This window comes from Macrotis lagotis, chromosome 7 (assembly GCF_037893015.1).
Source record: "Macrotis lagotis isolate mMagLag1 chromosome 7, bilby.v1.9.chrom.fasta, whole genome shotgun sequence".
NCBI lineage: Eukaryota > Metazoa > Chordata > Mammalia > Peramelemorphia > Peramelidae > Macrotis > Macrotis lagotis.
Genome location: NC_133664.1, coordinates 219869060 through 220116713, shown reverse-complemented (window position 1 = coordinate 220116713; position 247654 = coordinate 219869060). Strand labels below are relative to the sequence as shown.

The window sequence follows — 247654 nt, the reverse complement described above, 5'->3', positions numbered from 1 at the left end:
GCCTTGGGCAAGCCACTTAACTCCATTTGCCTTGCAAAATACCTAAAAAAAATAAAAAAAATAAGTTGCATTGACTCTTAGAACTCAGTTTTGCCTTTGATATTTTCTACCTAATTACAGTGATAGGGTTTTTACATGAATATATCTTCATTAAGAGCTATCAGTTCTAGGTGATTTTACTAAAAGAAACTAACAAACTAAGAAGCTAACAAACAATTGGAGTATATATTGTCACCATTGCCATGTAACTAACTATTCAGTAGCTTGGGATCTAAGACTTAACAAAGGTTTTGGGAATATAGGTATCATGATATGGATTTGTTTCTCAATAATATATGACGCCTGCCTTTTCTCAACTGACTGTGCAAATTAACCAAAATCATGTCACATACTGTATAGAATTAAATGTCTGGGGTTTTGCCCTTTTGCCCTTCTCTTCCCCCCCCACCCACCCACCCAGGGTACACTAAGGCCTAAAAAATCTTAAGAACCATCAGCTGAGGGGGCAGCTAGGTGGTGCAATGGATAGAGAGCACTGGCCCTGGAGTCAAGAGGACACGAGTTCAAATCCAACATCAGACATTTAATAATTACCTAGCTGTGTGACCTTAGGCAAGTCACTTAACCCCATTGCCTTAAATTCAAAAAAAAATCAGCTGAAAGAACTTTAGAGAAGGAAAACAATAATGATTTAAATTAACATTAAGAATTTGGGGGGGGATAATCCTTCCCTATCTTGATTCAGTCCTTGAAAGCCTTTTAGATCCTTTTCTCTTTCACTTATTCAACAAGCATTTATTAAATGCTTGCTAGGTGCTTGAAATACAAAGGAAAAAAAAAATTCATGTTATCAAATACTCTCTTTGCTTTAGGTTTCTTGATTCAGTTTAAAGAAATTTAGGGACCATGATTGAGTAATGTAGGAATATGAGGTCATGGTATTGGAATGAAAGGTAGTAATTTGAAAAGTACAAATAATTAACACAAAATACAATAGATTAGTTGGTTTTAAGAAAAAAATATTTTATTAATATATTTAATGATCTTCCCTGGTATGGCTCTAGGATGCAAATTCATCAGGCCCAGTCACAGTCCTCCTTTCCAAAGGCTTCACCTCCAACAACATCAAGAAAAGAACTTCCCCCACAGAAGCCCTCAGTTTTGCCTCTGGATCAGGTGAGAACTTGAAGTTTTGGGAAGGGGAAATGGATTTTGAGTGCTTTTCCCCATTCCTTCTCGTGAAAGAAAAAATAGCAAGAAATACTTTTCATAAAACTTCTGTTCATTTTTTTTAAGGTTTTTTTTTTTTTTCCCAAGGCAAATAGGGTTAAGTAGCTTGTCCAAAGCCACACAGCTACATAATTATTAAGTGTCTGAGACCCGATTTGAACTCAGGAACTCCTGATTCCAGGGTCAGTGCTCTATCCACTGCGCTGCCTAGCTGCACTCTGTTCATTTTTTAAATGCCTTTTTAGTAGGCATAACTTATGGTTAAATAGATACAGGAAATTTTGTGTGTGATTGATTTTTGTCAAGTTTCTCACCAAAAAAAAGTGGATTTTTTTTCCCCATAAACCTCACTAGCACTGGTTGTAGTGAAGGGGGAAGGAAAAGAGAGTTTTAGGTCTAACTTGCTAGTTTTTTTTTTACTACCATGGTTAAGTCACCTGACCCTGATGTTTTTAGTATCAATCTTCTCATCTATAAAATGAGAATAATAATAGCACCTCTTCCCAGAATTGTTGAAGGTCAAAAAAGATAACACAGGTGGTAAAGAGCATTTAAAAGACTATGTAGGAGGCAGCTAGGTGGAACAGTGGATAGAGCACTGGCCCTGGAGTCAGGAATACCTGAGTTCAAATCCGGCCTCAGACACTTAATAATTAGCTAGCTGTGTGGCCTTGGGCAAGCCACTGTTGCCTTGCAAAAAAACTAAAAAAATTAAAAGAATAAAGTGCTATGTAAATGCTAGTGGTGATGATAATAATGATGATGAATGCTAATCTTGCAAGATTATTATAGAATAAATTATTTTGTAAGCTTAAAGTACTAGAGAAGTACAAATTACCATGTTGGAGAATAGTGAAACAAAACCTCCATCAATGGGTGATTACTGTTGTTGATGTTTTTAATCTTTCCTTCAAATAATTGTTTCTCAAGTTTCTTTTGGGCTCCTAGAAGTAGCCTCCTCCTTAGCAGTCCATTCTGTTTTTTGTGGTTGTTGTTTTTGCAAGGACTCATGTCCTCCTGACTGCAGGGCTGGTACTGCACCACCTAGCTGCCCCGAGTCCATTATATTGTGTCTTTTTTTGTTGTTTTTGTTGTTGTTTTTCAATCCAAAATTTTTCATTTGTTCCCCAATTCTGGTCAGTGAAGGTACTTGAGATGAGTTTTTCCACAATCAATTTATTAAAATTATTTAACTATCGTCTGGCAGATATAGGCATTTTGAGTTGTTGAGTGCTGAAATGCAAGCTTGCTTTTCCTTTTATTGAGGAAACTATCCAGTGCTTCTCCCAGCACTGGCCACTTGAAGGGGTAGGTTGTATCACTCCATTTCTTACTTCTGCCTACTTCTGGGACATCTGTTGTTGACATACTTGTATGAATGGTGATAGCTTCCTGAAAATCTTGAGGAGATGCATACAATTTTCTTCTTTTTTCTCAGAGCTAGTTCAAGGAAGAAAGAGCCCCCCGAAAACAGAAGCTGCATATGAAGAGCTGGGCATAGAGAACTGGAGAGGCACAGAGATCCTTGTTCATCTTTCTTCCCCTTCCCAACTCTGACCCTTCCACAGTAGACACTTTCTGTCTGGCTACTACTGCCATTCCAGAAGTCCCTGGGGCACAACCTGTAGATGATGAACACAAAATTTACAGTGGTCTTGGGTCAGGGATCTTCTCCATGGCTGATCCGGACAGAAAAGGATGAACCATGTGTACCTGGAACTAGTGGGTTTTTCAAGATTTGAGACTGAGATCTCATTCAGGGAAATTTTTTAAATCATGTGTGGGAGGGGGAGAGCCAGTGAAATGGGATGATTTGTAATTTTCATGAGCAGCTAAACTCAGGTATCTATTTGGGGATGGGAGATGTAATTTACTTGTAGTATTAATGTGTTTGGATCTGGGTCCAGTTTACAGAACTTACCTATTGCCTTTTAAAATAATTTTTTTTGTTGGTGGTGAATGTATTGTATATAAAATGGGAAAGGGAGGGAAGTGTATGTGGGAATCCCGACTGAAGTGGGCACGTAGCACTGGGGTGATCTTCTGTTTACAGTCATGTCACACTGAAATCTTTCAGGAGCTGGAAGGGTTGGACGGGAGAAATATGATCTTGTCACTTGTCATCATGGTGTTCCTTGAATAGCCCTTCATGCTTTCAGAGCCTTCCCTTTAATCAGCCCAAGCAAGCAAGCTCCTTTCTTTATAAGATTCCAGAGGCCACATATTTCCCAAAAGCAGAATAACAAGCTTCAAATAAGAAGACATGTTTGCACCATATGAGCTGCTCAGTTTATCCTTCTAGTGGCCCAAATCCAGAATTTGTGAAACACTATTTGATAGGCTTTTTTGTTGGCTGGAAATGGTTATCAGGATTGGGGATCACTGGAATGTTTCACTTGTCCTTTAGTGACCTACCAAGACTGATGTAGAAAGCTTCATTAAAAGCTTCTGAGTGTTTAAACATATTTTGTGGGAAGTGACTACTCAGGTTTGTACATGGTAGTATCAATAAGGAACTTGTGTGTTTTGAATAGGAAAAATATAGTCTTATAATTTGAATTTAGAAGTGATTCCATAAATAGTTTTAACGCATCACATATAATAAATCATAGTAAAACTGGTCATACCATTAAGAGCAGGATGTTGGAAATCATTTACCTATCAATGTATCAGTGGTAGGATACAGTATTACAGTATTAAATTACTTTTATCTTTCAACCTTAGAATATGCACTCTACTAGATTTTTTCAGGTTTATGTTGAAATTCCAATTAGAGCTGCACTGCCTCCCAAATTAATATCTATATGTTTAAAACTTATGTTCCATGAAGTCTAACTCTAGAAGAAGAAAAAAAGACCGAAGTCACAGGGTTTGGTTTGGTTTTAAAAGAACAACATCTACTATAAAATATTTGGGACAATATTCACTCCCCCAAAACCTGAATGTTCTCAGGTCCTTATGAAAATACACTTCTGAGATAGTTCATAACAGTAACTCCTTTTTTTTTCTGCTCTCAGAACAGATAATGAGCCTGATTTGTTTTGTTATTGTCAATGTTGAAAAGCAATAGGTGGCTAAGAAGCCCCGAAGTTTCTGGTGCTAATGCTTCTTCCTCCAACTGAACTGAGTTAATCTGGTTTTAGTCACAATTAGAATGAATTTGTCCACATTTAACGCTTATTCTTGATGCTCCACCACTGATAGAATGGTTTGATTTGGGAAAATGAGCACGAAGCTAGGATTTAATGCAATACACAGGTCGCTCTTGAGCTGATGTAAACTGGTTTAAATGGTACTACCTTAATCCAAGGGAGTGAAAAGGTCTGACTATTTATTGGTGCTGTTCAATCGTAGTCCAAGGTGTTTAACCATCACCAAGCACTCACAGTCAGTCTCTTCCTTAAGTTGTTTAGAATATGTAAAAGTTTCTTTTGACATGAGGATCACTTGAGTCTTACTCTTGTAGAAATGTAGCAAAAACTTTCCTGAAGTTGTATAAGGGTTCTTAGTCTCAGATGATTCTGACAAAAAAAGAACCCTGAGCAATAATAAGCTGAATTTCTGTATCTTTTCCTTCATCCCCCTGTTCGTGTCTGAGCAATTCTCTATACAAAATGTCATGATGAACATGTCCCCCACATCTTTCAGCAGTTTCTGTGAATAATACAAAGAAGAGAAATCGTAATCTTTTCTTGCAATGTGAAGAGCAGACTAGTCTAATCAAGCAATAGAAAACTGAACTACTGTATTACAATTGGTATACTGCGAACATGGGCAGCAGTACAATAGGATATGTTAGAACAGCCCCATTGTCGGCTCATCTTAAATGTATGTGAATAACCTAATTGTGTCCCTTTTGAGATTTTAGTTGTGATGGTAGGTAGGTGTTAGCATCACACTCTTTGGTCTGGTAGTTCCTGAGCTGTTGGTGATCAAACTGAACACCTAGGTTTCATGCCACTTTTAATAGCTGATTTGTTTCAGATGAAGTTTAGGCTTTGTTTCCCTTAACTCTGCTTTCTCTAGCACTTCTCTCCTGGTTTCTTAAGCAGATGACCCATCTTAAAAAAATATCAAAGTTTTGCTTCCCTGTCTGAATAGCCAGGTCCTAATGCCCTAGCCCAGTAAATTATTAGAATTTACAAGAAATTAGAAGTCTCTGTCAAACTTTTTTTCAAAGTTGCAGACAATTGACCCAAATAAATTTCCTCAAGTCATGAAGTACAATACCTAAGGAGTTCATTTTCACAGAATCTTTCTGTGCTTTCTTTCTCAAACAAAAGTAGCCTGATCTGGGCACTTTTCATATCCCTTTCCAACCTGTCCCTTCAAATGTCCCTTCTAACCTCTTCTTGATTATAATTGTCCACTTCTAGAGCAAACCAAGTACACAGATGAAGGAGACTTGTGTTCACTCTGCACTTTTGTGAGGCATTCTAAAGCCCATGTTTTGTGGCCACAGTGCCCATGCCAGGACTGACTTCCCTATATGACAGCTTCCTTTAGTAAAAGAAGGTTGTATGTGTGCTGCCTTAAACACCCTGGTAATACATTTTGTGACTGACCACTAGGTGCCTCTGTTGTGTGGGCCTATGGTATTAATTTCATGATAATCCCAGGCGACTTGGGGTTCCACAGACACATACATATAAAATTGGTCCCTGTCAGAAACCAGGAGCAAACCCTCATGTCTGGCATACTTGGTTCAATCTAAAGATGTTTATACCTATCTGGAACATCCAAGAATGATTCACCACTCTGCTCAGACCTGCAACTTCACTCCTTGGGGCAACACTGGTTTGAAAGTTCATGTGATATCAGCTTTCCCCTTCATGGTTCTGAGTCAAGTGGAATCATAAAATATATTTGACTATCCCTGCAAAGATACCCTGTAGTCTGAGGGTGGAGCCTAGCTTTCTCCCTGCATTATCAGTGCCTCCTTAAGAGCCTGTCCACCCTTAAACAGATTTCTGACAGATCCTTGTGCATGATCCCAGTTCCACAACAGCATATGAGCAAGTCACCTTGGTGTGATCCTGGAATGCAGTGCCTTCCTTGCTCTCCAGTCACCAGGAGACTCAGGTATATGTTTTCAAAGCAAGCTTGTCCTAGTGACTGCTTAAAAATCAACCTTCATGTTTTCAGTTCTCAAACTCTATGTTTTGACTTAATGATCTAGTCAAGGCATCATTATCTAATTAAGAGAGGAATGTGATTTTAGACTTGTAGACTTGCTGACAGGTACAGTCTTTTACTGATTGAGACTGGGTTCCTCTCCTTGGGCCTCGAAGCCTAAATGTACATTGATTGACCTTGCCTTCCATAAAAACCACTATTGTAACTTGGGTGGAAATGATCTTTAAATCCGTTGTTGCTGTTTTTCAGCTGTCAGACTTAAATTGTAAAAATAACTTTTGTCACCAGACCATTAATGGAAACTTAACCAATCTCTTTTTTACTGCTGTACTCCAATGGACTTAACTTTTTACTGATGTATAAAAAGACTGGGAACAAGCTGATTGTCTTGCATGTTTTTTGGAAGGTATTGGGGTAGAAACAAAGGTGTGGGTATTGCATAAGTTATTGAAGTGCTGAACTCCTTTCTCTCCATGTAGTGACCTCTTCTCTCCCCACCTCCCCCATCTGCCAGCTTGGGCTCAGGTACCTCACTCTGCTGCCTTCTACACTGTTCCTGATAGCCTGGTTCAGGATCTACCAACCAGCCTGTGGCACACAGTGTCAGGGATTCTTTGCTCCTTTTGCAAAAACTGTGTGAACTTTCCTGGCCAGTCATTGAAAAGGGGAATGCTATTTATTTTTATATTTGTGTATATTTTGTCTTGGTCTGCTGATTCCCTTTTTCCCTGAGAGCGACACTTACCTCAATAGTTAGTTCAATACTGTGTTGAATATTTTTTTTAAAGAACTTTTTAAAAGCTTTTTGATCCTTGGAGGTCTGTAGATTTATTTCCATATGAATTGGTTATTTTGTATAAAGTTCATTCTTAAAATAGCAAGACTCTGGTGTGTATATGTTTGGGTATGGGTTCACTTACCATCTGGAAAATTTCACTAAAAGTCTGTGGAGTTGGATTTACATATACTTGAGTGTCATTGGCAAATAGCTATGTATCGTTGTCTGCTTCATCATGGATAATGGGTTGGTCATTCCAAATATAATAAATCTTTTCTATATCATCCAGCAAAATACAGGAACAAAATAAGAATTGGGGAGGCAAGGGGAAGCTAGGTGGTGCAGTGGATAGAGCACCGGCCTTGGAGTTAGGAGTACCTGATTTCAAATCCAGCCTCAGACACTTAATAATTACCTAACTGTGTGGCCTTGGGCAAGCCACTTAACCCCATTTGCCTTGCAAACCCCCCCCCCCAAAATGGGGAAGCCATGTCTGACCCCAGCTGCTCTTTGTAGAAAGGGAATATTTTTTGTGTCATGCCTAATTCAGGTCAGTCTAGTTATTCGGGTTCAAAATACATTAAAATACTTGGGTACAATGAATTGCAATAAAGATGACTTAATAAAGAGTGAACAGAAATACAGTACTTACAGTTATATTCACCATAGCATTTGGACACAGCAGTTCATTTACAAAGGTATCCTTACAGGGCAATAGGAATTCTGTTAAAAATCCTACCACCAGATCCCCATAGGATTGACCTTTTATGTTAAACGTGTCAAAAAATCCAAACAAATGATGATTCCAAGAATGGCCTTCTAATTTCCTTAAAAGGAAATCATCTCAGCTTACTTATTAAATAGGTGCTTCCTATGATGGGAAATAAAAGACATTTATGGACTGATTCATGTCTAGAGGACTGAAACCCTTTGTTTCAGTTTCTGAAATAGTTTAAATAGCATCTCTTGATACTTTACAAGTATGATTAGGTTTCATGTTAAAACCCACATGTTATAATGCTTAAGAGGACTTTCATTAACCTACATATATCAATACTTGTGCTGGTATGAGATACAGGAAATACTTCTCTGATATTCTCAATAATAATACTAAAACTCTTTTTCTGTCCACCCTACCCCATCCCCACTTTCCTACTGTCTCTTAATTTTGGGGTTTTTTTTTTTTTTTAGGTTTTTTGCAAGGCAAATGAGGTTAAGTGGCTTTGCCCAAGGCCACACGGCTAGGTAATTATTAAGTGTCTTGAGACTGAATTTGAACCCAGGCACTCTTGACTCCAAGGCTGGTGCTTTATCCACTGCGCCACCTAGCTGCCCCTACTACTGTCTCTTTACCTTATTCTCTACTGAAATGCAGTAGCAATCAAGGAATATAGTCTTATTATTTCCTCAAAAATTTCTAAGAATACAAAATCTCTCAACTCTTAGCTCCACACTAATTTATAAAAATGGGAGAGTCCTCTTTTCTAATTGGCTTTTTCTCTTCTCTATCTCAAACTCCTTTTCTTATAAACTTAGTGTTACAGGCAATATAATTTATTAACATTAACAACATCTACAAATATTTTAGCCGTATGTCAACTGAGGAAGACAGCACCCTTTCACCAATAGCTACAATATACATAAACTCTCCAAAAACATTGAAACAACATGCCAGCAATTTTCTTGTAGGATTTTTCCACAGAATGTGCTAAGTTTAATTTTCACAAAACAGCTCTTCTTGTTCTTTGAAGGATGATGAGCCTTTCATGAACCATGTCTGAGATTCTTGAGTAGCAGTTAATTCTCAGTGACTTTTGCCATCACTGATAAGTTCCCAAGTTTCCAGAAGTGTTCTTTTACTCCCTTCTTGGTGCCTTAAGAAAGATTATTTCAAAGATGGCAGTTAACTGACCATGTCTCTCATAGACTTTCTTCATGACAGTTAACTTTGTTTCCTCATATCACTTCAGTTAGGTATCTATCAATGATTCAAAGTTTTCTCTTATGGATACAGTGAAAATATCCAAAGTCATTGTTTAAAGGGGGGAAAAAACACAAAAGGAAGAGTAAATGTCCCTAATTATACATTGAATAGATACATAAACTGAGTTTATTTTAGTGCTTTTTTTTAAAAAAAAATTAGATTTATTAGCCCTGAAAATGGAAATTATTTGCTCACCATACAGTCCACACAGGTTATAAAATTCTTGCATTTGCAAGAATTACAAATGTCACCATGGAAAATTAAAAAATGGCCATTTCAAGTATTTAATTATAATTTGATTTCACCTTCCACCTTGATTTCATGCAATAAGAAATGACAAAATGGACAGTTTCAGAGGAGACTAGGAAGACTTCTCAAATAGAGTAAGGTCAAGTTAACAGAAATAGGGGAAAAAATGCAATAGAAGAAAACACCTTTGAAAGACTTTAGAATTCTGATCAGTGACATGATAAACCATGAGTCCAGAAGACTGAAGATAAAACATCGTAATCACCTGACAAAGGTCATATCTTTAAAATGCTGTGACAAACATTTTTGGAGATGTTCAATGTGAAATTTCTTTTGCTCTATGGCCTATGGGTGTTTGCAGTAACGATTTATTTTTCAGGTTTAGTTCGGCTTAATTTGGGGATGAGGAGCACTGAGAAGGATGGATTATAAATGCCAAAATAATAAAATTTTAAAGTATACAATCATTTCTTTAGTAACTTATGATTTAAAAGTACCTTCCCAGCAACAAACAAATGAAATAGGTTCTACAAATAAATATACCCATTTTGCAAATAAAGAAAAGTGACTCAAAAAGATAACAGAATTTGGTTATGCGCTAGCTGGTAAATTTTGGAACTGTGAATTGTGCTCATCCCCTGAAACCAAAGTAAACATACTAAATGACTGCCAAGAGTCACAAGAATCTCCAACCAAATGGTAAGAAAAGTGAGCACGCAGAGAAGTGGTTGCTGCTGAAAATCCTCCTTGCCTTAGGCTATTGTTTCCACAAATATGTTTCAGAGATTGAAGAGTTTGATGTAAATACACAGATTTATTAAATACCTTCCTTGTACCAGATACTGTGCTTAATCAAACTGGGATTCAAAGAAACGTAAAAGATCATCCCTGTCCTCAAGAAGCTCACAGTCTAATGGGGAGATTTTATGCAAACGATTTTACACAAACGATTCATACAGTATAAAACAAGGGTGGGGATAAAACAATAATGGGGATTCACTAGCGGGAACAAAGTAAAGTTTCCAGTCAGCTACGGTGGAGTTTACCATCTAGGAGCCAAACAAAGCACTCTTGGCTTCTTTTAGGTGAGTGTCTTTTATCACCTGGCCAAAATGTACATGTTTCCTTGTTATCCAACCAATCATTGTTAGCCGGACACTGTAAACACATTTGTGTTTATCCATGCATTATCCATGAACAAGAAGCACAATGAAGTGTGCATTAGTCGATTCCTCCCTATCAATGCATTAGCCACCAGTACCTTTATTAGTTGTGAAGTTACCCTGGCATGTGAACTCAGTAAAGAATTTGTGAAAGCAGGATCATTTGTAACCATCTACCTTCCCTCCAGCACTGAAAGCTCTTAAGTTTTGTGCTGTCTTAGCAGAACTTTGCAAACAACTGAAAAGTATTTTGACCTAAAGGTTCACTATCTGTTTTACAGCAATGTGCAGTATATATGGGATTTGGCATGGCAACCTCTATCCTGGCAATCATAATGATAAATGAAACTAGGCAACTATTCAACTTGCTTTATTTGTACCAAATTTGAGAAATATAAATATATACTATAGGTAAATCCCTGGCTTAGGATTTTTGTCTCACTAATTTCTGGGCTACTATTCCCGACTTATAACAATCTTCTAGAGCTCAGGACCTGTTCACTTGCCTTCAGATCTTTATCTTTTGTCTCCTATCTCAGAATGTCAGCAAAGGCTTAGAGCATACTTCCTGAGGATCAAGTTAAGAACCTCCAAAAACCTGGACTGTCCTAACCCAATCAAAGTCACAGGTAATAAATTCACTATTCTGGGAGAGTGAATTTGTGATTTTATTTTCCTTCTGTACCTCAAAGACTGTGTATCTCAACAGAGATACACAGATCTCTGTAATATTTTATCCCGTTTGGAAAGGAAAGAGACCTCATATGCTATCTAGTGTTTGGGCCTTAAGCATGTCTACATCTAGCCTCAGTACCAACACCTTACATTTAGCAGTACAATATTCCTACAAAATAAAACATAATTATTCTTGATGATCCACAAAAAGTCCACTCTTTAAGTTGTCTATAAACAATAAGGACAGTACCTTAAATCAGTCAACAAGCTATTATTATTACCCTTTAATTTGTGGAGACAATGCTAGGTGTTGGAACTTTTAAAAAAAAAAGGAAAACTATATTCTCTACCCTCAAGGAATTCATACTAAAATTTGCAAAATGCAAATAGTTGTACACATTCAAGATGCATATAGTATAAATGGAAAAGAAGGTACTGGGGGGAGGAGGATTATCAGGAAAGGATGTCTATAGTAGATGAACTTTGAACTCAACTTTGAAGGAAGTTAGAAAAGCCAACGAGTAGAAGTGAGGGGGGGAGAGCCAGTGGAATATCATGGGAATGAAATCCTCAAGCGAAGAATGTTAAGGCAGAAGAGAAGGGTCTGGGACAACCCTTTGGTGAACATCCATGATCAGTGGGTATGACTGGCTTGAAGCGAAAGAGTCTTAGAAGTGGTCAGGCAGGTGAGAGGAGCCAGGGGAAAGAAAAGAGCAGGGTCACAAAAACTTGGAGAGGAAAGAAATATTCAGAAGCACATATTTCAGAGAGGTGAGGAATAGGAAAAGGTCATTAGATCTGGTAATTAAGAGAGCTTTGAAGAGAGTAGTTTCAAATGAATGATGATGTTGAAGCCAGACTGCAGAGGATCTAGAAGAGAATAAGAGGAGGTAGAAATACCAAGATTTTTTTTGATAGTTTTTTTTTCAAGCAGTGGGAATGATGATGAATAGGGTTATATGCATGTATGAGAGGAATATGCTAAAGAAAATGGGATGGAATGAGAGTGTATATGTAAAGTATCTTTTCTTCTGTGAATAGAGGTGAAGAAACATGTGAATGATATGACAGAGAGGAAAAGAAAGGACCTTTTTGTGAATGGCCTCTTTTTTTTTTTAAGTATAAGGTGTGGTCCTCAACTAAGAAGACTAGAAGTGGTAGGAGGGAGTGTGCTGTGGAAGGGAAGAACAGGGTTTATTTAGGGTCCTGGGGCATAGGGAAATATGGAGTGATATAATATGATCAAATAAATTTCAGAGTGTCCATCTCTGCTCAAAGCTAAGGTGGAGTCATTAATGGAATTAGTAATGAGAACTGAGTTGGACAATCAGTATTTGAGGAAATAAGTTTCTTCTTATGAGGGCTGGAAATGATGGAATTGGAAAAGAGTGAATTACAATATTGTTATCTTTAGCAATAATAAGAAATTAAAGGAATTAGAATAGGCAATGAGGAAACAAAACAATCACTTTTTTTTTTTTAGATTTTTGCAAGGCAAACAAGGTTAAGTGGCTTGCCCAAGGCCACACAGCTAGGTCATTATTAAGTGTGTGAGACCTGATTGGAACCCAAATACTCCTGACTCCAGGGCCGGTGCTTTATCCACTGCACCAGCTAGCCACCCCAAAACAATCACTCTTTGCAGATGATAAGGTAGTAGACTTAGAGAATTCTAGAGAATCAACCAAAAAGCACTTGAAACAATTAGCAATGTTAGCAAAATTGTAGAATATAAAATAAAATCCACACAAATCAGCATTTCTCTACATTACCAACAAAGTCCAACAGCAAGAGAAATTCCATTCAAAATAACTATAGACTATCAAATATTTGGGACACTACCTGCCAAAACAAAACCCAGGAACTACATGAATACAATTACGAAACACTCTCCACATAACTTAAGCCAGAGCTGAACAACTAGAAAAATATCAATCTCACGTGGGTAGAACAAGTTAATATAATTAAAATGATAATTCTATGTAATTTAATCTGCTTATTCAATATCATCAAATCTACCAAAAATTATTTTATAATGCTAGAAAAAATAACAATTTATCTGGAAGAACAAAAGATCAAGAAAATCAAAGGAATTAATAAAGAAAAATGCAAAGGAAGGTGGCCTAGCCAAATCAGATCTAAAACAATATTATAAAGTGTCAATTATCAAAGCCATTTGGTACTGCTAAGAAAAAAAGTAGTGGAACAGTAAAACAGGTTAGATTCACAAGACATAGCAATAAATAACTTATAATTTGCTATTGCATAATTCTAAAGACTCCAACTTATATGAAAAAACAGAAGTTTGACTAAAACTGTAGGGAAAACTGAAAAATAGCATGGTAGAAATTAGGCATAAAGCAACATCTCACCCCCCTATATGAAGAGGTCAAAATGAGTTTATGATTGAGACTTTTTTTTTTAGATTTTTCAAGGCAATGGGGTTAAGTGGCTTGCCTAAGGCCACACTGATTGAGACTTTTTATGTGATACCATAAGCCAGTTAGTTAAAAGAGCAAGGAATTGGGGCAGCTAGGTGGCATAGTGGATAAAGCACCGGCCCTGGAGTCAGGACTACCTGGGTTCAAATTTGGTCTCAGACACTTAATAATTACCTAGCTGTGTGTCCTTGAGCAAGCCACTTAACCCCTTCTGCCTTGCAAAAACCTAAAAAAAAAGCAAGGAATTATTTATCCGTCACATCTATGGAGAAGAGTTTATTATCAACAAGAGATTAAAAAAAATTATAAAATACAAAATGATTAATTTTGATTACTATTATAAATGGCTCATGAATACTTCGTCCAGAGTGATTAAAAATTTTTTTTATTAAGACATCTTAATACAAAGGCACACCTCTCAAGGGGAGAGAGTTCTGAAACCCCAAGATGCTAGATGTTATATGCACTTTCAAAGGCTTTGTTCCTGCCCCTTCCTGCCAATCATTGGCTGGTGTCACAAATATGGAGAATAAGCTTTATTTGATTCTAGAGAAGCCAACCCCACTCGGCCTTAAAGATGGAGAATGAGGCAAAGGGACAAAAGACCCTAAGGGTCATATATCCTAACCCAATCCACCCCCCCCAACTGACCCAGCCTCATCCATCAAAAATGTGGTCTTCACAATTTAAATGAGTATACTAATCTAAAGGGGGAAAAAGCATATGATTCAAACAGAAACAGGATTACCCCTCCAGCCCCAGGAATGTCAGGACTTCAACAGATAAGACAGGGTCAGTGTACTTTGTATTTCGGTCATGATACCCCAGAAGTTGCTTGTCAGGGGAGGAGGGGCAGAAGAGATATAACACACAGTTCAACTATTTCTAATTTGTAATATTCTACTGAAGAAATCTCAGGCCTTATCCCACTCAATCCCTCCTCTTTATTTTGATGATATTTCTTCAAATTTCTGTAATATAATCTCATATTGTTGATCCATCTGGTCATCATCCTTATAAGTCATGTTGTTAAGAGGAATCCATCCCTGTCCCTTTAGGATCAGCATTTTTGTCTGATTGGAAATTATTGTCACCATTATTAAGACTATCCTAAACCACTCCAGTTATCAATTGAATTTAACAGGGCAGACAAATTGGCAGTAAGATAATTCCACTAAGTACAATTAAGGTGAACAAAAGAATCTACTTCCACCAACTCCCATTAAACCAGGACCACCAAGAATTACCAAAGGGAGAGTTCCAAGTTTGCACAGAGGAATAGGGACTAACTTGCTAATGTCTTTAGGGATCTCTTTAACCAATTGTCCATTATCATCAATCTTCATACAGCATGTGGATAGATTCAATTTCCCACATATTCCTCCCACCATAATTTCTACAACTGCCTGGAGCCTAATTATTCTGTTCCAAATATAGATGGAGTCCTATATTCCCAGCTTCCATCCTGTGCCCAGATAGTAGGCCCTTAAGTCTAGATAACAATTTCCTGATCAACCCTATATAGCAACTCCCTGACCATAATATCCCTCTAGTGCTAGTTGTTCTTCCAGGAATATAATTTCAAACAAATGGATAATACTGTTCCTCCTTACATCCAAGGGGCCCTCTTAAATAGGCCATATAATCATCATGATAATAGATACATTTCCAAAATTGCTGTACCTCCTTCCACTGGCAAGTTTTTATACCAATGTCTTTAGATAGGTCTTCCTGGCTCCAAAACTGAGGAAAACAAATCCCTGATTTTGTGCCATTGGACCAACCCCAAGAATAGCTAATATATCTAGTGATGTTCCTTAAATTATTTTTCTTGCAAATGGCCATTTCAACACTTTTCTTGCAAGTCCATACTAACTCATAATCACAGTTTCCCTTAACAAATGCCCCAGTTTGTGCATCTTTGCAAGGAATCCAGAGATTAATCTCACATGAGTCTCAGTCCACCTATCTCTAAGTCCAGAATATATGTACCCTACTTCTGGACATGTCCAGACATTTGCTACTCCCCAGGCAAATATTCTGGCCAGAAAGTTATAAACAATAATCACCCTGAACTGATTTAGTCATATGCCACTGATCCTCTGGATCAGAATCCTGTGCCACAGTTCACCTCTAACCAGGAACTGAGAATCTAGGCTGGACCCAGGGTACTGCCACTCAAGACCAATTCTCAAACTGCTATGAACTACTGCAAGTCCAACAGTTAGCCACACCAAAAGACCAGGCATTGACTTCTGTCAGCTAGATTCTCCTCCCACCTTTGCTAAATACCCTGTTGTCTAAATCAGAGATAGGATTCACTCCCTAGATAGGATATACAGATATACAGACTCACATAGCTATAATCATGCCACCCAATAATCTCCCTCTTTCTCAATGGAGAACCTTTTCACCCTGCCTCCCCTCCTCCTTTCCAAAAGGAGAAGGGCATAAGTAGGGGTGTGACACTTACAGAGTCAAGGGGAAGTTACAGATAAACAATTAGGCAAGAGATGGTAGAGATGAACTGGTCCAAGGTCTCTCTTCTCTTCTCCCCTGGAGACAATCCAATGTCCATCTTCTGAACTGTTCTGGTGACTAGTTGAGACCTTATCTTCTGGTAGAGAAACTGCTTTACATCTTATTCAACTCAAAACACATGTTTCCATCACAAAATGAGATTCTGGAGCCTATTACAATTTACATTTTGCCTTTTTGACATATTGACTCACATACTTCACTTTTAACACAATAAACTTCCATTAGTGTTTTACTACATGAGCAAACTTCCAATGAGAATGATCACATTGACTCAAGCTTGTAACACATACATTCAACAGAGTACCCAACATCTGGTTTAAAACAATCTTAACCTTTGGTCTCCTTACAATAATGACTCAAACATCCTTAATCAAAATGAATTTTTTTCTCAAAAATTCCCATATTTTCCTTTTCCTGGTGTGCTTATCTAACTCACACTCCTTTCCTTAAACTAGAACTTGAAACTGTAATTATCCTAAGAATTTTCCATTCTCCTTCTTACCTAAATATCCCCTCTAACACAAAAACTAAGGAAACAATTCCTATCTTAGCATGTAGCTGATAGCAGGTGTCAGAGCCAAACACCAAACCCATCTCTGGCTATTAGATCCAATTTACCTAAAACTTCTTTTTCTGGTTTGCTTAGTAACTATTATGATCCAGGACATTAAAGGAAAATTCCTTTACTGATATAAGTATTGAATGTCAGAGTCCAGGCAGAAGTCATGTGGGTAAGTCAAATGTCTTAGGCCATATTTATTTTTCCAGGTAAGACATTATCCAAATGTCATTTTGGGGAAATCAAGTCAAAGGTGTCCAACCGCAGTCATACTGTCCATCCCTGTCACCTGATATCTTTAACAGATCGGCTTCCATGGCTCCAAGAACATGACATTTACCCAGTAGTATTTCCTTTTCTTGATCATCCTGGTATCTGACTTAAAAAGAGAAAACTAATTAAAGGTCCCATGATCTAAAATAGCTGTTTTACCTAATTAGAACTTCCAGTAAATACAATTCACTGAATTCCAATTATAGTCTTAATATAGGGTCACAATTAATGAAACCCCTACCTAAAACTCTTGAGTGTCCTTCCTGGGTCTTTGCCTAAAACCAGGTATTCTAACTATGACTGGCTATCTTTAGTCATATGAAACAATGCTCTCAATTAGAAAGATGAAAACTAAAACAAATCTGAGGTATCACCTGACACCTATCTGATCATCTAATATGACAGAAAAGGGAAATGTCAACATTGCAGCAGATGTGAGAAAACTGGGACACTAATGCACTGTTGGTGGAGTTGTGAACTGATCCAATCATTCTGCAGAGCAATTTGGAACTATACCCAAAGGACTATAAAACCATTTCATCCGGCAATACTACTACTAGGTCTAAATCCCAAAGGAATCATAAAAAAGGCAAAAGACCACACATAAAAAAATATAGCAGTTTTTTTTTGTAGTGGTAAAGAATTGGATTTGAAAGGCTGCCCATAAATTGGATAATGGCTAAACAATTTGTGGTATTATTAATATATTGTAATATTATTGTTTTGTAAGAAATAATGAGCAGGCAGATTTCAGAAAAACCAGGAAAGACTTAAATGAACTGATGTGTGGTAAAAGGAAAAGAACCAGAACATTGTGCCCAGTAATGTGATGATCAACTGGGATAGACTTAGCTCTTCTAAACAATACAATGCAAAGACAATTCTAAAAGAATTATGTTGAAAAATATCCAGGCAGCTAGGTGGCATAGTAGATAGAGCACCGGCCCTGGAGTCAGGAGTACCTGAGTTCAAATTTGGCCTCAGACACTTAATAATTACCTAGCTGTGTGGCCTTGGGCAAGCCACTGAACCTCATTGCCTAGCAAAAACCTAAAAGAAAAAAAAAATCATCCACATCCAGATAGAGGACAGTGGAGCCTGAATGAAGGTCAAAGCATTCTATTTTCCTTTTTTTCTTTCTAGTGGTTTTTCCCTTTTGTTTTGATTTTTCCTTTCATAATATGACTAATATGGAAATATGTATAATATGACTATATATAACCTATATCAGATTGTATCCTATGGAGGGGAGAGGGAAAAGTGAGATGGATAAAACTTTATAAAAATGAATATTGAAGACTATATTTATATATAATTAGGAAAAATAACTAATAATAAAACAGTGAATTAGACACTGAATTCAATGTGGAAGGAAGGAGAATGGCCTGAGGGGCTGATAGACAATAGCCACTGGATTCTTGATTGGTCTTAGATGTGGGATGAGTGAACCTCTAAAGTGGTGAGATTACTAGTGATGCTGGAAGAGGGCCTGGAAGTAGCAGTGTTGGGAGCTTGAGTGAGTGAAGCAAATTGTCATATCCCTAGTTAATTGGTGAATTCATTTTGAAGAGGCACTTAAGGGAAGATGGCAAAAATATATTGGAAAAGATTAAGATTAAGAAAGCAAGATTAGAATCAGAAGGCTGAATGTATCCAGCAAACTATGAACAGATGACCAAAGTATGAAACTGACGCTACCTGGTCTGATGACCTGTGTAGATTAGATTGTCCTCTCCTCCACCTCTGAGGTAATACCTTCATGAAACAGAAAGTAGAAGGGTCTCAGACATTCATGATTCAGTTGGGTATGCTGTATAAGAAAATCTGATTTTAGGGGCAGCTAGGTAGCATAATGCATAGGGCACTGGTCCTGGAGTAAGCAGGACCTGAGTTCAAAGTTGACCTCCAACACTTAATAATTGGGGCAACTAGGTGGCGCAGTGGATAAAGCACCGGCCTTGGAGTCAGGAGTACCTGGGTTCAAATCTGTTCTCAGACACTTAATAATTACCTAGCTGTATGGCCTAGGGCAAGCCATTTAACCCCATTGCCTTACAAAAACATAAAAAAAAAACTTAATAATTGCCTAGCTGTGTGACCTTGGGCAAATCACTCCTCACCCTACTGCCTTAAATAAAAAAACAAATTTTTTTGCAAGGCAATGGAGTTAAGTGGCTTGCCCAAGGCCACACAGCTAGGTAATTATTAAGTGTCTGAGGTGGGATTTGAACTCAGGTAATCCTGACTCCAGGGTTGGTACTTTATCCACTGTGCCACCTAGCCACCCCTAAATAAATAAAATTAAAATAAAAAAGAATCTCAAGAGATGTAAGGGACTCAATGGATATCTTGACAGCAAGTAATCTGATATATTTTATACAGGTACAACTATGTTAAATATTTATTTTCGTATTTTTTTCATGTTATGAAAGAAGAATGAGAACTAAATTAGGGAATAAAATCATGAGAGGGGAAAAAAATAAAACATAAAACCATTTTTTAAGAAGTATTTTTAAATAGTATGCTTTGGTCTGCTTTTAGCCTCCATAGTTCTTTCTCTGGATGTAGATAATATTTTCCATCACAAGTCTTTTAGAATTGTGTCTGTTTTGTCTTGCTGAGAAAAGCATATAGTTGATCTTCACACACTTAACCCCATTGCCTTACAAAAAAAAGTTTCTTGAAGACTTTTAATGAGGAAGAACCCTACTATTTTCTTTCCTTCTATATAGGAGATTTTGAAAGTATCCTTAAAAAGAATATTAAAAAGATTACAAGTAATTTTTCAACAGACTAATTTCTTTTTTTTTAATTTAAATTTTGTTTTCAGTTATATGCAAAGGTAGTTTTCAACTTTATCCATTTGAAAATTTATGAGTTCCATAATTTTCTAATATCTTCCCTTCCCTAACCCTTCCCATGGCAATAAACAATCCCACAGATTAATTTCTACAATAGGCAACTTCTTTATAGCCACACATTTTCCTGAGAGATGTAAACAAAATAAAGTTCTTCTGTGTCTATTGTTTATAGATTACAAAAAAGAATAAAACACAGCCTTAAAGACTCTACAACAGGGAATGTGGTAAAACTGGGGCACTTATGCTCTGTTGGTGGAATTGTGAACTGATCCATCCATTCTGGAGAGCAGTTTGGAACTATACTTAAGAAGCAATAAACTCTGCATATCCTTCGATCCAGCAATATGGATATCTAGATCTGTATCCTAAAGAGATCTTAAAAAAGGGGAAAAGACCTACATGTATAAAAATAATAATAGCATCTCTTTTTGTAGACAAAGATTTGGAAATTGAGGGGATATCCATCAGTTAGGAATGACTGAACAAATTGATGGTATATGAATGCAATGGAGTACTATTATTCTTTAATAAATCACAAATAGTAGGGCAGCTAGGTGGCACAGTGGATAGAGCACAGGCTTTGGAGTCAGGAGGACTTAACAATTACATACCCATGTGACCTTGAGCAAGGCACTCCCATTGCCTTGCAAAAACCAAAAAAAGAAAGAAATCATGAAAGGTTAGATTCAGAAAAGTCTGGAAAACATGCATGAACTGATGCTGAGTAAAGTGACCAAAACCAGGAAAACATTGTACATATTAACAGCAACATTATGTGATGATTAACTCTGATGGATTTAGCTCCTCTAATCAGTTCAATGATCAAGGACAATTCTATTCTTTTTTTTTTTTTTTTTGGCAAGACAGTGGGATTAAGTGGCTTGCCCAAGGCCACACAGCTAAGTATTTGTTAAGCTCCTGAGATCGGATTTGAACTCAGGTCCTCCTGACTCCAGAGTTGGTGCTCCATCCACTGTGCCACCAAGCCACTCCTTAAGGACAGTTCTAAATGACTTGTAATGGAAAATGCCATGCTTATCCAGAGTCTGAAAGCATACTATTTCTACTTTTAAAAACTTGTTTTATGTTTTTTTAATTTTTTTTCTTTCTCATGATTTTTCTTCCCTTTAGTTCTGATTCTTCTTTTACAACATGACTAATATAAACATATGTTAAACATAATTATACCTGTATAATCTATGTAAAATTATCATGGGGAGGAGGGAGGAAAGACTCAAAAGCTTACAAAAATATGAATGTTGAAAACTACCTTTGCATGTAATTGAAAAATAAAATAACAATTTAAAAAGAAAAATAATACTCTTTGGAGAATTTATAAAAGAATATGAACAAACATTACACAGGATGAACACCTGGACATGGGTTACACTTTGCATCAGTGGAGAAAGCACCCATCTATCCTGTTAAGAACAGAGCTCCATCACAATTACCCAACTAATGAAGATCACTGATATTAACAGATAATCCCTGTATTTTGCTCCCCTATTCTAGCCCAAGCTGAAGATTTTCTGTGTAGATAGCCATTGTTGCCTGTAATTGCTATTAGACCCTTAACTCTCCTGGTATATTTCTGCTGCTCTCTTCTTCCTCATATTCTCTATTACCATCTCTTCCCTAATGTCCAGATTACTTTCTTTTCACAAAGTTTCATTCCCTGATCTCATCCCCTAAATATTTAGAAAAGAGAAAGTTCATTATTTCACTGAGGTGTGGATGACCGATAAGGATATTTGTAACTTTTTTTTAAGGTTTTTGCAAGGCAAATGGTGTTAAGTGGCTTGCCCAAGGCCACACAGCTAGGTAATTATCAAATGTCTGAGACCAGATTTGAACCCAGGTACTCCTGACTCCAGGGCTGGTGCTTTATTCACTGTACCACCTAGGTGCCCCTGGATATTTGTAACTTAAAAGAAACAGTAATAAAGCCAAATGAATCTTTGATTGACTTCTCTTAAATATAGAACGATATATCATTACAACTATTAATTTGTCCATGCTTCTCATTTTACAGAAGAGGAAACAGGGATGCTAAGAGGTTTAATGATTTGTCCAAAGTTGCACAGTTCACTGGTAGCATTGTTGGAACTAGAACTTGACTCTTTTAAAAGTTGACTTTTCAGTTTTTATTCTTTCCTTAAAAACAAAATACATTTTCTGTCAATAGTTAAGGAAAACCATCTAGCATGATCACAGCCACATAGACTTTTTGCCTTTCATTGCTTACCAATTATTAATGGAAAGGAAGAGTGGATACTTGAATTTTGTATCCACATTATCTATTGTCTGGGTATGAGATCCAAAGTATTGTTTCATATAGCCTGCAATAGCTCTGGTGTGGGTCTGGACATGAATTTTTGAGAGTCAGGTCAGGTAGAAAGACGTTCCCAAACACAAAAGGTTGGGAACTGAAAATCTACCAACTTTATTTTTGGAAACTCAGACTTTTTAATAGTAAAAACTTATCTCAGGAATTACCGGTTAAAGGAGACCCAGTTTTACAATTTCCTGGGTAAATTTACAATATTTGTTCTCAGAAATCTGCATACTTCTCTATCAAAGAAATCTTTTACAACCACCCTGGAAGCAACAGATTATCCTAGGTCAGGGTTCACTGGGGAGCCAACGGATCCATACAATGAGCAATAATCCTTGATGAAGAAGATCACCAAGGCTATCACTCCCTGGGGCTGGTCCTCTACAGATTGCCCCTTTTTAGGCATGCTGAAGCTTTGGTGTGTTAGGACATCTATGTTTTGTCCCAGTGACAAATGGTGTTTAATACAAATGGGTATAATACACAATATCAATAATAATGCAAAGATACCAGGAAGCATGCTCACTAATAGGTTCATAAAATGAAAAGGATGAAACCTATTAACAAAGTTAAACAAATTATCAATATTTGAATCCATTTCCATTCTATGTGCCAATGCAATATCATTAATGATTTTATGCAATTGATTCATATCCATAGTTATAGAATCATTATACCATATTCCATTCAAAGAACTTTTTATATTATCCCATGGAATAGGTGAGGTAATATATTTCACAGAAGTAGCACAAATAGCAGAAAATCTATAATCACATTACAACTGTAATCTCATTTCAATCGCATCCACGTGATTATCTATATTTATTACAGAGGTTTGTAATGCATTAATCAAATGATAAAGATCTTCATTAATTCTCTCCTGAGCCTTCAATGCTCTAGTAACATTTTCAGATAATTCTTTTTTTCTTACAATTTTTTTCTAACTTATTAAAGTAATTTTTTGGAATTTTGATTGGTAGGGCACTAAACAGGTAGTTTAGTTTTGGTAGAATTGTCATTTTTATTATATTAGCTCTACCTACATTTTCAGATAATTCTTGAATATATTTGGTGTCTATTTTTTCATTATGCCCTACTTGTAAAGAAATAGTCATCAAAGTGGCTGCTACAATGGCTGCCACAATACTTAACATCTCAAACACAATACAACTAACACATCTCTTCTGCCTAATTTTCTATAATGTTTTTTCTAAGAACTCATCAGCAGGAGACATATAGCAGACTTCTACCTGGGTAGGTATTATAGCAAATTTTGGTTGTCTTATCATGAAAATGACATCATTATCCATCACTTCCTTATTTATACATGCTCAAATAGTACAATTTAATAGTTAACATTATAACTCCCTTTTTCTCTGATAATATTGAAATCTTTGAAAGATCCTATCATGAAGACAAAATATGGCCCTGTGCATGCAGTCACAGAAAGTTTCTTTTCTGCATAAGATATTTTGTCCAACATCTTATCCTATTGTATATACCTTATCTCATCTATAGCTGCCGTAGCTTTCCATATCGCTGAATTAGCTAACCCTATTTCTGGGTAAATAATTGCTTTAATATAGCCTGGAATACCCATGGAACAACTCTATCAGGAGAATTCCATACTTGTAGCAGAACAGAATGATCATAAATTCTTCTATTTGGGGTATGACAGGCAACCCAGGGTGGAAAATGTTCATGTTTGAAGTCCCAAGCATGTAATTTTAAACAAGGAGGTTCTGTAGGAGATATCTTTCTACCTTTGGTACTTTCTGCAAGTAGAATTTCTAATATTTCTAAAGTCCTAAATGCTCCCCTGTTGTAAATATTTGGATGAGTTGAATGATCAGTTTTACTCAACTTAACACATGGTTCAACAGTACACATTTTACAAAAACATGTAGATGTCATAGTATTTAAACCAGAGAAATTGTGCCTAACCTCTCTTCTCAGCATCACTTCTTTGAAATCTCCAGTAGGAACTTTCTTATATCCCAAATAATCTGCATCTTCCCCAATTAATACAATTTCAGCCATACTCTCTCCCCACTGTAGAGCAGTGACCCATGGCGGGTTTCGAACTTAAGTCCAATATTCAATTCCTTTTACAATTCCCAAATTGTTCATGAGTCATAAATTGTCCCTTAAGTCTATGATGTATTCTCCTCTCATCTTTTCCTTTTCAGTTTCTTAAGTGTTAAGTTATTCATTTTCTTTATTACTTGATTCATCTGGTCTTCATGGTATGATATTTCTTTCTGGTACCCAGAGAGTTTCTCCATCTGTGGACAAAACAGAAGCATAACCCCTACCCCATGTTTTTTTGTTTTGTTTTGTTTTTAAGTTTTTGCAAGGCAATGGGGGTTAAGTGGCTTGCCCAAGGCCACACAGCTAGGTAATTATTAAGTGTCTGAGAGGCCAGATTTGAACTCAGGTACTCCTGACTCCAGGGCCGGTGCTCTATCCACTGCACCACCAAGCTGCCCCCACCCCTACCCCATGTTAATAATGGATCCATTCATTTTCATTGTTGATGCCTTAGAATCCTTCCATGTGACCATGCCCTTCTCTACATGTTGCATATCCTTTAAAAAAATCTTTCTGCAGATGTTGTTTATCATTCAATGTTAAAAAATTCATAGAATATAAGGCAAGATTTACTCTCTTTCCTTGTTTCCTCTTTGTCCCTATATATTCCCCCTTCTTTTGCACTTCCAGAAATCTCTTAAGATCTTTATGTTTTCTTTCTACTGAAGCTTGACCAGTGGGGTTTTAGGGAATACCTGTAATATGTTTTATATTTGAATATAGGAAGAATTGTTTAAATGCCATAGAAGTATATTCAGGGCTATTATGTGTTTTTGTGGATTTTCGTATACCTACAGTAGCAAAACAGTGGTGATCAATCACAGCTTGTGTAGCCTCTGAACTATGTGCTGTTGCCATTGCATATGAACCAAATGTATCTATAGTAACATGAATGTATTTCATTTTTCCAAAAGATGTATAATGAATCACATCCATCTGCCACAATTCAATAGGAACCTGGCCTCTAGGATTCTTAGAAAAATTTGGAGGGGTAGGTAAATATGGAATGCATAGCTGACAGGATATTACTATATTCCTTGCTTGCTCTCTGGTGATTTTGAAGTCTTTCTTTGATAAAGAGGCATTATAGTGAAATTTTTTTTCTTAATTAAAGATTTTATTTGAGTTTTACAATTATCCCCCCAATCTTACTTCCCTCCACCCACCTCCCAGCCCCTTTCAAGAAGTAAAAAAAGAAAATGTGTTATATCTGACCACAGTCCCCCCATGGTCCATCCTCTCCTCCATCACTCACATCCCCCGCTTCCCCCTGTCCCCCTTCTTACTCCAGATGTCTATATACCATTGAGTATATATGCTGTTTCCTCTCCTAGCCACCTCTAATGAGAGTGAAGATTCCCTAATTCCCCCTTGCTTTCCCCCTTCCCTATCATTGCAATAGCTCACTGTAATGAAGAAAATCTTATATGAAATATCTTAGCCTATTCTTTCTCCCATTACATTTCCCTTTTATCTACTGACTCCATTTTTACACCACATTATATATCCAAATTCAACTTTCTCCTGTACTTCATCTATAAAACTCCTTCTACCTGCTCTATTAAATGAGAAGGTTCATATGAGTATTATCAGTGTCATTTTTCTATACAGGAATACATGCAGTTCATCATCATTAAGTCCCCTCATATTTTCTTCTTCTTCTCCACTCTCTATGCTTCGCCTGAGTCTTGTATTTGAAGATCAAACCTTCTGTTCAGCTCTGGCCATTCCAACAGGAACATTTGAAATTCCCCTGGTTCATTGAAAATCCATCTTTTTCCCTGGAAGAGGACATTCAGTTTTGCTGGATAGTTGATTCTCGGTCTCATTCTAAGCTCTTTTGCCTTCCAGAATATTATATTCCAAGCCCTATGAGTTTTTAATGTAGTTGCTGCTAAGTCCTGTGTGATCCTGACTGCAGCTCCACAATATTTGAATTGTGTCCTTCCAGCTACTTGTAATAATTTCTCTTTGACTTGGGAGTTCTGGAACTTGGCTATAATATTCCTAGGGGTTGTTTTTTGAATCTCTTTCTCAGGGGGATGGGTAGATTCTCTCCATTTCTATTTTGCCCTCTGCCTCTAAGATATCAGGGCAATTTTCCTGTAGTAATTCTTTGAAAATGAGATCAAGGTTCTTTTCCTGATCATGATTTTCAGATATTCCAATAATTTTTAAATTATCTTTCCTAAATCTGTTTTCATATCAGTCATTTTTTCAGTGAGATGTTTCACATTTTCTTCTAATTTTTCATTCTTTTGGTTTTGAAGTATCATGTCCCGATCTCTCCTAAAAATCAGTGTTATAAATGAATGAAAAGAAAAACCTGCTAGAGTGAGAGAAAATTGTACATTTTATTCACGAACCTTGCAAGATACACCTTACAAGCTACAAATACTTCAGCTAGAGGTAAAGCATGAATTACTCTTCAAAGTCAGGTAATTTATGGTCTTCAGAGACTCTTTCCCCTCCCTCTTGTATGTTCATGGGCTCTCAGAGTTTGAGTTACAATCTAAGAGGTCCACCCATTCCATGACATGCCCCTAATATGATCTCCCCCACACATATCATACAATGCACGATATGCTAAAGAACCCCAATTGTCACAGGGGGTGTGTGGGTTATATTCAATTACCTAACTGCACATTAGGTCAAGATCTCTAGGTCACTCTTGACTGGTTGAGAATCAGTTTGGGGTTTGGTATCCCTGGAATAGGATTAGGAAAATTTTCCAGACTTGTGATTGGCTGGGCCATTCCCCCTTTGTAATAGATTTCCTAAGGGCGCCCCTCCACACCCTGTGAAGACCAATACCCTACATTCCTCACAACTCCCCCCCCTTTTCTTTTTCTTTTTTTAATTTAATTTAATTTAAATTTTTTAGGTTTTTTTTTTTGCAAGGCAAATGGGGTTAAGTGGCTTGCCCAAGGCCACACAGCTAGGAAATTAGTGTCTGAGATCTGATTTGAACCCAGGTACTCCTGACTCCAAGGCTGGTGCTTTATCCACTACGCCACCTAGCTGCCCCATTTTATTTTTTTAATTCTCATTTTGTACAAATTTTTTTTTACATTAATAAAATGTTCTTCTTTAAGAGTAAACAAAATACCCCTCACCCCCCCCACCATGAATATAGAGTTGCTTGGGCGATAAAGTAAAGGGGAGAGAAAAAAAATTAAAATAAAAAAATAATAGTAATAATTGTAGGTATGGCCAGGTGGCACAATGGATGAAGCATCAGCCCTGGAGCCACGAGCACCTGAGCCCACATCCAGCCCTGTAGACCCAACAATCACCCAGCCATGTGACATGCAAGCCACCCGATCCCCAAAACCAAAAAGAAGAAAAAAAAAGACCCAAAACAAAATAAAATAATAATAATAATAGTAGGGGTGGCTAGGTGGCAGACAGAGCATTGGCCCTTGAGCCAGGAGCACCCAGGTCGAAATCCGGCCTCAGACACCCAATGATCACCCTGCTATGTGGCCCCAGGCAGGCCACCCAGCCCCATTTGCCCTGCACCCTCCCCCAAATAATAATAATAAAAAATGTGCTTTAGTCTTTGTTCCAACACCAACAACTCTGTCATGGGTGGATCGCATTCTTTATGGTAAGTCCATCTCAAAAGTTACTTTCATATTTTCCAACATTGCCACTGCTGATCGCAACTCCCTCCTTTCTTATTTCTCCATTACCATGTACTATATTTTCTCTCTCCTTTCACTCTGACTCTGCTGTAGGGTTGCTGAGTGGCACAGCAGACAGATCTCTGGTCCTGGGGCCAAGAAGCCCTGAGCTTCCATACTACCCCTTAGGCCCAGAATCCACCTGGCCCTATTGTCCTGTACAGGACTTCCAATCCCAGCCCCTTGCAAGAAGTAAAAAAGAAAATGTGTTATATCTGACCACTCTCCCATCATGATCCATCCTCTCCTCCTTTAGTCACATCCCCACCCCTTCCCCCTGCTCCCCCCCTCCTTCTTACTCCAGATGTCTATACCCCATTGAGTATATATGCTGTTTCCTCTCTTAGCCACCACTGATGAGAGCAAAGGTTCCCTCATTCCCCCTTGCCTCCCCCCTTCCATATCATTGCAATAGCTTTGTAATAAAAAAAATCTTATTATATGAAATATCTTGGCCTATTCCCCTCTCCTTTTTCTTTCTCCCATTACATTTCCCTTTTTTTCTATTGACTCCATTTTTACACCATATTTTATCTTCGAATTCAGCTTTCTCCTGTGCTTCAACTATAAAAGCTCCCTCTACCTGCTCTATTAACTGAGAAGGTTCATATGATTATTATCAGTGTCATTTTTCTATGCAGGAATACATGCAGTTCATCATCATTAAGTCCCTCATATTTTCCCCCTCTCTTCCAATCTCCATGCTTCACCTCAGTCCTGTATCTGAAGATCAAACCTTCTGTTCGGCTCTGGCCATTCCAAAAGGAACATTTGAAATTCCCCTGGTTCATTGAAAGTCCATCTTTTTCCCTGGAAGAGGACATTCAGCCTTGCTGGGTAGTTGATTCTTGGCTGCATTCTAAACTCTTTTGCCTTCCAGTATATTATATTCCAAGCCCTGCGAGCTTCCAATGTAGTTGCTCCTAAGTCCTGTGTGATCCTGACTGCAGCTCCACAATATTTGAACTGTGTCCTTCTGGCTGCTTGTAATATTTTCTCTTTGACTTGGGAGTTCTGGAACTTGGCTATAATATTTCTAGGGGTTGGTTTTTTGGGATCTCTTTCTTGTGGGGATCGGTGAATTCTCTCCATTTCTATTTTGCCCTCTGCTTCTAGAATATCAGGGCAATTTTCCTGTAGTAATTCTTTGAAAATGATGTCAAGGCTCTTTTCCTGATCATGACTTTCAGGTATTCCAATAATTTTTAAATTATCTTTCCTAAGTTTGTTTTCCATATCAGTTGTTTTTTCAATGAGATATTTCACCTTTTCTTCTAACTTTTCATTTTTTTGGTTTTGAAGTATTGATTCCTGATTTCTTGTAAATTCATCAATCTCCCTGAATTCTATTCTTTGTCTGAAGGATTTGTTTTCCTCAGAGATTTTTCTTATCTCTTTTTCCATCTGGCCAATTTTGCTTTTTAAAGCATTCTTCTCCTCTATAACTTTTTGAACTGTTTTATCCATTTGACCTAAGCTGGTTTTTAACATGCTATTTTCTTCAGCATTTTTTTGGATTTCCTTGACTAAGCTGCTGACTTCATTTTCATGTTTTTCCTGCATCTCTCTCCTTTCTTTTCCCAGTTTTTCTTCCAACTCCCTCATTTGATATTCAAAGTCTTTTTTGAGCTCTGTCATAGCCTGAACCCAATTTCTGTTTTTCTTGGAGTCTTTAGATGCAGGAGCTTGTGCTTCGTCATCTTCAGACTGAGCATTTTGATCCTTCTTGGGCTCATATGCAAAATATTTCTCAATGGTGTTCCTCTTGTTTTCCTGCTTGCTCATTTTCCCAGCCTGGGCCTGGTTTTGGGGTGCTTCCTGAGCTTTTGGGACACTCCCACAAGGGTCTCAGTGTGTGAGGCTCTGTCCTCCCTCCTGGTCTGTGAATGACCATAAGCGCCCCCCTCTGCCACGGGGCTCAGGTGGGGGGGCCCTTGCTGTTCTACGGGGGGGCCTAGACTGGGACCAGGATCTGAATGTGGTCAGAGCCCCAGAGTCCTGTTCCAGAGGCAGAGGACAGAGCTCTGTAGTCTCTCTCTCTTCACTCCCCTCCCTCAGCTCAATGGGTTCATGCACCGGGGCTCCTGCTTACCGGCTCCGCCTGCTTCTGTTTCCTGGATCTGGGCTGCTGAAAGACCAAGCTGCTGGCTGTGTGCCCTGATGGCTGGGCTCCACGTGCTCGCTCTGGCAGAGGTCCCCCGCTGTTCCCCCACTTTTTGCCCGGTGCTCCCTGGGGTGCAGCTCAGGAGACTCCCCCTGCTGCTGTGAGCTGAGACTCCCAGTGCCCTGGGGCTGCCTCCAGGGGCTGAAGTTCTTTCACTCTGGCAGGCTGCCCCTCTGGTGGGCTGCCCCTCCAACCCAGGGAGCAGAGCCTTTCTGCTCTTTTCCAGGTTACCTTGAGTAGGAGAACTGACTCACTGGGTCCCTTTGTGGGTTCTGTCTCTCAAAAGTTTAGTTAGTGTCCTTAGTTTCAAGTTTTATCAGAGAGCTCCTAAGACTTGATCCCTTCTTGTTGCCATCTTGGCTCCGCCCTCCCACCTTTTCTTTTCAATAACAATTTTCTTCCTCAAATTCTTCCTCAAATTAATTCACAGTCCTCATCCTCAAAAGGACTATTAACTTTCCCTATCAATATCTTTACCTCTTCCTCATTAGAACTGTACACCTGTACTAATTTCCTGATAGAATCTTGTACTATGAGTTATTAACTAGACCATACATGTGAGACACACACACACACACACACACACACACACACACATGTGACTAATAGGATTCTCCTTAGGGCCAATAGTAAGATACCCAGTAACTGTTTCCACCAGGAACCAGTAAACCGAGTCACTCAAGAGGAAATAAATAAGCTTGTCCAGGTTTGAACTGGAACATATACCAACTTTCTAATATCACTGGTTATCTTCTTTATCATCTGCCCATTGCCATCTATCTTTAGGTAGCAGCTTAACAAGTTCAGTTTACCACAGCCTCCTCCTTCCTTGGCCAACAGGTAGTACCAAGCTACGTTGAATACTTGTCTCTCTTGTTTGGTCAGCCAGCAAGTCCAAGGCCCTAGCTGTGTGATTGGTAATTTTTCCACTACAACTTGGAGTTTTATTAGTCTATTCAGGATAAAAACTGGGGTTCCATAGCTGTGCCTAGGTAGTAGGCCCTTAAGTCTAGATAACTCTCTGACCAACTCTTTGGACAACTGGGTCTAGTCAGTAGTCCTACAAATTCAATAATGTCCCTCTAGTGCTGGTTTGTCTACCAGGAATAGTTTCCAACAAATGGATAATACTGTTCATCCTCTTTACTTCCAAGGGGCCCTCTTAAATAGGCCATATAATTATCATGATAATAAATGCATTTCCACAGTTACTGTACCTCCTTCCACTACAAGTTTTTATACCAATATCTTTAGAAAGGTCTTCCTGGTTCCAAAATCCAAACTAAATTACTGATTTTGTGCCATTGGATCAACCCTAAGAATAGCTAATATGCCTAGTGATGTTCCTCAAATTATCTTTCTTGAAAATAGCCATTTCAGCACTTTCCTTGCAAGTTCATAGTAACTCATAATCAGTTTCCCTTAACAAATGCCCCACTTTGTGCATCTTTACAAAGGATCCAGGTACCATCATTAATCTCACATGAATCTGCAGCCACCTATCTTCTTGTTGAGTCCTGAATATATGTACCGCACTTCTGGACATGTCCAGACATTTGCTACTCCCCAGGCAAATATACTAGCCAGTCAGTTATAAACAATAATCACCCTGAACTGATTCAGTCACATGCCACTGGTGTCTCTCTCCTCTGGATCAAAATCCTGTGCCACCATACACCTGGGACCAGGGACTGAGAATCTGGGCCAGACCAAGGGGTATCCAAGACCAATTCTCAAAATGCTGTGAACTATGGCAAGTCCAACAGCCACACCAAAAGACTGGGCATTGACTTCTGCCAGCTAGACTCTCCTTCCACCTTTACTAACACCTTTTTGTCTAAATCAGAGATAGGACTCATTCCCTATACAGACTCACATAGCTATAATAATGCCACCCAATAATCTCCCTCTTTCTTTCTCAATGGAGAACATTTTCACCCTGCCTCTCCTCTTCCTTTCTGTAAGGAGAAGGGCATAAGTAGGGGTGTCACACTTATAGATTTAAGGGGAAGTTACAGATAAACAGTGTACACATAGGTGAGAGATGGTGGAGATAAATGGTCCAGTGTCTCATCCCTCCTCTCTTCTCTTCTCCCTTGGAGGCATCTAATGTCCTAAAACATCTTCTGAATCTGTTCCAAAAAAGTCCTCTTCAGCTCTGACTCCTTGAGACCTTGTCTTCTGGTAGAGAAACTGTTTAACATTTTATTCAGACCAAAACACATGCTTCCATCACTAAACAATGAGATTCTGGAACTTATTACAATTTACATTTTGCCTTATTGCCATATTGACACACATAGTTCACTTTTAACAAAGAACTTCCATTAGTATTTTACTACATGAGCAAACTCACAAGCTTGAGTCAATGTGATCATTCTCATTGGGAGTTTGCTCCATACACATACTTCCAACAGTTGTCTGTGTTCTAAGAGTACTCAGCATCTGGCTTAAAATAAAATTAATTAAAATTAAATTAAATTAATTAAAATAAAACAATTTTAATTTTTAAAAAATTAATTTTTTTCCACAAATGTTCCCATATTTTACTTTTCCTAGTGTACTTATCTAACTCACACTCCTTTCCTCAAACTAGAACTTGGAAGGGTAATTATCGTAATACTTTCCAATTCTTCTTATGTATATAATCCCCTCTAATATAAAAACTAAGGAAACTTAATTCCTATCTTAGCATGTAGCTGATAGCAGGTGTCAGAGTCAAATACCTAACCCATCTCTAGCTATTAGATCTAATTTACCTAAAACTTTCCAGGACATTAAAGGAAATTTCTTTTATGAGTATTGAGTGTCAGTGTACAGGCAGAGGTCACATGGGTAAGTCAAATGTCTTAGGCCAGATTTATTCTTCCAGGTGATATATTATCCAAATGTCATTTTGGGGAAATCAAGTCAAAGGGGTCCAACCTCAGCCATAGTGAGAAAGCTGCCCCTTCGACTGCCTATCCCTTTCACCTGACATCCTTGACCCTCTGGCTTCTTTGGTCTCAAGAACATGACATTTACCCAGCAGCATTTCTTTTTGTTGACCATCCTGGTATCTGACATAAGAGAAAATTAAAAGTCCTGTGATCTAAAATAGTTGTTTTACCTAGTTAGAACTTCCAAGGCAGGTAGGTGGCGCAGTGGATAAAGCACCAGCCTTGGAGTCAGGAGTACCTGGGTTCAAATCCAGTCTCAGACACTTAATAATTACCTAGCTGTGTGGCCTTGGGCAAGCCACTTAACCTCATTTGCCTTGCCAAAAAAAAAAAAACCCTAAAAAAATAAAAAAAAAAAAGAACTTCCAGTGAATACAATTCACTTAATTACAATTATAATCTTAATGGAGTCCCAATTAATGAAACTCCTTTTATCCTTCCTGGGACTTCGCCTAAAACCTGGTATTCTAACTATGACTGGCCCTACAGGCCTGTCTCCTACCTCTTACTAGAAACATCCCTTTATCTGAAATCATATCTATTCCATCTCTATAGAAAGATGACATATCAGATTTCCCTTGGCTAGAGAAACCTCCTTCTAGCCTGTTGTATTTTACAACAAATAAATGCCTCCTTTGTCCAGGAGATTGAACAGAGAAATATCAAATTTTCTTGTGTTTATCTTTCCTATAGTATATAGTGCTTTTACTTCAAAGCAAACAAACACTGCTTTGGAATATACATATATAGATCCAAAATATTTCCAATTCACATACATGGCTAGAAACATCTATACATAAACTTGTTTACCTACTATCCATACACAACATGCAAATGGTTATTTTTTCCCAAGGCAATTGGGTTAAGTGACCCATCCAAGGTCACACAGCTAAGCAATCACTAAGTATCTGTGGCCTGACCTGAATCCAGGTCTCCTGACTCCGGGGCAGGTGCTCTATCCACTGTACCACCAATCCACCCCCTAACATACAATTTACCATTAAAACATCTTAGGTAGCTGTAAATTTCCAACATGTATTATTAATTTCATTATAACAGAACACCAATAAAAGTAATAGAGTAACACATAAATTACTAGATTATACAAAGCAATCCTTCCATTGTTACATTATTCATGCACCCACAGATCTGTCCCAGAAATTGTCATACTTTTTCATATTTTCCTTATTTCCCTTCAAGGCAATCACATTAATCCCAGGCTTTAACAATACAGTATTTAAATAACATATCCACAATACATAACTAAATATTGCAAATATAATCTCTTTGCAGTTACAAACGAATATCACATAACTGATAAATACATCTTATTCATCAGTAAGTTACCTTACAATAAGGTCCAACACTGCAATTTGTTCAGAGCCCCCATCAACTGTCTGCAGTAAGAGAGAAGTCCACATTCTTGACTTTTTAAAAATTAAATATGCATTGTTAATATTTGTTAAACATTAAGATTCCTATTTAAACATCTCATTTCCCTTAGAACAAGAACAAAATGAATATCACATGTTCTTTACACTTTTGTCTCTTTACCCAAATTCTCAGAATCCAATCTCATACATATGACACATTTAAAACCCCAATGTAATTACAATTCAACTAACTTCCCAACAGTTTAGTTTGATAAAAATTTTAGAGTACCTTATACAGAGAATCCATCACTCATATTCCAAATCCTCTATACAAAATAAAAGTACAATTGTTAGAATTATTAAACTTAATATTAAAACCAATTGGAGCATGTCTCAAAAGTCATCAGTAAACATCCCTGATACCTAGGTATTTCTCTTCTTAGTAACTAACACAATACCACTTTTCTTTAAACCAAAGGTGTTACAATAGAGTTTAAAATCCCAAACCACATAACCCTTTGCAAAAGTTACAATAGTATTAAAATAGTTTAATCCCAAACTAATTTAAACAATCTAGGTTATTTAATTCCTCCCATTCTGTACAAATTTTGTCAGAATGTTACAACACTAGTATTTTTTTAAAACACTCAGCATGAGGACTTCCATCCAAGATGGCGGTGAGAAGACAGGCACAGTTCTAAAGTCCTGATCTTTCCCCATCTATCATATGAAAGAAACCTCTTAAAAGAAATCCGACCCACAAAACCCAGAAAGAAAAGCCAGGAGAAAGAACATCTACCTCAGGATATATCTCCCTCAGCAGCACTGGATGAATTCCGGCAGGTGAGTCTGGGCACAGAAGGTGGATCAGCCCCAGATCAGCCAGATTAGAAGCTGAATTGGAGCCAGGAGTCTGAGGGCCCTAGAGCTGGACCTGCTGGATCAGGGGTAGGGCTAGATGCAGGGGCTAGAGTCAACTAGGGAGCAAGGGCATGCTGACTCTCTGAAGCTTGCCAACAGGGCTAGGGGGAGAGTTCCAGTGCAGGACAGCTGTGGACACACCTTCCCTGGACTCGACTGGTCTGAGGAACTCTGAGTCCACACCTCCCTTGGGGCTGAGGCCTCTTCCAGGAACAAACAATTACAGACTACTTCTGCCTCAGGCACAGGTGGATGAGCAGAAGAACCAGCCCAGCTGACAAGAGAGAGGAATGACTTCAGGCCAGGGTAAAACCCACCATTTATTGAAGGCAAAAGGATTCATTTGCTCCAATCCCTACCTTCAAGCTAAGGGAGAAGGCCTCAATCAAGGTCACAGACACTCCAGAGAAAGCAACCAGCACCTCCTACTGGCCAGACAGATAAATTGCATTCAGTGAATAAAGCCTCTATTGATCCCAAGCCCCTGTGAACCAGCCCCTCCCCAACTCAAGGTCTTAGCAAAATGAAGAAGGGTCAGCAGAAAGGTGGATCCATAGAAAAAATTCTTGGATGGAAGGGAAGGGCAGGGAAGGGAAAGATCCTAACTCAGAGAGACCTAGAACCTCTGAGGAGAATACGACCTGGTCTTCAACACAGAAAGTCTTCCTTGATGAAATAAGGAAGGAGTTTAAAAATCAACTGGAAAATCTGGGAGAAACAATTAATACCTTGCAACAAGAAAACGAATCCTTAAAAAATACAATTGGACAAATACAAAATGAGAATAAATCTCTCACATCATCAATTGGACAAAAATAAAATGAGAATAATTATCTCAGATCCTCAATTGGGCAAATGCAAAAAGAAAATAATTCTCTCAAAACCTCAACTGGTCAAATGGAAAGCTCTTTCAAAAGTAGAATGGACCAATTGGAAAAGGAGTTGCAAAAGGTTAATGAAAACTACTCTCTAAAAAAACAGAATGGAGTCTGCAGAAACTAATGACTCCATGAGACAGCAAGAGCCAGTTAAACATAACCAAAAAATAGAAAAAAATAGAAGAAAATGTAAAATACCTTGTCAGCAAAACCACTGACCTTGAGAATAGGTCTAGGAGGGGCAACCTTAAAATCATTGGACTTCATGAAAACATTGAAGAGAAAAAAAGCCTGGACTTAATATTACAGGATCTAGTGATGGAAAATTGCCCTGATATCATGGAATCGGAGGGCAAAGTAGTTATTGAAAGAATACACCGATTCCCCTCCAGAAAAAGATCCTAAAATGAAAATACCAAGTTATGTTGTGGTCAAATTCCAGAACTATCAGATAAAAGAGAAAATCTTGCAAGCAGCCAGAAAGAAACAATTTAAATATCAAGGAGCCACAATAAGGATTACACAGGACCTGCCTGCAGCAACATTAAGGTCTCAAAGAGCCTGGAATGAGATATTTTAAGAGCAAGGGAGCTTGGAATGCAGCCAAGAATCCACTATCCCGCAAAGCTGAGCCTTCCCTTCCAGGGAAAAAGATTGGACATTTAACAAAATGGAAGAATTCCAAAAGTTCCTGATGAAAAGACCAGAGCTAAATAGAAAATTTGGACATCAAACAGGAGATACAAGAGACACATGAAAAGGTAAAAAAAAGGGGGGGATGGTAAAAAAATTGCTATCCAATAACTTGAAACTGGCTATATTCCAGCATGGGGAAAAACATTCTCATAAATCTTGAGAATTGTAACTCTAACAGAGAGAATATACCTAGCCAGAAGTGATGGACATAGATGGCGACAAGAGTGGATCGTGTCCTAGGTACTCTCTCATAAAGCTTTGAAACTAAGGACTCTAACTAAATTTTTGAGAGACAGAACCCACAGAGAGACCCAGTGAGGCAGTTCTCCTACTCAAGGTAAAACCTGGAAAAGAGCAGAAAGGCTCTGTTCCCCGGGGTTGGAGGGGCAGCCCGCCAGAGGGGTGGCCCACCAGAATGAAAGAACTTCAGCCTCCTAGAGGCAATCCCAGGGCACTGGGAGCCACAGCTCATAGCAGCACAGGAGTTTCCTGACCTGCGCCCCAGGGACCACCAAGCACAAATTGGGGGAACAGCGGGGTGACCTCTGCTAGAGCAAGCACATGAAGCCCAGCCCTCAGGGCACACAGCAAGCTGCTTGGCCACTGCATTCCAGATCCAGGAAACAGAAGCAGGCGGAGCCAGTAAGCAGGAGCCCCAGGGCATGAGCCCATTGAACCTAGGGAGAGGAGTGAAGAGAGAGAGAGAGACTTCAGAGCTCTGTCCTCTGCCCCTGAAACAGGACTCTGGGGCTCTAAGCACATTCAGATCCTGATCGCAGTCCAGGCCCCCCCCCCCCCAATAGAACAGCAGGGCCACATCCAACCTGAGCCCCGTGGCAGGGGCCGGGGCTTGTGGTCATTTACAGACCAGGAGGGAGGACAGAGCCTTTACACACTGAGACCCTTGTGGGAGTATCCCAAAAGCTCAGGAAGCACCCCCAAAACGGGCTTAGACTGAGAAAATGAGCAAGCAGAGAAATAAGAGGAACACCATTGAGAAATACATTATCTATGAACCCAAGAAGGATCAATATACTCAATCTGAAGATGAGGAAGCACAAGCTCCTGCATCTAAAGACTCCAAGAAAAATAGAAATTGGGCTCAGGCTATGACAGAGCTCAAAAAAGACTTTCCCTAAGGCTCCCTGCCACATCTTGTGAAGACCAACACCCTACATTTCTCATAATCAGCAACCTCCCTCAGTTCCATTCTTTGTCTGAAGGATTTGTTTTCCTCAGAGAGTTTTCTTATCTCTTTTTCCATCTGGCCAATTTTGCTTTTTAAAGCATTCTTCTCCTCAATAACTTTTTGGACATTTTATCCATTTGACCTAATCTAGTTTTCAACATGTTTTTTCTTCAGCATGTTTTTTGGATCTCCTTGACTAAGTTGCTGACTTCTTTTTCTCATGTTTTTCCTGCATCTCTCTCATTTCTTTTCCCAGTTTTTCCTTCTAACTCCCTCATTTGATTTTCAGAGTCTTTTTTGATCTCTATCATAGCCTGAGCCCAATTTCTGTTTTTCTTGGAGTCTTTAGATGCAGGAGCTTGTACTTCCTCATCTTCAGATTGAGTGTTTTGATCCTTCTTGGGATCACAGGCAATGGTGTTCCTCTTTTTTCTCTGCTTACTCATTTCTCTAGCCTGTGTCTGGTTTTGGGGTGCTTCCTGAGCTTTTGAGATTGTGAGGCTCTGTCCTCCCTCCTGGTCTGTGAATGACCATAAGCGCCCCCCTCTGACATGGGGCTGAGTTTGGGGGGGGGGCCTAGACTGTGATCAGGATCTGAATGAGGTCAGAACCCCAGAGTCTTTTCCAGGGGCAGAGGACAGAGCTTGGCAGTCTCTCTTCACTACCCTCCCCAGGCTCAGCACTCACACCCTGGGGGCTCCTGCTTATAGGCTTCTGCTTCAGGTTCCTGGATCTGGGCTGCTGCAACCAAGTTGCTAGCTGTGTGCCCTGAGGGCTGGGCTTCACGAGCTCCCTCTGGCAGAGGTCCCCCCGCCATCCCCCAAGTTGTGCCCAGTGTGTAGCTCAGGAAACTACCCCACTGCTGTGAGCCATGCTCCCAGCATCCTGGGGCTGCCTCCTGGAGGCTGAAGTTCCTTCCGTCTGGGGGACTGCCCCTCCAACCCCAGGGAGCAGAGCCTTTCCATTCTTTTCCAGGTTACCTTGAGTTAGAGAACTATCTTACTGGATCCCTCTGTGGGTTCTGTCTCTCGAAAATTGAGAGTCCTTAGCTTATAAGTTTTAAGAGAGAGCACCTAAGAGACCGCCCCCCTCTTTTTTTTAAATCCTTATTCGTCCCATTATTTTTTGTAATAATCAAATTACGTATTTTAAAATGAACCTGATTATCTTGTATTTTTGAAATTAAATAGCATTTTGAATAAATTTAACATTTTATTTTATCAAGTCTTCATGAAACAATTCTCTCTCTCTTATCTAGTGCTTTTTCTTAATTCCTCTCTCTGTTAACTTCAAGATCTAGATAAGTGAGCCATGAGCAAACAAGCTGTCTCACTCCCATTGCCTCCTTTTTCAGGCAGTTTTAGCCATGCCTGTTCATGTGCCTATAAATTGTACCCAATTTGATTATTTACTCCTGCCCAAGGACCAGCGCTAGAGAGCATTTCAAATATTATTCTTAATCCTGCTGCTTCATTTCTTTTAGCTTGACTAGTACTATTCTCAAAAAATTTAGTTTTCAAAAGTAATCTCCTGGTATAAGAGTAGTTTTTGCTATCGTGGTCCAATCTTCTAGGGCTAATATTTGTCTACCTAATATTTCTATTATGTTCAAAACATATGGAGACTGGTTTTACCATACATGCTAGTTGCTGATTTTAATTCTCCATGTTTTAAAATCTAAATTATTGTATTCTCTCAAAACAATCCCTGGAATCTTTGGATCAGGTCTCTCAAGCACAGGAAAAGAGAACAAATCTCTCATGTCCCATGGAATCTCTTCTCTTAACCACTGCTTTTTGAGTAGCATTTATTTTCCCCTTAACTCTGTTAGTGTTTTCTTCTTTAGACCATAAAGGAGCAGAAGGTGAGTTATTAAGAGTTAGGAGGAGGTGGAGCTGGCTGGGGAGCCTGGCAGCCAGAAGGCCAGGAGCAGCAGCCACTGAGGCAGCGTGCCGGGATGGGGCCGGGCATCCTGGAGACTCTCCCATAGGAGTTCCTAAACTGGGAGCCCGGAGGATTCTCCTGGGAAGGTAGGCCCTGTGCCCTTGGCCTCCACACCCCTCCTTCCACCCAGAGGCAGACACGGGTCTGGAGGTGGCATTGGAGGAAAAAGCCACCACTCTTTTTTACTCTTACCTTCCTGCTGAATAGTTTGAACATCTACATCAACTTTTAATATCCTCTGAGCCAAAGAAACACCTCCAGGAGGAGTCAGGCAGATTTTTAAAATATTCCCCAAGGAAAAGACTCCTATAGGAAATACCTCCTGACCTTCCTGTTTAAAAATGTTCACTCATCTGTTTCTCCAATTTCCCATTTTTCAATATTTAATACTCCTTCTTCTGGAAACCAAGGACTACATTTTTCTACACATTCAATAAATTCTTCCAATTGTTTTGTTGTTATTAACAAGCCTATTTCTTTAACTATCTGCTTTAGCACTTTCAAATAATGCCTTCTATCCTTGGACCATCCCTGTCCCATTTTAATGCTGTTTTAGACCTGATGACAAAAAATTATTTACCTTAATTGACTGCTATCCCTTTATGAGCGCTCTTTTGACCGGCAGGTGTCCAGACTTTATCTTTCCTTTCAAGATTAATTCCCCTCCAGGTGCAGCTGCCCGCAGTCTGTCAGTCCCTGTTCAGGCACCAGCTATAGCATGCCATAGTTCTGGTGTGGGTCTGGACATGAACTTCTGAGAATCAAGTTGGATAGAAAAACATACCCAAACACACAAGGTTGGGGTGTGAAAATCTACCAACTTTATTTTTGGAAACTCAGACTTTTTTTATGGCAAAAACTTATCTCAGGAATGACTGGTTAAAGGAGACCCAGTTTCACAATTTCCTGGGTAAATTTACAATATTTGTTCTTAGAAATCTGCATACCTCTCTAACAAATAAACCTTTTACAACCACCTCCAGAGCCACAGATTGTCCCAGGTCAGGGTTCACTGGTGAGCCAATGGATCTTGTATACAATGAGCAATAATCCATGCATATCTTTGATGGAAAAAGTCACCAAGGATATGTGATTATCACTCCCGGGGGCTGGCCCTCTACAATTTCTGCTTACCTTGTTGGTTATCATATTTATTGTCCTATTAGTTTTACTCTCTTCAACTGGCAACCCTTCCTCCATATTTTCCCAAGTTTCTCTGAATTTTTAATTTTTATCACTTAGCACAGTGATCTTCCATTACATATCATAATTTGGTCAATCATTTGTCAGTCATTGGGTATGCACTGTTTCCCAATTTTTGTCATCACAAATAATACTACTGTGAACATTTTTGTCTATGTGAGTCGTTTGAAGTTTTTTGTTGTCAACACCTTCCTTGTGAAATAGTCCTAGTTCTAAAGATCTCTCTGTCAACACACTTGAACAATTAATAACTTTTCTTTCATAAGTACAAAGTGTTTTCCAGAACTGTTGAACCAATTCAAAGATCTGCCAGGAAATAAGCATCCTGTCTTCCCCCATAAAAAAAAAACAATCTATTAAATGTATGAAAACAAACTACCAGTAGTTTGCAAATGTATCATATTGGGAGGTGGAGTCTAGACTAGCTTCTTGAGAAGTGACTGATATGAATTTTCACTCATTTCCAAGCTCCTACTCCCCCTCCTCCTCTTTCTTCAGTTCCCTCCAGCACTGCAGGTCAGTGATTGTGTGGTCAGGCCTTCCCCAGTGCCCGTCTGAGATGAAGATCTCATATTGAGGCTTTGACCCAAAGGCTGGTCTGCTTTTAGCATGGGCAGGTGAGACTTGGCTCAGGTAAGTGGGTAGCCTCTTGGTTACTGTGGCAAACTAAACTTATTTAAAAGGACAAGCAACTGGCAGAGGGAGGTTTAGAGGCTGGGGTGGAAGAAGGAACATGATTGTAAGCTTCTCTTCCCAGTTGTATGGAAAAGGCCTCCTGCTTACAAGTTGGGGTAAGTAGAAGGAAAAAAAAAAGAGGTATGTTTTTTGTTTGTTTGGTCATGTTTGCTCACCGGGACTGGGAAACTTGGTTAGTTTAAAAAATAAGTGAGACAGTGATTGAGTAATGGACTGGATTGCTCTCTCCTGTTTCCCATGCACAAAAAGGAAACAATGAGTTTTAAGAGTTGGGAAAATTCTTATGACATTAGGAATTAAGCAGTTCTTGAGACAATAAGGAAATTATTTCCTTAGAGCTCAGAAAAAGTTAAGGATTTTGATTGTAAATAGTCAGCAGTCCTCTTGCCTTTGAAGCTTTCAATCAAAGCTGTTTTAGGGAGATTAATCGGATAGTTTGGGTAGATTAGATAGGTAAAGGATTGGAGGGAGGGAAGCGAGTTAGAAAACCCTTGTAGTAATCTAAGTTCCAGGCAATAGGGTTCCTAAAGCTAAGGATAAAAGCCAGAAGACAAAAGAGCATTCTGGCTAGTCCTCCCTTTCTCACCACCTAGCCTTTCGCATCAGTGGAGCAAAGGAAAAACTTGGGGAGAAAGAGTGTTATTGAAGGGAGAGAATTTAGAGGAATGTCCCTTTGCAAAACACTGAAGTTCTGCAGAGAAGGTCCCTTTCAAAATATAGTTATCAGCTGAGAAATTTCTCAGTAAATTTTTAATCATTAACATCTTTGATCAGGTGAGTTGCTGGGAAAACCAGTTGCTTCCTAGCCCAGAGAGGTATTTTTTGGTTTTGCCTGAGGTAGATTCCCTCTCAATGGTCCATCCTGTGAATTCTTGTACTTCTTCAGTCTACTAATAGCTTGGGCACATCCCTGTGCTCTCATCCTCCATTTCTGGGCTTTGAGAATGCTGTCCTGGGAGAATGGCAGCAGTGACTTGCAAGAAACTTTCTTCCCAAAACTCTAGCTCCCTCAGAGAGGGGATCTGTTATAGCTAGGGACCCTGAGTGTTTCCAGGGTGTAGTTACAAGAAGAAGCCAGTTTGAGCCTGAGAATTGAAACTTTGGATTCTAGTCTCAGTTCTTCGTTCAATGACCTTGGGCAATTCATCTAACTTAACTTTGTTTCTTTTTCTCCTTCTGTATACGATGTTCTATCCATTTCCCTACTCCTACCAGGGAGGCACATCTATGGAATCCTTTCAAGGTCCTCTGAAGAAAAATATTGAGTAAATTCAAGAATTCTGATTTTTTTCTTATTAGTGATGGTGCAGAGAACAAAGAACACAGAATAAAGCTTCTGTGAAGAGTGAGGGAGGCAAAAGTCAAATTCAGACAAAAGCAACCCTATTTGTGCTTTATTTATATCTGAAATTAAATGAAACTTTATTCCATCTTGTGCTTCCAGGGTTGCTTTTTCCCCCATTCTACATCATATAGGTTAAAATGAGATTTAATACACAGTGTAGTGTAATGGGAAAAAAGTCCTGGACCTTAGAGTAAGGAAAACTTATTCCTATTCTCAACTCAACCATTTGTCTTAATATTCATCACCTCTGAAGGCCTGAGTTTCATCTTAAATAGATCTTTAAGGCTCTTTTTAGTAATACTTAGTTAATATGTGAATCTAGAAAATAAATAATAGAGGTGGCTAGGTAGCGCAGTGGATAGAGTACTGGCCTTGGAGTCAGGAGTACCTGAGTTCAAATCCAACCTCAGACACTAGCCGTGTGGCCTTGGGCAAGCCACTTAACCCCATTGCCTTAGAAAATCTTAAAATAAACAACAAACAAACAAATAAATAAATAAATGGATGAATGAATAAATAAATAAACTAATATAAATCATCACTAATAATAATAAAAGCAGTATTGTTATCTGGTGGATAAAGAATTGTGTGACCTAGCACAAGTCATTTCACTAAAATATATCTCAAGAAACTTCTTAAAATGAAATCAGAGATCTTTAGGGTGCTCAGCTTCAAATAAAAATAAATATGGACCAGGGATGTTTTTGTGGCCCTGTGACATAGCAAGGAATGTGTTTTGGTATGTCAGCATTTGAAAGGTGAGGGAGCAGTTACTTCCAATAATGATCTTGTTTCTCCAGCAATATCCTAAAATGGTAGTTTCTAGTGGTCAGAACTCCTAACCAAAACAATTCTTTCACATATGGGTCTGGTGGTTGAGAATGAAGGAAAGAGAAGAAAATAAAGACTCCTGAATCAGGTTGGAAAGGACCCAGAAGGACTGTGAAGGGTTTAAATGAAGGACAAGAAAAGAAGCTAGAAGCTAGATATAGATAAAAGTTTGAAGTGACCAAGTTAATAAGATAGTCAAGGACAGTGGCTTCTCCTCTGGGGACTTTTTCCTTCCTCCACCACCTTTTTTCCTTTTGATGGCAATGTCCTTCTGGTTTGCTGTCTTTTGGCACCAGCAAATTTAAATTTAAATATTCCTCCTTGCTGTTCTCAGAAAGTTTCTGAAACTCATTTGGCTGACAATTATGTAGAACTTTATACTTTACAAAATTCTTTTTATAAGCTATCTCTACATAATCTCAGAACTGAAAGACACCAAAGAAACCATCAAGCAGTCAACCAATAAGCATCTTTGAAGTGCTTATTATGTCATAGACACTCTGCTAGGGGCTAGAGATGCAGAGGGAAAAAAACCAAGTTAAAACTCTGCCCTCAAGAAGCTTCCAGATAAGTAAAGACTATACACTAAGTGATCAGGAGATGAGGGAGCTATTAACTGAGGAAATCACAAAAGACCCTTGGGTTCAATATCTCTGCTGAGCAGGCTTTGGAGCTGGTCCCCAGGATCTGCTCTTCTCTGCTGGTAGGGCTCCCATTTCTCAAAGCTCCTTGCTCCCTTCTGTAACATTTTGTCATGTATACTTCTCTCCCCTTTCAATTATGCTTCCAGTTATTGTACTCAAACTCTAGGATAGTGTGTCTTGCTCTAGACAAGTCACTATAACAAAGAGGGTAAAGGAAGAAAGAACCTCTGTTCCCCCACTTATGGGATTCTCTTCCACAGTCTTGAATCTGAGCTATTTATTTATTAATTCATTTTTATGCAAACATTTTGTTTTCTAATTATTTACAATAATAGTTTCTACATATCATTTTTGTAAGGTTTGAATTTTACAATTTCCCTCCCTCCTTTCCCTACCCACCCCCTCCACAGAAAGAAGTCTAGTAATCTTTACACTCTTTCCAGGACATACACTGATTGAAATTGAATGTATTGAGAGAAAAATCATATCTTTGAGGGAAAAATAAAATATTAAAAATAGCAAAATTATGTAGTACATAAGATAACTTTTTTAAATTGAAGTTTATAGTCTTTGGTTTTTGTTTAAACTCCATAGTTCTTTCTCTGGATACAGATGGTATTCTCTGTTGCAGATAGCTTAAAGTTGTCCCTAATTATTACACTGTTGGAATGAGAAAGTTCATTAAGGTTGATCTTCACCCCCATGTTGCAATGTACAATGCTTTTCTGGTTCTTGAGTTTTACACACACACACACACACACACACATATATATAAACCCTATAAAGTTTAATGTTTGCTCATACAGTGAGATTATTCCCTTTAATTCTGTCAGAGAATGTTCATACAATGCAAAGGGATCAAGGTATAGATATCTTTTTTCTCTTAATATTTTTTCCAATTACATGTAAAGATAATTTCAACATTCATTTTTGTAAGATTTTGAGGTCCAAATTTTTCTCCCTTCCTTTGTCCACCTTCCTCAAGACATCTGATATAGGTTTACACAATCAAAGGCATAGATACCTTTACAGACAAACATACTTTATGTTCACATTTTGAATGATCAGGGCAACTGTGAATATTGAACCAAATGAACTATGAATTCTCTTAGTTTTGATGCAAGATCTTATAAATCACCTTCCTTCTCCCAGGCCTCCTTGAATATGGAAAAGAATAGGAACAATGGACAAAAAAAAGGAAATCAAACTAAGGAAAATTTGAAGACATAGTATAAATCTAGGGAGATTAACAAAATTCCACCTTGGCTTTGATAGAATATGAAAGACCTTCCATGACTCCATAGTCAATGAATGTGATTGTCTTGTCTGTGTTCTATAAGTTTATGACACTGTAGTATATTTAGGGTTAGCTTGGTTTGAAAAGTACTGGGTTTTTTCTCTATAGCAATTTACCACATGCAAAAGACATTTTAAACATTTTAGAAAAGCATCAAATTCATAATTCTGAGTACATGTGTGAGGGGGAGCCTTGTTATCCATTGCTCTCTATCCAACAAACTATGTCCAGCTACTTTGGCTTTGCTGTTCCTCACAAATGGATGACATTTATTGGTGCCTTTGTACTCTACCTGGAGATATTCTTCTTCTCACCTCCAGCTCTTAGAATTTCATTTCTGTCAAAACTCAACTAAGTGTCTTCTCTTAGATGAACTCTTTTTTGCTCTCTCCAGTTGCTAGTGCCCTTCCCCCACAATACACCCTAAGAATCTTTATCCCAATAGGATCGATACTTTCCTAGGAACCCTCTAAGGGTTCTAAGGGGATCCTGGAGGAGTTTATTCCTAATGCCTCACCAATAGAAATGACCAGTGCTATTTACTCTCTTATCTCAATATCATTTAATTAATAAAGCTAATTTATTTACTAGGATACTATGAACAAAGTCCAATCCCTCTCTTCCACAACTCTCTTCTTGGCTTATAGACTCTGGATGTCAGACATCTAGTTGATATATTTATTGCAAACATTTTTGTTAATCTGTTTCAATTTTATAGATATGGCTTCTTATACAAAAATGCTTTTGAAAAAAATTGATTGATCGGGGCGGCTAGGTGGCGCAGTGGATAGAGCACCGGCCCTGGAGTCCGGAGTAGTTCAAGTCCGGCCTCAGACACTTAGTAATGACCTAGCCGTGTGGCCTTGGGCCACCTGGCAATAAACTGTATGTCTGCCTGCTGTGGCCACCGGTCTTTCCGCGTGGCCATCTTCCAGGCGCTGCGTGTCCCTGCGCTCCTGTGGGCGTCCGCACCGACCTCTTCTGCCAGCTCCCCCTTCTCGTCACTCCTGAGCGCCCCTCAACAATTTCAGGCCCGGCCCCCGGCCATGGCCTAGGATGGAGCACGTCGCCGCCTCTGGTGAGAGCCTGCAGACCCGACCTCCCAGGCTTCCCGCGGGCCGGGCAGCCAGGTGAGCCCCACCCCAGCGCCCCCCTCCCAGGTGAGCCCCTCCCCCCCGGCCGCCCGCGCCCCCTGGCCCACGACACCCTCCCTGCTTAGCCCTGGAAGCCATGCGGGCCCCGGGCCGCCCCCCGCCCGGACCCCGGGCCTCCGGGCCCAGCCGCGGGCACCAGAGACACGACGCCGCCTCCCCCCAGCTGAAGCTGCTCGGGATCCCCGCCCCTAGGGGGCGCCCCCGAGCCCCGCCCGGCCTGGCGATGGCCAAGGAGATCAGGTAAGTGGGGAGGGGGCGCCTCGGGCTGTCCCCCCAGAACCGAGGCCCTGCCGGGCGGACGCAAGCCCGCGGGGAGGAGGGCAGCCAAGCTGGGGAGCCGCGGCCGGGGGCCTGCCTGACCCTCCCCGTGGGCCGCCCCCCCTCCGCTCGCCCCCAGTGTCCCGGCGAGGCTCCTCAATGGCGGCGTGGCGGGGCTGGTGGGCGTGGCCTGCGTGTTCCCCATTGACTTGGCCAAGACGCGGCTGCAGAACCAGTGCGGACAGCGGGCCTACGCCGGGATGTAGGTGAAGGCTGCGGGGGTGCGGGGGTGCGGGGGCCGCAGGCGGCACACGGGCCCCTCATCCCCGGCCCTCTCTTCCAGGATAGACTGCCTGGTGAAGACAGTCCGCACAGATGGCTTTTGGGGCATGTACAGAGGTGGGCTTAACCGGGACGGCAGGGCAGGGCCGGGCTGGGCTGGGCTGGGCTGGGCTGGGCCGGGCTGGGCTGGGCTGGGCTGGGCTGGGCTGGGCCAGGGGCTGGGCCAGGGGCTGGGCCAGGGGCAGGGCCGGGCCGGGCCGGGCAGGGCCGGGCTGGGCTGGGCTGGGCTGGGCTGGGCTGGGCTGGGCCAGGGGCAGGGCCGGGCCGGGCCGGGCAGGGCCGGGCTGGGCCGGGCTGGGCTGGGCTGGGCTGGGCTGGGCTGAGCCAGGGGCAGGGCCGGGCTGGGCCGGGCTGGGCTGGGCTGGGCTGGGCCAGGGGCAGGGCCGGGCTGGGCTGGGCTGGGCTGGGCTGGGCCAGGGGCTGGGCCAGGGGCTGGGCCAGGGGCAGGGCCGGGCCGGGCCGGGCTGGGCTGGGCTGGGCCGGGCTGGGCAGGGCCGGGCTGGGCAGGGCTGGGCTGGGCTCGCCGAGCCCTTAGACGTGTAGAGATGGCCGGGCTTTTCAGGCTTTGAGGATGTGATAGAACCTTTGGATTACTCCACAACTTGAACTTTTCTTGAAGCTATCTGAAGCACCTGAGGCGGCCGATAAGATCAACGGCCTCCATTAGCAGTTTTTGTTCAGTTGTGTTCAACTCTGTGACCCCATTTGGGGTTTTCTTAGCAGAGCTCCTGGAAAGGCTTGCCATTTCCTTGTCCAGCTCATTTTACAGATGAGAACACTGACACAAACTGGGTCAAATGACTTGCCCAAAGTCTGAGGCTGGATTTGAACTCTCAAAGATGAGTCTTGACTCCAAGTCAGGAAGACACCCTATCCACTGTGCCATTTAGTTGCCCATAGAATAGTAAGCAGAGATGAAGGGTAGATTCCTCAAGCTTGAAAGAGATCTGAATGTCATTTTTCAGATGTAGAAACTGAGACACAGAGGGTTAAGTGACCTCAGCTGATTCCAAAGTGGCCAAAAAAAAAACCCTCCTTAATCTGATTTTTTTAAAAATATAATTCTTAAATTTGTTGTCAAAAGACTGATTTTTTAAAAGTCTCATGTTTAAGCAATTAAGGTATCATTAGGAATAAGATTATTTTTTGCTAATTACATGGCATTTGAACAGGGAAGGGAGTTCTCTGTTCTAGGCAATTCCCAAATAAGAAAATTCCCTCCAGCAGTTTCAGCACTTTCTTGGTACAATGAGAAGTGAGGTGACATATCCAGAATCCCAATCCATTGATGTGTTAGAGGTGGAATTTAAACCCAAGTCCTGATTCCAAAGCTATCTATCCATTGGCTTCAAGGCCAGGAAGCCACGTTTAAGGTCAGAGGGTGTGGCTGCCCTACCAAGTATGTACATAGTTATGAAATTAAATTGTTACCTTTTAGAAAAGCTAAAAATGGGATATTGACAAGGCTTGGAGCTTAATTTTATAAGGTTTCCCAGAAATTTCAAGATGTATTTTCAGCAAGATTTTTTTTTTAAATATTCCACCGAATGAAATTAGTATAGTCTGGAGATCCCATATACTATCACTGATGCAACCTCTAATGTGCATTCAGTTTTGTGACTCATAACTGTATCTTCCTAGAGAGTACTGAGGAGTCTCTTGCATCGTTCCCACCTCTTCATGGGCCTTTCTGATTAAGCTGCTTCCATGGATGACTGTTTCTGATCAGCACTGAAAAATCATGTATTGTAGGCAACAGTTCCCTTCTAGTCTATTGAGTTGAGACCAAAATGGGCAGAGAATGACAACTAGGCATTAAAAATATATGTAAAAAAAATACCTACAAAGCCATAGCAGGTTAAAGACATTTCCTGCCCTTTAAGGATTGATTTTTTTTCCTAAGAGGCAGAAGAGATAAGAACAAAGGACTAATAGAAAACTGGAACATTAAATGGATCAGCAGATTAAAAAAAAAGTAACATAATTCCCCTAGTTATTTCTTCCCAAGAAGCCAAATTCAACCTGTCTTATTTATCCAAGAATCCATTTTGGTAGATAGGTCTCAGAACAGATTATGTATATAACCCGTTATGTGCACGTTTTATCTATCTTACTTTACCTCTGGCACTGGATCAATCCTGTTTTCTTGTACCAATTTTCAGGGGCAGCAGTGAACCTAACCTTAGTCACTCCAGAGAAAGCTATCAAGCTGGCAGCCAATGATTTCTTCCGGGAAAAACTCTTAGAAGATGGGTAATGGGCAAAAGGGTGGCTTGAATAACTCCCTTTGGTATGCATGTGTGTACCTAAGTTTATAGACATGCCTAAGTGTTAGAGAAGTGTTGGTAGGAATTGGGGATAGGTGGAGGAGTGAAGTCAGAATCAATAATTCTAAGTTAATGTCTACTACCAGCCTTAAAATTTCTCTTAAAAACACACACACACACACACACACACACACACACGCAAAACACCAATTAGCCCTTCTGGTTCTTTCTGGCAATTTAGTCTCAAGCAGTAGGGAGAAGGAATTATCATAGTGGCTTAAACTTTTATTTCAAATTCTTTTATCCTAATACCCTAATTTGGCCCTTCTCCCCATGGGTTGGTGGCTCATTCACTTAGCTGTGAATAGCCGTCATTGGGGACATAGCTGAAAAGAAACATTTTGAGGAAGAGGGCCATCTATATATGATAAAAGAGTCTGACTATCCATCTGTTCCCTCTGGGGGCTTGTGTCTGGGCTGGCCCTGCAGGTCGAAGAGTCTTAGAAGGGAGATGCTGGCTGGGTGTGGAGCTGGGATGTGCCAAGCAGTGGTTACCTCTCCCATGGAAATGCTGAAGATACAGCTGCAAGATGCTGGAAGGCTGGGTGAGGAAGATTGACTGGGTAGTCCATGTCCTTTTGGCAGGTGGAAAAAATTAGTCTTTCTACCCTATTAGACATGCAAAGCTAGAATCCCCCCCCCCCCCCGAAAAAGTGCCAGAAAAAAGGAACCAGGGAAGGGCACCTTCTTTTTCTGGAGGGGGTGTGACTGGATCCTCAGGTTAAATACTTAGTATGCCTAACCTGGATTCAGCTAGCTGGGTTCCCCCCCCCCCCCCCCCCCGGTGGATCCAAATCAAACTGCTTAATGCAAAACTTGAATTAAGGTTCTATACAGTTCTAATTAAACTGGGAGAATTCCTAGTACTTTCTGACTTTGAACATATTTTTCATGTTCAACTTTATTCTTAAAGCTAATCATTTGGGGCCTGGCACCTTGAATTCAGACAATCTGTGAAATACAATTTTTTACTAGGAACTCATTAAGACAAAACTTAAGAGAAGCATGACAAAACCAGTCAACTTTATAATTTTTCCTGATAAATGATGTGATGTGGTCATTATTGGACATTTTTATACATATGCATGAAATAACTAGTGCTTATTAGTAATTTAAAGAAATTAATCTTAGGCCCTTCTAAAGGCTAAAGAACTTGTCAGAGTTAAGATGGGTGGAATGAAAGTGCCAAAGGTTTCAAGTCAGAAGCACAACCTGAGGCAGTCTGGAAAAGGGACTACACAGTGAAATCTCCTAAATTGTAGGTGAAATTCTTGCAGGTAGTAGAATGCCAAATTGTCACAGATAAAATGCAGTAGATACTGTCTGGGCAGAAAATCAGCAAATTAATTTTAGTGGGCAAACGGTGTAATGGGGAAAATATCCAAACTGCATCATGAGCTATACTATTTGCATGAAAAATTTCAATTTAGTGTGCTGTTGTAACTAAAAAAGACCAGCCAGTAATAGGCATTACAAGTTAAAGATAATAGAAACAATTCAAAAGATATGGAATGTGGCATGCCTGCATCTGGAACAGGGTTTACTCCCAAAGAAAATGGTCTAGGAGAGAGGGATAGATGATTATAACTGATATAAAAAAATTAAGACACTTTAGTATGGGAGCACGAAGGCTGAAAGTTTTAGAAGGAAAGGAAATGCTACTTTGGAAATAGTAATTAATGATTTTAGGAACACATAGGATATGCTCCTGGTCTCTTTAACATTAAGGATTCTCCAGTACTCTTTTGGAAAACTTGTCAAATATGGAACACTTGATATAGTGAATCTTCCAATGTAGCCCAGGGTGGCCATTTTTATTCCCTTCCTACCACAGAGATTTGGGGGAATTTTTGAGTATAAGAAAGCCTGCCTTCTTTTCCAGGTGTTCAGCAGCACAGGACATGTACATCAGCAGCTTCCCCTGTCAGACCTTATACCACGGACTCCAACCCTAAGTGTCCTTCTGCCACCATCATTGCCTGGGAACTCCTCCATACTCGAGGCTTACGTGGCCTCTATAAGGGTCTTGGTGCTACTCTGCTAAGGTAAGAGTTGAGGTGATCAGTCAGGCTCAATTTTCCATCGAACGGAGGATAGGAACAGAGGGATCTTTGGTAGGCTGCGTCAGGTGCTTTCCTCAATATCCCTTGCCCCCAGTTCCACCTTGGGATAGCAGATTGTCCTTGGGCTCCTATTTGCTTATGGCAGATTTTGGCAAGATCCTACACCTCAGGGCCCTAAGAGACCTGAAAAAACTTTTGCTTACTGTCTGGGCCTATATGTTGCCAGGATATTGTGTTTTTTGGTTTGTGGTATAAGGCCTTTACTTAGCTAAGCAATTTCCCCTCCTCTCCTACAGGGATATTCCTTTCTCGATCATCTATTTTCCTCTTTTTGCCAACCTCAACCACCTGGGGATCAATGAAGCTACTGGGAAGGCACCTTTTGCCCACTCATTTGCATCTGGTTGTTTAGCAGGCTCTCTGGCTGCTATTGCAGTGACACCCTTGGATGGTAAGAGTCTGGGTTAAACTGGTGGCTTAAGAGACAGGAGCAGGTCTGTTTGGAGTGAAGGCTAAAGTATATTTGAAGAAATATTTTTAAGGCAACAGCCTAATTCTGCAGCATCAGATTGGAAGAAAATTACTATACAGTATAAGGAATTTAATAGATGTAGTTTTTTCATACTCCATAAACGATAACTGGCATCAGTAACATTAGTACTACTAGAGGGACTTGTTAGGAATTAAAAGCTATGCTTTCCTTTTAGACAATGACAGGTTTTCTGCCTTGGTTTCACCAACTTGTGATACCCCCCCCCCCACCAATAGACAGACCAGGGGGAAAAAAATGACCTGACACTTTTTAATCACTGGTAATGTAAAAATAATGCAAATAATGGGCTTCTAATAGTGCTTCCCTTGTCTTTAGAGTTGTGGCTAGTTATATCTCCTCTGAAGAAGTGCCTTGGGTCAACTGTCATTTCTTTCTTTCTTTATTATTCATTGGAGCATGGAATAAGGGAAATCCAGCAACTTCAGATATGAGAAGCAAGAAGTTTGACTTTTTTTCCTACTTGTTTTAGTTTTGAAAACACGAATTCAAACTCTCAAGACAGGTGTGGGGGATGAAGCCTATAATGGGATCATAGACTGTGCCAGGTGAGAACTGAGACTGGGTTAATTCTACAATATTAATTGTATATTCTAATTTTTGCATATAATAGGTACTGTTTAACCATTTAAGTGAACATATAGAGTATATTTTCCAAAAAACTAACCCAAAGAACATTTATCATTTTGCCTTAAGCCTAGAATTTCTTCATTTTCTTCCTCCTGATAACTGCCTCATTAAAAAAAAAAAAAACCTACCCATTCTACTTGACCCTTTTAACTTGGGGGGAGGGGAGAAGAACAACTCTTCTGGCTCCCTTTGACTGCAAAATGTAGTCAGTGGGAAGCTCTCCTTTTAGCCAGTTTCCTCTAACCAACAATTCAGAATGACCTCAAGTACAAAGGGGGGTATGACTGCTGAATTTGTAATTTCCAATTAGCCTGAGAACAAGTTTTTCTACTTAGTCTCTGCTAACCCAAGGGGAATGACCTAACACACACACACACACACAAAAAAAACCCCAGTAATACAGGGATAAAATTCACTACATTTTGCTTGTATTAATATTTTTATTCTTAAAACTTCTTCTCTCTAGGAAAATCTGGACTCACGAGGGACCTACTGCCTTTATGAAAGGGGCTGGTTGCCGGGCCCTAGTCATAGCACCTCTTTTTGGTATTGCCCAAGGTGTCTATTACCTCAGTATTGGGGAAACAATCTTAACATTTTTCTTTAGATCTAGCTAATAAAGGACTCCCCAGATGACATAACAGTACTCCTTTTAGTTTTACATTTGCTAAATGGACCTGGTCACATTAATTCCTAGTTATGAAGCCAGGAATTAATTATAGACATTGGAAGAAAAAGAAAAATCACAAGTTTAAGAGATAATTATGGGAACCTGTGTACCTAACTCCAGACCACGGCCAGTTCAAGGATCAAGATGACTAGAGTTAATGATTATTCTTTGGGAAAACTCAGTCCAGCTATATGTGTGACAATCCTCCTTAAAATAGTCACTGAGATCAAGCCTCAGCACTCTCAATCTCATTCTCTGAAAAAAAAGCTAGAGTGAATACTGGCTGACTTTTTTTTTTAAGCCAACAATCCTTATAATCTTATCTGACCAAAACATTAAAACAAGCACTGAACAAAGCACTGTTACTAATTTTTTTTTAATATCATTAATTACTTTTTATGTGTGAATGAGTGCTGCATTGGGTTTGTAAGTTCTTCTACCATCAATGGCAGATCTTGGAGAAGTCTTTTAACCTTGCCTAAGTTAAAATTGTTCAGAATTCCCTCATTCTGCTATGAGAAAAAAAAAATGAGCTTACAAATGTTTTAGTTTCCCAAGAATGAACTACTTTAAAAGCCCAGTCTTTCCACATTTCCCAAGACTACTATATAGCAGGAGAAAGTTTGTAGAGGATAGTATTTACATGGTTACATGCTCTTGAATGAAATCCACCATAGTTCACATCCTTTAGTCCAAATGAATTATTTTCCTACCAAATATCTTACAATCTTATCAGAGCTACCATTGTATTGAAGCATAAAGATCAGGGAGTAAGACAATGACCTAGTACAGACCCTAAAAAAAAAAAAGTAATTTATGAAGTAAATGCTCCAAAGTAGGTAGAAAGCTATTTTTCCCTAGATAACATTACCTCATCTCTCAAATCTGTAAACATCCTGAATAAGAGATTATTGTAGTTTGATCCACATATATTTTAATAAATAAAGCATATTCATAGCTTGGATTTTTGAATCACACACAACTGAGGAAAGTCTCTAAGCCCAAACAGTTAACAAGGGGTAATACTATTAATGCTGGAGTGAATGCATGCTCCATATATATATATATATATATATATATATATATATATATATATAAAAATAATATACAGAAATCAATACAAAGAGGCTAATGTACCGCACATACAGAGCTCACTCCAATCTAAGGCAGATCACAGAAGGAGGATTCTCTGTGAACACCATGCAACTGATATATATTCCCCCTGCCCCTAGGATATAGGAGATCAGAACTTAAGTTACTTCTGATTAACAGTTTTAAGTCCATAAATCCTCTCCCAAAGTTAACAATTAGGCTGGCAGCATTCTACACAAAGGCTATTTCACTGAAGAACATAGGACAGTGTGTCAAAGCATCAAAAAGGAGTAACATTGATAGTTGTTTCTTCAATTTTAGATACTTTTATAACTTATCAATACAGCAGATGGAATGGATTCCACCTCATCAGATGCTTAGTCCAAAAATTTCCTGTTGACATTAGCACCAAACAAAGCCCCACGGACTTCTGGCATCATCTGCAAGGAGAAAGAAAAGCCCCCCCCCCCCATGATTAGTTCCAGTTTGTTAACTCATACAACATTAATTGACTGCTTTTTTTCATTGCCTACCATATGCCAGATAGGCAGCTGGGTGGCTCAGTGGATAGAGGATCCAGCTTGGATTCAGAAAGACTTATCTTTGTGGGTTCAAATCTGGTCTTAGACACTTACTAGCTATGTAAACCTGGGAAAGTAATTTAACCCTGTTTTACCTCAGTTTCCTCATCTGTAAAATGATCTGGAAAACTTGTTATTTTTTGCCAAGAAAACATAAGGGTTGGAGACAACTGAAATAACTGAACAAGTCAGGCACACATGTGCCAGGCACATGTTGGGGACATAAAGACAACAAACTGTCCCTTGCCCCTGAGGGCTTTAGCTCAAACATGAATTCATTTGGTCTGGCACTGCCAAGGCAAGTGCAAATTGGACTTGAAATTGAATAAATCGAGGATGTTTTTAGGGGTGAATTAACAGGCTAATTTTTAAGTTGGAGGAAAATAAAACAAATACAAAGTAGTTTTAGGCAGAAAGGGAGTAAGGGAGTAACTAGATGGCAGAATGGATAAAGCAATAGGCTTAGAATCAGTTTCATCTTTGTGAATTCAAATCTGGCTTGAGCCACTAGTTGTGTGACCCTGGGCAAGTCATTTAACCCACTTTACCTCAGTTTCCCTATCTTATACAAAAAATAAGGTGGGGGGAAAGAGGAAGGGGTAGCTTATGAAAATCAGGGAAAACATCTTTCATATGTGGCATTTCATTTGCACTTTGAAAGAAGAATTCTAAGATAGGTGAGTGCATTCCAACCATGGGAAAAATGTGGAACTCAAAAGCTTACAAATTGATGAATGATGACTATTACCTTTGCATGTAATTAGAAAAAATAAATCATTCAAAAATAAACAAGAAAGCTTGGGGGAAGCTAGGTGGTCCCAGATAGAGCTCTGGCCCTGGAGTCAGGAGGACCTGAGTTCAAATCCAACCTCAGACACTTAATAATTACTTAGCTGTGTGACCTTGGGAAATCACTTAGCCCCACTGCCTTGCAAAAGCCAAAAATCAAAACAAAAAGAAAGCTAGACTAGAAGCAAATACATTCTAAAGAGCTTTAAACACTAGAGAATTTGCACAGTTTTATAAATACTACTTTGGGGGGATGGTTAGGTGGCATAGTAGATAGAGCACTGGCTCTGGAGTCAGGACACCCTGAGTTCAAATCCAACTTCAGACAATTACTTAGCTGTTTGATCTTGGTAAAGTCATTTAACCCTCTTGCCCCCCCCCCCAAAGAATTATTACTTTGGCAGAAAACCAGTTAGGAAGCTCCATAATAGTTCAGACAAGAGACACTACAAGAGCTTGAACTGAGAGGAGAAAAAAGGAATAGGCAAAGCAGAATGTGCAAGCTACAGAGACCCTAAATAAAATCAAAACCTGTCCATGTCAACCAGGTTATTGGTCCTGTAAGGAGCTGGGTAATATGTAACAATTAGTGAACATAAAAATCTGCCCTTGACTGGCAAGTACGTAAAGATTTGAATAAAATAAATTTCTCTTGCATGCAAAACTTGGTGATTCAGAACGTATTTTGTTTGGAGCAAATGAGATATTGCTAAATGAAAAAAAAAGATAACACACAGCTTCAATTCTTGGTTTCTCTTTTTTTTCCCTAACAAAAAGAACGGAAATGGCAAAAATTACTAACAAGTAATTGCCTCAAGCTAAAAAAGAGAGCTGTCCTGAATGAATCCAAGCCATCTGCCTCATAAGCTACACCACTGAGTCCTTCAGAGAAAATTACAAATTGAAGAGGGACAAATATCCTGGTTTTCAATAACAGGAAGAGAACAAACAGTATGCCAAATAGAGGCCAATGAGCTTAATTTTGTTTGGCAAATATTTAGAAAAAGAGGCAGTGATTAAAAAGAGCCAGCCTTGATCTCTTATGGGTTATCCTTGTTTCTTCTAAGAGTTCATGTTTCAAGGGCAACTAGGTGGAGCAGTGGATAGAGCAGCAGCCCTGGAGTCAGGAGTACCTGGGTTCAAATCCGGCCTCAGACACTCAAAATAATTAATAATTACCTAACTGTGTGGCCTTGGGCAAGTCACTTAACCCCCATTGCCTAGCAAAAAATAAAAAAAATAAACTGTTCTTAAGCCAGAAAAATTGTTCTTGGTACTGATCAGGAAAGCATGTACAGACTGAAGTTCTGAAAAGATCTTGGGGTTAAATGGACTGCAAGCTCAATATGATTGTGTTGTGGCAGGTGAAAAATCTGATGAGAACTCGTGTTACACTAAGGGGTATAACTTCAAGGAATAAGGAGGTGACAGTCTGAAATGAGGGGTAAAGATGCTTGGGAAAGCTTCCTAACAGTTATACAAAATTGGAATAGGTTGCAGAGAAAAGAGATGGGTGGGATCCCCCTTTCCAAGTCTTCAATTGGAGGCTGAAAGATCATTTGTTAAATGTAGTGGCTGGACTAGATGACCAAAGAAGTTTTTTGCAACTCTCAAGTTGTTATTCTCACTATTTTTTTTTTAGGTTTTTGCAAGGCAAATGGGGTTAAAAGTGGCCAAGGCCACACAGCTAGGTAATTGTTATTAAGTGTCTGAGGCCGAATTTGAACTCAGGTACTACTGACTCCAGGGCCGGTGCTCTATCCACTGCACCACCCAGTCGCCCCTCAAGTTGTTATTCTCAAAGATCTCCAGGAACTCCTTTTGAAAAATCTTTAGAGAAGCACTTAAAATCTTCTCCCCTCCCCAATCTATTCTTTACACTAAACTCATCTTCCTTATCTAAACACCTGGAGAGCAAGGACAGTTATTTTATCTTTGGATTCCCAAGGTTTAATAGGTGCTAAGCAATTTTTTTTTAACTTAAGACAATGGGGTTAAGTGACTTGCCTAAGTTCACACAGCTGGGCAATTATTAAGCATCTAAGGTCAAATTTGAACTCCTGTCCTCCAAACTGCAGAGATGGTGCTCTTATCCACTGTACCACCTAGCCGCCTCACTGCTTAGCAAATCTGAATGCACTCTAATGAAGTACACTAGCATACTGAGAATCAGGTATCTGAAGAGCAACTTGGCTTCTGCTACTAATGCAAAGCCAGAACAGGCTTCTGCCACTGTTGGCAATGCAATGCAATGCAAACTATAGAGTATTCCAGGAACACAGATATATTCCCAGTCAGTTTTGCAGTGATCATCCTAGTCTGATCACTTTGGCTCCAGTCACTTCATAAACAACTGCTCCTCTCATCCTCAAAAACTTCCTAATAGAATGCTTGCAGCAACCACTCTTAAGAGAATATTTACTTTTATTTCATCAAAGAGGGAGACTTTGATTAGCTATTATCTTTTTTGTGAGAACTATCATTTCAGTACATGCAACTCAGTGGCATGTACTAGATAACTAGATAGTTCCTTTCTATACTCATTTTACATAAGTGAGTTCTCTGGAATAAAGATTTTTCTTGAATTTCATATTTTTTTCTGTAAAAAGACTGACTCAATCCTCTGCTAAATTAAACCTATCTAGAACCAAAGCCACAAAATCCCAAGTATTAGTGTTGCTCATTTCCAAACAAGCTGAGGACATTTGTTCTAAATACCCCTGCCCACCAAAGCTTGCATTTGGTAAATAGGGAAAGTGAACATCGAAGACTACTTCTACTCACCTGTTGGGCTATAAGGTCCAGTCTACTTTCTAGGGTATTAGAAACTTTTATTTTACGATCCCCATTATAGATCTCAACACCTCCAGCTCTAAAAAGAAGATAATAATAATTTTAAGATTTAAGAGGTATAAAGAATATCCTTAACAGGCTGGTGTTTGGGCACAAAATTCCAGCAATTTAAGAGAACCCTGCTCTCCTCCCAAGCAATAAATAATAATTCAATAATGAATTAATGAAAAAAGCACACAGTGGGTATAAAATTACAATACTAGCAATATTTTACTTGATAATATTAACAACTGATTCTGAGAAAACAGGGTTGTTCATTGCCAAGCAAGTAAAATAGGGAGGGTCCTAGATACTCTACTGCAATGGAGAACTGACCCATTTTCTTCCCCTCCCCCAACATTTCACTATGATCACTCCCAAGCCCTCAAGGACTAAGCACAAGATTTCCTTTTGGTGCACAAAAATTCTTTAATATCAAATATCAGTTGGGACTTGGAAATTTTTGCTTTAAAAGAATTTATTTTTTAATGACTGTTTTAATGAATTTATCCGAATTTTATCTTGAAAATGTTTATCTATAGATCAAGTTCCTTGAGAATGAAGGATATAGCTTCTCTATTTTTCTGTTTTCTCTAGTTCTTATTGCTCATGTACAATGAAGGGCACTCAATTGTAATCACACACAGTTGTAACAAAGAATGTGCTTAAAAGCAGTAGAAGGCACAGTGCTTGTTGCAGCCCCAACACTGTCCTTTTTTACATCATCATTATCATCATCATCATCATCATCATCATCCAATTCTGCAGGGTAGTGAATTGAGCTCCATTGTCTATAGCCATCATGTGGTCCATTCCAATTTCTTGCTGGCAGAAAAAGCCATCACAATGACCTGATTTTTTTTTTTACAATATACTACTCTAGGATAGAGTTATTTATTTTATTCCTTCTATCATCACCTAGTGCAGCGGCATTCACATTTAGCATCCAGTAGTTACCCAATTTCTACTTCGGCATAGAACTGTTTGGGGTACATAGGATACTTACTTCTTGACAGCATAACATCCAAGGTTGGCTTTTGGGATATCTTTCAAGTAATGAACAAGTGAGAGGAATATGAAAATTTGCAAAGAAAAGCCAGAGAATGAATTTCTTGTGAAACAGTATTAGCTGTATGCTGACCGTATCCTGTCACTCTCCAGTTCTACTATGAGGCTTTTAATGTGAGCTGAAGCTCAGAGTAGTTTGGAGAAATTATATCATAATACATTTTAAGCAAAAGGGACTATTTTGAGTCCTTAATATAGGAAGCTAGACATTAAAGCAATAATGCTCCTTACATTTCGTCTGGCAGGTAAGCCTCCTGATCAACTTGAACATCAACATCTCTTTTGGTTGCAATCTTGTACATAGGAATTGCTTTTTGCACTGCGGCCTGGAAAACAGAAGAAACAGTATGTATTAAAAGTTCTGGTATCAACTTTGGAGTATAAATAAATAAGAAAAAATGTCAATGTTCATTGTGATTGTAAACTGCTCAAAAAACATCCCCACTTAATTTCTCTATTTTCTTTAAGAATTAAATGATCTAATAAAAAAAAAGAATTAAATGATCACTTATTAGAGAAATGCAAATTACAGCTTCTGAGGTACCACCTCACACCTCTCAGACTGGCCAATATGACCAGAAAGGATAATGATCATTGTTGGAAGGGTTGTGGGAAATCTGGGACACTATTACATTGTTGGTAGAGCTGTGAAGTCATCCAACCTTTCTGGAGAGAAATTTGGAACTATACCCAAATGGCAACAAAAACGTGCATATCCTTTGATCCAGCAATACCACTACTGGATCTATACCCTGAAGAGATTATGAAAAAGAGTAAAAACATCACTTGTACAAAAATATTCATAACAGCCCTGTTTGTGGTGGCAAAGAATTGGAAATCACGTAAATGTCCTTCAATTGGGGAATGGCTTAACAAACTGCAGTACATATATATGTCATGGAACACTATTGTTCTACTAGAAAGCAGGAGGGATGGGAATTCAGGGAAGTCTGGAGGGATTTGCATGAACCAGAAAAACACTGTATACCCTAACAGCAACATGGGGGCAATGATCAACCTTGATGGACCTGCTCATTCCATCAGTGCAACAATCAGGGACGATTTTGGGCTGTCTGCAATGGAGAATACCATCTGTATCCAGAAAAATAACTGTGGAGTTTGAGCAAAGACCAACGACTATTATCTTAAATTTAGGGGAAAAACCTGATATCTTACTGTCTGATCTTGCTATCCCTTATACTTCATGTTTCTTCCTAAGCATATGATTTGTCTCTCGCCACACTCAATTTGGATCAATACATACCATGGAAATAATGTAAAGACTGACAAATTGCCTTCTGTGGGGTGAGGGAGTAAGATTAGGGGGGAAATTGTAAAACTCCAAATAAATAAAATCTTTAATTAAAAAAAAAAGAATTAAGGGGTGGCTAAGTGACAGTGGTTAGAGCACCAGTCCTGGAGTCAGGAGTACCTGAATTCAAATCCGGCCTCAGACACTTAATAATTACCTAGCTGTATGGCCTTGGGCAAGCCACCTAACTCCATTGCCTTGCAAAAAAAAAAAAAAAAGAATTAAATGAGGAGGATCTAGGGTGGAGGTGTCAGAGATTTTATTTTACTTTTGTATCTAGATTTCAGTTATTTACTACCATAGAGTAGTGAATTGTTGCAATGTATTTTTATTGATTTTACATTAATTTACATGTATTGCTTATTTTTATAAGTAATTTATACATTCTGGGAGGAGGGGAAAGGATATATCAATGTGCAGTTAGATTTTTAGAACCACTCCCTGTAGTGCACCAAAATAGTGAATAGAAAATATGTTCTGCAATTAAATCGTTATGTTTTAACTGTTTATTTTGCATGAGTGAGCTCTCCTGCATAAAGAGATTTTTCTTGAATTTCATATTTTTCTTTAACAGACTGGCTCAATCCTACAGCTAATTAAACCCATCTTAGAGGGCCAGTCACTAATGATAATTACCAATCCTAGTAACATCCTGATCCCTTAATAAATTTTGGATGTCTAAGAAAAATGCAATTTTTTCCTAAAGATGACAGTAAATAGAAACATTGTTTAAATTCCATGTTTCAACTTCCCTAACTCAAGCTAGCCAGAAGTCCCAACAATTCCCCCATAAATAATGGAAGTTTGCACTTTTTATAAATATCATATTCTTTACCTTGACCAGAGGAAGATCTTCTTTCTTGCAACGGACAATCATTCGTGGCTCGAGTAACTGGTATAAACCCTGTGCAAAATAAGAAAAGACAGAATTAACAAAATACAAAATAATATCTTAAGACAGTAGGAGAAGAAAGTTTTTCTGGCATTTATTTCATATAGCTTGGGGAAAAAAGATAAGCATGTTTCCAAAAGATAACAGTATTTATATAAACAATTAAAGTCAGGGAAGCTATAGGTTGAAATGTGAATAGAGCACTGGTCCTGGAGTCAGGAGGACCTAAGTTCAAATACGACCCCAGACACTTAATAATTACTTTGCTGTGTGACCTTTGGGCAAGTCACTTAACACCATTGCCTTGCAAAAAAAAAAAAAAACTCCCTCAAAACAATAAAAGTGAAGTTAATGGTTTTATCTGGCAATATAAAAATGTAGTTACCCTTAAGACTGTCAAGTTAAAACAAAATCCAGTTTTTGCTTTTTATTAGCTACAGTCAAAGAATGTCTTACTGAAATTAAGATACTTTAAGATACTGTAATTACGATAATTATGTGATATAAACAGATTCTTTGATGAAACTGTCAAAGCTCAACATATATATAGCAAGGATCTCCGATACAAATTCAGAGTCACAACACTGAGTGCCACAAATAAATTTTGCTCAGTCATTTAGAATAAATTTGTAGAAAAATGCCATCGACTATTTTTTGGTGGCATAGATTTCCCTACTAGACAAGGAAGAGAAAACCATTAAAGGAAAACTTTACTAAAAGAAAGTTCATGGAAAAGAGACGATTTTTTTTTGATAAAGTTCCAATACTAAAGAAAGAAGATAGTACTTAGTAAAGAGTTCAAGAAAATATTTATTAGAAAGGCTGGGGCTTCTGGCCATATTATATAGTATTCTAAATTACCTGAAGGACCAGACCATCCAAAAGCACCTGATACCTGGTTTTCTCTTTCACTATCTTGGAGAGTCTCTGCTTTGCTTCATTTAATAAGTCCTGAAAAGAAAGGATAGAAGAAAGATTAAAGTCATTTTCAGATCCTGAAAAAAAGATTCCACAACCTGACAATTAGACAGCTAGGTGGCACAGTAGATAAAGCACTGATCCTGTAGTCCAGGAGGATCTAAATACAATCTGTTCATCAACATTTAATAATTATATGAGCCTGGGTAAGTCCTTTAATCCTATTCACTATTTCCTCATCTGAAAAATGAACTAGAGAAGGAATGGAAAAACACTCTAGTACCTCTGCATGCAAAAACAAGTTTCAACATTCACTTCAAAAACCACAAGCTCCAAATTCTCTTCCTTCCTCCCACCCTAATCCCCTCTTTGAGAAATCAAGTTATTTGACAAAGGTCAAATGTGTAATCATGAAAAACATTACCATAATAGTTATACTGTAGGGACAGTTAAGTGGTGCAGTAGTCAGAGCATGGGCCCTGGAGTCAGGAGGACCTGAGTTCAAATCCAGTCTTGGACTCTTAAAAATTACCTAGCTGTATGACCTTGGACAAGTTGCTCAACCCCATCGCCTTAAATTTAATTAAAAAAAAAAACCCTGCCCCCCAAAAAAATTCAAGAAAAATAAAGTAAAAAAAAGTATGTTTCAATCTGTATTCAGACACCATCAGTTTTGTCTTTGGGATTATTTTTAATCAAAAATCCTTCAGAGTTTTCTTGAGCCATAGCATTGTTGAGAAAAGACTAGTAATGCACAACTAATCCTACAACATTGCTGTTACTTTGTAAATAGAACATTTCCTTTGGCATTTGCTCATGTAAGTTTTTACTGAGTGTATCCTATTCAACATTTCTTAGAATAGAATAGCATTTCATCTTAATAACAATTTGTTCAGCCACTCTCCAACTGCTGGGCATCCTTATTTTCTTAAGCACATGCCACTATAAACACTTTATATAATACTGAATTATTTTTCTCTTTGGGGAAAAATTAATTTCTTGGTATATTTTTTGTTGTATTTTATATTTGTTAGTATTCATCCATTTCCTTTACATTATCAGCTTTGACAGTAGGGCAAAATTATTCTTGATTATTTCCTCTTCAACTGTCATAAATTCTCTTTTTGGCTTTCTCTTTTTTAAACTGTCAGACTGAATACCTTCCAGTTTTAGTAAATTCTTTAATTTTCAGATTTTTTAACTTTGTTACGTAATTGTGGATTTCTTGACATTATTCAAGTTTTTATATTTCATACACAATTCATTTTTTCTTTCCCTTTTGTTGATAAAAATACTTAAGATATATTTTCTTCTATAAACTGCTTTAGCTGATGAAATCAGTGTTTTCTGTCATATTATTTGATAAAATTTTCTATTGTTTCTATACTTTTTCTTTAATCTATCAGTTCAGTCTCCTTAGTCTCCAAGTTCTTTTTAATTCTTTAAGGGCCCTTTATTGGATAAAATTTTATTCCCTAAATATATGATAGCTTTAGTATTTCTCCTTTTATCTATTTTTCATGAGGTCTTTATGGGGCAGGTAGGTGGCCTAGTAGGATAGAGTAAAAGACACTCAATCTTATCTGTTTTAGTTTCTCCATCTGTAAAAAAAGTTATAGAAGAAAAATGGCAAAACATTCCCTTATCTTTGTCAAGAAAATCCCAAATGGAGTCATAAAGTTAAGACAAAATTCAATTTTGTAACCTCAGAATTTTATCTTACTAAATTTTATCTTCTTCCTCATTTTTCATAATCAGTTGCCAAATGATTATGGTACTACTCTTCTGAACAAGATTCTTCAATGAATCCCTAATCACCACTTAGGATAAAAATTCAAATTCCTCAGTTTGACATTTAAAGCTCTTTACAATTAGGATACAGTTAATCTTCCCATGTTTTTTCTTATTTTTCTCACATACCAGTCAAACCACCTTTTTTTGCTGTTAATCAGATTTGCCATTTGACCTGCCACTGCTACAACTTGTACAACTATCATTAATGTTTAGAATTCACTGTCTTCTCCGTTGCTTCAAAGAATCCCTAGATTCTTGCTATGTCTCAAGGTAATGTCCTTTTCTCAAATTTTCCTGCATTGATGTTTCTTTGTTTGGATCCTTACAATAGGATATGAGCTGCTTAAACAGTTTGTCATTTTTATGGGTATATTTCTAGTAACCAGGACAGTGCCTTGCATCAAGCAATCTAAAAAATGTTTATTGTTTGCTCCACTTTGGGAGAGCTCTGATCATACATACCAGACTTCCTTGAAAAGCAAAATGTATCTCTTCAATTTCTGCCCACTCCTTATTCTCTTGGAGCAAGTAGAACAAGTATAACCACTCTTTCCAAGTGAGGGTGCTTCATACAGCTGTCTCTTCCACCTTCATTTCATCTTCCTCCCACAGATCATTCTACCCCCACCATTCCAACCTTATCCTTGTGACATGGAATCAAGATTTTTCACCATCCTTATCTCCCTTCTTTAGAAGACCTCCAGCATATCAATTCACTTCCTAAAACATGGCAAACCAGAATTGAACTCAATATGCCAAATGTTCAAGGCAGAGTGCAATGAGACTACAAATTCCCTCATATCTGGACACACTATTTTTTTTTTCAATTAAGAACTAGGTGGCACAGTGGATAGAGAACCTAATCTGGAGCCAGGAGGAACTGAGTTCGAAGCTGGCCTCAGACACTAACTAGCTGTGGGACTCCTGATAGATCACTGAACCCCACTGCCTCCAAACAAACAAAAAGGAACAAGAGAATAAAAAATTTATATGAGGTTAGTATATAAAATGATGAATTTCTAATTCATACTTGTTGCTCTTTTTTAAAGAATATTTTTCCAAGACATTTCCAAAGGATTCATGATGGAAAATACAATCCCTATCCAGGGAAAGAACTAATGGAGTCTGAATACAGATTGAAGCATACTGTTTTCACTTTCTTTATTCTTTTTGTGATTTTTTTTTCTTCTTTTTGGATTGTTTCTTCTTTCACAATATAATGAATATGGAAATGTTTTACATGACTACACATATATAAACTATTTAAAATTCATATCATTTTAGGGAGGAGGGAGAAAATTTGGAACTCAAAAGTTTTTATTAAGATGAATGTTAAAGGGGCATCTAGGTGGCACAACTTGATAGAGTATCAGCCCTGGAGTCAGAAGAACCTTAATTCAAATTTGGCCTCAGACACTTAACAATCCCTTAGCTGTGTGACCTTTGGCAAGTCACTAACCCCAATGCCTTGCAAAAACCAAAAAGCCCCAAAACAACCTCCCCCCAAAAGAATGTTAAAAGTTACCTTTCTATATAATTAAAAAAAATAATACTCTCTTTTGTCATACAAAACACAAAAGTATGTTTTTTTGAAAATTATATTTTAAATTTAAGACAATAGTATCAATACTATCTGGATTGTCTTTGAGTTCTTCGTAAATTTCTACTCTCTTCTGTGTATTTAATGCTTTACTGATGTTTCTTTTTATCATAATTGTTACCTCAAAATAAAAGACCTCCCTTGAAGTACCATCAAGTAAAACAAATTCACAAACTGATTACATCTGAGATTATATTATTCTGCACCTATAATCTCATTGTCAAGAAATGAACATATTTCATCCATCAGAATAAAGGTTGGCTTCTGCACTGATTCAAATATCTTTATTAGTTGTTTATCATTTTTATTATTATTTATTACTTATAGTTCTTCACCTTATTTTATACACTGTTTCTGAGGTTATGTACATTTCATTCTTTATCAGTTAATGACCATTCTTTTGTCATTTCTTCTACCCATCTTTTTTTTGTAAAGTTTTGAACTTTACAATTTTTCACCCATACCCTTCCTTCCCTCCCCTCTCCCCCCACAGAAGGCAATCTGATAAACTTTACATGGTTTCCATACTATGCACTGATCAAAATCAAATGTGTTAAGATAAAAAACATATCCTTGAGGAAGAAATAAAATATTAGTGAGAGCAAAATTATGTAGTACATGACAACTTTTTTTTTAAAAATTGAAGGTCTTTGTTTAAATTCCACAGTTCTCTCTCTGGACACAAATGGTATTCTCCATCAGATACCCTAAAATTGTTCCTTATTTTTTTGTCATTTCTTACCACACAAATATTCATATACATGACTTGCTGAGTCATACACCAATTAACAGGGTACTCATGTTCTTGCGAATTCTCTGCTTCCTCCTTTTATCTCTTCTTCCTGGTTTCCTTAAAGAACCAGCTAAAATTCCACTTCCTAAAAGAAGCTTTTCCCATTTTTCCTTAATGCTGCCACTTGCCCTCTGTTGATTATCTCCAGTTTATCATCTATGTATTTTATTTGCAAATAATTGTTTATATCTTCTTTCCTCTATTAGACTTTGAGTTATTGGAGACCCAGATATTCTTATCAATAAGCACAGTGCCTGATACACAGTAAGCACTTATGACAAAAAATAGAAATAGCTAATGTTGGAGGTTTTGCAGGAAAATAAGCACATACGTACATTCTTGGTGAAATACATTACACCCTACTGCCCCTTTTCCTCTTTGAGATGATGACAAGTTCTGTATTACTGGGTCAAAGGGTATGCACAATTTAATGGCTTTTTCTAGGACTCTTGACAATGCATGTATACTAATGAAGTATTCAGGGTATCCATGTTATTCCCCATCCTTACTGCATGACTGACCATTTCTGCTGGTACAATTCTTACATAATTCTTAATTTATAATAAATTCACAAACCTCTAACACTTTGAATTTCATAAAGGCATCTGCCATAAAGTTACACCTTTTGTGTTACTGGAGAATATTGTAACTACATCAATTATGATCAAAAAGGATTATTATTCTTTAAAGTAGTTAATAAATCAGTTAACCAATCAAATTCGATAAAGGAATTTTCAGGCTAAAAACTGTTTGAGACATAAATTGTCAGCTTCTTGGAGCTAAGAACATTTCATATTTCTTTAGATAAATTAAATTAGTTATAAAATTCTTCCTATCTTCTGAGCCTGGCAGCAGAAATGATGAATTTTCCAAATTAAAAACTGGCTGGTAAGCCAGTAATAAAGGATTCTACTTTAGGAGCTATTCGCTATAATTTTGAATTGTAATTAGGGAAATTCATTTACTATGATACAAATTATTTGGCTCAAAAATATTTGACATTCCAACAGTTTAAAAAATCAAATCATCTAAATGGAATACAGTGGGTCAATTCAATCCCTATCAAATCAAAATACATTTAAAAAAATTACTGTAGGGGCTAGATACTCACTGAGATAAGGTCATCTCTGGCTCTGAGGACTTTCAATCTTGCCTGATTCATCAAGTTGGACATCTGACTGAAAGTTGCATGAAAACAAAAGAATTAGTATATAGTGCTTTTAACAACAGCAGCAGAAGCTGCTATACATTCTGGATGAAGCTTACCTTGTAAATCAAATATTTTTCTCACAAAAGTCAAACCTAAGCTTTACTAGATTAATATTTACCTATGTATGTTCTACCTATTGATTTCAATAAGTGCCACAACTTTTTACTGTTCTTTACTCAAAAGTAGGAAAGTTTATTCAAAAAGACCAGAAAGCAGAAGCTTCTTACATTTTTTTCTGCTGCTCAATTTGTTTCTCCTTCTTTTCATAATATTCCATTATCTTCAATCTCTGTGTTTGCACAAGCCGACCTTTCTCAATGTTGAACTCTTCTTCTGCCTAAATAGAACCAATTTACATTCAGATAAGAGGTACCTATTACTGACCAAAAAAGGTTACAACAAAGTAGCAAATTCTTTGTCCAAATTCCTGGGTAATGTGTCTTTTGTCATAACCATGACATTGAATGTGGAAAACTTGAGATTTACTCTGCTTCACCTCATTAAAATTTGCTTTCTTAGCTTTAATATCTGGAAAATTATGATTCTAAAATATAAGAGAGTCAATATGAGGAAGACCACTGAGCTTGAATTAGGTGAGTTCAAACCTGCTTCTTAAACTTTACTAGTTAACTTCTGAATCTTAGTTTCCACATCTATAAAATGGAGACAAGCATTTGTTACAGTCTCAAAGATTAATTTTTTCATGAAAAGTAAACACTAAAAGATCTGCATTCAAATTTACTCCTCATAGAAAGACATACAATTCTGACTTTTCCTCCTATTCTGTATTTCAGTAGTCCATATAATCATGGACTAACTGAAATTGAAGATTTTTTCTTAAAAAGCTAAAATTTTTAATTAAATGCTTAGCATCTAAAAACAATACTTGAGTCCTCATATTCTGGAAAAAATTCAACCAAAAACCAACTTAACAATTTATTTCTTTTCCCATCATGGAAGATGTGAAATTCCTTTATCTGAAGAACACTAGAAGAATAATGGTCCAAGAAGAAATGAACACAGTATAGTAGAATAATTATCATACTGTAATCAGTAAAATAAAAAGCTGTAGCATTTGTGATTATCACACAACAAAAAAACTTTTCCCTAAAATTGTTCTGTTGAGTTAGTGAAACGTGCTACAAAGTTAAGAGTGATTTCTTTTTCTTGTGTCTAAAACACTCAACGTGGCCTATTTTAAGACTGTTTCTATATTGAAAACTGGAACAGTGATATCATAATTGATTTAGGCAATGGCTAGTCTTGGAGTTGGGAAGATGATTATTTATGTCCTGCCTCTAACACATATTCTCTATACTACTTAAGTTCAGTGTTCTAAGCAATATTTTTAAGATTAATTTATAGAAATATCCAATGAATTCACAGCAGGAATTCCCTGAGGCTTTTGCAAGGCAAATAGGGTTAGGTTAAGTGGCTTGCCCAAGGCCACACAGCTAAGTGATTATTAGGTGTCTGAGGTCGGATTTGAACTCAGGTCCTCCTGACTCCAGGGCCAGTGCTCTATCCACTGCAACACCTAGCTGCCCCTCTACAATGAGGTTTTAAACTCTTTTTAAAATTTTAAAAATTTTAAAACTCTGACTTCATGCTCACTAAAGGTCGGTGTCTCAAAAGTAAAATGAGGATAGTAAGAGCACCTATCTCAAGTGATTTTTGTGAAGCTGAAATGAGATAAATCTGAAAGGAATTAACCAAGTGGCTAGCATTTAGCATGTTTAAATAATGCTCCCTGTCCTTTTGCCCTTTTTTCTTTCACTGTTTTCTCACAAAATAATCTTATCATTTCCCATTGTTTCATCCCCATTCAAAGAATTATCAGATCTATTTATCCAGCCCAGTTTTTCATTTTCACAATCTTTCATCACCAATATCTAGGACATTTCAAACCAGTTATCTCATATGCAGGTCACTCAAAAATGTTCAAAGTGAGATTTCCCCCCAAAATCCTCCAGTGATTTTAACCTGTCTCCTCTTTAACTTGTCCTCACTCCACAATACATTGTCAAATCCTTCTACCATCATTAACATCTCTTGAACACATACCATTCTCTCCACTCACACTCTAGTGGCAGGCTCTCAACAACTCTTACCTCAGTTATAAGTCTAATTAAATTTCTTCTTTCCAAGTCCCCCCCCCAATCCATCCTCTACCTAGATGTAAAGCGATTTTTAAAAAATCACTTTTTTATATATCTGGGGGCAGCTAGGTGGCACAATACATAGAGCACCGGCCCTGAAATCAGGAGGGCCTGAGTTCAAATACGGCCTCAGACACTTAATAATTACCTAGCTGTGTGACTCTGCAAAAAAATAAAATAAAAAATAAAGTATATCTGAAACATGTCGCTCCCCCTCCCCTCCAACAAACTCCAGTTGTTTCCTCCTACCTTTATGATCAAATATTTACCATTTTAAAACTCTTTATAACTTATATATAGGTTGAAGGCAGAGATTCTTTTGCTTTTTTCTTTTGTAACCTGAATTTAGTGTAGCATTTGGCACCTTGTAAGTGGTGTTTGCTGGTTGATTAAAGGAGGAGTTTTTAACCTTTTTTTGTGTGTCATGGATTTTTCCTTGACAAGCTGGTGAAACCTATGGAACCTTTCTCAAAAATGTTTTTTGAGGGAGTTTATTTATCAGGTGCCTCATTTTCAGCATTTAATTTGCGTACTTTCAACATGGAACATTTATGCATTATCAATGTTTATAATATTGTTTGACCTGGAAAAATAATTTCAATAAGTTTCACAGGATTACCAAGGAAACCAATTATACAAAATTCAAACAAAATAGCATGGTTGTTCATTTCTGGTTTTTAGAAGTGAAAAAAAAATCTCCTGAGGCATTTAGAAAAAAAATGAGACCGCTTACAAAACGTGACTGTTTTCTGCACAAGAATATCACATCATTCCTGATTCTAAGGTAAGTCTGTTTAAAGACAATGAAAAATTCCAAGTTTCCATAAGAAAATATTCTTCTCTGAAATATTCATTCTGACATTTGTAACTAATAATTTTCTGAATTTCATTGACACTAACAGAGTAAATGCTTATACCCCCTAAATCAACTGGTCATATAATAAAAATGCACTAATAACGGTGCTAAAGATCATTAATTTTACCTTTGCATCTATTTCTTCTGCCTTCTCATTTGCTTCCTGTTCAATGAAAGCCATCATGTGTTTGATCTGTAAGAATAAAAGAGTCAATTTTCTTTTGGCTCTAGAACTATTTTGGAGAATGGTAACTTTTCTTTCATATCCAAATGTGAAACCCTTTAAACAATTTTCTATAGTCTTGGGTAAGACTCTAGGCCAACTCATTTATTGATAACAAAATAGAAAAAGGGTTTCTTTCACAAAAGTTGGGACCTAAAACCACTAAGTGGAATTAAAAATTAAAAAGAAATTATCTGGTAACTATATTTATTCCCCTGGATCTATTATGACTCATAACATAAACACTTTGGAGAAGTGCTAGGTAACCCAGGAACCCTTATGGATTTAATTCTGAAAGTAATGTCATCCTACTTATTAAAGCATGTTCTACAAATTGTGAACGTGATTTATCTGAGTATAACATTCCTGGATATTGAAGTAAAGCTGAAATACTACCCAAGGGAACCTATGTCTTAGTGAGCAAATCTTCAAAAGCAGCAGATTTTTGACATTAATCCATAATGGATAATTAAATCTAAAAATATCTATAAAAATTCACATAATTTTGAAATTTCCGTATAAGTATGCATGAATAAAAGACTAAGTTCTGAGTCTTAGAACTTTCAGGATCATAATATTGTTTTTAAATTTATTATACTTGTGGAAAATACTGTGACTGAAAGAAGGACCTCAGGAGATGAATGGTATTATTCAGTTTGAAATAACTCATTTGGCCTGCTAGTTCCTGAGGTTTTAAATTACCTTAATTAAAAACTGGAAAAAAAAGTAGGTATTTATAAATGCTACAAAGTCTTGTTTAAGGGAAGATTGCCTCCAGACTCAAACCTGCATAATCTGCCTTCATCACTCCAGAGGGACTCTGCAACTAGTTCTGACTAGATCAGTGCAGATCTCTTAAGAAACCAGTGGACTGCCAAAGAGAACAGTGTGTGTTCAGAGATTTGTCAAGAAAAAGAATAGCCAGAAGGATGAGTAACTCATCTTAGCCTCAAAGCAGAAAATTCTGGCCTTTTGAAAGATAGCATTCCTCTTCCCTCTACTCAAATATATTCACTGTAGAATAAACCTAGAAAACAGAAATTTTCCTAAGGCAAAAGAGGCTCCCTAAAACAAAACCAGCAAATAGAATTTGGTATATTTTAAACAAAACATTTTGGTATAATACAAATCTTTAAAGAAATTTCCAAAAAAAGTTATCACACAATTAAAATCTAAATTTAACACCCAATAAATCACAAGTGTTGGCTGAATTACAAATGAATAATTTTTATATAAAATTAAAATGAGATGACATTTGTAAAGTGTAGTCCATAGCTTGACACATAGTAGGCCCGATATAAATGCTGATTTCCTTCTCCTCCCCCCTCAAGTAATAAAGCAATTAAGTTTACAAACATCTGACTTGATTTCTTTGTAACCAAATACTGACACATTTTAATACCTGTCATTCAGCAGAAACAAACAGGAAAATGAATTGATTCTTTGGGTAATTCTGGGAGTAAGTCTACTTTTCAGGTGGTCTTTGGGGGTCGGAAGGTGTGTGACAGGAAGAAGGACCTAAGTGTAATCGAAGATTTAAAGACTTTTGGCTCCTTTCAGTAATCTAGAAAATACATTCCCCTAGTTAACTTTACTCTCTATACCCCCTTCCTAAAAAAGCTACTATTCATTTTCCATGCATGCCGATACAAGATTCCCTACAGTTTTTTAAACTAAATTTTAAATAGAAATCAGCAGCAGTTAAAGCTTAAAAAGTTCACTCTCCCTCCTAATGGAGTAACAATCAAGATTGTAAAGTAGTGAGCCCGAAGGAAAAAAATCCTTATTTCAGTGTGGTTTTACCCCCACATTCATCATCCAGCTGATTCACCGCTATGTGAATATTAGTCAGATAACCTCAAAATACAGCAACTCAGGGACTTAACTCAAAATCTGTTTGCCTGATAATATGACCTTAGTTTCCTTATCTGTTAATATGACCTTAGTTTCCTTGTCTGTAAAACCCTATAGGCAAGGAAATTTAACTGAAACGACTGCTAAGAACTCAAATAAAAATTACTTAAAAATCTATTATCATCCTTTCTTTCAAAGGATTTCTGAAAGGACTAAGAACTCAAATACAAATTACTTAAAAATCTATTATGGGGGGGTGGCCAGGTGACACCGTGGATAGAGCACCAGCCTTGGAAATCAGGAGTACCTGGGCTCAAATCTGGCCTCAGATACTTAATAATTACCTAGCTGTGTGTCCTTGGGCAAGCCACTAAAACCCCATTTGCCTTACAAAAATCTAAAAAAAAAAAAAATTAACGGGGACGGCTAGGTGGCGTAGTGGATAAAGCACCAGCCCTGGAGTCAGAAGATACCTGAGTTCAAATCCGGCCACAGACACTTAATAATTACCTAGCTGTGTGGCCTTGTGCAAGCCTTACAAATATAAAAATAAATGAAAAATTGAAAAAATTAAAAAATCTATTACCATCCTTTCTTTCAAAAGATTTCCTATACGGCATCAAAAATGATTCAGACATTTATAAAGACAAGGCAAATATTCTAATACTCTTTCCGAATTTGTTTTTTTTTAATTTATTTCATGAGAAATTGAATCGGAGAATATTATGAATGGAAGGGACCCGTTCCGTGCCGTGGCTCTCGCCTGGCAGCCCAGCGATCTTTGTACAGTACCTATAAAAGCACCACAGTCGTGTTTTAAAATTCATAAAATAAAATGCGTAGCATTACAAAGGAAATACTCAAGTTGAGAATCTTTGCTGACAGAAAAGAAAATGAAGTGTTTTGCGCAAGATCGGGGGCAGAGATAAAAATAGGACCCGGGTCTCCTGACTCCCAGGCTAAGGCTCTTCCCACCCGCGCTTCCTTTTTCTTGTAATTTAAGTGCGTTCTGGTGGAATCCCATTTAAGGCCCCAGCAAAGCTAAAAAAAGCGCATTTCTGGTCCCTGCGGAGGAAGGCCCCTCCCCCATCCCTGGGCCCCCAACCCCCACAGAGCTGAGCGGCGCCGGGGGAGCCGCGGTCGGCCCGAAGCTCCGTATCCTCGGGCAGGGTCGAGCCCAGAGGCGCAGGAGGTGGCACAGAGGCAGGCCCCGTCCGCCTGGGGCCCCGCGGGCGAGCGCGGCGAAGGACGCGGCCCCGAGGGGCCGCACGAGCAGAGCCTCGGCCCAACCTCCGCAAAGCTGAGGCCGGGCCCTACCTGCTTTTGGACGTCGGCGTCGCTGAGAGCCATGGTGCCGGCGGCTGGGGAGCGGTCGGCCTCGGAGCGCAGCCGAGATGAAACAGCTGGGCAGGCCGAGCGCTCCGGCTTTTCTTCGCTTCGCAGGCTCAGCTTCCGCTTCCGGTCAGCCGTTGCTCCTCCGAGGCTGGCGCCCCGCCCCCTTGCCCCGGAAGGCCGCACGCGCTTCCCGCCGCCGCACTGCGGAACACCCGCGGAGCCGGAAGCCGGAAGCCGTGGGCGCCTTAGGAAAAGCCAAGCCCTGTTGACATCCAAGAGCCTCCCTCTTGTCCTAAGCTATACGTTACAACCTGCCATTCAGTGGAGGCAGAAGCGTAAATCGGTCCCTTGAAAAATTCTGGGAATTAATCTACCTTAGCCAGACTTTTTTTTTTTTGTCTAGGGAGGAGGGTGTGGTCTCCAAATTTGGAGTTAATGTAAAGACAAATAATTAAAAAAAAACCAGAAAATATCCATCATTCAGAGTGGATGTGAAAGAAGCAGAAAGTGATAGTGATTCTGACTGAGTCCAGGGCATGCATTTATTCTCATAGAAAAATGCTCAACTGGAATATTTGAAGTTTGTAGTTATATGAGACCCTAGATTTTCAGAGATTCAGTATGGGAAGGAATCCTACCAGTGTTGACCTGTCAACATATCACCCTTGGTTCTGTTTAACCCTAAGTAAGTCCCCTTTGTGATTTGAATATTTGCTGTTTTTTGTTGGCTATGCTGAAGCATGGAACTTGTACAGTATTTTTTAATGTAGTTCTTTGTATGTCTTTTGTTTTGAATATTCTAGTAAAATTGGAAAACTTCAAAAAAAAGAAAGTATCCTCAAAACCTTTTATTGATATCTTTTGATTTTATATTATCTTTTCAGAATATATTCCCCTTACCCAGAGAACCAACCCTTGGAACAGAAATCTCTTTCCATTTTGCACTTGAACCTGAGGGTTGGGTCCTACACTTGGGTTCTAGCAGTAATCTGTAGATACTTCTAACAGCTCCTGAACCCCACCTTTTGAACTGATTATTGAATGGATGAGTGGACTTAATAAACCTTCAGGGAAGGTCTTTCTGTTCTCTCCTCACCTCTAAATTTGGGACTCGTTCTTATACACACAGTGTCTACAGGAAGTCTGAACTCCGAGTAGTAGGAAATACATGTGACAAAGGGAATAACAAATCCTATGACTGGAAATACTTTGACCCTATTCTCATGAATTTCCCATAAGATTCAGTTTTAGTATGCAGGGAGCTCAGTCAAGCTCCAACTTCTTTAGGCCTTTCAGAACACACGAGTTCACCTGGATGCTTCCATCTCCCTATAATAACTTAAGTCAGAACAAACCCAAAAGAGATGGAAGGTGCTGTGTGTTTACAGCCTCCATAGCCAGTTGTGTATACCCCACACAGCTCTCAGGAAGCTACTTAAACCAGTTTCCAATAGGAAGGAAAAAGGAATGAAGAAGGATAGGTTGCACTTCTTGTCTACCAGAGTTCCAGCTCAGCAATCAATCAGTGAACTAACTCTTCATTGTCACTCATTGTCAATTCCTGTCTGTCACATTTGGCAGTGGAGTCAAGTGACTTGCTCAAAGTCACACAACTAGGTAGTGTCAAAGGTCACATGTGAACTCCATTTAATTTTTTTTTGATAGCTCATTGATATCAATAATCATCAGTTAGCTTTTACAAAGGGAATACTTAGTAAGAAGATGTAACACAGAGGTAAATCACCCTTCCATCTAGGGTACACACTTTCTCTCCCCTATACTATCTTAATGAGTAGAGTGTAGGCTCTCCAAATTTTTTTCTTTGTTTAAAGGCTTATTATTTTTACTTATTTTTATTTATCTGCTCCTCCCCATTACCTGAACAAATTAAAATAATTGACAGCTACACAGTTCCCTACCCTGGTAAAACAAATGTCCACATTGGTCCCATACATGTCTCTGCAAATGAAGTTTAGTATCTATTAGGAGATGAACAGCATTTCCATATGGTAAAGTGTAAGGAAGAAAGGGACATTTGCATATGTTTCAAAGTCTGGGTCCCTTAGACCAGTACACTTATGCTATAGATTAAAAAATGGAAGGAAAGAGAATTCATTAAATCAATGTCTATTAATGTATGTGAAATATTCCACACCCACAGTGTTCCACTTCTGAAAAACTAAGAGATGTACATTTTCTTAATTCACGGACCAAGCTTAGTCATAATTATTGCACAGCATTCATTTTCTTTTTGCTTTCCTTTTTATTATTAATTTGACAAACATAAAAAACCATTTTCTCATACTATGAAACTCTAAATCTCCACAACTTCTAACATAAGGAATAAAACAAAAATAAATTGATCTCTCAACATAACAATCTTCAAATATTTGAACATAATGAGCCTACCTGTCCTGTTTTTTTCCTCCAAATTAAAAAATGTCCACTTCCTTCAAATGATTTTTGAATGGATTTTAGTCTCCCCTCTAGACAAAATCCACATTATCAATGACTTTCCTAAAATATGACATCAAGATTTAGATGCAATACTCCAAATGCAGTCTGATCAGGATAAATACTAGTGGAAGATACAAATCACTTCCTTCTTTCTAGATATAATCATATTAAGCACAAAACACAATTACTAATTTTTAGTGTTTATAATAATGATCAAAGATTCAAGTCACATAAAACTTTTGAAATTATCAAAAAACATTTCTCATTTGTATTCTTTTTGCTTTCACAAATAATGAGCACTAAAATATATATATACACACAATTATTACTGGAATTCATTTCTAGAAAAATTATATATTTAAATTTTTAATATTGCCCTTGGCTAGCTTCGGTTAAAAAATGAAGGTAGATTCTAAACTTTTAGTTAGGGAATAGATATTAAATAACTTTAATGAACTCTAATCACTAATAATTTGAAAAAATTTTTTCAAATTACATGCAAAGTTAGTGATCAATATTCATTCTTTTGCAAGTTGAGTTCCATTTTTCTACTACCCTTCCTATGTTAGTGGCAATCTATTTAACAAAAAATTCAAAATGGATATCTAAATATTAAAGATCATAAAAAAATTAGAAGGCATACAGGTCATAAACATTTTGGAGAAATGTGTAGGGGATGAATTCCTACCCAAAGAAGTATGGATAGAGGGAATTATTTAAAAAAAAATAGAGGGCAGCTAGGTGGCTCAGTGGATGTGGATAGAGCAAGCAGCTGTGGAGTCAGGAGAACCCAAGTTCACATGTGACCTTTGACACTTAATTATCTAGTTGGTGACTTTGAGCCAGTCACTTAGCTCCATTACCTTGCAAAAACAAACAAACAAACAAACAAAAAATACATATCAAATAGTGTACTGGTCAATGAGGTCCCAGTCCTATGAACATTTACAGGGGAACCATTCATATTTTTATTGGGCTTGCTTCTGGAAGTGCATGCTGCTGCTGAATGAAAGATGTTTTTCCTCAACAAGTGCAGGTATTCTGCTTACTCAGTGAGAAAAGCCTTGCAGTTTTTTTAACTGACCAGGCATTCAAAAGGCATAAATGGTCATTTTCTCTTTCTGGTGTAGAGTGAAGCAAGAACTGCTCTGGGTCTCCTGATTGGAAAGGAAACTCAGAACATCCAGCATCAAGACTATGTGACTCATGAATAAATGACCCAGGAGGTGTTTCTTATCTTTTTTTTGATCTATTCTTTCCTTTATTTGGATGAAGGAGGATTTGAGGTGATATGACCTTGTGAATTCAGAAACAGCCAGTAGCTGTAATGACCTTGGACCTATTTAACCTAGCCCAGTAGCAGACTACCCAGGTAGATAAAATTTATATCCTAAAAGCAGGGGGAAATAACTCATCCTTTGGTTATGCTGTATCCAGAAGTACTTGGAAGAATTTGAGCCTACACTCTACTCAATGAGATAGTATAGGGGAGAGAAAGTATGTACCTTAGATGGAAGGGTGATGTACCTTTGTGTTACATCTTCTTACTAAGTATTCCCTTTGTAAAAGCTAACTGATGATATCAATGAGATATAAATGATTGGAGTTCTAATTCCTAGGATCAATAATACTGAATAGATATTAATTGACAGTAGTGATTGATAATAAGAATAATACACCAGAATAAGAACTCCAGTTAATAGCATTAATAGCCTATTGCCCTTCAGAAGTACTGCTAAAACCTTGAGAGATGTAGCTAGCATTGCTTTGAAAATCTGACCTATTAGTATGAGCTGGAATTGATAAAAGGATCCCCAAAGTCTTTGTGTCCCACAGATAACTTTGATAACATAAAATGAACAATATTTTGCACAAACAAAATAAACACATCTAGGGTAAGAAAGGAAACAGCAATCTTTGTTTGATATAACAGCTATATAGAGTTTAAGATATATATCTCTAGACAGTGTGATATATCAGATATATATAGCCTACTAACAAATATATAAGATCAAAAGTTGATACCCATAAACAAGTGGTCAAAGGATATAAAAAATTCTCAAACCAAAAGTTGCAAATTGTTAACAATGATATGAAAGAATATTCTAAATCTCTGGTAAATAAGAGAAATATAAATCAAAACAACCTGTGGTTTCACAGTGCCCAGCAAATTGGTACAATGACAAAGGGGGGAATAGTCAATGTTGGAGGTGTATAGAAAGTCAAACACATTTAATTGTTGATGCAACTGGAAATTAGTACAAATACTCTAGAAAGAAATTTGGAATTATGCTAAGAAAGAGAGATTAAACTGCCCATACCCTTTGATAAAGAGATTCCACTGCTAAACACATACTTTACTGGGGTCAGTGATAAAATGTCCTATATAAATGGAAATTCATTGCAGAACCTTTTATAGAAAAAATAAACTGGAAACAAAGTTCTATAGAAGTCCATTTATTGAGGAATGGCCAAACACATTGTGGTACAGAAATGCAAAGAAATATTGCTGTGATGTAAGAAACAACATGAAACATGGAAAGATTTTTTTTTTTTTTATGAACAGCAAGGGAAACAATACACATATGGGGGCACAGTGGATAGAGCACCAGCCCTGGAGTCAGGAGGACCTGAGTTAAAATCTGAACTCAGCTCAGACATTTAATAATTGCCTAGCTGTGGGACCTTGGGCAAGTCACTCTTAAATCCCACAGCCTTAAATAATAATAAAAAAAAAATACTCTAGCACCAACAGTCAAAGTTAATGGAAATTACAAAGAAAGTTGGGTCCCAAAGAAGAGATATAAGAAGTCACCTTCCCTCCCCCTTGCAGAGATCAGGGGCAAGGATATGAAATAATACATATAATCAAAAAAATTTTTAATGTATTGATCAGTTTTGATTTTTTGTTTTCCTTTTTTTATGTTTTCCTTTTTTGGGGGGGCAAGGCAATGGGTTAAGTGACTTGCCCAAGGCCACACAGCTACGTAAGTATTAAGTGTCTGAGGTCCTTTTGACTCTAGGGTCAGCACTTTATCTACTTCACTACCTAGCTACCCCTTTTTCTTTTCTTTTAAATTATTTGTTGTAAGGGGTGGTTTTCTGGGAGTGGGGTAGTGGAGGAATTCAGGGAAATATAATGTGTTTGCTTCAGTTTCCTCAACTCTAAAATGGGATTGATAGTATATCTATTTAGCAGAGTTGTAATGATCAAATGAAATAATATTTGTAAAGCCTCCCCTCCACTCAAATGTAAAAGCAAAATATATTTTTGAAAAATATAGTTAAGTTCTCCTGGGAAGAAACATGTACAGAGGTAAATAAATACAGGAAGGTAGACTTAAGACTTTCTAACTTTTCTATCAGGGCTCAAGAAGAGTTCCTCATTGTTAACTTGACCAGCAGATATCAGTTGAACCTACAAAAAGAGCTTCCTAGGATCTGAGCTTGGACTTAAGGATAAATCAACAAACTTTACTATATCACAAGTCATATGTAAAGTACTAGGGATACAGAGAAAGTAAAAAACAATCCAACAAAAAACAGGGTTCCTACTCTCAATTCTCAATGTAATTTAGAATTCAATACCAAATATAAACAACAATGTACAGCAGATATAATGCATTGTACATGGAAGGTAATCAGAGGATGAATAGGTGTGGGGAGGAGAGACCTAGAATGAGTTTTTGAAGGTGAAATTTTAGCAATTTAAAGGAAGTCAGAGATGAATTTAAGGAGGAAGATGATGTTAAGTATGGGAGACAAGAAGGGAAGCTGGATTCATGAGTTTGGAGAATATTCTTTTGATAGGTATTTGAGTGGCCAACATGATGCTGTGCAATGTAAACTGCTTTGGGGAAATATCAGACCTAAGTCCTGTCCCCACTTTTTAATAGGTAAGCATTTAACACTAAAAGGATCAGGCATTTGATGAAGAACTTTTGTAATTTTACTATAACTTCCTTTAATAAGTGGTGGCAACTAGTGGTTGCAAAGGTTATGGGGGGAGGCTTGGAGTGAGGGTGACTTGTCTTTCTGACTTCGAATCCAGCCAGACACTTAGTAGTTGTGTAACCTTCGGTAAGTCACTTAACCCTGTTCGACTTGTAAAATGAAAAGGAAATGGCAACCATTTTAGTATCTTTGACAAGAATATCCCAAATGGGGTCATGAAGAGGTGGACATAACCGAACGACCATGCCTCCTATCTGTGCAACTGTACTTTAAATACGAATACAAGTAGAATTTCTCATTTTGCTTTGAAAGAAAAAATTTCACCTCAGTATCTCTATATATAAGCATATAATTCTGATTTTACTTTGTAAAAACATTTCATCCTATCACTATTTCCTTATAATTCTAAACATATTCTTTTTTTTTGACAAGGCAATGGGATTAAGTAACTTGCCCAATAAGCAGATATTCTTGAAATAAAAAATTTCATTTTATCTCCGTTTTCTTTGCTTTAAGGTTCTGAATAAACAACCAAAAAAAAATGCAATGAGTCAAGGAATTCAGCTTGGTCTTTCAGACTTTGTCTTGAATTCTGTCGCTTCCCATTCATTAACGTAGTGCCTGCACCGCCCAGGAAACTGGTAGGTGAAGGGGGGGGGTCTGTCTAAACTGGAGTAGAAATCAGCTAGAGACACATGCAGGAGCAGGACTCGAACCCGCCATCCCGCGTCGCCTAATTAAGATCCTCCAGTGCCACCCCTGGCGGCACGTGCTTTATGGTCATCCCTTCTGACCTAGATAGGGCTGAGGCTCAGAAAGATATCACTTTTTCATCTCCCCGCCCCCATCCATTCCCTAGAGTGGGCGTGACCGGAAGTAGCTGCAGCCGGCCCCGCCGGAGTCCAGTCCGCGCCCGCGTAGCTCTTTACGCCCCGCCCCTCGACCGGAAGGAGGAGGGGCTCCGCGGGGCTCCGCCCCTTCCTTCCCCTCCTGCGGCCCGCCCCTTCCCGGCCGCCTCGTCGCTGGCGGTGACGTCACCACGCACGGATGACCTCCGCCTTCACCATGGTCGCGGCCGTAGATTAGGGTCGTGGGTCGAGCCGGTCGCTGCAGCTGCCGCGGGATCGTGTGGAGCCCCCCGCCGCCGCCTCTCCCTCCTCCTCCTCCTCCTCTCCTCCTCCCCTCCTCCTCTCCTCCTCCTCCTCCTCTTCCTCCCCCGGAGCCAGGGCCAGGTGACGAGGGGCCGGGGGCCGGGCAGCCAGGGTCGGGCCGGGAGCGGAGGGGAGCTTGGGTGCCGCCTTCCCAGCCCCTCCCCCGGGTGGCAGCGCGCTCGGGCCCCTGCCCAGGGCCGTTTCGGGTGAAGACACGCCCGCGCTGCGCCTAGCCGAGGCTCTGCCCCGGACGGAGGGCCAAGCCCGGGGGGCGCCGGGGAGCAGATCCGAGGACGAGAGTTATCCCGATAATTCACCAAGCGGCGGCCCGGGCACGGGGTGATTAAATCCCTCTGCTTCGGAGGAGTCAGTGATCCCCCTTCCCTCCCCGGGGGTTTGTCAGGATCAAATGAGATAATTGTGCAAATTGCTTTGCCAAAGCCATCCAAAGGGAGACTTCCGTCGTCCCCATTTAAACTTGAAATCGAGTTAACTCCATGGAACCCCGAGATTTGGGAGTCTTTTTAATCAAAATGGGGGAAAACAGCCGGCGCAGAAAAGTTATTTTCCATTGGTTGCTCCACAGAAAAATTAGTACCAGAGCGGCAGTGAGATATAACTTTGGATAAGAGGGCACTTCCTTCTAGTATTATTTTTCTCCAGAGAATTGAGCAAGCACTTATCTACTGATGATGTTTTGTTCTTGTTGAAATGCTTACAAGTCCTTGGGTAAACGTGCCTTGTGTATCATGAGTATTTAAAACATTATGAAATAATCTTTATTTAGCAATATGAAGCTGAAGGGAAAGGCTCATTATCTTTCTTTCTGGCAATAGGTAAAAATTTCTTAATTATTGAAGCTGATTATGTTTTTTTCAGACACTTATTAAACACATTATATTGCAGGCATATTTGGTTCAGATAATGCAAAGCTGCAAACCAATATAGTCCTGCTTTTAAGTAACTTACAGTTTTGTTTAACTCTTTTATCTCAGAAACATCTCAAGTTAGGAACTTTTCTATTTACTAAGGCTTCATTGTTTCTTGCGTGGTCAATTATAATAGGGTTCCAGTTGATCTTCTTGCTTCCAGTTTCTTCCCTTCTTCATCAACTACCCTTCATACAGTTGTCAAATAATCTTCCTGGGTTTTTCTCCATGGCTTGGCAACCTGTGTTAGCTAACTATTCTTTTTTTTTTAGTTTTTGGAAGGCAAATGGGGTTAAGTGGCTTGCCCAAGGCCACACAGCTAGGTAATTATTAAGTGTCTGAAACCGGATTTGAACCCAGGTATTCCTGACTCCAGGGCTGGTGCTTTATCCACTGCGTCACCTAGCCGCCCCTAACTATTGTTTCTACTGTAGAATATAATTATCTGATCCTATGCAGGAGTTCCTGTTTCCTTGCTCTTTTCCCCTCCTTTTCTCTCTCCCAGACCCCAATCATGGGTTTTTTACATTTTTTTTCTTTTAAATCTTTCTTCCTATTTATCCACTTTGAGTTATATTTCGCCTAGGATGAATTTCTCTTCTGTCTTCTGCCTGTTCTCTCTCTTGTTAAATTGAATGTATTTTTTATACCAAACTCTTTGTGTCTATATTCTACCCTACTTTGACCAGTTTCAGATGAAAGTGAAATTCAAGTGATATGGGCTCCTACCACTTCACTCTTTATAGAGATTTCTTTTCTGCTAGAATCATTTGCATAACTCAGGTTTGTTGAATCTTTATCAGACTGGTTGTGGAGGTGACCTGGAAGCCTAGTGGACATCTACTATGGGACAAGATGAAAGCTCAAATGTGAGAACTCGGCTTTCCATGGGTAGTTGCAACTGAAATACATTTAAAGAAATGTGAAAGAGAGGGAGCCTATGTAATAGGGTAAACTTAATTCCTTCTCATGTAAGCTAGAAGTTAGTATTATAAAAATATAAGTTAACAAATAGTTATTGAAAGCTTTAAATAATAAACCTTTAGAGCAGAGTTTCTTAACTTGGAGTCCTTTATTTAAATTTTTTGATAGCTATTTCAGTATAATTTATATCTTGTAATCCTTTCCTTTTTATTTTATGAATTTAAAAATATTTTGATTAAGGGTTCATTGACTATTGTGTCCATGATGCCAAAGAAGTTACAGACCCTGCTTTAAAATACAGTGTTTACCTGTTTTGACATCTTGTAACAGAACAAGAATGAAGCCTTTTTTTTCAATCGAAGAGATTTTTGACTAATAGCCCTGCCAAGTAAAGTGGCTGCTTGCATTCCATTGCAAAGAGCTGTACTGAAGGCAAAAGGTGCCTTGAAAGATGAATTATATAGAATGGTTGAAGCTCAATGGACAGAGAGACTTTCTCCACTAAGGAGGAACACTTTGAGATTATCAAAAATGCTTTCTCTGCAAGTTACTTTTAAGCTTTGAGTGCTCACCCTTTTCTGACTATTGTTTCAGTGACTTATCTGCATTAGTAGGGGTTTCCTTCAGTGAACAAATTTTTTGTATTAGTATTTATTACTCTCCTTTATCATTTATTTATAGGTAATCTTACTAGGCTTTAATCAACTTATTTTGAATAGCAGTACCTTAAAAAGTTATAGTTATAGTAGAGATAAGAAATAAAAGCATAAAGGAATACCAGTCAATGACTACAAATGTTCTTGGGCAGTTATCACAGAGTCGTAACCAGTGTGTTTCAGTTAGATAAACATATTTTTGAGCTCAACAGCATATTATTTATTTAAATATTGTACATAGCATTTGTTCAGCTTTTAAAACAAAGCATATCTTGACTGACTATATTTCCCATGTGGATGGAATGTTTGCAAAACCACAACTTGTTTAAGTACATCTTCAGTTTTATTCTTGAAGAAAGATCTTAAGACATATAAAACATCTAGGAAGTACTTATCTCAACTGACTACATCAAAATTCATTCAACTTAATTTTTTCAAATGATATCCCAGAAGATTTAATCTTTTCCCTCCTATTGATACCCCATTGTCCACATTTCTCATCCAAATTGTCTCATGCTTTGCCATTTGAACCAGAAGCCTTGTCCTTGGGACTTAACTCTCACTTGTCATTCTTGTGGTTGTTATTGTTTAGTTGTTTTCAGTTGTGTTTAACTCATAGTGACCATATTTTGGGTCTTTTTGGCAAAGATACTAGAGCGATTTGCCATTTCCTTCTCCAGCACATTTTACAGATGAGGAAACTGAGGCAAAGAGGGTCACAAGACCAGTAAATGTTTGAGGCTGGATTTGAACTCAGTCAGATTTACCTGACACTAGACTGGTCCATTCTATCCAGTGAGTCACATAACTGGCCCCTATCAGTAATAGTCCTTATTGCTGCTGCCTACCCACTATCTAGGCCTGGCTCTCTCTAGCCAGGTGACTCTTATCTTCACCCTTTCCTTCTCCTTTCCATTTCCACTTTCCAATTCTTGAACCATCATCAAATCAACTGTCCTTTCCCCTGGAAAGGGGAATAGTTTATTCACCACTCTGCTCAAGGAACTTTACAAAACAACCCCTCTCCTAAGAGAATGTAAGCTCCTTGAAAGCCAAGAACTGTTCTTGCTTTAGTACTCACCATGGTTCTTTTTTTGCAAAAAAAGAAATAAAATGTTTTTCTTCCTCATCTATTCTTTCCTCTTTTAGGTCCTTTCAGGCTGTAAATATATGAGATAAATATATACAAAATCAACTATTGCTTTAGTCAGATTGTTGGTGTAAGCAGAGAACTACTAGTTAGAGCAGATTAACCTAATCTTGAATTTTCTATGATTCTACTTTTTCACCTATAAAATGGAATTAAGATATGTTAGTCCAATACTTGTTATAATAGTGTTAATAATCTTAGTAGGTTAGATTCTTATTTTTAATTTTAATGTTTTAATTTCTTTTCCTTTTTTGATAGTATGTTAACTAGCCTCCTTTTCCCCTTGACCAACTCTTCCTTTTCCCCTCTCAAGTAATAAGCCTTTTTATGTAGTAAATAAGCATAATCAAGCAAAACAAACCCACATGTAAGTCTAAATATTTAGGCCTCATAGTGTCCTTGTAGTCAGTCTTTTCTTGATCCAAGAGTTAGAAAGTGACAGTGATTTTTTTGTAATCAAGAAAACATACCCAGAGAATCTAAGTCTAAGGTCATGAAGCTGGTTAATGTATGTAGCAGGTCTAGTATTCAAGCTCAGATCCTCTAATTCCAAATCCAGTGCTCTTTGTATTACTTTAGATAGAACAAAGGGCTATAGTCAGGAAGATTGAGTTCAAATCTTGCTTTGTGCTCACTAGTTGCTTGACCCTGGGCTAGTCATTTACCCTTTCTTTGTCTCAGTTTTCTTCTCTGAAAATGGGGAATAATAATAGGACCTACTTCCCAGGATTGTTGAGAGGGTCAAATGTATTAAAATGTCAAGTGCTTTGTATATTTGAAATCATTACATAAATGATATTTTCACAAAACTGTTTTTAAAGCATAATGCAAATGAAGTCTTTTTTTAGCTTTAATGTTACAAATAAAATAACTACCAGATACTGGTGTTTGGTTAGTAGATTATTGTGAAGGTAATATGTTAGCTCCTCTTTTTCTTCATCCCACATATCCAAGTTTTCATATCTTGAAATTTGTTTCTGTAACATTTCCTTGCATTCTTCCCTTTTCTCTACTCAAACACCTCTCTGTGTCAGACTCTCACCTCTTCTTACCTTTACTATCTTACTATCTTCCTAATTCTTTTTGCCTAAAATGTCTTCTAATTCTAATCAGTCAGTCCTTCACAAAATTTCAGAATTGATTTTTCTAAAAGAAACTCCAGTATATCTGTTGTTTCTAATATTAAATATGAACTGCTCTTTTTGACCCCCAAAGTCTTTTCATAATTTGACAGCTTCCTTTCTTTTCAGTTTTCTTATACATTGTTTTTCCTTTTGGCCAGACGTAATGGCCTTTTCCACAAAATCCTTCATCTCCTATCTGCCTACTTTTTCATCGACTCCCTTGCCTTTGATGTTCTTCCTCCTCCCCTATGTCCTTTGGCATCTTTTCTTTAAGACTCAACCTTTGTTGTTTTTCAAAGAGGACCAGTGACATCATGGGTGATATCTTGACTATTTGTCCTTCATTTTCTTTCTTTTTTTGCAAGGCAATTATTTGCCCAAGGTCTTACAGCTAGGTAATTAAGTGTCTGAGGCTAGATTTGAACTCAGGTCCTGCTGACTCCAGGGCTGGTACTCTATCCACTGCACCACCCAGCTGCCCCCTGTCCTTCATTTTCAAAGAAGACCATAACTTCAGGGAGGTGATGATGCCATGGCAAACACATGAATTGGATTTGAGTGAGAGGGTGCTGTGTCAGGTCACCAGGCTCACTTTCTCCTCTAGAGCTCTCTGGATCCAATGGTCAGATAGGAATCAGGATGACTCTGTATGCAAGGCAAGCAGGGTTAAGTGACTTGTCTAAGGTCCCACAGCTGTTAAGAGTCAAGTGTCTGACTAGACTCCAAGAGCAGTGTTCTATCCATTCACCACCTAGCTGACCCTTGTCTTGACTAGAATTGAATTAAGGTGAGGCGGAGTTGCACAAAGTTGTAACAACTTCAGTCTTTTCCTTCATCATCAATGTCCAGTGGCAGGAACAAAAGGCAGGATGGCTGGTAGTGATCCAGCTCCAAGCACATGCCTTAGCTGCCTTGGTGGATTTGGAACAGATTGTTCTCATCTGCCCATTCCCCTGTGAAAAGTCTTCATCACATCACTTGAAAGATTAGAAGCCCAGTGGTTACCTTCATCTTGTTTTAGTCCATCTGCTGAGCCATTTCCTGGGATGTGGCTGCTACACATGCTACAACTTCTTGGAGCCACAGGTGAGAGTAGTGAAAGTGGACACCAAAGGTAGATGAGCATCCCTGAGAAGGGCTTGGCAAGTCCTCACACCAGAGGTACTAGTCCTCCCTGAACACCATTGCTCTGCATGCACTTATCCTCCCCATTAGAATGGAAGCTCCTGGTTAGGGACTTTCTCTTTGGACTTAGTAACTCCAGCACTTAGCCCAATGCTGGCATGTACTCCAATAGCTACGTAATAAATACTTATTGAGTGGTAGATATCTAATGGGGGAGGGGAGGATAGGTACAGTATTTCTGTCATATGTTATCTTTTTTTTTTTTGTTATATCTAGAATCTATCTTCTTAACCACCTAAATTATCTCCCTTACTGAGGATGAAAGAAAAATTTCTGTTTAAGACAAGTCAAGCAAAATCATTTTCTGCATTGACCATATGTAAAGAACAAATCTATAAAATGTGCATATAAATGTGTGTATAAATATATTTGTATGTGGGTGTATATATATATACTCTATAAATAATATATCTCATTCTGTAGTCTTAGTCTTTTCATCTATCTTTTAGAAGGTAGGTAGCATGTTTCATTAGTAGTCCTCTAGAATTATGATGACTTATTAATGCTGATCAGAGTTTCTAATTCTTTCAAAGTTGTATGTCTTTACAATATTATTGTCATTATACAAAGTGATCTGATTTTGTTCACTTCATTCTGCAGCATTTTGTACAAGTCTTTACAGATTCCCCTTCATAATTTCATATACCACAGGAATATTTCATTAAATTTATATACTAAAATTTGTCATTTTCTATTTGATGGTTACTCCCTCAAATTCCCATTCTATGCCATCTCAAAAATATAAATGTATTTGTATTATATTTGTATATCTTTAGAGTTTATTTTGCTTAGAAATAAGATTACTGTCCTTTTTCTGTTTTCCATGTATCTTTTCCTTCTCTCCTTTCCCTCCTGTTTCCATGTTGAGTAAATGATTTCTTTATCCAGCTTAGTATATATGTGTGTATTCCCTCCACCTCCTCTTTATTTGTATAGACTTCCACTTGTATACCTTGTTTATGTGAGATAACTTTCTCTAACCTTCCCTCACTTCTCTGCTTTTCCACCTCACCAATAATTTTCACCCTCTTCTCACTCTTTCTGTTCTTCTTTTAAGAACATCAAAACATAATTCAACTACTCTTAGGCATTTGTCTAATTAGATCCCCTTTACCCCTGGTGATGATTAGGTTCAGAGGGGACACATGAATCTTCCGTATTTCCTGATGGTTATTCTTGTTTATTTTTTCATGTTTCTTTTGTGTCTGAACTTCAAAGTGTTTTTAGAGATCTGGTCTTTTCATGAGGGATGCTCTATTTTGCTTAAGTAAGGTTGGTCCATTTTTTCACCTATGAGATTATACTTAAGTTTTGCTGAGTGAGTTACTCTTGTCTCCATTTCCTTGTTTTCTAGAATATTATGTTCCAAACTCTCCACTTCTGTATAGTGGTGACTGCTAAACTTTATGCAGTCTTGACTATGGCTCCTTCTTCCAGCTTCTTGTAATTGTTTTTCTTTGACCTCGAAATGCTAGAATTTGGCCATAAAGTTCCCAGTAATTTTCATTAGAGATTTTTTTCAGAAAATGAATAGTAGGTTCTATTTCTACTTTATCTTCTGGTTCTAAGAGATCTAGACAGATTTATTTATTTGAAAAGTTATTGAAATTTATTTATTGCCATGAAATGTCTTACAGTTTTTAACCTTTTAATTAGCTTTTAATTCTTGTCTCATAGAATTCTAATTGATCTATTCCAATTTGCATTTATTTATTCATACACTTATTTAATGTATGCACAGTTTATTAAGTTTTTTTGCGTGTAGTTCCAAATTCCTTTCCATAGTACCTGTTTTCTTATAGCCTCTCCAGGATCTATTCCAATTTTCTTTCTTTTTTTGGGGGGGGGGGGAGATTGGTTTTTTCCCAAGGCAGTGGGATTAAGTGACTTGCCCAACATCACACAGCTAGATAAGTATTAAGTGTCTGAGGTTGGATTTGAACTCAGGCCCTCCTGACTCCAGGACCAGTGCTCTATTCACTGTGCCACCCAGCTGCCTCATCTATTTCATTTTTCTGGAAGTTTGTTGTTTGGGCAAGGGTTGTACCTCTTGTGCCAAGTTGTTAATTGCCTTTCTAATTCTTTCTTCCATAGTTTAACTTTTTCGATTTTTCCTTTACTGCTCTCATTTATTAAAACACAGACACACACAGACACACAGACACACACACACACACACACACACACACACACTTTAAAACTCTTGCTTCATCCAAGAATTGTAGTTGAATTTTTTCCCCAAGTCTGCTTTTATGTATTTTTTTTGCTAAGAGGCTTTTCTTGTATATATTTTGCAGTCATTTTCTTTTGGAATTGTCAAAAACACGCCACCCACCATAACAGCTCTCTTTGGGATCTTTTGTTTGTTTACTCTTTCTTTCTGCCTGCTTCCTGATTTTAGACTTGATATTCCAGCTGATCCCTTTGTTTTTTGAGGGAAAGTGGAGGCTCCTTTTGCTCCTTTCTTGGCATACTGACTGCTGTGTTGTTCTAAGATCTCAGGACAGCCAGGGCTGCAAGCTTTCAGTTCTTTCCAACTGGATCTCTTGGATCCAGGCAGAGTTTGAGTGTGTATCCCCTTTGAGCTGAGCTCTGAAAGTTCTTGAGCTAGGATTGGGTCTAAACTGAAAAGCTATGTATCTTTTATTAAATTTGAAACAGGGTAGTTGTCTAGTACTTAGTTTATATATATACTGATGGAATATTTAACATTAGTTCCAGGGAAGCCACAGGACTCTGGCATCTTGAATCAAAAGGTCAGATTAGGATTTGTTTACCATGAATCTTAAAATTTGCCTATCATGCCTCTCTTTACCCACCATATCTACCCATACCACCATACCATTCTTTGGAACTTCTCTTTATCCTATTGAAACTCCCCTAAAATCTTTTTAAAACACACTCTTATGTTTTGAATGGAAACCAGATTGTTTAAAGAAGCAAATGGAATATCCATTTTGTTGGATGCAGCTTGGTATAATGGAAAGGAAACCCAGGATATAGGTTCTGGTCCCACCTGTGGCATTTCCTAGCTATCAGTTCTTGGGCAAATCATTCATTTTCCTCATCTATTCAAACAACCCCAAACCGTACTCCTGAGAAAATTATTAAAAAAGGAGAAACTGGAAAAATGTAGGGAAACAATTCGCATTTGAACCAAAATTTAATGTATAAGGCCTTCACTTGTAAATAAATATAATCTAGGATTAAATGTTTCTTTTTTTGGGGGGAGGGTGCTAATTGTGATGGTAATGGTGAGAATCTTTCAACTCATTTCAGGACCTAGTAGAGGTTAAAACTAACAAGATTGCTTTTTTGTCTTTCAGCATTTTCAAATTTACCAAAGGAATAATCCCCTTGTGTTGGAATTTTGTGGAACTTTGTCAGCCAATCTAATGGCATCTTCTGTTGCTGTGCCTGTAGGATTTCACTATGAAACAAAATATGTTGTTCTCAGTTACCTGGGACTCCTTTCAAGGGAGAAGTTACAAGAACAAGATCCTTTCTCAACTCAAGGTAATAGGTTTGATTTGTAATACTAGTAATGGTGGTAGTGATTTTATATAGAGAACTTGATGTTAGTAGTAGTAGATAGTAGAATTTAATAAGTAGCTGTAAATCTAATTTGGTTCAATCCAGTCATTTATGTAAGCATATGCCATGTGCAAAGCATAGTGCTAAGTGTTGAGAGGGATACAAAGACCCCCCCCCCCCAAAAAAAAAGTCCCTGCCTTTAAGCAATTTAAATATTCTCCTGTGCAGTATAATGTTAAAGTAAATGAGAGTAATACTTTGAGCAGAAAGAAAAATTAACATTAGGTGAATCATAAAAGGTTTTCTGGAGGAGTTAGCACCTGAGCTGAACTGTGGAAATGTGTTTCAGACATGTTGTGTAAGTAGAAAAGAGGTGTAGAGGTAAGAGATAACAAGTCCAGTTTGGAGAACAAATAGGCTAATTTGGGTGGAATATAATATCTGAAGGGGAGCAATAATTCCATGACCCAACTAAGAATAGCAAATCTTCTCCAATTTAAATTTCTCTTTATATCTTTTTTGTTGTTGTTTTTGTTTTTTGCAAGGCAGTAGGGTTAAATGACTTGCCCAAGGTCACATAGCAAAGTATAAAGTGTCTGAGGCTGAATTTGAACTCAGGTCCTCCTGACTCCAGGACCAGGGCTCTATCCACTGCACCATTTAGCTGCCCCTTCTTTATTTTAAAGAGTGATTTGTTGTTGTATTTACATAAATTTTGTGTGTTTTGGTAGGTTAGCTCCAGATATGTTTGTGTGTATATGTATACATATGTAAATAAATACTTACTTTGAATTTATCTTATAACTTCTTCCTAAATTTTTGAAGTTTAGCAGTTTTCATGATTTTTTAAAAATTTATTTTGTTTTCTATGATTTTGTTGAAGTTATTGATTGTTTTAGTTTCTTCAGTGACTCTATGGGGTTTCCAAAGCACCATCATGTTATCAACTAATAGGAATAGTTTTCTTTCCTTTGCCATGTTTTCACTTTGTTCTTTGTCTTATTGCTGTAGCTAACATCTAAAAAATTTATTCTTTAATCAATTACATGTAAAGGCAATTTTTAACATTTTTAAATTTAATTTAATTTTTCCAATTATATGCAAAAGTAGTTTTCAACATTCATCCATTTGCAAGTTTATGAGAACCATATTTTTCCTACCACTGTCTCTTCCCTCTTCCCTCCCCATAGTAGCAGACATTCTGGTAAAAGTTGTACATGTGCAATTGTGTTTAACATATTTCCATAGGAGTTATGTTATGAAAGAGGAATTAGAATTTTTTTCAACATAATACCAAAACATTTTAATTGTCAATATGATAAATATTGATAGCTATAATCAATATAAGCAAAAGCTCCTTAGGGTCCACAATAATTTTTAAGAGCATAAAGGGATACTGAGACCAAAGAGTTTGAGAACCACTGTTGCATATGCTACTGCAGTAAAACAACAATTTACAAATTGCAAGATATATACAAAATAAATAGAAATTTCAATACATACATAAAATGAATACAAAGTGTTCTGTAGGGTAGTTGTTAAGAGCTAAGAAAATTGGGAAAGTCAAGAGGAATTAGAATTAAGGGAGGGGGAACCATAAGAAAGAAAGAAAGAAAAAGCATAAAAGTTTTTAAAAATGAACATAGTATGCTTTGCTCTACATTTGTACTTAATAGTTTTTTCTCTGGACAGTTTTTAGCATTTATTTTTAAAGTTTTGTGTTCCAGATTTTTTTCCTCTTTGAGATGATAAGCAGTTTGATATAGGTTATACATGTTAAATCATATAAACTATATTGCCATATTAGCTGTGTTTGAAAGAAGACAGAAATCAAAGGGGAAAAAAAGCCTTCGAAAAAATACAGAAAATGAAAAGTAGTTTGCTTTGATCTATATCCAGATTCCATCAGTTCTACCTCTGAAGATAGATCTCATTTTAACAAGGATATGTCCTTGCTCTCACACTTTTAGCATGATATTTTCAGCCATATTATCAAATGCTATCACTGAGGATGAACATGACATCAAGGTCAGCTATTGCACTGATGGCAAATTCTTCAACTTGCAAAGATTACAAGCCAAGACCAAAGTGGAGGGAATGTTGATGCATGATCTTCTGTTTGCAAATGATTGTGCACTCAATGCAACCTCTGAAGCTAAGATGCTGAAAAGTATGGATGGATTCTCTGCTGCTTGTGTTCATTTTGGTCTAACAATGAACACCAAGAAAACCCAGGTGCTCCATTAGCCTGCACCACACCATCCACATGTGGAAGCATTGATTACAGCAAATGGAGAAGTTTTGAGTACTGTGAACAACTTAACTTTACCTTGGCATCGTCCTTTCCATGGAGGTACACATTGATGATGAAGTTGACACACTCATTGCCAGAGCTAGCTCATTATTTGGGAGGCTCTGGAAGAAAATGTGGGAGAGAAGAGTTACACTGACTACCAAACTGAAGATCTAGAGAGCCGTTGTGCTGACCTCATTGCTATATGCTTGTGAAACCTGAACGGAGACATACTGGGAAATGGGTGCTCACATTTAAATTATTTTAGGAAGATTCTGAGGCAGGAGAAGATCCCAGACATTGAGGTACTTTCTTGAGCTAAACTGCTAAGCATTCCAACATTACTACAGAGAGTGCAACTTGGATCATTGTTAGACTATTTTATAGAGAACTCATACAGGGCAAGTGCTCACAAGGGGATCTGAAGAAGTGATACAAGACACCCTGAAGGTCTTATATAGAAGATCTTTAGAAGTGATTGTATGGCATGGGAGACACTGACACAGGACCACCCAGCATGGTATGCCCTCATCAGTGAGGGTGTTGGACTCTATGAAGAAGGAAGAATTGGAGCAGCTTAAAGGAAATGTGACATATGTAAGTTTAAAGTACCCACCCAGGTATTCACATGGACTATTTGTGCCCAACCTGTGTTGTAGAGCATTCCAAGCTCCTATTGTGATCAGCCACATTAGGACACACTGTAACGTGTCTCAAACATAGTAATGTCATTTGGGTCTTCTTTGATAATGAAGGACAAGAACCAAGTCGTTCACAGTTGGTCATCCAACAGTATTGCTGTTGCTATTTTCATGGTTCTGCTAATTTCACTTTATATCAGTTTTCATATAAGTCTTCAGATTTTGTTAAAATTAGCTTGATCATTATTTCTTATTGCATAGTAATTATTACAATCATATACCACAACTTATTCAGTCATTCCTCATTAATGAGCATCTCCACAATTTCTCATTCTTTACCACTACAAAAAGGACTACTGTAAATATTTTTTTGGGGGATCTCTGGCATATAGACCTAGTGGTATTGCTGAATTAAAGGATATACACAGTTTTTTGGCCCTTTGGGCATAGTTCCAAATTGTTCTCTTGAGTGGTTGGGTCAGTTCACAGCTCCAGGAACAGTGCATTAGTGTCCCAATTTTCACATATTCCATTTAATGTTTATTAGTTTCCTTTTTTATCATATTAGCTACTCTTATAGGTGTGAAGTGGTACCTCAGAGTTGTTTTAATTTTCATTTCTATAATCAGTAGTGATTTAGAGAGTTTTTGAATATAACTAACTTTGATTTCTTTTTTTCTAAAAACTATTTCATTTCTTTGATCATTTGTCAATTGGTATTCTTATAAGAAGTTCTCTGCATATTTGAGAAATGGGGCCTTTGTCAGAGATACTTGCTGAAAGATTGTTTTCTAGCTTTCTACTCTCCTTCTAAATCTTGATTGCATAATGTTTTATTTGTGCAAAACCTTTTTAATTTGATATAATAAGAATAGTCCATTTTGTATCTAGTAATACTTTCTCATTCTTGGTCATTAATTCTTCCATTCTCTCTAGATCTGATGGATAAAGTACTTTTTGCTTATGGTATCACCTAATTTGCTTATGGTATCACACTTTAGGTTTAGATCATGTATCCATTTTGACCTTATCTTGGTATATTGTGTAAAATGTTGATGTATTTCTAGTTTCTATCATACTATTTTCTAGTTTTCCTGGTATTTTTGTCAAATAGCAAATTCTTATCCCAAAAGCTGGGGTCTTTGGGTTTATCAAACAGGTTACTGTAGTCTTTTACTTCTGCTGTGTCATGTGTACCTAATAAGTTCGACTGATTCACCACTCTTTTTTTTTTAGGTTTTTGCAAGGCAAATGGGGTTAAGTAGCTTGCCCAAGGCCACACAGCTAGGCAATTACTAAGTGTCTGAGACCAGATTTGAACCCAGGTACTCCTGACTCCAAGGCCGGTGCTTTATCTACTATGCCACCTAGCCACCCCAACCACTCTTTTTCTTATTTAGTACCAGATAGATACTGCTTTATAATACAGTTTGAGATTTGGTATAGCTAGGCCACTTTTGTCAGAGAACATTTACTGATGTTTTAGATAGATCTTCCTTATAATTTTAATGAAAGCTCTATTAATCCCTATACTCTCCAGTGGTTTTAATAGCAGTAGATACAGTATTTCATCAAGTTTTTTCTGCATCTTTTGAGTTAATCTTATGATTTCTGTTGACTTTATTATTATATGGTCAGTTATGCTGATAGTTTTTCTAATATTGAACAACCCCACATTTCTGGTATAAATTCCAACAGATGATACTGTATGATCCTTGTGATATTATTGTTGTAATCTCCTTGTTGGTATTTTATTAATTTTTTTCTGTCAATATTCATTAGGGAAATTAGTCTATAATTATCTTTCTCCATTTTGACTCTTCCTGGTTTAGTTATTAACACTGTATTATTGTTATAAAAGGAATTTGGTAGGACACCTCCTTTGCCTATTTTTCCAGATAGTTTATATAGGATTGGAATTAATTGTTCTTTAAATGTTTGATAGAATTTGCTTGGGAATCCATCTAGCCCTGGAGACTTTTTCTTACTGAATTCATTGATGGCTTGTTCAATTTCTTTCTTAGATGGAATTACTTAAGTATTCTATTTCCTCTTTTAATCTTGGCAATTTTTATTTTTGAAAGTATTTGTCTATTTCACTTAGATTGTCAGATTTATTACCATATGATTGAATAAAATAACTTCTAATCTTTGCTTTAATTTCCTCTGCAATTGGTAGTGAATTTACCCTTCTTGTTCTTGATACTGGCAATTTGATTTTCATTTTTCTTTTTTTAAATTAAATTAACCAGTGGCTTATTTATTTTATTGCTTTTTGCGTGAAACCAGATCCTATTTTGCTTTATTAGTTCAGTGTATTTCAACTTTATTAATATCTCCTTAGATTTTTCAGGAATACCAATTTGGTGTTTAATTGGGATTTTAAAATTGTGCTTTTTCTAGTTCTTTTAGTTGCATACCCAATTCAGTGATTTGCTCTTTATTTTATTGATGCAGGCAATTTCCATTACGTACTGCTTTGGCTGCAACCCATAAAATTTGGTATATTGTCTCATGGTTATAATTTTCTTTAATGAAATTATTGGTTATTTCTGGATTTTGTTCTTTGATCCACTCATTCTTTAGGATTACATTATTTAGTTTCCGGATAATTTTTAATCATTCTTTCCATGAATATAATTATTATTGCAACATGATCTGAACTGGTGCATTTAATTCTTCTTTTTGAATTAAATTTGAGATTTTTATGCCATAATACATGATCAGATTTTTTTTGTAGGTGCCCTGTACCACAGAGAAAAGAGTGTCTTCCTTTCTATCTCTGTTCAACTTTATTCAGAATTTTTTTAATATCCAACTTTTCTGAAATTCTGTTCACCTCTTTAACTTTTATCTTGTTTATTATCTGATTAGATTTCTTAAAGGGGAAAGTTGAGGTCTCCCACTAGTATAGTTTTTACTGTCTATTTCCTCCATAACTCTTTTAACTTTTCCTTTAGCAATTTTGATGCTATACCATTTAGTGTAAACATGTTCAGTATTGATATTATTTGGAGTTCCCTTCCTTATCTCTTTTTATTATATCTTTTTGCTTTGAATGAGATCATGTTTGCCACCTCTTCTTTTTTTTAAATTTCAGCTGAAGCATAATATATTCAGTTCAAGCCTTTTACCTCAGTGTGGATCTTTGTGCTTCAGATATGTTTCTTATAAGCAGCATATTGTAGGATTCTGGTTTTTAATCTACTCTGCTATGTACTTATGTTTCATGGGAGAGTATATTCATTCAAATTCACAGTTATGATTACTAACTGCATTTTCTTTTATCCTATTTTCCCCTGTTAATACCTTTCTCTCTCTCTCTCTCTCTCTCTCTCTCTCTCTCTCTCTCTCTCTCTCTCTTTCTCTCTTCCTCCTTTCACCCTGGCCCCTCCTTACCAGTGTTTTGCTGCTGACCACTGTCTCCTTCAAGCTGCCCTCCCTTTTATCAGAACCTCCCCTCCCCATTTCCTTCTATTCCCATCCTACTTTCATATATGGTAAGTTAGATTTCTATTCTCAACTAAGTGTGTGTATGTCAAAGAGAGAACTCTTTGAGTTAAATATGAGAGTAAAGTTCAAGCGATCCTCATCCTTTTCTCCATTGTAATAGATTTCTCATGCCTCTTCATGTGGCATGCCTTTTCTCCCAGTGTAATACTCTTTCTCACCCTTTAATCTTTTTTTAATACTATCCTATCAAAGTCACCTTATATCTCTGTTTATGTATACTGCTAAATGGTATGATAGTGATGCAGTTATAAGAACTTAAATTCTCTTCCATTGTAGAAATGTAAACATTTTAACATTATGAATCTTCTATGTTTCATTTTCCTGTTTATACTTATCTTGAGTCTTATATTTGAGGGTCAGATTTTCTACTTAGTGTTAGATCTTAAATCAGGAGTGCTTGAAAGTCCTCTATTTCATTGAATATCCTTTTTTTCCTTTAGAGGATTATACTCAGTTTTGCTGGATAGGTAATTCTCGGTTGTAATTCAAACTCCTTTGCCTTTCAGAATATCATAGTCCAAGGCATCTGATACTTTTAATGTAGAAGCTGCTAAATCTTCTGTAATCCTGACTGTAGCTCCTCAATATTTGTATTTTCTCCTTGACCTGAGAGTTCTGGAATTTGGCTATAATATTACTGGGAGTTTTCATTTGGGGATCTCTTTCAGGAAGTGATTGTTGGATTCTTTCAATTTCTATTTTATCTAGAATATCAGATTCTAGAATATCAGGATTCCTTGATAATTTCTTTCTTTTTTTTTTTTGGTAAGGCAGTGGGGTTAAGTGACTTGTGATATTTTATTGAAACTGGTTATTCCAGTTCTTTTTTTTAAATCATAACTTTTAGGTAGACCAGTATTCTTAAATGTTATCTCTCCTGGATCTATTTTCCAGGGCAATTGTTTTTCCAATGAGGTATTTCATATCTTATTCAACTTTTTCATTATTTTAATTTTGTTTAATTGATTCTTGATATCTCATGGAGTCATTAGCCCACTCGCCCAATTCTAATTTTTTAAAAAATTTATTTATTTATTTTGAATTTTACAATCTTTCCTCTAATCTTGCTTCCGTCCCCCTCCCCTCCCACAGAAGGCAGTCTGTTAGTCTTTACATTATTTCCATGGTATATATTGATTTAAGTTGAATGTGATGAGAGAGAAATCATATCCTTAAGGAAAAAAAATAAAATATAAAAGATAGCAAAATAACATAATAAGATAAGTTTTTTTTTTTAATTAAACGTAATAGCCTTTGGTCTTTGTTTAAACTCCACAATTCTTTCTCTGGATACAGATGGTATTCTCCATTGCGGATACCCCAAAATTATGCCTGATTGTTGCACTTATAGAATGAACAAGTCCATTAAGGTCAATCATCACCCCATGTTGCTGTTAGTGTGTCCAACTATAATTTTTTTTTTAGGGTTTTTTGTTTTGTTTTTTTTTAGTTTTTTGCAAGGCAAAAGGGGTTAAGTGGCTTGTCCAAGGCCACACAGCTAGGCAATTATTATGTGTCTGAGGCCAGATTTGAACTCAGGTACTTCTGACTCCAGGGTTGATGCTCTATCCACCGTGCCACCTAGTCACCCCTCCTTTTTTATTTGACCAATTCTGCTTTTTAAAGAGTTCTTTCCTTCAGTGGAGTTTTGTACCTCCTTTTCCATTTGTCTGGTTCTGCTTTTTTAGAAATTGTTTTTCTTTGGTGAATTTTTGAGTTTTTTTCATTTTTTGTACTTCCTTTACCAAGTTGTTGACCATTTTCATGAGTCTTTTTTTTAGGTTTTTGCAAGGCAAATGGGGTTAAGTGGCTTGCCCAAGGCCACACAGCTAGGTAATTATTAAGTGTCTGAGACCAGATTTGAACCCTGGTACTCCTGACTCCAGGGCCGGTGCTTTATCCACTGTGCCACTTAGCTGCCCCATGTGCCACCTAGCCCGCCCCATGACTCTCTTTTATAACTCATTTCTTTCCCCACTTTTCTTTTATGTCTCTGACTTTTTTTTTTTAGTCTTTTGCTAGGCAGTGGGGTTAAGTGGCTTGCTGAAGGCCACACAGCTAGGTAATTATTAAGTGTCTGAGACCAGATTTGAACCCAGGTACTCCTGACTCCAGGGCCAGTGCTTTATCCACTGCACCACCTAGCTGCTCCTACTTCTCTGATTTTTAAAATCCTTTTTGAATTCTTCCAAGAATTCTTTTTTGGACCTGAGATCAATTCATATTTCTCTTTGAGGGTCCATATGTATGCATTTTTTTTTCTTTTTAGGGTTTTGCAAGGCAATGGGGTTAAGCAACTTGCCCAAGGCCACACAGCTAGGTAATTATTAAGTGTCTGAGGCTGGATTTGAACTCAGGTCCTCCTGACTCTAGGACCAGTGCTCTATCCTCTGTGCCACCTACCTGCCCCTATATGTATGCATTTTGACATTTTTGTCCTTCTTAGTTTTTGTTTTTATCTTTCCTATCTCTATAGTAGCTTTCTATGCCTTTTAAGTTTTATTTTTTGCTCATTTTCTAAATATTTTATGATTTTTAAAGTTGAGTTCTGCTCCTTGGGCACAGTGGTCACTGTACCAAGCTTCTTGCACATGGACCCAGGGCCTGGCCTCTGGTCCCTAGGGTTGGCTGTGGCTCTAGGACCCATTGAATTTGACCATTTGCACCAGTTTCCTCACTGTAAAACAGGGATGATACTAACATTGCCCTGGGGGGGGGTTGTTGTGAGGATAGAATGAGAAAATAATTAGGAAGCACTTCACACAATGCCTGGCACCTATAGGTGTTTCTACCCTGTAGAAATAGCTGCAATGTATCAGATTTCTTGTGTCCCAAACAGGGACTAATGTCTTTGCCATTTTGTTGAGGCAGTCATACTTTCTAGTTGTTTTGGTATATAAAAATAGTTCTTTTTATTAATTTTGGGGGTATTTCATGTGCTACTAAATTTTCTTCAAAAGTATGTTGTAGGGGTGGCTGGCTAGGTGGCACAGTGGATAGTGCACCGGCCCTGGAGTCAGGAGTACCTGAGTTCAAATCCAGCCTCAGACACTTAAGAATTACCTAGCTGTGTGGCCTTGGGCAAGCCACTTAACCCCATTGCCTTGCAAAAAAAAAAAACAACCTAAAAAAAAAGTACGTTGCATACTTTGTCTATTACTCTGTTGGTGTGTGTGTGTGTGTGTGTGTGTGTGTGTGTGTGTGTGTGTGTGTTTAATTTATTAAGGCAATGGGGTTAAGTGACTTGCCCAAAGTCACAAAACTAGATAATTCTTAAGTGTCTGAGGTTGGATTTGAACTCAGATCCTGCTGACTCCAGGGTCGGTGCTCTATCCACTGTGCCACCTAGCTGCCCTCTGGCATGTGTGTTTTAATCTTGCTTTGGTATCCTAAAGAGGTCAAATATCCTTGCTTATTTGTGGATATTTTTCTACAACCTGTTTCTTTTAATTTTAAAAGTAGTGTTTTGTTGTATAAAATAGTCATGTTTGTATAAACTGAATTTTTTAAAATTTATTTTTATTAAAGATATTATTTGAGTTTTACAATTTTCCCCCAATCTTGCTTCCCCCCCAGATAGCACTCTGTCAGTCTTTACTTTGTTTCCATGTTGTACCTTGTTGCAAATTGGGTGTGATGAGAGAGAAATCATATCCTTAAAGAGAAGAGAATTCTCAGAGGTAACAAGATCAGACAGTAAGATACGTTTTTTCCTAAATTAAAGGGAATAGTCCTTGTACTTTGTTCATACTCCACAGCTCCTTATCTGGATACAGATGGTACTCTCCTTTGCAGACAGCCCAAAATTTAAACTGTCAATTTTAACTTCTGTTTGATAAAATATTCCAGATCATTGTTGAGATATGGTATTCCTTTTTCTTCCATTTTAAAAAGGTGTGGATTATTACTTATTAGTTTCCTGTAGTGTATGGTATAAATCAGACTCCAGTTTTTTCCCACAGAAGTATCTCATTTTTCCCAACAGTTTTTATTGATTTGTCATGCCATTTCTATATTAAAAAAATCCTTTTATTGGTATTTTATGTTTTGATGCAATGAACATTCTTTGCAAACTTATCACCCTGAAAACATTTAACAAAAGTACTGTGTGTGTTGTGTGTGTGTGTGTGTGTGTGTGTGTAGATTTTGATTATTGCTATTTTCTACTTTCCTGTCTTGTTAGTTAGTAATAGAAAGAAAATTTATTTGGTACCAGCAGTATCTGTTCTGTGGCCTGAGGTGTGTTTGTCTTTTCTTGTTTTTTTCCTGTATCAGAAATTGTTGTTTATAACTAGGCAAGTAAATGACTGCCTTTGAGAGTGGACTTACTTGTATGCCTAATGGATTAAAAGAATATTTATTGTGGCAATGTTAACTCTTAAAATAAACAGTTTAAAAATAGAAAGACAGATTGTAGTGCTCCTATTACTTCCCTACAAAGCATTGTTAAATCAGTCACATTTCTTTTTCTTTTTTTTTGAATTATAAAGATTTTTTTATTTTATTTTGAGTTTTACAATTTTTCCTCTAATCTTACTTCCCTCCCCACCCCCACAAAAGGCAATTTGCCAGTCTTTACGTTGTTTCCATGGTATACACTGATCAAAATTGAATATGATGAGAGAGAAATCATATCCTTAAGGAAGAAGCATAAAGTATAATCAGTCACATTTCTTAAAGCTGCTAGTAATTTATTACCCAAAATATGTTGTAATTGTCACTTGTGAATTCTCAGTTACACAACTGTTAAATTTAACTAACTATGGTTAAGAGATGAATGGTTTGAATCACACAAATCCAGTTCTCAAACTTATACCTTGTTTTTCCTGAATTTCAAGAATGTTGACAATTGACAGTTCCACCCCTCATTGACCTGTCATGCTCAATTTTACAGGGATAATCACATAACCAAATGTACCAGTGATTTCTCAATCATAGTTCTAGCTGAGTTGTAACCTTATGCTTAAAAAAATCACTGTTAAAAGAGGAAAGTAAACTTCATGTCATATACATAATGCAGATGACTATGAAAAGCCTGTCGTTCTCAAGTACAATGGGACTTTGGTATTTGGAGTTTTTTTTTAATAAATATTTTATTTTTTTCCAATTATATATAACAGTAGTTTCTATCAATCATTTTTTTTTTGCAAGGCAATGGGGTTAAGTGGCTTGCCCAAGGCCACACAGCTAGGTAATTATTAAGTGTCTGAGGCTGGATTTGAACTCAGGTACTCCTGACTCCAGGGCCAGTGCTCTATCCACTGTGCCACCTAGCCACCCCTTAATTATTTTTTTTAGCAAGGTTTTGAATTTTTCTATTTTTCCCCTCTCCTTCCCTTCCCTTCCCCCCTTTTCCCTCCCCCAAAAGAAGGCAATTCTGATAGTCTTCACATTATTTCCATGATATGCATAGATCAATTATTGAATGTGTTGAGAGAAAAAAATGTATTCTTAGAGTCCTTAAGGAAGAAAGAAATCATTAGGGCTAGCAAAATTATTTAATATTTTAGACAATTTCTTAAAAATTGAAGATAATAATCTTTGGTCTTTGTTCAAACTCCACAGTTCTTTCTGATGATATTCCCCAACATGAATTACCCCCAATTTTCCCTGATTATTGTGCTCTTTTCATATTTTTTTAATTTGCAATATTTTTGTTTTTGTATTTTTTTAGGAAGGATTGTACTTTCTTCACTCTACAATATTTCAAACAAGTTTTTTTTGTTTCCCTCACTTTTTCCATATTTTGTGATTCCTTTTGGTGAATGAAATATTCAGTTACATTCATAAAACATATTTGTTTAGCCAGTCCCCAGTTTTTGAGCACATTAAATATGTTTTTAAATATATATTTTTTCCTCATACTTTTTGTACATATGGGTGCTTTTGTTTTATTATTTTTTATCAATGACTGTTTTTGTATTTTATTATTATCATTAATTTATTATTTTTTAGCATATTTCTAGACCATGATTATGAATTCTTTATTCTCTCCTTGACCTTGTTCTGTTTTTTTAACATGTGTTTGTGTGGATTGTGTGTGTGTGTGTGTGTGTATGTGTATTTAGGTATGTGTTGATACCAAAGACAGAGTAATAACTACTGTTTTATGGTTTGACAGTCTTATTTTTCAAATTTTCTTATAGTCTTACATATTACTTTTTCCATAATGAGCCTTATTATAACTTTGGTTCTAAGAAGTAGTCTGGTAATAATTTGATTGGTGGTATGTTCAATCTGTGTATCAGTTTGCTATATATTAATACTCTTCCTGTATTTCCTTGACCATGCTTTGCATGGAATAACTTTCCTTTTCAGTTTAAAAAATTAAAGAACAATGAAGTTGTCTTTGCATATATTGAAAAGAAAATTAGAAGGGCTTCTGAAGTATTTTTAAAAAGTTGTCAGAACAGAATAGGAGGAATTTAGAAGGAAGCACAGAAAATTTTGACTGTTTCAAAAGTACCATGTGGCATTTATTACCTACTTTTAAAAAAATCAAGTCTTATGGAAAAGTTTCATATACAGTTCTCTTTTGTGTTCTTTGTGTGTGGAAATACCTTTTTTATGTCTTACGTTATATAAAATGAAATAAAAAATATCCTGTTCACATATTTTTCTTTTGGTTGAAGTAAGAGGAGTTAAGTGTCTTGCCCAGATCGCATAGCTAGTAAGTATCAAGTGTCTGAGGCTGGATTTGAACTCAGGTCCTACTGACTCCAGGGCCAGTGCTCTATCCAGCTCTCTTCCACCTAGGTGACCCTCATATTTAAAAAAAAAATTTTAATTCTTTACTTAATTAATGTTTATAATAGGAATTTTGCTTTTTTTTTTCATTCTCATTGTGCTGAGGAGGGGAGTTGAAGGTAGGCAGGAGAGAAGGCAGATTTTTACTAATTGAAAATATAAATATATAATAAAAAGAAAAGTGCTCATTTATATCCTTTGACCATTTATCTATTGGAGACTAGCTTTTGTCAGCAAGTCAACAAACATTTATGTAGCTCCTATTGTGTGCCTGCACTATGCTAATTGCTGGGACCCAAAGAAAGGCAAATAATAGCTTCTTCTCTCAAGCATCTCATAGTCAAATGATGAAGACACCAAAATGTACAAATAATATGTAAAAATAATAAATTGTTGATAATCTCATAATTAGCTTTAAGGAGGACTAGGAAAAGATTTCAGAAAATGGGATTTGAATTGAGACTTGAAGGAAAAGTTGGGAGGTGAAAATGAAGAAAAATCTAGGTCCAGGGAACATCCAGGAAAAATATATAGTCAAGAGATGAAGTGTCTGGTGTTAAAGCTGGCAAGGAGGCTGATATCAATGACTGTAGAGTAAGATGGAAGACCAAATTAGAAGAAGGGACCAGGTTATGAAGGTTATTCAATCAAAAAGTTTTATATTTGATCCTGAAGGCTATATTAGGGAGCCAATCATGTTCATTCAACAGAGTTGACAGGTTTAGGTTTATCCTTTAGTAATATCATTTTGACAGCATTTTGAGCAGAGGATGAATTAGATTGAGGACAGATTTGACACAAGGAAACTAACCAGAAGGCTGTTGCTGTACTTCAGTCCTGAGGCCATAAGGGTCTATACCCAGAGTAGTAGCAGTATCAGAAAAAAGGAATTACAAAAAATATATGGTTGGTTCTTGTCCTCCATTATCAAAGAAGACCAAAATGACATCACTATGTTTGAGGCACATTACAGTGTGTCCTACTGTGGCTGATCAGACCAATATGAGCTTGGAATGCTCCACCACTGGTTGGGTACAATTAGTCTGTGTGAATACCTGGGATGGGTAGTTTAAACTTTTATGTGTCATGTTTCCTTTGAACTACTTCAATTCTGCCTTCCTCATAGAGTGCAGCACCCTCACTGATGAGGACATACCTTGCTGGGTAGTCCTGTGCCAGTGTCTCCCCATGCTGTACAATCAATTCTAAAGTTCTTCAATGAGATCTTCAGGGTGTCTTGTATCACTTCTTCTGACCCCCTTGTGAGTACTTGCCCTGTGTGAGGTCTCTATAAATAGTCTTTTTTGCAAGTGTACATTTGACATTCCAACATTGTGTCAGCCCATTGTAATTGCACTCTCTATAGTAAATGTTGGAATGTTAGGCAGTTTAGCTCAAGAAGGACCTCAGTGTCTGGTATTTTCTCCTGCCAGGTGATCTTTAGAATCTTCCTCAGACAATTTAAATGGAAGTGATTCAGTTTCCTGACATGGCACTAGTAGACTGTCCAGGTTTCACAGGCATATAGCAATGAGGTCAGCTCAGCAGCTCTGTAGACCTTGAGTTTAGTAGTCAGTCTAATATCTTTTCTCTCCCATGCTTTCTTTTGGAAACTTCCCAATTACTGAGCTAGTTCTGGCAATGAATGTGTCAACTTTGTTGTCGATGTATACCTCCCTGGAAAGGACACTTCCATGGTAAGTGAAGTTGTCCTAGTACTCAAAACTTCTCCATTTGCTGTAATCAATCTTCCACATGTGCATGGTGTGGTGCAGACTGATGGAGCACCTGAGTTTTCTTGGTGTTAATTGTTAGACCAAAATGAGCACAAGCAGCAGAGAATCCATCCATACTTTGCTGCATCTCAGCCTCAGAGGCTGTATTCAGTGCACAATCATGTGCAAACAGAAGATCATGCACCAATTCTCCCTCTACTTTGGTCTTGGCATGTAGCCTTTTCAAGTTAAAGAATTTGCCATTAGTACAGTAGCTGACCTTGAGGCCATGTTCATCCTCATTGAAGGTATTTGATAACATGGGCTGAAAACATTATGCTAAAAAGTACAGGAGCAAGGACACATCCTTGTTTTACTCCATTGGTGACTGGGAAATCAAGAGCATCATCCACTGTCCAGATCCCAGGCATGTGTGCCATCATAAGACTGACAGGTGAACTGATAAACTTCTCTCAAAATATATGAGAGAAGTTACAAAAAAAATAAACTCAGCTTGGCACTTTGAATGTGGGAGATACAAGGATACAAGGGAGTCAAGGATGTCATCTAGGTAGTGAGCCTGGATAACTTGGAGGATAGTGTTTTCCTCAACAGTAATAGAAAAGAGGGGGAAGATTTAGAAGAAAGAAAATGATTTCAACTTTGGACATTTTGATTTTAAGATGTTTTAAATAAGACATACAGTTCAATATGTTTGATACATAATTGGAGATGAGAACCTGGAAGTTTAGGAGGGAGGGTAGGATAGAACATGTAGATCTGAGAATCATCAGCATAGAGATAATAATTGAAATCTTGTGATCTTGAAATTTTGAGATTATTTCAAAAAGAAGATGGCCCAGTATAAGTTCTGAGGGACATCTATCATTACTAGACATAATTCATATATAGATACAGCAAAGGAGACTGAGAAGAAGTGGTCAGAGAGCCAAGATGGTGGCATGAAGGCAGGAATTCCTGGAAACTTGTTCCCCAAAAAGCTCCAAAAATTATGACTCTGGTCAAGGTTTAGAGAGGCAGAACCCACAGAGATATTGGGTGATATAATTTCCCAGTCAAGGACAACTTAGAAGTTCTGCAGGAGAGGGCTGTTTCACAAGGACTGGGAGTTGGACAGAGCTGCAGCGCAACCTCAGTGTAACCCCAGAGCAGTGCAGTTGGGCTGGGCACCTGGGTCCCTGGGGGTACCTGGGTCCGTGGCAGAGGGAGTAGTTTCCAGACTTCTTGGCTCAGGGATCACTGGGGACAGAATGGGTGGTGAGAGAACTCTGCCGCACTAGAGTGAGCATGGAATGGAGCTCTGGCTACAGAGCAGCCCTAGAGTAAGACCCTGCAGTGGGAATTGGGGAAGCCGCACAGCTCACAGACCATAAGAGGGTCCGAGGTTTCTCTTCAGTCCCTGTGGCAGGACTCAGCTGTTTGCCCACACTCAGATCCAGGTTGCAGTTTGTGCTTCCATACCACCATAGCCAAGTAGCTCCAGGACAAAGGGAAGGGCCTGTGGTCATCTATGTATCAGAGCACAGGCAAAAGAGCATTCAGAACCTCTCATAAGACCTTGGAAGAATTAAGGTCCCCTGTGGGGTATCCCCAAAACCCCACAACACCTTGAAAGTGCTTGGAAATGTGAGGAAATGAGCAAACAACAGAAAAAAGAGGAATCTGACCATAGAAAATTATTTTGGTCCCATGGAGGATCAAAATACACACTCAGAATTCTGACTACAAAATCGAAGCTTCTGTATCCAAAACCTCCAAGAGAAATAGAAAATGGACTCAAGGCTCTGGATGAGCTCAAAAAAGACTTTGAAAAGCATTTAAGGGAGACAGGAAAAATTGGAAGGAGAAATGAGAGTGATGCAGATAAATCATGAAAACCAAATCAGCAGCTTGGTAAAAGAAATAAAAAAAAATCAAGAAAATAATATGTTAAAAACCAGTTTAGGCCAAATAGAAAAAGCAACACAAAAGACAAATGAGGAGAAGATTGTCTTAAACAGCAAATTGGCCAGCTGGAAAAGGAGATAAAAAAGCCCTTGGAAGAAAATAGCTCCTTTAAATGCAGACTGGAACTAAAGGAAGCCAATGATTTTGTGAGAACTCTGGAAAAAATAAAACTATATCAACCCCACCCCCCCAAATTAGAAGAAAATGTGAAATCTCTCATTGGAAAATCAACTGACCTTAAAAACAGATCCAGGAGAGATAATTTAAAAATTATAGGTTTAACTGAAAGTCACACTCAGGAAAAGAGCCTAGACTTTATTTTTCAAGAAATAATATAGCAAAATTGCCCTGTGATTCTGGAAGCAGAGGATAAAAATAGAAGTTGAGGGAATCCACTGATCACCTCCTGAAAGAGACCCCAAAAGAAAAACTTCCAGGAATATTATAGCCATACTCCAAAACTCCCAAGTCAAAGAGAAATTTCTACAAGTTGTCAGGAACAAATTCAACTACCATGGGCTCTAAGCACTCGAAGGGATTGGAATATGATATTCTGGAAGGCAAAAGATCTTGGTTTATAACCGAGAATCAACTACGTAGCAAAAACTGAACATCTCTTTCAGGAGAAAAGATGGAGTTTCAATGAAGCAAACTTTTCTATTGAAACAACCAGAGCTGAACAGAAAGTTTGCTCTCCAAGTACAGGACTCAGGTGAACAATAGAGGGGGCAGTCCAGAAGGACTCATTATGAGGAATTTAATGATGTTGAACTGCTTGTATTCCTGCATACTGACAACTCATATGAACTTTCTCATTTATAAGAGCAGTTAGAAGGAGCATATACAGACAAGGCACAGGAAGGAGCCCTATAAGGGTGTAATATAATAAAAAGATGAAGTCAGTGGTTGATAAAGAAAAGTACTGGGAGGAAGAGAAAGGAGAGGAAGAAGGGGCTAAAATTCACACAAGAGTCAAGAAAAAACTTTTGCAATCGAGTGGAACGGGGGAAGGCAAGGGAGAATGAGTGAGCCTTCATTCTCATCAGAAAAGGCTGAGAGGAAATAACATACACACTTAATAGGGTATAGAAATCTATCTTACCCTAGAGAAAAAGGAGAGGAAAGGGATGGGATAAGGGGGAATGGGGGGAGGGAAAGGGGAGTAGCTGATAGAAGAGGGGGACAATTGAGTACTCAGATACAACACACTTCTGAACAGGGACAGGATGAAAGGAGAGATAATAGAATAAATGAGAGTGGGGAGGAATAGAGTGGAGGGAAATACAGCTAGTGATAGCAACTCTAGGGAAAATATTGAAGTAATTTCTCTGGTGGCTATGTTCAGGAAGGCAACTCATCCCAGAGACAGAGACATTGGAGTCTGAATGCAGACTGAAGTACACTTTTTTTTCCCTCTCACCATTCTTGAGGTTCTTCATCTTTTTTTTTTTTTTACTCTCACAATAAGATTATTGTAATAATATAAAATAAACAAATCAAAAGAAATGATCAGACAAATAGATTAAGGAGGGATAGAGAACAAGGTCACAAAAACCTAGAAAGTATCAAGAAGAGGATGATGGACAGTGACCAATGACAAAGGCTACATAGAAGTTTGAAGGAATAACAATTGTGAAAGCTCTCTTTGGATAGAACAGTTTCAGTTGAATGATGAGGTCAGACTTTAGAATTAAGAAGAAAATGAGAGGGAAAGAAAGTGGAGACCCCTAATTGTTCACGATCTTTTTAAGGAGTTTACCTATGAAAGGGAAGAAAGATGTAGGATGATAGCTTTTGGGAATGAACAGATCAAATGATGGTTTTTTAAGGATAGAAGAGACATAGACATGCTTGTAGGCAATGGGAACCTTATAATACATTGGGAAAGATTCAAGAGAGATGACAGAGGGTATGTTCCAGAAAAGATGGGACGGAATGGGATCATGGGATCATTTGTTCATGTCTGAAGGTTTTCTTTGGTGAGAAGACCTAAGATGGGTGAAGGTAGAGATAGTCTGGGAAGGCATTAGTGTGGAGTGAGATAAGAGGCAAATGGCGTCAGTTATTTTCAGTAAAGTGTAAGGTAATGTCTTCAGGGAGTAAAGAGTCTTGGGAAGTTTGAGGAAATTGTGGTGAAGGGGAGAGTGAAACATTTAAAGAGGGGTGAAAGGGTTGCCATGCCACAGAAAGGAGATGATGTGCCATACATGCATAGTGGACCCAGTTAGCACAGTTTTGTGATTTCTTCCAAATGCCTTCAGCAACCCTGGAATGTGGGAGGATTCTTATTCTTACATATTTGAATAAGTATCCTAGAGGATATTTATTTTCCCTCCTGTTCACTGTTTTGGTTCTCATTTCAACTCTCAATCATTTCCCACCTGACTGCCTTTCTGAACCCCATCATCATTTCCAGAACCTCATCATTCTGCAAGATGAAATCCTCATCACCCCCTGCTCCTAGAACTCCTCCCTCCCTCTGGAGGAGAGGATTGGGGTGGACATCTGGGAGCTCCTCTGATCTTCCAGCATTTAAAGAGAGCACCCAGGTAATTCCCTAATCCTTTCCCATCCAGTGAATTTCTTGGACCCCACCATCTCCTGAAATTTACCATTCTGCCAGGTAAAATCAATCTAGAGATTGACACTCCTCAGATTCTTCCTCCCTGGCCTCATGGTGCTCCCAGCTGGCTATCTTCCTTCACTTCCATCATTTCCTTTTTAGCTTTTTTTTTGTGAGATCATGAGCTCTTCGAGGGCTACCACTCACTCCTACCTTTTGAGTATCCCCTGTTCTTAGAGCAGTGTCTGGCACATAGCAGACACTTAATGTTGATTGACTAACTTTGTATTGACTTTATGTAAAACCTCAGTTTCATGTAGTCATAGTTGTCCTTTCTGTCTTCCTCAGGTTTTCTGCATAGCTCCCAGGGCTTTTGTGGAGGAAAAATTAGTTAGTGATTATAAAATGTTTTGAAAACCTTAAAGCACCATATAAAGACTATTATTATTTTTTGTATGATTGTATTCCCTATCCATAGTTTGGAAAGATATTTCCCTTGTTGTTCCTCAAATTTGTTTGTGATGTTACAAAGGTTATTATTCAATATGATCTGAGATGTTTGTCTATCTCTAATTTTCTCCAGCTTAGGTTCCATTTTTCTTAGCAATTTCAGTTAGTGAGTCCTTTCTCTTGTGGTTTGTGGCTGTGATTATTGAACTCTACATTACTATGTTTGCTTTCTTTTGAATGTTGTGTACTTATTCTGTTAAATTAATTGACCTCTCTTTTTATTGAATATCAAATTGTTTTGATGATTATTGATTTGAAATATAGTTTGAGATCTTAATATTACAAAGACTATTTCTGAAATTTTTTTCGTTGTTACCTTTGAGATCTTTTGGTCTTCCAGATATATTTTCTTTTAGCTTCCTTTCTAGCTCTTGGAGTTTTGTTGATATGGATGCTACTGAATAAATAAATTAATTAGGTGGTATACTCATTTTTTTATATTGTCATGTTTTGACATGACTCTTGTACAGTATGTCTTTATAGTTATACTTGTGTAATTCTTGTCAGGGTTTTGGTATATAGACTCGCATATTGTATATATTTGATAGTTATTTTGAATGAAATTTCTTTCTCTTCATGTTGCATTTTTTTGGTATCAAAGAAAGTTTGATTTGTGTAGGATTATTTTATATATAAATTATACATTTCTTTGAATTTATTAGTTTTTTAATTTCTTGTTGAAATCTCTAGCATACTCTTAAATAGAACATCATATCACTTGCAAAAAGAAATAATTTTTTCTTTTCTTTGCTATGGTTATTCCTTCAAATTTTGCCCCATTTCTGATTTCTTCAACAATCTTTTTTTCTTTTTCTTTTTTTTAGGTTTTTGAAAGGCAATGGGGTTAAGTGGCTTGCCCAAGGCCACGCAGCTAGGTAATTATTAAGTGTCTGAGGCTGGATTTGAACTCAGGTACTCCTGACTCCAGGGCCGGTGCTCTATCTAGCCACCCCCACAATCATTTTAAAAATTATGTCAGATAGTATTGGGTCATTCAGGTTTCTTCCTATTTTTTTGGAAAGACTACTAGCATTTCTCTAGTACATCTAATACCATTGCATGGTTTTAGATACTTTTATCGTATTTAGGAAGTACTGATTTTATTATGCTTTTAATAACAATGGATGTACTATGTCAAGTTTTTGCATGTATTTTGTTTTATTAAGACCTATTGTGCTTACATTTTTATATTTACATTGTCTTATTTATTAATCTATTATGCTTAATCTTTATAAATTTTTATTGATTTCTTTTTTATATCCCATAGATTTCATTCTCCTGGTAACCTCCCATAGAGTCATATAACAAATAGCATTTTTAAAGACAAAACAAGAGGGAGAAAAACTATAATTGATCAATCAATACTTCAAAAAATATGGAAATATGTGCCATAATAATGGACTTTCCACTTTTAAAAAAGGATGGGGTGACTTTTTTTGATATATTTTCTTTTGAACCATGCTTAATATTTAAAATTTTGCAGCATTGACTTTTGCTTTTTTTTTTTTTTAGGTTTTTTCAAGGCAAATGGGGTTAAGTGGCTTGCCCAAGGCCACACAGCTAGGTAATTTTTAAGTGTCTTGAGACTGGATTTGAACCCAGGTACTCCTGACTCCAGGGCCAGTGCTTTATCTACTGTGCCACCTAGCTGCCCCCTTTTTTTAAATTAGAGACCTCTTGGTGCTCTTTTATTTTTTTTTTCTATTATTTATTTACTTATTTATTTATTTTTGCAAGGCAACTAGGGGTTAAGTGGCTTGCCCAAGGCCACACAGTTAGGTAACTATTAAGTGTCTGAGACCGGATTTGAACCCAGGTGCTCCTGACTCCAGGGTGGGTGCTTTACCCACTGCGCCACCTAGCAGCCCTGACTTTTGCTTTTCAATAATTATTATGTATAATTTTGTTTGGCTCTGCTTGCTTCATTGTGTATAAGTTCATATAGATCTTCCTATTTTTCTCTATATTTATCACATTCATCATTTCTTATATTACAGCATCATAACAGCAGAGGAATATTCCATTGAATTCATGTGTCACAATTTATTAAGCCATACCCGATTTGATAGGTATCCAATATGATTTTTATTATTTGCTGTCACAAAATAGTGTTATAAATTTTTTGGTTTATGTGGAAACGCTTCTTACTAAGTGGTCTCTATGGAGGGAGCATAAGTTCTTTAAGACTGCTATAGCTACATTCCAAATGTTATATATTTCTCATTTTTATCATGTCCATTGAGTTATTATTTCTGTGATTTTTCTCACTTTGACCCACAAATTCTTTTGTTTTTTTTTGTTTTTGTTTTTTTTTAGTTTTTGCAAGGCAAATGGGGTTAAGTGGCTTGCCCAAGGCCACACAGCTAGGTAATTATTAAGTGTCTGAGACCATATTTGAACCCAGGTACTCCTGACTCCAGGGCTGGTGATTTATCCACTGCACCACCTAGCTGCCCCAGTTTTGGATAATTTAATAAAACCCACAGATCTTTTCAAGGGAAGTATGGTTAGCCAATTGTTCATTTGAAGATTGATGCACTACGACTCATCTAATCTCTATGCCTCACCTGAGTCCTGTAACTGAAGATCAAACCTTCTGTTCATCTCTGGCCATTCCAACAGGAACATTTGAAATTCCCCTGGTTCACTGAAAGTCCATCTTTTTCCCTGGAAGAGGACATTCAGCCTTGCTGGGTAGTTGATTCTTGGCTGCATTCTAAGCTCTTTTGCCTTCCGATATATTATATTCCAAGCTCTACGAGCTTTTAATGTAGTTGCTGCTAAGTCCTGTGTCATCCTGACTGCAGCTCCATGATAATTGAACTGTGTCCTTCTGGCTGCTTGTAATATTTTCTCTTTGACTTGGGAGTTCTAGAACTTGGCTATAATATTCCTAGGGGTTGTTTTTTTGGGATCTCTTTCTTGGGGGGATTGGTGGATTCGCTCCATTTCTATTTTGCCCTGTGCTTCTAGAATATCAGGGCAATTTTCCTGTAGTAATTCTTTGGAAATGATGTCAAGGCTCTTTTCCTGATCATGACTTTCATGTATTCCAATAATTTTTAAATTACCTTTTCTAAGTCTGTTTTTCATATCAGTTGTTTTTTCAATGAGATATTTCACATTTTCTTCTAATTTTTCATTTTTTTTTTTTTTTGGTTTTGAAGTTTTGATTCCTGATTTCTGGTAAATTCATCAGTCTCCCTGAATTCTATTCTTTGTCTGAAGAATTTTGTTCTCCTCTGAGAGTTTTCTTATCTTTTTTTCCATCTGGCCAATTTTGCTTTTTAAAGCATTCTTCTCCTCTATAACTTTTTGTACTGTTTTATCCATTTGACCTAAGCTGGTTTTTAGCATGCTGTTTTCTTCAGCATTTTTTTGGATTTCCTTGACTAGACTGCTGACTTCATTTTCATGTTTTTCCTGCATCTCTCTCCTTTCTCTTCTCAGTTTTTCTTCCAATTCTCTCATTTGATTTTCAAAGTCTTTTTTTTGAGCTCTGTGATAGCCTGAACCCAATTTCTGTTTTTCTTGGAGTCTTTAGATGCAGGAGCTTGTGCTTCCTCATCTCCAGACTGAGTATTTTGATCCTTCTTGGGTTCATTTGCAAAATATTTCTCAATGGTGTTCCTCTTTTTTCTCTGCTTGCTCATTTTCCCAGCCTAAGCCTCTTTTTGCGGATTCTTCCTGAGCTTTTGGGACGTTCCCACAAGGGCCTCAGTGTGTGAGGCTCTGTCCTCCCTCCTGGTCTGTGAATGACCATATGCGCCCCCCTCTGCCACGGGGCTGAGGTGGGGGGGGGCCCTGCTGTTCTATGGGGGCGCCTAGACTTCGATCAGGATCTAAATGTGGGCAGAACCCCAGAGTCCTGTTCCAGGGGCAGAGCTCTGCAGTGTCTCTCTCTCTTCACTCCCCTCCCTAGGTTCAGTGGGCTCATGCCCTGGTGGCTCCTGCTCACTGGCTCTGTCTGCTTCTGTTCCTGGATCTGGGTTTCTGTGGCCATGCTGCTCGCTGTGTGCCCTGAGGGCTGGGCTTCAAGTAGTTGCCCTGGCAGAAGAGGTCCCCCAGCTGTCCCCCCAATTTGTGCCTTGTGCTCCCTGGGCATAGGTCAGGAGACTCCCCCGCTGCTGTGAGCTGCTGCTCCCAGTGCCCTGGGGCTGCCTCTGGGAGGCTGAAGTTCTGGCGGGCTGCCCCTCCAACCCCGGGGACCAGAGCCTTTCTGCTCTTTTCCAGGTTACCTTGAGTAGGAGAACTGCCTCACGGACCCTCTGTGGGTTCTGTCTCTCGAAAATTTAGTTAGAATCCTTAGCTTATGAGTTTTATGAGAGAGCACCTTAGACATGATCCTTTCTTGTCGCCATCTTGGCTCCACCCCATAATTCTTTTTTTAAATACCCTTTGCTGGTTACAGTTTTTTTATGTTAGTAAAATGTGTTAATAGAATGTTTTATATTCATTAATTAGGATAACAATAAGACTTAGACATATCTTTTTATATATTACTGATATCAAAGACTTTCTTGTGAGAGAAACTCCCTCTTCTAATCCAGGCCAGCCCTTCTCTGCTATCTGTGCTCTTAGAGAGTTTACCAGCAGCACTGATAAGGTTATGTAGCTGGTGTGTCTAAGGCAAGACCTTTAGGCTTTGAGCAGCTCTAGAACAGGGATTGCCTTTGTCTTTGTGTACTCAGGGCTTAGCACAGTATTGATTGGCACATATTAAGAGCTTATTAGGTAGTTATTGACGATTGACTATTAAACCTGTTTTCCTGTCTTCATTCCCTATGCCATACTGCCTCTCAGTAAAGCCTGTATTTAACATAGTCGATTTTTGGTGTCACATACAGTTGAGAAATATGTATACTCAGATTGTACTCTTTTCATGATTTTAGAGGATTAATGAAGTTGTGTTACCTACATCCTGGCAGCACAGTGATATATTTAAGACAACATGGATAGTATATACACTTTTTTCCTTAACTGTACATATTTATTAGAAGGGTTTTCATTTTTTTGTTCTTTTTTCAGTTGAGAGTGGGAGAGAAATGAAAAACTGTTCTTTGAAAAATTTTAAAAAAGAAATATGTTTATCCCATATGTATATACATATATAAACACATACCCACATATTTATATATTGATGATGTTTGTGTTTTGTTCTTGGAGACCATGACAGCACATGAATTGAACTTGAGTGAAGGGGTACTAAGTTAACAGCCTCGCTTTCTTCTCCAGAACCATCTGGGTTCAATGACCAGATGAGAATTAGGACTATTCGAGAAGGTCCTGGATGCGAGGCAATCAGAGTTAAGTGTCCAAGATCACACAGCTAGTAAGAGTCAAGTGACTGAGGTCATATTTGAAGTCAGGTACTCCTAGCTCTATGACTGGTGCTCTGTCCACTGCACTATCTGGCATACATGTGTATATAAACACATATTGTTTCTCTTTCCATCCAGTAATTGTCAGTATATCTAGCATAATCTATATAATTTCTCTAAACATTACTTAACTTCCTTTTTATTCATTTTTTTCTTTTTTTTAAACTACTTTAAAAATTTATTTTTTAATAGTTTCTTAATATTTTTTGCTCAGTTACTTGCAAAGGTAGATGTTAACATTTATCCTTTTGTAAGCTTTTGGATTCCACATTTTTCTTCCACCCTCTCTTGTAACCCTCTCCTCACGGCAGTAAACAATCATGAAATGTGCGTGTTCAACTTCATTTTTGTTTTAATTTTTTTGGTTAGATTTTTCTAGAAATTGCTTCATTGAAGCGCCCAACTGTTTGCATCTCCTGTCCATTTCTCCTTGTAGTTCAATTGATATTTTTCTTTAAAATACTTAAATGTTATGTAATTTTGATGCATATATAAATTCTTGAAACTGCATTTCCTATGGTATCTTGTAGTAAGCTATAGTTCCCTGTTTATACATTTTTTACTGTTGTCTCTTTCTGTCATTATCATTATTATCCCTTCCAGAATCAATTAAATCTCCTTCAGCCTCTTTTTTTCTTTTGTGGATCTTGTTTCAAGTATATATTTTTTTATTTCTCTTATTTTTATTTCAGAGGTGAACATGGAATTTTCTTTTTTTAAAATTTTATCTTATCACAATAATCTTGTTGTGAAAGTAATCATAAACTCCCCCCCCCCCAAAAAAAAGATAAGAAACCTCAAGAATAGGGAGAGAGAAAAAAAGTGTACTTTAGTTTGCATTCAGACTCCCGTGTCTCTGTCTCTGGGATGAGTTGCCTTCCTGAACATAGCCACCAGAGAAATTGCTTCAATATTTTCCCTCGAGTTGCTATCACTAGCTGTATTTTCCTTCACTCTATTCCTCCCCACTCTCATTTATTCTGTTCTCTCTCCTTTCATCCTGTCCCTGTTCAGAAGTGTGTTGTATCTGAGTACCCTCTCTCACAATCGTCCCCCTCTTCTATCAGCTACTCCCCCCTTCCCTCCCCCCATTCCCCCTTATCCCATCCCTTTCCTCTCTTTTTTCTCTAGGGTAAGATAGATTTCTATACCCTATTAAGTGTGCATGTTATTTCCTCTCAGCCATTTCTGATGAGAATGAAGGCTCACTCATTCTCTCTGGTCTTCCCCTGTTCCATTCCATTGCAAAAGCTTTTACTTAATGCTTGTGTGAAATATTTTAGCCCCTTCTTCCTCTCCTTTCTCTTCCTCCCAATACTTTTCTTTATCAACCACTAACTTCATCTTTTTATTATATTACACCCTTATAGAGCTCCTTCTTGTGCCTTGTCTGTATATGCTCCTTCTAACTGCTCTTATAAATGAGAAAGTTCATATGAGTTGTCAGTATGCAGGAATACAAGCAGTTCAACATCATTAAATTTCTCATGAGTGCTTCTGGACTGCCCCCTCTCTGATTCACCTGAGTCCTGTACTTGGAGAGCAAACTTTCTGTTCAGCTCTGGTTGTTTCAATAGGAAAGTTTGAAAGTCCCCTGTTTCATTGAAAGTCCATCTTTTCCAGTCAGCTAGGTGGCGCAGTAGATAGAGCACCGGCCCTGCAGTCAGGAGTACCTGAGTTCAAATCCAGCCTCAGACACTTAATAATTACCTAGGTGTGTGGCCTTGGGCAAGCCACTTAATGCCATTGCCTTGCAAAAAAAAAAAAAAAAGTCCATCTTTTCCCCTGAAAGAGAATGTTCAGTTTTACTTGGGTAGTTGATTCTCGGTTGTAAACCAAGATCTTTTGCTTTCTGGAATATCATATTCCAAGCCTATGAGCCCTTAATGTAGATGCTGTGAGATGCTGTGTAATCCCAACTATAGAGCCCATGGTAGTTGAATTTGTTCCTGACAACTTGTAGTATTTTCTCTTTGACTTGGGAGTTTTGGAGTATGGCTGTAATATTCCTGGAAGTTTTTCTTTTGGGGTCTCTTTCATGAGGTGATCAGTGGATTCTTTCAATTTGTATTTTATTCTTTGCTTCTAGGATCTCAGGGCAATTTTGCTTTATTATTTCTTGAAAAATGAAGTCTTGGTTCTTTTCCTGATTGTGACTTTCAGATAACCCAATAATTTTTAAATTCTCTCTCTTGGATCTATTTTTTAAGGTCAGTTATTTTTCCAATGAGATATTTCACATTTTCTTAAAATTTTTTTTTTGGGGGGGTATAGTTTAATTCTTCCTGAGTTCTCACAAAGTCATCAGCTTCCTTTAGTTCCATTCTGCATTTGAAGGAGTTATTTTCTTTAGAGAGCTTCTGGCCAATTCTGCTTTTTTAAGGCATCCTTCTGTTTGTTTGCCTTTTGTGTTGCTTTTTTCCATTTGGCCTAAACTGGTTTTAATATGTTATTTTCTTCAGTATTTTTTTTATTTCTTTTACCAAGTTTCTGACTTGGTTTTCATGATTTATCTGTATCACTCTCATTTCTCCTCCCAGGTTTTCCTCTACCAACCCGTAATTGCTTTTCAAAGCCTTTTTTGAGCTCGTCCATAGCCTGAGCCCATTTTCTATTTCTCTTGGATACAGAAGCTTCAACTTTGTATTTTGTGTGTTTTGTGTGTATTTTGATCCTCTGTGGGACCGAAGTAATTTTCTATGGTCAGATTCTTCTTTTTCTGTTGTTTACTCATTTCCTCAGCCCAAGACTAATTTATTGTACTTCCAAGACTTTTGGGGTTTTTTTGGGAACACCCCACCGGGACCTTTATTCCTTCAAGGTATTATGCTCTCTTGACTGTGTTTTGATATGTAGATGACCACTGCCATGGAGCTGTGTGGAGGGTTCCTGCTATCTTAGTATGGAAGGCCAAACTGCTACCTGGATCTGAGGGTGGGCAAACAGCAGACTCCTGCTTCAGGGAGAACAGAGAGATTTCTGCAATCTCTGCCGACCCCCTTACCTTCTGTGGGCTGTGCTCTGGAGGTGCAGGTTGGTTCCCCCCAATTCTTGCTGCAGCTTCTGCTGCTGGTGCTCCTCTCTCCACACTCATTCTAGTGTAGCAGAGTTCTCTTGCCCCCCCCCCCCCCCCCCCCAGTTGTTCCCATTGATCCCTGGGCTGGGCTGGGCTGCTTTGTGACTGGGGCTTTTTTCCAACCCCGGGTCCTGGTGAAGCACACCTTTCCCATGGAACTTCTGAGTTATCTTGGACTGGTAAAATGTATCACTCAGTCTTTTTGTGGGTTCTGCCCCTCTAAATTTTGGCAAGAGTCATAATTTGGCAGCTTTTGGAGTTTTTTGGGGAAGGAGTTTCCGGGAAATGCTGCCCTCACACTGCCATTTTGGCTCTGCCCTTTTCTTTCTCTGTTTTGACACTTTCTGGTTTAGCTATCAGCACCCTATTGGTGTCATCGAAAGAGTTAGGCAGGGTTCTGTCCTCATCTGTTTTTCCAAAGAGTTTATATAGAATTGGAACCAATTGTTCCTTTAATATTTGGTAGAATTTATTGTGAATCTGTCTGGCCCTGGAGATTTTTTCTTGGGGAGTTCAATAATGTTTTGTTGAATTTCTTTTTCTGAGAGAGGGTTATTTAATTTCTTCTTCATATATATATGGACAACTTAACTTTTTGTAAACATTCATCCATTTCACTTAGATTATCAAATTTATTAGCATACAATGGGCAAAATAATTATACATTGTTACTTTAATTTCCTCCTCATTGGTGGTAAGTTCACCTTTTTCATTTATGGTACTGGTAATTTGGTTTTCTACTTGCTTTTTTTTTATCAGATTAACCAGAGGTTTATCAATTTATTGGTTTTTTTCATAAAACCAATTCTTGGTTTTATTTATTAATTCAATACTTTTATTGCTTTTGATTTTATTAACTTTAATTTTTAGAATTTCTTATTTGGTATTTAATTGGGGTATTTTAATTTATTCTTTCTCTAATTTTTTTAGTTGCATGTTTACTTCATAGATTTCCTCTTTCTCCAATTTATTCATGTAAGCATTTAAAGATGTACTATATCCCCTGACAACTGCCTGGGCTGTTTCCCATAAGTTTTGGTGTGTTGTCTCATCATTATCATTATCTAGGCATCCTATTCATATTTATAGTTATGATTATTCATTGTCAGTTTCCCTCCATTATTCTCTTATACTTTTTCTTTTTTTTTTTTTGTTGTTTGGTCTTCTACAGGGGATAAGAAGACTTTGTGAATGTTTTATCACCTATCTTCTTTTCTCTTGGCTCATATTCTAGTACTGATTCTTGCCCTTCCTTTCTTTCCTTTTCCTTTTGTGATCCACTTTCCAAAGTTGAGATCTATTTTGCTTGATTCTTCCTTCCATCCTCCTTTTTAAATCTCTCTCTCCCTTTTCTCTACCTTTTTCACTCTGTGTGTATGTATTAAAATATTATTTTCCCAGTTCAGATGAGTGAAGGTTCATGTGATGACCCTCTCCCCAATCTTTCTCAATTTTAAAATAAGTTTTTTAAGCATTCAGTTAGGAGAAATATTAAGTTCTACCTCTCTCTCTTTCTCATTTCTTTGTTAATGTAGTTCTTTTCTCTTCCCTTATTTAAGCCTATCCAAATATTTAAAAAAAGCACCTCCCACCCACTGTCTTATTTAACCTCTTCTGTGAACTTTGAGGTCTTTGGGATGTTGAAGGATACTTTTCTGAGCCTTCTCTTAGAGTATGTATATATAAACACCTCATTTTTGTCCCTTCTAACTGTCCAAATATGTACTTCAAAGTTTTTTCTCAGCTCTGGTATTTTCATTAGGAATGCTTAAAAAATTTCTATTCCAATATTGTTTTATTTCTTTCCCTATAAGATTATACTTATTCTTGCAAGATATATTATTCTTAGTTTGCAAGCATTAATTTTTTGCTTTTATAAAAATTTATTCTATATAAAATGTATCCTTTATAGTAGGAATATCTGGTTCCTATATGATCTCAATTATGGTTCTTTTTTTTTTTTTGTTTTGGTAGTAGTCTGTATTTTCTTATGTTAACTTATTTCTCTAGGATTACTTTATAATTTTGTATTTGATTCCTAGCAATAAAGGAACCCTCATGGCATTAATAGGTGATTTGAGCTGCTCCACCTTGCCAAGAGAAGCAGCATCTGCCATAGTTACATAAAACTCTTTAAAGTAACCATTTCTTTTTGGTGAACTATATGTTGCATTTTTCACCTCATGGGAATCTTAGCAAGTATGAAGGACATGCTTTGTCCAGACCATAAACAGAACCTATCTCTGTTGTGAGAATAAATTGCATTGCATAGCATTATCAACTACTCCACTTAATTTTTCAATAAAATTCCCTATTTGCTGCCTAAAATAGCTAATAATGGCTAATGTACATGTTATGATTGGTAAAGTCATTGTACTTATTACCTCATTTGAATTTTATGAAGTGCAGGTTTCCTGGAGTAGGGAAACTAGGGAGGAAGGAGAAACACTGCCTGCCAAATTATTTTCACATTTTTTTCTTTACTCTCTAAGGTCTTTATTAGGAATGAGTGCTGTAATTTGTCAAAAAGTTTTTGACAAATTATTTTCATTTAAAAAAAGGAACCTAACCATTAACTTTGTAGCCAATGAAACAAAAAATGTTATAATGTAAACACTATTAATGTTGATTTTGTGGATACTGTTCTTTAAACCTTTTGTGGTAGCGCACAGTTTCTTTCCCTAAAGGAAGGCCTGCTGATGGTCTGGGCTCCTTCTTTCCTTTAATTTCTTTCAAGTCAAATCCTTGGCCTTCTGTATACTTGGGAAAGATTCTGTGATTTGACCAAACTTTTTTTTCTTTTTCTTTTAAAGTTTTTTTTTTTTGACAAGGCAATGGGGTGAAGTGGCTTGCCCAAGGCCATACAGCTAGGTAACTCTTAAGTGTCTGAGGTTGGATTTGAACTCAGGTACTCCTGACTGGTGCTCTATTCACTGCCACCTACCTGCCCCTCCTTTTCTTTTTCTTAACATAACTCCTGAGTCTAGTCATTTTGGTATACATAGATTTGAATGCCTGTAAACTATAAACATTCCCCTAGGCTGTTGTTCACCTTTCTGTTCTTTGTCCTCATTCACTTCCTGGACATGACTTTTTTTTTTAGATTTTTGCTAGGCAGTGGGGTTAAGTGGCTTGCCCAAGGCCACACAGCTAGGGCCTGTGCTTCATCCACTGTGCCACCTAGCCGCCCTTCTTTTTTTTTAATTAAAGATTTTATTTATTTTAGTTTTACAAATTTTCCCCCAATCCTACTTCCCTTCTCCCACCCCCCACGGAATACAATTTATCAGTCTTTACATTGTTTCCATGTTGTACATTGATCCAAATTGAGTGCAATGAGAGAGAAATCATATCCTTAAAGAAGAAACATAAAGTATAAGAGATAACAAGATCAGACAATAAGATATCAGTTTTTTTTTTTCTAAATTAAAGGGAATAGTCCTTGAACTTTGTTCAAACGCCAGGGTTCTTTATCTGGATACAGATAGTATTCTACATTGCAGACAGCCCCAAATTGTCCCTGATTGTTGCACTGATGAAATAAGCATGCTGGACAAGACTTCTTGATTAGTCTTCCTTGTAACCCCTTTAACGTTATTGACATTTATATGGCACATATATGACCTTGACCACACAGTGAAGGGGACGAAACCTTGTGTTAACTCAGCCCATCTGTTAACATTAAACATTAAAGGAATGAAAGATTGAGAGATTACAAAGATAAGGTTGTGTTAAGTTTGTGGCTAGAACCAAAGAAGTAGATACGGAATAAGACATTCAAAGTGAAAAGACAAAATGCATAACTTTATACTTTAGCCTTGGGCAAGCCCCTTAAATCCACTGTCTTGCAAAGAACTAAAAAAAATGCATAATTTTCTATCATCTTATTCTCTATGAATTATTATATTATGTTGTATAAAACTCCTTAAAGTAACCATTTCTTTTTGGTGATCTATATATCTTATTCCTACCTCCAACTTAGCAAATATATATGCCTCACTATGCTGTGTGAGGAATATAAAATATAAATATAGTCTTTATTCTACATCCTTTTGGGATATTGGAGAGGGAGGGCTAGATATACATACACATATAAGTTAATATAAGTGAGAGAGCAGAGGATCATTCTAGACTAAGCAGGCTAGGAATATTTGAGGAGAATCTTTTCTGCTAGAGATATCAGGGAAGACTACCTAGAGAAGAGGAACCTACAGTCTTGAAGGAAGATAAATATTCTGAAAAGTAGGATGCAGTGCATTCAAGGCATAGCAGGTAGATTTTGTGAATATATGGAGGCAATGTCATATTGAGTTTGGGGGGAAAACCAGTAGTCTAGGTTTGGTTAGGAGATGAAATCAGAATGGAGTAGGAGGGAGATTGGAACCAGATTATGGAAGGCTGCAAATGCCAAGCTAAGCAATGGGGTTAAGGTCACACAGCTAGGTAATTAAATGTCTGAGGTCAGATTTGAAGTCAGGTCCTCCTTGCTCTATGACTGGTGCTCTATCCACTGTATCACCTAGCTGCCTCAATTTATACTCTTTCTTGGGTATTAAAGAGACCCCCAAATGTGGAAATTTTTTAACAGGTCGGTGATGTGTTCAGTCTTGAACCTTAGATTATTTTGACATCTATATTAAGGTTGGGTTGGAGAAGGGAGGAAAGTGAAAGAAAAATTAATCAAAAGGCTATTATAGTAATCCAGATGAAAGCTTATGAAAATCTGAATTTGGATGGATTAGAAAGAAAGAAGATATTGATATTTCTATATTAGTATATGTAGTATGTTATAGGAGATGTGGAAGATTAATAAGATAAAATCATGGAGAGAAAAGGCAAGATTGATTCAAAGACAACTATAAAATTTGTAGCTAAAAATAAGAAAACTTAGAGGAAATAATGTAGGTTTAGGAACATAGATATGGAAATGACCAGCCAACCTTTGAATATGTGACATCTGGGGAGATATTGTTTGTGTGTGTGTGTGTGTGTGTGTGACAGAAAGAGAGAGAGAGAGAGAGAGTGTATCAGCCATAGAGAGAGAGAGTATCAGCCATAGATATGGGATAATTAAATCCAGGGAAATGGATGACGTCACCAAGTGAGAGAATATACAACTTGCCCAGGTCAGAGCTTTGGCAGATAACTATTCTTAAAGAACATGAGACTGATGATGAACAAAGGAAATTGAGAAAGATCTATCAGATATAGCAGTCAGTCAGCAAGATATTATTACTTTTTTAAATTTATTCTTATCTTGTACAAATAATGTTTTTTTATACATTACTAAAATATTATTGTTTAAGAGTAAACATAATGCCCCCACCCCAAAAAATATAGACCTGCATGAGCGATAATGTAAAGGAGAGAAAAAAATTAAAATTAAAAATGAAAATAATAATATTAATAATAATGGTAGGTGTGGCCAGGTGGCACAGTGGACGGAGCACCGGCCCTGGAGCCAGGAGCACCCGAGCCCAAATCCGGCCCCAGACAGCCAACATTCACCCAGCTGTGTGACCCCAGGCAAGCCACCCCATCCCCATTGCCCTGCAAAAACCAAAGGGAAAAAAAAAGACCCAATATAGAATAAAATAGTAATAATAATAATAATGATAGTAGGGGCGACTGGGTGGCGGACAAAGCATTGGCCCTGGATCCAGGAGTACCCGGGTCCAAATCTGGCCTTAGATACCCAACAATCACTGAGCTGTGCAGCCCCAGGCAAGCCACCCAGTCCCATTTGCCCTGCAGCCCTCCCCCCTCAAAATAATAATAATAATAATAACAATAATAATAATAATAAAAATGTTCAGAAAAATATTATTAATATCTACCATATTCCAGGTGTTCTGATAGCCATGGGGGATAAAAATAGAAAGAATGAAACAATGCAATACATCATGCTAGGGCTTTACATATATGTTCAAATGGGGGTAGACAGCAAGTAATTATATAAGTATATGCAGAATAAATCAAGATAAATATAAAGTATTATCTATAAGGTTGTTTAGGAGTGAGATTACTAATAGTTGAGGGGATTATGAAAGACAGTTTTAATGTTCTAGTTGTATGTGTCTGAAAGGGAGAAAGGGCTTTTATGATGAAGAGCAAAAGGAGGAAGACATGAATCAAAAGAAAACTAAAATAAAGCACTGTCTTAGAAGCTCATAGAGGAGAGTCCAGAAAGACATATTTATTAGTGTCCAATGTTACAAAGAAGTCAAAGAAAAGGTCATTAGATTTAGCAATTTAAGAGAGCAACAATTTTGGATTTTCAGTAGAATTGATTTTAAAAGTCAAAATTACTAGGGATTGAAATGGGGTGTCTAGGTGGCTCAGTGGATAGAGCACCAGCCTTGGAGTCAGGAGTACCTAGGTTCAAACCCGACCTCAGACACTTAATAATGACTTAGCTGTGTGGCCTTGGGCAAGCCACTTAACCCCATTATCTTGAAAAATCTAAAAAACAAAAACTAGGGATTGAGATTTGAGTGGCTAGTCAGGAAGAGTAGAGGAAGAGAATATAAATTATTCTTTCTAGAAGCTTGCCTATAAAGAAGAGTAGAAGTCTTTTTAGAGATGACAATGTGAAGGGAAGGTGTTTGTTTTTGTTTTCTTATTACTTTGTGTGGTTGACCCACAGCATATTTGTAGACTGTTGAGGAGCCAGCAGGTAGAGAGATATGTTAGCAGAGTGGGGGGGGGGGGGACACGATTCATTGGACAAACTCTTGAAGAAGATAAGACAGATTGGAGTATTAGAAATTTAGTATTATTTCTCAGAAATTGAAGCTGAGGAGAAGACAGGTAGAGGTCTATACCTTTATAAAGGTTTTATGGTTTGAAATAGGTGATAGAATTTATGATAGCTCATATTTTCTCAATAAAGAAGGTGAGATTATTTGAGATGTTTGGGAACTTGATGAGAGGAAGTTTTCAGTTACCACTGAGAACTTGATAGGTGGTTTAAGAAAGAATAAAAATCTAGTAAAATGTTTTTTTTAAAAGTATACAGAAGAGGGGTGGCTAGGTGGTGCAGTGGATAGAGCACTGGCCCTGGAGTTAGGAGTACTTGAGTTCAAATTTGGCCTCAGACACTTAATAATTACCTAGCTATGTAGCCTTGAACAAGCCACTTAACCCCATTTGCCTTGCAAAAAAAAAAAAACAAACAAAAAACCTAAAGTACACAGAAGAAAACAAAAGTTCACAAAAGGGTCAATTTTATTACCACCTTGTTTAAATGAATGTAAATTTGCAATCAACATAGTAAGAATGATTGCTTCAGCATCTAGGGAGTTAGATAGTGGAAGATGTTTAGGGGTTAAATATTAGACTTAATTATGAATGATGAAATGATGAAAGAGTAAAGGAACAGGTTTCAAGTAGAAGACAATGTGTGTAGTGGTCACCCTTATGATCTAAACAAAATACGTGAAAGACTGTGAAAACATGATGGAAACCACAGAAAGGACAAAAAATAGTCTTAGAAGTGATTCATAGAGGTGGAAAAACTGGTTATTCTTTCAGTTTAAGGTAACAGAAATATAAAGGTTTTGGGTTCTTGTTTGCTCTAACATGTGGATGTCTTTCTGGGTTGCTGAAGTAGAGTGAGGATAGAAACTGGAATACATGAGAATAGAGATTAAGGAAGTAGAAGCTTAGGATGTTGGATCATCAATATAAATAAATACTGTGATCATCAAGGATGAGACCAGAAATTAGATAAGATGAAGAAAAAGACTTTAGCCTAATACTGAACTTGAGAAAGGATGGAGAATTACCTGAAAATGAAGAGATGACTACCACAAAACTTTGGACTTGTTGACCTGATATTATGGATGAAAGATGAAATTTCATAAGAGAAAATGTTTCTGAGTAAGAGTAGAAGAGACACACCAGTAGAGAGCAAATAATATGTGCATGATTACTCTTGCCCTGTGCTATAAGAAAAGTGTCTAGCATTGAAGAATGGCAATGCCTGACATGTTTTCAAGAGTCTTATTTAGGTGAGTTCCAGAAGATAGAAATAGTGAGAGAATGAAGTTTAGAATGAAGTACATTTTGATAAAGGGTAGCTAAAGTAGCCCAGGACTTCAAGCCTGGAGTCGGGAAGACTCATCTAACTGAATTCAAATCTGACCTCAGACACTTGCTAGCTGTGTGACCCAGGGCAAATCATTCAACTCTGTTTGCCTCAGTTTCCTCATCAGTAAAATGAGCTCGAGAAGTAAATGGCAAACTATTCAAGTATCTTTCTCAAGAATACTCCAAATGGGATCATGAAGAGTCAGATACAATAAAAATATTTGTGACTAGTCAACAACAATAACAACAACAACAAAAGATTTTGTTAATAAGATATAGCTGAATTAGAGAGGGATGAAAATATGGGGAGAAGGGCAACAGTGGAGAAGGAAGTTTTCATTTATCTAGAACATGACTCTTAATTAGAGGATTAAAGATGTAGATTAATTCCTGAATGTTATGCTCTCATTTCCCCATCACCTGTAGAAATAGCTAAGTCAACTAATTTCAAGTCAATTTTCTTTTTATTTAATTTCCTGAAATTCCCATAAAACTATATCCTAACCAGTAGACCCAAATTTTCCAAAAAAGTATATTCCTTACCAGGTCCAAATGGGCCCAGCTTCTAAACAAGGGTCTTAAATCAACATTTTTTCCAGTGATTAAGGCTATGATAATTTCTTACTGTATATTGTTTTTGATGCTGTCTTTTATCTTTCTCCTGCTCTGTCTTCTTTATATGTCTTTTAAGCTTTCTGATTTATTTTAGGGGTCCAGCCATTTCCACCTTTACAACTTTTGGATCAAGACCTTCTTTTGAAAGTTCAAACTGAAATTGAAAAAGAACTGCAGACTCTGAATGAAGAAATTTCTGAAGGTTTGTTCTAAGCTATATTCTAAGCTATATTTTATTTCTGATTTGTTTTTAAAAATTACTTAAGAATATGTTCTACTATGGCCAAAGGGCAACAAAAATGTGCATACCCTTTAATCCTGCAATACCACTACTGGGCCTATACCCTAAAGAGATGATGAAAAAGGGTAAAAACATCACTTGTATTCATAGCAGCCCTGTTTGTGGTGGCAAAGAACTGGAAATCAAGTAAATGTCCTTCATTTGGGGAATGGCTCAACAAACTGTGGTATATGTATGTCATGGAACACTATTGTTGTTAGAAACCAGGAGGGATGGGAATTCAGGGAAGACTGGAGGGATTTGCATGAACTGATACTGAGTCAGATGAACAGAACCAGAAAAGCACTGTACATCCTAACAGCAACATGGGGGTGATGATCAACCTTGATGGACTTGTTCATTCCATCACTGCAACAATCAGGGACAATTTGGGGCTGTCTGCAATGGAGAATACCATCTGTATCCAGAGAACTGTGGAGTTTGACCAAAGACCAAAGACTATTACCTTTAATTTAGAAAAAAAATAAACTGATAACCTTATTGTCTGATCTTGTTATCTCTTTTACTTTATGTTTCTTCCTTAAGGTTATGATTTCTCTCTCATCACATTCAATTTGTATCAATGTATACCATGAAACAATGCAAAGACTGGCAAATTGCCTTCTGGGGGGGATGGGGGAAGGAAGTAAGATTAGGGGAAAAATTGTAAAACTTTAAATAAAATCTTAAAAAAATATATTCTAGTTTATTTTTAGAATAATATATGCTTACATAAATATTTTGGTGGTAGAGAGTTTTCTCCATTTTTTTTTCTAGAACATTTCCCAAAATCACAAAATCTCAAGAGTTTGTAAGGTATCAGGTTACCCACCCATCTGAGAATCCTACAAGTCTTTGCTTGAAGACTTGTTCACAATGAAGTTCTCTCTGGTTGAATTTATTAAAGATGCATATATCATCACATTTTCATAAGACTTTCCTTAGCTAAGGTACATCTTTAGTTTAGTTTTGTTTTTTTGTTATTTTTAGGTTTTTGTAAGGCAAATGGGGTTAAGTGGCTTGCCCAAGGCCATACAGCTAGGTAATTATTAAGTGTCTGAGACCAAATTTGAACCCAGGTACTCCTGACTCCAGGGCCAGTGCTCTATCCACTACACCACCTAGCTGCCCCTACATCTTTAGTTTTAGCAAGTCACTTAGTTTCTTCTAAGTAATAAATAAGTTTAACTGAACAAATAAAAAAGTAGAATCATGCATTGTTATACCTTTTGAAATAAAATCCTGTTCTTATTAAATGTCACTTAATCATTATTACAAAATCACAGAATTTGAGACTTAAACATTAATGAATTTCCACTATAATATACCTAATAAGTGGTTGATTGTGAACCTCTGCTTGAAGATTCACAATCAGTCTCTTATTTCATTTTTAGATTACTCTAGTAGTTAGGAAGTTTTTTTCCCCCATTTTAAAATTTCATTATTTAAATAGCAGTTCAAGAAGATAGATAAGAGTATAGTATTATGAAATATATTGTGTACTTAGCTACAATTGTAAGCAAAATGATGCTTTTTAAAACAGAAAAAAAAGGTAGAACTAAGGTGTTGGAGTAATGGCAGGAAAGTACCTGAGTAACCCAAACACCTGTTAAATTTTAAACAATTGCATGTAGACATTCACTTTTGTAAAATTTTGAGTTTCACATTTTTTGTCTCTCTCCCCCTCGTTTTTTTTTGAATTTTACAATTTTCCCCCCAATTTCCCGTCCCTCCCCTCCCCTCCCCACCATAGTCTTTACACTGTTTCTATGATATACATTGATCCAAATTGAATGTGTTGACAGAGAAGTCATATTCTTAAGGAAAAAATAAAATATAAGAGATAGTGAAATTACATAATAAGAGAATTTAAAAAAAAATTAAATGGGGTGGCTAGGTGGTACAGTGTATAGAGTACTGGCCCTGGAGTCAGGAGTACCTGAGTTCAAATCTGGCCTCAGACACTTAATTACCTAGCTATGTGGCCTTGGGCTAGCTACTTAGCCCCATTTTCTTTGCAAAAGACTAAAAAAAAAAAAATTAAAGGTACTAGTCTTTGTTCTTTGTTGAAACTCCACAATTCTGTCTTTGGATACAGATGGTATTCTCCATTGCAGATACCCTAAAATTGGCCCTGATTGTTGTTGCACTGATGGAATCAGTAAGTCCATTGAGGTTGATCATCACTCCCATGTTGCTGTTGGGGTGTACAGTGTTCTTCTGGTTCTGCTCATCTCTCTCAGAATCAGTTCATGCAAATCCTTCTATGTTTCTTTGAATTCCCATCCTTCTTGGTTTCTAATAGAATAATAGTGTTCCATAACATATATATAATCACAATTTGTTCAGCTATTCCTCAACTGATGGACATTCAGCTCAATTTCCAATTCTTTGCCACCACAAACAAGGCTACTATGAAAATTTTTGTACAAGTGATGTTTTTATCCTTTTTCATGATCTCTTCAGGGTATAGACCCAATAGTGGTATTGCTGGATCAAAGGATATGCACATTTTTATTGCTCTTTGAGTGTAATTCCAAATTGCTTTCCAGAAAGGTTGGATGAGTTCACACCTCCACCAACAATGCATCAGTGTCTTAGATTTCCCATGTATTAGAAAGTTTTTTCCCTGACTTGAAGCTGATATTTGCTTCTTTGTAGCTCCTAATCATTTCCAATTCTGGTCTCTTTCCAGGGTTGTTTGATTTAACTAACAGTTATGTGCTTACTATGGACATGGTACCATAAGGCTCTAGAGGATGTAATGTGAAAAACAAGGCCAGTTTTATACCTGGAAATAAAATACATGGGTAGATAAGTAAACATAAATATAGTTACAACTGGAGGAGAGAAGTCTAAAAAATTGGGAGAAATAAGAAAGACTCTCTTTAGGACATGGCCTTAGACCTGAACCTTAAAGGCAGCTGGTTCCAGGCATATGGGCAGCCTGGGCAAAAGCATACAAAAGCAAGTGAACCAGTTTGGCCAGAATTCAGTTTTTTTTTAATTTATATTTATTTTACACATTATTAAATATTTTTATATGTTATTTAAATATTCTTGTTTAATACCCTTTGACCCAGCAATACCACTACTGGGTCTATACCCTGAAGAGATGAGGAAAAAGGGTAAAAACATTACTTGTACAAAAATATTTATAGCAGCCCTGTTTGTGGTGGCAAAGAATTGGAAATCCAGTAAATGTCCTTCAATTGGGGAATGGCTTAGCAAACTGTGGTATATGTATGTCATGGAACACTATTGTTCTATTAGAAACCAGGAGGGACGGGATTTCAGGGAAACCTGGAGGGATTTGCATGAACTGATGCTGAGTGAGATGAGCGGAACCAGAAAAACACTGTACACCGTAACAGCAACATGGGAGTGATGTTCAACCTTGAAGGACTTGCTCATTCCATCAGTGCAACAATCGGGAACAATTCTGGGCTGTCTGCAAAGGAGAGTGCCATCTGTATCCAGATAAGGAGCTGTGGAATATGAACAAAGTACAAGGACTATTCCCTTTAATTTAGAAAAAAAAACCAGATAGCTTATTGTCTGATCTTGTTACCTCTTAGACTTCTCTTTAAGGATATGATTTCTCTCTCATCACACCCAATTTGGAACAAGGTACAACATGGAAACAAAGTAAAGACTGACAGAGTGCTTTCTGTGTGGGGGAGGGGGGAGGGAAGCAAGATTGGGGGGAAAATGTAAAACTCAAATATCTTTAATAAAAATAAATTAAAAAAATATTCTTGTTTAAGAGTAAACATAATACCCCCTCCTCCAAAAATATAGACTCTCGAGCAATTAAGTAAAGAAAAGAGGAAATATAATAATAATAATAATAATGATAATAATAATAACGAAGGGCAGCTAAGTGGCACATTGGACAGAGCACTGGCCCTGGAGTCAGGAGCACCCAAGCCCATATCTAGCCCATCAACCAACAAATCACCCAGCTGTGCAAGCCTGGGAAATCCACCCCAACCCCACTGCCCTGCAAAAAAAAAAAAGTCCATAATAAAATAAAATAATTATAATAATAATTATAATAATAATAATAACAGTAGATGTGGCCCAGTGGTGCAGTGGACAGAGCACCAGCCCTGGAGTCAGAAGCACCCAGGCCCAAATACGACCTCAGACACCCAACAATCACTCAGCTGTGTGACCCCAGGCAAGCCACCCAACCCCATCCATCCCACAACCCCCCCAAAAGAAATAACTAATGATAATAATAATAATAATAATAATAATAATAATAAAATATGTGCTTCAGTCTGTGTTCCAACACCACCAGCTCTGTCATGGGTGGATCACATTCTTTAGGATAAGTCCATCATAATTCCATAATTTTCCACTGTTGCCATTGCTGATTGTAACTCCCTTACAGAATTCAGTTCTTAAAGACCAGCAGTTCCAGATCTTTTCTTTTCTTTTTTTTTTTAATTCTCCAGTGTGAATATTCTAAGCAATGAGATAGTTCAGAGGCAGTCAGTGAAAGGAAGAAAACAAAGGCCTAGATAGACAATCCACTAACTGAATCAGTCTTTAATCAGAGGTTCATTATAACTGGGAAAATGTGGGTTTTGATATATGTTATATGTTATTTCGTTGAGATATAGTAAATAATAATAACAATATATTTTTTCTTATGTAGTACTACAGAATCTTACATAAGATTACAAAGTATTTTCTTTAGGACTTATGATAGGGAGCAGATAACATTCATTTTTATAAAATTTTTTCCTCTCACCCTGTCCTTCCTGAGAAAACAAGTAATCTGATATAGGATATACATACCCAATCATGCTATACATATTTCTACATTAGTCATGCTGTGAAAGAAGAATCAGAACAAAAGGGAAAAATCATGAGAAAGAACAAACAAAACAAATTTAATGAAGTGAAACAGTATGCATTTAAGCTCTGTAGTTCTTTCTCTGGTTATGGATATCATAAGTTTTTCAGAATTGTGTTTAATTATTGTATTGCTGAGAAAAGCTAAATCTATCAGATTGAAAAAAATTTTTGAATATTATTTCTTTCCAATTACAAAATGCAAAAACAGTTTTCAATATTCAACTTTTTTAAACTTTGAAATTATACATTTTTCTAGCTTCCTCCCTTCCTTCCTCTTGACAGCTAGTAATCTGATGTAAGTAATACATGTTCAGTCATATTTAGTATATTTCTATATTAGTCATGTGGTGAAAGAAAAATCAGTACCAAAGGGGGGGAAATATAAAACAAGTTTTAAAAAGTGAAAATAGTATGTTTTGTTCTGCGTTTAGATTCCATCATTTTTCTAGATGTGGATGGCATTTTCCATCCCAAGTCTTTTAGAATTGTCCTCGAATGAAGAGGAGCTAAGTCTGTCATGTTGACCATCATACTATGTAGCTGTTTATGTGTATAATATTCTCCTAATTTCACTCACCATCAGTTCATATAAATCTTTGTAGGTTTTTTTGACGTTTACCTGCTCATCATTATAGAACAATACTATTTCAGTACATTCATATATCACAACTAGTTCAGCTCAGTTGATTGGCATTCCCTCAGTTTCTAATTCTTTGCCTTCACAAAAACATCTTCTATGAATATTTTTGTATATGTGGGTTTCCTTTTATATGCTCTCTTTAGAATACAGATCTAGTAGTGGTTTCACAGGCATAATTCCAAGTTGATCTCCAGAATGGTTGGATCAGCTCATAACTCCATCAGCAGTGGAAGCACAGTTATGATTTCTCTTTTTACACATGAAGAATTAGACTCAGAGAGGATCAGTGACTTAGCAAAGATCATAAATAAGTAAGTCTTCAATCAGGGATTCCCAAGATGCTCAGTCAGACTCTCCTTCCATCTATTTTGACAATGCAGGACCAAACCTAAAATCAGTATTATGAGAAAAACAAAACAGCAAACGGGAGAACAAAAGAGAGCCAGGACTTAATTATGCAGCAAACTAAACATTGTCTTTGCTATGAAGATAATATTTTTGTCCTTCAGTTTTAAGAGGACCACAATATCAGGAAGGTGATGCCATGATAAGCACATGAATTAAATTTGAGTGAGGGAGGGGGTGCTGTGCTAACTTACCAGGCTCACTTTCTCCTCCAGAGTCATCCAAATATTGATCAGGACTACTGGAGATGGCTCTGGATGTGAGGCAGTCAGGGTTAAGTGACTTGCCCTAGGTCACACAGCTAGTAAGTGTCAGAGGCTGGATTCAAACTCCTGTCTTCCTGATTCTAAGGCCAGTGTTCTATCCACTGCACTATCTAGCTTCCCAGCTTTGAAGATACAGAAGCCTTGAATATGTCTTTAAAGGCATGCTGGCAGATGCTTGTCTGATCTGCCTTAAAGCAGTATAACCTTGTTTAGTCTTCTAAAATAAAATACATTGACCTCTTCCTGATTTTTACATTGTTTAAGACTTATCAGTGTCTTTATCATTCCACATATCTTGAACAACCACAATGTTATCTGTTTATTTTGCCACACCTAATGCTATGTTCTTGGGAGTGGACTTGCATAATATATGTACCTGTAGCTGTCATTTAAGTTGAGTTTTTCTTCTGATCTGATTCTTCAGCTTTCACCAGCACAGGCTTTGACTGCCACACTTCTCCAGTATTCAACCCTGTTAACCCAGAGAGTTCAATAGAAGACTGCTTGGCCCACCTTGGAAAGAAGGTGTCACTGGAACTGAAAGAACGCTTGCACGAAGCATTGCAGACTCTGCTCAGCCAGTGAGTCACTCTTGCCGAGTCAGAATGTGCTTCCCCTCAGTGTCCTCATTCCTTGCCCTAAAAATGGATTGATTGAGGCTTTGCTTTTATTTTGTCACCCTTAACACTTAAAAAAAAATCTTCCCTAGATATAATATCCCTTTTATGTTTAGATGACAGAGAATCATAGCATAGTACTAACACATTATTTAATGTGTCAGTAATAACAATGGTGTTTTTAAGATATTGAAGAATGTGCATAGACACGTGCATAAATACTCAGGTTTGGATATTGCATTATAATATAGGATTAATATTATCTTATTTTGGGACTCCCAAGTGTTGCTAAACTTGGAATTATGCATCTGCCCATGGAACTATTTTCACATTTTTTAATGAAAACTTTGCTTTCTCCTAGTCATTTTTCTGGTTTTTAAGACTAGAGACAAATAGGAAATAATAGTGAAGTATATTAAAATATATCAAAACTGCTTGATGCAAATCACCATTAAATAAACAAATCAAAATAAACTTTTCTCCTAATTACTTACTGGGTACGTTATTAGGAGAGTGACATGAATTTGAAATATTATTTGACTATTAGCACTTTTGAAAGCAGATAGGAATACTGCCTTGCAGAATACAAGTCTGTTTCAGGTGCTCAATATGGTATAAGGTTCTTGAATTTAGGTGGACAAAGTTTATTGTTTATTATATCTTAAATACTGATCTAGGTGAACTTACTGAAAACACAGTTTAGGTTTCTTTGAATCCTATTCTTTGAAAAGAACCTGAGGTACAAATGAATGAATTGTTGGGGAAAAAAGTTGTGGGGAGAAAAGACTTGTGAATGGTGAATCATGGGATAATGGAATAAGTGAAAAGCAAAGATTATTTAGAGCTATTACTTTGTGACTGTGAGTGAACCTTTTAATTTCTCTTAATTTCTATGTCTCTCAGATTCCACTGATAATGATAGTAGCAAGAATTAACAATGATTTTTAGTATACTTTGAGCTCCATAAAGAAAGCTGTTCTTTAGGCAAAGAATTCTTAATTTCTTATCTGATCTATTAGTAATCTATTTTTTTTAAATTTCACTCCTAAATAAACAGCTGTTTCCTATCTTTATCTTTATCCTATCTTTATGAAAATTTTAAAAGTTATGATTTGTTTTGAAATTTGTACCACTTATAAAAGATAGCAATTCACATTTCTTTATGAATGTGATTTTTTTCCATCTTCGAAAAAATGGGTTTGGATTGATGAAATATAGTAATACTATTTTATGTAAAACTGACTTGTAATGAATGGGGTGAGAATGAGTACTTGCTAATTCATGATGATAAAAATTTTTTATTATTTTTATATATTGGAGTTTTTAATAACTCATTCAGAATCAAGTCTAAATAAAACCAAGCTAGACTGGTTTCTGAAGATTGTTTTCTTTTCTGTCCCCTCTTTTGTAGAAAATTCATGACTATTTTCTGACCATGATCACTTTAGAAGCTAATCAGATTTAGCTTCTTAGTGTTATAATATTTTGTCTTGTCATTAACACAAACCACATATATATTTCCAACTACAGTTTTTTCAAGTTGAATATGTTATCTCATCCTCAGAATCACTTTAAGTCAGATGCCTGAGAAACTAATTGTGGACTTTGTAAAAGAAGCTTAGCAGTTTTGGGGGGAATGTTGAGGGAACTTCTTTTGACTTGGCTGTGTATCAGGTTTCCTTTCCTTTGAATGTTTCAAACAACTGTCATCCTCTAAATATCCATATGTGTGAAGGTATAATTAGCAAAATGTATGCTCACCCTGAAACATCCTCATATACTTAAGCCTCATAGGCTAACTCCATGTAAGGATAACTAGGAGCAGCAATAATGGAAGAGTCCAGCAAAGGAACTGAAAGGATTGAAACCCTCCTTTTAAGCTTCAGAAGAAATTTTAGGTAGAAACAGAATATATTTTAATAAGTAGTCCAGTTAAAATGTTTCCAGTCTTACACAAAATCTAAATCCATTAACAAGTTCTATGGTTATTAATATTTTATTATTAATATTTTATTTATAATATTGTATACATGTATTATATGTTTATATTTATATTATTCTTTATATTTTATATTGTTAATTTTTTTATTATTAGGAATATGACATTAAAGTCTTTTTTTTAATAGATTATTTGGAGGTACTATTCCCTTTGATTTTCTTTGCTTCAGTATTAATTTATATATTTATATTTGCTAGGTTTCTGAAATATTTGAATTGTTAATTCTTGAATTTAAATCCTAACAAGATAATTCTGATTGCTCAAGTTTGTGTGGGAAGTTGCATTAACTTAAATAAAAATAAATCAAATTACATTATGAACTTTAAAGAAATATTTTCTGTAGTTATATATTTAATTGACTGGTCTTTTTTTCTGAAATTAGAAGTATTCTTTACAAATTTGTAAATCTACATATAGGTAATAGTAATTTTTGTATATGTAATTTAAAAACAGTTATGCATATTTAAGCTTTCAAGTCATTGTCTATGATTTATGGAATTTTTTTAGATTTATAAAATCTTCTACAAAGCCATTTTTTAAAAATACTATTCTGAAATCATATTACTCAGCTACAATGCTCCTTTACCAAACTTTTTCAGAGAATATCCCTGTACTACAGATTCTTTTTAACTATAAGTTAAATTATATTGTCTGAGAGGAGTCGTCTTTTATTTTTCTGTCACTTCCTTTTGCCCATATTTTACCTAAGAACTTGTAAGAGGATGCTATCCCTATGGGACTGTAAGTTTTATAAAACTTAACCCCCTCTTCTTCTTTGAGTAGCATAAATTTGATAAATTCAGAATCAGAATAATTAGAGCAGAAAAGGAATTTAAAGATCATTGGGGCTTGGAGTCCAGAGAAGTTTCAGTGACTTACTCAAGGTCATATAACTTAAGCCTCGTGATTCCCAGTTTACTGATCTTCTACTATACTGACTTCCCTTATAGGAGCATCTGGATAAGAGAGATATTTTAAGAAGAGGTTCAAATCTTTAAAAATGAGTACTTTTATTATTTATTATATAAGTTTAAACTCTGCCAGTTTCAGTTTAAAAAATTGTTTCCATGAAATGAATTGTTGTTCTCATATGTTGAGCAGGTATCAAGCAGATGAGGAAACCAAAGCAGAGAGTTTAGAACTTTCTCTTATTCCCACCAATTATTTGAAATTCTGATTAGTCTAGTACTGTCATTCTTATAGAGCTAACAAGGAAAAATTTCCTTCCAGATTTTGAGGAATTAATATTCTAAGGTTTTGATTTATAAATATGATTTATTTCTTTAAATATGAAAAGTCCTATCAGGTGTCAAAGCTCATTTTTTATTTTATTTTATTTTTTAGATTTTTCAAGGCAATGGGGTTAAGTGGCTTGCCCAAGGCCACATGGCTAGGTAATTATTAAGTGTCTGAGGTCGGATTTGAACCCAGGTACTCCTGATTCCAAGGCTGGTGCTCTATTCACTGCGCCACCTAGTCACCCCTGTATCTCATTGGTTATTAAGCTAAATTTATATTGTAGTTGGTTTTTAGAACTGTCTTGAGTGAAACCCTTTTTTTTCTTTTATCCCACTCTTTTTTGGTCCCATAATGAACGTAGAGAATACTAAGTTAATTCCAGAAAAATTAAAAAATAATTAACAAAATTCAAATTTAGCTAAACATACAGCCATTTTCCCAAAATATTGACTACCTACTTCAGAATATTTTTTTATTAATTTTGATTATGGGTTTGATTTTTTTAGGACCCAAATAGAATGACTATTAATTAACATTAGAGAGGTGAATCAGGTTTCATATGTGTTTGTTTTCATTCCTTCTTTGACTTGGACTTTTAAAAAAATTTCTACAGGCCAGTGAACTATCAGGCATATCGGGAATGTACACTGGACACTGCAGCTCTTGCCAGCGGCTGGAATAAGGTACTTTTATTCAAATTTTCATGTGTTTAAAGTATTTTTTTTTTTTAGGTTTTTGCAAGGCAAATGGGGTTAAGTGGCTTGCCCAAGGCCAGACAGCTAAGTAATTATTAAGTGTCTGAGGCTGGATTTGAACTCAGGGACTACTGACTCCAGGGCCAGTGCTTTATCTACTGTACCACCTAGCCACCCCTAAAGTATTTTTAATATGTTGATATTAAGGTAGTGGTAGAGTTCCTGATCAATAATAGATCTCTATTGTACCTATAGATCAGTCAAGGCAGGTCTTATGTGCAGTTAGCGTCCTATAGGGTATGATGTTTTGGACTTTCTACTGTAAGGGCCCTTTTTTTCATTATATAAATTATTTAAAAGTTTTCCAATTACATACAATGGTAGTTCTACAATCATTTTATTTTGCAAGGTTATGAGTGTTAAATTTTTCTCCCTCCTGACCCTCCTCTCTCCAACAGAAGACAATCTGATATAGTCTTTACAGTTGCATCTATGATATACATAGATCAAAATTGAATGTGTTGTGAGAGAAGAAACAGATCCAAAAGAAAGAAATAAAATATTAGAGATAGCAAAATTATGTAATACATAAGACAACGTAAAAAAAATTGGAAATAACAAGCTTTGGTCTTCATTTAAACTTCATAGTTCTTCTCTGGATACAAATGATATTCTCCATCATAGATCCCATAAAATTATCCCTGATTATTGCACTGACCACATCTATTCTTAAATTAAGATTTCCATATGGTCCTACTCTCTTCTTGTGATTGTCCCAAATTTTCTACTACTTCTAACCTTCACTTAGATTAAGCAGAAGATATTTTCTCAAAAGTTACATTCTGACATATTACCTAGCCAGAGAAGTTGTATGTATTAGACTATAATAAGCAGTTTTAGTCCCAGCTTCAACATTTTTAGTTTTTTTCACCTGTATTAGATATTGTATATAAGTGTATTCTGATGTATTACATGTTTCCATTGAATTCCATTGAATAAGGAAAATACTATTTCATATAAATGTTTGGGATATATTTTATAAGTTTTTTTATAATTGTAAAATAGATAGCCTTTTTCTTTACTGTCATTGCATGGTAATTTATCATTAATTATTCATTATTATCATCAATACCTAACACACAGAGAGCATGAGGGCAAATGATTGAATTTCAAAAGGCTAGTTGAAGAGAAAGGTGATTACCACTGAGATGAGCCAAGAGAGGGCAGTTGTTGATGATGGTTGCCTATAGATATCCAAAAAGTGGGTGTCTGAGTAAAGAGATATTACAGAAAAAAAAAGAGTTTTGAAGATTTGTTTGCTATTGTTGTCATGCTATAATAGAAAAAATTATTATGTACAGTGGACAGTGACATATATTTTATAGTTATCACTGTAAATTAGGTCCAATAGCAGTATATTTTTTTAATAAAAATCCTCTGTACCACAGATTCTTTTTTTTAGGTTGAATTATATTCCCTGAGTAGTAATATTTTATATTTATATCTAATTAACTACTAATTAGCTTGAGAATAAACATACATAGCATTGCTAGGCTCAATTTTTCTCTTTTGCAAAGGTAATGCCCCCAAATTTGCAGTATTTGGAGTGGGGAATAAGGTGGTGACTAGAGAATTGACTTCAGAATCAGATGACCTGGATTCATGTTTTGCCCCTGGCATACTTTGGAAATTTTATGGTTTTAGTTCCAGACTACCACAATTAAGTGAATACAGAAATAAAGCAAGTCACAAATTTTTTGATTTCCCAGTGCATATAAAAATTATATTAATACCACACTGTAGTCTATTAAATTACAATAAAATTGTCTTAAAAACTCATTATACATAACTTAAAATATTTTATTATTAAAAGATGCTAACCATTATCAGAGCCTTCAGCAAGTTATAATTTTTTGCCAGAGATGAGTCTGGCCTTGATGTTGATGACTGTTGACTCATCAGGGTGGTGGTTGCTGATCATGAGAGTGACTGTGCCAGTTTCTTTTTTAAAAAATATAAATATTTTATTTGTTTTCCAATTATTATAAAATAGTAATTTCTACAAATCTTTTTTTGTAAGATTTTGAATTTTGCAATTTTTCCCCTTCCCTCTCCCCTCCTGCCAACAGAAGGCAGTCTGGTAGTCTTTACATTGCTGTGCCAATTTCTTAAACTAAGACAATGAAGTTTGCCTCATTGATTGACTCATCACTTAGAAGCCATTGTAGTGTTGTTAATTGACCTAATTTCAATATTGTTATGTCTCAGAGAATAGAGAGGCCTGAGGAGATGGTGAAGAGGGAAAATGGCAGTCAAACACATAGTATTTATTGATCAAGGTCACTATCTTATATGAACATGGTTTGTGCCACTTCAAAACAATTACAATAGTAATATCAAAGATCACTGGTCACAGATCACTATAACAGATATAGTAATTTAAAAGTCTGGATTATTGTGAAAATTATCAAAATGTGACAGAGAGGCACAATTTAAACACACATTATTGGAAAAATGGTCTCTGATAGATTTGCTTTATGCAGATTTGTCCTAATCTTCAGTTGTTAAAAATCACAATATCTGTTAAGTTCTGAGTTATATAATAAGATTATAAAACATATTCTGTACATATCTCATTTTATCTTCAAATTCGTCCTGTGTGGTAGATAGTGCTAGTATTATCATTTCCATTTTTAGATGAAAAAAATAAGTTTCAGCTCCAAAAAGTTTTAAATGACTTTCCCCAGGACACAACTATTATGTGTAGAATTGGAACTGAAATCTAGGTCTTCCAGTTCTAACTCCAGTGGTGTTGATTGCTTTTCTACTGTTGTATAAGTATTCGACTATAATAAGGATGTTTTAGTCCCAACATCAACATTTTTAGTTTTTTCACCTGTATTACATATTATATATAAGTGTATTCTGTTGTATTACATGTTTCCATTGAGTTCCTTTGAATAAGGAAAATACTATCTAATATAAATGTTTGGGATACATTTTATAAGTTTTTTATAATTGTAAAGGTATGAGATAAGATTGATTCTTCTAAAGTCCTCCAATATTGCTGTTTCAGATAGATCACCAGTAACAGTAACAGATTTGGTCTATTGCATCCATAAGTTTAGCTAAATTCAAGGAGATTCATTACCAGGAGATTCTTTACCAGGTTCACTACAGATGATGAATTTTGTGCAAAGTCATGAAAAAGTAGAGATCCCTGTGAATGGATAGTATAGTCACACTGATGAAACCAAGCACCATTAAAGTATTAAAATTTAATTGACTTGTATTATATGTAAGCTATTTGGTAATTAGATAAATCAGTGAACAAAAATTCAGGCACTAATATAGTCTTTCACACCTTCTTTGTACTCTAATCCTATTAATCTTGTTCTTTGACTAGTTTGGTCAACATCTGTTCTGCTCATTCCTTCTTGGGAGTGACTTTATTTCTTTTGATCCCTTTGTCTCTCCCCCATGGCTCTCTACTTTTCCCTGTTCCCACTTCTTTTTTTGTTTTTGTTTTGTTTTTGTTTTTGTTTTTTGCAAGGCAAATGGGGTGTGAGACCGGATTTGAACCCAGGTACTCCTGACTCGAGGGCTGGTGCTTTATTCACTGCACCACCTAGCTGCCCCTGTTCCCCACTTCTTTACAGTCCCTCACTTTCACTGTAGTTATCATCATTGTCCTGCTATTGACTTTGAGATAGTAAATGGAGGAGACTGGGAAAAGTGAAGTCTGGTTGATGTTTTTTTATTAGCTAATCATAGATGAATTATTTTTGACAATGAGAGCTCACTTAGGCTGATAGTTTACTTTTGATTGTAACCCAAGATTTATGAAGGAGAGTGGTTTCCTGGAAAGACTTCGGAATTTATCATTAGAGAATCTTAGGTCATATCCCAGCCCTTCCATTTAATAATAGTGGGATCTTGGGCAAGTTCTGCCTCTCTGGTTTTCAAATTCGTCAGTGTTGTTTTGATTTTCATTTCTTTTATTAGTGATTTGGACTATTTTTCATGTTGTTGTGAGTAGCTTGCATTCTTTTTTTTTTTTTTAGAAACTGTGTCCTTTGATCATTCATCTATTAGAAAATGACTCTTGTTCTTATACTTTTGGAGTTTGAAAAAATTTTGGTATCCATGAAGAATCTTTTCTGTTGCTATCTCTCCACATATTGTCCCCACTCTTTGTTAATTCTATCTTTGCCTTCCATTGTGACTTAGGGAATCTGTTGTTATCAAGTTGCTCCCTTTTAAGTCTATTTTGTCTTCTGTCAATTATAGATGTGCTCCCCTACAGTCAGTGCTGAATTCTGGGCCACCTGTTCTGGTCTTGCATTCTCCCTCTCAATACTTCCCCTTTTTCCAAGAAGTAGAGTAGGCATGCTTCTTGCTTCTCAGTGCCACTTTCTGACTATTTACTTGGCAACTTCTTTTTGTGTTTCACTCCATCCAGATATATCACCTAATCCAGATCCTGGTAGTTGTTCTGTACTGCCTTCTCAGGGAGATCACTTCCTCCATATCTTTCTGCCACATCCCCAACTCTTTAGTCTTGAATACTTCATTTTATATTTTAAATCATCCTTGCTTCCCAGTTCTTCAACTTCCATGATTTACACTTAACCTTAGTCACATATAGATGTGGCAGTCAAGGTCATATCCTTGATTTTATCCTCACCAACAGTTACTCTACAATCCACTACTCTGGATTTCCTCTATTTAAATGATCTTCAGAGTGAGAATGTGCACCCCCCCTAAGGAGCAAGGTTGATTTGAGAGGGCCAAAGCCAAGCATGCATGCATGAGATGGGTGAAATTCCACCTACCCCATTAAAGTCAATGGGAGATCACCAGCACCCTAATTAGAGTATCATCACTCTAATAACTTTCCCACTCAACCATCTTCCAACCTTTTCTCTTTTGTGCAGTGACAGCTCCTGTTTGTAACCTGAGACAACTGCAGTAATCATGTAGATTATACTAGGAAAAACCTGTGCTCTATCATTTCATGGTTGTGTTATGTGCCTTCCCTTGCTATGAGTTCCAGAACAGTGGGTACAGAGTAATGTCTTGCTTGGCTTCTTTAAGTTTTCATTCCGGATGGAACAGTTATCTTTATCATTATCTTTCCCTGTAAAAGCACCTCTCTTCTGAACTTAATTATTTCTATTGAGGGTATTACCTCACTTCTAGTTTGCAACTGGTGTTTGCCACAATCTCATTTAGGTTGTACTTGTACAGTTTTGTTTTAACAAGTTTCCATATTAGTCATGTTGTGAAAGAAGAATTAGAACTAAAGGCGGGGGAAGCCATGAGAAAGAAAAACAACATAAAAGAAGTTTTAAAATGTGATTATGGTATACTCTGCTGTGATTTGAACTTCATGATATTTTTTCTGGGTGTGGATGGCATTTTCTATAACAGGTCTCAGAATTGTCCGCGATCACTGAAGTGTTGAAAGGAGCTGCATCCATCATAGTCGATCTTGCTGTTAATGTGTATAATACTCTTTTCATTTTATTTACTTCACTTAGCATTAGTTTATGCAAGTCTTTTCAGGCTTTTCTAAAGTTTAGCCACTTATGATTTCTTACAGAACAAAATACTCCATTACATTCATATATCATAATTTATTCAGCTATTCCCCAATTGATAGTCATCCCCTCAATTTCCAGTTCTTTGCTACTGAAGAGAGTTGTTGTAAATATTTCTGAACATGTGTATCTTTTCCCCTTTTTTTATGATCTCTTTCAACATTTTTTTTTAGTTCATGAAGTAGTGTGTGGTTAAGTGACTTGCCCAAGGTCACACAGCTAGGTAATTATTAAGTGTCTAAGGCTGGATTTGAACTCAGGTACTCCTGACTCCAGGGCCAGTGCTCTGTCCACTGTGCCACCTAGCCACCCCCCCCCAGCATTAATTTTTTTTTTAAAGATTTATTTATTTTGAGTTTTACAATTTTCCCCCCTTTCTTGCTTTCCTCTCCCCACCCCCCACAGAAGGCAGTCTGTTAGCCTTTACATTGTTTCCATGGTATATGTTGATCTAAATTGAATGTGACAAGAGAGAAATCATCCTTAAGGAAGAAAAATAAAGTATAAGACATAAAAATTACATAATAAGATAACAGTTCTTTCTCTGGATAGAGATGGTATTCTCCATCGCAGACAGACCCAAATTGTCCGTGATTTAAACATTCATTTTTTAAAAATTTTCTACCTTCCACCCTTTCTTCTCCCCATCTTTCCTTCCTTTCCACCCTAGAATAACAAGTAATTTGGTATAGGTTATACATATTTTGCACATATTTCCATATTAGTCGCACTGTGAAAGAAGAATGAGAACAAAAAAGGGGGGAAAATGAGAAGGGAAAAGCAAAAAACAATAACATATTTTGATTGACATTTAGATTTCCATAGTTCTTTCTCTGAATGTAGATGCATTTTCCATTGCAGGTCTTTTACAATTGTCTTTGATTGCTGTATTGCTGAGAAGAGCTGTCTATCATATTTGATGTTTACAACTCCACCAGCAATGCATTAGTGGCCCAATTTTCCCACATCTGCTCCAACATTGTTCATTTTCCTTTTCTCTCATTGTAGCAAATCTGATAGGTGTATGAGGTGGTACCTCAGAAATGTTTTAATTTGTATTTTTCTAATTAATAGTGACTTAGAGCATTTTTTCCTACAATGAAAGATAGCTTTAAATTTCTTCATTTGAAGACTGCCTATTCAAATCTTTTGACTATTTTATTAATTGGGAAATAATTTGTAGTCTTATAAATTTGACTCAGTACTGTTATACATTTTAGAAATGAAACCTTTATCAGAAATACTAACTGTAAAAATTATTTCCCAGATTTCTGGGAAATTCTAATTGAAGCAGAGTTAAGTGACTTGCCCAAGGTCATATTAAGTGTCTGAGTTCAGATTTGAACTCCTGACTCCAGGGCCAGTACTCTATCCACTGTGCCACTTTATTTGTTTGGTTTTTTTTTTTTTATTCTATGAGTTTTGTGCCAGAACTTTTCAATTTAATGTAATAAAAATTATTCATTTTATATTTCATCATGTTCTCTGTCTCTCCATGGTCATAATTTCTTCTCTCCATAGATCTGACAGGTTACTCTTCTTATTGGCTCATGGTATCACCCTTTATGTCATGTACCCATTCTGACCTTATCTTTTATATGGTTTCAGATGTTGGTCTAGGCCTAGTTTCTGCCACACCATTTTCCAGTTTTCCCAGTAGATTTTGTCAAATAATGAGTTCTTATCCTAGAAGCTAGAGTCTTTCATATTCCATGTATTTTAATCAACTGCCAAACTTTGTTATCTCCAAAACATCTCTTGTATTTGTATTCTTTACTTACATTGCCACCACCCTAGTTCAGACTTATATTGCTTGAACTATTGCAGTAGCTTTCTGTTGTGGTTTGGATTAATTTAGGACAATCTGGAGATTTTGGCTACTGATTTGCACAAAATGAAACACTGGTAGAACATCTAACATTTAACAGAAGGTTGTATACTTAATTGCATGGAAAGAATATTTAGCAAAGAGATGATTCAGTTGTATACAGTTTTCCTGACTTTGAATTTTCCTAGGATGCTGGCTTTTATCCTTAGGTAACCAAGAAGCTAGGACAGCTAGATGGCACAATGGATAGAACCTAAAGTCAGGAAGACTTATATCTTCCTGAGTTCAAATGTGACTTAAGATACTTACTATGTGTGTGACTTTGGGCAAGTCACTTAGCCCTGTTTGCTTCAGTTCCTCTTCTGTAAAATGAACTGGGGAAGGAAATGACTAAACTACTTCAGATCTTTGCCATGAAAATTCCAAATGAGGTCACCAGTCCAATATGACTGAACAATATCAGCAACCAAGAAGCTATCAGTGGTTCAAGTAATACTCTCTGGACCAGTTAAGTCCCAAAGACAATTTCATTACCATTACAAATTTTTTCTGAACTTAAAAAACAACCTTCTCCCCCAAATTGAGCATTTCCATTTACAAAATAGATTTTAAAAAAAAGATTGTATAGGGAATCATGACTTATACATAGCTTGATTTTTATGAAATGAATACATTTTATGAAAGTTGAACAATTAATTTGAGGACTGATTTTTGTCAATTTCATTCTGAATGTCTATTCTCTTATGAGTATTTTTATAATTACTTCCATATTCCTTTTTTCCTTCTTCAGATGGGACAATACAGTTGCTCCTTCCTTTCTTACCTAATTTAAGAAAATCTTTTAATAACAAAACCATCAATGGTCATACCTTGAAATGTATGATTATTCATTAGGGGTCCTCTGGAGATATGGTTGTTCAGATTTGATCTCTTTCCTAATTTTTTTAAATAAAATGAATTTTTTTCTTCTAAACATCAAAAAAAGTAATTCCACATATATAAATGTAACATAAGAGGATTATATATGAAACCATGAACCTTTTATTTCATACTGATTGCTTTATATATATAAGTATGTATATAAAATATATTATTTTTAATTACAAATATAATTATATAATACATAAATTAAATAAATGTATGAATATATAAAATAAATATAAAAATACGTATTATTTTCAAAACTGCCCTGCTTATCTATGTTTCCTTCTGAATGTTCCTCTGTTTTCTTTTGTACTATTTCTCTTTATTAGTACAGTCACAATTGCTTCAAGCCCTCTTAGGAAAACTTCTAACATTTACTCTCAGTGTTGACTGTCTGCTTTAATTTACTTTTTATCTATCTCTGGCTAATTTGTGGTTGAGGCAAGATTCAGGTTTCTGGAAACATTTGATTAACAAGATTATATTATTGTAATAGTGCCTGGAAGGACCAGAAGGGGAAATTGGGGGGGAAAAACCCAACTTTTTCTTGGAAACTCCTTCATCTTCGAATAGCTGAGTATGATGGCATCAAACTGAATCTTCTGGTTTTAAATGCCTGTGGGACCTAAACCTTCCTTTATATCTCCCTTGTCTGTAACAATTCAATTCTGCCTTCTCCTTTCTCCTTTTACTGCTTGCCTTTGTATACTACCCAGTCTTTCTGATTCAGCTCTATATATGATTATGCTCTATCCTCTCTGCTTCAATCTAGACCCTTGCTTGGTTTTTCTATTTAATTCCAACATAGCTCCTCCTTTTTATACAAGTTTCTTAGGTTATGACCAAGTCTTTTGTAGAATAGGCAGTCCAGGGGCACAGTTGGATAAAGCACTGGCCCTGGAGTCAGGAGTACCTGGCTTCAAATCCGGTCTCAGACACTTAATAATTACCTAGCTGTGTGGCCTTGGGCAAGCCACTTAACCCCATTTGCCTTGAAAAAAACCTAAAAAACAATAACAGTCAGTCTAGCCTAGCTGAAGCTCCAAGGTACCCTTGGAGAGAGAGAGAAACAGGTGACAAACTACCACTACCACCACACCACCATCTCCTGGGATCCCAGTGGAAACTGCCTAGAGCTTTGAATCTAATAAATATTATAGAATAATATAATGATGCTTACAGTCCACTGCCATTCCTTTTTTTTTTTTTTTTTTTTTTTAGTTTTTGCAAGGCAATGGGCTTAAGTGGCTTGCCCAAGGCCACACAGCTAGGTAATTATTAAGTGTCTGAGGCCAGATTTGAACTCAAGTACTCCTGACTTCAGGGCCAGTGCTCTATCCACTGCACCACCTAACTGTCCCTCCACTGTCATTCTGTTAATCTAAGAGGCAACCCCTGTGGAGGTACAGCCTAACAGCTGCACCTGAAGGTGCTATAGTCCCAATTTTTTGAAGACTTAAAAAAGATTTTTACCATTGACAAATGTTTCAGTATCAGAAATTGATTTATCTTTTTCCAGTGGAAATGACATTGAAGAAGTTGCAGCATGCCAACTAGAATTAAAGAGAAGGCAGTTACTAGCAAATTATTATAGCAAAAATGATCTTTAATTGGGGTAGGGAATTTGCAACTGGGGTATCATGCAGAAGTGCCAAGCTGGGGAGCCCAAGTAGGGGATTGTGGGTGGAATTATAAAGTATTAGGGCAGAGAGAGTGGGGTACAATTTTCCTAAAGGTCTGGCTCCAGGTGTAGTGGGGATTGGGATATATCCCACTTTGATGTGACTATTTGTTTTACATAACAAGTAGAAATTAAGTATTTACCAAAGGAAAAACCCAAGGCTGGGACTGGTAAACCTTTGGTAATTCATGAGTCTGGGAATGGGGACAAGGTCAGCATTTATCTTCTGCCTGTGTTGATTGCCCTCTGGACCTTTGGACCTTTCCATTTGACTTGCAGCTGAAATCTTCCATAAATGCTGACTCCCCCAATAGAAAGTGAGCTCTTTGAGAACAGGGACAATCTTACTTTTTTATTTGTATTTTTTTTTAATTTTTAATTTTATTTTTAAAGCAGTGGGGTTCAATGACTTGTCCAGGGTCACATAGCTAGATAATTATTAATCTGAGACCGAATTTGAACTCAGGTCCTCCTGACTCCAGGGTCAGTGCTCTATCCACTGCGCCAACTTGCTGCCCCACTTTTATTTGTATTCTTATGGCTCAGCACAGTGTTTTGCAACTTTACAGCACAGTGCTTGTTAAGTTCATTCATTAGCCATGTGACGGGGGAAGGTTCTGTGGGAAGGCCTCCTGAAGGAATTTGGGATTTGATTTGACTGGCATTTTGAAGGAAGCTCTGAGAGAGACCTTGGGAGAGTCTTTAAAAATGTAGATGGAATTCAAAGAATAGTGAGAAGGCTAGTTTTACTGGATGGTAAATTTTGTGGAGGGGAATAAAATAGAAGATAGTTATAAAGATAGGAAGGAGTAAAGCTGTGAAGGGCTTTAAATGTTAAGTTAACTTACAGCTCTAAACAAAAACAAAACAAAGCATAAAAACAACCCACTTGGCGATTTATTGCCCATTGTCCCAGTTATATAAAAACCTTCCCTGTTTGACTATATTGCTTTCACTATATGAGTTGCACATTTTTCTACCACCTTCCCGTGTGTTTCCCCTCCCTTTGACAACAAACAATCTGATAAAAGTTGTACATGTACAATTGGGTTTAACATATTTCCATATCAGTTATTTTGTGAAAGAGGAATTAGAACTAAGGGGCAAAAAAACCCAAGAAATTTTTAAAAACTGATCATAGAATGCTTTGCTCTGCATTCAGTCTTCATAGTGTTTGGGGTTTTTTAACTACATGTAAATATAGTTTTCAATAGTCATAATTTTGTAAGATTTTGAGTTCCACCCTCCTTACCTTCCTCTTCCCCTTAACAAAGAACAATCTAATATAGGTTAAGATGTGTGTCACTATATTAAACATTTTCATATTAATTAGAAGAATCAAAACAAAAAGAGAAAAGCAAAAGAGAAAAAAACCATAAAACATGAAAGAATTTAAAAAATAATAAGCTTTGGTTTCTATTCAGACTCCATAGTTCCTTCTTTGGATGTGGATGGTATTTTTCATCACAAGTCATTTAGAATTGTGTTTGATTATTGTACTGCTGAGAAGAGCAAGTCCATCATAGTTGATCATCACACAGTGTTGCTGTTTATATATACAATGTTCTTCTGGTTCTGCTCATTTCACTCAGTGTCAGTTCTTAGAAATCTTTCGAGGGTTTTCTGAAGTCCAGTTACTCAAGATTTCTCACAGAACAATAATAATACTGTTTTTTTTTTGTTGGAGGACTCTAGGAAACTACTTAATGACATTATTTTACATGTAGATTCAGTAGATTCATTGCCCTTTGTCCTTCTCTTCTTACATTTTAATTCTTTTCTGTAGTAGCTAGAGAAGATAAAGGAAAATTTGATACTATCATTTTTTTCCCCTTTACATTTAGTACAAGATAGTTTTACAGACTATCACTGTCTTTCAGGAACTTTTTTTAATTCTTGTAGGAAAAAAAATTTTTGACTAATACAAAAGTTTATTTCTCATAGTATAATTAGGATAAAGTAAAAGTATTAAGTTTAATAATTTATACAATAAATCATAACTTTTCATTTAAAAAACATGAAAAAATTTCCTTCTTTTGCTGAATTCTTTTACATTGTCATAGATTTTATAAAATTTTGACACTTATTCTTTAATTCTTATCCATGAAACTACATTTATCACCTCGGATACTTAGTTTACTTTTTTTTAAATTAAAGATTTTATTTATTTTGAGTTTTACAATTTTCCCCCTAGTCTTACTTCTGTCCCCCCACCCCCCACAGAAGTCAGTTTGTCAGTCTTTACATTGTTTCCATGGTATACATTGATCCAAATTGACTGTGATGAGAGAGAAATCATATATATCCTTAAGGAAGAAACATAAAGTATAAGAGATAGCAAGATCAGACAATAAGATATCAGGTTTAAATATATATATCTATATATATAGATATAGATATAGATATAGATATAGATATAGATAGATATATATATGTATATACCACAGTTTGCTAAGCCATTCCCCAGGTGAAGGACATTTCAATTTCCAGTTCTTTGCTACCACAAACAGGGCTGCTATGAATATTTTTGTACAAGTGATGTTTTGACCCTTTTTCATCATCTCTTCAGGGTATAGACCCAGTAGTGGTATTGCTGGATCAAAGGGTATGCACATTTTTGTTGCCCTTTGGGCATAGTTCCAAATTTCTCTCCAGAAAGGCTGGATGAGTTTACAGCTCCACCAACAATGTAATGGTGTCCCAGATTTCCCACAACCCTTCCAACAATGATCATTATCCTTTCTGGTCATATTGGCCACTCTGAGAGGTGTGAGGTGCCACCTCAGAGAAGCTTTAATTTGCATTTCTCTAATAATTAATGATTTAGAGAAATTTTTCATATGGCTATGGACTGCTTTGATTCTCATCTGTAAATTGCCTTTGCATATCCTTTGACCATTTGTCAATTGGGGAATGGCTTTTTGTTGTAAAATATGACTCAGTTCTATGTATATTTTAGAAATGAGTCCTTTGTCAGAATCATTAAGATTGTTTCCCAATTTACTACATTTCTTTTGATCTTGGTTACATTGGTTTTATCTGTGCAAAAGCTTTTTAATTTAATGTAATCGAAATCATCTGATTGGTTTTTGGTGATGTTTTCCAACTCTTCCTTAGTCATAAACTGCTCCCCTTTCCATAGATATGACAGGTAAACTAGTCCTTGATCTTCTAATTTGCTTATAGTATTGTTTTTTATGTCTAAATACTGTATCATTTGGATCTTATCTTGGTATAGGGTGTGAGGTGTTGGTCTAATCTAAGTTTCTTCCATACTTCCAATTTTCCCAGCAGTTTTTATCAAAGAGAATTTTTATCCCAATAGCTGGACTCTTTGACTTTATCAAACAGCAGATTACTATCATTATTTCCTGTTTTTGCACCTAGTCTATTCCACTGGTCCACCACTCTATTTCTTAGCCAATATCAGACAATTTTGATGACTGATGCTTTGTAATATAATTTTAGATCAAATAGGGCTAAGCCCCCTTCTTTTGCACTTTTTTTCATTGAATCCCTGGAAATTCATGACTTTTTATTTCTCCATATGAATTTACTTACCACTTTTTCTAACTCATTAAAATAATTTTTTTATATTTTGATTGGTATGGCACTAAACAGATAGTTTAGTTTTGGTAGAATTGTCATTTTTATTATATTAGCTCTACCTATCCATGTGCCGATGATGTTTGCCCAATTATTTAAATCTGCTTTTATTTATGTGAGAAGTGTTTTGTAATTATTTTCAAAAAGTTTCTGAGTCTGCCTTGGCAGGTAGACTCCCATGAATTTCATATTGTGTGAGGTTATTTTTTTTTTTTAGGTTTTTGCAAGGCAAATGGGGTTAAGTGGCTTGCCCAAGGCCACACAGCTAGGCAATTATTAAGTGTCTGAGACCGGATTTGAACCCAGGTATTCCTGACTCCAAGGCCAGTGCTTTATCCACTACGCCACCTAGCCACCCCTCTGAGGTTATTTTGAATGGAATTTCTCTTTCTAGCTCTTCCTGCTATATCTTCCTAGTCATATATAGAAAAGTTAAGGATTTATGAGGGTTTATTTTATATCCTGCTACTTTGCTAAAGTTTCTAATTGTTTCCAGTAGTTTTTTGGATGATTTCTTGTCATCTTTAAAGAGTAAGAGTTTTGTCTCTTCCTTCCCAATTCTAATTCCTTCAATTTCTTTTTCTTTTCTTATTGCTGAAGGTAACATTTCTATTATGATATTCAGTAGTAGTGGTGATAATGGGCATCCTTGTTTCACCCCTCATCTTATTGGGAATGCCTCAAGCCTCTCCCCATTGAATATAATGCTTGTTGATGGTTTCAGATAGATACTACTTACTAAAAAAAAGAAATTAAACAGATAGATACTACTTATTATTCTAAGGAACAGTCTATTCATTACTATACTTTAGTGTTTTTAGTAGGAATGGGTGCTGTATTTTGGCAAAAGCTTTTTCAGCATTTGTTGATATAATCATATAATTTCTGATAGGTTTGTTGTTGATATAATTAATTATACTAACAGTTTTCCCTAGTATTGAACCAACTCTGCATTCCTGGAATAAATCATATTTAGTCATAATATATTATCCTAGTGTTAACTTGTAATTGTTTTGCCAAGATTTTATTTAAGAAATTTTGCATCTATATTCATCAGGGATAGGTCTATAATTTTCTTTCTCTGTTTTAACTCTTCCTAGTTTAGGTATCAGCACCCTATTGGTGTCATAGAAAGAGTTAGGTAGAGTTCCTTCTTTCCCTATTTTTCCAAAGAGTTTATATAGAATTGGAACCAGTTATTGCTTAAATGCTTGGTAGAATTCACTTGTGAATCCATCAGACCCTGGAGATTTTTTTCCTAAGGAGTTCAATGATGGCTTGTTGAATTTCTTTTTCTGAGATAGGATTGTTTAGGTATTTAATCTCCTCTTCATTTAATCTGGGCAATTTATATTTTTGTAAGTATTCATCCATTTCACTTAGATTGTCAAATTTACTGGCATAGAGTTGGGCAAAATAGTTCTGCATTATTACTTTAATTTCCTCTCAACTGGACAAGCTTAATGATTTTAAAAAAGTGAATATTGGTTTTATTTTTTTTTACTTTGAATTTTTTACAATTTTTCCCTCAATCTTGCTTCCCTCCCACAACCCCCCCCCCCAAGAAGGCAGTCTGTTAGACTTTACATTGTTTTCATGGTATACATTGATCTAAGTTGAATGTGATGAGAGAGAAATCATATCCTTAAGGAAGAAAAATAAAGTATTGTACATGATTGTTGCACTAATGGAATGAACAAGTCCATCAAAGTTGGTCATCACCGCCTCATTGCTGTTAGGGTGCACAATGTTCCTCAGGTTCTGTTCATCTCACTCAGCATCAGTCCATGCAAATCTTTCTGGTCTTCCCCAAATTCCTATCCTTCCTGCCTTCTAATAGACCAATACTGTTCCATCATATACATATACCACATTTTGTTAAACCATTCCCCAATTGAAGGACATTTACTTAATTTCCAATTCTTTGCCTCCATGAATAGGGCAGTTAAGAATATTTTTGTACACGTCATTTTTTTATTATACATTACTAAAATATTCTTGTTTAAGAGTAAACATAATAACCCCCCCCCCAAAAAAAAATAAAGACCTTCATAAGAGATAAAGTAAAGGAAAGGGAAAAAAATGTGTTTCAGTCTTTGTTCTGATACTATCAGCTCTGTCTCGGGTGGATCACATTCCTTTTTTTTTTCTTTTACTTTTATGTAGACTTTATTGTGCAACTTAATTTTAAATGATAGAACTTTATAAATAAGGCATACTTACTATTATGAAAACAATCTGACTGCATATCAAATCACATGTTTTAAATAATTTTGAAGGGAAAATCAAAAGTTTATCACATCTCCAAGTGCTATAATAAATTCAACATCTATTTATGTTTTTATTAAAACACTCCCAAGTTTTATCAGATTAGTTTAAAAAAACTGGAGTACCTATATAGTATTTCAAAATAGAGGTAAATTTTAGATAAACAAAAATACACCCAAATCACACTTTTTTATTAATGTATAACTCCTGAATATCAGGTTATAAAAAAGACAAACATTCTTCATACTTCTCATAAATCTTGAAAAATATTGTTCTTGTAAAAGGTAAAATAGTTGTAGATATAGTTAAAAAATCACACTGATTCAAAACGTGGTATATCATATCTTCATCAAATGGTCTTAAAGGAACTTTTAGTCAGTGATGCTTCCTGCTATTTTGAAAAAATCAATGAAGATTTCTTGAGTGAGAAAATCAAGCAAGATTTTCTAAGTGATAGAACGTAAACCAAAATTTTTTAATTGAAAAGTAGAAACTTGTGAATGTGTTTTTATATGATGATATTGAGTCTAAGCTGATCATGTACAGGCAAGCCTTTTGTGACATCTAATTCATTATAGCTCTCTATAAAAGATGACAAAGATGATACAGCTCCTATAAAACAATTTTCCTCCTTTCCATCAACCTGTAGGTAGTGATAAAGATGAGCCTTTTTCTTGTAGAGTCTTGAGAATCTGTTGTTAAGTCCTATGAAGGTTGGTTTTACACAGGTATTGTTTGCTAGTGCCAAGAATGAGTGAGAATGGCCCACCGGGAGTACTGAACGCAGGCTTGTTTTCCAGCCTTCTTGATTCCATGAGACAAAGTGCAGAGAAGATTTCAATCTTTCAATATTTCTTCGAAGATCTGAAATCTGTACATTTCCTTGAACTAACAAGGCACAAGCCAGGTATAGACTGCTTTGGATCAGCCTGAATGAATTGGTGGTCTTTGCTAAAAGCATCTGAAAACATTTGATTTGACCTTCGAGGAGGAATGTTTACATCTGCTAATGTATACAAAGGTGTGAGGCTTGAAACAAGATAATGAAGTTGTGGAAAGGGAACTAAATTCATACTAATTTCATTAAGGTCCATATTAAGGGAACCTTCAAATCTGGCAGAACTTGTTAAGTTGAGCAGCAAATTTCCTACAATATTGTTCATTGAATCAAATGGCTTTTCTTGAAGCTTTTTTTTAATACCACCTTCATTTAAAGTTACCAGACTTTCTGGCTTCACAGTTGTTCCTGGCTTTCCAGATGTTACCGTATTAATTTTACTAATGATGTCAAATAAAGACAGATGGAAAAACTGAAGTCACAAATCTGTATACTTCTGGGAATTCATCTTCAAGCAAATTTAAAACAAATATGCCAAGACTAGAACCTGTCCCAATTATTTCCTGAGCCAGAACCATTTGTAACAAGTTGCTTGCTATCAAATATAGCTTTCAATAGACCTTGAAGAATTTCATTCACTACTCCCTCTTCCATATCAATCAAGACTGCTCGTGCTTTTACTGATCAAATTTTTCCTCTGGAAATATCTATACCATCATCATTTCCTCTAGTATCCACATTTCTAAAGAAGTTCCTTAGTGAGTCATCATAAATTCCTTTCTTGTTGACAGCCGCGTGATCCCTCAGGGCCAGGTCCCAGAAGCAGCGGCCAATCTGGTTGCCCCACAGGCTGACTTGCACTATGACCCACTAGGCCATGTGGCCGCTCTGAGGCTCGTGCCAGGAGCCTGATCACATTCTTTATGCTAAGTCTATCATAAAAGTTACTTCCATATTTTTACATTGTTGCTGTTGCTGATTGTAATTCCCTCCGTCCATTCCTCCCTACCATATATTATATTTTCTCTCTCCTTTCACTCTGTCCCTCTTCTAAAACGTGTTGTAGGGTAGCTGAGTGGCACAGCGGACTGATCACCGGCCCTGGAGCCAAGAGGCCCTGAGCCCACATACTACCCCAGAGACCCAACAACAACCCAACCCCAATGGTTGTGGACAGGCCAGCCAATCCCAGCACCTTGCAAAAAGTAAAAAAGAAAATGTGCTATATCTGACTATCTTCTCTTATGATCTACCCTCTCTTCTCTCACCCACATCCCCTCCTTCCCCCTTTCCCCCTTTTCTCCTTTTTACTCTAGATGTCTATAACTATCTATTGAGTGTTTCCTCTCTGAGCCATTTCTGATGAGAGTGAAGGTTCCCTCATTCCCCTTGCCTTCCCCCTTCTATATCATTACAAAAACTCAATTGTAAAAATATATATATATATATATTTTATATGAAATACCTTAGCCTATTCTACCTCTTTCTCTTACTCACAGTGCATTTCCATTTTAGTCATTGACTCCATTTTTACAATATATTATATCTTCAAATTTAGCTCTCTCCTGTGTGCTTCATCTATAAAAACTCCTTTTACCTGCTCTATTTTTTTTATTTGAGTTTTACTTACAATTTTTCCCCCAATCTTACTTCCCTCCCCCACCCCCCACAGAAAGCAATTTGTCATTCTTTACTTTGTTTCCATGTTGTACCTGGATCCAAATTGAATGTGATGAGAGAGAAATCATATTCTTAAAGAAGAAATAAAAAGTATAAGAGATAATAAGATCAGACAATAAGATATCTGTTTTTTTTTCCTAAATTAAAGGGAATAGCCCTTGAACTTTGTTCAAACTCCACGGTTCTTTTTCTGGATATAGATGGTATTCTCCATTGCAGTGGTATTCTCCATTTCAGACAGTCCAAAATTGTCCCTGATTGTTGTACTGATGGAATGAGCAAGTCCATCTAGGTTGATCATCACCCCCATGTTGCTGTTAGGGTGTACAGTGTTTTTCTGGTTCTGCTCATCTCACTCAGCATCAGTTCATGCAAATCCATCCAGGCTTCCCTGAAATCCCATCCCTCCTGGTTTCTAATAGAACAGTAGTGTTTCATGACATACATATACCCCAGTTTGCTAAGCCATTCCCCAATTGAAGGACATTTACTGGATTTCCAATTCTTTGCCACCACAGACCCAGTAGTGGTATTGCTGGGTCAAACATTTTTCTTGCCCTTTGGGCATAGTTCCAAATAGCTCTCCAGAAGGGTTGGATGAGTTCACAGCTCCACCAACAGTGTAATAGTGTCCCAGATATCCCACATCCCTTCCAACAATGATCATTATCCTTCCTGGTCATACTGGCCAATCTGAGAGGTGTGAAGTGGTACCTCAGGGAAGCTTTAATTTGAATTTCTCTGATAATTAATGATTTAGAGCATTTTTTCATATGGCTATGGATTACTTTGATCTCCTCATTTGTAAATTGCCTTTGCATATCCTTTGACCATTTGTCAATTGGGGAATGGCTTTTTGTTTTAAAAATGTGACTCAGTTCTCTGTATATTTTAGAAATGAGTCCTTTGTCAGAATCATTAGTTGTAAAGATCTTTTCCCAATTTACCACATTTCTTTTGATCTTGGTTACATTGGTTTTATCTGTGCAAAAGCTTTTTAGTTTAATGTAATCGAAATCGTCTAATTGGTTTTTGGTGATGTTCTCCAACTCTTCCTTAGTCATAAACTGTTCCCCTTTCCATAGATCTGACAGGTAGACTAGTCCTTGATCTTCTAATTTGCTTATAGTATTGTTTTTTATGTCTATGTCCAGTAACCATTTGGATCTTATCTTGGTAAAGGGTGTGAGGTGTTGGTCTAATCTAAGTTTCTTCCATACTAACTTCCAATTTTTCCAGCAATTTTTATCAAAGAGGGAGTTTTTATCCCAATGGCTGAATTATTTGGGTTTATCAAACAGCAGATTACTATAATCATCTCCTGCTTTTACACTTAGTCTATTCCACTGGTCCACCACTCTATTTCTTAGCCAATACCAAACAGTTTTGATGACCGATGCTTTATAATATAATTTTCGATCAGGTAGGTCTAAGCCACCTTCTTTTGCACTTTTTTTCATTAAGCTCCTGGCAATTCTTGACTTTTTATTTCTCCATATGAATTTACTTACAATTTTTTCTAACTCGTTAAAGTAATATTTTGGAATTTTGATTGGTAGGGCACTGAACAGATAGTTTAGTTTTGGTAGAATTGTCATTTTTATTATATTAGCTCTACCTATCCATGAGCAGTTGATATTTGCCTAGTTATTTAAATCTGATTTAATTTGTATGAGAAGTGTTTTATAATTGTTTTCAAAAATATTCTAAGTCTGTCTTGGTAAATAGACTCCCAAATATTTTATATTGTCTGAGATTACTTTGAATGGGATTTCTCTTTCTAGCTCTTCCTGCTGTATCTTGGTAGACATATATAGAAAAGTTGAGGATTTATGAGGGTTTATTTTATAACCTGCAATTTTGCTAAAATTGCTAATTGTTTCCAGTAGTTTTTTGGATGATTTCTTGGGATTCTCTAGGTAGACCATCATGTCATCTGCAAAGAGTGAGAGTTTTGTCTCTTCCTTCCCAATTGGAATTCCTAAAATTTCTTTTTCTTCTCTAATTGCTGATGCTAACATTTCTAATACAATAGTGAATAGTAGTGGTGATAATGGTCACATTTGTTTCAATCCTATCTTATTGTGAATGCCTCTAGCCTCTCCCCTTGAATATAATGCTTATTGATGGTTTAAGATAGATATTGCTAATTATTTTAAGCAACAATCCATTTATTCCTACACTCTCTAGGGTTTTTCAGAGGAATGGATGCTGGATTTTTTTAAAAGATTTTTCGGCATCTATTGATATGGTCATATGATTTCTGATAGGTTTGTTGTTGATACAATTGAGTATACTAACAGTTTTCCCTCATATTGAACCAACCCTGCATTCCTGGAATAAGTCCTACTTGATCATAATGTATTATCCTAATGATGACTTGTTGTAATTGTCTTGCTAAGATTTTATTTAGGGTTTTTGCATCTTTATTCATCAGGGAGATAGGTCTATAATTTTCTTTCTCTGTTTTAACTCTTCCTGGTTTAGGTAACAGTACCATGTTGGTTTCATAGAAAGAGTTAGGCAGAGTTCCATCTTTCCCTATTTTTCCCAAGAATTTATATAGGATTGGAACCAATTGTTCCTTAAATGTTTGGTAGAATTCACTTGTGAATCTATCAGGCCCTGGAGATTTTTTTTTTAGGGAGTTCAGTAATGGCTTGTTGAATTTCTTTTTCTGAGATAGGGTTGTTTAGGTATTTAATCTCTTCTTCATTTAACCTGGGCAGTTTATATTTTTGTAAATATTCATCCATTTCACTTAGATTATCAAATTTATTGGCATAGAATTGGGCAAAATAATTAAGAATCATTACTTTAATTTCCTCCTCATTGGTTGTGAGTTCACCTTTTTCATTTATGATACTAGCAATTTGGTTTTCTTCTTTCTTTTTTTTAATCAAATTGACCAGAGGTTTATCAATTTTATTAGTTTTTTCATAATACCAACTTTTGGTTTTATTTAATAGGTTTTTTTTGCTTTCAATTTTATTAAATTCTCCTTTAATTTTAGAATCCTTATTCCCGAGTATTTTTCTTCTTAATACCATCCCCTGCAGTGTGTTTGCCCTCCTATATTACACCCTCCCCTTTCTTTCCCCTTTCCCTTTTTCCCTTTTCCCTTCCTTTTGTTATTTCCCCCTTTTTCCCCACTCCCCTTCCCTTTCCCCATCCCCCCCCTCCCCTTTTCCCCTTTTAATACTTGAAAGGTTAGGTGTTTTATAAGTTAACAGAGTATGCGTAGGTTGACTTTAAGCCAAGTCTGATGAGAAGAAGATTCAGGTGTTTCTCCTCTGCTCCCTTCTTCCCCACTGTTACCATAGAAAACCTTTTTAATTTAATATAATTGAAATCACCTAGTTTTTGATGATGTTCTCCATTGTTTCCTTAGTCATAAACTTCCCCCCCCTTCTATAAATCTGATATCTACCTTCTCTATTAAATGAGAAGTTTCACATGAGTATTATCAGTATCATTTTTCTGTGCAGGAATACATGCAGTTCATCATCATTTAAGTCCCTCATATTTTACCCTTGTCCTCAGCTCTCTATGCTTCACCTGAGTCCTGTATTTGAAGGTCAAACTTCCTTTTCAGCTCTTACAGTTTTATTTTTTAAAGGCTAGGGCAGCCAAGTGTCACAGTGGATGGATTGTTGATGTCCGAAAGACCCTAGTTGTCATCCTGCCACAGAGACTTAATGGATCTTTGACCCTGAGCCTCAGTTTCCTCATTTTTAAGATGTTGATAATATTATTACCTACTCACTGTGTTGTAAGGATCAAATGCTAATGTGTAAAATACTATGTAAATCATAAAGTTCTTGTTATATACTAGTTTTATTATCAATAGTAATCTTCTAGAATCCAGCACCTTCCTTTTATAGGTGAAAAAACTGCAACTCAAAAAAGTTATTTTTGCCCAAGACATCATAGCTGTGGCAGAGGCAAGACTTAAAGTTGAGTCCAAGTCTAGTATTCTTTCCATTACCATACCTATTGTAGAAATAGTATACATTTTACATAGACTGGGATGAATTTCCTTTAAGGAGACCTAATGGCCAAATGGATTTGATTGATCTGCAGTACTATGGGCATGAAAGAAGATCTGGCATAAGTTCCCACTACTCTGCAGGATGTCCTTTTGAAGCTGTGATGCTGCTGTGACAAATGGCAAAGCTGGGGGGGGGGGGACAGCATTTATATTTAGTCATCTTTTAATCCTTTATTACAAAGTTTTCATTGAATTTTATGATTTCCCAGTGTTTCGTTGTGTTTCGATTGTAAGTCTGAATTACTGGATCCAAATAAAGATTGAGTCCAGAATATTTAGCATTAATTTGCAAGTTTGGATTGCAGTGACTCCATGGTTAAATTGGGGAGGGTAATTTGGAAATAAAAGCTTTGATACTTGGATGGTCAAAGTCTGTTACCCTGTGACTGGAGAGCTCATAGGTTGCTCATTAAATGAGATAAGAGAAGGTACCCCCCCACTCACCCTGTGAAATTAACATCATGGGTGTTTAAAAAGTTTGACACACTGAGGAAAAAAATTGTAAAAACTAATATTAAGGTAGCTAGGGTGGAGTCCTGGATTAGATCCTGGAGTCAGGAAGACCTGAGTTCAAATGTGGACTCAATCACTTAATTCTGATTGCCTATCCCCAGAGTTTTAAAAACAAATGTTAAAAATGGTTTTAAGTGTAACTGGGGAAAAATAAAATAATAAATCAAAAAATAAAATAAGGAAAAAATAAGATTGGATCACTTACATAAGGAAAATGAAAACAAAATGTCTTAACAAAGTGTCCTTTAGCTATTGGATACTTGTGAATGCTTTTGTTTTTAAGGATCATGCCTTGAGGACAGTATAGTAGAATTGTAATTACTGCTTTTTGTAATCAATATTCCAATTGCAGGTTATCTGCTGGTAATATAGTCTTGCCTGACTATGTGACAAAAGTCCTGATGGAGAATGTGCTACTTACTACTTATTTTAAAAGGGCCTTGAGGGAACAGAATGGGAGTGAGGAGAATAAATGAGAACCCATGCCAATTTTAGTGTTAACTCCTTCCATAGGATGTTGTTAGGCTTTCAACAAACTTGGGTGGTTATATTTTAAATAAACCACTGACTTAGAGTCAGTAAGACTTGCATTTAAATCTGACCTCAGACACTTAGTAGCTGGGTGATCCTGTAAGTCCATTGCTTACCTCTATTACCTTTTCTGCAAAAATGGGGATAATGACATAGCACCTACTTCCCAGGGCTGTTGTTAAGTTATTATCAAATGATATAATATTATTATCAAATACAATAATAATTCTAAAGTACTTAACAGTGACTGGCATATAGTAATTCACCTAGAAATGTTATTTGTTGTTATTATTATTCTTATTATCATTTTAAGCTATCTGTTATTTAATTATTTAATGATTGCCTGGAATCCAGGACCATCTCCAGTTGTCCTGATTCATATCTAGCCATTGGACCCAAATGACTCTGCAGGAGAAAGTGAGGCTGGTGACTTAGCACAGCAGCCCCTCATCAAATCTAATTCGCATGCTTGTCATGGCGTCACCTTCCCAATGTCATGATCTTCTTCAAAAAATGAAGGACAAACATCATCATCATCATCATCATCATCATCATCATCACCATTGCCCTGCCTAATATTTAATTAAGTTTCCTGAGATGTACAAAATGAAGATAATTATAGTACCTCCCAGGATGGGTGTGGGGATCAGATGAAATAATACTCACAGAGTGCTTGGCACAATTCCTGATGCTTAGGAGGCACACACTACATGGTTTCCTTGAGAAAGTTTCTCATGGGCAGCTCTTTGCCCTTCTTTATATTCCCAGGGCTTAGCATTGTTCTAGTAACATGATAGGTGCATAGTAAATATTTATTGACTGATTATTGTTGAAATAGCAATTTAATATGGCCTTTGAATGATAATCGATGAGCATATGATCCAATGGGACTTCCCAGTTTCAGTATTTTAGAGGCTTAGGGAACTCACAGAAGAGTGGCCTTTCCAAGCCATTTAATTCACTTAGAGGCCCTTCATGGGAACAAGGCTTTTCCTTTTTAGGTGGTTAAGGTGGATAGTTCTGTATACCCTACCCTGTAAGGATGAATTCCCTTAGTAGCTGGTTCCCCCAGTTTTTATTTTATTTTATTTATTTTTCAAACTACACATGCAACAGTAGTTTTCAACAATTTTTCTGCAAGGTTTGAGTTTTTCATTTTTCTCCTTCCACCCCTGACAAAAAGCAATCTAAATAAATCATGTTGTAAAAGAAGAATCAAATCAAAACAAGGGAAATAACCTTAGGAAAATAACTTTGAAAAATTGAAGAAAGTAAGCTATATTCTGCATTTAAACCCCATAGTTCCTTCTCTGAATATGGATGGTTTTTCACCCATCACAAGTCTTTTAGAATTGTCTTTGATTATTGTGCTGCTGAAATGAACATATCCATTATGGTGTGTACAATGTTCTGGTTCTGCTCACTTCATTCAGCATCAGTTTGTGCTATTATGTAGTGTTGTCTCTCATGATTTCTTACAGAACAGTAGTGTTCCATCACATTCATATACCACAATTTGTTCATTCCCCAACTGATGGACATTCCCTCAATTTCCAATTCTTTGCCACTATAAAAAAGAGCTGCTATAAATATTTTTGTACATGTGGGTTTTTTTTACCTTTTTTTGTGATCTCAATATCTCTTTTGTAATCTGCATGTGGGATGCAGACCTAGTAGTGGTATTGCTGGACCAAAGAGTATGCACATTTTTATTGCCCTTTGGGCATAATTCTGTATTGCTCTCCAGAAGGGTTGAATCAATTCTCATCAACAATGCATTAGTATCTCAGTTTTTCTGATATCCCCTCCAACATTTTAGTCATATTGGCCAATCTAAAAAGTGTGAGGTGGTACCTTAGAGTTGTTTTATTTTGCATTTCACCAATCAGTAATGATTTAGAGCGTTTTTTCATATCACTGTAGATAGCTCTAATTTCTTCATTTGAGCATTTCCTTTTCATATGCTGTCCCCAGTGGTTTTTAGCCAGAGAGGTGGTGAAATTCCTAAAAGAGATGGGTTTGATAAACTGAATTTTTGCTGTCTTCTTATCCCATTTCTACCCTTTATGAGCCACTTGCATTACTTATTAGTCACCTTCTGTATGAGATCCCTTTTGAATGGCTTCGTATTTTAAATTTGACCTCTATCATAGAAAACTCACAACTGAAATTTGAATGGGATCTTGGGTCATTCCTAATGGCTAATTGGACACATGGTTAACTCACACAAATCAGTGCTCTAGTGATGGAAATAGAATCTGTGTCTGCATTCACATTAATTTACCACAGGGTGATGATGATCCTTCCATGGGGTCAAAAAGGTGATTGGTGGTGTTAGCAAAATTGTATTATATGATCTGGGATCAGGTTAATAAAGATTCTTCTGCCCTACCTAAACTTAGGACATCTCCAAAAGTCCATAGTCTGCTTGGTCATTCCAATATATTAAAATCTCTTGTTTCCATCTTTTGGGATGAGTTCTCCCAAGGCAACAGCTGATGTTCTCTAAGACTCATACTATTCTAAATGCAGGATTGTGAGGGGATCAGAAAACATATGCCTGGCCCAGTGACATAGAATTACATGATATGTATTAAAGAGTTCCCCCTTCCTGGTAAGTTAGAGTATTCTTATGCTGGGGTCCCTCAACAGGTTTAAGGGGCACCCCAGTTTTCAATGGAGTTATCTGAAGATGAAGAAAACTGCTGAGGAAAAGAGCATACTTGCTCATGGGGAGTTTATATTAGCCTGGGTCCTAGGGGATTTTGTGTGTGTGTGTGTGTGTGTGTGTGTGTGTGTGTTATTTTATATATACATATAAATATATGTATAATATATATATTTTAAAAGTTTTTTTCTTTAAGGAGCTGCCATTCTGTTGTAGGTGCTGTAAGTCAAGGTCACACATGTGCCTCCCTAACTATTTTAAAAAATCTATATATTTTCTCAGCACAATCCTAGTAGAGATTATTATCCTGTTTTCTTTGTTATAATGAAATTTATTCTCATATATACTGTTATAGACAGTTCTTCCCTGATAGCACAAAAATTTATTTTCAAAATTAAAATTTTACTTTTCCCTTTTTTCTTTTTTCTTGAAGGTTTTGGTGCCTCTTACTCTACTACAACAAATGCTGGTGGAGTTGACAAGACGAGGACAGGATCACCTTAGTGCACTGATACAGTTTGGTGTGACATATCTAGAGGACTATGCTGCAGATTATATAATTCAACAAGGTGGATGGGTAAGGATTGAGCTGTTGGTTGCTATTATCAAAAGTATCTTAAATATCATTTCTCATATCTTGATTCTTCCCTCTGTTCTCATCCTTTTTGTCTGTAATTTAGCAGTGGAATTTGAAGGATTTCTCTAGGTTCCTTTGTACATAAAAATTGACTATACCACCTTGCCATTCTTCTTGTTTGGTCTGACCAAACAAGCTTTTGTAAGCTGAAGAACAACTAAGCTAAATCATTGGAGAATTGGTTAATTATAGATGATATATGGGGTATTTAAGGAGAATGGGGATTAGAACAGGAATCCCTTCCCAAAGCATCTGTCATGCTACTAACATCTGTTTAGCTCTCCTCTTGGTCAATGAAGTGCATCCAAAGGATGCTGGTCCCTTCTTATGTTATATTCCCAAATGGTTAGAATTTGGCTTTGGGGGTCTTGATATTATTGGCTCAAAGGATGCTGTTCCCTTCATATGTTATATTCCCAGTTGGTTAGAATTTGACTTTGGGGGTCTTGATATTAATGGTGCATATTCTTAGGAGTTATATGCCATGTTAAAAGATTATATAGGGGACAGCTAGGTGGTGCAGTGGATAGAGCACCAGCTCTGGAGTCAGGAGTACCTGACACTTAATAATTATCTAGCTGTGTGGCCTTAGGCAATCCACTCAACCCCATTTGCTTTGCAAAAACCTAAAAAAAAAAAAAAAAGATATGTAGGAAGGATATGTGTTAAAACTGAGAAATAGTCATTGATCTTTGATAAATACATTTTTCATGTTCAGAGAACCTGCTCTTGCTTGCTTCATGTATATCCTCAATATTGAGAAGACTGGTTAGCATTCTGTAGTGTATGACATCAAGGACCTCTTTAATGTCACAACTGAGAAAGCAAAATATAATTTGTGAAGCTGAGATAGATTTGTGAGCATCTGCTACTCATAGTCTTCAAATAGAGTAGTTGATGAATGTTCACATATCACAACAGGTTTTCTCTGGCCAAATAACTTACAGTGTGCTTTAGAAAGAAAAAAAATTACTAAATAAAAATGTATTCATTTAAACCTACAAAAGTTCATGAGCCATTACCCCAATCAGGGGTAAATCTGTACTTATGTCACCTCACCCAGATAGTGGTTGGGAGTTTTCAAAACTGAGACTATATAACAACCATAGATCAAACTGCTTAAGGCACACTGAAAGTTTATAGGTTCCCGACTTGAGCTGTTCCTGAGATATTTGAGGAATACAACATTCAGTCTTCATCGAAAACAGCAGGATCCAAGAGCATATTGAGAGAGAGAGAGAGAGAGTGTGTGATTGTGGGAGAAGGAAATGGAACTTTAAAGAAATAGGTTTTCTAAGCATTCCTGATGAAAAGATAAGAGATGAATAGAGATTTTTGAATATAAACACAGGAATCAATAGAAACATAAAAAGGTAAATACATTTTAGTAATTGGGAAGGACTATATAAGGAAAAAGTTCTACATTTTCATAGAGTGTGAAGAAACAAAATGCCTCCCTCTAACCTATCATATCATGGGTCAGAGAGTGATTTAAATAAGACATTCAGAGTAGTTTTGAGATGTTTTGATAATCTTAAAATAAGGAGGTAAAAGGAATTCATAGAGAAGAATGTGGAAGAGGAGGGACTTAATATTTCATATAATTTGAATGGGCAAGTAGACTATAGAAGCAAGGAGGGAAGAGGTACAGTCATAGGTTTCACTTTAATTTCATTTTTATTTGAACTAAGAAAAGCAGTGTAGAAAAAATTTACATACACACAAAGTGTTTGGTATAGAAATATATTCAACTTAACAGAAATAGGAGGGAGTAAGAAAAGGAGATAGGAAAGGGGGGTAAATAAAATAAGTGCAGATTGATGGAGTGTTTAGTCATAATCAATACAAATTCCAATCAGTATCATGAAGGGGATTTAAAAGGAAAGAATAAAAGAACGAGAAGCTGATTAGTATCTGGGATAAAGAGAAGAAAACAGACAGGAGAACTAGAAGATCACTAATGATGTGCACATTCCTTATTCATATACTCTGTAGAGGAGGATGGGAGTGGAGTAGAGAGGGAAAAGTATAAGAAAGAAAATAGGATGGAAAAATACATAAGTATCATAACAGCTGCCTAATAAGCAGGCTCCAACAATATGTTGTTTATAAGAAACCTCATTGAAATGATTTACAGGGGCAGCTAGGTGGCATAGTGGATAAAGCACCAGCCCTGGAGCCAGGAGTACCTGGGTTCAAATCCGGTCTCAGACACTTAATAATTACCTAGCTGTGTGGCCTTGGGCAAGCCACTTAACCCCGTTTGCCTTGCAAAAAAAAAAAATGATTTACAGAGAATTAAGATAAAGGGCTGAAGAAAAATCTCTTTTGCTTTGGCTGAACTGATAAAAAGCAGGGGTAGGGATCATGATCTCAGGTTGAAATCAAAAATGGGCTTAACTAAAAGCTAACCAGGGAAACTTCATTATGCTTAAAAGTGTCATACGTTAATATCAATGCTTAACTTACATGTATCGCCTAAAGAAAAAGTTAAATGACTTGGAGGGAGAAATAAAACAGAACCATCAAAATGAAGGATGCCTGTCTATTCTTTTCAGAATTGCATGTAAAAAAGGAGATATAATAAAGATAAAAATAGAATTTTAGAAAAATTAAATGTAATAGATCTCTAATGATAATCTAATAGGAGTGACTCCTGTGTAAGAAAATTGTTGTTGTAGCTCTTTATGAACTGGAAACAAAGAAGTGTTTATCAGAGAATTATCAAACCAATTATGCTATATTTTTGTAAAGGAATATTATTTTGCTATAAGAGTTGATGAAATGAATGGTTTCAGAGGATCCTGAGTTAGGTAAATAGAACCAGGTGAACAGTTTAGGAGATAACAAGATTTTTGTTTAATTTAATATTTATTCTCAATTTGTACAAATAATGTTTTTTTATACATTAATAATATATTCTTGTTTAAGAGTAAACAAAATACCCCTTCCCCGAAAAAAACAGACTTGCTTAAGCAATAAAGTGAAGGGGAGGTAAAAAAATTAAAATTAAAAAAATAGTAATAATTGTAGGTATGGCCAGGTGGCGCAGTGGATGGAGCACCAGCCCTGGAGCCAGGAGCACCCGAGCCCATATCCAGCCCCATACACCCAACAATCACCCAGCTGTGTGACATGCAAACCACCCCAAACCCAGAGCCCTGCAAATACCAAAAAAAGAAAAAAAAAAGACTCAAAAATGAAATAAAATAGTAATAATAGTAGGGGTGGCTGGGTGATGGACAGAGCACTGGCCCTTGAGCACGGAGCACCTGGGTCCAAATCCAGCCTCAGACACCCAATGATCACCCTGCTGTGCAGCTCCAGGAAGGCCACCCAGCCCCATTTGCCCTGCACTCCCCCAAAATAGTAATAATAAAAAATGTGCTTCAGTCTGTGTTCCAACACCACCAACTCTGTCGCGGGTGGATCACATTCTTTAGGATAAGCCCATCACAAAAATTACTTCCATATTTTTCCACCATTGCCATTGCTGATCGCAACTCCTTCCTTTCATATTTCTCCACTACCATGTACTATATTTTCTCTTTCCTCTCACTCTGGCTTTGCTGTAGGGTAGCTGAGTGGCACAGCAGACAGATTTCCGGCCCTGGGGCCAAGAGGCTCCGAGCCCAAATGCCACCCCTTAGGCCCAGCATCCACCCATCCCTATGGTCCCGGACAGGCCATCCAATCCCAGCCCCTTGCAAGAAGTAAAAAAGAAATTGTGTTATATCTGACCACTCTCCCCCCATGGTCCATCCTCTCCATCTTCATTCACATCCCCACCCCTTCCCCTTGTTTTCCCCCCCTTTCTCCATCTTACTCCAGATGTCTCTACCCCATTGAGTATATATGCTGTTTCCCCTCCTAGCCACCTCTGATGAGAGCAAATTCCCTCATTCCCCCTTGCCTTCCCCCCTTCCATATCATTGCAGTAGCTCATTGGAATAAAGAAAAATCTTATTATATGAAATATCTTGGCCTATTCCCCCTCTCCTTTTTCTTTCTCCTATTACATTTCCCTTTTTTCTATTGACTCCATTTTTATACCATATTTTATCTTCAAATTCAGCTTTCCCCTGTGCTTCATCTATAAAAGCTCCTTCTACCTGCTCTGTTAATTGAGAAGGTTCATATGAGTATTATCAGTGTCATTTTTCTATACAGGAATACATGCAGTTCATCATCATTAAGTCCCTCATATTTTCCCCTTCTCCTCCACTCTCTATGCTTCACCTGAGTCCTGTATTTGAAGATCAAACCTTCTGTTCAGCTCTGGCCATTCCAACAGGAACATTTGAAAGTCCATCTTTTTCCCTGGAAGACGACATTCAGCCTTGCTGGGTAGTTGATTCTTGGCTGCATTCTAAGCTCTTTTGCCTTCTGGTATATTATATTCCAAGCCCTATGAGCTTTTAACATTCTAAGTCCTGTGAGATCCTGATTGCAGCCCCACGGTATTTGAATTGTGTCCTTCTGGCTGCTTGTAATGTTTTCTCTTTGACATGGGAGTTCTGGAACTTGGCTATAATATTCCTGGGGGTTGGTTTTTTGGGATCTTTTCCTTGGGGGGGATGGGTGGATTCTCCATTTCTATTTTGCCCTCTGCTTCTAGGGTATCAGGGCAGTTTTCCTGTAGTAATTCTGTGAAAATGATGTCAAGGCTTTTTTCCTGATCTTGACTTTCAGGTATTCCAATAATTTTTAAATTATCTTTCCTAAATCTGTTTTCCATATCAGTTGTCTTTTCAATGAGATGTTTTACATTTTCTTCTAATTTTTCATTTTTTGGTTTTGAAGTATTGAGTCCTGTACAGTGTTTTTCTGGTTCTGCTCATCTCACTCAGCATCAGTTCATGCAAATCCATCCAGGCTTCCCTGAAATCCCATCCCTCCTAATTTCTAATAAAACAATAGTGTTCCATGACATGCATATACCCCAGTTTGCTAAGCCATTCCCCAATTGAAGAACATTTACTTGACTTCCAATTCTTTGCCACCACAAACAGGGCTGCTATAAATATTTTTGTACAAGTAATGTTTTTACCCTTTTTCATCATCTCTTCAGGATATAGAGCCAGTAGTGGTATTGCTGGGTCAAAGGGTATGCACATTTTTGTTGCCCTTTGGGCGTAGTTCCAAGTGGCTCTCCAGAAGGGTTGGATGAGTTCACAGCTCAACCAACAGTGTAATAGTGTCCCAGATTTCCCACAACCCTTCCAACAATGATCATTATCCTTTCTGGTCATATTGGCCAATCTGAGAGGTGTGAGGTGGTACCTCAGAGAAGCTTTAATTTGCATTTCTCTAATAATTAATCTAGAGCATTTTTTCATATGGATATGAATTGCTTTGATCTCCTCATCTGTAAATTGCCTTTGCATATCCTTTGACCATTTGTCAATTGGGGAATGGCTTCTTGTTTTAAAAATATGGCTCAGTTCTCTGTATATTTTAGAAATGAGTCCTTTGTCAGAACCATTAGTTGTGAAGATTGTTTCCCAATTTACTACATTTCTTTTGATCTTGGTTACAGTGGTCTTATCTGTGCAAAAGTTTTTTAATTTAATGTAATCAAAATCATCTAATTGGTTTTTGGTGATGTTCTCCAACTCTTCCTTAGTCATAAACTGTTCCCCTTTCCATAGATCTGACAGGTAGACTAGTCCTTGATCTTCTAATTTGCTTATAGTATTGTTTTTTATGTCTATGTCCAGTAACCATTTGGATCTTATCTTGGTAAAGGGTGTGAGGTGTTGGTCTAATCTAAGTTTCTTCCATACTAACTTCCAATTTTTCCAGCAATTTTTATCAAAGAGGGAGTTTTTATCCCAATGGCTGAATTATTTGGGTTTATCAAACAGCAGATTACTATAATCATCTCCTGCTTTTACACTTAGTCTATTCCACTGGTCTACCACTATTTGTTAGCCAACACCAAACAGTTTTGATGACCGATGCTTTATAATATAATTTTCGATCAGGTAGGTCTAAGCTACCTTCTTTTGCACTTTTTTTTCCATTAAGCTCCTGGCAATTCTTGACTTTTTATTTCTCCATATGAATTTACTTACAATTTTATCTAATTCGTTAAAGTAATTTTTTGGAATTTTAATTGGTAGGGCACTAAACTTATAGTTTAGTTTTGGTAGAATTGTCATTTTTATTATATTAGCTCTCCCTATCCACGAGCACTTGATATTTGCCCAGTTATTTAAATCTGATTTAATTTGTGTGAGAAATGTTTTATAATAATTTTCAAAAAGATTCTAAGTTTGTCTTGGCAAATAGACTCCCAAGTATTTTATATTGTCTGAGGTTATTTTGAATGGGATTTCTCTTTCTAGCTCTTCCTGTTGTATCTTGGTAGACATATATAGAAAAGTTGAGGATTTATGAGGGTTTATTTTGTAACCTGCAACTTTGCTAAAATTGCTAATTGTTTCCAGTAGTTTTTTGGATGATTTCTTGGGGATTTTCTAGGTAGACCATCATGTCATCTGCAAAGAGTGAGAGTTTTGTCTCTTCCTTCCCAGTTCTAATTCCTTCAGTTTCTTTTTCTTCTATAATTGCTGAGGCTAACATTTCTATAGTAGTGGTGATAATGGGCACCCTTGTTTCACCCCTGATCTTATTGGGACTGCCTCTCCCCATTGAATATAATGCTTGTTGATGGTTTCAAATAGATACTGCTAATTATTTTAAGGAACAGTCCATATATTCCTACACTCTCTAGTGTTTTTAATAGGAATGGATGCTGTATTTTGTCAAAAGCTTTTTCAGCATCTATTGATATGATCATATGACTTCTGATTGGTTTGTTGCTGATATAATTGAATATACTAACAGTTTTCCTAATATTGAACCAACCCTGCATTCCTGGAATAAATCCTACTTGATCATAATGTATTATCCTAGTGATAACTTGTTTTAATCGTTTTGCTAAGGTTTCATTTAAGATTTTTGCATCTATATTCATCAGGGGAATAGGTCTATAATTTTCTTTCTCTATTTTAACTCTTCCTGGTTTAGGTAACAGTACCATATTGGTTTCATAGAAAGAGTTAGGCAGAGTTCCATCTTTCCCTATTTTCCCAAAGAGTTTATATAGAATTGGAACCACTCATTCCTTAAATGTTTGGTAGAATCCACTTGTGAATCCATCAGGCCCTGGAGATTTTTTTTTTTAGGGAGTTCAGTAATGGCTTGTTGAATTTCTTTTTCTGAGATAGGGTTGTTTAGGTATTTAATCTCTTCTTCCTTTGACCTGGGCAACTTATATTTGTGTAAATATTCATCCATTTCACTTAGATTATCAAATTTTTTGGCATAGAGTTGGGCAAAATAATTTCAAAATATTACTTTAATTTCCTCCTCATTTTTGGTGAGTTCACCTTTTTCATTTATGATACTAGCAATTTGGTTTTCTTCTTTCTTTTTTTAATCAAATTGACCAGAGGTTTATCAATTTTTTGATTTTTTCATAATACCAAATTTTGGTTTTATTTATTAATTCAATGGGTTTTTTTTGCTTTCAATTTTATTAGTTTTTCCTTAATTTTTTAGAATTTTTAATTTGGTATTTAATTGGGGATTTTTGTTTTGTTCTTTCTCTAATTTTTTTAGTTGCATGTTTATTGTTTTATTGTTTTTGTTTTTGTTTTTAGGTTTTTGCAAGGCAAATGGAGTTAAGTGGCTTGCCCAAGGCCACATGGCTAGGTAATTATTAAATGTCTGGGACTGGATTTGAACTCAGGTACTCCTGACTCCAGGGCCGGTGCTTTATCCACTATGCTACCTAGCCGCCCCTAGTTGCCCCTAGTTGCATGTTCAGTTCATTGCTTTCCTCTTTCTCCAATTTATTCATGTAAGCATTTAGAGCTATAATATATCCCCTGAGAGTCGCTTTGAATGAATCCCATAGGTTTTGGTATGTTGTTTCATTATTATCATATCTAGGATAAAATGGTTAATTCTTTCTATATTTTTTTTTTTGGTCCACTCATTCTTCAAAATGAGGTTATTCAGTTTTCAATTGGTTCTGGGTCTATATCTCCTTGACCCAATATTGCATATGACATTTATTGCATTGTGTTCTGAGAAAGATGTATTCACTATTTCTGCCTTTCTGCAGTTGATCATTAGGTTTTTATGTCTGTGTACTGCAGAGGAAAAGGTATATTCCTTTCTATCCCCGTTCAGTTTCCTCCATAAGTCTACCATATCTAATTTTTCTAACAATCTATTTACCTCCTTAACTTCTTTCTTGTTTATTTTATGATTCGATTTATCTAGATCTGATAGTGGGAGGTTGAGGTCTCCCACTAGTAGAGTTTTGCTGTCTATGTCTTCCTGTAGTTCTTTCAGCTTCTCCCCTAAGAATTTGGGCGCTGTCCCACTGTGTGTATATATATTCAGTATTGAAATGACTTTATTGTCTGTGGTACCTTTTAGGACAATAAAGTTTCCTTCCTTATGTCTTTTAATGCTATCTATTTTTACTGCTGCTTTGTCTGAGATAAGGATTGCTACCCCTGCTTTTTTTACTTCCATTGAAGCAAAATATATTTTGCTCCAACCTTTTACCTTTACTCTATGTGTATCTCTCTGCTTCAAATGAGTTTCTTGTAAGCAGCATATTGTAGGATTCTGGTTTTTAATCCACTCAGCTATTTGCTTATGTTTTAAGGGTGAGTTCATCCCATTGACATTCAAAGTTATGATTAGTAATTCTTCATTGCCCTCCATGCTATCTTCCCTCTCTTTGTATTTTTCCCCTTTCCTCCCCTTTTATCCATATTCCTGAGTATTTTTCTTCTGAATACTACCCCCTTCAGTGTGTTTGCCCTCCTATATTACACCCTCCCCTTTCTTTCACCTTTCCCTTTTTCCCTTTTCCCTTCCCTTCCCTTCCTTTTGTTATTTCCCCCTTTTTCCCCACTCCCCTTCCCTTTCTCCGTCCCCCCCTCCTCTTTTCCCCTTTTAATACTTGAAAGGTCAGATGTTTTATAAGTTAACTGAGTATGTGTCGGTTGACTTTAAACCAAGTCCAATGAGAAGATTCAGATGTTTCTCCTCTGCTCCCTTCTTCCTGTCTATTACCATATGTATTTTGTACCTCTTAGTGTAATGAGGTTTGTCCCATTCAATCCCCTCCCTCCTCCCATCTCTTTCCTGTCCCCCTTTTTAAGGAGGTAGTGTTTTTTAGATCATTCTATCTAAGTCATAGAAAATTCTGAGTGCCCCTTCTAGTTAAGTATATTCTATCAAATAGAGTCAAAATTCCTGAGAGTTATTAGGGTCTTTCTCCCAAGTGGGGTTAAAGCCAGTTACATCTCTTTAGATAGCAGTCTCATGGATAGGTCATGAATATCCATTATTTCTGGCTAGGTATATTCTCTTTGTTAGAGTTACAATTCTCAAGATTGATGAGAATCTTTTCCCCTATCCTAGGATATAGCCAGTTTCAACTTACTGAATAGCAGTTTTTTTTCTTTTACTGCCCCCCCCCTTTTTTTTTACCTTTTCATGTGTCTCTTGTACCTCCTGTTTGATGTCCAAATTTTCTGTTTAGCTATGGTCTTTTCATCAGAAATTTTTGGAATTCTTCCAGTTCGTTAAATGTCCATCTTTTTCCCTGGAAGAGGAGGCTCAGCTTTGCAGGAAAGTAGATTCTTGGCTGTATTCCAAGCTCCCTTGCTCTTCGAAATATCTCATTCCAGGCCCTTCAATCCCTTAATGTTGATGCAGCGAGGTCCTAAGTGATCCTTACTGTGGATCCTGGTTATTTAAATTGTTTCTTTCTGGTTGCTTGCAGGATTTTCTCTTTTATCTGATAGTTCTGGAATTTGGCTACAACATTCCTTGGTGTTTTCATTTTAGGATTTTTTCTGGTGGGGATCCATGTATTCTTTCAATAACTACTTTGCCCTCCGATTCCATGATATCAGGGCAGTTTTCCATCACTAGATCGTGTAATATTAAGTCCAGGCTTTTTTTCTCTTCAATGTTTTCAGGAAGTCGTATAATTTTCAGGTTGCCCCTCCTCGATCTGTTCTCAAGGTCAGTGGTTTTGTTGATGAGGTATTTTACATTTGCTTCTATTTTTCTATTTTTTGATTTTGTTTAACTGACTCTTGCTGTCTCATGGAGTCATTAGTTTCTGTAGACTCCATTCTTTTTTGGGGGGAGGAGCTTTCTTCATTAATGTTTTGCAACTCCTTTTCCAATTTGTCAATTCTACTTTTGAAAGAGCAGTTGAGGTTTTGAGAGAATTATTTTCTTTTTTGCATTTGCCCAATTGAGGATCTGACAGAATTATTCTCATTTTGTATTTGTCCAATTGATGATGTGAGATTTATTCTCCTTTTGTATTTGCCCAATTGTCCTTTCTAAGATTTTGTTTTCTTGTTGCAAGGTATTGTCTCTCCTAAATTTTTAAGCTCCTTCCTTATTTCTTCAAGGAAGTGTTTCTGTGCTGAAGACCAGATCGTATTCTCCTCAGAGGTTCTAGGTCTTTCTGAGTTAGGGTCTTTCCCTTTACAAGAATTTTTATCCACCTTTCTGCTGACCCCTCTTCGTTTCACTAAGACCTTGAGTTGGGGGAGGGGGGCTGGTTCACAGGGGCTTGGGATCAATAGAGGCTTTATTCACTGAGTGCAGTTCCTCTGCCTGGCCAGTAGGAGGTGCTGGTTGCTTTCTCTGGAGTGCTGTGACCTTGATTGAGGCCTTCTCCCTTTGCTTGACGGGAGGAGTTGGAGGTATTGAATTCTTTTGCCTTCAATCAATGGTGGGCTTTACCCTGGCCTGAGGTCATTCCTCAGCTGGGCTGGTTCTTCTGCTCACACACCTGGGCCTGAGGCAGAAGTAGTTTGCATTTGTTTGTTTGGGAGGAGGTCTGAGCTGCAATGGGACCAGAGGAGCCCAGAATGGTGTCTGCAGCTCTCCTGCACCAGAACTCTACCCCCCAGCCTGGTTCCCAAGCTCCAGGGGGACAACACCAACACCAGCGCCTCTGCTTCCCTGTGGACCCAAGCCCCTGTCATCCAGCCCCACTGCTGATCCAGCAGGTCAGGCTCTCGGGCCCTCAGACTCCTGGTTCCAATTCAGTTGTTAATCTGGCAGATCCGGGGCTGATCCTCTCCTCTGAGCCCAGACTCACCAGCCTGAATTCGGCCAGTGCTTCTGGGGGAGATAAATCCTGGGGTAGATGTTCTTTCTCCTGGCTTTTCTTTCTGGGTTTTGTGGGTCGGATTTCTTTTAAGAGGTTTGTTTCATTTGATAGATGGGGAAGAGATCAGGAGACTTTAGAACTGTGCTTGTCTTCTCTACGCCATCTTGGCCATGATGATCTCTTCTTTCTTTTCTTCCTTCTTTCTTTCTCTTTCTCTCTGTTATAAATGGCTTGTGAATACTTAGTCCCTAGTGATTAAAATGGTTTTTATTAAGATAATGGCACACCTCTCTGAAGGTGGGAGAGGGGCCCCTCCCAATTCTGCTTTTTAAAGCATTCTTCTCCTCAATAACTTTTTGAACTGTTTTATCCATTTGACCTAAGGTGGTTTTTAGCATGCTATTTTCTTCAGCATTTTTTTGGATTTTCTTGACTAGGCTGCTGACTTCATTTTCATGTTTTTCCTGCATCTCTCTCATTTCTTTTCCCAGTTTTTCTTCTAACTCCCCCATTTGATTTTCAAAGTCTTTTTTGAGCTGTCATAGCCTGAGCCCAATTTCTGTTTTTCTTGGAGTCTTTAGGTGCAGGAGCTTGTGCTTCCTCATCTTCAGACTGAGTGTTTTGATCCTTCTTGGGCTCATATGCAAAATATTTCTCAATGGTGTTCCACTTGTTTCTCTGCTTACTCATTTTCCCAGCCTAAGCCCGTTTTTGGGGTGCTTCCTGAGCTTTTGGGACACTCCCACAAGGATCTCTGTGTGTGAGCTCTGTCCTCCCTCCTGGTCTGTGAATGACCATAAGAGCCCCCCTCTGCCACGGGGCTGAGGTTGGGGAGGCCTGCTATTGTATGAGGGGGCCTAGCCTGTTATCAGGATCTGAATATGGTCAGAACCTCAGAGTCCAGTTCCAGAGGCAGAGGACAGAGCTTGGCAGTCTCTCTTCACTCCCCTCCCTAGGTTCAATGGGCTCATGCCCTGGGGGCTCCTGCTTACCTGCTCCCCTACTTCTGTTTCCTGGATCTAGACTGCCTTGGCCATGCTGCTCGCTGTATGCCCTGAGGGCTGGGCTTCACGTTCTCACTCTGGCAGAGGTCCCCCGCTGTTCCCTCAATTTGTGCCCGGTGCAGCTCAGTAGACTCCCCCGCTGCTGTGAGCTGCAACTCCCAGGGCCCTGGGGCTGCCTCTGGGAGGCTGAAGTTCTTTGGCTTTGGCAGGCCACCCCTCTGGCTGCTGCTCCTCCAACCCCAGGGAGGAAAGCCTTTCTTCTCTTTTCAGGTTTCCTTGAGTAGGAGAACTGCCTCACTGGGTCCCTCTGTGGGTTCTGTCTCTCGAAAATTTAATTAGAGTCCTTACTTTAGAAGTTTTATGAGAGAGCATCTAAGAGAAGTTCCTCTCTTCTTGCAATCTTGGCTCCGCACCCCCATAACAAGATTTTTTTTTTTAGAAATGGTAATATTCTCTATTTTTTTCCCCAAAGATTTTATTTATTTTGAATTTTACAATTTTCCCCTAATCTTGCTTCCCTCCCTCCACCCCCACAGAAGGCAATTTGGATAACAAAATTTTTAAGAGAAACAACTTAGAATTTTGATCAATGTAGTGAACTCTGCTTTTAAACAACTATTGAAGCGTGATATCCATCTGTCTTCTTTTTTTTTTTTTGGCAAGCTAGTGGGCTTAAGTGACTTGTCCAAGGTCACACAGCTAGTAAGAATCAAGTCTCTGAGGTCAGTTTTGAACTCAGGTCCTCCTGACTCCTCAGCTAGTTCTCTATCCACTGTGCCACCTAGCCACCCTGTTACCTATCTGTTGACAGAGGAAGGAGTAAAAATTCAAAATAAGACATTCATCTTCTGGTATTGCCATTGTGGGAAAATTGTGGGGTTTTTTGCTTCATTGTACCTATTTGTTATAAGGGTTTGATTTTTCTTTTTTCTCCAATATGAGAGGAGTGCTAGGTAGCTAGGATTAGCAAAAAAAAGAGAAGAAAGAAGTTTATTTAGGTGTCTCAAAAAAGAGAAATCCAGAGAAAAGAACAAAAGATCAAAAATAAACACAAACAAGCAGAGTTTTGAAAATTACAAGCTAAACTTATATATGTTAAAAAAAGAATTATAAGCTATATATAACAGAGAGCTCTAGTTTCATCTATAATCCCTTTCTGTTTTATGCAAAATATCAGTTGATAGAATTGTGTTTCTCTGAATTCCTCATCTTAATTTCTTATGTCACAGTAATGTATTCCATTATATTTATGTACTAGCATTTGATAAGTAATTCCTCAGTCAGTGAATTTCCAACCATTTTATTTCCAGTTGGATTTCCAATGGGAATCCTTTGGTTTCTTTGCTATCAATAACAACGCCACTGCTGCTAGTGTTTGTGTGTGTGTGTGTGTGTGTGTGTGTGTGTGTGTGTGTGTGTGTTTGTGTGTGGATATATGGATATATGTAGACATGTATATTTTTACATGTCTTCATATACATACAACTTTTTTATATTTGACATTCTTGAGTCTATACTTAACTTTGGATTTCTGAATCAGGATATAGGCAGTTTAGTCACTTTTTAAAAAATTTTGAGTTTTATGATTTTTCCCCCCGAATCTTTCTTCCCTCCTCCCACCCCCCACAGAAGGCAGTTTGCTAGTCTTTACCTCATTCCCATAGTATGGATTGATCTAAGTTGAATGTGATGAGAGAGAAATCATATCCTTAAGGAAGAAACATATAGCATGAGATATAGCAGAATTACATAACAAGATAACTTTTTTTTTTTAATTAAAGGTAATAGTCCTTGGTCTTTGTTCAAACTCCACAATTCTTTCTCAGGATACAGATGGCATTCTCCATCACAGACACCCCCAAAATTGTGCCTGCTTGCTGCCCTGTTGGTATGAGCAAGTCCATTAAGGTTGATCATCACTCCCATGTTACTGTTAGGGTGTATAATGTTCTTCTGGTTCTGCTCATCTCACTCAGCATGAGTTCATGCAGATCCTTCCAGGCTTCCCTGAATTCCCATCCTTCCTGGTTTCTAATAGAACAATAGTGTTCTATCACATACATATACCACAATTTGTTAAGACATTTCCAAATTGATGGACATTCCCTGAGTTTCCTTTTCTTTGCCACCACAAACAGAGCTCCTATGAACATTTTTGTTTAGGTGATGTTTTTACCCTTTTTCATAATCTCTTCAGGGTATAGATTCAGTAGTGGTATCGCTGGTTCAAAGGGTATCCACATTTTTATTGCCCTTTGGGCATAACTCCAAATTGATCTCCAGAAAGGTTGGATGAGTTCACAGCTCCACCAACAATTTAGTCACTTTTTAAACAAATGATTCCAAATTTATTTTCAGAATAATTGGAACCAATCACAGCTCTATCAATAGTGTATGTCAGTTCCTGAGTTTGGGGGATTTTTTTTTAATCTTCTTTTGGATTCTGGATGTCCTAGATCATGGAAGCAGTTGAAGTTGCTTTATATTTGATTCATAATTTCCATTTTGGAGAGATTTGAGAGGTCAGGGGTAGGGATATGAAGAAATACTAATTTTACCATCTTGTGGCTCACATGACCTGCTTAATCTGGGATTTGAACTCAGGACTTCAGACTCCATATTTAATGCTCTTAATTGTATTATGGTTCCTCCAAATATGAAATATATTCAGGAAATACCAAATAACCTTATGAAACAAATATGAAATAATATCTGGGATCAGGGGCACTGACAACTTGGAGGATCAAGATAGGCCTTGTGTAGGGAATCTTAAAGAAAACCTGGGATTCTGAGAGGCAGAGGTTAGGAGGGAGCACATTCCAAATTTGCTGGCTGGCCAGTGGAAATGCATTGAAACAGAACCTGAAATGTTCAATATGGGCCAGTTCATCTGGAGTTCATGTGAAATCTGTATTACATCAGGAAAATTAGACTGAAGCCAGCAAGGGGCTTTACTTGCCACAGACTTATAGTTTATCTTAGAAGCAAGTAGGCAACAGAATAAGGCCCAGAGGATCTTAGGATCAAATGGCAAGGCAGACGGTAAGGGCAGACATGCAAATGTTCTTCCATCTCACTTGGAAGGATTAGAATTGGTGATTTCCATTTTCTGTATTTTCTTAATGTTATTTTATTTTTTCCAATTACATTCAAAGATAGTTTTCAACATTCATCATTTTATAAGGTTTTGAGTTTCACATTTTTCTACCACCTCCTTCTCTCCTCTTCTCCACAACTGTGAATAATCAGTTATAGGTTATATATGCTCAATTTTGTTGAATATACTTTGACATACTTGTGAAAGAAAAATCAGAATTAAAGGGGGGGGCAACCATGAGAAGGAAAAAAGCAAGTAAACCAGTTTTTAAAAATAAGTTTTAGGGTGGCTAGGTGGCATAGTGGATAAAGCACTGGCCCTGGAGTCAGGAGTACCTGGGTTCAAATCTGGTCTCAGTCACTTAATAATCACCTAGCTGCGTGGCCTTGGGCAAGCCACTTAACCCTATTTGCCTTGCAGAAACCTAAAAAAAAAAATAAAATAAGTTTTAAAAAGTGAAAATAGTATGCTTTGGTCATCACTCAGACTCCATGGTTTTTTCTGACGTAGATGACATTTTCCATCACAAGTCTTTTAGAATTGTCCTTGACCACTGAACTGCTGAGAGAGTGAGGTCCATCATAATTAATCATCATGCAATGTTGCTGTTATTATGTACGATGTTCTCCTGGTTCTGCTCCCTTCACTCAGCACCAGTTTATGGGTGACTTCCATTTCATCCAAGTGGTAGAAATAGGCATGCCACTCTTCTCATTTGGCATCTCTAAGGACTGAAAGGCCAGGGGAGGGTGGAAGAGGCAGTGAGAGGGAAGGAACATGTAAGTGGGAAAGTCCAATGGGATTTTTCTGTAATGACTTAAAAATGAATGTAATACAGCCTAAATATGAGAGGCAAAAATGCTGTAGTGCACAGAATGTTGGACTTGGAACCAGGTGTTCAGTTCCAGACTCTTGTGACCCTGAGTTATTCATTTCTTATCTCTAAAATGGTGATTAATAGCCCTTAACCAGATCTCTGATCAAATGAGATTAAAGTGCTAGATAAATTTGAGCTACATAAGGCAACTTGGAATTTAGGAAAGAAAAATGAGAAATAGTCTTTAATCTTTGCTAACTTGGCTTTTTTCTTCTTTAGGGCACTGTCTTTAATCTGGAGTCAGAAGAGGAGGACCCTGGACTTATTGCAGAGGACAGTAATGACATTTACATCCTAACCAGTGACAATTCTGCCCAGGTCACTCCCCCAGAATCTCCAACTGTGACCACTTCCTGGCAGTCTGAAAGCTTGCCCGTGTCTCTGTCAGCAAGCCAGAGCTGGCACACAGAAAACTTGCCAGTGTCCTTGGGTCCTGAGTCTTGGCAGCAAATTGCTATGGATCCTGAAGAGGTTAAGAGTTTGGATAGTAATGGGGGTGGTGAAGAAAGAAGTGAGAACAACTCTTCAAATTCAGATATTGTGCATGTGGAGAAAGAAGAAATACCAGAGGGAATAGAAGGGGCAGTGGCAGCTTCTGAGGTGCTGCAGGTACCCCAGGGGTTCCAGGGTCCCCCTGTCTTCTTGCTTCCAGATACCACTGCCACATCCTTGCTAGAGATGGAAAGGATCACAGGAACTGTTGCTATTGAGAAAACCAGCCCCGACACATCTTCATTTGTAGAACTTGAGGAAGAGGAAGTCAGAGTGGCAAAAGAAAAGTCAACCGTTCTGCAATTCCCCAAGTCAAGTCAACCTCCCCTGAAATCAACCCCCAAAGCTGATGAAGGGGTATCTACCCCAGAGCTAAAAAAGATACTGCCTCAGAAAAGGGAGATAAGAGTGAGGAAGGAGGGCTTCTCTGAAGACCCATCCCCTGCTGCTGAAGAGAAGCACCTTTTGTTACCAGAGGGCAAATCTATCCTGTTGTATGGTGGGGCTGCTGCTGTTGCCATGTTGGCAGTGGCAGTTGGGGTGGCTTTGGCCTTGAGAAAGAAATAGCAAATTGTATGAAGGGAAGGAAAGCAAAAAGAGTGAGGATTCCAAATACCACCATCCACAGGTGTATGTTCATCCTGTGGATTCAGACTCTAAGCATTAGAGAAGAGCTAATGTAGGGAAATCTGAAATGGGAATTCCTGGGGTGGGGGGAGGCAGAAGAATTTTCCTGACAGACTACTTAAGTAACTAGCCTGTCTGCTTTTTACCCCCTGAAATTTCTAGTTTTCTCATGGTCCTGGCTGTTGTTACAGCCACACCACTTCATCCCTTCTATTTCCCTATTTCCTTTGTCCTGTAGCATGAGGGAGCTTTCCCCTTATGTTGCAGCTGCCTCTCAGGTACTGCACTGCTCCTTTTCATCCCCGAGTTTCTTCTGAGTCCCCATGGGAGAGTGCTTGCTCTATACCTCTGCTCTTACCAGTCAAGTCCCCAAAGCTTTCTACAGCTCTGCCTTGTAAAGATGCTGCCTTTAGAACTCTGAAAAAAATACCCCCAAACCAGAGACACCCAGGGTTCCTCACACAGTCAAAGTGCAGGGCAGATCACCGGTGATCAGAATGAGAATTTTCAGTCTTAACTTGGAGATGGAAGGTCAGACCAGTTGACCTGCTCTGGTTCCTTTTTATAATCAGCCTATTCACTTTCAGGTTGTTTCCTTCAGTGGTGGAATCAACTCTATTGTCACTTACCTGTGGCATTGCTTTTCTCATCTGTTGATTTTCTTTCCTACTGGATGGCCAGCTCCTGATAGGTCACAATTGAATGTGATGAGGATTCGAATACTATTATTTATGGAGCCAGCTGACAACTTGTTGTATATAGAAAGTCATTTATATTATATTGAAATTAAGTAAGGAACCAGGGGAGCCTATAAAAGTAAAGACTAAGGCCTACTCTGAAATGTTGGTTTGGCCTGGTCATTCCAGGAAGATGTCTTTGAAATCTTGGTTTCTTCATGCTTCTTCCTACAGAGGTATAGAAGTCAAAAGGAAATCAAAGCAACGATTCCCAGTCCTTGAATTTAGTTTCCATTCAGCTTAATCTCTGTCCCATTTCTTTTGGCAGTGTTTCAAATTCCTTCCCCAAGAGGATTCCAGAATTATGTCATTTCATGCTTTTAAGGTCACAGTGTCTTTATACAGATCACATATTCCTGAGGCAAAAAAGTATTTTACACTCATCAGAAAATGTCAACTACTTTTTTTGATCTTGTAATTTGTAATAAAATTAATTTGAAAAGACATCTATTTAAACTGATCACATAAACTTGTTTCATATATATTTTGTTTTTGCATTTTTCATTAAAAAAAGCTTCTTCCTGAAGCAATATTTTTTCTTAGTTGACTCAAAAAAACCTTAAAATTTTGTCTAACTTCTGTAGTTTTATCGATGAAATATATTTTGACATTCCTGAGATTTGCTTAGGGTTTTATGTTCTCTAGGTTTTAGTATAGCTCAAGAAAGCCAGAATTAGCACAATTCTGAATGAGTTAAGAACCAGAAAACCCCTTGGACATTGTTTTTTGAGATAATGGAAGTCAGAGTTGGTTTATATGCATTTTAACTTCTGCATCTTAAGTTCGGCATTTAAATTGTAACTCTTACTGATGACTAAGATGTCAATGAAGAGAATTGATTACTTTATATTAATGATTTTTTTAGTAGTAAAATAAAATTCTCCATTCTTAAATAATTTAAAAACCCTGGGTTTCAAAGCCCAGTAGCTGGTGCTGAATACAGGGTAATATAATAAAGGCAAGCCCAGGTTTTTGAGCTGTTTCTTAGGGGAATTTTAACCTTTTGAGCTTATGTGTGTATGATTGCTTTCTTGTCCCTTCAAGAAAGAGGAGTCTAAAGAAGTGATTGTTTTAGCCCTAATAATATGGGTTCACTATATATTTGCTTTTCCCTTGATTGAAACCAACATTTTTTTTTTGTCAAATTTGCTATATGTTAAGTAACAATTTCCTTACCTCTTCCTTTAACTAAGACCAATTTTGGTTCTTGGTTGATAAAATGTCATAGACTTCTTATTATTTATATTTCCACTTAAATCAAAATTAAAATGAAGATTTAAGACAAATTTAATTGGTTTTTAGAAATCATCTTTTTGGTATTCAGACATCTCTTATTTGCCCTGTATTGAGAAGGGTGCTTTCAATATTCTTTGGAATATTGAAAAAAAATTTTTTATTCTCAGTTTTCTATTTCCTGGTTTGGATAAAATCTATATCTCCTTAATAATTCATTTTAACCCTCAGCAAAGAGCCAGAAATAAGAATTTTATCCTTTTTTCTGTGCTTAGGAAAATTAATGTTTTCTTCCCCAGAACCCTCCCCCTGACATACTGCAGGGTATTCTGTGGGTGCTAAATTAATGATTTTTGTTTTAATGATAACTGAGAAAAATAGACATTTCTGGGGGGGGAGTGTAAGTGTTAACCATTTTTTTGTCACACATTTCCACACTTAGACATCTTCTATGTGCCATTTATTTTTAACATAATCCTGGTAAGTTTAGAGATTAACTTTTAAAACAGCTGATCTGAAATTTTGTGAAATATCAGAGAGATCACTGGAGAGACAATAGAGACAGCTAAAACTTTGCCAGTATAAGAAAGTTTATCATTAGTACCAGTCTTTTATTAGTTTCTTTGGTTTATGGATTAAGAACGAGCTTAGACCTATTAAGTGCTTTTCTATCTTAAGACCTTAGAGCTTGGGGGAGTGTGGGTCACTCCATCATTCTCCTCCATGTGCATCTTCTTTTATGTCACTGTACTTCTTTTTATTCTTATTCTTCATATTCCACAGGTCAACCGGGGGCATCTACAAATGCTGCCTAGCCCAGCCGGAGGCAATTCAAAACCTACAAGTTGCTGCCAAGTGACATAAGTAACTAAGTCATTTAATTTTTCTCTTAACTCAGCCAGGAAAGTTGGGTTAGTTATGTCTGACAATTGTCAGCACTTGGATAAATGTTAATTCTCTTGTACAAACCTTGGAGGATAGATAGCATATTGCTAGATAACCAGGTCTTCCTAGGTATTCTTTAATTCACTTAATGACTATCATCAAAGGACTATCAAAAGATAAAAGGATGAATTGTGGCTCCAGGATGAATACCTATTTCTATAAGCCAAAACATATAATTGCTTTATAATATTGCTATATAAAAATAAATACATAAGTAGTTAGGTATGAAATTATAAAAATAAGGTATTTATATTCTTGCCTCTCATTATTTGAAATAGAAGAGCCAGCCCACCCTCTGGGTCTTAAAAGGGGTCAAATCCATGCTTTTCTAACTCCCTCTGAAGACTAAGGGTGATCTTCACCCAGCCTAGATTGCTGTTGTCTGTAATTGGAGGTCACTGGATCCTTATGTTTACACTGCATACAGCCACAAACATGTGGCTTCTCAATATGTAGAGCTCAGGTTGAAATTATGCTCAGGGATGTCTGCTAGACATTGCAGTAGGCCAAAAAACACAAAAGGCATAAGGTAATTTTTTTCCCCATTGATTCACTCAAGCAGAAGGGAAAATTTGTGATTAATGCTTATCATTAATATACTCTCTGTACTACTTGGGGGGGTGGAGCTGACTTTAAAAAAAAGTATTTTCTATTTAGAGCACAATTATTAATATTTAAGGGTATCTGGCTTGTTACCTGGCTTTTGGAGGTGCAAGGAAATTGGCATACCATTTTGTGAACTAGTATAATTGTTCCTGGCACCTTATAGCAGAAGCATTGTGCTTTTGTAGGGAATTTTTAGTCTGCATTGACTGAAATAACCCTTTCCAGATCTATGCTTTGCTGCTGTTTCCCTTTTTTCTCTTCCTTCAGATTAAGTGCCTCACTTCCTGCTTAACCAGTCCCCTGACTGGTTTTGTCTTCATTTATGTTCACATCTAAAAAATACTTGAATTCAGTAAGAATTTAATGAATCTCAAAATTTCACAATCTTGTTTGTTCTCTTCCTATTTCTAGTCACAGTCTGCATTCAGATTATTCCAGTATCTGGTTTATCCCCATTAGAGGTGGTTTGTTATTTTCTTCTTCCTTCCTATTGCCTTTTTTTGGTCATTTCACCCCTTTTGAAACAAGAAACAAAAAAATAAAATGGTTTCGTGGATGAGCAGGTTGGGGCTAATGACCTGTCTGAAGTTTTGGCTCAGTTTCCATTGCCCATAGAGAATTTGAAGTACTAGACCCCAGTCAATGCAAATATCTTTGAATTGACTATGCCAACAAAGCCAGACTTCTGAGAAGTACCTGCTTTAACATTTAGGTAAGAATTGAGCATCTCTTTGCAAAGATGATCAGGTGGGGAAAAAAATGAGGTCTATGGTCATTTATCATTTTACATCTTCCTTCCAGAAACCTATCATCTTTCAAGGAAAGCTTTTTGTCTTTTTCACAAGAGAAACAAATGAAATAAACCATTCTTTGAATCTGATAAAATCAACTCTCATTTTAACCACTTTTCCATCTTCCATGGCCAATTTAAAATCTTCCAACTCATCTGACCTGCTAACATCAGGTGTGAACTCACTTTGGAAGTTCATTTCAATATATTCTTTTCTAATGGTAGTTGGGAACAAGACTAATAACTAAAAACAGGCTCACCATGTTGCATTAGATTTTAATCATGTACCTATTTTATAGATCTATTTATGTCTGTAAATAAGTGTCTGTATTTGGTGGTTGAATCCTACTCCTCACTTAACTGAAACAAAACATTGGGAAGCAAAGTCTACCATTGTTACAAAAATAGTTTGGATTGTTTGCCCTTTTGAATTATCTGCGTTTGACTATCAATTTATAACTTGTATTTTAATTGTTCTTTTTTTATTGAAAATTTCTTCCATCCTCCCCCAATTGAGGAACTTAATGTATTGATGCATAATGCATAAAGTGAACAAAATATTTGTGAACACCAGACTCCCTCATGTTGATATATTGATTTATTTTTATCAATAAATAACTTGTTCATGGGGACTTAATTTTTTAAAATGAAGAGGCAGCCCTTAGTTCAAGTTTCTGTGTCTTTGTCCTCAATTTGGTGACACCATTGTGCTGTATTCATTTTAGGATCTGTTTGCTCTTTGCTGAATCCAATAGGAACGTCTGTTTTTCCCCACAACTTTCTAGATCTTTAGCTTCATTCGAGTCCTATAGATTACCTTCATTGCCTTAAATTCTCTAATTTCCTATTCCCGAGGGTTCCCAATTTGAAAGCAAATTTATGAGCTCATGAAATGCTTTTTCTTACACTGACCATATATCAGTTCTGTTTGGTAGATAAGGAAACTGAAGTTCAGAGAGGTTATGACTTGAAACAGACAATTTAGTATCAGAAGTGGGATTTTAATTGAGGTCTGGCTCCAGGCAACAGTATTCTTTCCACTACCCCATGTTTGTCCTTATGTGTCTCTAGTTATTGCTGACCTCAATTCTGTTAGTTACATTTTGTTACTAGACTTTGAGTGACATTCCTTGCTTGCTTAGTATTCAAACCACTAACAAAACAGAAAAAAGGTATTCCCTTTCTTGGTAATCTAATGATCCACCAAATGAATAAATGAATAAATAAATGGGGTAGGGGGTTGATGAAATCCATTTCTTTACAGGATGCATTCTTATCTTTGTTCATGTCCCTTTTAAATGATGATTACACTTAAAATTAAAATCACAGGAACTTTTCTTGGCCACTGAAGAAATTCCATTGGCTGGATTAGACTGGTTAGAATGAGTCTTGGTGTTGTTTATAAACACTAATGCAAGGGCATGAACTGGAGCCATGTTCATTCTCACCTTCAAAGAGCCATTGTCATCCTTGTAGACCCAGCACCTAGGAACTCTATAAACTGGCACTGTGAAACATAGAGGGTTCCTTGGGGCTAGATCAACAATCTACCTAATTCCTAATTCTTTCTGGAGCTGTCAGAATGGTTTCTGTTGCTAGAATTGGAATTGGGGGTTAGGAAAGAAGGGGAAGATGATCCTCAGCTTCTCTTTCTTGCCTGGTAACAAGTAACCCTTTTAAAAGTTTTGTGTCCGCCAGGTAGGCAGAAAATGGGGGAGGTGATACTGTGACTCAGAATCAGAATGGGAAAAAGCATTTAGCAGCATGTGATCCACAACATCTATCGTCATAGTCTTTCCACAGTACAAAGTCTTCACATTTTGAAGCCCAGGATGATCATCTAGAAAAAATGTAGTGATTAACTAGGTCACAGACCTTTAAATAACTTCTTACCCATAATTACCTGTTTTCACAAAATTCTGGTTAAGTTTGCTATAAAAAACCCATGTGGCTGTGGTCCAATCCATTGTTTGAGTGCAGCACTTTAAAGTTCAAAACCTTTTGTGCCATTTGCTTTTTTAAACAGGAAGAATATTTATTTCTGCAGTGTTAAATTTTTTCCATCCCTAGTGGATGGATTATATATTTAATCTCTAAGGGATATATACATATATATATATATATATATATACAACCTTCTTCCAATCTTCCCTTTCCTTTAGACAAAACACTGCTTGCTATAAGACCATACTCTAAGGTTGCACTTTAATAAACAATAAAATTCTTTTTTTAAGTGTGTGCATTTTTTCCCTTATTTTAATTACACATTTTTTTTTGTTTTTTTACAAGGCAGTGGGGTTAAATGACCTGCTCAAGACCACACAGCTCAGTGATTATTAAGTGTCTGAGGCCGGATTTGAACTCAGGTATTCCTCACTCCAGGGTCGGTGCTCTATCTACTGTGCCACCTAGCCGCCCCTAATTACACATTTTAAAGATTATTGACTCAGGAAACCAGGCACTTGTATCATTTTGGTCATGTCAGTTTTTAGCACAGAGTGGCAACTTATTTCATGAAGGATTTAAAATAATTTAGAGTATGAACTCTAATCCATCTAATGTATGTTTAAGGCTAATATCCCAAGCTTTCTTATGTTGCTGTCTTAACCATGGTTTTCACACACATTGATAACCAATTTTAAATTTTATTTCCAATTATAAAAAGTAACAATACAAATTGAAACATTAAGTCTTTACCACATTCCAGAAAATCATCATAATAGAACTGTTGCTAAAAATTGTATTCAAGTCATCAATTAAAATTTCAAGTATAAAGCAGAAATTTAGCCCTGGAACTCTATTGATACTTTTTTTCTGTTCTACTAGTGGTAAACAATAGATATTTGTAACTGTCAAACTCAAACACAAATTGTGTCACTAAAATATTAATAGAAATCCTTATGGGCAGTACATTTACTTAGAAATACTAATGTTATGTTGCATATTTTTATTCAATTAGTTATGTATTTCCCAATTAAGTTTTTAAAAAATTTTATTTAAGACAATGGGGTTAAGTGACTTGCCCAGGGCCACACAGCTAGACAGTTATTAAGTGTCTGAGGTCACATTTGAACTCAGGTCCTCCTGACTCCAGGGCTGGTGCTCTATCTAGTGTGCCACCTAGCTGCCCCCTATTACATTTTAATCTAGTTTGGGCCACACTTGGGAGTGTCTTGACACTTGTATACTACCCTATGACAAGAAATAAATGACATATCTTCGGATTGAAGGCAACTCTGCCTGGGCATGAATACAGAAAAGGTGATTTCGCATTATAACAGAAAGAGCTCTGTTTGGGAGTACAGGAGAAGAGAATCACTTCTATTCTCCAATCACCAAAAGTAAAGTTTTGTGTTTTCAGTTTTTTAAAATATCCAGGAAAACAAATAACCCAGCATTTTGTCTATATGTTTCTATTCTTACAACATAACATCTAAAAATATTTACTGTGCCTATTCCATCAGATACTGTTAGACTACTTTCCCCAAAAAAGGTTTTTAAAAGTCCAAATGTTTGGGTAAATGGCCTTTGCAAGATAATCCATTCAGTCTGTGCCCTAGGGAAAAAAAGGAAAAGAACACAAAAATTAGAACTAGTCTAATGAAATAGTCATTCTTTTGGGAATTCAGAATTAAAGCTGGAACGAGACCTTGGGAGTCAATCCCCTTATTCTACAACTGGTGTCCCCAAGATCATACAGCAGGTGACTAGCTGCAATCTGGATCCAGGTCCTCTGACTACAAAACAAGCAAGTATTCTTTCCTACTATGCCACACTGATTACTTAGTGTTTTAATGTAATTACTGGTCATAAGAGTAGCAGTTAAAATTCTTTAAAAACATTATAGAAGAGAAATATCATTTATGTGGCTGCTGGAGCCATGGCATCTCATGCCCCTGTAAATATTGCATATTCAAAATAACCTGTTTCTTAAGGATAACCAATTTATGTTCCTGAGTGAATTTCCATTCAACTCTTATAAGCTTCCTAGACTCCGGACAGGTTTTAAAGCACTTTCACCTTAAATATCTATTAATTAAATTCCCCCATAGCTTCTTCAGTAGGATACTGAAGGATCAGTGATCAAAAGTCTCAAGACTTCACCATAATCTCTGCTGTAGTTATTACATCCATTTTACTCTTGACAATTTGGATGCTCACTGCTGAAAGCAATTGTATAGGAACTTTGTCAGGGCCCACTTGTGAAGAATTTGATTTAACCTTTGAATTTTTATATTATTGGTTACACTCTTCCTCTTTCAAGTACATGGTACTTTATATTGATAGTATCTCAATGCAGTTGGTAGTCAGAAGCAGTTAATTTTAAGGATCATTGATGAATAGGTTGGAAGTCATTTTTTTATGGAGAAACTATAAAACCTCTCAGGGTATCTATCTATCTATCTATCTATCTATCTATCTATCTATCTATCTATCTATCATCTATCCTTTTTAGTTTTTGCAATGCAATGGGGTTAAGTGGCTTGCCCAAGGCCACACAGCTAGGTAATTATTAAGTGTCTGCCACCAGTTTTGAACTCAGGTGCTCCTGACTCCAAGGCCAGTGCTCTATCCACTGCGCCACCTAGCTGCCCCACAGGGTAATCTATTTAAACAATAATTCAGATACACACTGGACCTTTCCATTCAGGTGAAATGCTCAGGTAAGATGTATTCTCTTTGTAACTTTCCATGCTAGTGTACCTCATTGCCATCTTCAACACTGATTCATAACTTAGGAGATAGCCTATAGGCCTGGCCAGCAATGGCTATGAAGAATAATCCCTTTTAAAATTTTTAGGGACTTGAAGATGGCAATGAGGTACACTAGCATGGAAAGTTTTAAAATAGGTCTTTGTGTATTTTCCCTTTGAATTTCTCCTGTTCCCTTTGCTTTCAAATACATGTTTTAGAATACACTGACTTCATGAAGTGTCAATAAAACAAGTCCTGGCCATCTTAAGTTACCCTCTAGATGTATGGCCCTGTGAGTCTGTTATTTATTCTTCCAAGAAGCATGACAAAACTCCAATTTTGTCTCTTAGTACTAATAACTCAGAGGGGAGCTAGATCTTAGACTCCAAGTTCAAAACCATTTCTCATATCTTTAAAACATGAAAAAAAATTTCTACAAATGCCCTAGTTTCCCGAAAAACTAGTTTAGTTTCATCAGTTGAGTTTTTTTTTTCATTAGGACACTAGAATCATTGGGAGAAAGGAGAACATAATGTACACAGGTGGTCCATGACTGTTCCCATTCCCCCAAAGGGGCTGAGCTAGCTGGTGCCAATCACATATGTCAGACTGACCCAGACTTTTTTCACAACCCATCCACCTGTGTCAGTCTGCAATCTGATGTGCTGCCCTGCATCTTAGTTCTCTTCTTCATCACATTCCCTCACTATTCAGTGCCACTTCTTTCTAAACCTTTTGCAATCTGGCTTCTATACCTCAGTCAACTGAAACTACCCTTTCCAGTTAGCAATGATCTTTTAATTTCCAAATCTAAGGGTCTTTTCTCAGTTTTCATACTCTATCATCTGAAACATCAATCACCTATTCCTGCACCCTCTTGTTCTGTGTCAGTCTCCATTGCATCCTTGTTATGCCCATTAACATTGGTGTCCTTCAAGGATCTAGCTCGGTCTCTCTTTTACCTCAATTGGTGATCAAATTATCTCCTCTAAATGATCAAATCCATGCAGTTATTTCACAGATCTTTATATCACCAGATACTTACTGGACACATCTAGAGGTATTTAGCAGACTCGAAAAATTTAGTCATTTAATGGGAGAGACAACATGTAAACACATTTATACAAAGCAAGCTATATTCAGGATAAATAGGAGATAATTAGAGGGGAAGGCACAGGAATTAAGACTTCCAGTAGAAGGTAGAATTTTAGTTGGAACTTAATGGAAGCCAGGGAGATCACCATTCACAGCAGAGGAGGGAGAACATTCTAAGCATGGGCGACAGTCAGAAAAAATAGCTGGAGCTGAAAGATGGCATATTCTGTTCATGGAACTGCGGGCAGGCCAGTTGATACTGTCTCAGAATATGGGGTGGGGAATAAGGGGTAAGAAGATTATAAAGGTAGGAAGGAGCTAGGTTATGAATGGCTTTTAATTTTGGAGGCAACAGGGAGTCACTGGAGTTTATTGAGTTGGGTAGGAAAAATGGGAGTGGAGATAGGGGGAAAACAACATGATTTTAGGAAAATCACTTTATTGGCTGAATGGAGGTTGAACTGGAGTGAGGAAAGATTTGAGGCAGGTAGACCTATTAACAAGCTATTACAGTAATTCAGGCATGAGTTGATGAGGGCTTATGTTGAATTGGGGGCAGCATCAGAGGAGAGAAGGGAGTATATTTGAGAGTCGTTGCAAAATTAGGAGGACTTGGCAACAGCTTGGACATAGGGAGTGAGAGATAGGGGAGGAATCCAGGATGATTTTGAAGCTAAGGGACTAGGAGGGTGGTGTTACTCTTTAGAATAATAAGTTTCTCAACTAGCTGATGGCAAGATTTTAGGGGGAATGAGTCTGTTTTGACCATATTGAGTTCAAAATATAGGTCTGAGTCACCCCAATTACTCAATAAATTGCAGTTGACCCCTTTTACCTCCAGGATCAAATACAAAGTCTTGTATTTGGCATTTAAAGTCCTTCAAACCTTTCAAATCTTACACTTTACTCCAAGATCTAGCTATGCTGTTCCTTGCACATGAGATGTCATCTCCTGATTCTCTGTTTTTGCACTCATTGTCTCCCCTGCCCTTCCTCATGTCCATTTCTTGGGATTCCTGGCTCCTTCAGGACTGAGTTCAAATTCCTTCTGCAAGCAAGTTTTTCTAGTTCCCTCCAGTTGCTAGAAACTTTCCCTCAAAATTAGCTGGCATTTTCTCTGTATTTATGTTGTTCAAACCTAATTATATGGTATTTCTTCCATAAGAATGTCCTCCTTGAAGACAGGAACACATCCTTTGCTTTTCTTTGTATCCCTAACACTTAATACAGTGTTTGGCAAATAGTAAAATTGCAATAAAAGCTTCTTGCCTTACTGCCACATGCTAAATACTTATTAAATACATTTTTTATTTATTCAATCATTTATTCATTAATTCCAACCAATAGTAGCTAAGCTATAATTTTTAAAGAATGAGGATAATCAGCTCAGATTTATTCTCTCATTTGGTTCTGTAGCAATCTAAGATAGGTGACATCCCTGGAACTTACGTCTCTGGTTAAGTTCCTTGTGTAGTTACCCAGGTTCTGGTTAATGTAGTCCACAGTGATGTAGAAGATGTTTCGAAACAAGGATGGGACATGGGTCATAACTTTTTTAGCCAATACCATTGCTAGTAATAGTTTAACCTTCTCCTGTCTAAGGTCCTGACATATTGTCTGCATCTGCATCACTTTTTCCACAGTAGCTGCCAGAAATTTTCTCTTGTCCTAAGGGAGAGAGGAGAGGAGGGGGAAAAAAAAGTTAAAAAAAGTTCAGAATTTTTTTAAAACATTTTTTCCCTCCAGAAAGCACAAAGGAAAACATTCTAAATAGGTATCTAACAAGCAAGAAAAAGTGCTCTTCAATTATAGCAAGGTTAGATAAGCAAAGTCTGTTAAAACTTGAGAAAAATTGGAAAAGAATCTAACCCCCCCAAAAAAACTGTAAAGCAGTTTCACACAAATTAGCTTTGATCAATATCTTAAGCCATATATCAAAATAAGTTCAAATAAATAAGTGACTTTAATGTAGGTCACATAAAAATCCCCAAACAAAAAACCCCACCACTAAACATTTATTCATTTAAAATTCACTTTTATTTACAGTTCTGAATTTTCTCTTTCATTTCTCGCCTACCCTACTCATTAAAAAAGTCAAGGAAAGATTATTTGCCGGGCTGGCGGCGGGCGCGGTGGCACAGCTCTCTGCAGAGCGGCAGGTTCAGTAGACCCGGCCACCCAGGGCTCCGCAGCTGGCTTCGGGGGGCTCGCCGAGGTATATGAGGAAGAGGCCATGTCTCCCAATTTAAAGTACCTTTCTTTGGGAATCCTGGTCTTTCAGACTACCAGCTTGGTTCTTACTATGTGTTATTCGAGAACTTTGAAAGAAGATGGGCCTCGTCATTTGTCATCTACTGCAGTAGTCATTGCTGAACTTTTGAAGATTGTTGCCTGCATTTTATTAGTCCACAAAGATAGCAAATTCAGTCTCCAAGTACTGAACAGTGTTACATGATGAAATTCTAAACAAACCTATGGAAACACTTAAGCTTGCTATTCCATCAGGAATATATACTCTACAGAATAATTTACTCTATGTAGCATTATCAAGCCTAGATGCAGCTACTTATCAGGTTCCTTATCAATTAAAAATTCTTACAACAGCACTGTTTTCTGTTTGTGCTTAGTAAAAAATTAGGCTTGTACCAGTGGCTCTCTCTAATGATTTTAATGGCAGGTGTCACTTTTGTACAGTGGCCCTCAGATTCTCAAGAATCCACTTCTAAGGAACTCTCAGCCAGGCTCTCAGTTTGTAGGTCTGATGGCCGTTCTTACAGCTTGTTTTTCAAGTGGCTTTGCGGGAGTTTATTTTGAGAAAATTTTAAAAGAAACCAAGCAGTCTGTGTGGATTAGAAATACTCAACTTGGTTCTTTTGGGAGCATATTCAGATTAATGGGTGTTTACATTTATGATGGAGAATTAGTATCAAAGAATGGATTTTTTTTCAGGGATATAACAAACTGACCTGGATAGTTGTTGTTCTTCAGGCACTTGGAGGCCTTGTCATAGCTGCTGATATTAAGTATGCAGATAATATCTTAAAAGGATTTGCAACATCTTTGTCTGTAATATCATCAACACTAATCTCCTATTTTTGGCTGCAAGATTTTGTTCCAACCAGTGTCTTTTTTCTTGGAGCCATCCTTGTAATAGCAGCTACTTTTCTATATAGCTATGATCCCAAACCTGCAGGAAATCCTACTAGGGCCTAGTTATTTTCTGATACTTGTGTCTCAGGATTTTTCAAGTATTAAGATCCTCAAACATCATTCATACACGGAGGATGTCAACATAAATTCTGTGAGAGATCATCAAACTGAGGCTGATCGTGATTGTTTATTTGAACTCACAAAATTTTCAAAACCATAAGAACTTGTTATAGGTGGATATAAAATATCTAGTACATCCAAAATTAAAAACTTGAAAGAAACTATGTTTCCAGTGATTAAAATCAGGAATGTTTACAACTTGAACTCTGAAGTTAATGAAAAAGGTTTTTACAATTTTTTGATTGCTGCAGAAATGTCCTATGCACTCTTTGCAAGAGCACATGACATTTGTCAGATATAAATTTTTGCAAATCGAATCTAAGCTTAATAAATGTTTTTAATTTGCTACACATATATAGATAGATTACACTGAATATGTCATTATTCTGTAATTAAGATTATAATTAGGTATTTCTTATTAAAGCTGTGAAGAAACTGATGATTTGAAAATTTTTTTCACATATCCAAGATTTTTATATTTATAAAAGGATTACTAAACAAAAAAACAGTCAAGAAAAATAAAATCCAGAACAGATGAGTATAGTCATGTAAAACATTATGTTCAAAAAAGAAAAAAATGCTTCAAAATGTCCATGAACCCTCTTATCTGAAGAATGAGGAATGGTACTTTTCAGATCTTTGGCTAGGGGGAAAATTAATCAAGGTATTACAATGATCATAAGAGAAAAGTCAATTTTGAGTACAAAGTTTTTGCACAAATAAAATCAGTTATCTAGAAAAAAGAAGAAACTGTCAAATTGGAAAATCTTTGTATCATAATCTCCCTCCCCCCAAAATCATTTTCCTATAGGTAGGTCAGCTAATGGTATGAACAGTTTTTTAAAAAATTATATCCTTGTTTTAATATCAATTTCATTTCCAAATATTATGACTCCCCTAAGACCCATCCATCCAGGCCTTCCTTGTAATAAAGAGTCAAAAGAAAGAAAAAGCAATTTTAGCAAAACCAACAAATCAAGTCTAATAGTGTCTATACTCATCACCTCCAACCTCTGCAAAGGAGAAAAGTATATATTTTTTCAATCTCTTCTAGAGCCAAGATTCATTATAAATGCAAAGAGTTCAGTTTAATTTTATTTTGACAGGTAGCTTTTATTTTTTAGTTTTTTAATTCACATTCCAAATTTCTGAGTATTTAAAAAATTTATTTAATATTTTAATCTTTCCTCAGATACATATAGAAACAATTAACATTCATTTTTAAAACTTTGAGGTCCCTTCTTCCTTCTTCACTCCCCCTCATTTAGAAAGCAAAACATTTCCAAAATAGCCATATTGAGAAAGAAATAGAGACTCCACCAAAAAAAAGAAATCTCAAGAAAAATAAAATTTTAAAAAGTATGCTTCAATCTGAATTCAGACACCATTGGCTCTTTCTCTGGGGATAGATAGCAGTCTTCATCACAAGTCCTTCAGAGTTGTCTTGGGTCTCGTTGAGAAAGACTAAGTCATACACAGCTGATCATTCTACAGTATTGCTGTTACTCTGTAACATTTCACTTAGCATCAGTTCATGTAAGTCTTTCCAGTCTTTTCTGAGAACATCCTAACATAGTTTTTAAAAGACTGAAATGCAAACTGTCAACAACTGTATGAAATATATAAAATATATCCAAATAAAATAAAATGTAAATTACCTGAGGTTTTAACCTTATATTTATCAGATTGGCAAACATTACAAAAGACAAAAATGGTAAATACTGAAGATGTGAGAAGACATGTTCACATTAATGAGCACTGGTAGTGTTAAACCTTGGTCTAATGGTCTAAAAGTTTGGAATTATCTAAAAAAGTCACTAATTTAAACTTCATGATACTAATAGTCAGCCTGTACTCCAAGACAGTCAGAGAGAGTCACAGACCCTGTGTATACAAAAAAAATAACAGCACACCTAAAAATACAATTTTATTGATAGCTCTTTTTTTTAAAAAATTTAAAATTAACTACATCTCTTTCCACAGATTCATCCCTTATAGCAGAGATTCTTAAACTGGTAACCATGAATTTATTTTTATTTTTATTTATTTATTTTTTGTGGGGGGGTGGTTTGCAAGGCAGTAGAGTTAAGTGGCTTGCCCAAGGTCACACAGCTAGATAGTTATTAAGTGTCTGAGGCTGGATTTAAACTTTGGTCCTCCTGACTCCAGAGCCAGTGCTCTATCCACTGTGCCACCTAGCCGACCCAAATTTATTTTTTTTAAAGATTTTATTTATTTTGAATTTTACAATTTTTCCCCTAATCTTACTTCCTTTCCCCCACCCCCCACAGAAGGCAATTTGTCAGTCTTTACATTGTTTCCATGGTATACATTGATACAAGTTGAATGTGATGAGAGAGAAATCATATCCTTAAGGAAGAAATATAAAGTATAAGAAATAGCAAGATCAGACAAAAAGATAACAGGTTTTTTTTTCCTAAATTAAAGGTAATAGACCTTGGTCTTTGTTCAAACTCCACAGCTGTTTCTCTGGATACAGATAGTATTCTCCATTGCAGACAGCCCCAAATTGTCCCTGATTGTTGCACTGATGGAATGAACAAGTCCATCAAAGTTGATCATATGATTTTTTTTTCAGGTTTTTGCTAGTCAATGGGGTTAAGTGACTTGCCCAAGGCCATACAGCTAGGTAATTATTAAGTGTCTGAGACTGGATTTGAACCCAGGTACTCCTGACTCCAGGGACAGTGCTTTATCCACTGCGCCACCTAGCTGTCCTATATGAATTTATTTTTAAAGAATATTTTGATAATTGTATTTTAACATAAGTGGTTTCTTTATTATTCCATGTATCTTACTTATTATTCTAAGAAAGGTTTCACCAGGCTGTGAAAGGAATCTATAAAACAAAAGATTAAAACTCCTACTTCAAAAGGAAAAAAAATTAAGCAAAACTAACTTCCATATTCAGGCCAAATTTTCATGGTCTGCATGCATTCCTTAGTAATTAACATATGATCCTGGTATCCTATCATGCCCTACCCCAGTAATTCTGAACTGCAGCCTCTCACAAACCTAGGTTCCTCCTGATGACACAACTTCCCCAGTCCACCCTTCCCAGCTCAGGTTGCACTTTCATTCCCTACTCTTTACTCCACCTCCCCTTCCCTCACCCCAACTCCCTGGTCCCAGTGAGGTGAAACAGTCAAACTATAATCACCTAGGGATGAATACAAAGAAAGATAAAAAGTTCTGGTCTGACCATGTCACTCATACAAACACATACCCCATACTCAATAAATTTTAGTAGCTCCCTATTGCCACTCTGATAAAATCTAAAATCCTATTTGGCTTTCAAAGTTCTTCACAAACTGTTCTCTTTCTACTTTTTTCAGCCTTCTCTTGATTCTCTTCCACATAGTTTGATATTCTGTAATACTGGTCTACTTGGTCTTTTTTCTTTAATATTTTACTTTTCCCCAAATTACATGTAAGAATTTTAACTTTTTTTTAAAATTTTTGAGTTTCTGATGCTGAGCGAGATGAGCAGAACCAGAAAAACATTGTACACCCTAACAGCAACATGGGGGCAAGGATCAACCTTGATGGACTCAGTCATTCCATCAGTGCAACAATCAAGAGACAATTTGGGGCTGTCTATGATGGAAAATAACATCTGTATCCAGAGAAAGAACTGTGGAGTTTGAACAAAGACCAAGGACTATTACCTCTAATTTAGAAAAAAAAAAAAAACCCACAAACCTGAGACCTTATTGTCTGATCTTGCTATCTCTTATGCTTTTTGTTTCTTCTTTAAGGATATGATTTCTCTCTCATCACATTCAATTTGGATCAATGTATACCATGGAAACAATGTAAAGACTGGCAAATTGCCTTCTGTGGGTGTGGGGGGAGGGAAGTAAGATCGGGGGAAAAATTGTAAAACTCAAAATAAAATCTTTAAAAAGAAAAAAAAAATTGAATTCCAAATATTCTCCCTCCCTCCTCACCTTCCTCCCCGAGATGGTAAACAATAAGTGATATATGTGCAATCCTTTAGAACATATTTCAATATTAGTAATTTTGTGGAAGAAAACTGAAACCAAGAAAGAAGAGGAAAAAAAAGGAAGAAAGAGAAGAAAGAAAGAAAAAAGAAACAAAAGAAAGAAAAGATAGAGAGAAAGAAAGAAAGAATGAAAGAAAGGGGGAAAGCGAGAAGAGAGAGAAAGGAAAGAGAAAGAAGAGGGGAAATGGAGAGAGAACTAATGGGTCTATAGCCTGAAGAGATCATGGGAAAAAAAAAGATCATGAAAAAAAGATCATAAGAACATCATTTGTACAAAAATATTCATAGCAACCCTTTTGTGGTGGCAAAGAATTGGAAACTGAGTGAATGTCCATCAATTAGGGAATGGCTGAACAAACTGTAGTATATGTATATTATGGAACATTATTATCCTATTAGAAACCAGGAGGGATGAGAATTCAGAGAAGCCTGGAAAGATGTGAATGAACTGATGCTGAGTGAGATGAGCAGAACCAGAACACTGTACAGCCTAACAGCAACACGGGGGGTGATGATCAACCTTAATGGACTTGCTCATTCCATCAAAGCAACAATCAAGCACAATTTTGGGGTATCTGCAACAGAGAATACCACCTATGTCCAGAGAAAGAATTGTGGAGTTTGAACAGAAACCAAAGTCTATTACCTTTAAAAAAACCCCCAATAATCATTATGTAAGTTTGCTATCTCTTAGACTTAATTTTTTTTTCTTAAGGATATAATTTTTATCTCATCACATTCAAATTAGATCAGTGTATACCATGGAAACAATGTAAAGACTAACAGACTCCCTTCTTTGGGAGGTTGGGAGAAGGGAAGCAAGATTGGAGAAAAATTGTAAAATAAAAAAAAATAAATAAATCTGAGAGAGAGAGAGAGAGAGAAAGGAACGATTTTCTTTTCTCTTTTTTAACATTAATCAATGGTTTATCTATTTTATTGGGTTTTTCATAAAACCTATTTGTTAATTCAATAGTTTTCTTTACATAAATTTCATTAAGCTCACCTTTAATTTTAAAGATCTCCAATTTAGTGTTTAGTTGGCAATTTTAAATAGTTCTTTTTCTAGTTTTTTTAATTATATACTCAATTTACTAGTCAGCTTTCTCATTTTACTGATGTAAATACTGAGATAAAAATTTTCCTCTACTATTTTTGTTACATCCCATAGGTTTTGAAATATTATCTCATTATTGCTATTTTCTTGAATGAAATTATTGTTTCTATGATTTATTGTTTAACTCATTCATTCTTTAAGATTGGGTTGTTTAGTCTCTACCTTTTTATTTATTTATTTTTATTTGTACAAATAATGTTTTTTATACATTACTGAAAATATTCTTGTTTAAGAGTAAACATAATACCCCCTCCCCCCAAAAAAATATAGACCCACATGAGCGATAAAGTAAAGGGGAGAGAAAAGAATTAAAATTAAATTAAAAAAATAATAATAATTGTAGGTATGGCCAGGTGGCACAGTGGATGGAACACCCGCCCTAGAGCAAGGAGCACCGGAGCCCAAATCCAGCCCCATACACCCAACAATCACCCAGCTGTGTGACATGTAAGCCACCCCAACCCCACTGTCCTGCATAAACCAAAAAAAGAAAAAAAAAGACCTAAAATAAAATAAAATAGTAATAATAGTAGGGGCGGCTAGGTGGCAGACAGAGCACTGGCCCTTGAGCCAGGAGCACCCGGGCCCGAATCCAGCCTCAGACACCCAACAATCACCCAGCTGTGTGACCCCAGGCAGGCCACCCAGCCCCATTTACCCTGCAACACCCCCCAGAAAATAATAATAATAATAATAATAATAATAATAATAATAATAATAATAATAAATGTGCTTCAGTCTGTGTTCCAACACCAGCAGCTCTGTTGTTGATGGATCACATTCTTTAGGATAATTCCATCACAAAAGTTACTTCCATATTTTTCCACAGTTGCCATTGCTGATTGCAACTCCCTCTATTCGTATTTCTCCACTACCATGTACTATATTTTCTCTCTCATTTCACTCTGACTCTGCTGTAGGGTAGCTGAGTGGCACAGCAGACAGATCCCCAGACCTGGGCCTATATACCACCCCTTAGGCCCAGCATCCACCTGGCTCTATGGTCCCAGACAGGCCATCCAATCCCAGCCCCTTGCAAGAAGCCAAAAAGAAAATGTGTTATATCTGACCACTCTCCTTCCATGGTCCATCCTCTCCTCCATCACTCACATCCCCCCCCTTCCCCCATCCCCCTTCTCTTCTTCTTACTCCAGATGTCTATACCCCTTCCTCTGATGAGAGTGAAGATTCCCTCATTCCCCTTTACCTTCCCCCCTTCCATATCATTGCAATAGCTCATTGGAATAAAGACAAATCTTATATGAAATATCTTAGCCTATTCCTCCTCTCCTTTTTCTTTCTCCCATTACATTTCCCTTTTATCTATTGACTCCATTTTTACACTACATTATATCTTCAAATTCAGCTTTCTCCTGTGCTTCATCTATAAAATCTCCTTCTACCTGCTCTGTTAATTGAGAAGGTTCGCATGAGTACTATCAGTGTCATTCTTCTATACAGGAATACATGTAGTTCATCATCATTAAGTCCCTCATATTTTCCTCTTTTCCTCCACTCTCTATGCTTCACCTGAGTCCTGTATTTGAAGATCAAACCTTCTGTTCAGCTCTGGCCATTCCAACAGGAACATCTGAAATTCCCCTGGTTCATTGAAAGTCCATCTTTTTCCCTGGAAGAGGATGTTTAGTTTTGCTGGGTAGTTGATTCTCAGTTGCATTCCAAGTTCTTTTGACTTCTGGTATATTATATTCCAAGCCCTATGAGCTTCCAATGTAGTTACTGCTAATTACTGTGTGATCCTGACTGCAGCTCCACGATATTTGAATTGTGTCCTTCTGGCTGCTTGTAATATTTTCTCTTTGACTTGGGAGTTCTGGAACTTGGCTATAATATTCCTGAGGGTTGTTTTTTTTTAGATTTCTTTCTTGGGGAGTTGGGTGGATTCTATCAATTTCTACTTTACCCTCTGTTTCTAGGATATCAGGGCAATTTTCCTATAGTAATTCTTTGAAAATGATGTTAAAGCTCTTTTCCTGATCATGACTTTCAGATATTCCAATAGTTTTTAAATTATCTTTCCTAAATCTGTTTTCCATATCGTTGTCTTTTCAATGAGATGTTTCACATTTTCTTCTAATTTTTCATTCTTTTTGGTTTTGAAGTATTGAGTCCTGATTTCTCATAAATTCAGCAACTTCCCTGAGTTCTATTCTTTGTCTGAAGGATTTGTTTTCCTCAGAGAGCTTTCTTATCTCTTTTTCCATCTGGCCAATTCTGCTTTTTAAAGCATTCTTCTCCTCAGTAGCTTTTTGAACTGTTTTATTTGTGTGACCTATGCTGGTTTTTAACATGTTATTTTCTTCAGCATTTTTTTTTTTGGATCTCCTTGACTGCTGACTTCTTTTTCATGTTTTTCCTGCATCTCTCTCATTTCTTTTCCCAATTTTTCTTCTATCTCCCTCACTTGATTTTCAAAGTCTTTTTTGAGCTCTGTCATGGCCTGAGCCCAATTTCTGTTTTTCTTGGAGTCTTTCGATGCAGGAGCTTGTACCTCCTCATCTTCAGATTGAGTGTTTTGATCCTTCTTGGGATCACAGGCAAAGTATTTCTCAAGGGTGTTCCTGCTTACTCATTTTCCCAGCATGAACCTGGTTTTGGGGTGTTTTCTGAGCTTTTGGGACACCCCCACAAGGATCTCAGTGTGTGAGGCTCTGTCCTCCCTCCTGGTCTGTGAATAACCATAATAACTGCCCCCCTCTGCCACAGGGCTGAGGTGGGGGGGGGGCCTGCTGTTCTATGGGAGGGCCTAGACTGCAATCAGGATCTGAATGTGGTCAGAACCCCAGAGTCCTGTTCCAGGGACAGAGGACAGAGCTCTGCAGTCCCTCTCTTCACTCCCCTCCCCAGGCTCAGTGCTCATGCCCTGGGAGCTCCTGCTTACTAGCTCCACCAGCTTCTGGTTCCTGGATCTGGGCTGCTGCTGCCACACTGCTTGCTGGGCTTCACGTGCTCACTCTGGCAAAGATACCCCCGCTGATCCCCCAAGTTGTGCCAGTACTCCCCGCGGTATAGGTCAGGTTACTGCCCTCCCTGCTGTAAGCCATGGTTCCCAGTGCACTGGGGCTGCCACCAGGAGGCTGAGATTCCTTTGCTCTGGTGGGCCACCCCTGCACCCCCAGGGAGCAGAGCCTTTCCACTCTTTTCTAGGTTTCCTTGGGCTGGAGAACTCCCTCAGTGGATCCCTCTGTGGGTTCTGTCTCTCAAAAATTTAGTTAGAGTCCTTAGCTTATAAGGTTTAAGAGAGAGCACCTAAGAGATGATCCTCTCTTGTCGCCATCTTGGCTCCACCCCCTCTAATTACTTTTTAATATTTTCCACAGTTCCTTATTGAATATAATTTTCATTTCCTTGTGATATAGAAAGAATGCATTTATTATTACTTATTTTCTATATTTAGTTATAAAAATTGTTAATGATAAAATTAATTATGTTCAAAATATGATCAGTTTTTTAAAGGTACTATGTATTGCAAAAAAAAGGTGTATTCCTTTCTATTCCCATTCAATTCAAATTCAAATCTAGATATCTATCATATCTAGCTTAGTTAAAATTCTATTCACTTCCCTGACTTTTTTCTTTTTCTTTTCTTTTTTTTTTGGTTTAATTCATATAGTTCTGAGAGGGGAAGATTAAAGTTCCCCTCTAATAATACTTTCTATTACCACCTATAATTCATTTAACTTTTCTTTTAAAAATTTAAATGCATATAGGTTTAGTACTGATATTGCTTCATTATGGTACTTTTTTTTTCATTGTGGTACTTTTTAATCATAATAGTTTACTTTTTATATTTTTTAATTAAATGTATTAGCTTTGATTTTCTCTGAGATCATGATTTCTACTCCTGCTTTTTTTACATTGACTGAAACATAATAAATTCTACTCCAACATTTCGGTTTAACTTTTATTTTAAAATGTTTCTCTTAAGCAACATGTTGTCAGATTTTGATTTTTTAACCTATTCTGCTCTCTAGGGGCAGCTAGGTGGTGTAGTGGCTAGAGCAACAGCCCTGGAGTAAGGAAGACCTGAGTTCAAATCCAGCCTCAGACACTTAACAATTACCTAGCTGTGTGAACTTGGGCAAGTCACTTAACCCCAATGCCTTACAAACCTCCCCCCACAAAAGAAAATAATAGTCTGTCATCTATTTCCATTTAAAGGTGAGTGCATCTTGTCATGTTAAAATAATAATTACTAGTTGTCTATTTCTATCCATCCTATTTTTCCTGTTGTCCTCACTGTTTTTTTTTTGTTTCCATGTTGTACATTGATCCAAATTGAGTGTGATGAGAGAGAAATCACATCCTTAAGGAAGAAACAAAATCAGTCTGTTTTTTATCCTATTGTTCCTCACCTATCTGATTTACTTCTCACCACTATCTGGCTAATCTGAACCCTGTTTAAAAAATAATCCCTCTTTTATGTTTTCCCTTAACCTTCTCTTCCTTAATCTATCCAGCCTCCTAAGCATCCCTCCCTTATCTTTGCCCCCTCCATATTCTACTTCTTGATCTACAACCCCTCTAAAAGTATTTCCTTTTATCCTGCTCCCTCACCTTCCCATTTCTTTATAAATTTAGAATTGTTATAACCTTTTAGATGTATGTGTTGTTCCCTATTTAACTCAGTTCCAATGAGAGTAGGCTTCCAGAAGTGCCAGGCCTCCAACCCTACCTGCTTCCTCTATAACAGTTCTTCATTTCACACCTCATTTATATGAGATAATTACTCCTTTTTACTTTTTTCCTACCAATTTTGCTTTTTTTTTAGAATCAACCTAATATACTCAGTTCAACCCTAAGCCTTCTATCTATGTATGGTCTTTCAAACTACCAAAGTAACGATAACATTTTTAAGAGTACAAATAACATTTTCCCATATAAGAAGTCAACAGTTTGACCCTATTGGATCCCTTATATTTGGTCTTTAATGTTTACCTTATTTTCCCCCCAGATCTTATATATTAAATTTTCCATTAAGTTCTGATCTTTTTGTCACAAAAACCTGAAATACCCTTCCAGTCAATGAAATATTCTTTCTTTCTTTCTTTCTTTCTTTCTTTCTTTCTTTCTTTCTTTCTTTCTTTCTTTCTTTCTTTCTTTCTTTCTTTCTTTCTTTCTTTCTTTCTTTCTTTCTTTCTTTCTTTCTTTTTTGCTCATTCAGCTTTGCTAGGTAAGTTATTCTTGGTGGCAACCCCAGCTCCCTCATCTTCTAAATAATCCATGAAAAATCAGGGTAAAAATATCACTTGCACAAAAATATTCAGAGCAGCTCTATTTGTGGCAGCAAAGAATTGGAAATCAAGTGAATGTTCATCAGTTGGGGAATGGCTGAAAAAATTGTGGCATATGTACATTATGAAACACTATTGTTCTGTTAGAAACCAGGAGGGATGGGAATTCAGGGAAGCCTGGAGGGATTTGATTGAACTGATGCTGAGCAAGATGAGCAGAATCAGAAGAACATTGTACACCTTAACAGCCACATGGGGGTGATGGTCAACCCTGATGGACTTGTTCATTTCATCAGTGGAACAATCAGGGACAATTTTAGGGTACTTGTGATAGAGAATGCCATCTGTATCCAGAGAACTGTGGAATTTAAACAGAGACCAAAGCCTATTACCTTCAATTATTTTTTTTTTAAGTTTTTGCAAGGCAATGGGGTTAAGTGGCTTGCCCAGGACCACACGGCTAGGTAATTATTAAGTGTCTGAGGCCGGATTTGAACTCAGGTAGTCCTGACTCCAAGGCCAGTGCTCTATCCACCTTCAATTTTTTTAAAAGTGTCCTATGTACTACATAATTTTGCTATCTCTAATATTTTATTTTCTCCTCAAGGATATGATTTCTCTCTTGGCACATTCAATTTCGATTAATGTATAGCATGGAAACATTTGTAAAGATTATCAGACTGCCTTCTGGCGAGGGACTGGGGGAGGGAAAGGGAGGGTAGAGAAAATTGTACAATTTTTTTTTGGAAAATTGTATAATTAAGAACAATGATAAGTATATAATTGGAAAACAAAATATTATTAATAAAAAATAATGATCTAAATCCTTTGGTCTTTTAAAGTAGAGGCTACTAGGTCTTATGCTATTCTCATGGGAGCTGCAAAGTACTTAAATTGTTTTCTTTTTCTTGTTATTTATAGTATTTTTTTCCTTTAATCTGAGAGTTTCGAAACTTGCCTATGATGTTTCTGTGAATTTTTCTTTTGGAATTCCTTTCAGGAGATGATTGATGAATTTTGTCTATTTCTATTTTACCTTCTCCTCCTAGTACTTCAGGACAATTTTTTGATTTTGTTTTTGCAAGGCAATGGAGTTCAGTGACTTGCCCAAGGTAATTTTTTTTAAAGTGTCTTAGGTCAAATTTGAACTCAGGTACTCCTGACTCCAGAGCTGTGCTCTATCCACTGTGCCACCTAGCTACCCCAGGACAATTTTTTTTGAATTATAAAAATTTCATTTATTTTGAGTTTTATAATTTTTCCCCTAATCTTACTTCCCTCCCCCCACCCCCACAGAAGGCAATTTTCCAGTCTTTACATTGTTTCCATGGTATACATTGATCCAAATGGAATGTGATGAGAGAGAAATCATATCCTTAAGGAAGAAACATAAAGTATAAGAGATAGCAAGATTAGACAATAAGATATCAGGTTTTTTTTTTTTCTAAATTAAAGGTAATAGTCCTTGGTCTTTGTTCAAACTCCACAGTTCTTTCTCTGGATATAGATGGTATTCTCCATCACAGACAGCCCCAAATTGCAGGACAAATTTTCTTAATGATTTCTTAATATTTAGATAATATTTAGATTCTTTTTTATCATAATTTTCAAATAGTCCAATAATTTTTATATTGTCTCTCCTCAATCTTTTCTCTAAATTCTAATGAGTTGTTTCGCATTCTCTTCTACTTTTTCATTCTTTTGATTTTGTTGTATTATTTCTTGGTATTTTATAATGGCATTAACTTCCTCTTGCCCAATTCTAGTTTTTCTTTTAAAAAATAAATCTAGGTATGTTATTCTGACTACATGCAAAGATAGTTTTCAACATTCATTTTTTGTAAGATTTTGAGTTCCACATTTTTCTCTCTCCCTCCTTTCACTCCCCTCTTCCCTTTGAAACTGAGGTAAAAATCATGAGAGTGAAAAAAATATAAAGAAATTTAAAAAATTGAAAATAATATGTTTTGCTCTACATTCAGAGTCCATAGTTTTTTCTCTGGCTGGGGATGGTATTTTTCACCACAAGTCCTTTAGAATTGTCTTTATTCCTGAGAAGAGTTAAGTCTATCATAGTTGGATCATCATACAGTGTTGATGTTAATGTGTACAATGTTCTTCTGGTTCTGCAAACTTCACTCAGCATCAGTTCATGTCATTCTTTCCAGGTTTTTCTGAAGTCTGCCCATTCATGATTCCTTTTAAAGCTCTTCCAATAACTTTTTTGGTCATTTTACATTTTTCTTTGACACAGGAATGACTTTTTTTATCTTTACTAGCATCTTCTAAGTATGAATCCAGAGCTTCTCCTATCCTCACTGTAGCTATCTGTGGTCAGTTACTTTCTCCTTAACTTACTTATTATGGCTTATTATTATGGTCAAGAGTTGGGGGGGTGGGTGATGCCTCAGGCTTCAAATTCTCCCTACTATTGTTTTCTAAGCGCTGTCTGGGATCCCATAGCACTCCTTTCCACTCTTTAGCCACAGGAGAGGTTAACTAAATATTGGATAACAATCCAAATACAAATTCTGGAATAATGGTCCAAATCAAATAAGATGAAATATAATAAAGATAAATGTAAAAGTTTATACTTGGGCACTAGGTCATCTTCAAAATACAAAATGGGGAAAGAAGGTATCCTTAGCAGTTTTTAAATAAAATATCTCAAAGTTTAAGTGTCTTGATAACTCAACATGAGCCAACACTTTGATATAGCAAACCGAAACATTAATGGCTGTATTGAGTGCCACTGTGCTGAGAGGTCCCCTATGATAATATTTATGAAATACTTAGCACAGTGCCCAGCACAAGGTAAGTGCTATATAAATATGAGCTATTTTTTATTGTTATAATAATTTTTATTACCATTACCCAGGACTGGAGAGTGACAGTTTTGCTAAGCTTTGCCTGGGCAAGACTACCCTGGAGATTATGTATTGGAAAAGATATTGATAAATGGAAACATTAAAAAGAAAAAAGGCAACCACAATGGTAAGGTGTCATGAGATCCCAAGCTCCATGAGGATCAACTGAAAGAATATTCCATCTTTCCTTTATCTTTCAGTCCCAAATATTACCAGCTGGAACTTCATCAAAACCCACCAGAAGATTGTGGGCAGACCAGGCTGGGACTAAGCAACTCCTCCCAAAGCAATCTTGATTTCTTAGAATTAATCATGCTTGAAAAGACAAAATGTTTTCACTGATGAGCACAAAGGTAATTCCCTTACCTCGCTTGGCAGATTCACATTCCTGAACTGCTGTATCAGGTTATTCACCAAACTGGATTCAATGCTATTTTCCATCTCATCCCCTATCTGGGCAAGCTTCATTGCGATGTTCCGGATAATCTCCTCTTGGCTTTCTGAATCTGATTTCACAAAGAGCCCAATAGGAAAGAGCCAAATTAGAGAGATCGCTTTATTTGCCTGTCCTCCGCAGAAAGCTTTTCTTGCTTGTAACAGACCAGGCTCCTTTCAGCTCTTATTTATGTAATGTGACCTACATGTAGGATAAGGGAAAGTTACTAGAGGAGAGGGTGTCTTAGTATAGATTTAATTAACAATATAAGAGATCAAGGGAAGAGTACTAGGTCTAGTGAAATGATCTGAATGTGAGGAAGGTTCAAGAGAAGAAACTGACTAGAGAAGTGAACCTTTCCCTGATTTTAGGCAAGATCAGATGTGGGGGATCACACATGTGATCAGATCCATGTGGGGGAAGTAGAAGAGGAGATACCAGCATTCTGCATGGCTGGGCTAGGTGGGATATCAACTTCTCATTCAGAGTACTTATGTACATTAAGCACAGCTACTACCAGAGTAGTTGCTTTTGGTTGCATATGTTTTTCTTTCCCATAGATTCAGTTCCACCATCAACACTCCTTTCTTTGAATGTCCCATTCATATGATAGGTGTCCTAGTGAAAGCAGTTTCCTATCAACCTGACCAGATCAGAGTACAGGACTGGTGAAGGCAGACAACAATAATTCCAGCTAGTGCTTTCCAAGTATACTCTGGGCCAAGTTTGACCTTAGAAATAAGAGGCAAGCATATGGCTTAGTGTGTAGCAAAGTAGGAAGAAGAAAAAAACCAAGAGTCCTGAATGGGGAGCAGACCAGCTAATGAGGAAGGAGAATTTTGCAAGGAAGACAACAATAAGTGAAACCCAATGCCCAACCCTTTTTTTTTTTAAGGTTTTTGCAAGGCAAATGGGGTTAAGTGGCTTGCCCAAGGCCACACAGCTAGGTATTAAGTGTCTGAGACGGGATTTGAACCCAGGTACTCCTGACTCCAGGGCTGGTGCTTCATCCACTGCGCCACCACACCACCTAGCCACCCCCCAAGCCCTTTCTTAACAGAAGAGCCACGGTTGCCCAGTCCCTGAATGTCTTAAGAACAACCATGTCTCTTTAGAGAAGCAGGTAGAAGAGTCACTGATTGTGCATTAGCTCTTTCCTATATGAAGTGCTAACTGACTTTGGGATAGGAGACTTCCTAACACACATCAGAGAGAAGTGCAGCCTCTCACTCTGAATTACAATGAAGTTAGGGACCCAACCATTTTAGAGTCTTATGATCATATAGGGAAAGGTCAGCGAAGAGAAGACCGTTAATCTAAACTGAAATACGTAGTTGACACAGCTAATAATTATTCACAATAATACTGAAATAAGTAGTGAAGGAATTATTATCCCAATTTTTTTATAAAATTTAACTGACAACCAATTAGTTCAATCTCATGGTTAACAAGTGACAAACTTTTACTAGAACTTTACTAGCTAACAGTTCTTTACCAGAACCCAGGTCTTCTCCTATGATCATCTAACACCTAGTCTGCTGTCATAGTTTTCTGGAGATCTTCCTCTCTCACAGATGAGCCTAGTCGTAAGGTTGATGGCCAGATCTCCTTCCTGGCCCATCATGTGTTCAACTGTTATAGTGTTATGCTTTGCAATATCAAATAAATTATAATTTATCAAAGTAATAAATAATTTATTCCTGAGAACGTTCCTGAGAAGATTGTGAACTTGGCGGCCAATTGGATGTGCAAGGGGTGAATATGAGCTAAACTCTATACTATCTTAAGACCTATAGTCAAAAATTGGGAATGTAACACTTGAAATAAAAAAAAAAATTATACTGGACAAGAAGCCTCACCTCTCTTGTCTCCAAGAATTTAATCTCTTTTAGCATCCTTTCTCTAGTCATAGGGCTGGTGGGAATGGGAAGCCCAGAAGCCTCAAAGGAAGGTTCACTTGGGAAGTGAACCCTCAGGGTAAGAGGACAATATTTTTTGAAGATTTTGTACTCACAAATTAGAATGAAATCTTTCTATTAATGGGTTATTATGAAGTTATAATAAGTGAAAAATATGACGAATACAAAAAATTAAGAAGACATATTAAATGATGCATAGTACAGTAAGCAAAACCAAGAAAATATTATATATACAATGGTAGCAACAATGGAAATGGAAGAATAACCATAAAACTATAAAAAATGATAAACAATTGAAAAACACTTAAAAATGAAATTATGAAGGACAAATGTGGCCCAAGAGAAAAGATTATGAGATACTGCTTTCTCTTTCTTTACAGTTGGAGAAAGGTAGGGTCTATGCATACAGAATATTATAATACACTACCCAAATTTTTCAGTGTATTGATTGATTTTGTTGATTTTTTTCTTCCTCTTTTTCTTAAGAATTTTTTTTTTGGTATATTGGATGACTTTCTAGGAAGGAGAGGGATACAGGGGAAAATCTAGATGTGGTAAAAACAAAATATATATCAACAAAATTTGTTATTAAAAAAGAGGAGAATATTATTTGGGGGGGGTTCATTGTAGTTAAGTGACCAGGTTCACACAATTGGTGAGTGTTGGAGGCTGGATTTGACTCTATTCACTGCATCATCTAGCTACTCCTCTCATTAGCTATAGCTATGGAATCTATAAGTATTTGGTATGTGTACTTACTATAAACAATTTAGTTTAAATACAAAGCATGAAACAAGTTCTACTCTCAAAAAACTTATATATGATCCTATGTAAATCTCTTAACTTCCCTCAAATTCTTTCCTCATCTGCAAAATAGGAATAATATCTGGTACCTTTTATAATCAGAGTTCTTGTGGGAGGAAAGGAGAAAATGTACGTGAAAATGTCATACAAAGTTGAGGCAGTGGTTTTGTAAAACATATAAGAGGGAATCTGCTGTTCTCTGACTAGCCTGGAGAAAGGAGAGAGGACAAGCCCTACCTAAGTCTTCTGACCCAGACATCTCAAGGTAGCTTCTACTGCCATCTATCTGCAGGTCAGTGTCAGGTCCCACTCTCATCAGTTCACTGCCCAGCTCCTTCAGCTCCACTTGGAAAGGGACATTACTGGAACACTGGAGGAAGTTGTATAGCAGCAAGCTGGTAGGTCCATTGTCCTTGAAGCAACACACAGAAACCAATTAGCAACTTAATAAAGGAACATTCTTTAGGTAATAAGTGAACTTGAGAGGAAAAAATAGCACATGATTAGTCTTCAAAAGCAGGCCACAAGGTCTCCAATGTTCTCTCAATATCAGTTTTAAGTCAAAATGCTCTAAGACTTTTGGGACAAACTGTCTAAGTTCTTGGCTAGAATGGCATGGGTCCTTTGGGCTTGCTCAATACATACAATGAAATGATTTGGGTCTCAGAAAGGTTTTTTAAGGTCTCAGTTAGTATAACCTCTAGAAAACAGAGACTTCTACATTATATTTGCCTAAGTAAATCTTATGGATTCCTCTCCATTAACTCCCAGCATCTCCTCATACTTTGCCAAAAGAAATATCAGTAACACACCTTTCTCCTCCTTCTAACTTATCTAAGTCTGTTGATGGAACTACATTCTCAGGGACACAAACGTTTTTAATTTTGGAGACATTTTTGACCTTTCCTTCTCCCTTATTCTGTACATCTAATTAGCTGCCAAGTTCACAATATCTCTCATATATCTTCCCTTTTTCATACTTATTCTTCAACTACCCTAAATCAGGCCTTCATTTCTTGTTGCAGAGACTAGCAGGCTTCATATTTTTTTACCATGCCCCTATCAATTAAAAAAAATTGCTGAACATATACCCATTATACATGCACATTTATTTATTTATAAATTAAATGCATGTAATTGTGTATAATATAAAACTCATAAAAATTGTTTAAGGGATTAGACAAAGATAAAATAATATTTGATTCTAAAAAATAGAGAACAATTGGAGGGTTTTTGAGGAAGGAAAAGGTGAAATCTACACTTTCAGAAATCAATTTGGCAGCTGAATAGAAAGTGGATTGGAGGGGGGAGAGACAAGTTATATGGAGCAATAAGGAGGCCATTGTAATAATCTGGGCAAGAAGGTGTTGAAGGTAGAGAGAGCTGATTAAAAGAATGTAGAGACATATATAAGAAATATTGCAAAGGTAAAAGGTATGATACAGCGAATGAGAAGGATGGTAATACTTTCAATAGCAACAGGGAAACTGAAAAGGGGATGTTTTGGGGGAAACAATGAGTTCAGACTTGATGCTTGTAACATCAAGTCTAGATGCGAAATACAGTTTGGTCATATGGAACTGGAGTTCAGGAGAAAGACCAAGGCTGAATAAATAGATAACTGAATGAGATTGTCAAATGAGATAGTATAGAAAATAGAGAAGAGAAGAGAGTCCAAGAAGGAGCCACAGGGTACATGCAGAGGTAGGGACATGATATGGAGGATGATGGTGTAAAAGAATTAAGTGGTCAGACAAGAAAACCAAAAGGACAATGTCACAACATTACAAAGAATAGAGACTCCAGAAAGAAGTGTTCAACAGTTTTAATTGCTATAGAAAGGTCAAGAAAAATGACAATTGAGAAAAGGGCATTAGATGTGCTAACTAAAAGATTATTGGAAATTTTGAAGAAAACCCTTTCAATTGACTAGACATCCATGTAATGAGAAGATTGAGTAAGAATGATGATTCCTTCCATGAAAACAGGGGAATTCAGAAAAGGGTTAGTTTTTTTTTGGTGAAGATAATGTAATCACAACCCTTTTTCACTCTTTCTCACTAGATAATGAAACGGTATTGGAGAGCAGAGGGTAACCTTATTTATAGGTCACTGGCTAAGAACACAAAGCTTGTCTGTTGTGGTTATCAAGGACACAGAATGTAAGGTCACTGAAGGGAAGAACTGAGGGTAGTGGAAATTTGCCTGTGTAACTTTTAATGAGGGCTGAACCAGGGTAACTTGGAAGGGGAAAGAGTTTGAAGAACATTGAAAAGGATAGTATCAGGTCTAACTTTGAGTAGAGAGGTGATGAGAAGGAGTATGACTTGTGTTCTCATCTCCTACATGACTGCCCATCCCTTTGAGTCAAACTTCTGATGCAAGGTGACCTAGATTATTATAATGTGCTCCCCCGAATTGATCTTCTTGCCTCCACTCTGGTCCCCTTTCCATTTCATTCTCCATATTGCTGCCTGAATAACAATGCTCTGATAATATTACTTTTCTACTCAGAAACTCTGTGGATCCCCACTATCAATGAAATGCAACAGAGGCAACATGTAAAAACGGGAAAGAAATAAACATTTTTATTTTTATACTATGTACTAATTACTATACAAAATTAGTAATGACCACTTTCCTTCTCTTTCACTACTTCCTCCTCTATAAAGAAGAGGTAAGGTAAAAAAAGAGGACAAAAGAGATTATGGAAGGAGATTATAAAACTATATATAATATACACTATTAACAATTATAATTGTGATTGTAATCCGATACCTAAATGCAGATTGTATTTGTTTAAAAAACTTTATAATTTTACATGATCAAAAGCATTGGTGATATTTTTTTTGTCTTGCTTGCTAAAGAACTCATTATTCAGCAATTGCAGAATTCCAATTGCTCAAGTGTAATTTCATTTCTGGGTCTCAGGATCTCCTTTTGGGGATGGTGGATTTCAACAATCTTGCCTTCTCTGGCTGGACAGGCTGGCTCTGCTTTTACTGTTCTGGTTCACATTTTGCCTCTGACACACTCGTTGGCTTTTGAATGCTAACTTTGACCCACTCTCTGATCTTTTCTTCTTTTATAATCATTAAATGGGACTTGGTCTAATAGTCCTTTACTGGATGTCAGAGAAAGTATTGGGCTACTTCTACTTTACCTCTTCTTGGATAGCCCTTCATAGGAGCCCAGCTTGTCCCCTACTGTAGCTTTGAGAGGAGCACTTGCTTTAGATTTCTTGGATGGTTCCTTCCCACACTACAGCTCTACTAGGCCAGGGCTAAGATCTCAATAACTTCAGGCCCCTTTTACCTAGCTGGCTTTTGGCTCCCCCCCCCCCCCCCCCCGCCAGTGTCATCCTCTCTTAGGAGACTCACAAGCTTCTGGTCCTATTCTTGTCCAGTCCTACTCTGATGAGGAGGCTTTGCAGGTATGTTTTCCTTCGATCTTACACATCATTGATTCATCTGATGCTATCTCTGCAACTTTTGTGCTCTATCCTTTACATTTTAGTTCATAACACAATAGGCCTCAAAGGCAATGAGATATTTAAAGATCTTTTTTAAAAAATTAAACTTTAGGGGCAGCTAGGTGGTGCAGTGGATACAGCACCAGCCCTGGAGTCAGAAGGACCTGAGTTCAAATATAACCATAGACACTTAATGATTACCTAGCAGTGTGACCTTGGGTAAGTCACTTAACCCCACTGACTTGCAAAAAACCAAAAAAATTAAACTTTATTTTTCAATGAACAAAAATCATTTTTTATCTCTCCCATCTTCCTTTCTCCTTCCAAAAGAAAAACAAAAATTCTTATAATAAATATGCATAGTCAAGTAAAATCATCATCACTGAACTGAAGAGTATGGAGAGGGAGGTTTAAAGTATAAGAAAACTAGAAAGGGGTTAGGGAGTTAATTGATGAAAGGCTTTGAACACCAAATAGAGGATTTTGTGTTTCATCCTGGAGGTAACAGTAAGCTATTGGAGTTTATTGAAGAAGGGGATAACATGGTAGGAACTGCAACTTAAGAAAATAACTGGCAACTCAGTGGAACATGTACTGGAGTGGGGAGAGAATTGTGGCAGGGAAACTAACCAGCAGATCATAGCAATAGTCCAGGTATATGGAGATGATAGTCCTAGGCTAATAGTATCAGAGAACAGAAGGGATAACCCTGGGAGAGATAGTGAGCCACTCAGGGGAACACCTGAGCCTGGGGACCGAAAGGAAGTTTGAAGCAGGGATCTCTTCCAGGGGAAAGATAATGAGGACACTGAGTCTAAAGGGGAACAATAGATAGAGTGCTGGAGATGGAGTCAGGAAGATCTGTGTTCAGATTCGTCATTAGACATTAGTTGTGTGACCCTGAGCAAGTCACTCTTCTTCTCTCTCTCTCTCTCTCTCTCTCTCTCTCTCTCTCTCTCTCTCTCTCTCTCTCCTCCCTCCCACCTCCCACTCTTATTAGATTGTAAGCTTAACATGTTTAAAAAAATCTATGTTCACTGCCTCCTCCTCCTGTCATCTTCTAAACTCTCTGTAACCTGTCTTCTATACTTCAGTCAACTGAAACTACCCTTTCCAAAGTTAGTAAAGATATTTTCATTACCAAATCTAATGGTCTTTTCTCAGTTTTCATCCTCTCTGACTTCTCTGCATCATATGATACTAGAAGAAATGGAAACTATCAGAGAAATTTCTTTTTTCTTCAGTAAAATAAGAGACAAGTTCTGGGGAGATGGAAGTCATGGGATGTGTGAGGAGGAAGGAAAAGGACTGGAAGAGCCATGGTCAGTTAGGGAGATGAAAAATTAGGGAGTTCCAAGTAGCAGTGAAAGCCCAATTGAAATGGTGTAATATAAATATCCATACTAGAAATGGAATTTCTGTCCAATCATTTCCCAGAATTATGCTGCTTTATACTTTGCTTTTTACTAACCTGACCTTTGTGAGTCCTTCAGTCTTCTTAAATTTTATTCTCCTCTATGTACTTACTTGCTACAATACAAGACTCAAATCTCTTTCAGATCATGGAGAATTTTTGGTAGATTTAATAGCCCTCTTATTAATGACAATGAGCTGGGAAGCACTGAAGGTCTTAAGAGATGAAAAGATCTGTCCTACAAAATAAGTGGCCAAGGTAAAATTAAAACCCTGGTCTTTAGTGATCTTTCTATTACACTATGTTCTTCCTCCCTCCCTCCCTCCCTCCCTCCCTTCCTTTCCTTCCTTCCTTCCTTCCTTCCTTCCTTCCTTCCTTCCTTCCTTCCTTCCTTCCTTCCTTCCTTCCTTCCTTCCTTCCTTCCTTCCTTCCTTCCCTCCCTTCCTTTCTCCTTCCCTCCCTTCTTGGCAATTGAGTTTAAATGACTTGCCCAGGGTCTCAGAGTTAGTGTTAGAGGCCACATTTAAACTCAGGTCCTCCTGACCCCAAAGCCAGTTCTATTCTTTGTGCCACTGAAATGCCCCACTAAGTTGTTTTTATATAGATATCTTCTATATACTCAATTGGGAATATTCTTAAATTCTCTGAAGTTGTTCAGGCACGTCCTATTCTCTAACCCCATTTGGAGATTTTCTTGGCAAAGATACTGGAGTGGTTAGCCATTTCTTTCTTCAGTTCTTTTTTTTTGAAGAGGAAACTGAGGCAAACAGGTTAAATGACTCATCCTGGGTCACACAAGTAGTTAGTGTCAAGATGAATTTGAACTCGCATCCACCTGACACAAGGTCTGTCTCTCTATGCAATGCAGCCCTCCCTAGCTACTTTGGTTCACAGTAAGTACAGCTCTTTTAGTATTACTTTCCATCTTATCTTTCACAGTTAACAGCTCTGTAAATATAGATCATGAATTAAGCAGTTTTTTAAAAAAGGTTCCTTATAGGGAAGTAAAAAACAAATATTTAAGCTTCACCTTATTTTCTAAGTACCCCCAAAACAAACAAACTTTCCACTGGCAAAGTTATTTTTCAAAGTTCATTTTCCTTGACCTCATGGAGGGTCATGGGCTTCATAAAGCCAGTCCTTGGACCTTTGGTTCCCTAGGGAGTTGCATGAAATAGGAAGCAATTTCTGCTGTCTTTTCCCCTCTGAGGAACTCCTATCTTTCCCTTTTTCACTCTCGAACTCTTATATTATCATTCAACTTGGAGAGACTTGACTCTAACCTGATCCATTGCAGAGTCACTTCCGGATCACAGAGCCTCAGTGCAACCTCAGCGTGGCCTCCCAGATGGTAGGACAGCGGCCTGGAAGAGAAAAGTTAACAGACAGAGAAGGAGATGGGGTGCACAGGGGCATACTTTCATCCATTAGTAGGGAGATTCACTCATGTACCTTAACTGAGGGGGGGGTTATGTGAACATACTGGTATCATTTTCCAGTCTCTTCTTCCCTTCTCTCTCTCTCTTTCTTGAGCTACATGATCAAATTGACACCAATTTAATTGTTAGTTTCCCCATACTCTATGTGACCATAATCTTGAAATTCTCATTCCCCTAGTGTTATTATTTATTAGCCAAATTTTCACAGTTCATTAAAAAAACCCTAAACCTAAATAATTTAGATTGGAGGTTGGGGGGGGGAGTTCAATTTGAATTTCTAAGGTCTTGAATTATAAATATGTGATGCTTATATTATTAAGAAATATGGTTTCTTACTTTTAAAAAACCAATAGTACACTGGCCCTGGAGTCAGGAGCACCTGGGTTCAAATCCAGTCTCAGACACTTAATAATTACCTAGCTGTGTGGCCTTGGTCAAGCCACTTAACCCTGTTTGCCTTGCAAAAAAACAAACAAACCTAAAAAAACAATAGTAAATTATACTGGATTCATAAAAGTGATATTCAAGAGAACATTTTTATCTCTTACTATATAACATTTTATTTTTATTTTGTTTGTTTTTTTACATAACATTTTATATAGTTTTAGAGCTTTCCACAATACTCAATTCACTTTCACTTCTCTCATCACATTTGATTCTCAAAACAATTGAAGCTAATTTCTTAGAACCTATTAATAATAGTAATAATAATAGGTATTTATATAGTACCTTCTCTACCAAGTGCTATGTACTTTTTAAAAATTTAATTAATTTATTTTGAATTTCACAATTTCCCCCCCTAATCTCACTTCCCTCCCCCATCCCCCCCTCACAGAAGGCAGTCTGTTAGTCTTTGCATTGTTTCCATGGCATAGATTGATCTAAGTTGAATGTGATGAGAGAGATATCATATCCTTTATTTTATTTTATTTTATTTTTTTAGGTGTTTGCAAGACAAATGGGGTTAAGTGGCTTGCCTAAGGCCACATAGCTAGGCAATTATTGTCTGAGGACAAATTTGAACTCAAGTACTCCTGACTCCAGGGCCAGTGCTCTATCTACTGTGCCACCTAGCCACCCCAAGATATCATATCCTTAAGAAAAAAAAAATAAAGGATAAGAGATCAGGTGCTACATACTTTACAAATATTTTGTCACTTGATCCTCATAACAACCCTGGGAGACAGGTACTCTTTTTATCCCCATTTTACAGATGAGGAAACTGAGGCAAACCATGGTTAAGTGATTTACCCAATGTCACATAGCTATTTGAAATCTTACCTTCCTGACCAGGTCCAGCACTTTATACATGGTGCTACTTGATTGCCGATCATTCCATTTCTTCCTATGCTTTACTCATCTCTTTACCCCTTCATCATCAAAAGACCTCCAGTCCTGCCACCCCTCAGGATTTTCTTGTTCTATCATCCCTGCTGTGATTTCACTTTCTTCTCTTCCCAATCTCAATCCTGTTCAACTACATGCTATCCCCTATACCCAAGTTCTTTCCCTATTTGTCTAATCTTGTTTATACCTTGCAAATCTCACCCCCACATTTAGCTCCACCATCTACCTTCTTTGCTACTATTTACACAGAAGGTCAGACAATGAGCTGATGGGATTGCATTATGATCTATCTTATTTAACTTTAACTGGATCTTCACTGTAATAAGGCAATTATTTTACTCCTTCCTAAGGGATTCCCTATTCTGGTCCCCACCCACAGAGGCTATTTCCTCTTCAGTTTTTGAATATTTTACATCCTCTCAACTGAGGACTTCATTTCATCTATCACTAAGAAAATGAAGCCCCACCCACATCAACCCCTACTTTCTTTCTTTTTTTTTTAACTTAAGGCAATGGGGTTAAGTGACTTGCCCAAGATCACACAGCTAGTCAATTATTAAGTATCTGAGGCCAGATTTGAACTCAGGTACTCCTGACTTCAGGCCCATGCCACCTAGCTGCCCCAACCCCTGTTTTCTTCTTTACTCATCTCTAATAATGAAGTGGCATTTCTCCTCTATCCACATCAATAATTCAATATTCTTTAATGACCTTTAAAATCCATCATAAGCTACTCTTTTTAGCTTTTAAAGTCCTTCACAAACTGGTCCCAACCTACTTTTCCAACGCCTTCTGGAGCTAACCTCTCAACTCAAAATTGCATTCACAGATTAGTCCCTGATATGCTTAGATTGAAAGTACTCTGTGGGGTCTTCACTCCTAAAACTATAGCTTTTGAATGCCCATCAGTATATTCCCTTTAAGTTAGTCAATGGCTGCAATTAGCTTAAAGGTACTGACAGACAAGAAAATACAAAGAAAATTTATGTGGCCAAAGCATCTTATGCTTCTGGTACTGCAGAACCTGATAGTCTTTGTCTTCTCATGCTGCTGCCACATCCCTCATCACCATCCCCATCCTGAAGGTACCATATATTTCGAGGTCCCTGAGCAAGCTCCTCTCCTCATCTGGCTTCCTGAAGGTCAAGGCTAATTCTCTCTCAAATACATGGTTAGCTCTCTTCTCCTGCTTATTTAAGTTGCTTCTTTTCTCAACTGCCTTCAGGGCCATCAAGCCAAGTTGCTCTTACATTTTCATCATAAATAGAAGCCAGAGTATAGATAAGACTTAACACTTTATTTAATACTTTATTACCTTTGTTATTTGCCCCTAAGTTTCCATGATGACATAAACTAGATGGGGGGAAGAGAAACCAATTCCCCTCTATACATTATACATTACTCCCTTTCTTACATTTTACTCTCTAGCCAACTTGAACTTCAGACTACACTTCAAAATTAGTCATTTACTACACACACACACACACACACACACACACGATATACATATGCATGTTGTAAAGACAATTTTTTCCCTAATCTTGCTTCCCTCCCCCTACTCCCCACAAAAGGCAGTCTGTTAGTCTTTACATTGTTTCCATGGTATACACTGATCTAAATTGAATGTGATGAGAGAAATTATATCCTTAAGGGGAAAAAAATAAAGTATAAGAGACAGCAAAATTATGTAATAAGATAATGGTTTTTTTCTTCAATCAAGGATGTTAGATTATTCTCGTAAGATTTTGTAGAACTGGAGAAGTTGATATATGAGTTGGTAGTTAATATTTTCTTTATCACTTTTTTGGAAGTAATAACATTAGTGATTTTAAAATGTTCTTTATTGTGAACAAATATAAAATTAAATATTAAAAAGTGAAAATTTTAATACATAAAGAATATGAGATTGTGAACTTATGTTACAGAGTTTTTAAAGTATGTATTAAATTATGTATTAAACAGGAGTAATAAAATCCCTGCTTTATTACCTTCTTCCTTCTGTTCTTTTATGATGCTTTTTTGTTTTTGTTTTTGGGGTTTGTTTTGCCTTACTATCACTATCCACCAAGTAAGTCTCTTACCCCAATAGCCGCCCTCCTTTGTAACAAATAAGTCTAGTCAAGCAAAACAAATTCATACATTAGCCATGTCTGTAAATGTATATGTCATTCTGTACCTCCAGTCTATTATCTCTCTTGCCAAGAGATAGGAAGGATGTATTGGTGATTTACCCCCACCTCTACCCCTAACTCCTGCTCCAAGCATTTAGTAGTCTCTCTTTCCCATTCTGTTTCAGATATCATTATTAACTCTATTGTCCAATGCCCTCAAAATGTTGTCACTTGAAACATGGACCTCCTCTATAGCTATCTGGTCTCATTTTGCAGCATTTTGTTTTCTTTAGTATCATTTCTACTTCCCCTTATAGAACATCAAAAACCAAATGTCCCAGCTCCACTTGTCATTGGTGGCAGTTTAATATAAAAATTTTAATTTTAATGGATCTTTGCCATTTTTTCATCTTTTTGTTGTTCTTCTAGATTCATGCTTAAATTCTATTGGGATGATCTGGCTTGTTTGTCAAGTATTCTATAAATGGGTTTTTATTAATTTACCTGTATTATTTCTCTGTTGTTTTATGAGGTTCTGTTACTCATAATCTTCCACTATCCTCCTCTATAAGATTTTTTAAAAACAAGTTTATATCCTAAACCGCTTTTGTATTTGACTGCCATCTCTTTATTTAGCAAGAAGCTAATTCACTTGCTGGCCAAGACTGTTTTATTCTTTTTTTTAAATGGCAAGTGATTTAAAACAGTAAATCCTGAATGTAAATCCTGATGATAATTTGCACTGATGTACTTTGCTTTTATTTTCTTGGTAACTTTTTGGTTTATGCTCAGTTGGTCACTGTGTTAAGTGATTTACAAATATCTCATTTGACTAGAAGAAGTATAAGAGGACTGATGGTCATTTGATAATTTTTTTTTCCTTAAAAAACTCACCACCTAGAAGACAGAAAACTGGTGATGAACCTAAACAAATGGACTATGTGTTAAAAAAAATTAGACACAGTCAGTCAAAATTGTATTAGTAAGGGCAGAAAATACAACAACAAAGGACCTAGGTGAAGCAAAAACTGGAAAGAAGACTGTATCTGAACTGCCAGCTGCAAATTTCCAGGCTCATGGAAGGGGAGCAGCATTTGCCAATCAATGAGTAATGGGTTTAACCATCTCTATGAGCAAATAGAGGCTTAGGCCACACCAAGGAAGAAGTAAGCACAGGTACTTGTTTATGAGGTAGAAAAGAGAACTGCTAAGGCAATCACAATGGCCCAAGAGGGCTGAACCTTAAGTCAGAAAGACCAGAGTTCAAATCTAACCTCAGAAACATCCTAGCTATGACCTTGGGCAAGTCACTTAACTTGGTGGCTTAGGTTTTTTTTAAATTGTAAAATGGAAACAATAACAGCATCCCTCTCACAGAACTGTTGTGAAGATCAAATGATAGGATAATAGCTATCACTTATATAGCTTACAATGTGCCAGGCAGGCAGTCTTCAGAAGAGCTTTACAATCACTTTTTTTTTGTTTTTTTTGTTTTTAGGATTTTTGCAAGGCAAATGGAGTTAAGTGGCTTGCCCAAGGCCACACAGCTAGGTAATTATTAAATGTCTGAACTCAGGTATTCCTGATTCCAGGGCTGGAATCTGCACCACCTAACTGCCCCTACAATCACTTTTACTATCATTTTTTTTGTGTTGGTTTTTTTTTGCAAGGCAATGGGGTTAAACGAATTGCCCAAGATCACACAGCTATTAAGTATCAAGTATCTGAGGTTGAATTTGAACTCAGGTCCTCCTGACTTCAGAGTCAGTACTCTATCCGTTGAGTTACCCAGCTGCCCACCAATCATTATTCACAACAACCTTGGAAGATGCCGTTTTATAGATGAGGAAACTGAGCTAAATAGAGATTATGTGACTTGCCCAGCGTTCCACAGCTACTAATGTCTGAGGTTCCATTTGAATTCAGATCTTTCTGCCTCAAGGCCAAATGTGTATTAATTAACCTACTAAGTGATTCTCTCCCATCCTCTTCACAAAGGCTATTCCAAGGTGGAGGACTTCCAGAAGGCTAAAGCCATCCCTCATCTCTCATATGTTCCAATCCTGTCTCACAAACTCTGTATTAGACAGTTTCACCTGGAATCCCAGCATGTCTAAAACATTCTCTTTTCTTCCCCATCACCCCTGATCCCCTCCCTTCCCCATTCCTCCTCTTTTTTTTTACTTCCCTATTATGATCTTGGGCACCACCATTCTTCTTGTCATCCCAATTTGTATCCTTAGGACATTGTCACTCCTCATTCTCACTCACTTTAACATAATATCTAATAACTTACCTAAGCTTTTGATCTCTGCATCTTCTGAATACTCACATAAGCCACCACCCTTGTTCAGGTCCTCATCCCTTCTGGACTATTGCAATTGCAATCTGTTCTCCCAGACTCAAACCTCTATCTTCATCCATTTCCATCTTCAACAAAGTCACCAAAGGTATTTTCCTATGCAGAAGGTCTGATCATGACACTCTACTCACCTCAAACTCTAGGGCCTGTCAATTGCTTCTAGGATTACAAAAACCCCTATTTGACATTTAATTTTCTTCATGATCTAACCCCTTCCTACCTTTGAAATCTTTTTTACACATTCTGTGATAGAGCTATACTGGCCTATCCTCTCTGCTACTAGTCCCCTTCCCTTCCATAGCACTTTTGAATTTGTTATATGTGTATACACATTGACTCTCCCATTAGAATGATGATGATGATGATGATGATGTTCGTCCTTCATACTTGAAGAAGACCATGACAAGCATGTGAACTGAATTTGAGAGGGGGGAGCTGTGCTAAGTCACCAGCCTCACTTTCTCCTCCAGAACCATCTGAGTCCAGTGACCAGATATGGATCAAAATGACTGTAGATAATATGGCCCTGGATGCAAGGGACTTGTCCAAGATCACACAGCTAGCAAGAGTCAAGTATAAGACTGGATTTAAACTCAGGTCCTCCTGACTCTAGAGCTGGCCCTCTAAGCACCGTACAACCTAACTGTCCGTTCGTCCATTCCCTTAGAATATAAGCTTTTTAACAGTGGAGGAAGTCAGGTATTATAGTAGAAGGGGAATGGGATTTGGAAGCAGAGGGCCTGGGTTCTAATTGTAATTCTGACTCTTACTGTGAAACTCTGAACAAATCATTTAACTTCTTTGTGCCTCCGGTTCCTTTCATTGTAAAATGAAAGTATTGCACACTTAATTCCTTGAACTTTAAATCTATGAGTCTATGAGGAAGTGTTTGTCTTTATAGACTGAGTTCCTATCATAATACCTGTTTAATAAATGTCTGTACTGGCCAATAGGACCAGAAAGGATAATGATCATTGTTGGAAGGGTTGTGGGAAATCTGGGACACTATTACACTGTTGGTGGAGCTGTGAACTCATCCAAACTTTCTGGAAAGGAATTTGGAATTATGCCCAAAGGGAAACAAAAATGTGCATACCCTTTGATCCAGCAATACCACTACTGGGTCTATACCCTGAAGAGATGATGAAAAAGGGTAAAAATATCACTTGTACAAAAATATTCATAGCAGCCCTGTTTGTGGTGGCAAAGAATTAGAAATCAAGTAAATGTCCTTCAATTGGGGAATGGCAAACTGTAGTATATGTATGTGATGGAACACTATTGTTCTATTAGAAACCAGGAGGGATGGGATTTCAGGGAAGCCTGGAGGGATTTGCATGAACTGATAATGAGCGAGATGAGCAGAACCAGAAAAACACTGTACATCCTAACAGAAACATGGAGGCGATGATCAACCTTGATGGACTCACTCATTCCATCAGTGCAACAATCAGGGACAATTTGGGGCTGTCTGGGATGGAGAATACCATCTGTATCCAGAGAAAGATCTGTGGAGTTTGAACAAAGACCAAGGACTGTTACCTTTAATTTAGGGGGGAAAAATGATATCTTTTTGTCTGATCTTGCTCTTTCTTTTACTTTATGTTTCTTCCTTAAGGATATGATTTCTCTCTCATCACATTCAATTTGGATCAATGTATATCATGGAAACAATGTAAAGACCGAAAAATTGCCTTCTGTGGGGGTGGGGGGAGGGAAGTAAGATTAGGGGAAAAATTGTAAAACTCAAAATAAATAAAATCTTTAAAAAAAATAAGTGTCTGTAGATTAACTGATTGATCATGTGCACTGTCATCTGTGGTTGCTCTTCATATGCTTCTTTATTCATTCTAGGTCACACATCACTTCTATATCCTCTCCAGACAAGTGCTTCTGCCCCCTGACCAGGCCCCTCAGAGCCACCTGACCAGGCTCCCTGAGGGGAGCCACCCTTCTGGAGAAGGTCTCTACAATACCCACCATCAACTGCTAAATAACTGCCCTCTGCAAGCAGATAAACCCGAGAATCCTGGGGACCACAGCATCCTCCAGAGCACTAAGCCTTCTTCCAGCCTGGGTCCTATGGTCATCATCCTAGAGAGCAAACCCTATGGGAGAAAGGGGCCCATCACACCATCACACCCACCAACTATAAACTGACTCCCATTGACAAGACAGGCTCTGGAAGGGAGGAGCACCTGTAAGGAACATATGTGGCCAAGGTAACATGTCTCCAGTATCTCAGGACCTAAATGTGCTTGCTCTTCTTTGGTGTCCTAACTCTTTTCCAGAGGTGTGTCATTTCTTCTAGACAAGTCATTCAGCTATTCTTTTTTTTTTTTGGCAAGGCAATGGGTTAAGTGACTTGCCCAAGGTCACACAGCTAGGTAATTATTAAAGGTCACACAGCTAGGTAATTATTAAATGTCTGAGGCCACATTGGAACTCAGGTCCTCCTGACTCCAGGGTCAGTGCTCTATCCCACCATGCCCCTCATTCAGCTATTCTTACTCTGTCAGCTCAGCTTCCAAACCTGAATCCATGGTTCATCCTCTTCTCTGCTGCCTTGGACCATTTGCATTTTGCCCTTGTCCTGCTGTCCTGAACGTTTCTCAAGCTGGCAAGTTTAGCATTTTAAAGGCCATATAGTCTTCTTCAAGTCACTTCAGTCAATGATCAACTATCCTTTTCATTTTACCTGGCAGAATTCCTTCACATGTCATAAAAGGATAACAGACTATAGCTATGTCTTTGTATTTCTTTTATACATTAACTCCTTGATGTCTCATTTCAGTGATCACTTAGGGGCAGGAAAACCAGTTCTCTCTCACTATACTAACATGTAAATACCCGGCCATAGATTTGAAGATATAAAGAATTTACTAGCATTGTCTTTTCAGGTAATGATAATATTATGCAAATCTCAAGTGATCTTCTAAACTGAAGATTTCTGTTTATAAGACCAAAGTTTTAAAGTTGATTTTAAAATAAAACCAAAAAACTATTTTTAACTTTCCAAAATTTAAAAATGACAAAACCCAAAAATCAAACCTTAGTCCCCAGTTACCCTAGCAGTTGAGCTGAATTCATTCATCAAACAAGAGGCCTGCTAAACCAGTACAACCTGTTAACTATCCACTACCCACTTGGAACAGGAGAAGTCAAAACCCAAGAATCATCTCTACCCACAGGTGTACCCACAAACACATGTAAGACTGCACATAAACAATTAGGTAATAGGAAACCCCAGAACAACTAGATGCACAAACCACCAAGATACCTGGAACCAGAATGGGAGAAAGACTCTACAGATGTAATCATATTAGATAACAATAAATCACAATTATATAGAGTTTTAAGGTTCAAAGTGCTTTCCTGTTTGAAGGATAATCACATAGACAAATTCATAGGAGAGAGCACAATTGTGTTTATAGAACATTTTGAAACTTTAATGATTCTAAACATCAACCATTAATGTTATTATTTGTTCAGGAAAAATTTAACTCATCTACTGTAATGATGATGATACAACAAATCATCTTCCTCTTCTGTTCAGCTTCCCTGTCCAATCCTCTAGACCACAAATGGTTTTCGTAACCAATCAGCTTCTTCCTGAGTTTCTATTCTCAACTGTTTTCATACTAGAGTCTTATGACAGTGATCTAGTGGAAATTCCTATTTTTACTCAGATCACACAGCCGTACTGCCAACAAAGTAGACATGGCCCTCAAAAAATAGCTTTAAAAAGTACTTAATTCAGAGAAACCTTAGACATCATTTCATCACATCTTTTAATCTCATAAATAAAGAAACTAATACACCATGGATTCAGAGACTTTAAGTGGCTTATCCAAGATCAATTAGATAGAGCATATCTAGAATACTATGTACCACATTTGAAGAAGGATGCTAGAGAGTTTCTATTTCTGGAAAGCAATGAGGATGATGAGAAAATTGAGAACCCCAATAGATGAAGATTATTCAAAGGAACTGGGAATGCTTAGGTTGGGAAAGAGAAGACTTCAGGGGGCCATGATAGTTGTCCTATATTTAAAGGATTTTTTTCATATGGAAAGAAAATAAGACCTGCTTTTGCTTGGACAGAAAGGGAAAAACAAAGCAGTTGGAGGGAGTTACAGCAAAACATTCAAATCAGATACAGTTCCATGGGCCCAATCAATTTCAATGAAAATAACCCCAAGATTAAAATGTAGCCTTTATTTCTCTTGAGCTCCAGTACTTTAGAACCCATAGTTTATTGGGCAGCTCTACCCTGATGTCCCCGAAATGACTCATTTAAAATGTCTAAAACAAAATTCAGCATTTTCCCCCCTAAACCTACACTTCCCCTCCTGATTTTCCTACTTGAAATAAGGGCACTACCAATCTTCCAGTTAATCAGTTTAATAACCCTGGAGCCATAGTCAACAATTCCTCTTTCACATCAGCTCTTCCTTTTGTCCAAGTTCAGCACTTATGGAATCATTACCCTTGTTCAGTTTCTCCATATCCTCTCCAGAAAGACTTCTAATTGGTCTGTCTTTAACAATTCATCTTTTTTTTCCTGTGAGGCAATGGTGTTAAGTGGCTTGCCCGAGGTCACACAGCTAAGTAATTAAGTGTCTGACGCCTATTTTGAACTCAGGTCCTCCTGACTCCAGGGTCCATGCTCTATCCACTGCACCACCTGGTTGCCCCCTATTTCTAATACCCTTCCATTTCTAAAATGCAAACTTTTGACTTTTTGCTTTTCAGAATTCGAGTTTCCTTCAAGGCTCTGCTTAGGCACCATCTCTTCCTAAACAAGGTCTTTTCTGATGACTCTCACCTCTTCTAAAATTATGTTGCATATATATAGGTTTTTGCAAGGCAAATGGGGCTAAGTGGCTTGCCCAAGGCCACACAGCTAGGTATTTATTAAGTGTCTGAGACCGGATTTGACTCCAGGGCTGGTGCTTTATCCACTGCGCCACCTAGCCGCCCCTGTTGCATATATTTTAAGAGTTTTTTTTATATTTATCTGTGAACATTTTTTAATCTACTCCTCTTCCTCCCCTCCCTTCCAAAAGAACACAAGCTCCTTTTGGGTAGGAACTGTTTTATTTGTCTTTATATCTCTAATCTTTCTTTCCTCTTATTAACTCTCTAGTTTTTCGTCCAATGAGCTATCTAAATGGCCAAATCTAATGGCCCTTCATCATCCTTTTTGACATCCTTGTAGCCTTTGATACTGTCCATCACTCATCACTTTGAGGCCCTCTAGATTTTTGTGACAAATACCTCCATCACTTCAAGCCTCTCTCCTGATTTTCCTCCTACCTGTTTGATTCTTCCTTCACAATCTCTTTTGCTGAATCTTCATTCAGCTTATACTACCATGTTCTGGACCACCTTCTCTTCTCCCTCTATACAATTCCATCTGTTGAGCTCATAATTTGAATGAATTCAGTTTCATCATAGATAATTCTCAAAATCTACTGATCCAGTCCCTATCCTTTCTAACCTACAATCTCTGAGAGCCTACCAGACATCTTAAATTGAATGTCCGATAGATATCTTAAACTCAGTATGTCCAAAACAAAATTATCTTTTCCCTAACTTTTGTTATCTTTTCCCTATCTTTTCCCTTTATAAGAAAATCCACCCCCTTCCTAATTTCTGTAATATTGTTAAGGGTATCACCATCCCCCAGTCATGCATACTCAAAATCTAAGGAACATCCTAGATTCCTATTTCTTACAGCCTACATCCAATCAGTTGCCAAGGCCTGTTAATTCTACCTTTAAAATATTGCTTGTATTTGCTCCATTGCCTCCTTTGATATTGCCACAATACTGGTGCAGGCCCTCCTTACTTCATATCTGAAGAATTACCATAGCCTGCTGGTTACTATCCTGCCATACATCTTTTTCACCCCATTTCCTCCTCCACTAAACTATTAATTTTACTTTTCTTAAACACAAGTTTGACCATATCAGCCCCTCTTCCCCATCCAATATACTCCAGTGTCTCCCTCGAACATATAAGAACAAATATAAAATCCTATTTAGCATTCAAAGCCCTTCATGAACACCTGAGCCCTTACCCCTCCTCATATATTTGGTGATCTAGTGCCCCTGGCCTCCTTGCTGTTCCTTCAACAAAATTCTCCATCTCTTGATTGTGCATTTTCACTGGCTGACCCATTGCTGGAATTCTCTAACTCCTCAATCTGCCTTCTAATTTCCCTGGTTTCTTTCAAGTCCTGAACTCCCTTCAAGCTATTGCCTTTCCTCTGAGCTTAACTTCAGTCTATCTTCTCTATATCTTGTTTGTAGCATTCTGTCTCCCCTATTAGACCATGTGCTCCTTGCCTAGTTTTGCCTTTCAGCTGACAAAGAACATGAATAGTCAGCTTTCAAAAGAAGAAAGGCAGGGTCAGCTGCTATTCTTGTGATGCTATTAGGAAAGGTATATCCATTGACCATGCCCTTGTCTAGGCCTTCATTGATGTTGTCCCTCATGCCCCAAGGTTGCCAACCTCGGTCTTGATGCAGAGTAGCTATGTGGGCATGGGATGCATGGCAAAAGCTATCAAAATAGACATCATTATGTTAGGAAGAGGGGAAATTCTCAGTGAACTGGTCAGTGCTCTATCATACAACTGTGTGTGGCATTTTCCCTACTTGGGTGATAAGACAACAAATTCCAAGTTTGGATTATTGAAGCATTGTTCCATAATTTTCTTTGCCACCAAATTCTACATCCAAATACTGTGCCAATAAGCAGCATGCCGTATTTCAATGCCTGCTGGTAACTCTCTAAACATGATAGAATACCCGCTCCTCCCTAAATCTATGGCATTCTAGATCGTGCCCACTCTACCTTGTAGAATCTAGAAGAATAAAGTGATAATGGTCTAAGGACACCAAGCTAAAAAATACTGAGACTGAGTACCTTCAAAAACTCCTGTCTATCTGTGGGATGTGTGAAGAGGCCAACAGCTACATAGAGTGGCAATAGAACAATGAATGAAACATTTATTGAGTCTATGGTAGGGCAGCTAGGTGGCGCAGTGGATAAAGCACCGGCCCTGGAGTCAGGAGTGCCTGGGTACAAATCTGGTCTCAGACACTTAATAATTGCCTGGCTGTGTGGCCTTGGGCAAGCCACTTAACCCTACTGCCTTGAAAAATCTAAAAAACAAAAAAAATTAAGATAGTCCCTGCTCTCAAAAACCTCATTCTAATGGTATGGGTTGCATGTTTTCTGAAGCTTTGCTAGGAATGCCAATTAACTGGTGTTAACAAAGTGCCACCTGAGGGCGGAGCCAAAATGGCAACAAGAGAGGATCTTCTCTTAGGCTCTCTCTCATAAAACTTATAAACTAAGGACTCTAACTAAATTTTCAAGAGACAGAACCCACAGAGGGACCCAGTGAGGCAGTTCTACTCAAGGTAAGCTGGAAAGAGCAGAAAGGCTCTGCTCCCCAGGGTTGGAGGGGAGGCCAGCCAGAGTGAAAGAACTTCAGCCTCCCGGAGGCAGCCCCAGGGTGCTGGGAGCCACGGCTCACAGCAGCGGGGGAGTGTCCTGACCATGGAGTACCGGGTACAATTTGGGGGAATAGGGCGGGGGGGGGGAACCTCTGCCAGAGTGAGCACATGAAGCCCAGCCCTCAGGATACACAGCAAACAGCATGGCCAAGGCAGTCCAGATCCAGGAAACAGAAGCAGGCAGAGCCAGTAAGCAGGAGCCCCCAGGGCATGAGCCCATTGAACCTAGGGAAGGGAGTGAAGAGAAAGACTGCTGAGCTCTGCCCCTGGAACAGGACTCTGGGGCTCTGACCACATTCAGATCCTGATTGAAGTTTAGGCCCCCCCCACCTCAGCCCCATGGCAGAGGGGGGCGCTTATGGTCATTCATAGACCAGGAGGGAGGACAGAGCCTCACACACTGAGATCCTTGTGGGAGTCTCTCAAAAGCTCAGGAAGCACCCCCAAAACAGGGTCAGGGTGGGAAAATGAGCAAACAGAGAAAAAAGAGGAACACCATTGAGAAATATTTTGCCTATGAGCCCAAGAAGGATCAAAACACTCAGTCTGAAGATGAGTAAGCACAAGATCCTGCATCTAAAGACCCCAAGAAAAACAGAAATTGGGCTCAGGCTATTGACAGAGCTCAAAAAAAGGCTTTGAAATGAGGGAGTTAGAAGAAAAACTGGGAAAAGAAATGAGAGATGCAGGAAAAACATGAAAATGAAGTCAGCAGCCTTAGTCAAGGAAATCCAAAAAAATGCTGAAGAAAATAGCATGCTAAAAACCAGCTTAGGTCAAATGGATAAAACAGTTCAAAAAGTTACTGAGGAGAAGAATGCTTTAAAAAGCAGAATTGGCCAGATGGAAAAAGAGATAAGAAAGCTCTCTGAGTAAAATAAATCCTTCAGACAAAGAACAGAACTCAGGGAGATTGCGGAATTTACGAGAAATCAGGACTCAATACTTCAAAAGCAAAAAGAATGAAAGATTAGAAGAAAATGTGAAACATCTTGTTGAAAACTGATATGGAAAACAGATTTAGGAAAGATTATTTAAAAATTATTGGAATACCTGAAAGTCATGATCAGGAAAAGAGCCTTGACATCATTTTCAAAGAATTACTACAGGAAAACTGCCCTGATAGCCTAGAAGCAGAGGGCAAAATAGAAAAGGAAAGAATCCACCAATCCCCTCAAGAAAGAGATCCCAAAAAACCAACCCCCAGGAATATTATAGCCAAGTTCCAGAACTCCCAAGTCAAAGAGAAAATATTACAAGCAGTCAGGACACAATTCAAATACCGTGGAGCTGCAATCAGGATCACACAGGACTTATCAGCAACTACATTAAAAGCTCGTAGGGCTTGGAATATAATATACCAGAAGGCAAAAGAGCTTAGAATGCAACTGAGAATCAACTACCCAGCAAAACTGAATGTCCTCTTCCAGGGGAAAAAGATGGACTTTCAATGAACCAGGGGAATTTCAAATGTTCCTGTTGGAATGGCCAGAGCTGAACAGACAGTTTGATCTTCAAATACAGGACTCAGGTGAAGCACAGAGAGTGGAGAAGGGGAAAATATGAGGGACTTAATGATGATGAACTGCATGTATTCCTGCATAGAAAAATGACACTGATAATACTCATATGAATCTTCTCAATTAACAGAGCAGGTAGAAGGAGATTTTATAGATGAAACACAGGAGAAAGCTGAATTTGAAGATAAAATATGGTGTAAAAATGGAGTCAATAGAAAAAAGGGAAATGTAATGGGAGAAAGATAAAGGAGAGGGGGAACAGGCCAAGATATTTCATATAATAAGATTTTTCTTTATTCCAATGAGCTATTGCAATGATATGGAAGGGGGGAAGGCAAGGGGGAGTGAGGGAATCTTAGCTCTCATCAGAGGTGGCTAGGACAGGAAACAGTATATATACTCAATGGGGTATAGGCATCTGGAGTAAGAAGTGGGGAGGACAGGGGGAAGGGGGGAGATGTGAATGATAGAGGAGAGGATGGACCATGGGGGGAGAATGGTCAGATATAACACATTTTCTTTTTTTACTTCTTGCAAGGGGCTGGGATTAGATGGTCTGTCTGGGACCATAGGGCCAGGTGGATGCTGGGCCTAGGGGGTGGTATGGGGGCTAGGGGCCTCTTGGCCCCAGGACCAAGGATCTGTCTGCCGTGCCACTCAGCTACCCTACAGCAGAGTCAGTGAAAGGAGAGAGAAAATATAGTACATGGTAGTGGAGAAATACGAAAGGAGGGAGTTGTGATCAGCAATGGCAACGGTGGAAAAATATGGAAATAACTTTTGTGATGGACTTATCATAAAGAATGTGATCTACCCGCAACAGAGTTGTTGGTGTTGGAACAAAGACTCAAGCATATTTTTTATTATTACTATTTTGGGGGGGTTCAGGGCAAAGGGGGCTGGGTGGCCTGCCTGGGGCCGCATAGCAGGGCGATTGTTGGGTGTCTGAGACCGGATTTGGACCTGGGTGCTCCTGGCTCAAGGGCCAGTGCTCTGTTCTCCACCCAGCCACCCCTAATATTATTACTATTATATTTTATTTGGGGTCTTTTTTTTCCTTTTTTTAGTTTTTGCAGGGCAGTGGGGTTGCGGTGGCTTGCATGGGATCACACAGCTGGGTGATTGTTGGGTGTATGGGGCTGAATTTGGGCTTGGGTACTCCTGACTCCAGGGCTGGTGCTCTGTCCACTACGCCACCTGGCCATACCTATAATTATTACTATTTTTTTAATTTTAATTTTAATTTTTTCTCTCCCCTTTACTTTATTGCTCAAGCAAGTCTATATTTTTTGGGGGGAGGGGGTATTTTGTCTACTGTTAAACAAGAATATTTTATTAATGTATAAAAAACATTATTTGTACAAAAAGAAAATAAATAAATATTAAATTTTTAAAAAAGTGCCACCTAAATACTTCTGAGTGTGGCCAAATAGCTTTACAAGTGGCCAGCAATGGCAGACCATCCCAGATGATGGAGTAGGAGGAAGCAATATAATTGAGCTTTCCCCAAAAGACTTCCAAATTAAGTCTTGATGGAAAAATCTAGGAAACAATCAAAATGAGGAAGTTTTCTAATCCTAGTCAGCATGGATGAGAAGTCTGTGGACAAGACCTAGTCTGTGCAAAACAATCCTGTATGGGGAGTAAAAGAGGGCCCGCTCACAGCTGTGCACTAGGACAATTCAAAAAGTTTATTATACTTTAGTGACAAAGATGATGCTCAAGACATCAACCCAAAAGAGAATATCCCCAAATAGCTACAAGCAAAATCTCAAAGAAAAGCTGGGCAGAGACAACTAGAATTCTTGGAAGAGAAAAATCAAAGGTTTTTAAAAGGGAGTTAAACATTTTAAATAAAAATAAAATTGCATTTATAAAAGTTTTTATAGGGCTGGCTGGGTGGCGTAGTGGATAAAGCACCAGCCTTGGAATCATCAGGAGTACCTGGGTTCAAATCTGGCCTCAGACACTTAATAATTACCTAGCTGTGTGGCCTTGGGCAAGCCACTTAACCCCATTTGTCTTGCAAAAACCTAAAAAAAAAAGTTTTTATAAATTTATATATTTTAAAGGGGCTAAAATTTTTATAATTTTAAAAATAAATTCCTTAAAACTTTAAAAATAAAAAAGCATATTTAAAAAATTGGAGAAGGAGAGCAGTGGAAAAAAAGTGGAAAAAATTAATGGCTTGGCATAAGAGGTACAGAACTTAGCCCAAACAATAACCTTCTTGAAAATTAAATAGACAAGGGGCGGCTAGGTGGCACAGTGGATAGAGCACTAGCCCTGGAGTCAGGAGAACCAGAGTTCAAATCCAGCCTCGGACACTTAATAATTACCTAGCTGTGTGGCCTTGAGCAAGCCACTTAATCCCATTTGTCTTGCAAAAACCTAAAAAAAAAATAAGAAAGAAAAAAAAATTAAAAGGAAAATTAAATAGACCAAATAGAAAATAATGATTCTATGAGATCAGAACTATTAAAACTAAGATTGAAAAAAAGTAGAAGAAAATATAAAATATTTCACATGGAAAACAATCAAGGAGAAACAGTTTAAGGATCACTGTACAATCTGAAAACTCCCCCAAAGAGCTGAGTCATTATATGTCAAGAAATCTTAAAAGAAAATTGCCCAGATTTAAAGAAATAGAAAAAATCCACCAGTCATTTTTTAAATGAAAACTCAAAATGAATACTCCCAGGAATATAGGAAAAATAAAAAACTTACAGTTTAAAAAAAAAACCCAAGAAAAATATACAGGTAGCCAGAAAGAATTAAGTTGGATACCAAAGAACCATAGTCACACACTATTTTGTAGGTATCATCATAAAGGAGGAAAAAAAGCTTAGAATATGATATTATGGAAGGCAAAGGATATAGCCACAAGCAAGAATAAAGTGACATGGCCAGCTAGGTGGCATAGTGGATAAAGCACCGGCCCTGAAGTCAGGAGTACCTGGGTTCAAATCCGGTCTCAGATACTTAATAATTACCTAGCTGTGTGGCCTTGGGCAAGCCACTTAACCCTGTTTGCCTTGCAAAAAAATAAACCTAAAAAAAAGAGAATAAACTGACATCCTACAGGAGAAAAAAAATGAATTTTTAATGCAACAGACAATTACAAGAATTCTTGGTAAAAAGACCAGAACTATGAAATGTTGAAGTTGAAACAAAAGGATCGTGAGAAATATACAAAGGTAAACAGTGATAAAGGACTAAACAAGGATAGATGGCTTACATTCTAATATGGGAAGATGATACATGAGTCCCCTCTAAATCCGATCATTGTCATAGAGGAATTCTTATTAGACAGAAGAACTAAAAATGGTTCTGTCCTGTCTTGATGATCTTAAAAGGAAAAATGGAAAGAGAGAGTCAGAAGAATATACTGGAGTATGGGGAAAAGGGAAAAGAAGATAAGGGAAAATTCTCTCACACAACTGAAATGTTCAAATACAGCCTATACAAATGAGGAGGAGGGTGGGAGGAATGATTAACATTTGAACCTCACTCTTGTCTGAACCCCTTCTCCCCACCACGAACACACTTAACAGGGAAATAAGTAGTAAAAATGAAGAAGAGAGAATGAATGGAGACTTAAGAGGGAGAAATTAAGGGAGGTATAAGCCCTAAGCAAAAAAAATTCAAAGGTTGTATTTAGCATAGAATACCTCACATCACACTTAGTTGTATAGATGTTTTCCCTTCACTCCATTAGACTGAAGGCTTTTTAAGGGCAGGCACAGTCATTTTTCTTCTTTGACAAAATGATAATCCCCGAAGTGGAAGGGACCATAGAGGCCATCTAAGTCAAACACATAGCCCACAACATTCCTAGTGCTAGCTAAACCACACTGAAATATTAACTGTGAGATATTTAACAAAATAAGTAAAAATGCAACAAAATGTAGGTAATGTTAATATGTGACTTTTTAAAATCAATATGGGCCTATAGAGATTTTTTTTTAATAGATAGTTTAGTATCCCACATTTCTGTTTGAATTTGATAACACTGATCTAAGATGTGGCCAACCCATACCTGAGGAAGAAACTTTTTACAGCACATTCAAGAAGTATCATTTATCTTCTACTTTGAAGTCTTCCAGTAAAGGGAAACCTACAACTACTTCCTAATACATCCTATTTCACCTTTGATTAACTACAAATGTTTTTAAAAAAGCTTTCCCAAAATGAAATCTAAATTTGCTTCCCCTTAATTTCCTAATCACTCTTAATTTTGCCCCTTTAAACCAAGCAGAAAAGACAGATAAAACCCATCTTTCAGTCATTCAGCGAATAGTAAATAATCACCTACTATGTATCAGGTACAATACTAAGTTCTAGAGATACAAAGACAAAGTTGCCATCATTCATGCTCTTCAAATAGCTTACATTTTATTAGAGGGAAATAATGGGAACAAAATAAATAACAACAAAATATATTCAAAGTAAATCAAAGGAAGGCAGTTAGAGAGCACAGTGAACAGACAGAATACCAGCCCAGGAGTCAAGAGAACCACTAGTTGTGTATTCCTTATTGCCTCCCCTCCAAAAAAACCCAAGTAAATCAAAGTAATTTGTGGGGCAGGGGCACTAGGAACAGGATGGGAAACATGAGGTAAATGTGAAACTTGAAGGAATTAAAAAATTTTATGAGGCAGAGGTGAAGATAAGAACATTTCTGGCACAGGGGAAAGAATACTTAAAAGGAATAACAAGCAGAACCATTTGTCTGGAACATAGGGTATGTAAAAGAAAATAAAATCATAAACCTGAAAAAGTATACTTTTAAATGCCAAATGAGTTTTTATTTTACACAAGAGACAACCAGGAGCCACCAGAGGCTTCTGAGCAGGGGAGTGACATAATCAAACCCACTCTAAAGGGATCAATTCTGCAGCCAATACAGCACAGACCCTCAGATGCCTGTAGACATCTATCAAGTTCCCCCAAAGTCTTGTCTTTTCAAGTCTAACCAGGCCCAGTTCCTTCAAGCAATCCTTACACAGTATTATCTCAAGACCTTGCATCATCCTGATAGTCTTCTTCCTCTATGTCCAGCCTGCTCTTCCTTCAATGTGATGGCCAGAGCCAACCCCCCTCCTCCAGATGTGGACTGCGCAGTGCAGAATGCAGAAGATTGCCTCTCTTGTTCCAGACTGTTCTTCAAAACTTTAACGCATACATCATTCCACAAATAGGGAGTTTGCCTTCAACAATTGCAGAATAAAACTCATCCAAACCTTCTCTCCTGTGTAATTCTCACTCAAGATCTCTATAAATCATTCGCAGTGAACCTAGTTTATGTGCCAGGGTTTTTATATCTCACCTAATCATTCTTAGGACTCTCCAGCTGTTATCCAGTCGCATGATCAACCCACTTCCCAACAGATAAGCACTTACTTGGGAGGCAGTTTCACAGCTGAAAGGAACCTCAGTGGCTAAACTCTAAAATCTGCATCCAACCTTTGAAGACCTTTAGTGAGGGGAAAGAGAAGTGGAACTCCTCCTTCACCACTCCATTCAACATATCAGCTGTTACATTTTGTTAAACTCACCTCTTCATCATCTCTGACATCTGGGCCCCCTTTCCTATTTCTGTCACCACAAGAGGCCACTCACTCTTTACTGCTCACCTGGACTATGGAAATGAACTCCATTCATTCTCATTCTCTCTCTCTCTCTCTCTCTCTCTCTCTCTCTCTCTCTCTCTCTCTCCTTTGCCTTGGTGACCTCATCAGCTCTTTTGGGTTCAAATAGTATCTCTTTAAAGATTTCAGATTTAAAAGTTCAGCCATTTTGTCCTCAGCTCCAGTCCCAGATCAACACTGACTTTTGAGTATCCTAAAATGAATATCTTACAGGTATATCAAAGTCAACGTGTCCAAGAGTTCATTGTCATTTTTCTATTACTGATGAGGACACCACCCTTTTCTTATTCACTTCATCTAGTCAGTTGCCAGATCTTGTCTGTTCTACCATCAAAATATCTTTACTATTTCTTTAGCATGGCAAAGAAATGTTTATTAAATTAAATGTCCCTTTAATACTCATGTAGTTACTATCTCAGTACAAGATCTCATTGCCTTTTGCCTCAATAGTTTTATAAACATTCTCCCTGTTTCAAGTCTCCAATTCAACCTCTGCTTAGCTGCCAAAGTAATTTTTTTGGAGACAATTGGGGTTAAGAAATTTGCCTAGGATCACAGAGTTAGGAAGTGTCTGAGGCTGGATCTGAACTCAGGTCTTCCTGACTCCAGGACTGGTGCTCTATCCATTGTATCGCCTCAAACTGATTTTCTGAAAGTCTGACCATGTCATCCCACTACTCAACAAACTCTACAACCTGATCCATTCCTACTTTTCTACTCTTATTATACTTTGCTCCCTTCCAAATACTCTAAAATTCAGTTTCACTGTTTTCTTTGCTATTTTCATATGCCATGCTATCTCTCTTTTGGCAGGGTTTAGAGAGCTAGCTTCAGAGCTGAAAAGATCCAAGATGAAGTTTTGACCAGATGTGTGACTCTGGACAAGTTGTTTAACCTCAGTGTCATTTCTTAAATTATAGTGCCTAAAACAAAACTGACATCTCCATTTATAGTCTGAGTAGGGCAGAGAAGAAAAGAATTATTACCCGTGTTATGATGGATATTATGCCTTTTTACAGAGAAACTACAACTCCATTAGGTTTTGGAGGGGAGGCCACATCATATAATTCATGAAAATTGAGCTTGCTTGTCCACTAAAACCCCAGATCTTTTTTCAAAATTTTGTCTAGTCACATCTCCTCAATTTTATACTTGTGAAATTGATCCAGATTCCAGGCTGACTTAAACATGATTTGAGTAAAAAAAAGTTTTAATAATAGTTAATACTTACACAGCCCTTTGCCCTTTATATATTTAATACCTTTGCTTTACAAGAGGAAGTAGGCTCAGAAGTTAAGTGACTTGCTCAGGGTTACACAGCTGGTAAAGCATTGGAGAAAGGATTCAAACACAAATAACAGTTTTGATCTGTAAATCTGCTAGGCCACTTCTCCTGCTCCAACAGGAGTATCCTCACTTTATCAGTACACTTCAATCTATCACAGGCTATTGATTTCTTCCCTATTGCCTATCCTTAACAACAAAATAAAACAAAGCAACCCCTTACTTCCTAACTATTACTCTATATCTCTCTTCTAGGATTAAATTTCTTGAGAAAGTCATCTACAATTTGTTCTTAACCCTCTGTAATTTGACTTCATTCAATAGAATCATCTTTTCTAAGATTACCAATAATTTCTAAGTTGCCAAATCAACTGGTCTTTCTCATTCTTTGTCCTTCTTGACCTCTTAGTAGCTGATGACAATATCAATCTCCCCCTTCTTGGTCTCCTTTCTTGGTTTTCATTCTGGTCATATCTACTAATAGTGTGTGTCCCCCAGGATTCCATCTTCAGCCCTTTCCTCCCTCTATTGTATCATGCTTGGTGATGATATCAGATTGAATCAATTATCATCTTCATGCAGATGATTCACAGATCTACTCATCTAGCCGTAACTTCTGTCTAGTCTTGCATCACCAACTACTTAGCAATTGAATGCCCTTAAAACATACAATGTAACGGAAACAATTCATTCTCTTTTCCCTTAAAATCTCCCTTCTTCCTAATTACCCAGTTAGTCTAGATGTCATCTTGGCCCTCTGACCTGCATTCATACCTTCACAACATCTGGGGGGGAGTGTGAGTGAGTGGATTGAAAGACAATGGGGTCAAGTAACTCGCCCAAGGTCACACAGCTACGTAATTATTAGGTATCTGAGGTCACATTTGAACTCAGGTCCCCCTGACTCCAGGGCCCGTGCTCTATCCACTGGACCACCTGGCTGCCCCTTCCCTGGATTTCACCTCACTCCAATTGTCAAAGTGACTTTCCTTAAGCGCAGGAGTGACCACATCACTCCTCTACTCAGTTTTTACCCTGATTACCTCCTGGATCAAATACATAGTCCTTTCTTTGACTTTTAAAACTCTTCACCTCATCCCTTCCTATTTTTTCGGTTTTCTAATACTTCAGGCCCTTCACCCGGTCTGTGGCTTTCTGGCTGACCCTAGCAACCCCGACTCCGTTCATGCCTTCTTCATGCCTCTGCTCTGGCTGCTTCACCCTCCTGTCTCCCAGCTTCCCATCTCTCCTGACCCCCCCAATAATGCCTCTCCTCTCGGGTCACCTCCTTTTCTACCGTGCGCAGTTGTTTGCAGAGTGTACCCCCATTATACTGTGAGCCTCTTGTCAGGGCCAGTATTTTTGCCTTTCTTGGTACCCAGCAGGCGCTTACTAAATGCTTGTTACTTCCCCTGGGTCAGCTAAGGGGGTGCGGCCTGAGGGATTTGGGCCTCGTGAGCGCGAGAAAGGCGAGGGGTCAGACACCTGGGCATCCGCCGGGCCGGGGAAAGCCAGGGCTCAGTCCCTCCCCGACCCGGGCCAAGCGTGGGGAGACTCCAGGTGAGGACTGAGGCCCGGGCGAGGATACTTACTGCTCCAGGCGGGGTCTGCTGGGGGCCGGGGTCTGCGGGGGCCGGGGTCTGCGGGGGCCGGGGTCTGCGGGGGGCAGGGTTGCAGCCGCGTAGCGGGAGCTTGGAAATGGGTAGAGTTGGTAGAGAGCAGCTTCGCGGAAGTGCCGCTTCCCCTCCTCTTCCTTCTTCCTTCACCCAGCCCCAGACCCCTCCCACCAGCCTAGTCACCCATCACCCTTAAAGGAGAAAGAGCCTGGGCCCCGAGACTGCGACCCTCGTGGCCGCCCGGGGGTTGCCAGAGCAGACCCCACAGGCCGGGGCTGCAGACGGGCCGTGGCCGGTCCTGGATCCGCACCGACCTTCTCCAAGCCCCGTGCGGGGCGCTCTCCAGCTAGAATCCCCGAGGGCTGGCAGAGACTCCAGAAACCTCCAGTGAACGAAAAGTCTCTGTGCCAGGCTACATGCAAAGCCCAGAACCAAGTCTCAGTTTCCCAAAGAAGGTACATTTTCTGGCTCAATAATATTCACAAATTGGGCTCTGGTCATACGGCCAGAGGAGGGGAGTCCGAATCTCAGGCCTCAGTCACTTGACTCTTTTTTTTTTTTTTGCAAGGCAAACGGAGTTAAGTGGCTTGCCCAAGGCCACACAGCTAGGTAATTATTAAGTATCTGTGACCAGATTTGAACCCAGGTACTCCTGACTCCAAGGCCGGTGCTTTATCCACTACGCCACCTAGCCGCCCTCACTTGACTCTTAATAACCTCATTTCCAGGACCATCTCCAGTCATCCTGATTCATATCTGTCCACTGGACCCAGAGGGCTCTGGAGGAGAAGGTGAGGCTGGGGACATAGTGCAGTCCCCCTCAGTCAAATCCAGTTCATGTGCTTGTCATGGTATCACCTCTCTGATGCGGTCTTCTTCAAGAATGAAGGACAAAAACAGCAAAAACAAAAAACCCAAAACCCATTAGTTGAATTATTCCATAAAGATAGCGGTAGCACAGAAGTCAGTTCTCATTGTTTGTTGAAGTTCTGCTGTCTTTTCTCCAAGGTGTAGGGATCCACACTAGTGGAGAGCAAACTCATTTAAAAAACAAATATCAAGTCAAATTTCCTTAGTTGCCATTTTATAGGACCCTATCAATGAGTAACACAAGGTTGTCACTCTCCTACCTACAATTTGTATAATTAGCAATTATTTAACCTCTTTAGATTCGTAAAATGAGAGAGTTGGTCTTGATGGTTGCTCAGGGTCCCTTATAGCCCTAAATACCATGCTTCTAAGACCCCCAAGGTCCAAAAGAGATATTCAGCATTTGTAGAAGAGATAGATTTACCATCAGGGCAACTAGATGATGCAGTGGATAGAGCACTAGGGATGGAATTAGGAAGTCACATCTTCATAAATTCAAATCTAGCCTCAGACAGTTACTAGTTGTATGACCCTGGACAAGTAATCCATTTGCCTCAGTTCCTTATCTGTAAAATGAGAAGGAAATGGCAAATCAATTCTCTATCTTTGCCATGAAAAGCCCAAATGAGTCATGAAGAGTTGGGCATGACTGACACCTCACCAATAAATTAGAAACTCTTTCAGTGCTGAAGTAAACTTTTTAGAGTTCATATATCTTTGGAATGTTACCATTCTTTAAAACAAATTCAGATAGATCTTATTGAGCACACAGAAAGAATGAAAAGTTACAAGAACCATTCCTCAATAAGTGGTTAAAGGAGATCCACAATTTTTCAAAAAAAAAAAAGAATTTTGAGTGGCCAATTCTAAATTCTTAATAGTAAGGAAAATGCAAGATAAAACAACTCTCAAGTTTTACCCCAGACCCTTGCTGGAATGACAAAAGAAGACAAAACAAAACAAAACAAAAACCAACACACCAAGAAAGAATGTTGGGAAGAAATATACACTAATCATTATTGGTACAGCTGTGAATTGGTCCATTTTGGACAACTTCTTGGAATTATGCAAGAAAAGTTTCTAAATTGTACTCTCCAAGCCACTGATTTAAGATGTTACGAGACTCAAATGTTAAACATCTTCAGACACAAAAAAGTTTTGAATAATACATATAAGATTTCTTAATTGCAAATATATAATTGAAGCATATAACAAAAACCTGGCAAGAGAAAATAAGAATGAGAAGAAAAGGCTCAAACTACACAATTTGGATGTCATACTCAAAAAAATGTCACAGAGTACTATAGAGCCATTTGTATTTAAATGTAGCTAAGCATGTAAAAGGAAAGAGAAAAGTGGCAACAGAGATTTCACTATAATTGCAAGCCTTGCTGTGGGCATGGTTTCACAGAAAACACACCAATGGGAGCAGTTTCTCTCCTTTTGTTTTTATCATTGCTGAAACAGTCCTGAGAAGCATTTTTTTTTTAGTTTTTGCAACACAATGGGGTTAAGTGACTTGCCCAGGGTCACACAGCTAGGTAATTATTAAGTGTCTGAGGCTGCATTTGAACTCAGGTCCTCCTGACTCCAGGGCCAGCACTCTATTCACTGCACTCCCTAGCTTCCCCCGAGAAGTATTTCTAAAGAACAGTTGGTACTTAAAGGTCCTCCCCCTGCTTCAGTACTAGTAAGCTATCTTTTTAAATTTTTTTATTTATTTCAGACAATGGGGTTAAATGACTTGCCCATGGTCACACAGCTATTATTAAATTATTATTAAATATCTGAGGTTGAATTTGAACTCATATCCTCCTGACTCCAGGGCTGATGTGCTCTATCTGCTGCACCACCTAACTGCTGCCCAGTAAGCTATCTTCAAATTCCCCATTGCTAGTAGGAACCAAACAACTCTGCCAGCTTTCAATTTTGTATAGGTATATATGCCTATTCATATAATACATGCATATAAGCATATAGTATATGTAAACACAATCTATGGCCATATTTTTTTTCAAGGCAAATGGGGTTAAGTGGCTTGCCCAAGGCCACACAGCTAGGTAATTATTAAGTATCTGAGACCAGATTTGAACCCAGGTACTCCTGACTCCAAGGCCAGTGCTTCATCCACTACGCCACCTAGCCGCCCCTTATGTCTATTTCTTTTTTTTTTTTTTAGTTTTTATGCAAGGCAGTAGGGTTAAGTGACTTGCACAAGGCCACACAGCTAGGTCATTATTAAGTGTGTGAGGCCAGATTTGAACTCAGGTACTCCTGAGTCCAGGGCTGGTGCTCTATCCACTGCACCACCTAGCCACCCTAGCCACCCCTTATGGCCATATTTTTAAAAATGTTCTAACTCACTATTGATTGGAGAAATACAAATTAGAATGATTCTGAGATATTACTTTATACCTATTGAATTGGCTAATAAGAGAGAAAGAAAATGACAAATGTTGGAGTGGATATAGGGAAAATGAGACATTAATGCACTGTTAGAGGAGTTGTGAAATGATTTAACAATTCTG

At 37.4% G+C, this 247654-nt stretch overlaps 4 protein-coding genes and 2 pseudogenes across 17 annotated transcripts; 3 read left to right on the top strand and 3 right to left on the bottom strand.

Annotated features, from left to right (window-relative positions):
- Window positions 1-41753: 41753 nt before the first annotated feature.
- Window positions 41754-55230, top strand: SLC25A18 (solute carrier family 25 member 18). 13 transcript variants are annotated; one of them, XM_074194943.1, is made up of 11 exons: window positions 41754-41942; window positions 42067-42100; window positions 47111-47282; window positions 47674-47800; window positions 47878-47933; window positions 50039-50129; window positions 50633-50748; window positions 52086-52248; window positions 52563-52717; window positions 53289-53364; window positions 53913-55230. In XM_074194943.1, the coding sequence occupies exons 2-11, from the start codon at window positions 42071-42073 to the stop codon at window positions 54061-54063; spliced, it is 1137 nt and encodes a 378-aa protein (XP_074051044.1). In that variant the 5' UTR covers window positions 41754-41942; window positions 42067-42070; the 3' UTR covers window positions 54064-55230. The 13 variants fall into 13 exon arrangements, with proteins under 13 accessions (XP_074051044.1, XP_074051050.1, XP_074051048.1 ...); XM_074194949.1 differs by lacking the exon at window positions 42067-42100 and having other exon boundaries at window positions 41756-41926; window positions 47111-47252; window positions 47674-47796; XM_074194947.1 differs by lacking the exon at window positions 42067-42100 and having other exon boundaries at window positions 41756-41926; window positions 47058-47252; window positions 47674-47796.
- Window positions 53176-75574, bottom strand: ATP6V1E1 (ATPase H+ transporting V1 subunit E1). The gene is made up of 9 exons (XM_074194955.1): window positions 75407-75574; window positions 72140-72205; window positions 69225-69334; window positions 68899-68965; window positions 63544-63633; window positions 62626-62694; window positions 60710-60804; window positions 59363-59450; window positions 53176-55648 (listed from the first exon to the last, which is right to left on the bottom strand). Exons 1-9 carry the CDS (start codon window positions 75437-75439, stop codon window positions 55586-55588), a joined length of 681 nt encoding a protein of 226 aa, XP_074051056.1. The 5' UTR covers window positions 75440-75574; the 3' UTR covers window positions 53176-55585.
- A 7328-nt stretch (window positions 75575-82902) lies between these two features.
- BCL2L13 (BCL2 like 13) lies at window positions 82903-193432 on the top strand. Of its 2 annotated transcripts, XM_074194938.1 has the most exons (7): window positions 82903-83067; window positions 92281-92470; window positions 129696-129803; window positions 136486-136642; window positions 140530-140599; window positions 167236-167379; window positions 183813-193432. In XM_074194938.1, exons 2-7 carry the CDS (start codon window positions 92350-92352, stop codon window positions 184650-184652), a joined length of 1440 nt encoding a protein of 479 aa, XP_074051039.1. In that variant the 5' UTR covers window positions 82903-83067; window positions 92281-92349; the 3' UTR covers window positions 184653-193432. The 2 variants fall into 2 exon arrangements, with proteins under 2 accessions (XP_074051039.1, XP_074051040.1); XM_074194939.1 differs by lacking the exons at window positions 82903-83067; window positions 136486-136642; window positions 140530-140599; window positions 167236-167379; window positions 183813-193432 and adding an exon at window positions 133155-136473 and having other exon boundaries at window positions 87563-92470.
- Window positions 157030-158238, bottom strand: LOC141493498 (tubulin epsilon chain pseudogene; annotated as a pseudogene).
- On the bottom strand, window positions 191649-244358 carry BID (BH3 interacting domain death agonist). The gene is made up of 6 exons (XM_074194940.1): window positions 244233-244358; window positions 220678-220758; window positions 214746-214920; window positions 211716-211855; window positions 196263-196481; window positions 191649-192579 (listed from the first exon to the last, which is right to left on the bottom strand). The coding sequence occupies exons 2-6, from the start codon at window positions 220684-220686 to the stop codon at window positions 192568-192570; spliced, it is 555 nt and encodes a 184-aa protein (XP_074051041.1). The 5' UTR covers window positions 220687-220758; window positions 244233-244358; the 3' UTR covers window positions 191649-192567.
- On the top strand, window positions 193745-198468 carry LOC141493500 (UDP-N-acetylglucosamine transporter pseudogene; annotated as a pseudogene).
- Window positions 244359-247654: the final 3296 nt, after the last annotated feature.

Bases quoted from the DNA above. Each gene is read 5' to 3' on its own strand.
- BID (XM_074194940.1), bottom strand. The intron at 211,856-214,745 runs GTAGGGCTTGTC...TTGTGAAATCAG, and splicing joins GTCTGGGTCAGAAGACTTAG to ATTCAGAAAGCCAAGAGGAG. The intron at 196,482-211,715 runs GTAAGGGAATTA...TCTCTCCCTTAG, and splicing joins ATGTGAATCTGCCAAGCGAG to GACAAGAGAAAATTTCTGGC.
- ATP6V1E1 (XM_074194955.1), bottom strand. From the start codon at position 75,439: ATGGCTCTCAGCGACGCCGACGTCCAAAAGCAG. The intron at 68,966-69,224 runs GTAAGAAGCTTC...TGCAACTTTCAG, and splicing joins ATTGAGCAGCAGAAAAAAAT to TCAGATGTCCAACTTGATGA. The intron at 55,649-59,362 runs GTGAGTAGAAGT...TTCTCCTTGCAG, and splicing joins TGGACCTTATAGCCCAACAG to ATGATGCCAGAAGTCCGTGG.
- BCL2L13 (XM_074194938.1), top strand. From the start codon at position 92,350: ATGGCATCTTCTGTTGCTGTGCCTGTAGGATTTCACTATGAAACAAAA. The intron at 140,600-167,235 runs GTACTTTTATTC...TTTTTCTTGAAG, and splicing joins TTGCCAGCGGCTGGAATAAG to GTTTTGGTGCCTCTTACTCT. The intron at 167,380-183,812 runs GTAAGGATTGAG...TTTCTTCTTTAG, and splicing joins TAATTCAACAAGGTGGATGG to GGCACTGTCTTTAATCTGGA.
- SLC25A18 (XM_074194941.1), top strand. From the start codon at position 42,043: ATGATTGTAAGCTTCTCTTCCCAGTTGTATGGAAAAGGCCTCCTGCTT. The intron at 47,283-47,673 runs GTGAGCCCCTCC...GCTCGCCCCCAG, and splicing joins CCCCAGCGCCCCCCTCCCAG to TGTCCCGGCGAGGCTCCTCA. The intron at 50,749-52,085 runs GTGAGGAAGATT...CTTCTTTTCCAG, and splicing joins GCAAGATGCTGGAAGGCTGG to GTGTTCAGCAGCACAGGACA.